Source organism: Bos mutus, chromosome 5, assembly GCF_027580195.1.
Source record: "Bos mutus isolate GX-2022 chromosome 5, NWIPB_WYAK_1.1, whole genome shotgun sequence".
Taxonomy (NCBI): Eukaryota; Metazoa; Chordata; class Mammalia; order Artiodactyla; family Bovidae; genus Bos; species Bos mutus.
In genome coordinates, this window is record NC_091621.1 from 8,276,338 (window position 1) to 8,564,695 (window position 288,358).

The 288,358-nt window shown below is 38.1% G+C and overlaps 4 protein-coding genes and 2 pseudogenes across 8 annotated transcripts; 4 read left to right on the forward strand and 2 right to left on the reverse strand.

The window, feature by feature from the left end:
* Positions 1 to 28,554: 28,554 nt before the first annotated feature.
* On the forward strand, positions 28,555 to 30,086 carry PMCH (pro-melanin concentrating hormone). The gene is made up of 2 exons (XM_005898606.3): positions 28,555 to 29,560; positions 29,873 to 30,086. Exons 1-2 carry the CDS (start codon positions 29,312 to 29,314, stop codon positions 30,077 to 30,079), a joined length of 456 nt encoding a protein of 151 aa, XP_005898668.2. The 5' UTR covers positions 28,555 to 29,311; the 3' UTR covers positions 30,080 to 30,086.
* Positions 30,087 to 30,784: 698 nt separating this feature from the next.
* On the reverse strand, positions 30,785 to 97,852 carry PARPBP (PARP1 binding protein). Of its 4 annotated transcripts, XM_070370250.1 has the most exons (12): positions 97,720 to 97,852; positions 96,420 to 96,511; positions 93,976 to 94,131; positions 85,825 to 86,058; positions 82,356 to 82,463; positions 71,891 to 72,061; positions 70,450 to 70,604; positions 53,763 to 53,946; positions 49,483 to 49,661; positions 47,287 to 47,368; positions 31,600 to 31,735; positions 30,785 to 31,141 (listed from the first exon to the last, which is right to left on the reverse strand). In XM_070370250.1, exons 3-12 carry the CDS (start codon positions 94,126 to 94,128, stop codon positions 30,801 to 30,803), a joined length of 1,743 nt encoding a protein of 580 aa, XP_070226351.1. In that variant the 5' UTR covers positions 94,129 to 94,131; positions 96,420 to 96,511; positions 97,720 to 97,852; the 3' UTR covers positions 30,785 to 30,800. The 4 variants fall into 4 exon arrangements, with proteins under 4 accessions (XP_070226351.1, XP_005898667.1, XP_070226352.1 ...); XM_005898605.3 differs by lacking the exon at positions 96,420 to 96,511 and having other exon boundaries at positions 97,720 to 97,836; XM_070370251.1 differs by lacking the exons at positions 31,600 to 31,735; positions 96,420 to 96,511 and having other exon boundaries at positions 31,007 to 31,141; positions 97,720 to 97,837.
* NUP37 (nucleoporin 37) lies at positions 97,851 to 149,932 on the forward strand. The gene is made up of 10 exons (XM_005898604.2): positions 97,851 to 97,946; positions 99,165 to 99,380; positions 108,590 to 108,714; positions 111,144 to 111,216; positions 113,579 to 113,673; positions 139,295 to 139,385; positions 145,838 to 146,019; positions 146,747 to 146,797; positions 149,055 to 149,148; positions 149,671 to 149,932. The coding sequence occupies exons 2-10, from the start codon at positions 99,225 to 99,227 to the stop codon at positions 149,782 to 149,784; spliced, it is 981 nt and encodes a 326-aa protein (XP_005898666.1). The 5' UTR covers positions 97,851 to 97,946; positions 99,165 to 99,224; the 3' UTR covers positions 149,785 to 149,932.
* On the forward strand, positions 125,812 to 128,266 carry LOC102274200 (protein farnesyltransferase/geranylgeranyltransferase type-1 subunit alpha pseudogene; annotated as a pseudogene).
* A 13,988-nt stretch (positions 149,933 to 163,920) lies between the features above and the next one.
* WASHC3 (WASH complex subunit 3) lies at positions 163,921 to 224,734 on the forward strand. 2 transcript variants are annotated; one of them, XM_005898603.3, is made up of 7 exons: positions 163,921 to 164,078; positions 164,638 to 164,736; positions 169,728 to 169,793; positions 171,850 to 171,957; positions 176,052 to 176,162; positions 200,105 to 200,169; positions 222,338 to 224,734. In XM_005898603.3, the coding sequence occupies exons 1-7, from the start codon at positions 164,028 to 164,030 to the stop codon at positions 222,420 to 222,422; spliced, it is 585 nt and encodes a 194-aa protein (XP_005898665.1). In that variant the 5' UTR covers positions 163,921 to 164,027; the 3' UTR covers positions 222,423 to 224,734. The 2 variants fall into 2 exon arrangements, with proteins under 2 accessions (XP_005898665.1, XP_070226354.1); XM_070370253.1 differs by having other exon boundaries at positions 176,055 to 176,162.
* Positions 224,735 to 262,481: 37,747 nt separating this feature from the next.
* On the reverse strand, positions 262,482 to 263,997 carry LOC102270308 (splicing factor 3B subunit 4 pseudogene; annotated as a pseudogene).
* Between the last annotated feature and the right edge of the window lie 24,361 nt (positions 263,998 to 288,358).

The window sequence follows — 288,358 nt, forward strand, 5'->3', positions numbered from 1 at the left end:
ACTCATTAGTTGACACCAAGTTCTTGAAACTAAAATTCTAGAAGGACTCAACACTGAATCTACCTTTAAGTTTCTCCTAGTAGAGAAGCCTTGGGTAGAGAAGAGAACATGTCAGGTAGCTGCTGCTGCAGATAAATCAAGTCAGTTGTGTCCGACTCTTTGAAACCGTATGGACCATAGTCCACCAGGCTTCTTTGTCCATGGAATTCTCCAGGCAAGAATACTGGAGTGGGTTGCCATGCCCTCCTCCAGGGGATCTTACCAACCCAGGGATCAAATCCACATCTCTTATGTCTCCTGAATAACTAATTTGTCACAAACAGCTTTCATTAACTCAAAGATTTTTGCTTGATATCCAGCTACTGGAGATTGAAAAAGGCCTCTAAAAGGATTAAAAATATAAGACATTTTCCAAGATAATGTGGGTTTAGGAACACTACTAAGAACACCCCCTAGACCATCGGTCCTCCAAAGAGATAGCTATGCCCTCAAGAAATTGTGGAATAGTCTGCTCCCTGCTGGTAAGACTCAAGTCAATCAGCTGAATACCCTAGAAACCGACACTAGAGAAATACCCTAGAAACCGACACTAGGATCGAGGAACTGGAAAGGACCTTAGAGGTCATCTGAGAATTCTAGTCAACACCCTCATTTTACAAATGAGAAATTTTTAGCCCCAAACTGGCTATATGACTTGAACAAGTTCAGAAAACTTATCAGAGGCAGAAACATGGAGAAACATTTATAAAAATATTTTCATTGAGTTGAATTTTTATTTATGTATTTTTTAAAATTTATTTATTTTAATTGGAGGTTAATTACTTTACAATATTGTATTGGTTTTGCCATACATCAACATGAATCCGCCACAGGTATACACATGTTCCCCATCCTGAACTCCCCTCTCACCTCCCTCCCCGAACCGTCCCTGTCCCAGTGCACCAGCCCCAAGCATCCAGCATCATGCATCAAACCTGGACTGGTGATTCATTTCGTATATGATATTATACATGTTTCAATGCCATTCTCCCAAATCATCCCACCCTCTCCCTCTCCCACAGAGTCCAAAAGACTGTTCTATACATCTGTGTCTCTTTTGCTGTCTTGCATACAGGGTTATCATTACCATCTTTCTAAATTCCATATATATACATTAGTATACTGCATTGGTATTTTTCTTTCTGGCTTACTTCACTCTGTATAATCGGCTCCAGTTTCATCCAGCTCATTAGAACTGATTCAAATGCATTCTTTTTAATGACTGGGTAATACTCCATTGTGCATATGTACCACAGGTTTCTTATCCATTCATCTGCTGATGGACATCTAGGTTGCTTCCATGTCCTGGCTATTATACCTATTTGACCAGGACACAAATTGATAAAGTTGTCTCCTAGACATGTTATGTATGTTAAAAAGAATACACTCTTCTGAGTTTGGCGTCGCAGAAGAAAATACTCCAGGGGCAAATAGTAGGCTCTGCACATAAACCTACTCCAAATCTCAGTGCTCCAGGAGGCAGTTCCTCAACTTGCACTGCTTGTGCATATCCTCCTCTAAAATATATCTGCCCAACTTCAACTTTTACTTAATACAGACAATATCAAAATCTTTATTACTAGTCCCAACCTTTGTCTGTCTGTCTCTGTCTCTCACAAAATTGAGCCCTGCATTTCCAACTGCTTACTTAAGAGTATGCCATCACCTCAAAAGCAATGAACCTAAAACAAAACCTATTTTTCTCCTCCAACCCCAACCCAAGCTACTTTTCACATTTCTCATTTATGAACATGAGAAATGTTTTGCAACCATTCTGACACCCAGGTCTCAAATCACACATTAAACCAAAAGATGACATTGTAAATTGTCCCTTACTTCCCACATCATATAATCTTACAGCTGTACTGATTTCTCTTTCTCTTCTTAATGATGTTTTTCTTTTCCATTTTCCTTTCCACTACTGTACACCAGACTTTTATCATTTTTTTAGGCAAGTGAAAGGGTTTTCTAATCAATTGTTCTACCTTCAGCCACTTCCTTTTCCATGTATTCAACTTATTACTACCAGCATTATCTTCCTAAAACATTACTTTATTATTTCATTTCCCATTTCAAAAATATAGAATAACTCCTTGTATCTATTGGATAAAACCCAAGAGTCCTTGGCTAGCCTTCCAAAATCTGACTTTACCCTTTCTTTCAAGCTCTAATTCTCACTATTCTCTTACATTAATTCTCCCCTTCTATACTGTATTTTCAAGTCTCTGATGCCCTGATTCCTCACATATGAAACATGTAAGGAATGTTTGTATACCAAATTTGTATACCCTTCAAAGTCAGTAAAGAATTCACCTGCAGTGCAGGACATTCAGGTTCCATCCCTGGGTGGGGAAGATCCCCTGGAGAAGGGAATGGCTACCAACTCCAGTATTCTTGCCTGGAGAATTCCATGGACAGAGGAGCCTGGCGAGCTACAGTCCACTGGGTCACAAAAAGAGTCAGGCACGACCTAGTGACGAAACCACAACCACAAAGGCCAACACAAATCTCGTATTTTCCATGAATCCTCTGACCATCTCCATCTGGAAATGATTATTTCCTTGTTCAGAACTGACTGTCCCTGACACTTAGTAGGCATTTAACACTTCTATTTATTTCATTTTCTCAACCATCAGTTCACTCTTTGAGCACAGGGCTCTACATAGAGTATTTATTGATTGCCTATTAATAGCTTTGATAAATATTCAGTACCAAAAATTTAAATCCTCAATTATTAAAGAATGTTATGCTCCTATATTTCCACTGTTAAACTGTAAACATTACAGTATCACTATTTGTTCAGAAAATAGTTCTAGGGAATCTCCAAATTTTTAAAAATTAACTAGATGTATTTACATTCTGAGAAGCAGACTTGCTTCCTGTAGTTCTAAAGTTCAAACATGAAGAAGAAAGAGTTAATTATTTATGGCATTACAGAGTGATATTTTAACAGAAACACTAATAGAAAAATTTCAAGTTACAACAAATATCATTAACCACAGCTCATCAGCTTGTGATGCGTATCTGATTTCATGTGAATTAGTTCAAATTTCACAGTAACATGATTCCATGTAATAGCAGAAACAATCACTTCAAAGGATGGTGAATGCCTAATATAATCCAACTAAAATCACGAATGAAATGCATTCCCAATTAAGAGAACCAGCCAGTTTGATAAGAATATAGATACTTTGGGGAATATGTATGTTATTTGCCAACTGGAACTTTGTCAACTTAGTCACTTAATGGGCCCAGGCAAAGTCTCTACCTAAATAAGAAAAGGCATACTTTATTAAATTCTTGGTATCTCTGAGCACACTGAGGCCCCAAATCTTCCTAAAATCCTTTGAGATTGTGTACTTCAGAAATTCAGCAGGCCCCTCTTGACTTTTTGCCCCTCCAGGCTGTCTTCTACATCTGCACAGCCTGAGGCTTGACCTCATTTTTGCTTTGCCATATCTGTTAAGTGAACAGCTATAAACAAGGTGAGCTACTCTACTGGGTATGTTTCAAAATCAACTTAAGTTTTCTAAATTATTGCAGAATGAATCCTTTTTGTATTTGTTTTTGTTCTAAGAAGTCTTCCTTGCTGATTATAGACTGGTCCATAGATACTTGAGAATCATATATATATTTTTTCTATGTTATATTCCCTTGCCTGAAATATATTCTCCTGTGCTGGATATAATAAAGCCACTCAAGAAACAGTCATTAAATTGAATTCTTATCCCTGGAATAAATAAGTGGTATCCAAGTAGGATAGGGTCTAAATTATTGGGCTCTCTGTAAAGTGGAAAATTTGTTTCAGAAGTCAGCTAGGTAAAGAACTACAGTTGTTCTCCTGGGATGACTTTTGAAATGAAAACTGACCATGAGGGGAGATCACTATGACAGGCCTTAACCCTGTTGGATTTAATCACCTATGAACGATCTTTCCCTGTTGTGCACAGGAGGCTTATAAATTGGATGCAGGCAACTCAGTTGCTTTCAAAAGTGAGCTCTTTCTGAAGGAATTGGAAAGAACAGTTTCATAATTCCTATAGTAAGAGGAGCTGCCGCAGTGAAATAGCACCAGTTGGGGTTAGGTAGGCCCCTTTTCCCATGCAGATTCCCCAGTAAGTGTTTTTGTTTCTTGGTTTCGTTAAAATAAGATCCAAGTTATGGTTTCATAATTTCCCCGTCACTAGCCCTGAAATGAAGTTACTACAGCCCTTAAACTGGAACGACTCCACTGGCTGCATAGCAAACCTTTGTCCAAGATTCAAACCAAACTGAATGTTTGAGGGTTTGGGTTGTTTTGAGTTTTCTAAACTTCAAGCTTAAATTTTCATGAACCTTGTGGCACTTCCTGATCCTTTCTGGGGGAGAGAGTGGAAAAACTGACCTCCTTGGTGCCAGTGTGAGCAGCAGCCCTCCAAGCGTGGTGACTAACTGCAGGGAGAGAAGGTAGGCCTCGATAGAATAGCAAGGCGGTCAACTCTGGAACTAATTTTTTTTTTTTTAATTTTCTCTGAAGGCTTCTCTTATATTCTATTCTCCTAATATCTACCACATGATTAAAACATCCAGTGGCAAAGCTGGAGTGCAATGTTTCTAAAAACCATAGCATAATGAAAAAAGCAAGCCAGTAACTTTAGTTCAGACTTGAAATAAAATAGCTATTACCCATCATAACAATCATAACTAAGAATTAAACAAACATGGTAACATCCTCAATGCCACCTCGGAAAAAGAACTGGATAGAAAAGAGAGGGGTGCCCAGATTTAAGCCTTCGGACTTGGAAAACTCACTGAAATCTACAGACCCAAAGCACAGAGAGTAAAGGAAGGAGAAATAAGATTTCATGGCAGAACCATTTGCTGTGGTGAAGACAATGTAATCCATGGATCAGACATGCAATCAAGAACTGTGTCATTCTCAATAAGTATACTCCAGTCTATTCCTGGCTTGGGTGCACGCCAGCTCAGGGATCAGCTCCATCAATGAGAGCTCCAGAGTTCCATATTGATGGTCAAGAGAGAGTTTCAAGGAAGACCGACTCCCCAGAAAATCAAGGATGAAAAGGGCAATTGTAACCACAACATCACTAGCACTGTCTCATTTTTCATCACTATGATGATAAGTTGCTCATACAGAAATCCACAGTGTGGCTAAATACAAAGTCAAATGCATTTGAAGTTGCCATGAACTTTTGTTTAATAAACAAACATCATACTGACCCAGCCAGAGACTCTCTCTTAGGAATTGTAAAGGGAGTCATTTGCAAGCAAGCCAAATTCAGAATGAGATGCTCCACAAGTCCTACTGAACATCTTTACTGTGGAAATACTGGGACCCAGGTCGCCTTATATCGTCTGATAGAAACCCCATAACCAATATAACCTAGATGTTTCTCCAAAGAGCTTAACTAGGGCAAGTCTGGTGCATTGGATTCAGATTCTTAATCTCCCCTTTCCACCAATATTGAAGAGATAAAAACTTCTTTCATTCAAATCTTTGTAAATATTATCATGAGCAGTCATAACTATCTATAACTGCTCTCTGAAGAAGAGAATGTCCAAACAAAACTGACCATAGGGCAATCATCAGATGTGCGGAATTCTAGCATCATGATGAAAGGGTCACTGACAAATCAGGAATGTTGACAGTCTAGGGAGTAGATCAAACTATGCCTCAGTACAGGAGGAGGGCAGTCTCAATCTAGAATTGTGGAATCATTGAAAATCAGTAACAGGATGGCCAGGAATAAAACTATATGAGTTACCAATCTCTACATTAAAGCACATCCCTTATATGAATCCTGATACGATTAAAGGGAATAGAGGAGAGTTGGTTTGTTTACAGTTTATTGTTTTTATGTAAAAGATTCACTATAGAAAATATAAAATACAGATAAGCACAAATATATATAAATACTATAATCCTACTACCCAGAAATAACACTGAATATTTTAGTGTATAATATATGAGACACACACACACAAATAAATATATGCTTATAGTTTTTAAAAGCTGTCTTATAATGGTTTTATCATTTTTCCATTAAATAATATACAAAAAACATCTTTATACAAATACATACCTACATCATTCTTGGTGACAATATTGTATCATAATTTGCTTAGCCAATTTCCTATTTATAGTCATTTTAAACAGTTTATAAGTTTTCAAAACACATTTTTTTTCAGAGGTGAAAAATAAAAGTGAAGTCACTCAGTCTTGTCTGACTCTTTGCAACCGCATGGACTGTAGCCCACTAGGCTGCTCTGTCAATGGAGTTCTCCAGGCAAGAATATTGGAGTGAGTTGCCATTTCCTGCTCCAGAGGATCTTCCCAACCTAGGGATCGAACCCAGGTCCCCCACATTGCAGATTCTTTACCATCTGAGCCACCAGGAAAGTCCATGTTATATGTATACTGTACTACAATTTGATTTCATATTCTTTTCCTTTATGGTTTATTGCAGGGTATTGAATATAGTTTCCTGTGCTACACAACAGGACCTTGCTGTTTTTCCATTCTAGGTATCATAGTTTGCACCTGCTAACCCTAAATTTTCAGTCTAACCCACCCCCACTCCCCACCTCCTGCTGGCAAAACCACAATCCATTTTCTCTGTCTGTGAGTCTGTTTCTGTTTTGTAGATAATTGCATTGTGTCATATTTTAGATTCCACATATAAATGATATATATGGAACGTGTCTTTTTTTTTTTGTCTTACTTAGTGTGATAATCCTTAAGTCCATCCATGTAGCTGCAAATGGCATTGTTTCATTCTTTCTTATGGCTGAGTAATGTTCCATTGTGTGTGTGTGTGTGTGTGTGTATACACATGTATATATCCCATCTTCTTTATCCATTCACCTCTCGATGGATCTTTAGGTTGTCAAACATATTTTGTATATATCTTGTGGCATATCTGATGATACCCTTAGAAAGGATTTCTAGATCTGGAATAGTAAAAAATACACATTGGTATTTGATAAGGATTTTCAAATTACTCCCAGAAATGCTATATCAGTATGTTTCCACTGGCAGCATATGAAAATTCATATTTACCCACATCTTCACTAATCCTAGCTTTTATCATTATTCTAAATCACTGCCAATCTAGTAGGAAATATCTAGGAGTTTATTGGAGTTTAACTTGCATTTCTTTATTGGAGGGATGGCTTCTTTTCAGTTTTGTAGATCTGCCATAGGAATCAGATTTGAATATTTACAAGGTATAAATATTTTCTCTAACAGTATAACTTTCAGATTATATATAGGTCTTTTCCTACCATGAGATCATCTAACCATTTTATGTTTTATTCAAGTCCTTTTACACTTTAGTTTTTCCTAATTTAAATATTTACATCTGGGCTGGATTTTCCTAAATGGACTAATAGGTTTCTAATTTGACTTTTCCCAAAAAGATCAGCCCATTTACTTAACACCAGTCATCAAATAAAACAACTTTTCCTCATTGACTTGAATGCAATCTTCAGCTTATACTAAATTCTAATGAATATCTGGGTATATTTCTGAGCATTCCATTTAATTCATGTATATATCTATTCCTGGCTTTCTTGGTACTATACTAATTATTATAGCTTTTAAAAAAACAAGTTTTATTATCTAGAGGTAAGGCCTTGCCCAGAACTCTTTCCTTCAAAATGTATAGGCTATTTTCTCATATGATCAAGTTTTTTAAAAATTATAGTTTTAATTGGGACTGTGTTAAGATTTTTAATACTCTCAGGAGAATTGATATTTTCATAAGTGCTCTCCCCTTATTCAAGTCTTCTCTTAAATTTCTCAGAAAAATTTTTACCTTTTGTTTCATCCTACTTAAAATTTTTTATAGTATTTTATAAGTGGAATATATATTACAAAGGGGCTTCCCCAGTGGTTCAGATGGTAAAGCATCTGTCTGCAATGAGGGAGACTGGGGTTCGATCCCTGGATTGGGAAGATCCCCTGGGGAAGGAAATGACAACCCACTCTGGTACCCTTGCCTGGAAAATCCCATGGACAGATGAGCCTGGTAGGCTATAGTCCATGGGGTGGCAAAGAGTCAGACATGACTGAGAGACTTTACTTCACATCATATATTCTAAGCATTGTTTTATCACTCGGGTAAATGGGATCTTATTTTTTATAAAGGTATTCCCAATATACAGAGATGTGAGGAGTCCCCAAAATCATCCTCAAGCTCAATGGTTCACTAGGACTCCTATATAGGACCCAGAAGTTGTTATAGCCATGGTTATGGTTTATTTCAGTGAGACAATAGAGAGTAAAAGTAGGAAAAGAAAAGATCATATGGGGCATTTTCAGAGGAAACTGGGCTCAGAGTTTCAGATATCCCCTCCCAGTGGAGCCACACTGAACCCACTTAATTTCTCCAGTAACAATATGTGACAACCATACACAAAGTGTTGCCAATCAGGGAAGTTATCCCAAGTAGGCTTGAAAAGCTGCTTGAGTTTTTACTGGGGTCATTCATGTAGACATATAGCATTGCCTCACAGATTTGTTACCCAAGTTCCAGACCCCATAAAGAAAGCAGGTGTTCATCCTAAATCACATTGTTAGCATCAGTTATTTGAACAAACTGGTATAGCAAGGCTCAAGGCCTTGAGCATGGAAAGAAATTAGACAGAACATTCTAAGATCTCAGCTCCCAGGAACCAACTAAAGGCCAGTCCTGAAAATGGGCCTTTCTTGGGAAAGTGCAGGGTTTGAGCAACCCAGGCTGTTAAGTTAACCCTTTCCTATATAATAGGAGCACTAATGATTTTTATATATTGACATTAGCCAGGTATTATACTGAACATATTTGTTTCTTTTTTGTTGATTTTTGTAGTCTTTCTAGCTAGACATTCATATCATCAGTGAAACACAGCAATTTTGTCTCCTGAATCCTAATAAATACCAGAATATATTATTTCTTGTTATTAAAGCATTTCCAGAACAATGATGAATAATAGCAATAACAATGAGCATCAAGTCTTGTTCCCATCAATTCTGGAAATGTTTCAAAGTTAATTATCATATTGATGTTGTTTTCTGGCTTATGTTCTTTGTCATGTCATTTCTAATTTATTTAAAAAAATTTTGAGGGGAGGAAGTCCATGGCAGTCCAGTGATTAGGATTTGGTGTTTTCATTGCTGGGGACTAAGTTTGATCCCTGGTCAAGAAACTAAGTCTCACAAGGCTTGTGGTGAGGCTCAAAAAAATTTTTTTTAATGACCATCTGTGAAGTTTAATCAAATGTTTACAGAGTATCAGTCAAGATAATCATAACTAACATGCTCAAGGAAATAAAATGTGACCTAAGAATTTTATACCCAGTAAAACTGATCTTCAGTGATAAGGGGTACAAATGATTAAAAAATGGAGTGAGCATATGGAAAAAATCATACACCTTTAAAACTCTTCTCTCTATATTGGTAGTGAAAATATTAGTAATAGATTAATATTTTGAGATTGCTATATATAATTTAAAATAAATAAGTATTTACAAGATAGTCTAATATCCTTTGTATCCTTAAGAACTAGGATTTTCAGCAGGAAGAAAAGAGGAGATACAGATAAATATAGAAGAGGTAAATTAAAAATCCTGATAGCTGAATTTTAACTGGAAGCATCGGTATGAATGCATCAGATATTTTATTTAACATACTGCTTTTATTTGTTCTATCCACTGAAGAGTCTTAGAAGAAATGATCAGCCCATTAGCAATGAGCATCTCTGCTACCCAGATTGTGGCACTGAAATTCCAATTCTAACTTCAAGACTTCTTGAAGAAATGACAAATTCCAGGTTGGAGGAAAGACCTGTACAAGATGAACCTGGAATAGAATGTCACATTCTATTCCAAGATAGCAAAAAGGCTGTCAAAGACTCAAGATTCACATAAAAAAAGCTCCCATTGGCAAAAAAAAAAAAAAAAGGGACAATTTGAGTTACAAATTGGATAGTAATCTCAATGGATTGAAACACAGAAAATATGCTTAAATCTATGAATTCATATTGAAACTTAGAGAAAAGAAAGCAAATAATCACCTTTTGAGGGATGAAAGGGAACCAACTCATTGTTTTGAACACTGTAAATAAAGAAGAATAATCAGGCAATATTCTGAATATCAGCAGGGTCAGTATGTAACAATAAAAACTACACACAGATCCACCACTTTAGAGAAGCTGAAATGAAGTTGCAAAAAAAAGAAAAGAACCCTCAGAGGTGGAAATTGCATTTCATACTTCCTTTCATATTAAAGAAGAGGTACTAGAACTGAATAGCATAAACAAGCCTTGATAATTTGAAGGGGGAAATGGAACTTAAATAAGCAACAATGTTAAAGTGCCAATCTTGATGGTTTATCTTCTAGAACTTTCTTGAATGTCATTGGCAACATCAGCAGCAGCATCAAAACATTTATTAGGCATCTGATTAGCTACAAATTATACAGAGTTAAGTACTGCTTGAATGAATTTGACAGCACCATCTCTGCCTCCTAGGGAACATTCATATATGCACACGTCACAACATATGAAGAATTTCAAAGACACAATGATTGCCATTAACAAGAAAAACATACTTTTTGGCAACTTCCAGGGCACATCACTTCTTTCCATCATTGGCAAGACTTTGGCTGAAATTTTTTTGGATCAGTTACTGCTCAGTGATGGCCACTGTGTACTCCCAGAATAACTGTGGCTTTAAACCACAGGGCAACTGACATAATCTTTGCTCTATGTCAGAAATAAGAAAAATACAGAAAACAGCCTGAATATTACTAAACTTATTGACTGCACTGAAAATTTTTATGTTGTCTGTAGACCTCAAATATGAATTACTACATTGCTTTTTTTGACTACAATTTGTCAGGATCTAAGAAGCAAGTAAGACTGGGCACCTTAATTAATCAGCACTCATTTAAACAGCTACTATGCACTCAGCACTATGCAGATTATAATTATTTATATGATTGTTTAATTATGGTCTCTCCCAATAGAATATAAACTTCACAGAGAAGGGTCTGAGGCTATCTTGTCCACTACTGAATTCTCAGTGCCTAGCATATATTATTAGATCCATAATAACCACTTGCTGAATGAATAAATGTACAAGTGAATTACAAGACACAATACTTATATTTCCCCCCTAGAGAGATCAAACATAAAATAATATCTTATTATCTAGATTAATCTTCAGTTTGCACTGTCTAAGGTAGTAAATCCTTCATGGATCACAGCCTTGGGGTGGCGAAGAGGCTTGTATAATTCAGTGAAGCTATGAGCTATGCCATGCAGGGTCACTTAAGAAGGACAGGTCATAGTGGAGAGTTCTGACAAAACATGGTCCACTGGAGGAGGGAATGGAAAATCACTCCAGTATTCTTGTTGCAAGAACCCCATGAAGACACAGCACCAGAAGATGAGCTCTCCAGATCATAAGGTGTCCAGTATGCTGCTGGGGAAGAGCAGAGGGTGACTACTAATAGCTCCAGAAAGAAAGAAGAGGCTGTGCCAATGCAGAAATAATGCTCAGCTGTGGATGTGTCTGGTGGTGAAAGTAAAGAACAATATTAAATAGGAACCTGGAATGTTAGGTTCATGAATGAAGGTAAATTGGATGCAGTTAAGCAGGAGCTGGCAAGAATGAACATCAACATCTTAGGAATCAGTGAACTAAAATGGATGGGAATGGGAGAATTTAACTAAGATGACCATTGTATCTACCACTGTGGGCAAGAATCCCTTAAAAGAAATGGAGTAGCCCTCATAGTCAACAAAACAGTCTGAAATGCATGTGGTACTTAGGTGCAATCTCAAAAACCACACAATGATCTTCGTTCATTTCCAAGCAAGCCATTCATCATCACAGTAATCTAAGTCTATACCCCAAACAATGATGCCAGAAAAGCTGAAGTTGAACGGTTCTATGACCTTCTTGAACTAACACCAAATACATATGTCCTTTTCATCATATTTCATCAAAAATATGTCCTTTTCATCAACACCAAAAAAATATGTCCTTTTGCGTTTCACTGGAATGCAAAAGTTAGAAGTCAAGAGATACCTGGAGTAACAGGCAAGTTTGGCCTTTGAGCACAAAATGAAGCAGGGCAAAGGCTAACAGAGTTTTGTCAAGGGAACACACTGGTCATGGCAAACACCCTTTTCTAACAACACAAGAGATGACTCTACACATGGACATCACCAAAATGTCAATACTGAAATCAGATTGATTACATTCTTTACAGCTGAAGACAGAGACACTCTACAGTCAGCAAAAACAAAACCTGGACCTGACTGGCTCAGGTCATAAGCTCCTTATTTCAAAACTGAGGCTGAAATTGAAGAAAGCAACATGGATGGACCTAGAGATGATCATATTAAGTGAAGTAAGTCAGACAAGTATCATACCACTTATATGTGGAATCTAAAAAAACAAAAAAGATACAAATGAACTTATTTACAAAACAGAAACAGATTCACAGACAAAGAAAGAAACGTATGGTTACCAAAGGGATAGCAGGGAAGTGGGGGGAGACATAAATTAGGAGCTGGGGATTCACAACTACACACTACTATATATAAAATAGATAAACAACAAGAACCTAGTGTATAGCATAGGAAACTATATTCAGTATCTTGTAATAACCTATAATTGAAAAGAATCTGAAAAAGAATATACACATTTTATATATAGTGTTTTATATATGGTGGTATTTTATATATGGGATTCCTTGGTGGCTCAGAGGGTAAAGAGTATGCCCACAATGTGAGAGACCTGAGTTCGATCCCTGGGTCAGGAAGATCCCCTGGAGAAGAAAATGGCAACCCACTCCAGTATGCTTGCCTGGAAAATCCCATGGTCGAAGGAGCCTGATGGGCTACAGTCCATAGGCCACAGAGAGTTGGACATGACTGAGTGACTTCTCTTTCACTTATATGTATGTATGTATGAATTACTTTGCTGTACACTTGAGACTAAAACATTATAAATTAACTATACTTCAAAAGCCTCTTGATGAAAGTGAAAGTGGAGAGTGAAAAAGTTGGCTTAAAGCTCCACATTCAGAAAACGAAGATCATGGCATCCGGTCCCACCACTTCATGGGAAATAGATGGGGAAACAGTGGAAACAGTGTCAGACTTTATTTTTCTGGGCTCCAAAATCACTGCAGATGGTGACTGCAGCCATGAAATTAAAAGATGCTTACTCCTTGGAAGGAAAGTTATGACCAACCTAGATAGCATATTCAAAAGCAGAGACATTACTTTGCCAACAAAGGTTTGTCTAGTCAAGGCTATGGTTTTTCCTGTGCTCATGTATGCACATGAGAGTTGGACTGTGAAGAAGGCTGAGCACCGAAGAATTGATGCTTTTGAACTGTGGTGTTGGAGAAGACTCTTGAGAGTCCCTTGGACTGCAAGGAGATCCAACCAGTCCATTCTGAAGGAGATCAGCCCTGGGATTTCTTTGGAAGGAATGATGCTAAAGCTGAAACTGCAGTACTTTGGCCACCTCATGCGAAGAGTTGACTCATTGGAAAAGACTCTGATGCTGGGAGGGATTGGGGGCAGGAGGAGAAGGGGATGACAGAGGATGAGATGGCTGGATGGCATCACTGACTTGATGGACGTGAGTCCGGGTGAACTCCGGGAGTTGGTGAGGGACAGGGAGGCCTGGCGTGCTGCGATTCATGGGGTTGCAAAGAGTCGGACACGACTGAGCGACTGATCTGATCTGATACTTCAATTTTTAAAATGGTTTTTACAAAAGGCTATACTGATTCATGGTTTTGATTCCAATTCACATCCTCCATAAATCTCTGGTTTTCCTGGAAATATTAATAGCCAAAAGAAATCTCACAGCAATTACTGTAAAATAATAGCAGCACCAGCAGAGAAGCTATGTATGAAGTGGTTAAGAGCACAGACTATGAGCTTGACTCTTACCTCTACCACTTTCGAGATGTGTGATCTTGAGCAAATGGCTTAGTCTCTACCTCATAGGGTTGTGAGGATTAAATTAGCTAAGATAAAAAATGTGTTGAACAGAGAGCTTGGCATATTAGAAATACTCAGTAGGTGTTGCTTTACAACTGTAATGATAAGTATCAAACACATACCATGTCCTATCAATTCTCACAACAATCTTTTAAAGAAGCTACCATTGTCATCTGGATTTTGCAGCAGAGGAACTAAGCAGAGAGGTTAAGTAACATGGCCACATGCATACAATAAGTGGCAAAACTGAGATTCAAACCCAGACACTCTGGCTCCACAGCACAGGATCTTAAACTATGCTGTTCTGCCTCCCACGTGCTGGAGTTGATCATATTTTGTTGTTGTTTTAGTCATTGTGTCTGACTCTTTTAGTGATCTCATGGACTGTAGCCTGCCAGCATCCTCTGTTCTCCCAGCAATACTGGAGTGGGTTGCCATTTCTTTTCCTAGGGGGTTTCCTGACCCAGGGATTGAACTTGCGTCTCCTACATTGGCAGATGGATTCTTTTACCACTGAGCCTTCTGGAAAGCCCCATATCTATGCTTACTGTAGGCCAAAAAATGGCCCCCTCACTCATGCAAATGTATTCATATCAAAAACCATCTTTGCAGATGTGACTAACTTAAGGATCTAGAGATGAAGAGATAATCCTAGATTATCCTGGTGGGCTCTAAATGCCAACACATGAATCAAAGAGGGGCAGAGGGATATTAGGGACAGATACACAGAGGACAGACACAGGTAGAAGACCATGTCAGAGCCTGTGGAGAGACTGTGGCCCTGACTACAGATTGACTTCAGACTTCTGGCCTGCAGAACTGTGAAAAGTAAATTTCTGTTGTTTCAAGCCATCGCATTTATGGAAATTTGTTTCAGCAGCCCTAGGAAATTAATGTAATACTCTATCACATTCTAGAACCTATATACCTTGTCCCATCTGTCCTCTTAATAAAAGTTTATTCATATATTTATCTCATTTATTGAAAGTCTGTTACATGCCAGACTCTATTCTTGATGTGCTGTGCTTTGCTAAGCCGTTTCAGTCGTGTTCAACTTTTTGTGACTCCATGGGCTGTAGCCCGCCAGCATCTCTGTCCATGGGATTCTCCTGGAGTGTGTTGTCATGACCTCCTCCAGGGAATCTTCCCAACCCAGGGATCAAACTCACTTCTTTTATGTTTCCTGCATTACCAGGAATGTTCTTTACTACTAGAGTCACCTGGGAAACCCCTTATTCTTGATACTAGGGATAAAAAAAATAAACTCCCTACCTCAGGAACATTGGGGAAGATGGACAATAAACATGTAAATAAATAAGTTGAGAAAATAATAAGCACAGTGAAGAAAACACAGTGAAAAGAAATAGGGAATAGCTGGGAAGAAGGCTTCTTTAGGCAGTGGTGTCAAGGGAGCAATCTCAGAAAGTAAGACATTAAAAACCTCATGATGATACCCCCACAAATAAGAGAAGGAAGATGCTCCTGACAGAGGGAACAGGGCAAAGATCTGAAGCCAAAAATTATCTTGGCATATAAGAGGAAATAAAAGAAGGCCAATATGGCTGGAGAGTAATAAAAGAAGTAGAGAAGAATAAGAAATTTAGCAAGGAAGGCATGGGTCACACTATGTAAGATATTTGTATCAATTATCTACTGCTATAGTAATGCTGTGAACACACACAAAACTTCATCCTTATAGCTTGTGCTTCTGAGGTCAGCTGGGAGTCTGCTAGGCAGCACTTCTGACCTCAAGCGACTGACTTGCTGTACTGTCTGGTGTTTGAATGGATGACTGCTGACGATGGCCTCAGTGTGACAACTGGTGCTTTGCTCCATGTGGCCCTCTCTTCTGCAGGCTGGCAGGGGAATGACCTCTTGGTGATGGCAGAGGTTCAAGAGGGAATCCTCCAATGTACAACACTGCTTCATTAGTTAAAGCAAGTCATCCACCCAAGGCCAGAGTCAAGAGTGGGCAGGTGATCCTGCCCAAGTTGGTAAAGCAAAATTACATGGCACAGATATAGGAAACAATGAACAATTGAAGCTATCAATGCAAGTTTCTGCGGGTATGTAGGGTCTTGATAAACTTATGAATATAAACAATTATTTTCTGAATGGGATGATATTGCATTACAAATATAAGACTTAAGAAAAAGAGAAGGGTCTTGAAGAATATTTGAGATTTAGATGCATGAATCAGGGCTTCCCTGATAGCTCAGTTGGTAAAGAACCTGCCTGCAATGCAGAAGACCCCAGTTTGATTCCTGGGTGGGGAAGCTCCACTGGAGAAGGGATAGGCTACCCACTCCAGTACTCTTAGGCTTCCCTTGTGGCTCAGCTGGTAAGGAATCTGCCTGCAAAGAGGAAACCTGGGTTCGATCCCAGGGTTGGGAAGATCCCTTGGAGAAGGGAAAGGCTACCTACTCCACTATTCTGGCCTGGAGAATTCCATGGACATTCCATGGGATCTCAAAGAGTCAGACATGACTGAGTGACCTTCACTTTCAGATGGGTGGAGGGACAAAATGAGGGAACTGTAAGAGTGGAGAATGACATGAACAAATTTATGAAAGCAGAATAGAGTGCTGTACCTAAACAGAAAGAAAAGAATGTCATGTATATCAAGATGCTTCTATCTTGTCTAATCTGTATCACAAACAGAAGAAAATGAAGTAAAACAACTGAATCTCATATTCATCCTACATAGTAGAAACCACTGCTCTTAAAAATGTCATGAGAGTATAGAGTTCTCAATGTGATAACCAGGTATGTCTGAGGCCTAGAGACAGCCATGAAGAGTACAAACATTAGAATTCCTAATACGTGTGACAATGAAGATTCAATGCAGTATTCACTGAAATGATGAAGCCTAAAATTATAAATAAACATAATCAATAATGTTTTGGTAACCCAATGTTAAAAGCTATAATTGGATTGTTATTTTGGAAGGATGCTATCATATGTCTCCAAAATTGCCAACAATCAAAACAATATCCAAGGATCAACTTTGAAAGAAATTGAAAAATGTATCCAGAAACATAATCTCAAGTATGTTCATAAAACTCTTGATTTTAGTTGTATCTTGATTTGCGGCATTAAGGTTTTAAGGCAATTATCAAGATACCAGTCTAATCTCTAAAATCTGGTAATGCATAATTCACTAGTTCTGGCTCTTCATTTGGCTCTTTAAACATGCTATTAATTCTGCTTATATGAAACTAATAGCAACATCTCATCTCATTATGAGACTCAGAGAAATGCCAGTCCACTAGCCTTCATAGACAAAAATGAATTCAAATTTTTATATAATTAAGAGGAAAATGCATGCGAGGCAGGACCATAATTCAAATATATATTTGCAATATAAATATTTAGATCAACTCACATTTAGCAGTTGCAACAGTAGAACAAAGCTTGAGGATACCAATATTCCTACTCACCTGGGCTCATATTCACTGATCTAATTCCGATAGAACATCACCAACTCTCTCCACATCTCCCATCTACCATACCACAAACCCCCTGCATGATGGGAAGAACCCCTACCTATCTCCACTGTTTGAGCAAAATTGAAGAGTTTTATGGCCTCCACAACTCTCAGCTGGGCCCCATGCACATGAAGAGTCTCTAAACACTCCCTGCAAGGCCGGGTTCTAGAAGCCTTCAATCTCTTCTCTGAACCCTCAAATTAAAGACAGATTCAAATTGATTTTTTCTGGAAAGAGAGACAACAAAGTAACCAGATTCAAACTCTTTCAGAAGTGTAACCTCCTAATTCCACTGCAGAATTCTGAGTGGCATAAATGCCCACCCGGAGATATCTTTCTCTGCCAACTACATAAACATCAGAGAAAGAAGAGTGAACCCCCCTTCTAAGGAAATGCCAGGACTAATTCTCTTGCCAACCCAATCTACCACTCCATATACCATTATCCTTTCTCTCCATCTAAATGTGGCCCACTCCAGCCATCCATCTCCCCCATACTCTCATCTCCAAACAGCTCTGTGCTTCTCCTCTCCTCCTTCTGCAGTCTTTGCACTGCCTCCTGGGTAATGAACACCCTATGGCCTCCATTTCACTGATCTTTTTACCACCACACATACTTAATTGTTTGGAATGGGGATGAATGTCCTTTTTATTTCATACTGTCAGTAGCTTGTAAAACCTTGTTAGTTCAATCCCACAAATTCAGCAATGCCACTTCTTTCTCTTCCTTATCATTATGCTATATCTTCCATCTTTAAATAGAAATCTTCCCTTGGTGTCACATCCCTTTTCTGGATCCACAGCCTAATTTTTCTTCATTCCTCAGTGTAAATTACTGGCACGTTGTCTGTATTCACCATCACCACTTATTCTCTTCCCATTCTTTCTTAAATCCTCTCCTATTGGTATTTGATCACTACCAACATTGAGAAACTGCATTAAGGTCACCAATGGCTACAACACGCCCAAATCGAAAATAAATTCTCAGTACTCATCTTATACACTCAGCAGCATTTGGCGTAACTGATGCCACTGTGCTTTTCCTCACTTACTAAGACAATCATGTTTTTTCTCCTTTATTCATTTAATATGCTGAATTTCATTGAATTTTTTTAAAAGTTAAACCATTTTACATTGCTGAAATAAACTTTACCTCGTCATGAAATGTGATCTTTTTCATAAAACTACATGAAGGTGAATGGGTTTTGCACTGTATAAATCTGAGAAGGAATTCTAAGTTTACCTATATTTTTTTGATAATGTAAGTGAGCAATCTTTGCTTTGGGACTTATAAAATTAGCCATTAAGAAATTCAGGGTTCTCAGTAAAACAATGACCAATCTCTAATTTGGGGTGCAATGAATTTATTGGCATCACATGGCAAAGGTATGTTAATTGAAGGAAAGAGAATTTTGACAAAGTGACTTACAAATATAGTGTTAGTAGTAGTTCTTTAAAAAATTAAGATTTCATTTGATATAAACTTTTTGCCTTTCCAAGGTTTTCTGAACCACCCAAGCCCATCTGGCAATAGTTTTTCTTCTTCAAAGTTCCTCTCTACCACTTGGGGACACTTAATTTTCAGCATCAATGGAAAAGAAATCTACTATGCTCCATTGCACATCAGAGTAACCAATGTTTAAAAAAATTATCATTTAAAAAAATTGGAAACTATCTCCATAATTAAATGGTTATGGGAAAACCTCATAATGTTCAGAGACTATGACAATTTAAGCAAAATAAAGGAAAACATTAACTAACTTTTCTAAACTGTCAAAATGTTTTGGATTTGGTCCCAATTTTGGGTGAAGATCAGCCAAACCAATTCATCTGGTGGAAATTTAAAACAAAATACATAATTGCTAATATTTATTACAGTTCCAGAACAACAGCTAAGAAAAAAAGGTTACCATTAACAAGGACTTTTGTAGCTTAAACAACAACCTCCAAAGCAGGTTCATACCCTGGGAAACAAACCAAGGCACGATTAGCTACATTAAAAAAATAAAGAAGCCCTAAGAGCAAAGAAGTCAGAGGACTTTGAAATCTTTTATTTATAAATACACTCTCAGGAAATATGTGCATAATTAGATTTAAATAGTCTTCAAGAGAATTAGCAGCTAACTATACCCATCTCTGATCCAATATAAAGAAATCAGAATATTAAACACTACCATTTAAGAACTTGTAATATAGCCCCATAACATGAGTTTAAAAGGAAATAATTTAATATGCAATATATACATACACATTTTGTGCAAGTGGATTCAAACTCACTTGTAGAGAGTATTTTCCACTGAAGAATGAACTGAGACATCCATTGCCAGCAATATGGCAGACTACTTGTGTAGAGAACACCTCTCAGTAAAAAACACCTTAAAATGCTAAGTATGGCTAGATTGGTGGTAAAATAAGGAAAGCAACAGAGGACCAGAAAAAAGGAAGTACAATATTTCACAGCAGTTAACAAGGACTAGAGCCTGCATTTTCTCTGAGAGATTCTGTGAATTCCTGGTGCCCTAGCACTTGGTGTTAATAGCCCACATATGCTGGAACAGAGGACAAAACTTAGGAATCAAATGTATTCTTTTTAATGGCTGAGTAATACTCCATTGTGTATATGTACCACAGCTATCTTATACATTTGAATCAGTTCTAATGAGGTGGATGAAACTGGAGCCTATTATACAGAGTGAAGTAAGCCAGAAGGAAAAACATAAATACAGTATACTAACGCATATATATGGAATTTAGAAAGATGGTAACAATAACCCGGTGTACGAGACAGCAAAAGAGACACTGATGTATAGAACAGTCTTATGGACTCTGTGGGAGAGGGAGAGGGTGGGAAGATTTGGGAGAATGGTATTGAAACATGTAAAATATCATGTAAGAAACGAGTTGCCAGTCCAGGTTCGATGCACGATACTGGATGCTTGGGGCTAGTGCACTGGGACGACCCAGAGGGATGGTATGGGGAGGGAGGAGGAATGAGGGTTCAGGATGGGGAACACATGTATACCTGTGGCGGATTCATTTTGATATTTGGCAAAACTAATACAATTATGTAAAGTTTAAAAATAAAATAAAATTAGAAGAAAAAAAAAAAACCTTAGGAATCATGTAAAATGAGAGACCAGATCAGAAACTCCCTCTTAAAGCTCAGAACCCCCTAAGGAAGTACACTAGAAAGAAAATCAGCTAGTAGAAGGAAATGTGCCTGTGTCAGGAGTGGTTCTGAGAAAAGAGGGATAAAATTATACACACACACACACACCCCTATATCCCAAAGAATTCATAACGACAAAAGAATATTCACTTAGTTTAGGATTTGCACTGACTCTGGGGCCTAAAAAGCCTCAAGAAGAAATTTTGGTCTGAAGTGGCCCTGGACTGATACTGTTCCAGGTCCCTGGCTGAAGAAAACACAGGAATTTCAAAAATTCCTTGGGATGCAGTTCAATGAATATATGCACAAAATGAAAATTCACTGAATACATGAAGAAGATACCATGAGCTAGGATCAGCAGAAATAACAAACTGTAGAATCAAACAAGCAAAGACAGCAGACACTGGATAACTAGATACAAATATAAAATGTTTAAAAATAAATATTAATGTTTAACAAATTTAAAGCAATAAAATAGATTGAAAATATGAGTAAAAATAGAAAATCTAACTGAACCAGGCAGATCTGAAAAGGAACCAACTAGAACTTTAAAAAAATATAAGAAGTTAAATTAAAAGCTCAATACACAGTTTAAACAGCAGATTAAATACAAGTGAAATTGTACAGAACTGGAATACAATGCTGAAGAAATTATTTAAAGTGTAGCACAAAAAGAGAAAGAAAAACAGGAAACAGAGAGATATGGAGCAGGCAGGTCCAATACAATAGAACAAGAGAGAAGCAATATTCAAAGAAATAATAACTAAAAAATAAGCAAACAAAGAAAAAACAAACATCTCTTTGGGACTTCCATGGCAGCCCAGTGGTTAAGACTCTGCCCTTCTACTGCAGTGGGCATGGGTTCAGTCCCTGGGCAGGGAACTAAGATCCTGCATGCTGCGCAGTGCAGCCATAAAGAAAGAAAGAAAAACAAAGAAATATTAAGTAATACTTTTCTAGAACTCATGAAAAACATCAACCCTCAGATTCAAAAATTTAAGCTGGGATAAACTTAAGGAACTCATGCCCAGACACATCATATGAAACTGCAGAACACTGAAGCCAAAGAGAAGATTTTAAAAGCAGCTAGATAGAATACAGAGATTACCTATAAAGGAATCATGATTAAAACCAATAGCTGAATTTTCTGCAGCAACAATGAAAACCAAAAGAGCTGAAATAAAATAAAGTACTAAGGGAAAACAATCATCAAATGAGTAATTGTATAGTCATGAAAGTATTTTTCAAGAACAACAGCAAAAGACATTTAAACAAAACTTAAAAAAAATTTTTTTATTTTGTTTATTACTAACAGAACTTCACTAAGTTAGCATCTAACTTAGTATACTTTAAAAACATGTACTTCAAAAAGAAGATAAATGGTTATCCAAAGAAGATCTCAGCTATAAAAGGCAATGGTGGGAAATTATAGTAAACCTGTAGGTAAATCTAAATCAATGTTAAATGTATAAAATAATGAGTGAAAGTCACTCAGTCGTGTCCGACTCTTTGCGACCCCACGGACTGCCCATGGAATTCTCTAGGCCAGAATACTGGAGTGGATAGCCTTTCTCTTCTCCAGAGGATCTTCCAAATCCCGAATCCAGGTCTCCCACATTGCAGGTGGATTCTTTACCAGCTGAGCCACAAGGGAAGCCTAAGAATACTGGAGTGGGTAGCCTATCCCTTCTCCAGCAGATCTTCCCAACCCAGGAATCAAACCGGAGTTTCCTGCACTGCAAGCGGATTCTTTACCAACTGAGCTATCAGGGGAGCCCATAAAATAATAAAATAATCCCTAATTTGTTTCATTAAAAAATCAAGATAGAACTTAAATCTTTGAAAATAATAGCATACAAATTAGGAATACTGGTGACCAGATTTAAAAATTTTAAGGTCTTTACATTATTTCGGAGGAGGACAAAAATACTGATAACTTTAATAAATGTATATAACTGAAGATGATACTAAAATGTCTAGTGAAGTGTTAGTGAAAGTGTTATTCGCTAGGGTAGTCCTTAAAAGAATGTATATATATGGGACTATCATTGATTTACAATATTGTGTTAATTTCAGGTGTACAGCAAAAAGATTCCGTTATACACCCATATATGTATATAACTATATCCTTTAAAAATTTTTTTTCCATTTTAGGTTATTACAAGATATTGAATACAGTTGCTTCTGCTACAGAAAATCCTTCTTTACAAAGTTGGCTTTAAAACAAACCAAAAAAACCCAAGTACAACAATAACAAACATTAGTTAAAATCAATTCTACCTGAAAAGAATAAAAATATATTAAATTTAAATCAGAAGGCAATAAGCGGAAGGAGAAAATATATTAGAACCAATAAAAATCGCAAAAGAAAGTAGCACATAATATTAGTAATTCAATAAACAAGGTAAATGTAAATGGACTAAACTCTCCAAGTAAAAGACAAAAACAACAAAGACAAAATATTCCAAATTCAGCTATATGATATTTACAACAGACACATATAAAACATATACATGATACAGGAAAAGTGATAGTAAAAGACACATTATTAAAGCTAGAGAGGGTCCTGATACATGGTTTAGTTTATGGGAAAGGCAAAACAATTTCTACTTTTAATGTCCTAATAACATATGCTCAAAATAAATGAAGGAAAAATTGCAAACTAGAAACAGAATTAGATAAATCCATTATCATAATGAAAGATTTGCAAATATTTCTCTATAACTGATAATTCATGCAGACAAAAAATCAGTAAGACACAAGATTTGAACAACATATTATCATGTTGGCAATAAAAGAAATAAAGGAAAATTATAAACCAGTCTCACTCATGATAATAAATGCAAAATGTATAAATCAAATATTACCAAATTGAATTCAATAATATTTTAAAAGGTTTGTTTCATAAATACATGGTTGGTTTAATATGGGGAAAATCTGTTCATTTTCTAAATGAAAGACTGGCAGAGAAAAAATACAGTCATCTCAAGAGATGCAGAAAAAGCATTCAATAACATTTAATAATTCATGATAAAAATTATTTGTAAGCTAAAAATAGAAAAGAACATCCTGCAAGTCATAAAGGGAGCCTACAAAAAAATCTAGAGCAAACATCATGTTCAAAGGTGAAAAGTTGAAAGCATTCTCTGTAAAATCAGTAATACTGCAAAGAATTGTTATTTCCATATCCAACATTCACAGGTTTCAGTCTGTTTGCACACATGGACAGACACAGAGATAAACACACACAAACACACACACTTGCAAGAAGGAAATAACACATCGTTATTATTTATATAAACTGTCTTCATGGGAAATCACAAAGAATTAATATAAACTACTGAATTAAAGAATTGTTACTATTGAGTTCAAGATTTTAACAAGTGTTTTATATATAAGAACACTAGAGAAAAGCCAACTGCATGTGTTCAAACCAGCAATAAGGTTAGAAAAGGTAAATTTTTAAAACAATACAACTTATAATAACTAAAAATAAAGAGCTTAATTAAATTATGTAATTAATTGCCCAGTTGAGTCTGAATCTTTGCAAGGCCATGGACTATAGCCCACCAGCCTCCTCTAACCCTGGGATTGTCCAGGCAAGAATACTGGAGTGAGTTGCCATTTCCTCCTCCAGGGGATCTTCCCGACCCAGGGATCGAACTCGAGTCTCCTGCATTGTCAGATGGGCTCTTTAGCACTAATACGAGCTGGGAAGATTATAAACAATTATAATTCTTGAAACAAAGGTATATAAGAAAAAGATATGAAGGAAAGAATAAAATATCATTAAAAGATTAAGGAAGATATTAATAAATATGGAAAAGTACCATGTTCATGAATAAGTAAATTATCTTAAGAGCGTCAATTCACTTGCAAAATTAATCTGTAGAACAGATGTAATTCCCTTCAAAATTCCAAGATTTATGTAGAAAAGAAACGGACAAAATCAGCCAAGAAACTTCTATGGAAGAAAAACTGGTCACTGAGTAGAGGGCTGAGAAACTTGACCTACCAGATATCAGAAGTTATTTCAAAGTTATAACAATTAATACTGTAGATTTGGCAGTAGAATAGAGAGTTCAGAAAGAGACCTACACATACATAGGAACCTAATACACTGCAGAGATGGCATTGCAGATTGGCAGGAAAAAGATGAGTTATTTAAGAAATTAAGGACGTCTGGAGAAAGTTGAGATTTAGTTCTTAAACAGAAGATTCTAGATGAATTAAGAATTTAAATCTGAAAGTCAAAACATTTAAACTTTTAGAAAATATAGAAATAAGTTAATGATCTCAGGGTTTGGAAGGACTTCCAAATAACAGCATATTAAAAATATTAACCACAAAAACCACAAAGAAAATTAAAACATTAAAATTAAGGAGCTTGGTTCACCAAAAGACATCATGAAGGGATTCAAAAGATAAGACATAATGTAATAAAAAAATGTCAAAACACAAGAAAGAATTAATATCCAACATATATTAAACTTCCATAAATCAACAAGAAAAAAATAAACAACCCAATAATGAAAAATTTTTCTTTAAATGGTATAAGCATATGAAAAGACATCCAGCCTCCTTGGTAATTAGAGAAATAAACATTAAATGACAATAAGATACCCAAGTGTTAACTACAACCTACAGCAGTAAGAACTATCATACCTTGCAGGTGGGGGCTTAAACTGGCTACTACTATTCTGTAGCCATTTCAGCATTAATAAAGCCGAAATGCACATAATATATGACCCAGCAATGCCAGAACTAGAAATATACCCTAGAAAAACTATTGCACATGTATACCAGAAGAATATATACAAGAATGTATTCTCTTACTTGGCAGGGTCACCATTAGAAATTAACTCTGAAATGTTTAACTAAAAATTATACAACACACTCATTATCTAAAACTAAGGTTTATGGATAATGTAAATATTCTGTTTGTGGACCTGCTAAATTCACTAATAAATATTAGTAATAAAAGCATCACTATGAACAAAGCTAGTGGAGGTGATGGAATTCCAGTTGAGTTAGTTCAAATCCTGAAAGATGATGCTGTGAAAGTGTTGCACTCAATATGCCGGCAAATTTGGAAAACTCAGCAGTGGCCACAGGACTGGAAAAGTCCCATTCCAAAAGTTTTCATTCCAATCCCAAAGAAAGGCAATGCCAAAGAATGCTCAAACTACTGCACAATTGCACTCATTTCACACGCTACTAAAGTAATGCTCAAAATTCTCCAAGCCAGGCTTCAGCAGTACGTGAACTGTGAACTTCCAGATGTTCAAGCTGGTTTTAGAAAAGGCAGAGGAACCAGAGACCAAATTGCCAACATCCGCTGGATCACCAAAAAAGCAAGAGTTCCAGAAAAACATCTATTTCTGCTTTATTGACTATGCCAAAGCCTTTGACTGTGTGGATCACAGTTTATTGTGGATCACAATAAACTGTGGAAAATTCTGAAAGAGATGGAAATACCAGACCACCTGACCTGCCTCTTGAGAAACCTGTATGCAGGTCAGGAAGCAACAGTTAGAACTGGACATGGAACAACAGACTGGTTCCAAATAGGAAAAGGAGTACGTCAAGGCTGTATATTGTCACCCTGCTTATTTAACTTATATGCAGAGTACATCCTGAGAAACGCTGGGCTGGAAAAAGCACAAGCTGAAATCAAGATTGCTGAGAGAAATATCAATAACCTCAGATGTGCAGATGACACCACCCTTATGGCAGAAAGTGAAGAGGAACTAAAAAGCCTCTTGATGAGAGTGAAAGAGCAGAGTGAAAAGTTGGCTTAAAGCTCAACATTCAGAAAATGAAGATCATGGCATCTGGTCTCATCACTTCATGGGAAATAGATGGGGAAACAGTGGAAACAGTGTCAGACTTTATTTTTCTGGGCTCCAAAATCACTACAGATGGTGACTGCAGCCATGAAATTAAAAGACGCTTTCTCCTTGGAAGCAAAGTTATGACCAACCTAGATAGCATATTCAAAAGCAGAGACATTACTTTGCCAACAAAGGTCCATCTAGTCGAGGCTATGGTTTTTCCTGTGGTCATGTATGGATGTGAAAGTTGGACTGTGAAGAAAGCTGAGAGCCGAAGATTTGATGCTTTTGAACTGTGGTGTTGAAGACTCTTGAGAGTCCCTTGGACTACAAGGAGATCCAACCAGTCCATTCTAAAGGAGATCAGCCCTGCGATTTCTTTGGAAGGAATGATGCTAAAGCTGAAACTTCAGTACTTTGGCCACCTCATGAGAAGAGTTGACTCATTGGAAAAGACTCTGATGCTGGGAGGGATTGAGGGCAGGAGGAGAAGGGGACGACAGAGGATGAGATGGCTGGATGGCATCACTGACTCGATGGACGTGAGTCTGAGTGAACTCCGGGAGTTGGTGATGGACAGGGAGGCCTGGCGTGCTGCGATTCATGGGGTTGGAGTCGAACACGACTGAGTGACTAAACTGAACTGAATCTTCTGTAAATACAAAGATAGAAACACATCTGACAGGCATATATACTTTAAACACCAAAGACTACTCCAAGCATTTATGTGTTGGGGGCCAGCGTGAGGCACTCCGCCCGTGGCAAAGGTCATGAGGAAGGAGGCTCAACATATGCAAAGGCGGGATCGAGCCTCAGGAGTCCCCCTGGAAATCCTCGAGCATCTACCCCCATAACCAGAGCCTGCCTACTTTACTACTTTGTGCTCCCACCTACACCTCTGACTTTACGGGGGGCTGTCCCCCACCACTTCTTTCGGAGAAGGAGTTAACTTAGAGCTCCAGTTAATAAAAACTCCTGGGAGTGACAAGAGTGTTTTAACCTACAAACTCCTCTGAAGGTTCTCTAGCCTGCCTGACACGCTTGTCCGGCCACATGTGATTGCTCACAGCCTCCCAACCGTGAGAGGCACGAGATGCTTTAAACCTTCTAAAAACAGGTTCCTTAGAAAAGTTAGAAAACCATTAGTATAAGTATAGTGGGCTGATTAGAAATTGTATTGAAGGGTTTTTCATTTGTTGAGCCAATGTTTGTTGCTAAGTCTCCACATCCCCTGCCCTTACACACATTAATGAATATATAGAAGAAATAAGTATTAACCTTTGATATTAATCACGTTAGACCTTAGGCTAAGTAAATTCTTTCCTTAATTAAAACCCACTACACCCTCACCCTATAGGAATGTAACTTTAACTGGTACCTTCGGAAGGTGGAGTCTTTTTTAAGAATAATCACCCCTGGAGAAATAAGTGTCCTGGTTGACTGACCGCTGTTACAAGGAGAGGGTCATAAATTGTCAGCAGGCCCCCTGGCCAGAAGATGATGTAACACCCCTAAGACCTCTATATACATTTGTATGAAGCACCTGACTTTGATAAAAGTCAGGACTGCTGACCCTGCATGACTTTTGCATAACATCTCAGTGTATAAAAGTAGACCATGGAAAATAAAGAATTGGGATCAGTTTCTCAAAATACTGGTCTCCCCATGTCGCTCTCTCTCTCAAACTCTGGCTGCGTCTCCATCTGGAGCACAGAACCCACCAAGCTTACTAATTTTGCCCGGGCTTCTAAGATCTGACTGGGGAGGCCTCAGTGTCTCCTCTCCTTTGGGAGAACGGAAGGACGCCTGCAGCCTACGTAAGTGATGCAAACTTCTTGTATTGAAGTTTTATTGGTCTCCCGTGTAAACCAAGCTACTCAGCTTCTTTTCTCCACTGAATTTTCCTACTGAGCTATCCTCATTCTATTACTCTTTACATCTCTAATTAATATCTAACTGAAGCTATTGTATCCTGATCCTCGCCGACGCCGTCCCCACTTTGAACTCCCTGGATCAGCCGGGGATGGACCTCGGCATTTGTGGAAAAAAAAATCTTTTTGAAGATTATTTCAATTTAATCAGGATTGAAAGTATTTAAACTTTGACCCTTATAATCCTGAGTGAAGGGCTTAGGTGTCAATAGTGGTAATGAACCCACCTGCCAATGCAATAGTCACAGGTTCTATCCCTGTGTTGGGATGATCCCCTGGAGTAGGAAATGGCAACCCTTTCCAGTATCCTTGCCTGGAAAATTCCAGGACAGAGAAGGCTGGTGGGCTACAGTCCATGGGGTCGCAAAGAGTTGGGCATGACTGAGCATGAGCACATACACACACACATTCTGAGTAAAAGAAGTAACTTTAGTTTTAATATTGTACTTAATTGAAAATATACAGAAGGAAACAATATAAACAAACAAGAAAAGAATATGGAGAGTCTGATGTCCTGTGGTCTTCCTTAATAAGAACTCACTTTCAAGAGACTATAATCTCCTCAACACAAAGCTTTCTACCAAGGATCCTAATAGGATTCTGAGAAAATTCACACTTAAACAATATGCCACTAAAACCAAAACAAGGTATTACCAGCTCTACAAAAGGTTGGTTTCTATCTGATGAGTCATTTCTAAAATGATGAAAGTTTTTCAAGTGTTTTCTATTCAAGCTGGAAAATATATAAAGGCAAGAATCATTTACAAAGCAGGATGACTGAGAAATTTCACTTCATTTTATACATCCTTGTTTGACTCTATGCAAACATCAAACTAAGGATGGCAAAAATGAGTTTCTCTTCCTACATATTAATACTAACTTTTTCTTTGCTTTCTCAAGGCATTTCACTTTCAGCATCCAAGTCGATAAGAAATTTAGAAGATGACATGGTATTTAAAACGTTGAGGCTGGGGAAAGCCTTTCAGAAGGAAGATACCGCAGAAAAATCAATTGTTGTTCCTTCCCTGGAGCAATATAAAAATGATGAGAGCAGTTTCATGAATGATGAAGAAAACAAAAATTCAAAGGTAAGTGATAATGCGACTTGTCCTTTATTTCAATGGAAATACTTTTATAAGCAGAAGCATGTGAAAAAAAGTTACAGTATGCATTAGAACAATTAAACAAATTTCATACATACCAGGTTGTTCTTCCATTCTGGGAAATATCTCTTATTCAAAAAGTTTTTATTCCCCGAAATTCTTGTATCTAAAGTATTTCTTAAAGGGTAAAAACAGTGCAGGGCATATTTAAATTGATCAATAAGAATATTACACAATTGTATTATAGTTCCATTCCCAATAGAACAGTTAAAACACAAATCAACCTTTTCTTTACAGAATGCAGGTTCCAAACATAATTTCTTAAATCATGGCCTGCCACTGAATCTGGCTATAAAACCTTATCTTGCACTAAAAGGATCTGTAGCTTTTCCAGCTGAGAATGAAGTTCAAAATACTGAATCAACACAAGAAAAAAGAGAAATTGGGGATGAAGAAAACTCAGCTAAATTTCCTATAGGAAGGAGAGATTTTGACAGTGAGTAGTTTTTTTAAAATTGAATTCTTATACCTTAATATCATAAAATAGAACTTTGAATTTAACGGAATTTGGGTCCAATCATAACAAAATCAAACAAGACCATGGTTCAACTTGTACTTGATACTAAGTGACTCTTGCAAAAGATGTGAAATTAAAAAGTATTTAATTAGTTATTACAATTGTAATTTACTCAGATTTAGCTATACTAGATCCATTCTTTTATTTCTAATCAACTTTGTGTGATACTAGTCTTCTAAACAATTTTGTTTTTCCTTCAGTGCTTAGGTGTATGCTGGGAAGAGTCTATCGACCTTGTTGGCAAGTCTGATGCCTGTTGGTCCACATCATCATTTAAAAAGAAAGCAAAATCATTTAATTGCCTCTCGGGAAAAAAGCCCTTAATGTTGCTATGACTTGTATTATTTTAAATGTCTGTTTTAAAAGAAAGTGGTATTGTTATGCCTAAATGATTGCTTTACTTGTGCATTAAACTTTATGAATTTTATGCATAATTATGACTTACTAGTATTTTTTAAAACAATGCTTAACATGCTAACCATACGTACACTGCAGACCAAAATAATAAAGCACTATAACTTACACCTTCATTGCTTAAAAATTAAGTAGAAGAATTTGGTAAATGGTTTTTTATATATATATATATATATATATATATATATATATATACACACACACACACAAACCTAAAGAACATAAAAGATAATTTCATAGTCTAAAAAACTGAGTCAACTTCGTCTGGCCAGTAATCAATTTGTCCTTGGTGGTACATCTATTGCTTTTTGCAACTCTGAGTAGTTTGCCATCCAATTTATTCTGCAAATCTTTTGATGTCTTAGGTATCTTAACAATTTTGTGTTGAAGTGGTTCATTTCCATTATCACAGAGAATATTTTCATCATCCAAATCCACCTGTTTCCTTTTTGAGCTTGTATTTCCTGTCAGACTACTTGATTTTCTTGCTACTTTTTCTTTTTCACTTCTGCCCAGATGAACATTTCCAGAACTTGTTCCAATTGTTGGTCTTCCAACAGAAGAATTTACACCTTCTGTTATGCAAGATGAAAAGAGGAAAGAAATTACATAATACTTAAAATTATTACACATGAGATTTTATAAACTTTTAAAGTAAAGAATATTTTAAAATTTATGATTTACAATCAAATATAAATTACATTACTAACAGATACAGCAATATTACTATCACATTTCTTTTCATTTTACCGTTTCACTTTTCATCCCTACAAACAATAAATTTGCTTTGTCTGAATGCACAACACAATCCTTAAATGCTACTACAAGTTATTTCTTAAATACATTTAACTAAATCAATCTAAGTCCTAATTCTATATACCAATTTGTACTTAGATATAAGTTTTAAAATAAACTCAAGTCTTTAAAAATATAAACTTTTACATTACAAAAAAAAAATCTAGTTTTACTTAAGTTAAAACCATCAGTACACTAGAATTAAATTGTTATTAAATTGTTCAATTAGGTCAGTTACCAGAAAGGTCATTTTCCATGTGAAGAACACACAAAGGCTTTGATGCTGAATTAACATTATTCCATTTATCCTTGCTTATCATGCAGTCATCTTTATAAGTACAGGCAAACTGAGATCTAATTGAGGTTTGCTTCGTCTAGTAACAAGAAAGAAGAAGAAAATATGCAATTTGCCCTTTATTTTTACTTACTTTTTCATCTATATAGAAATATACTCTGTAGTAATTGAGGTACCATAAAAATTTCCCTTAAAAATTTCATTATCTATTGGGAACTTTTAATCCTTAATATTCCATAGTTTGCAAACTCATTCACTGCTACAATTAGCTTTTTTTCCCCCAGTAATATCAGTTTTGTATATGTTTTTGATAATTTTTGTAAAAGCTTACCAAATCAATTATAAACTCTACAAAGGCCTTTGTTACACATTCCTATGTCCGAGTTGCCTTAGAAAGTGGATTTTACTGTAAGTTTAATAATGACATACATGATATACATAATCCTAGAAAAATAGAAGCTTTTAATCTTAACAAATTACACAGTAAACTCTTTTAGGGAAAAAAAAGAAATTAGAGAAACTAAGGAAGGGAGAGACACTAGGATGAAATAGAGAAATAGGAGAAGGTAAAAGAAGCAAAAATAGGCAACTAACAAAGAAACAAGATAAAACAGTGCTGAATGAAAGGCTTTATTTCTTAATTAAAAACTTGAATATTTAGAAAATTAAGAAATAAGATGGGCTTCTCTGGTGGCTCAGTAGTAAAGAATCTGCCTGCAATGCAGGAGACGTGGAATCGATCCCTGGGTTGGGAAGATCCCATGGAGAAGAAAATGGCTGCCCACTCCAGTATTCTTTCCTGGGAAATGCCATGGACAAAGAAACCTGCAGGCTACCGTCCACAGGATTGCAAGAGTCAGACAGGACTTAGTGACTAAACAACAACAAACAAGAAGATCTGACCAAGTGATTTAATAGCTGAGTATTCAAAGTATACTCCTGTAATTATCTTAAAACATGAGAAACAGGAGAAAATTAGAAGGCTAAATTTAATTCTTAAGCACTGAAAAGGATGTCAAGAAAATACTTTTGGAAATGCATTCTGTAAACATAAAACCAGTGGCTGTTTTAAGAAGAGGAATTAATTTCAAAACAAAGTAATCTACACAGATAATGCAAATTTCAACAATTGCAGCTGCTGTATAATGCCATTTAGTTATTATAATAGTGAGATTTCTCCAAATAATTAGAAATCATCTCAAATCCTTTTCAGAAATAGACAAGTTTAAATTTCAAATACATGATTAAATAAAGAGGACTTCAACAATTCAAAAATTAATACTTCAAAGTATAACTAAATCATGCTGAACAAAGCTCACAGAGCATATATTGATACATTTCACGAAGTCTAAAACAGCAAGATTTTATATTATATATTCAGTAATTATATATTGTGTTTTATATTCAGAGAGATAACTGCATTAACCCCCTCTGATGTTTGCAGAGATAATGGCAATGAAACCCACTGACTATAATTTAGAAGAAATGAGAATAGTCCCCAGTCCAGCTGCTTCATAAAAGCAAGTTTTCTCAGGATGACAAATTTTATATCTTTTTGAGTAATGGTATTTATGAGAGCCTCTAGCTCCCAGAACACTAAAAATTATGTTTAATTTGCTTGAAGATTCAGACAATTAGAATTTATCTTCCATTTAAGCACAAAAATACACAACATTGAAAAAATGTGAAAATGTAAAAGATCAAAAACTATGTTTTTAAAAAGTGAAATACAGTAGGCTTTGACAATGGATGGAGCTATAGCGCAAGATCTTCATGAATCCACAAGAATGCAACTACTCTCAAATAGGTTCTACCATGAGATGCCCTAAAATACAACTGAAGGCTTTAACTAGGGATTTAACTTTAATCCCTTTCTGGATAGTATTAATTTCATAAGTAGAGAATTAAAACAATTAATAAAACTATTAAAATAAATAGTTAATAAAATAAAATTTATATTACATATCATTACTGTAGCAAATTATCCAAAACTTTTACTTCCATCTACAAAACCAATACTGTTAATATATTTTTATACAATGTTTCTTTCATTTCACCAAGGTAACTGCCTATATAGAAAATTATAAATTTATTGCTTGCAAAGAGTTATAAAGAGTATGGTAAGACCATGAAAGCAAACAGATGCTAAGTGACTGGCAAGGAGCACTCCCATAATATCCAAATAGTGATGGCACCTACAGGTGGCTTGAGGGACTTCAACCTCCCACCGAAAAACCTTCATCAGTACCACTTATGTATGCGTGCTTAGTCACTCAGAAGTGTCAGATTCTTTGCGACTCCATGGACTGTAGCCCTCCAGGGTCCTCCGTTTATGAGATTCTCCAGGCAAGAATACTGGAGTGGGTAGCCATTCCCTTCTCCAGGAGATCTTCCTGACCCAGAGATCAAATCCAGGTATCCTGCAGGCAGGCATGATCTGCAGGCAGATTCTTTACCGTCTGACCAGGGAAGCCCTAGTATCACTCATAAAACACTCTACATAAAAAGACAATAATTATATTATTGAACACAGACAACTGACATTGTCTCTTATACTTCATATGAATCTTACACTTCATATGAATAAAAATTTCTTTAGAAAGTTATTTTTACTAATTTTAAACTTACATCTGAGTAAAAACCTCTTTTTGCTATATAAATACAGTTGTAAAATAAGTTCAATAGCCCTCTTGACAACTAGATTTCTTCTCGTCAGGCCTCCAATAGAAATTCTCTAGTCCTTAGCCAGAGTAGGCCAGTTTCAGAAAACTAGAGTTATAAGGCAATGGATTCTTAAAACACTGATAACAAGTTGATATGAGAAAGGAAATTAGTTAGTCACTATATTTACCACGAAAAACATTATTTATAAACATAACAAAATACAAGAGAGAACCATAATGGTGCTATGGTAATACTGCAATATTTATATCCAAAACTGAAAGTAGTTATATTGAGGATATTTTTTTTTTTTTTTTTTTTGGTAAGAGATTCTATGTGAGTTTTTTCTCTGCCCTGTACAAATATCTTTTTAAATCAATTATCACTTATTAAGTTCCAACTATGTAACAGGCACACAGAATACTAGACTACTAGGATGGCTTCTATAATCACAAAGACACTCTACTTATAAAATTTGCTGTTGACACACAGCTGGAAGAAATAATAAATTGGATAACAGAATCAAGACTGAAAAGATCTCAGAAGGCTAGAACAATAAGTAGAAAATAGCAAAATGAAAATGAATGAGGATAAACAAAGTCCTATATTTAAGTTCAAAATACCAATTACAGATGTACAGGATGAGAATCTGACTTAAAAACATATGAAAAAGACCCACAGATTTTAATTGATCATGAACTTCACTGAAGCCAACACTGTGATATTGAACTAAGAAATGCACATAAAAAGACAAGATGATATGATGCAAAAGGCATCAGATTTGCCGTCAAAAGACCTGGCTTCTTATACTGGCCCTATCACTTACTAACTAGATGATCTTGGGTAAACCTAAAAATCTCTCACTTATCCACACATAAATGGGAATATTTGCCTCACAGAGTTGTCGAGATTAAGTGAAGTGAAAAATATGAAAGAGTTATATATAACTCTATATATAGAGAGTTATATATAACTCTAAAGATATATGTAGATACTATATAGTTACTAATGTAGTAACACATAAAGTTACCATAGAGTAGTATAGAGTAGGAAATTTCCTATAGAGTAGGAAATCTGTTGAATTAGGTTTCTCAGGACCCAGTCAACTCTAAAATGATTCTAGGAATGTAGTTCAAAAAATGAATTTACAGTCAGCTTCTTCATTTTAGTTATTAATACAATACAAGCTACACTGACTTGTATTTATAACTTAAAAGAGATTGCTTTTCCTTTGTTCATAAAAGTTGAATTTTTCTGCACCAGATTAGTGGCTACATAGAACTCAGATTACTTCCTGTTGCAAATTTTCCAAATCTCTCTGTGTATTTGATTTGGAATCACAAATAAGCAAAACAATTCCCTTCTGAAAGTGCTTTTGAAGTACTAAACAACTAAGAATAATGTTCAGATTCATACATGGCTGTTAAAATCATTTTATGTTCAAGTCACATGAGAGAAAAGGATTCAAAGTTTTCCTTTGTAGAGTGATTTCCCCTCTTTGGAAAGATTTCTATCCACAGTAAAATTGCAATGAACTTCAAACCTGCCAAGAATTGGAAAAGTCCTTTTGCCACAACTTTTTTTAAAACTGAAATTATTAGTAGGTTCCCAGTTTAAGGAAAATAGTACTTCACAAAGGAAAGCCTGACTCCAGTTAAATTAAGACAAATGAGTCAAAATATTGAAAAGTCATAGAAACTTCCAGTTAGCTGTATTAATAAGAGAATGAAATTTCTAAGCCCCCATTATACAGATATATTTCATTAATAAGTTTGGAAATTACTCAACATACTTATTTGACATATAACTACTCAAAATTTATCATTTCACTCTTACAATACCACATTTTCAAAAGAAAAGAGATCTGCTATGATTTTTTTAAAATAATTTTCTTTATTTATTTTTGATTGTGCTGGGTCTTTGTTGCTGCAGGCTTGTCTCTAGTTGTGGTGAGTGGGGCTACTCTCTAGTAGCAATGAGAGGGCTTCTCATGGCAGTGGCTTTTCTTGGTGAGGAGGACAGGCTATATAGGGCTCCTGGGCTCTAGTGCACAGGCTTAAATGTTGTAGCACATGGACTTAGTTGCTCCATGGCATGTGGGATTCTCCCAGGTAAGGGATCACACCTGTGTCTCCTGCACTGGCAGGCAGATGCTTTACCACTGAGCTACCAGGAAAGCCTGAGATGTGCTATCCTTAGTGAAATATGAACTTGTGAGTATATCAAATGATCCATTTCTTCATCAATAAAATTCCACTTAACTTTGCTAAATAATGGAAAGATAATATTATGACCTAGGTAATAGCATGATATTTTTATGACTCCTTATTATAATTACTATGCCTTCATTTACTCTTTAGAAACAGCACAAACTTTGAAGCTGTTACTGTTCAGTCACCAAGTCCTATCTGACTCTTTGCAACCCCATGGACCGCAGCACACCAGGCTTCCCTGTCCCTCACCATCTCCAGGAGTTTGCCCAAGTTCACGTCTATTGAACTGGTGATGCCTTCCAACCATCTCATCCTTTATTGCTCTCTTCTCCTTCTGCCTTCAATCTTTCCCAGCATCAGGGTCTTTTCCAATGAGTCGGCTCTTGGCATCACGTGGCCAAAGTATTGGAGCTTCAGCAACAGTCCTTCCACTGAGTCTTCAAGGTTGATTTCCTTTAAGATTGACTGGTTTGATTTCCTTGCTGTCCAAAGGACTCTCAAGTCTTTTCCAGCACCACAGTTCAAAAGCATCAATTCTTCAGCACTCTTCCTTCTTTATGGTCCAATTCTCACATCCATACGTGACTACTAGAAGTTTTACATCTAAATACAATCCTTACTCTGATACTTACTAGGTATATGGACTGTAAAATAATGCCTTTTAGACTTCAGCAAGGATTAATTGGAATGAGGTATATAAAATGTCTAGTATAACACTTAGAAGGTACGCAATAAATCCCATCCTCATTCCTTCAGTCAAAATGCGTTCAAATTTTAGTTCAAACAAATATAAACATCCCATATCCATTCTAATGAAAAATACTGTTCAGTCACCTTCTTAAAGAGACTTGTACTGATCATTCTCTTTAGAACCAAAACACAAAGGAACATACTCTCCTTATAACCCTTCCCAGCTTTATTTCCCTCCATAGCACTGATAACCATCTAATACATTGATACAATATAATTATCTTATTTATTTTCTGCCTCTCCCAACTAAAAGGTAAGCTCCATGAACAAAACCTTAGTTTGCCAACCGATGGTGTGCTCTGGTCCTCTTATGATGCTCTTCATCCCACAGGGTGAGGAGTTAAGAGACTATGACCTCACTTTATAGATCCTGTTCCAAGTATCTAAGGGCCCCAGAATTCCTTGCTCAAACTGCCAAGGGGCTGGGCCAGTATTGGCCTCTTCCTCTAGGAAGGGCTTACTGCTTATGACAAGGGTGTTGGGGAAACATGTGTATGTTTCTGGGTGGAGGGTCTCTAAGAGCAGGGAACAGAACCAGGATTAAAGGAATTGTAGGGGCAGATCAGAACCCACTCCAGTGTTCTTGCCTGGAGAATCCCAGGGACAGGGAAGCCTGGTGGGCTACCATCTATGGGGTTGCACAGAGTCAGACACGACTGAAGCGACTTAGCAGCAGCAGCAGCAACAGGGGCAGACCAGAGATTTCCATTTATATTCTTGCACCCCAGTCCCATAAATACTGGGGGAAGACTTGTCCATCAGAGCAGGGCAGGGAGCGTCTGTTTTGTTTGCAGATGTATTTCCAATTCTTAGGACAGAGCCTGGTACTCAGTAGGCATTTAATACATGTTTGTTGAATGAATTAAGTAAAATTATAACAGACGCTAACAGGTGTATGCATCTGCTGCATCATGGAAAAAACCAAGAGAGTTCCAGAAAAACATCTATTTCTGCTTTATTGACTATGCCAAAGCCTTTGACTGTGTGGATCTCAATAAACTGTGGAAAATTCTGAAAGAGATGGGAATACCAGACTACCTGACCTGCCTCTTGAGAAACCTATATGGAGGAAGCAACAGTTAGAACTGGACATGGAACAACAGACTGGTTCCAAACAGGAAAAGGAGTACATCAAGGATGTATATTGTCACCCTGCTTATTTAACTTATATGCAGAGTACATCATGAGAAACGCTAGACTGGAAGAAACACAAGCTGGAATCAAGATTGCCGGGAGAAATATCAATAACCTCAGATATGCAGAGGACACCACCCTTATGGCAGAAAGTGAAGAGGAACTAAAAAGCCTCTTGATGAAAGTGAAAGTGGAGAGTGAAAAAGTTGGCTTAAAGCTCAACATACAAAACATGGGCCAAAGAACTAAATAGACATTTCTCCAAAGAAGACATACAGATGGCTAACAAACACATGAAAAGATGCTCAACATCACTCATTATCAGAGAAATGCAGATCAAAACCACTATGAGGTACCATTTCACACCAGTCAGAATGGCTGCGATCCAAAAGTCTACAAGCAATAAATGCTGGAGAGGGTGTGGAGAAAAGGGAACCCTCTTACACTGTTGGTGGGAATGCAAACTAGTACAGCCACTATGGAGAACAGTGTGGAGATTCCTTAAAAAACTGGAACTAGAACTGCCTTATGATCCAGCAATCCCACTGCTGGGCATATACACTGAGAAAACCAGAATTGAAAGAGACACGTGTACCCCAGTGTTCATCGCAGCACTGTTTCTAATAGCCAGGACATGGAAGCAACCTAGATGTCCATCAGCAGATGAATGGATAAGCTGTGGTACATATACACAAAGGAGTATTACTCAGCCATTAAAAAGAATACATTTGAATCAGTTCTAATGAGGTGGATGAAACTGGAGCCTATTATACAGAGTGAAGTAAGCCAGAAAGAAAAACACCAATACAGTATACTAACGCATATATATGGAATTTAGAAAGATGCTAACAATAACCCTGTGTACGAGACAGCAAAAGAGACAGTGATGTATAGAACAGTCTTATGGACTCTGTTGCAGAGGGAGAGGGTGGGAAGATTTGGGAGAATGGCATTGAAACATGTATAAGATCATGTATGAAACGAGTTGCCAGTCCAGGTTCGACACATGATACTAGATGCTTGGGGCTAGTGCACTGGGATGACCCAGAGGGATGGTATGGGGAGGCAGGAGGGAGGAGGGTTCAGGATGGGGAACACATGTATACCTGTGGCGGATTCATTTTGATATTTGGCAAAACTAATACAATCTGTAAAGTTTAAAAATAAAATAAAAATTTTTTTAAAAATCAAAAAAAAAAAAAGCTCAACATTCAGAAAATGAAGATCATGGCATCTGGTCCCATTACTTCATGGGAAATAGATGGGGAAACAGTGGAAACAGTGTCAGACTTTATTTTTTTGGGCTCCAAAATCACTGCAGATGGTGACTGCAGCCACGAAATTAAAAGACGCTTACTCTTTGGAAGGAAAGTTATGACCAACCTAGATAGCATATTCAAAAGCAGAGACATTACTTTGCCAACGAAGGTCCGTCTAGTCAAGGCTATGGTTTTTCCTGTGGTCATGTATGGATGTGAGAGTTGGACTGTGAAGAAGGCTGAGCGCTGAAGAATTGATGTTTTTGAACTGTGGTGTTGGAAAAGACTCTTGAGAGTCCCTTGGATTGCAAGGAGATCCAACCAGTCCATTCTGAAGGAGATCAGCCCTGGGATTTCTTTGGAAGGAATGATGCTGAAGCTGAAACTCCAGTACTTTGGCCACCTCATGCGAAGAGTTGACTCATTGGAAAAGACTCTGATGCTGGGAGGGATTAGGGGCAGGAGGAGAAGAGGATGACAGAGGATGAGATGGCTGGATGGCATCACTGACTCGATGGATGTGAGTTTGAGTGAACTCCGGGAGTTGGTGATGGACAGGGAGGCCTGGCATGCTGCGATTCATGGGGTCACAAAGAGTCGCACACAACTGAGCGACTGAACTGAACTGAACTGAACAGGTGTATGTGAGCAGAAGGTATGAGGTAATAGAAACCAAGAGGAAGCAAAAGCTTGGAGGTAGAAAAAAAGATGTTCAGAGAGTAAAGAAACCACAGGGTACAGAAATGAGAGAAGTAGACTGGTAAAGAACAGCTAAATTACCCTAAGGACAAAAGCTCTGAAATAGAAAAACAGGTACAGAGTAAACTCTACTCTGTTCAGTATAGTAAAACCATTTGGTACAGAAACAAGAGAGAGACATACATGCACAGAAGAGTTATATCACATTCAAGTGGAGAGAACCATGCAGCTAAAGTCCTTAAGCCCCATTGTATCCACCATTCCTTTCAAGTTCTTAAATATTCCGCCTTTCTTAGGTTCTCATGTACATATCCTTACAATAAGCCCTACAAAAAATAACTGTTCCTTAAAACCACAAAAGCCACACCTTCCTTAATCTTCCCCACATTATTTATTCACTCTTTTTGTACACTACCGAATATAGCTTCTTTATACTAGTAAAGAAATCTAATAATTTCATCGGGTTGTTTGCTCAGCCTGAAATGCTCTCTTCCATCCTCTCTTCTTATTTAAATTCTATTTATTCTAGTCTGTCGTGGTCAGACACCATTTCTTAGTCTTATAAAGGGTTTCTAGTTATTGCATTTGCGTGTATCTTTAATCTACTAGAACTGCAACTATTTAATATGCTGGAGCTAATTAATTAAAATTCAGTTCAGTCGCTCAGTCGTGCCCGATTCTTTGTGACCCCATGAATTGCAGCACGCCAGGCCTCCCTACCATCACCAGCTCCCGGAGTTCACTCAAACTCATGTCCATCTAGTCGATGACGCCATCCAGCCATCTCGTCCTCTGTCGTCCCCTTCTCCTCCTGCCCCCAATCCCTCCCAGCATCAGAGTGTTTTCCAATGAGTCAACTCTTCGCATGAGGTGGCCAAAGTACTGGAGTTTCAGCTTTAGCATCTTTCCTTCCAAAGAAATCCCAGGGCTGATCTCCTTCAGAATGGACTGGTTGGATCTCTTTGCAGTCCAAGGGACTCTTCAAGAGTCTTCTCCAATACCACAGTTCAAAAGCATCAATTCTTCAGTGCTCAGCCTTCTTCACAGTCCATCTCTCATATCCATACATGATCACTGAAAAAACCATAGCCTCAACTAGACGGACCTTCGTTGGCAAAGTAATGTCTCTGCTTTGAATATGCTATCTAGGTTGGTCATAACTTTCCTTCCAAGGAGTAAGCATCTTTTAATTTCATGGCTGCAGTCACCATCTGCAGTGATTTTGGAGCCCCAAAAAATAAAGTCTGACATTGTTTCCACTGTTTCCCCATCTATTTCCCATGAAGTGGTGGGACCAGATGCCATGATCTTCGTTTTCTGAATGTTGAGCTTTAAGCCAACTTTTTCACTCTCCTCTTTCATCAAGAGGCTTTTTAGTTCCTCTTCACTTTCTGCCATAAGGGTGGTGTCCTCTGCATGTCTGAGGTTATTGATATTTCTCCCGGCAATCTTGATTCCAGCTTGTGCTTCTTCCAGCCCAGCGTTTCTCATGATGTACTCTGCGTGTAAGTCAAATAAGCAGGGTGACAATATACATCCTTGACGTACTCCTTTTCCTGTTTAGAACCAGTCTGTTGTTCCATGTCCAGTTCTAACTGTTGCTTCCTCCATATAGGTTTCTCAAGAGGCAGGTCAGGTAGTCTGGTATTCCCATCTCTTTCAGAATTTTCCACAGTTTATTGAGATCCACACAGTCAAAGGCTTTGGCATAGTCAATAAAGCAGAAATAGATGCTTTTCTGGAACTCTGTTGCTTTTTTGATGATCTAGAGAATGTTGGCAATTTGATCTCTGGTTCCTCTGTCTTTTCTAAAACCAGCTTGACCATCTGGAAGTCCACGGTTCACATATTGCTGAAGCCTGGCTTGGAGAATTTTGAGAATTACTTTACTAGCGTGTGAGATGAGTGTAATTGTGCAGTAGTTTGAGCATTCTTTGGCATTGCCTTTCCAGTCCTGTGGCCACTGCTGAATTTTCCAAATTTGCTGGCATATTGAGTGCAGCACTTTCACATCACCATCTTCTAGGATTTGAAATAGCTCAAGTGGAATTCCATCACTTCCACTAGCTTATTGTAGTGATGCTTTCTAAGGCCCACTTGACTTCACATTCCAGGATGTCTGGCTCTAGGTGAGTGATCACACCATCGTGATTATCTTGGTCGTGAAGATCTTTTTTTGTACAGCTATTCTGTGTATTTTTGCCACCTCTTCTTAATTATACAATATTAAAAATGGAGTTCCTCAGTAGCAGTAGCACATTTCAAGTGTTCACGAGACACGTGGCTAACACCTACAATACTGGACAGCAAAAACTACAGAACATTCCCACAGAGAGTTCTGTTGAACACTACTATGTAACAAAGCTTTACAGTCTATTTCCCATGGTACATACATGAAGGGCAGATGGATTTTCAAAAGACTCAGGGACATTTTTTAGTTTTCTGGGTCCATAATATTGGAACCAAGATGTAGCTTTACATTGTTAAAGGATGCATCTGTTCCTCCCATCTTTAACTACTACCTGATGTGAAAGGGCCAGTTAAGCTTCAGAAAACACTACAATCGTTATATCTTCAAATACTATTTCAATCCTATTTTCTCCTCTCATTCTGGGGATCCAATTAGGCATATGTTAGGCACACTCTGTGTTCTTATCTTCTCTTTTGTTTTTGCATTCCTTATTCTCTCCTTGCTTTAGTTCGTATATTATTCTAATGACCTATCTTCATGTCCACCTGTACTACCTAACGCTATGTCTGGTTTACTATTAAATTTACCTAATTATTAATTTTAGATAATGTTTTTACAGTTCTGGAAATTCTATTTGGTTTTGATTTAAAATGTTTGGTTCTCAGGAGTTCCAGGTGGTCTAGGAATTAGGATTTGGCGTTTTAACTGCTATGGCCTGAGTTCAAACCCTCGTCAGGGAACTGAGATCCCACAAGTTGCATGGCATGGTCCAAAACAAAACAAAAAAATTCACTGTTAGAATTTCCCAATTTTACATCCAATTTGCCCATATATTCCTTTAATTACTTTTAAGTGTTGAAGGACTCTGTCTTTCAAAGGTTTTTACATTGTGTTCTTTGGTCTCCCAACCCACTTCATTTCTAAATGTGGCAAATATCTTGAGAAGGCAACAACCATGTGTTTGAGGCAGGTCCCACTCCTCAAGTGAAGCCTTGTCTTCTGAGCAACTGCAAGACCGCAGGTGATTTTAGTCTACTGGACTGAGACTCCTTAACTTCCTACTCTCTCTAAAATTCAGCATAGGTATCCTAGGTAAAAATAAGTGTGCATCCAGCGCCCCAGTGTTTCCAAATTGTTGCCAGCCCCTCAAGACACCAATACATGTATTAGTTCCTCTTTGCTTCAATGAAATTCCTTTATATGGGCCAAGAGCAAACCCTGGCTCATACCCAAAATTGAAAAACTCATCCCAGAGAAGAAAACTCTGATAACAGACTGTTCACCTCAGAACTTTACCCTCTCCAGATTTTTCGTTTATTTAAACTGCTTTGCTTACACAGCTTTCCTATGTCTTTTAAACATATTTTCCCCAACTTGTCTGCCTTTTATTTTGTTACTGTAACAGAAACGGTATTTTGCAATGATCTACTACATCCTAGTTAGAAACAGAATCCTCCAAGTCTGAGTGATTTCGTGATTCTGTTCCCTCCTTGAGAGCATTTTACTTTCTCTTCAATAACATCTTGAAGGCTGCATATTTTCTGTTATCCCCCATTTTTCTGTAGCCTGAAGAATGACAGAGGTAGAAGTAATGCTCAATAGAGGAGACAGATCATCTGAAAAAATGTCTGGGTTGGTTCTGCACTTTCTTCTAAGAATTTATTATGTATCATATGTACTAGAAAAAGTCCCTCTACTTAGTCTGTATTTCATTCAAATGGAAGGTGATCATTTGGATAATTGCCACAATTCAGTATGCAGCACTAGAGCCTCCAAAGAGTCAATGTGTGAACTCCAGAGTTCATTTTCCACATTACTATGCAGTTGCCACTTCTATTATTTCTCTAAAAAGGAAAAAAAAAAAAAAAACACCACATACTTAGCTGGCTTCTCAGTTTTGGAAATATTTCAGTAATAATTCTCAGGACGTTGTCAACTCACTAGCACACTGTATGGACACTGGAGCTAGACTGAGCTGCTGAATCATGTTGTGCCTTTTCCCTCTGAAATCAGTTTCCTTGCTTAGCCATCATTTTTGAAGTTTACAGTATCCAATTACATTATTTTCTGTTGTTTGCTTTTGGTGAATATTTTTACTAGTTTTGCTATTCTGTACTCATTTTAAGTATTGGGGAGGGAAATTCTATGACTTGAACTCAATCCACCATTTTAATTTGGATATACTCAGTTTGCAAGTATCCTAAAGGTTAAACACAGATGTCTAATTTTCTAATGCCATGAGCATTCTATTGCCTGGCTGCTTATAAAGGTACTAGAGTTAGATCCAGCCTATTTTTTCACACTATCTATGCTAGTTTTTACTCTCCCAACTATGCCAAGCTTTAAGGATCCAGTGTTTTTCTGATCTGCTGACTTAAGCTATTTAGTTAACGCTTATAATTATTCTGACATACATATAATATGAAGGAAAATACTAGACTCAGAATAAGAAAAAGAGATGTATAAACAACTTTTGAGTTGCATCTGATAAGCAAAATACTGCTAAATCAAGCTGGAAGGAACAAAACTAATTAATTAACAAGAATCTAAGAAGGTAAATATCTCTCTAAAAAATATTGTAATAAAAAAGTACGAAGGTACTTGTATAAACCACTTGGAAACTGGCAGTAAGAATGGGGATAAAGCATTTTCTAAAGGTTCCTACCAAAACCATGAAGGTTCAGGAAGAACCTTCTAATTTCCTTCACAGGGGAATTTATTTGACCATCATAGACAATTTTCCAAATAAGGTACAGTAGGAAATAAAACTTGAGCACTTAAAATGAGTTAATGAACACTTTCCAAAGTGGTTTCATAGGATTTTGTGATCAGGAGTGCCTACTTCTATTTATAAACAAGGAAATGAAAATCCAAGAAAAGTTAATTTGCCCCAAATACTAATGACATGGATATTTCACAATCAAGTATGATCTACATCAAAATTCTAAGTTCTCTAATATTATCTACTGTTGTCTTTCCAAGACAGTATTTCAAGTACAGATCATATCTTCTTTCCATGACTAAAAGAAAAGAACTAAATACCAAAAGAGAAAAAGTAACAGGATAATAAAGTAATAAAAGTTGTTAAACTACTTTTCCATAGTTACTCAGTAGTAAATATTAGCAGCATTTTTTTGTTATTCCAGCAAGTATTCAACCTGGCCATGGTTCAGCTATATACCTGGCTAAACCAATTATTTTCACACTTCGCTTTCATAAAGAGTACTGTACTATAAAATATAACCATAAACACCAATTCCTTCCTTTCTCTATTGCCATTTAGTTTCAGAGCTATGTAGACTAAGCCCACTTCACTATTAAGTAACAAAAGCAATGTAATTACAGTCTCATTAGTACTTATCCATAGCTTCACACAATGGCATAAGATATGTCCTGGTAGTTATGATATCTTGGATAAGGTGCTTTCTCAAGGACTTTGATTTCCTCATTTATAAATAAGACTGGATCAGATAAGCTGTTTTCTACTTTCCAAACTTTACAAATTGGTTAATAAATTTTACAGCAATTAGTTGACTCATCAATTTCTAAAAAGACCTTCTCTTTCTTCAGATAGATCACCTCATTTTGATTTACTTAGTTTAACAAAATATCCCAATGATCTTTAAATGAAAATATTAAAGTTTGTCATTATCCATAGAAGGGAAAAATTAAAGAATTTGTTACATTTCTGTTTCTAATCAAGCCCAAAGGATAGATTGTTTTTCAAAAATCTTATGCCTTGGCTATAAGTACTTGGGTTAACAAAGAATTGGAAAGTTTTTCCAAAGAAAAATTATGCAAAACTCAATGATGTATTCCATAGATGTTAATTACTAATAGCTTCTAATAATCAATAGAAAGATCAGGCTTATTAATCTAAATAAACTAAATGGATTTGCAGTATGTAGATGAAACAGATAACTATAAGTTTTACTAACTGGGACTAACTTGCCAAATGTGAATACGAAGAACAAATTAGAGTTCTCAAGTTTTATTAAGAGATGAATAATTATTTGATAATTTAAGGATAACTGTAAATTTTACATGAAAATTTTGTTAAATGAACAAATTCCCAACCATAGAACAGTGTCTGACATATAGCAGATACTCAATAAATATATATATATTAAATGAATAAATGAGTTAAAAATAAGCTTCTTTTTGAGACAAAGATTAAGAAAAATTTAAATGCCTAAAAACATGTTATTAACTACATATAGGCACAATGTTTCATATGTGAACAGGGATGCTAAATGAAAATATAAAGAATAGCTTTAGTGAATGAACAATGTGAAATGTTCTCCTTGTCTCAATCTACAATCAATTACATTCTGCCATTATGTCTTCAGACAGGAACAAAATTGAAACTACACAGACTCTCAAGACTCAGTTTAAGATATGAGAAATGTAAATGAGAAAACCATGTTCTCTTTATTTTCCCCTTCATTCACTGAACAGATATTTATTGACCACTTACCACAGCAGGTGCTTATTCCTTTCCTTCTTTTAGGTCCAGGGTATTGAATACGTCAGATACAGATTAGCCAAGATTGTATTAAAAGGAAAGTTTCTGTATATCAACTGTCATAATTTATTTTCCATTTAATCCCTATAGTTCCATGTATAATGTATATTTATAATATCCAGCTCAGCTTTATATATTTATTTCTTCTAAAAGCAAAACAAATTTTTATCATTTTCATGATAGTACATTAAATTGTACCTTGATTTTTTTCTCTTCCATTGACTTATAGATGCGTTCTCTTAAGGGTTTCATTGGTGAATTATCCACTTGTGTGGGAGATCTACATCCAAAAAAAGTAAACATTTACAAACCAAAGTAGCTTTTAAATTTGTTTTCACCTCTCCTCGACCCTACAGTTAGAGAATAAAAGTTTATTCTGAACCTAGTGGTTTACAATACTATATAAAAAGTGTTCATATTCCTATTCTGAGAGTTCTAAATACTAATAATTTGCTTAATTAATTAGTTCAGTAACTAAACACTTGAGCTTCTATTATATGTAAGGCATTGTATAAGATGTTGTGAAGAACAGAAAGTTCACTCATTCACTGACTCTGAATTCAGGAATCTTGATCTAAGCGAAATAAGATATACACATAACTAAAATTCAAAGTAAAAAAGGACAGATGCCATAGCAGGGAAATTCAAAAGAGAAGAACATAGTTTAGAAATAGGAGGGTCAGGGAAGACACAATAGAGAAGTAGACACTGGCACTTTGGAGCCAGTCAAACCTGGATTCCTCAATAAATCCATTTTTAGCTTAATAGAGCCAGAGTCATAACCCCTTGGAGTCAAAAGACCATTATATAAGAATAAAGGATAGTCTATTATAAGAAAGACTAGTTTATAACACTACATTGACTTACATTCATATACTCTGTCCTTAATTTTAACATTTCAATGCAGACCATTATTTCCTAGTGGCTCAGATGGCAAAGAATCTGCCTGCAATGCAGGAGACCTGGGTTTGTTCCCTGGGTCGGGAAGATCCTCTGGAGAAGGAAATGGCAACCCACTTCAGTATTCTGGCCTGGAGAATTCCATGGACAGAGGAGCCTGGTGGGCTACAGTCCATGCGTAGAGAGTCAGACACACCTGAGCGACTAACGCACACACACACCCCCGCCATGGACTGGTACTTGTCTGCACAATGACAACTGAAAATGCTAAGGTAACTATAAACATGTGTTTGGATACATGATTGAGTAAAGAAAAGTATCTCTTTAAAATGGATATGGGGATTAATTTTGTTTAGAAAATCCTATAAACACAAAATAACTTTTTCTTAGAAAATTATATAATTCAATCTAAGAGAAAACTTAAACCATTAATATTTCTACCTAAAAGCAAACTTTGTTAAACAGAAATAAATTAACAGGAGGAGAAAAAAAAATAAGGTTCATCTTCTTTATACTGTTCTCTGGGACTCCAACCCATGGTATAAGTAAATCACTGATAAAATAAACTTTTATTGTAAAGGAATTAGAAGACAACATTGAATGATAGAGAATCATGAAGTTAGTCTTTCAAGAGAAAAGACAGTGAAGCACAGGAGAAAGAGCATAAAGCAATCATGGATGGATCTGAACAATTTTGGATGAAAGTCAGATTTCTAAAAGGTAGTTCAAGCAGAAAATAGAAAAGATCAAACAGGTCAATTTTGTAAAAATCCTTTACAATGTACTAAATACAATTTTAAATGGTTGTTCTAAAATTTTAAATGTTTCTATAAATGAATATTCATTAATTAAAATATCACCAACTTACTCAGTGTTTTGACTAAATTGTTAAAACTGGAGAGTACCATAATGTCTTGTACAGAATACCAAAGGTAATTTAGTATTTTCTTCCTAATGTGAGGAAGAACAAGTAACTGTCAATTCCAGTGCAAGTCTGGAGTATAGCAACTCTCCGATTCTCAGGCAAAATAGCACAATCCTTGGAGCAGAGACCTCAGGTTCTGGAGAAGGACACCTCTGCCACTTGCTAACTTGGACAAATTGCTTACTATCTTTCTCAAGTCTAATTCTTTACTTATAAAGTGGGGATACTACTAAAAGAGACTCTTGTGGAGGTTGATACAAGTGAAGCATTCAGCAACATTTTTGACACAAATATCTTAGCAAACAAATATTTCCAAAACAAAAAACAAGAACGAAGAAACAAAAATTACTGGTCATAATCTCACAAAATAGCATTTTATATATGACTTCCTCACATTCAAATGTTAAATCTCCCTTTAACTAACTTTTGTTTTTTCTCTTCACACTTTTTCTGTAGTCCCCAAGTTTCCTACCATAACATGTAATTCTTTTATAACCAATGAGGGGCTTTTTCAAAAATTTCCTTTATAGACCTAACATTCACATACATATAACTTCCACATTACTTACCGAAAAAGTGTAAGAACAGAAGTTCCATTAGGATGAATTGTGTTTTCATTGTCATACAAAAGCTCTGCTTTGTTTTTGGTAGGAGCACTGGCTGCTTCTTCATCCAAAAGAACTAGTAAAGCTTTCACAGTATCTCTGCCACAGTATGCAGTGCCATGGTTTATGGTATGAGATTTTGGCTAGAACAAGAAATAATTTCAAGTAAATGTAAGAATCACTCCAGCTGGGTCAATCAACCATTCTTTTCCATTTCATGTGCTATTGTTATCCCTCCTCTTCTATTAAGCTATAAAAAATCAGCCACAAGAAGTGGCTTTAAGGCTTGTGAATATTTCTCCCTCGAGCCATATTAAAATCTACCTTATGAGCTTCCAGAAGCACCAAAAAATACAGAAAATAATATTATCAAATGAAGACATTAGATTTTAGACAAAATAACACTAAGATTTACGTCAAGAAGTTTAACTACAATTTATGTGACCAAGAAAGGTAACATCCAAAATCTTTCAAGCTATGCTTCACAATATGTGAACCGAGAACTTTCAGATGCACAAGCTGGATTTAGGAAAAGGCAGAGTAACCAGAGATCAAATTGCCAACATCTGCTGGATCATAGAAAAAGCAAAAGAATCCCAGAAAAACATCTACTTCTGCTTCACTGACTACGCTAAAGCCTTTGACTGTGTGGATCACAACAAACAGCAGAAAATTCTTAAAGAGGTGGGAATACCAGACCACTTTACCTGCCTCCTGAGAAACCTTATGCAGGTCAAGAACAGGACATTTAGAACGGGACACGGAACAACAGACTGGTTGAAAAATTGGGAAAGGACTATGTCAAGGCTATATATATTGTCACCCTGCTTATTTAACATATGCAGAGTACACCATTCGAAATGCTGCACTGGATGAATCAAAATCTGGACTCAAGACTGTCAGGAGAAGTATCAATAACCTCAGATATGCAGATGATACCACCCTAATGACAGAAAGTGAAAAGGAACTAAAGAGTCTTTTGATAAAGGTGAAGGAGGAGAGTGAAAAAGCCGGCTTAAAACTCAACATTCAGAAAACTAAGATCACAGCATCTGGTCCCATCACTTCATAGCAAACAGGGAAAAAATGGAAATAGCGACAGATTTTATTTTCTTGGGCTTCAAAGAAAGTCATGGACATTGACTGCAGCCATGAAATTAAAAGAAGCTTACTCTTTGGAAGAAAAGCTATGATGAAACTAGGCAGCGTATTAAAAAGCAGAGACATCACTTTGCTGACAAAGGTCCATATAGTCAAAGCTATGGTTTTTCCAGTAGTCTTGTATGGATATGAGAGCTGGACCAGAAAGAAGGCTGAGCACTGAAGAATTGACTTTTTCGAATTGTGGTCCTGAAGAAGACTCTTGTGAGGCCCTTGGACAGCATGGAGATCAAAGCAGTCAATTCTAAAGGAAATCAACCCTGAATAGTCGTTGGAAGGACTGATGTAGAAGCTGAAGCTCCAATATTTTGACCACCTGATGTGAACAGTCAACTCACTTGAAAAGACCCTGATGCTGGGAAAGATTGAGGGCAGGAGGAGAAGGGAGCTGCAGAGGATGAGATGGTTGGATGGCATCACTGACTCAATGGACGTAAGTTTGAGCAAACTGTGGGAGATAGTAAAAGACAGGGAAGCCTGGCGGGCTGCAGTCCATGGGGTCTCAAAGAGTCGGACATGACTGAGCACAGAACAACAACAACAAATGTGACTTCAGCCACATGACTTAATCTGTTTATTTTTTCTCTCTTATACCAGAAGTGGGATTCTGGTGATCTGAATACCAACCCCACAGATGGCTGTAAAGATCTACTCAAATGCAAAAATAAAAAGACTAGTTGACCTTCATTCTTTCAGTAATCAGCCATAAGTACATCCTAAGTCCCAAGAACTGTGTTTGAAAGGTAAAAACCAATACCTCAAGGGACCCGTAGTCTCTTTGACAAAATAAACAAGTAACCAATAAAGGCATTACAGAGTGCTAAGTGCTATTCTGAAGACCATGTATACCTTATGCAGTAGGAGCACATCAAAGGAAGCACACCAATTTACCCTGGTATCAGGGATGGTTTCACAAAGGAGACACACAGGGGTAGGGAAGAATATGGTATTTTCAGTGACCAGGTAGCAAAGAAGGGTAACATAGAGGGAGTCATGTGGGATGAGGCTGGGAAAGCTTTGTATATCGGACAAAGAAGTTACACGTCAGTCTGTTACAAAGTTAAAACCTCTTACTTTATTAAAAAAAGGAAATAAAATGATACTTCTTACATTTTAGAAAAAAGATAGCAATGATGGCAATGTATAAAATATATTCCAGGCTAAGACTGTTATTAAACATGGAGCATACATGTGTGCTCAGTCCCTAAGTTTGTATCCGACTCTTTGAGACCCTGGAGACTGTAGCCTGCCAAGCTCCTCTGTCCATGGGATTTTCCAGGCAAGAATACTGGAGTGGGTTGCCATTTCCTTCTCCAGGAGATCTTCCTGACCCAGCGATCAAACCCACATCTCCTGCTTGGCAGGCAGTTTCTTTACCACTGAGCAACCTGGGACACAGGACCACAAATTAAGAGACTGTAATAGTCCAGCTCAGAAATGAAGAAGGTAGTAACAGTGAACTAAAACAGTAGCAGTGGAGATAAAGAAATAGTAGATTAAAAGGGGAGAGCTGGAAAAACTTAGTAACTAGACAGAAGAATAGGGAAAATATATGATAATACTACACATAGATACACATTAAGAACAAACTTTGATGGCATTTCTGGCTGGGTTCATACCAACTAACTAGCTGTGTGTGCTGTAAACCTCTGGGAAAGTTGCTCAGCCTCACTGTGCTTCAGTTAAATCATAGGTAAAATAGGGATAATGATAGTGCCTAACCAGAGCGTTGCTGGACATTGTGCTATTTAAGAGCAAGAGTTGCCCTTTCGGGGTCATCTGTTATAGATGTACCATTTTTTTCAAGTTTCATCAACATGGTCTTGGCCTCCTTTCTCTACTTGGCTGACTCAGGCTACCAAGAATTGGTAGCCTGACTCTAGCTAGCTACACCAGAATTTTAACAAACTGCCTATCAAAAACTGGTACTTAATATACATGTATCATTGGCACCAAATATGTCCATACTGTTTAATACTAATTTGATTGAGAATTATAGAATTTTATTTTTCAAAGATTTTCAGTTTGGATGAAACATGAAATTAAGAACCAAGTTGTCTACATCTTCATTTCTTGTGATAGGAAATGGCAGAGACTGATGCTTTTATATATCTGCACTGTGATAGCTCCTGACATAATAAAACCTGGTGGTCATTTGAGCCAAGTTAGCCATAGGAAGTGTTAACACACACAAAATACAAGGGAAAACAACCCAGAATCTCTCCTGCCTTCAAATTAAGCTAAAAGCATGCACTGATACAGAAAACAGCTAAAAATAGTGCACAAGGACTGGAGATAAACAAATGAATTACAAAAATTAAGTGAAAGTCTTCCTTCATACACAGGCTATCACAATTACACCTAAGGAAAAGAGGATTTTGTTACCTGAACAGTTAAATTGCAACAAATGAATTATTGTAACACATACTCCAAAATTCTGTTTTAGAATTAAAAGCACAGTAGTCAATTTCCCCTATAAAACTATACTTACAAAACCTTATAATGTTTGACTATCTATGTTAAAAAAAAAAAAAAACAAGAAAGAGGTAAATTTTCTGGAACATATAATTAAAAGATTACTAAGTATAGGAAAAATTCCTAATGTTAGCAGTAAACTGGCAACAGAGGTAGAAAATAAGAGATCATGGAAATAGAAAAATTCTATAGAAGAAAAATAAACTGCTGAATAAAAACCATTTCTGTGGTTTTTCTATGGAGTGCCTAGCCCTGGGATCACAACCAGAGAAACCACTCTTCTTTCACATCTGAGCACGAGGAAATAATTGTTCTGTAAAAATAATTATTGAAAAATATGACAAAACACCTTAATATCCCTCAAGAACTATAAATTTCTAGTGCTACAAGAGATGCTGAAGATTATCCAGTGCCTTCCTTTGATAAACAGAGATAATTTGTCCCATAGATGTTATGATTTCCCCAAGTTGAACATAATCCTGCATAATCCTATTGAGAAACTTACATTTTCAACAGTCTTCTGATTTAAGTAGCAATAGTAAATCATTTCTACAGCCACTAGAAAAGATAATGTTTTATATAGAAGGATAAAATAAAAACCTCATTACCCGTGCAGGACTGATGTCAGTGGTACTAAGAGCCACATCTCCTTGTTGAGAATTGATAATATTTTTAATCCTCAAATCCAAATCTTGAGCAACTTCCTCTACTGCTTTATAAAAAGGATCCCTGCTGTTCTGGCCTTTAATCAGCTGCATCTTTATCACTGAGAGTATCCGACCCCCCGCAATGCTGAAAATAGAAATAAGATCACTTTTATAATAACATTTTGAGATGACAATATGTTTATAAGCTTGAAAATATAATGCTCAGAGTTAATCAACACTTTTCAGAGAATATGGCTTTGATCTTACAGATCAAACAGTAACACATTTAAGAAAAGCATAAGAACCATTAGAAACAAAATTTAAAAGTTTTTCTAAAAGCAAGTTACTTCAATAAGGTAAGTTACTTCTTCCTTGATTTGAAAGCTGAAGGAAATAATTTAGTTATATATGATATCTGATCAACTGGAGCCCACCCTACTGAATCACAGTCTCCAGAAAAGGGTACTAAAGAGTTGCATTTATTTTGCAGTTACCACCAGTGATTCTTATGACTAGACAAGCTTGGGAAAATTTTCATGAAAAAATTAGCTCCTTGAGAAAGGAACCATATTTTACTAATCTTCACACTAACTTGGCAAACAGGAGAAATAATTGATATTTCTACTGAATAAATGACCACTATCACATGCAACAGCTTCCCTGGTGGCTCAGATGGTAAAGAATCCACCTGCAAGGCAGGAGACCTGGGTTTGATCCCTGGGTTGGAAACATCACCTGGAGGAGGGCATGGCAGCCCACTCCAATATTCTTGCCTGGAGAATCCCCATGGACAGAGCAGCCTGGTGGCCTACAGGCCATGGGGTCGCAAAGAGTTGGACATGACTGAGCAACTAAGCACAGCACAGAATAGCATCACATGCAACGGGGCTTCCTTAGTGGCTCAGTGGTAAAGAACCACCTGCAATGCAGAAGATGTGGCAGCAGCTGTGGGAAGACCCCTTGGAGAAAGAAATGGCAGCCCACTCCAATATTCTTGCCTGGAAAACCACATGGGCAGAGAAACCTGGCGGGCAGCAGTCCATGGAGTCATAAAGAGTCAGACATGACTGAGTGACTAAACAACAACAATCACAAGCAACAGTCTGAAGTTTTTACTTGTAAGACAAAAGACATATGTTTTACTATTTTTATATTATTATTTGTGGTAGAAAAGCACTTAGTTTCAACTTACACTATGGCAGACTAGTTACTCTAGGGGAACATTCCACTAGGCTTGGTAGGAATCAGGGAAAATGTCCAAGTATAACCCAATTTCATCCCTAAAAAGTGACAAACAAAAGTTGGAGTGGAAAGCTGGAAGCTGTGAGTGGTAAGGAGGATGAATGAGGGTTTTCCTGAGGACAAAAAGCAATGTGATCAGGACCCGAACCCTAAGTGCAAGAAATTTCCAGAGTCTGAACCTTCCAAGTGGGTAGCAACTAGTATGAGTTTTATTTATATTTATTCTACAATATTTTGTATTTTTGAAATTAAAAAAAATTTTTTTTTTCTATTTGGTTATGGCATAGATATAAATTTTTTTATATTGATATGTGTCTAGCAACACTGTTAAACTCTACTGTTAATTTTAATAATTTGCATTTAGATTCCTGGAGTTCTCTACACATACAATCATATTCATATTATCACTAAATAGACTTTTATTTCTTCTTAATTGTTATATCTCCTATTTCTTTTTCTTACCTTAGTACACTGAACTGGACATCCAATGTTATGCTGAAAAGAAATGAGAGCAGGAACTCTTGTCTTGTTCTAAATCTTAAATAATATGCTAAAACATTTTATCATTAAGTAGGTTTTCAAGAAACCCTATATCTTAGTTCATTTTACACTGAAAGAGTAGTAGCCCTATAAGTTGGGTATGTCCCAATAGACATCTCACCTTCAGCAATCCCTGGGCTTGTCCCCCTGCCCCTTTAGACTTTGGTGGCTATAAAAACAGACCCTCCAAATCACCAAATTCAGCAAGTACTTTCAAAATAAAAGCTGGCTTCCCTTCTTGACTTTCCTCTCTGGCTTTCTTCCTTCCCATTGTTTTTGGCCTGTATTTTCATTACATTCACCTCCTAATAAATACATTTAAGAATTGGTTTATAAATATGTTATCCAGCAATATTATTTTCAATGGAAGGGTCAATCAGGGGACCTAGTCTGCTATATATCTGTAATCAGAAGTCTGAACAAACTCTAAGAATTCTTTTATGTAAACAAACATTCATTTTACAACTGGTTTTTCTTCTTAATTTTCAATTAAAACCATAGAAAATAATTGGATGAAATGTAGTCAAAATGAAAACATAGTTAAACACTGTGTGCTTTTTCTGGGAATTAATCTCTAATGGAAGAGTTCTGGCAAAGATTCAAAAGCATAATCAAATATGAAAGAGTATCATAGTGTCAGTTCTAAGAACAAAAGAAAAAGCTTTCAATAATATTAAAGGTAAAAGTCACCTTTGCCTTCTTTTCTCATTCCTTCTATAAGACCAAATCTTCTAAATTTTAAAGATGATATAATCCCCTGGATGAACTGTACTTAGGAAAAATTTGTAAGATTTGTATTTCAGATGCTTGCCAAGCTCAGCATTTTGACCCTTAACAAAATCCGCAAACACTGGTGCTATGACTTCTATTGCTATACATTCATGACAAGAGCCAATACTAGCTCTTGAAATATCTGCTCAGCAACACAGTAGCATAATTTAAATTCTTGCTTCTAGTGTCTAAGAAACTCCTAAAGTTTTAACCCAAATGATGCCAGGACATTTGTGCTAAGCACTAGAGATACAAAATGAATATTTCTTTTTAAAAGGTCACAGTTGATCATTTGATACAATGAGATACGGAAGGTACAGCAGTAATTTAAGTACGGAGGTAAGAAAGAAGGGGTCTTCAGGAAAGCACTCAGAAGAAATTACTACTCTGGAAGAATGTGGGTGAGAAAGAAATAAACTAAAATTCCTGACTAATAAATGCATCCCATTAAAGCCCTGAGGCAGAAACAGAAAAATGAAGCAAGTCAGGAAAACACAACTAAAACCTTAAAACTGAATCAAAACATAGTGACTGAAAGAGGATAATAAGCAATAATACAAATAATTGGCAATATTTTACTATAGTTATTGACTATCTTTAGTATATAGAATGGAGAAGGAAATGGCAACCTACTCCAGTATTCTTGCCTGGAAAATCCCATGGACGGAGGAACCTGGTAGGCTACAGTCCATGGGGTCGCAAAGAGTTGGACAAAGTGACTTCACTTTCTTTAACTTACTATATAGAATGGCTTGCCTTTTCCCTAACATCTTTAAGAATTTGGTAACTATTTGCCATAGTAAATTACATCTTTAAAAATTGAATGTGATTAAAGGTGCTATATGAAATATATCAAAAATGCTTCTGAACTATTTTGAAATGAGAAATGTAACATTAGGATTCTGGACTGGCTAATTTCAATCAGACTTAACATTCTATAAATGCACAATATTTAGTCCAATAAATATAATGCAGGTGTGCACTGAAAAGTTGTGTAATAAAAATGGAAACATAGAATTTTAAACATTTGAACAACAGGGAACTAACTAATTTATGTAACCTGAAACCCCTAATTTAAGATGTTTTTCAGGTGAAAGTATAGAGTGCATTTTATGGTGGCACCTACTGGCAAAGTATAGAAATGCAGCCATACTATAGCTCAGAAGGCCTGATCAACAGCTGGCAGTGGGGAGGCAAGCGTGATCTTGATTCCTTCCCTGTCTGTCTATAGTCCACCTTTCCTTGAACTCAAAGATTACTGTGATTCCCTACCACCACCATCCTATTATAAGACAAGCTACAAGGGTTAAACATATTTTTCTCTCTGAGTTTTAAGGTTGAGAGACAGAGGCCAGGGTAAGATACAAGCAGGGGGTGGAGAGCATAGAATGTGTACATCACACTGACACTTCTGAAGTTTCATCCTGTACCTAATACTGAATCATTGAAGGGCTTTAATTAAGTGGGTAACATCTGTTGTTTTAAAAACCCTGGCAGCAGTGAGGATGACAGGATGGAGCAACTCAAGACTGGAGGCAGAATGAACAACTCAGAGATAAGTAAACAAAAAAATCCAGGCAAAAAAGGATGAAAGACTGAAAATAGACTTTCGATGAAAAAGGGGAATACGATAGGAGCAATAGGAATAGAGATTAAAAAAAAAAGAGTATAAAAAATGCTAAGTAAGAAGAATTGATGGATCTTCGCGACTGAAGGGATAGTAAAGGGGAAAAAAGTAGTTTAAGATTTGTTCCAAATTCTGTTTGGATGGCTAGAGGGAAAGAGGCTTCATCAAGCTGGGTACTTTAGGAGGATAAGTAGACTCGCCAGGACAAAGATTTAGTTTGGGAGGTGCTAAGTCTGAGGTCCCTTTGAGGTAACAACATACAGGAAGTTAAAAGATGTATTTTTGAAGCTAGGAAAAGAGTTTGAATTTCACTGAAATATGGATTAGAATTTACATATATAAGTCAGAGAGGCAGATGGAAAACAAGAGAATGACACCTCAGAAGTTAATGGGAAAACAGTTCTATGAAAGAAAATGATCAAATTTGAGGACTCAAAAGAGACCAGAAGCTATGACAGCTAGAAGATCATAAAAGATTTTTGATAGAATAGCTTCAGTAGAGTAGAAAAGTGAGTGAGTGTGAGTCAATTAAACACAGATAAATAAATATTGAGTGCCTACTCTATGCCAGAAACCGTGCTAGGGCTAGGGAATATTGGTGAAGAAAACCAATAAAGCCCTCAGAGTTTACAACCTCACGAGAAACATATTTCAAACTATTAGCACTTGGGAGGGAAAATAATTGGGAATTGGAATAAAAGACAGTATTTTTTCAAGAATTTGAGCTATAAAAGAAAGGAACTGACAAAAACAGAGAAGATGACTTGTTTTTTCTTATAATGTTTATAGACTGGGGCTAAAGGACTAGTTGGGGAAGGAAATGGCAACCCACTTCAGTATTCTTGCCTGAGAAATCCCATGGATAGATAGCCTGGCAGACTACAATCCATGGGGCCACAAGAGTCAGACACGACCAAGTGACTAAACAACAACAGAAGGGCTGGCAGAAGCTGAAATTACAAAACAAAATGAATAATCAATGAAACTCTGTCTCAACAGGTTACCTACATTAATTGTACTCACTATAGGAAATTCCTCCCTTTTCCCCATCTGAACTTCATGTCACCCCCATTCTCCATGTATGTTTAACTCTTTCAAGTTCATCCTTCAAGATTAAGCTCAATTGTAACAACCACTCAGGTAAACTCTCCTGACAATCTTATCCCTGGCTCCCACAAACTAGGTCAATTGTCCTTTCCTATGTATATCCTTCTATTATTATAAAAACAGAATTTATGTCTTTGGTTTGTAATAACTTTACTATTTAAAATCATGAAATGAATATATACTTAACACATAAAAAAATCACATTATAGAAGAAAATAAGGACTACTCAAAAAACTATTTAGACACCCGCTTCTTCAGTATCTTCTCTAGAATATAGAATATTAATAATTACTTGTTATGACCAAATAATCCTAAAGGAAATCAGTCCTGAATATTCATTGAAAGGACTAATGCTGAAGCTCAAACTCCCAATACTTTGGCCACCTGATACGAAGAACTGACTCCTTGAAAAAGATCCTGATGCTGGGAAAGATTGAAGGCAGGAGGAGAAGGGGACAACAGAGGATGAGATAGTTTAATGGCATCAACAACTCGATGGACATGAGTTTGAGCAAGCTCCAGGAGTTGGTGATAAACAGGGAATCCTGGCATGCTGCAATCCATGGGGTTGCAAAGAGTCAGACACAACTGAGCAACTGAACTGAACTGATGACCAAATAGGATATTCAAAATAATTGGCTGCTAAACTGAAGAACTGAAGGCTATTCTCTTATCCAAGGTGCCTCTAAAACATACTTCTACCCTGTGTACAAAAGTGTACGTACAAATGTACTTTTACCCTGTTAACTTACGCCAACCAGAAATTCCTCCAAAAAAGAATGTAATTACAACAAATGGATTAAATATATGCACTTATATCTGCTCTCTTCTAAAGTACCATTAAAGCAACAAAAAAAGGCAAAGACTTTAAATCCATAAAGAAAAAGAGTGTGAGAGAGGAGACAATAGTCGAGAGCAGAGACATGTTATGAAACTACAGAAAGACGAAGAGCAGATGGAAAAGTATAACTGACTACCCAGAACAGAGAAAGCTACAAGCCAAGTAACTGCTCAGAGAGACACCAAGAAGTAGTAATCTCAGAAACTGAAGGCAATACTGAAGGCTATGGTGAAGGTGTCACTGCAAATAAGAAAACTGATTAACAGTATATACAAGGAACACTTAGATCCCTAAATCTCCTGTCTTATTCTGAGCAGTCAGGACTAGTGAATTTCTCTCACTTCAGAATGGAAAGCAGGATCATGCTTAAGAAACTAAGCCAGGGAGGCTCCAGACCTAGAGGCATCAACAACTGAAAATAGAGAGACTGAGTAAAAGTCTGCATGTTCAACTGGGCGACTCAGAAGCAAGTTACCCTACTTCAAATCCCAGAATATTGCTAGCCAGATGAACTATATTCAAAAGGAGACTAAAGGATGCCATTGTGGAAATTTGGGGATAAGTTCCAAAGGAAAGACCTGTAGTTATTTACATTTGGAGAATCCCCAATAAAAAAGCCAATTGGTGTGACTATGCTGTTCTAATCAGGCCTCATTCTTAAATATAAAACAACAGTCTAGAATCATACCACATTTTAGGAGCACCTTTAACTTGAAAGAGGGCAAAAGAAACAAAAACACTCAACTTAGATAAAACAAAGACTATTCAGGAAGCAGATAAAAATAATCTTAAAGAGATAAATAAAACATAAGACCACATACAATTACATGTGAGAATGATGATATTTATCTCCCATTTACCCTTTCTCAGGAAACTACTTGAGCAAAATAAAAGGTTTAACCAATAAAAAAATAAAGTCATGAAATCCAGGAAACAAGGCAGAGGCAAAGAAAATTCACAAGGTGATAAAGCTTCATGGGTGACACTCTGAAACAGGCCTGGCAAGCAAAAGTACATAGACTGAATGAAGAAGACAGATGACTTTCCAGAAAAAAAAGTCTGCAAGGGCAAAAATCAGAACTGATAGATGACCTAATAAAAAGAAGAAAATGTATAGTTTCACCAGCAAACTTGATAAAGAATTAATGATAAAAAAAGAATTAATGATAAATGTATAAAAAGCAAAGCAGAAGAAAAAAGTAGATAATCATTGACTTCAGAAAAACAAAAATGTATACAAGATAGGAAGTATAATAATAGTATATAATATAGTTTAGCTGCAGGCAATATACAGAGCTGTAACAAGTGTGCATATGTGTCTATGTGTGTGGAAGGAGGGGGAGAGGAAAAGAGGAGTGTTGGGAGGTTAGTGAGTAGGTGGCAAATCCTCATCTCCCATGGTAGGAAGTTAACAGGTAATGTCTAAACTTGAAACTCAAATATAGCTGCATAGACTGACAAGGGTTTAATACCTAAAATATACAAACAGCTCATAGAACTCACTATCAAAACCCAAATAATCCAATCAAAAAATGGGCAGAAGACTTGAATAGACATGTTTCCAAATAAGACATAGAGATGGCTAACAGACACATGAAAAGATGTTCAATATCGCTAATTATTAGAGAAATGCAAATCAAAACCACAATAAGGTATCACCTCACACCTGTCAGAATGGTCATCATTAAAAGTCTATAAATAACAAGTGCTGGAGAGGATACGGAGAAAAGGGAATCCTCAAACACTGGTAGAGGGAATATAAACAGGTGCAGCCACTATGGAAGACAGTATGAAGGTGCCTTAAAAAATTAAAAATAGAACTACCATTATGATCTGGCAATTCTACTCCTGGGTAGAACTGAAAAATCTGGAAAAATTGAAAATACTAATTTGAAAAGATATAAGTAGCCTAATATTCACAGCAGCTCTATTAACACAGCCAAGACATGGAAGCAACCTTAGTGCCTAACAACAGGTAATTGGATTAAGAAAATGTGGTATATATTCACAATGGAATATTACTCAGCCATAAAAAAGAATGAAATCTTGCCATTAGCAGCAATGTGGATGGACCTAGAGAATATTATGCTTGGTAAAGTCAGAGATACTAAATGATAGCCTTCACATGTAGAATCTACAAATGAATGTATATACAAAACAGAAGGAGATTCACAGACACAAAAAACAAACGTATGGTTACCACAGTGGGTAGGGAATAAATTAGGAATATAGGATTAATAGATACTATTATACATAAAATAGATCAGCAAGAAGTATTTACTGTATAGCACAGGGAATATACACAATATCTTATAATAACCTATAATGGTATATAAACTGCAAAAATACTGAATGCTTTATATTGGAACTAACATTACATTGTAAATCAACTATTGCAGGAGACCCTGGTTTGATACTTGGGTCAGGAAGATCCGCTGAAGGGACAGGCTACCCACTCCAGTATTCTTGGGCTTCCCTGGTGGCTCAGCTGGTAAAGAATCAGCCTGTATTGAGGGAGACCTGGGTTTGATCCCTTGGTTGGGAAGATCCTCTGGAGAAGGGAACGGCTACCCACTCCAGTATTCTGGCCTGGAGAATTCCATGGACTGTATAGTCCATGGGGTTGCAAAGAGTCAGACACGACTGAGTGACTTTCACTTTAGTTACTTCAGCTTTAGCTATGTAGAGACGTGGATAGACTTAAGAGTCTGTCACACAAAGTGAAGTACGTCAGGAAGAGGAAAACAAATATCATATATTAACACACATATTTGGAATCCAGAAAAATGGTACTGCTAAGTCACTTCAGTTGTGTCCGACTCTGTGTGACCCCAGAGACGGCAGCCCACCAGGCTCCCCCGTCCCTGGGATTCTCCAGGCAAGAACACTGGAGTGGGTTGCCATTTCCTTCTCCAAAATGGTACATATGAACCTATTTCCAGGGCAGGGATAGAGACACACATGTAGAGAAAAGACATGTGGATGCAGGGGGGATGGGAATAATGGGATGAATTGGGTGATTAGGATTGACATACACACACTACCATGTGTAAAATAAGTAGGCAGTAGGAACCCACTACAGAGAAGCCAATGGCACCCCACTCCAGTACTCTTGCCTGGAAAATCCCATGGACGGAGGAGCCTGGTAGGCTGCAGTCCATGGGGTCGCTAAGAGTCAGACATGACTAAGCGACTTCACTTTCACTTTTCACTTTCATGTATTGGACAAGGAAATGGCAACCCACTCCACTGTTCTTGCCTGGAGAATCCCAGGGACGGGGAAGCCTGGTGGGCTGCCATCTGTGGGGTCGCCCAGGGTCAGACACAACTGAAGCGACTTAGCAGCAGCAGCAGAAACCCACCATAGAATACAGGAAGCTCAGTTCGGTGGTCTGTGATGACCTAGATGGTTGAGATGAGGGTGGGAGGGAGGTCAAAGAGGGAGAAGATATATGTATACATATAGCTGATTCACTGTATTGTAGAGCAGAAACAAAATGATGTACAGCAATTATATTCCAATAAAAAAACAGTATAAAATTTCATAAAAACTGTATAAAAATTCCATTTAAATGAGGTAAATATAGAAACAAACACAAAAAATATTAACAGTCGATTCCTCTGAGGACTTTATTACTGTAAGTCTGTAGTACCATTTGATTTTAACAAAATATACATATTTTGTTTTACTAAAAATAAAATATTCTTTAAAATTGGGGGGAGGAACTAAGATGGCAGAGGAGCAGGATGGGGAGAACACTTTCTCCCCCACAAATTCATCAAAAGAACATTTAAACGCCAAGTAAATTCCACAAAACAACTTCTGAATGCTGGCAGAGGATATCAGGCACCCAGAAAAGCAACCCATGTCTTCGAAAGGAGATGTTTTATCAATGGTGCTGTATAGAAGGAGAAGTTTTGAAACTACTGTAAAAATAAAACTGATAACTGGAAGCAGGAGGCTTAAGTCCAAACCCTAACTCCAGGGAACTCCGGACTCCAGGGAACATTAATTGACAGAAGCTCATTAAGCACCTCCATACCTACACTGAAACCAAGCACCACACAAGGGCCAACAAGTTCCAGGGCAAGACATACCAAGCAAATTCTCCAGCAACACAGGAACACAGCCCCGAGCTCCAAGATACAGGCTGCCCAAAGTCACCCCAAAACCATAGACATCTCATAACTCATTACTGGACACTTCATTGCACTCCAGAGAGAAGAAATACAGCTCCACCCACCAGAACACCGACACAAGCTTCCCTAACCAAGAAACCTTGACAAGCCACCTGTACAAACCACAGTGAGGAAACGCCACAATAAAGAGACCCGCACAAACTGCAAGAATACAGAAAGGACACCCCAAACTCAGCAATTTAAACAAGATGAAGAGACAGAGGAATACCCAGCAGGTAAAGGAACAGGATAAATGCCCACCAAACCAAACAAAAGAGGAAGAGATAGGGAATCTACCTGATAAAGAATTCTGAATAATGATAGTGAAATTGATCCAAAATCTTGAAATCAAAATGGAATCACAGATTAATAACCTGGAGACAAGGACTGAGAAGATGCAAGAAAGGTTTAACAAGGACCTAGAAGACATAAAAAAGAGTCAATATAGAATGAATAATGCAATAAATGAAATCAAAAACACTCTGGAGGCAACAAATAGTAGACTAACAGAGGCAGAAGATAGGATTAGTGAATTAGAAGATAAAATGGTAGAAATAAATGAATCAGAGAGGAAAAAAGAAAAACGAATTAAAAGACATGAGGACAAACTCAGAGACCTCCAGGACAATATTAAATGCTACAACGTTCGAATCATAGGGGTCCCAGAAGAAGAAGACAAAAAGAAAGACCATGAGAAAATACTTGAGGAGATAATAGTTGAAAACTTCCCTAAAATGCGGAAAGAAATAATCACCCAAGTCCAAGAAACCCAGAGAGTCCCAAACAGGATAAACCCAAGGCGAATCACCCCAAGACACATATTAATCAAATTAACAAAGATCAAACACTAAGAACAAATACTAAAAGCAGCAAGGGAAAAACAACAAATAACACACAAGGGAATTCCCATAAGGATAACAGCTGATCTTTCAATAGAAACTCTTCAAGCCAGGAGGGAATGGCAAGACATACTTAAAATGATGAAAGAAAATAACCTACTGCCCAGATTATTGTACCCAGCAAGGATCTCATTCAAATATGAAGGAGAAATCAAAAGCTTTACAGACAAGCAAAAGCTGAGAAAATTCTGCACCACCAAACCAGCTCTCCAACAAATACTAAAGGATATTCTCTAGACAGGAAACACAAAAAGGGTGTATAAACTCGAACCCAAAACAATAAAGTAAATGGCAATGGGATCATACTTATCAATAATTACCTTAAACATAAATGGGTTGAATGCCCCAACCAAAAGACAAAGACTGGCTGAATGGATACAAAAACAAGACCCCTACATACGCTGTCTACAAGATACTCACCTCAAAACAGGGGACACATACACCGAAAGTGAAGGGCTGGAAAAAGATTTTCCATGCAAATAGGGACCAAAAGAAAGCAGGAGTAGCAATACTCATATCAGACAAAATAGACTTTAAAACAAAGGCTGTGAAAAGAGACAAAGACGGTTACTACATAATGATCAAAGGATCAATACAAGAAGAAGATATAACAATTATAAATATATATGCACCCAACATGGGGGCATCGCAATATGTAAGGCAAATGCTAACAAGTATCAAAGGACAAATTAACAATAACACAATAATAGTGGGAGACTTTAATACCCCACTAACATCTATGGATAGATCAACTAAACAGAAAATTAACAAGGAAACACAAACTTTAAACGATACAATAGACCAGTTAGACCTAATTGATATCTATAGGACATTTCATCCCAAAACAATGAATTTCACCTTTTTCTCAAGCGCACATGGAACCCTCTCCAGGATAGATCACATCCTGGGCCATAAATCTAGCCTTAGTAAATTCAAAAAAATTGAAATCATTCCAAGCATCTTTTCTGACCACAATGCAGTAAGATTAGATCTCAAAAACAGGAGAAAAACTATTAAAAATTCCAACATATGGAGGCTGAACAACACGCTGCTGAATAACCAACAAATCACAGAAGAAATCAAAAAAGAAATCAAAATTTGCATAGAAACGAATGAAAGTGAAAACACAACAACCCAAACCTGTAGGACACTGTAAAAGCAGTCCTAAAGGGAAAGTTCATAGCAATACAGGCATACCTCAAGAAACAATAAAAAAGTCAAATAAATAACCTAACTCTACACCTAAAGCAACTAGAAAAGGAAGAAATGAAGAACCCCAGGGTTAGTAGAAGGAAAGAAATCTTAAAAATTAGGGCAGAAATAAATCCAAAAAAAACAAAAGAGACCATAGCAAAAATCAACAAAGTCAAAAGCTGGTTCTTTGAAAGGATAAATAAAATTGACAAACCATTAGCCAGACTCATCAAGAAACAAAGGGAGAAAAATCAAATCAATAAAAGTAGAAATGAAAATGGAGAGATTACAACAGACAACACAGAAATACAAAGGATCATAAGAGACTACTATCAGCAATTATATGCCAATAAAATGGACAACGTGGAAGAAATGGACAAATTCTTAGAAAAGTACAACTTTCCAAAACTGAACCAGGAAGAAATAGAAAATCTTAATAGACCCATCACAAGCACAGAAATTGAAACTGTAATCAGAAATCTTCCAGCAAACAAAAGCCCAGGTCCAGATGGCTTCACAGCTGAATTCTACCAAAAACTGAGAGAAGAGCTAACACCTATCCTACTCAAACTCTTCCAGAAAATTGCAGAGGAAGGTAAAATTCCAAACTCATTATATGAGACCACCATCACTCTAATACCAAAGCCTGACAAAGATGCCACAAAAAAAGAAACCTACAGGCCAATATCACTGATGAACATAGATGCAAAAATCCTTAACAAAATTCTAGCAATCAGAATCCAACAACACATTAAAAAGATCATACACCATGACCAAGTGGGCTTTATCCCAGGGATGCAAGGATTCTTCAGTATCTGCAAATCAATCAATGTAATACTCCACATTAACAAATTGAAAAATAAAAACCATATCTCAATAGATGCAGAGAAAGCCTTTGACAAAATTCAACATTCATTTATGATAAAAACTCTCCAGAAAGCAGGAATAGAAGGAACATACCTCAACATAATAAAAGCTATATATGACAAACCCACAGCAAACATTATCCTCAATGGTGAAAAATTGAAAGCATTTCCTCTAAAGTCAGGAACAAGACAAGGGTGCCCACTTTCACCATTACTATTCAACATAGTTTTGGAAGTTTTGGCCACAGCAATCAGAGCAGAAAAAGAAATAAAAGGAATCCAAGTTGGAAAAGAAGAAGTAAAACTCTCACTGTTTGCAGATGACATGATCCTCTACATAGAAAACCCTCAAGACTCCACCAGAAAATTACTAGAACTAATCAATGATTATAGTAAAGTTGCAGGATATAAAATCAACACACAGAAATCCCTTGCATTCCTATACACTAATAATGAGAAAACAGAGAAATTAAGGAAACAATTTCATTCACCATTGCAATGAAAAGAATAAAATACTCAGGAATATATCTACCTAAAGAAACTAAAGACCTATATATAGAAAACTATAAAACACTGATGAAAGAAATCAAAGAGGACACTAATAGATGGAGAAATATACCATGTTCATGGATTGGAAGAATCAATATAGTGAAAATGAGTATACTCCCCAAAGCAATTTATAGATTCAATGCAATCCCTATCAAGCTACCAACGGTATTCTTCACAGAGCTAGAACAAATAATTTCACAATTTGTATAGAAATACAAAAAACCTCGAATAGCCAAAGCGATCTTGAGAAAGAAGAATGGAACTGGAGGAATCAACCTGCCTGACTTCAGGCTCTACTACAAAGCCACAGTCATCAAGACAGTATGGTATTGGCACGAAGACAGAAATATAGATCAATGGAACAAAATAGAAAGCCCAGAGATAAATCCACGCACATATGGACACGTTATCTTTGACAAAGGAGGCAAGAATATACAATGGATTAAAGACAATCTCTTTAACAAGTGGTGCTAGGAAAACTGGTCAACCACTTGTAAAAGAACGAAATTAGACCACTTTCTAACACCATATACAAAAATAAACTCAAAATGGATTAAAGATCTCAATATAAGACCAGAAACTATAAAATTCCTAGAGGAGAACACAGGCAAAACACTCTCCGACATACATCACAGCAGGATCCTCTATGACCCACCTCCCAGAATATTGGAAATAAAAGCAAAAATAAACAAATGGGACCTAATTAAACTTAAAAGCTTCTGCACAACAAAGCAAACTATAAGCAATGTGAAAAGACAGCCTTCAGAATGGGAGAAAATAATAGCCAAGGAAGCAACTGACAAACAACTAATCTCAAAAATATACAAGCAACTCCTACAGCTCAATTCCAGAAAATTAAATGACCCAATCAAAAAATGGGCCAAAGAACTAAGTAGACATTTGTCCAAAGAAGACATACAGATGGCTAACAAACACATGAAAAGATGCTCAACATCACTCATTATCAGAGAAATGCAAATCAAAACCACTATGAGGTACCATTTCACGCCAGTCAGAATGGCTGCGATCCAAAAGTCTACAAGTAATAAATGCTGGAGAGGATGTGGAGAAAAGGGAACCCTCTTACACTGTTGGTGGGAATGCAAACTAGTACAGCCACTATGGAGAACAATGTGGAGATTCCTTAAAAAACTGGAACTAGAACTGCCTTATGATCCAGCAATCCCACTGCTGGGCATACACACTGAGAAAACAAGAATTGAAAGAAGCACGTGTACCCCAATGTTCATCGCAGCACTGTTTCTAATAGCCAGGACATGGAAGCAACCTAGATGTCCATCAGCAGATGAATGGATAAGAAAGCTGTGGTACATATACACAAAGGAGTATTACTCAGCCATTAAAAAGAATACATTTGAATCAGTTCTAATGAGGTGGATGAAACTGGAGCCTATTATACAGAGTGAAGTAAGCCAGAAAGAAAAACACCAATACAGTATACTAATGCATATATATGGAATTTAGAAAGATGCTAACAATAACCCTGTCTACGAGACAGCAAAAGAGACACTGATGAATAAACAGTCTTTTGGACTCTGTGGGAGAGAGAGAGGGTGGGATGATTTGGGAGAATGGCACTGAAATATGTATAATATCATATATGAAACGAGTCGCCAGTCCAGGTTCGATGCACGACACTGGATGCTTGAGTCTGGTGCACTGGGACGACCCAGAGGGATGGTATGGGGAGGGAGGAGGGAGGAGGGTTCAGGATGGGGAACACGTGTATGCCTGTGGCAGACTCATTTCGATATATGGCAGAACGAATACAATATTGTAAAGTTTAAAAATAAAGTAAAATTTAAAAAAAAAAGAAAAATAAAATTAATTATCTGCTGTCTGAGAAGAAATGGCCAGTCAATATATTATTTGGATGTGCAGAAGATGTCACTGATATTGACTATAAGTCATATTCAAATCCTCTTCCAAATTCACTTCACTATAATAGATATCCATATAAGAAAATAGGGATTTCCCTGGTGGCTCAGCAGCAAAGAATCCACCTGCCAATGCAGGAGACACGGGAGACGTGGGTTTGATCCCTGGGTCAGGAAGACTCCTTGGAGGAGGAAATGGCAACCCACTCCAGTATTCTTGCTGGGAAAACCCCATGGACCGAGGAGCCTGGCTATAGTCCATAGGGTCACAAAGAGTCCGACACAACTGAGTGATTTAGCACAAGCATAAGACGATAGAAGGAAACAATTCAGAACAAAATCCTGAGTATAATTCTTCCTGGAATCTTAAAATGGAAAGAAGTTTCACAGAATAAGAAACAGCAATTAAGAGAATGGGTTCCAGGGTCAGAACTGAATTCAGGTCCCAACTGTGCTACTTAACAACAATGTGACTAAATTCAGTTTCTTCCTCTCTAAATTGAGTATTTATCTTGAATTTAGGTGGAATAGCCATGTGATTATAATTTATTAATCTAGATTTTAAAAACTGAAGTACAGTTGATTTATATGTATTCATTTCTGGTGTACAGTAAAGGGATTCAGTTACACATACACATATTCTTTTTCATATTCTTTTCCAATACAGTTTATCACAGGATATATAGTTCCCTGTACTAAACAATAGGACCTTGTGGTTTACCTGTTTCGTATATAGTATCCAATAGTTTGTATCTGCTAATCCCAAACTCCTAATTTATCCCTCCTTCCTAAATTCTGCCATCCTCCTTATCTGGACATTTTGTTTCTCATTCCTAGTTTGGTTTGATGTTTGATCATCTCAATAGCTCCTATTTTTCTATCCACTTGATTCTGTGAAGTTTTAAAGACAGACTAATAACACATATTTGTCATACCTTGGATTTGAGACTTCTCCAAGAATTTCATCTAATTTGTCAATGAAATTAATAAAATTAGACAATCCTTTTATATGTGCCCTTAAAGGATCAGATGGTGATGGTGCATATCCTTTCCCTCCAAGCTCTATTGTTCTAATAAACGATGTGGCCACCTATGATTTAAAACAGATGGTTATGTTTAATGATTTAGTAAAACTACATCTTATTTTATGAACCTAGGCACATTTACACATTTCTATGTATATAGGTAAGGTGACTCATTTTTTTATGATTCATGCTACATTTTCATTCAGAAGCAAATTAAAAAAAAACAGGTGTCATGCAGAAGCTGTGCTAGCCAGAGTGATGGCAACATACAGATAGAAACTGAGACTGAAGAGTCGAGTTAGGGACAAATTAAGGGCATAAGAGTACGTTCCCAAGAGTATATCACTGTTGAGAATTCCCTGGTGGTCCAGTGGTAGGACTCCACAGTTCCGCTGTAGAAGGGACAGGTTCAGTCCCTGGTCTGGGAGCTTTACAGTGCAGCAGCAGCAAAAAAATAAAAGAAAGTATATCACTGTCTATAAAGCATTAGACAGTGATATTCTATAAAGAATAAATATATTCTTCAACAGATTAACTACTGGCTACTGGAATTGTTATATGGAACAAAGGGATTTTTCAGTGCCAACTGTGTTGAGTTATTCAAGGTTGGACAATTAATTCTACTCTCCTAAATCTTAGCTTCTTTATTTGTAAAATAAAGATTTAGATGAGATAATTACTAAGCCCCATCTAGCTTTCACATTTCAGGATTATTTGACCATGTGTAGTTCAAAAGGCCTTGCTTTTACTATGATAAAAAATACATGCTTGATGGTTATACATTAGGCCATCTCCATCAAAAACAAAATGTTATAAAGCTGCATTTTCCAAAGTATATCCAAAGAAAGAAAAAGAAAAATCTCTGAAATTTAAATAATCTGAGAAAAGTTCCATAGTTAAATTATTTAGGAAACAACAAATTAAATAGCAAGGTTAACTTAAGCCGAGTTCCTTATGGCAGGACTTCTCAGAGCTTTTGATATAAACTCATGTGTTCTGTATATCCAAAAAGGGTATACATGATTTCCAACTTTTTGCCCTTGGAAATATTTATTCAAAGAACACTTAATAGGAAATTCTGCCTCTGGAAATTATTTATTTCAGGAAAATTTAACTGCACTAGCATTCTACAGAACACATGTAGGCAAACACTGCTTTAGAAAATATTCCCTTATTAACTTTGAAGGATATAGTAAGGAAAAAAATACCGAAGACTTTCAAATACATGAGGCAGAACACATATTCACAATTTAAAAGTTGTTATATCATAGTTACAAGAACTCTACATTAAGGTACATGGATCCACAGTTCAGAATCTCTAAAAAATCTTGAAAATATAACATGTCCATACCAAAAAGATAGACATCTGTTTCTCTCGAGCAGCATGTTTCAAATCAGTGAAGGCTTCTCTTCCAAGTCCTCTATCAGGAATATTGAGAATATGAGCCAGAGCCAAGTCATTCTTCGAATTCACTAGCAGGTTTAAATATGAGTAGATAATTTTCTTTGCTAGTAACTGTACCTGTACAATAAAATATTTCCTTTATTGAAGATTTCTAAATTCACAAATAATCTTTTTAATATGCAGTAAAATACTTATGATCATTCAATGACAAATGCTTACTCAGCTCTTTGGGAAATGAGAATTGCCATATAAACCAAAAATTTGGTTTGAACAAAGAACATATCCTTGCTCATGAAACTAACTTGCCATCAATGAAAATCTATAAATAACAACTATCATAATTGCTGGAAAATGTCTTCTTAGAAATGATATAAAAGGTACAGCTGCATTTCTGATGAGACCTGATCTCATTCCCCTACATACATTTGCCACTAAATAGTAACCAATAATGAAGTCCCCTGAAGCATAAGGGACGGGCCTATGGGCACTATTTGGTCCTATACCCATGCCTCTTTACAGGGCAAGATATAAGGGCTGAAGTTAAATTGCTCAATTTTTTAAGAATTACAAGATACTGACTTTCATAATACCAAGAAACCAACTGAGTATTAAAAGAGATTCAACCAAATGTTAGCAAATAATAGCAAGTAGCTGTTGTTGGCATTAACTACCCTAAAACACAGAACTATAGACTGTTGAAGCACAAGATAAAAATAATATTTGGGAGAACTTGATATGTTCATCAGTTCTTTCATATATGAATAATCCTTCACAGTCAAATGATAAACCAGGGCATTCAAAGATCTTTTTTGTTCAAATTAGCTAATCATAGCTTTTCAAGGCCTTGCAACTTCTACTACTACAGAATTAATAATATGAATTCCCACAGGTAACAACTACAAAATATTAGGTAAATTTTTTAAAACCTAACTATGTAAAGACATGGACAGCATCCAAGAGCAGACACAAGCTGGAGAAGAACTTAATTTTAGAAGAACTGCAACAAATAGGGTAAGAATTTCAAGTTTGTGGTTATTCAATAATAGGGGAATTGTGATTTCCAGTAATAGTGACTGATCATGTGAACCCCTTAAATAACAAACATTAAATACTAAATTAAAAATTTTAAATACTACTAAAAGATACTGGGAAGTATCCAAAAAATAGAAGCTGGAGAAACATTTGGTTTTAAAAGAATTGCAATAAGAAGGGTATGAATTAAGTTTGAGGTTTACTGGCCCAAGTTTCATGACTGTGGCTGTGGAAAACAGACGTGACTAAAGGTGCCAGAGATTAGAATTCAGGGCTGGGAAAACAGCTAGAAATTTAAAATAGGAAATTCTGGAAACAACTGAGATTATAAATAGCCAAAATCCCTAGCTGACAGCAAAACTATGCAAGCATAGGGAAGATTTCACAGGCTCCATCTAAAACACAGACAGTAATCAGAAAGAAATATATGCTAGAAAGATTGAGTTATAAAGAACTGGAGCTATGGGTCTGAAGGTTTCTTAAACCAAGTGCACTCCACAACTGTGTATAGCTTAAGTGACAGAGAGCTGAAGCTGGACAGGCTTGAAATATTAAATATACAAAGCCAAAACCTGTCCGAACAACTGGAAAATTCAGGAAAATCCCTAGGAAAAAGGAATCCATGGAAAGAATAAGCTCCATATCATTCCCAAATACTTGGCTAACTGCCAAATTTGGCAGGCAGAGGGAAAGGTTACAAAAGCCAAGCTGAAAAAAAAAGAAAAAAAAACACACACACAGTAAAGGGAAATCATAAGAGAGTTATTCAAAAAGCTGCAAGCCACCAAGGAGACAAAATATAAAGTTGGAATCCAGGCAAGTCACCTGCATACCAGAACAAAAAACCAATGTTCACAAGAAAAAACTAGAGTTTGTATAAAATACTACCTATGTCTTGGTTTCATCCAAAAATTACTAGACAGTCAAAGAAAAAGGAAAGTGTGACTCCTTTTCATGATAAAAAGCAGTCAATAGAAAATGTCACCAAGTGGACCTACGTATTAGAATTTAGCTGAAAGAAGATCAAAGAAACTGCTATAGTCAAAGAACTAAAATAAAATGTGTTCAGTGAATTAAAGCAAAGTATGTTATTGGTGACTGAGAGGAAATGACAACAGAAAAGTGGACACTATAATGGAAGAAAATTCTAGAGATAAAAAGTACAGTAACCAAAACACAATATTTGCCAGGTGTGCTCAACAGCAATTTGGAGAAAGTAAAAGAAACTATGCAAACATACAGATATATCAATAGAAATTACCAAATCTGAAAAACAAAAGAGAAGGAAAAAAAAAAGAAGAAAGAATCAACGTATCTGTAATTGAAATCTCTGTAGAGGCGTGAAAGAGACAGAAAATATATTTGCTGAAATTATAGACAAAAGCATCCCAGATTTGATGGAAAACATCAATTTATTGATCTAAGAAGCTACTCAAGCAGGAAAACACAAAGAAACTCACTCCTGTAACTTACAATTGAACTCTGACATCCAAAGATGAAAAATCTTAAGAGCAGCCAGAGCAAAATGACATATTACATATGCAAGATAAGGTTAACAGATCATCAAAAATTAAGTAAGCCAGAAGAAATAGAAACAACATATTAAATATGCTGAGACATGATCTTAAAAATTACAATTACAGTAGTCAAGATGGCATAGTATTGATTTCCTTCCCATGGCAGAAACTTTGGAACCTAAGTGATACTCAGTCTTAACTTTCCTATTTCCTTGAGGCACTAAGGGGTGCTCCCCCTCTTATTTTTTAACAGATACTTTAAATAGACTGGAAAATATGTTTTAATGAAAAGACTTCTCACAGGAGTATATATATTCTTGGAAAACACACAAATCTTACTATAAATTGCTAATATGTTACAATTTAATTCCACCTTCTGTGAAAAAAAGGAAAAAATATTACATAATGAGCATCAGGAAATTTTCAGGCCTATAAAGATGGACTTAACCTGTCTTCATATAAACACTAATATAAGCATTCTAATATAAAAACCTTACAATTTAGTCATTCCCCTAATGAGGATCATTTAGATTCCTCCAAATTTTTATTATAAACATTGCTGCATGTATATTCTAATACATGATCTCCCAGTATACATGTTGAGTGTTTTTACTGTACTACTTTTTTTATTTTAATACATACTGCCAAGTGTTGTTCACTTGTACCTACTTATACCCTCACCTATAGTGTAGGAGAGTTCCCATTTTCCTATACCCTGGCTAATGCTTAGTGTTGTAAAACTAAAATTTTTACCTATTTCCTCTCATTACCAAGAAGACTAAGCACCTTTTTAAAATTGTGGTGGCCATCTTTATTTTTTTTCATATTAATTGACTGCTCTTTCTTTTGCATAACTTTCTATTGTGTAATTTGTTTGCTTTCTTATTATTAACAGTAGTTCTTTTTATACCCCGGCAAAGATCTTCTCTCAGTCTGTTGCTTACTTTTTATTACTGTTAACAGAACAGGTCAAGAAATTTATGCTTTGTAATGATTAAATTCATTAATCTTTTCCCTAATCTTTTTTGTTTTCTGGGTCTTAGAAGCCTTCTCAACCTTGAGATTATAAATATTTCTTTTTAATAAGTAAATAAAAATTGTTAAAAAAAAAAAAGATAGCACAGTATTTACAAAGAGACAGACACTCAGATAAATGAAACAGAACAGTCCAGGAAGACACCCAACTCAGAGAGTGGCGGCAATTGATCATCTACATATAAAACAAATGAACCTCACCTATACCTCACATCTTTTATAAAAATTAACTCAAAGTAGACCACAGACCTAAATGTACCAGAAGAAAACAGGACAATATCTTCATGAATTTGAATTAGGAAGAGTTATTACATATGACACCAAAGGTATAATCCATAATATGAAAAAAAATTGATAAATTGGATTTCATCAAAATTAAATTACCTGTATGTGCTCTCATCTTATTCTCACCCTTTCAACTACTTTCACCCTGCTCTGGAATCCAGTTTTTATTTTCTTTTTTTTAATTCTTAGATGTTTCTCTCAGAATCTTCACTTGAAATCCTCCCCTTGGCTATTATCTTAGGAAAATGGACTCAGAAAGGCTAACCTCAACTTGTGTTCAAAACTTATGAAATTCATAAACTATGCAGTGACTGATAACTTAGCTAAAGATTCAATAATTTATCATCTGTAAACTCTAAGAAAATATTTTCCTTATTAAAATTAAGATTTCTTCATATTCTGTCTAATCTCATTAAGAAGCATAAGAGAGTTAAAAGGTAGAAATAAAAACTTACAAATCAATAGAAAGTTTCTTAGACAATTATTAAGGAAGCTTCAAGTTCATATACATACTAAAAGCAATTTTAAAGATAACATGCTTTGGGATTACTTAAGTTTTATGTGAAAAAAAAATTATTGAAACATGGGAGGCAGTCAAGGTCAATTAAAAAAATCTCAATGGACAGGAAAAGGTTACCTTAAATATGGACTCAAAATATAATTTAAGCAAATCTGATTAAAACAAACAGTTTGAATATTAACTCTACGAAATTATTTTTCTTAAGTATTAAAGATACTAAATGTTACCTTTGCAGAGAAGATCTCCGACTTTCCAGTATAAAGTAGCAATTCACATATTCTCCTTCTTATTACCTGTTATAACTCTGCATATCAGTCAATTATAATTCTCTACATAAGTATCAATACTTTCTAATACTTTGTTTTCTTAAGTCTTTCTACTATTTTATGGGTTCCATGAGAGCAAATGATGTATCCTCAGGGCCTAAAAGAATAACTGGCATTATAGCAGGTAATTAATCCATTTTTATTAATAGGTTCTCAATCTGCTTTTATTCAATGGTAAATGAAGGAAAAACTAATACATGTAGCTGGCCCTTTTAGATTATTTCAAAATTGAAATTAATAACAAAAACTTGTGTGCTAAGTCACTTCAGGTGTGTCTGACTCTTTGCGACCCAATGCACCATAGCTCACCAGGCTTCTCTGTCCATGGGATTCTCCAGGCAAGAATACTGGAGTGGTTTGCCATGCACTCCTTTGAGGGATCTTCCAGACCCAGGGATCAAACCCATGTCTCTTATGTCTCCTGCATTGGCAGGTGGGTTCTTTACCACTAGCATCACCTGGGAAGCCCTTATCTGGGATCAAATTAGTGCTTACATATTTTTTATTACATTGGCTTACAAAGAAAAGTACTGAGGTACAACTAAATTAAAATCATCTTTAAGATCTATTCTAAAATTTTATTTTAATGAAAGGTATAACATAGTTTTCTGCTTTATTTCAAAAGTCCTTTTATCTCTACTTTCACAGTAAATCATAATATATCATGTGAATCTATAATACAAGTTTCCATTTTAACCTCACAGTGCAACAGTCTAAAACACACAGCAAGGGTGACACAAATTCCCAAAAATCAGAGCAGAGAAAAGAGACATTGTAATTAGAAACTTTTTTACTCTTTCTACATTTAATTTCATGCAATCTCTGTTTCACTTTGCTTCTCCTGTCCAAAAACAATGAGAGTTTACCAATATGTGTATGTGTGATCCTCACTGGGTATAAAACCAGGGCTTAAACTCTCACATCTCCAGCTATAGGAGATTTTCTTTAGAGTTAGAAAATTCTGTCCTTTTGTGATGTTAGGAAAACATCAGGCAAAAACATCTTGGAGTCCTCACAGAGTGTTTCTTTTAACTCATGGCTACAATTGGAAATCTATCCCTATCATTATGGTCAGATAACATGGCAGTTATGGTTTCCCTGCTCTTGTATTTGCAAGTGGGTTTTAAAGTGGCTCTCTGGAAAAGCATTCCACATAAATACAGTTATGATATCCAGAAGCAAGGGCCTAAATTGAAAAAATCCACAAGATTGAAGCTTTTACCAAGATACCAAAAATAAAGATACTGTTCCATTTATTTGTTTAATAAACTGATTCTATCCATACCACAAAATACTTGCAATGTTTGTTTAGAAGTTGAACAATTTTATTTAAACTTTCTGAGAACTTCAAGTTTCTTTTCCTATCCCTTAACTATTATTGAAATGCATATATACTCAATCTTAATTTAAAGAAAGTCAGTTTTTCTAAGTTGAGATTAAAATTTATACAAGTATTTTTTTTATTTCTTGGTCAATACATAAATTCTTACATTTAATGAACAAAAAAAATTGGACTAGAACTAATATACTTGTAGAATTTTTTATTTAACTGATTATTTTCTTTTGTGGCCTTTATTCTATTTTTCCCTTCATTACTACAGAATTTCTAAAGCAATAGTTTAATACTTCAGGGGGAAAAAAATGAAGCAAAATAAAATAAGGAAACAAAAACAGTGTTTCCCCAACTCATTCCATTCATCTACTTGAGGAACTGGTGTGGCATTAGTAGGCACACTTGGTGATCAAAATATATGTTTGCAAGAATACAGCCCAAAAACTTATTTTGGAATTTTAATAGAAATATATTGCCTTCCAAAAATACTCTGCAAAAGAAAAATTAGAATTCTGCAAGTAACAGAAAAATGGTTGAGAGGATGGCTGTTACTTTAATAGTCCTCATAAAATTGAATTCATCAGCTAACTGGTGGATAAAAATCTCTCAGAAAATATAATCCAAGAAGGCAAAAGATTAAAAGTAGAGGATTAACACTAAGAAACTACCATTGTTGTTGTTTTTTTGTTTTTTGTTTTTTAATTGGAGGCTAATTACAATATTGTAGTGGTTTTTGCCATACATTGACATGAATCAGCCATGGGTGTATATGTGTTCCCCATTCTGAACCCCCCTCCCACCTCCCTCCCCATCCAATCCCTCTGGGTCATCCCAGTGCACGAGCCCTGAGCACCCTGTCTCATGCACAGAACCTGGACTGGCAATCTATTTCACATATAGTAATATACATGTTTCAATGCCATTCTCTCAATGCTATTCTCTTTGCCTTCTCCCACAGGGCCCAAGAGTCTGTTCTTTATATCTGTGTCTCTTTTGCTGTCTTGTATATAGGGTCATCGTTACCATCTTTCTAAATTCCACATATATGCGTTAATATACTGTATTGGTGTTTTTCTTTGACTTACTTCCATTTTCATCCACCTCATTAGAACTGATTCAAATGCATTCTTTTTAATAGCTGAGTAATATTCCATTGTGTATATGTACCACAGCTTTCTTATCCATTCGTCTGCTGATGGACATCTAGGTTGCTTCCAAGTCCTGGCTATTGTAAACAGTGTTGCGATGAACACTGGGGTACACATGTCTCTTTCAATTCTGGTTTCCTTGGTGTGTATCCCCAGCAGTGGGATTGCTGGGTCGTATGACAGTTCTGTTTCCAGTTTTTTAAGAAATCTCCACACTGTTCTCCATAGTGGCTGTACTAGTTTGCATTCTCACCAACAGTGTAAGAGGGTTCCCTTTTTTTTAAATAAAAAACTAAAGGCTTACAATGAAGGCCTTCAGTTTCTATGTACCAAGTACACAAAAAGTTCGTTCCAGTTCTCCTGTAGGCTATTAATAAAATCCTTTTTCATGGTTATCCCTTTAAGATAATTTTTTATTGTAAAATAAGTTTAGTGGTGATAACTTTATATAATTCACTCCCAGAATTTGAAGCTACAAATATTAGGGTCTTTGAGTTATGCTGGATTCTTATATGCAACTGGCATAAACCCCATTATTTGAGCTCTCTTAATCACTTTTATAATTTCTTTTTGTTTCTTCTAACAAAGACCTATTATATCCCTTCCATAAATTCATCTAGTAAATAGAGAAATAAATTGGGATAAAGCTGTACATTCTTATAATCTACCCATTTTCCACATAAGATACAATTTTTTAAGAGGCTCCTTAATAGGATTTTCCATTAGAACAGGCAGGACCTCACTGCTGGTCATTTAGGTCATTTTACATGTATAATCCTCTTAAGTAAAAGGCACAATAACAATTATTGCTTCCTCCCTATAGTCTTTAAGATAGATCAAAAAGATCAATAAGTGATCTACCATCTTGAGGGGGAAAGTACTCCTTAAGTATCACAAGAAAAGATGAGGCAATTTGGTAAGCATCTTGTCAAGGTAGGAGGAAAAAACAAGCCAGCAAGAGAAAACAGTTACAATCACTAAAAGAAACTATGCCTAAGCAGGAAACAATCAAAGGTGGGCTTGGATATTTTCTTGTACCAGAAAAGAAGGAAGTGCTCAAAAGTCTAAGAGGGCCCAAATTGAAGTGGACCTCTACATTTTAGCACCAAAGATTAATGACTAATTGATTTTAAAATTCTGAATAAATAAAAATTTCTAAGTACATAGTAATATAAACACACATAAAAAGAGAAAGAAAATATTAAAAAAATCTATTTGCTTCCTATAAGTAACTATTACACTAACTCCTAAACTGGTAATTAAAGGGAAAGAATTAAATAGTGATCATGCCATTTTTAGGGAACTGCACTTCATCCCAGTTAATGAGATAAAGCTCTTCTTCACTGAGAAATGACAGCAAATTAGTGCAAAGACATGACAGACTTGGAAACTAACCATTCTGCAAATTCTAAAATAATAACTGATTCATACCAGGATTATCAATGCACGCTCAAAACCATGTGGTGAAACGTAATTGGGAAACGGGACATTTACAGTGTCAGACTATCACTAGATCTTTTTTGACAGCAAAAGAAAAACTACATCTTTATATTGGAAAGACCTCACAAATTCAGGACAACTTGAGTTTGTTATGCCCTCATTTTTAAATTTTTTCTTAAAAGAGTAAATGGCATTTCTGGAAAGATCCATAAAATACTATTAAGGGACCGTCTTTGTGGAAGGTGACTGGACACCTAGGGTGGGAAGGAGATCAAGTTTTCAGTGTTCATCTTTTAAAAAATCATTTTAACATACCACATTTTCAATTTAAAAAGAGAATAAAAAATAAAGCAAGTATGTTAGTGATACACAGCCTTTTGACTCTCTTCAACTGTCATCTTGAAGTGACATTTAAATCTTTTCTTTTTTGGGGGGTTGGGGTGGGGGAGGAACAATGCTTTGCCACTTGGCATGTGAGATCCTAGCTCACCTGTGAGACCAGGGATTGACTCTCACGCCCCCTGCAGTGGAAGCAGAAATCTAACCACTGGACTGCGAAGGATGTACCTAAAGTGAAGTGAAGTCGCTCAGTCGTGTCCGACTCTTTGCCACCCCGTGGACTGTAGCCCACCAGGCTTATTGGTAGCTTAGTTGTGTCAGACTCTTTGAGACCCCATGGACTGGAATCCACCAGGCTCCTCTGTCCATGGAATTCTCCAGGCAAGAATACTGGAGTGGGTTGCCATTTCCTCCTCCAGAGGATACTCCCCATCCAGGGATCAAACTCACATCTCCTGCTTGGCAGGCGGATTCGTTACCACTGAGCCACCTGGGAAGAACACAAAGTACATTATTCAGTTTAAAAAGTAAGCATACAGGTATTTACCTGAGGGTTAGTCACTCAGTCATGTCTGACTCTTAGAGACCACATGGACTGTAGCCCACCAGGCTCCTCTGTCCATAGGATTCTCCAGGCAAGAATACTGGAGTGGGTTGCCATTCCCTTCTTCAGAGTAACTTCCCAAACCAGGATCGAACCCAGGTCTCCCACGTTACCAAAATTTTTTACTATCTGAGCTACCAGGGAATCCCACAGTGATAAAATATATTTTTAAAACTGCAATCTGGAAAATATCCTGGTAGTCCAGTGGTTAAGACTCCGTACTTTCACTGGTGAGGGCCAGGGTTCAATCCCTGGTCTGAGAACTAAGATTTCAAAAGCTTCAAGGAGCAGTTTAAAGAAAAAAAAGCGGGGGGGAGAGGGGGGGAGCCAGAGATTACTACTGTAATTAGGAATCTAGTATACTGTTCAACTGAAGGCAAATTACATTAGACCAAGCCTGTATTACTTTTCTATGGTTTGTTTGCACAACAAATCCTGTTATCAGAACTCATGATACATCAGTTGTTCTGCTGCAAAGAGTAGAGAACAGATTTTTCAATTGTACATATCCTCCTAAGAATCAACCATTTAAAATGCTAACTGGGAAGTATACCAAATACAAAAATTCAAAGAACTCTGGCAACCTGTATCTTTAACTACTTTTCTGATACTTAGAGAGATACCTATTTTGCACAGTGCCTGTTACCATGGTACAAAACAATAAACTGATTATTATTGATATCATGCTCTTGCCAGTCTCTAATGTACTATTCTTTGCAAATATTTTTACTCAACAAATTAAAAACTTGTAAAAAGTAAAAAAAATAACTGTAATACACAATCAAATTCATAGTGATTTGAAGAGGATCATATCCAGCTTTCATTTACTCACCTTTTCATTTTCCTGGCTGTGTTTACTCATTGGTGATACTGGTTCAGAAAAATCAGTCTCATCATCTACTGCGTATTCTCTGCCAGACAGAAAATCCAATAGGCGACTCTGTAAGAATTACACAATATTACTACAATCAGCTGAGAATTCCACTGCTGCTCCATAAGGAGTAGTACATGTGTGCTAAGTCACTTCAGTTGTGTCTGACTCTGTGCAACCCCATAGACTGTAGCCTGCCAGGCTCCTCTGTCCATGGGATTCTCCTGGCAAGAACACTGGAGTGGGTTACCATGCCCTCCTCCAGGGATCTTCCTGACCCAGGGATCGAATCTGCATCTCCTGCATTGGCAGGCAGGTTCTTTATCACCAGCATCACCTGGGAAGCCCCCATAAGGAGTAGAGATCATTTCAACTTCCATTATTCATAGAACTGTCATCATTTAATATACCTAAACAGTCAACTGAATCCCAAAGAGCTTTTTTTCACTAGTTCTTTGAGGCTCAGCTGACTGTAGAGAAATAAACAGGCTGCCAGTCACCTGCTTAAGCTGAGAAAGTCTTCTTGTGGTCTCTCAAGCCTCACCAACAGTAAAACCATCTGTTGGGCTACTTAATGGCTTCCTGAGAGTCTGGGAACCCTGGCACACTCATAGAAGGCATGTATTGATCTTCCCGAGATCTCTAAGGACTGCTAAGCTCGTCTCAGGACTTTTCTCATAGCTCAGTTGGCAAAGAATCCGCCTATAGTGCAGGAGTCTGCCTGCAGTGAAGAAGTGTGCCTGCAATGCAAGAGACTGGGGTTCAATTCCTGGGTTGGGAAGATCCCCTGGAGAAGGAAATGGCAACCCACTCCAGCATTCTTACCTGGGAAATCCCATGGACAGAGGAGCCTGGAGGGCTACAGTCCATGGCATCGTAAGAGTCGGACATGACTTAGTGCCTAAACCACCACCACCACCACCACCACTACCAACAAGCTCTTCTCAAGATTCACCATATTTGCTCCTCAGCCTAGGTCTCTGATTTCGTCCTCCAGATAATTGCTCAGCTTATGAAAGCAATCGCTGTTCCAGTTCTCCCTAGAGTTCAGTTAGAATAAAGACTTCTATGCTCCTAGACGGGGCTTCCTTACTAGCTCAGAGGGTAAAGCGTCTGCCTGCAGTGCGGAAGACCTGGGATCAACCCCTGGGTCAGAAAGATCCCCCTGGAGAAGGAAATGGCAACTCACTCCGGTACTCTTGTCTGGAAAATCCCATGGTCAGAGAAGCCTGGTAGGCTACAGTCCATGGGGCTGTAAAGAGTCGGACACAACTCAGCAACTTCACTTTATGCTCCTATATGCCCATGGGGCCCTGCACCCATATCCCTCAGGAGAGAAATTATAAAAGTAGGAAATAAAAGGGAGAGGGGCATCATTCAAATTATGTTCCCAGAACTTCCCTACATTATCTTTATCTTAACTCCTTATAATTCTTACCTTATTTAGGCTACAATAAATCAAAAACAAAGAACGCCTTTCAGGATCATGAAATTTCAGGATCTTTCAGAAATATTTAGAACTTTATGATATGTATCTTTAAAGATACTTTAAATTAAGATATTTAGCATTATTTTTTAAAAAAATCAATCTAAGGATATTTTCCTGCTCATTTTTTCCTCACTGAAAGTTTCCTTTGGTAATGTAAGTATCAACCAAGTTGTTAGTCTTCTAAGATTTAAATGCAGAAAATGTTCTACTTCACATATTACTATCTCAGCAGTTCCCACTTCTTTCCTGATGTTCTACAGAGGAGACATACTGATATTTGGAGGCAGAACATCTTCAAATGCAGAACCTTATATATCTCACACTATTAGTTAATTCACTTAAATGAAGAAACTTGTTAGAGAACTTAGAGGCAAAGGATAAAATGAAAACAAAGACCTCAGACAGATAATACTCTCACTGGCTTTTCAGAAATTCTTGTTTGTTATTCCTACAATCTAAAACTTGTGTTTCATTAGTCTCTCTAAATTAACTTTGTGAAAAATAGTTAAAAATCATCTCTAAAAGTAAGCAAATAAAATATAACTAGAGGGGAATTATAAAAAAAACTGTCTTCATTCACAAGTATCCTTAGTATGGTGGGGGTGTGTATGCCAAGGTATGCATGTACGTAAATGTATTTTGAGAAGGTTAAAAATGGGCAAGGATTCTCATGATGGCCCCATGAGGCAAGGACAACAAACCATATGCCAGTATCCATTCTCCCCTTCTTCCTTAGTATCTGAGCTTTCTTTTCGTTTCTGGCATGTTACTACACAGAATAAAAACTATATTCTCCATCCTGGCTAGCATCTTGGTGTGGCCATGTGACTAAGCTTTGGCTAGTGAGATGCAAGCCAAAGAGGTACACCACTTAAAAGGAAAAGAGACTGTCCTCCCTTACCACTTCCTGCTGCAAGAAATGCTGATACAACATCTGGAGGTCCAACAATTACCTTGAACCACAAGTGATCTTGAGAGTAGAAGTGAAGAACTAAGATGGGAGAGAGGGCAGAATGACAGAAAACTCCTAGGTATCTGATAACCATGAACGAATCATACATGTCCTAGATGCTTACTTACCTTTAGACATCTTTTACAAAAGAATGAAACAAACTTCCATTATCTTAAACAACTGTTATTATGGAGGTTTCTATTCTAAGAAGCCAAACATTACTGCCAAGTTATTGAAAAGAAATATTTGTATAATATTTTATATGTTAGAAATTCCAGTAAACATTTTCTTCTAATTATGGCTACAATTTTTTTTTTATTACCACTGTTTAATTACTACTTTAGTGGCACTTGGTAAATATTAAGATAAATATCTTTTCAATATGTTAAAACATACTAGATATATTCAAATATATTCTAGAATAGTATATCACCAAGCTATGAAGGATGATACTACATTAACTTTAAAATTTATACTCTATAAAAAAATAAGGCAATGAATATGTCTGCAAAAAATGAATAGAATATTACCTCATGCAGAGAGTATCATACTGAACATTCTCATTAAATCATACTCCACCCTAGTAAAAAACTATTAGTCCACAGTCATAGCAATTATTTATACTATATATGCCAAATGAACAGATGCACCCTAAACCAAGAAAGTAAAATACAAAAGCAATCCTTGACATTATTCAAAAAGAAATCACATATTTGGTATCGATTTACTAACAATGTTTTAATCTAATAAGTAGCTGTTCTTATAATTTAACAAAATATTAATAACACAAGTTCAACAAAATTTACCACCAAAATATTCCCCTCAAGTAATGACTAACTTTCAGGTAGCTAAATTTTCCATTCTTAACATGATCCAAAAAGCAAAAGCATTATCAAGTTACTATAAATGCTAATACCATCACTTAAAATAAAAATAAATCTAGCCAAATTTTAATTCAACTAAGACAGAATTATTTAAAAAATACTTACAGGACATATGTTCACACAATTTTCACAATTCGAAGTCAAATCACTACATTTTTTATAAACATCAATCAGATCTAACATGTTACTATTCTTTAAGAAATCATCATAAATCTTCCTGATGTCCTCATAATGGTCAATCACTTTTATATTTTCAACTGGTAAGTTTAATTTCTCATGTAGAAAGTATTTCCAGGTCAATATGATATCACTGAGAGAGACTGTAAACTCTCCACTATGCTGAAAGAGAATAAAAATTAAAAATTACCAAAAATAAAATGATTAAGTTGGATGCTAGTTACTCATTAACTTACAACTAAGATCAGTTCAATTCAGTTGCAAAGTCATATCTGACTCTGCAACCCCAAGGACTGCAGCATGCCAGGCCTCCCTGTCCATCACCAACTCCCTGAGTTTACTCAAACTCATGTCCATTGAGTCAGTGATGCCATCCAACCATCTCATCCTCCATCGTCCCCTTTTCCTCCTGCCTTCAATCATTCCCAGCATCAGGGTCTTTTCAAATGAATCAGTTCCTCGAATCAGGAGGCCAAGGTACTGGAGTTTCAGCCTCAACATCAGTCCTTCCAATGAACACCTAGGACTGATCTCCTTTAGGATGGACTGGTTGGATCTCCTTACAGTCCAAGGGACTCTCAAGAGTCTTCTCCAACACCACAGTTCAAAAGCATCAATTCTTCGGCACTCAGCTTTCTTCACAGTCCAACTCCCACATCCATACATGACTACTGGAAAAACCAAAGCCTTGACTAGATGGACCTTTGTTGGCAAAGTAATGTCTCTGCTTTTTAATATGCTGTCTATGTTGGTCATAACTTTTCTTCCAAGGAGTAGCATCTTTTTATTTCATGGCTGCAGTCACCATCTGCAGTGATTTTGGAGCCCAAAAATAAAGTCTGCCACCATTCCCACTGTTTCTCCATCTATTTGCCATGAAGTGATGGGACCAGATGCCATGATCTTTGTTTTCTGAATATTACAAATTGAATTTTGTCATAAAAAACTCTACATTGAATTCCACTGGATTTTAAAAGAATATCCAAACTGAACTAAAGAATAATATTAATACCTGATATAAAAGAAAAAGATTTTGATGATGTAAAGTAAAAAATAATAATAATAAAATAAATACTATCAACTATAAAAAGTTTGCACTTGATAAAGTTAACAAATATGAAAGAAAGTGAAAGCGTTAGTCGCTTAATTGTGTCCAGTCCTTTGAAACTCCATGGTCTGTAGCCCGTTAGGTTCCTCTGTTCATGGAATTTCCCAGCCAGTAATACTGGAGTGGGTTGCCATTCCCTTCTCCAGGGGATCTTCCCCACCCAGGGATCAAACCCAGGTCTCCTGCATTGCAGGCAGATTGTTTCACATCAAAGCCACAAAGGAAAGCCTTAACAAATATAGTCATCTTATTTCCTTAACTTTACTAAATTTCTCTACCAAAAGTGGGGGAGGATGGGTGAATACTGAGCTGTACTTAAGTGCTATTGATTAAGGAAACATTAATTCCTTTTAGTTCTTTTTGCTAAGGTATTTTTAGTCTCTTATTTAAAACTTCAATGCCACACTGGATTCCTACATACCACATTATCCCAAATGTTAGTCTTAAAGCATGATCATAAAACTTAAATTTTTAAAAAGTATGTTTTATTACTATTTCCAAGGAAGCTAAAATATCTGCTAAAATTTAGGGTCAGTGAAGAATTTTGAACCTTCCCTGCTTATCATCACACATAACTATCACAAATAAATGCTAAAAAGCAACAGGTCAGGTTTCTTTCTATAAGTTGTCAGATGTTACTATTTAGGCAAAATTGTTCTTTTTTTCCTCTTCTTCAATATCTTCATGATAAATTATCTCAGTGGACATGTTGAAGATTTTTTTTTAATTGACTGTATTCTGTTCCACTTAAGTATCCCAGATATTAACAATGATGCCCTCCAAAACATGCTAGACCTAATTTAGTTAAAAAAAAAAAAAAAAATCTAACTACTGTTTTCCAATGCAGTATGAGTAACAAATAGTTTTAAGTATCTGTATGTGGTTTTGAGAAATATATTTTGCTGCCCTCTTCCACAGCTAAGTTTAACATGTTAGCATTTTTTGCTAACACCAATATCTTTCCATTAATAGCATTTAAAAATGGCTGGGTATTTAAATACCATTCATTGGAACTAATACCATTCATTGGAACATTCACTGGAACATTAAATACCATTCATTGGAACTAAATTGTAACATCATCTTTAGCCAATGAAGATAAATAGAAAGAAATAAAAGGAAGCCAAATAATATGTTATTTTCTACATATCTGATTCTTTCAAATCTCTGTATCTTTTACAAAAAGTAGCCATATTTTCTAATTAATATCCAAATTTAAGACAAGGTGACCAAACTGCCTTAAAATAAGTAACTTTTTATTTATCCATATGGCAGCAACTAAGAAAATTATCTTTATTGTCTTTAAAGTAAGGATCCATTATATAAAAATTATTAAAATTAATTATATTTCATGAAATTAGTTCAATGTACAATCAAAAAAAAAATCATTAACTCTCAAACACTGGAACCATAACCCAGATGTAAGACAGATTTGTAATTTCTCAGCATTGCATCAAAATTGTATACTTTACTTCCCAATCCCACAAAGGTTACTTACACACCAAAGAATTTCCAAATGGTATTTAAGTTAAACTAACTAATTTAATTAAATTAGTTAAATTAATTCAATTATTTAGAGTTTCGAAACTAAACTGTTATATCTCAAAAATTCCTAACAACTATTTTGGAATAACAACCTTCATATTAAAAATAAATTAAGATTTTGCCTAATATAAATGTACAGATTTCATCCTAATGACTCTGTGCTGTCCTCAGTCATGTCCAACTCTTTGCAACCCCATGGACTGAAGCCTGCCAGGCTCCTCTGTCCATGGAATTCTCCAGGCAAGAATGCTGGAGAAGGTTGCCATTTCCAACTCCAGGGGATCTTCACAACCCAGGGACTGAACCCAAGTCTCATGTGTCTCCTGCACTGGCAGGTGGAGTCTTTACCACTGCACCACCTGGTAAGTCCTATCCTAATGACTATAACGAAAGGAAACCATACAAGTTCTTAATCTTGTGAGAAAAGGTTTTGACTACGTTAACAGTGTTTATACTGGGATTGTAAAAACATTTTAAATCCAAATAAAAATGCACTCCAAATATCAGTTTTCACGAGCAGGTGCCCATCATGACAGCATATTCTATTATTCAAACCAGTAACAACTGATTGAGAGTTTGCGGTCAAATCAGAAAATGTTTTGCTAAGAAAACATGCCAGCTGGCGAATATTTGAAGGAAGTTCAAAACGTTCAATCCTTTAGTTCTCTGATGGACATAAGAAGGATTGTATTTCACAAGAATAAAATGAGAAAAAGCGAGTTACACTTGTCAGAGTACTTGTACTTTTTACATTTTCCCGAATATATACTTGTATAATTATTGTACTTATATAATTATTCAAAATTTTAAATAAACTTTATTTTTTAACTAACTGGAATTCTTGTTATTGAAAGAGAATAGATAGCAAGTTTACTTAAGAGCATTAATTGGATGTATGACCTTGAATAAGATATTGAAATCCCTGAGTCAGCTTCCTCGGGTATAAAGTAAGATTGTACATATTAAATAACACATGATAAACTGTAAGCAATCAAAACTGTCAGTTTCCTTTCTCTTTTATTATTCAATGTAAAATAACAGTTTGTTGTGGGAAGTGTGATAGATAAATAGAATATAATTTTTAAAACTCTTTCTTCCTATTTGCTATATCACTATTGGATCATTTTCAAATCTGACAGTCAACCGCAGGTGCTGCGACAGCTTTCCACAAAGTTATAAAATTAATATCTTTGTTTTATTCAAAGGAATATTCATAGGGTTCTTAAGGCTAGTTAAGTTGAAAAACAGCCCTAATAGGGCAACGGCCAGACAAATTAAATCTATAGAACCAATTCCAAAGAAAGGAAAGGCTAAAATTTTATTTGCAATGTAGTAATGAAGATCTGATAGATAGAGTGCCTGATGAACTATGGACAGAGGTTTGTGACATTGTATAGGAGACAGGGATCAAGACCATCCCCATGGAAAAAAGCAAAATAGCTGTCTGAGGAGGCCTTACAAATAGCTGTGAAAAGAAGAAAAGCGAAAAGCAAAGGAAAAAAGGAAAGATAGAAGCATCTGAATACAGAGTTTCAGAGAATAGTAAGGAGAGATGAGAAAGCCTTCCTCAGCGATCAATGCAAAGAAACAGAGGAAAACAATAGAATGGGAAAGACTAGAAATCTCTTCAAGAAAATTAGAGATACCAAGGGAACATTTCATGCAAAGATGGGCTCGATAAAGGACAGGAATGGTATGGAACTAACAGAAGCAGAAGATAATAAGAAGAGGTGGCAAGAATACACAGAATAGCTGTACAAAAAAGATCTTCACGACCAAGATAATCACAATGGTGTGATCACTGACCTAGAGCCAGACATCCTGGAATGTGAAGTCAAGTGGGCCTTAGAAAGCATCACTACGAACAAAGCTAGTGGAAGTGATGGAATTCCAGTTGAGCTGTTTCAAATCCTGAAAGATGCTGCTGTGAAAGTGCTGCACTCAATATGCCAGCAAATTTGGAAAACTCAGCAGTGGCCACAGGACTGGAAAAGGTCAGTTTTCATTCCAATCCCAAAGAAAGGCAATGCCAAAGAATGCTCAAACTACCGCACAATTGCACTCATCTCATACGTTAGTTGGAGAAGGCAATGGCACCCCACTCCAGATCTCTTGCCTGGAAAATCCTGTGGACGGAGGAGCCTGGCAGGCTGCAGTCCATGGGGTCTCGAAGAGTCGGACATGACTGAGTGACTTCACTTTCACTTTTCACTTTCATGCATTGGAGAAGGCAATGGCAACCCACTCCAGTGTTCTTGCCTGGAGAATCCCAGGGATGGGGGATCCTGGTGGGCTTCCGTCTATGGGGTCGCACAGAGTCGGACACGACTGAAGCGACTTAGCAGCAGTAGCAGTAGCAGCACACGCTAGTAAAGTAATGCTTAAAATTCTCCAAGCCAGGCTTCAGCAATATGTGAACCGTGAACTTCCAGATGTTTAAGCCGGTTTTAGAAAAGGTAGAGGAAGCAGAGATCAAATTGCCAACATCTGCTGGATCATGGAAAAAGCAAGAGAGTTCCAGAAAAACATCTATTTCTGCTTTATTGACTATGCCAAAGCCTTTGACTGTGTGGATCTCAATAAACTGTGGAAAATTCTGAAAGAGATGGGAATACCAGACTACCTGACCTGCCTCTTGAGAAACCTATATGCAGGTCAGGAAGCAACAGTTAGAACTGGACATGGAACAACAGACTGGTTCCAAATCGGAAAAGGAGTATGTCAAGGCTGTATATTGTCACCCTGCTTATTTAACTTACATGCAGAGTACATCATGAGAAAAGCTGGGCTGGAAGAAGCACAAGCTGGAATCAAGATTGCCGGGAGAAACATCAATAACCTCAGATATGCAGATGACACCACCCTTATGGCAGAAAGTGAAGAGGAACTAAAAAGCCTCTTGATGAAAGTGAAAAAGGAGAGTGAAAAAGTTGGCTTAAAGCTCAACATTCAGAAAACAAAGATCATGGCATCTGGTTCCATCACTTCATGGCAAATAGAAGGGGAAACATTGGAAACAGTGACAGACTTTATATTTTTGGACTACAAAATCATTGCAGATGGTGACTGCATCCATGAAATAAAAGACACTTTCTCCTTGGAAGAAAAGTTATGACCAACATAGACAGCATATTAAAAAGCAGAGACATTACTTTGCCAACAAAGGTCCATCTAGTCAAGGCTATAGTTTTTCCAGTAGTCGTGTACAGAGTTGAGAGTTGGACTGTAAAGAAAGCTGAGCACCGAAGAATTGATGCTTTTGAACTGTGGTTTTGGAGAAGACTCTTGAGAGTCCCTTGGACTGCAAGGAGATCCAACCAGTCTATCCTAAAGGAAATCAGTCCTGAATATTCATTGGATGGACTGATGTTGAAGCTGAAACTCCAGTAGTTTGGCCACCTGATGCAAAGAACTGACTCATTTGAAAAGACCCTGATGCTGGGAAAGATTGAAGGCAGGAGGAAAAAAGCACGACAGAGGATGCGATGGCATCACCGACTCAATGGACATGGGTTTGAGTAAACTCCAGGATTTGGTGATGGACAGGGAGGCCTGGCGTGCTGCAGTCCATGGGGTCCCAAAGAGTCAGATACGACTGAGTAACCGAACTGAACATAAAGGAAGTATATCCAGTGAACATGGGTAAATGGAGCACACTGAAAGATATTGACAAAGTGTACAAGAGAGCACCTAAAATACATGTACTCTTTCAGACAGTAAGAAAGAGGCAAAAATAAGTCAACAGTAAAGTAAGCAAAGAAGCCTGGCATGGGGTCCCAAAGCGATGGATATGACTTAGTGACTGAACAACAAAATAAGCATAGGATATGAATAGACAGTTTAAGAAAAAGATACCTCAAAAGGTATCCTTTTAGAGGTGTACTTAAGCACCGTTTAAAATTCCTAATTTTTAGGTATTAAATTATTCTTTCTTTTTCAAAATGATGGTTCTAGTCAGTATTTTTTCTCAATGGCTTTATGTGCTAACATGAGAAATGTTCAAATATGTCAATGTCTAATTTGAGAGGGAAATTTTACTAGTATGGCACCCCACTCCATTACCCTTGCCTGGAAAATCCTGTGGACGGAGGAGCCTGGTAGGCTGCAGTCCATGGGGTCGCTAAGAGTCAGACATGACTGAGCGACTTCACTTTCACTTTTCACTTTCACGCATTGGAGAAGGAAATGGCAACCCACTCCAGTGTTCTTGCCTGGAGAATCCCAGGGATGGGGGATCCTGGTGGGCTTCCGTCTATGGGGTCGCACAGAGTCCGACACGACTGTAGTGACTTAGCAGTAGCAGCATATGAAATTTAAAAGTCTGGGAACTACTGACATATAGAATTAAAATAATTCATCAGAATGTCATTTCACTATCTAGCCCAATAGACCCATTGAAAAAATTTTACCCTTCAAAAATTTTCTTCTCTAGTCAAGATAATGCTAAGTCTCCTGACCATTTTCAAACCATCATGATTTTAAATCCCCTGGATGCTTACTCTGAACTGATAATCTTCTTCCTTCACCGCTTCTTCAAATTCTTCCCATCTGAAGACTTCCCTCTTTTAAGTATATTATATAAAGTCCAAGAAGACTTTCCTTACCACTCCAACCTAGATTCATCCTTCTTTCATCTGAACATCTCTCAACCCTTAGGTAGAACTTATTCCAAACACTCTTATCCCAAGCCAACTGTGCAAAAATCACTTCAGGTTATAAAGATTAAAAATTTGCTTAAAAAATAAGACAATTTCCAGGGTCTCAGTCAAGATCAGGAAAATCAGTGTCCAAGATTAGGGCACAGGAGCCAGTACTTTTTAAAAGTCCTCCCAAGTGATTCTGCTTCACAGCTTGGCTTAGGAATAATTAATCTATACCACAGAGTCTGAAATTAGTCATAAAATACTTGATTACATTTAAATAAACATTATTTATGTGTGTCTTCTAGAACTTTTTGCAGAAGTCTTATAAAAATAATTTTTAACCATAATAATCATAATAGTTGTATGTTTACCTTAAAATTGGCATCACCGACTCGATGGACGTGAGTTTGAGTGAACTGAGGGAGTTGGTGATGGACAGGGAGGCCTGGCATGCTGCGATTCATGGGGTCACAAAGAGTCAGACACGACTCAGCGACTGAACTGAACTGAACTACCTTAAAATTATAAATTAAACATCAAACGTGCACGTCACACATTAAATTATACATATAAAAGTTTCACTTTTGACAAATTAACAAATCATTTCAAATCCAATGGCAATATTTTGACACAGACACACAGAGGCATTTGTGAATATAGTATAATGACGTTATCATAGAAGGGCACATATTGCTCAGAAATTAATGCAATTAAGCTTATTCAAATGGGCAGCAACCAAAATTCACTTTTAAAAAAAAGTTAACCTAAATACAGTCTACTAACCTGTTTGTTGTTCTCTGCCATGGAAAGCTGCAATGCCAAGAGCATGGAGTCTGCACCACACACAGTAGTTCTCTCAGAGTTACAAAGAGTGTGCCAGTTCCTTCTGAACTCTTTAATCATATCCAAGATAGACTTCTGATTAAGCCCAGCCATGCTCTTAATGTAGGATAGAATGCAATGTTAAAAAGCCATATTTTAATTGGAAATTAACATTTAACATGTGTAAGGAAGCAGAGTAAGAGAAAAATAGTGAACAAGAGGTCATTTCATATTTACTACGACTGCTTTTAATTAAATTTAGAAAAACAGAGTGATACAATTTCCACCCAATCATACTTTCCTCTCCTTTAGTTTTCTTAAACCAAATCTTGTAAAACAATGAAATCCAACCATCGATCTGAGAATACAAAACAGATAAAGGCAAATTCTGCAAACATGATTATAGACACAAACATAGCAAGCTGTATTTTTTAAATATTTATTTTGAAATAGATGGTGATATCTACGGCAGAAGACAAAACAAAGAAAGTCAATTTCCTCTCATCCCTGTGTTATCCCAAAAGGGGTGGTCTATTTTCCACCCCTTTGAATCTGGGTTAGCCTTGTAACTTGATTTGATCAATAGAACGTGACAAGAATGACATCACAGGAATTCCAAGCCTAGATCTAGTTCCCAAAGGCCCATGCAGAAAGAGTTAATATGGCAGACCCGACTATTATCTTTTAAAAAGCATGTTTACAGGGTTGGCCCTTGGTTGGCATCTGGAAACTTAAGATTTCAGGAAGATTTTCAGTAAGAATGGTTCATTGCACTTAAACTATTTGTACAAACAATATAGCTTATGCTGATAGGCTTTTCTTTTTAGTCTAGAATTTCGGAACATAGAAGATATCTACATGTTCAAACCCCAATAAAAAGCCTGGGCATTGAATCTCTAAAGAGCTACCCTGACAGACAACATTTCATGTGCTGTCATAACTTGTTGCTGGGAGACTTAACTATATCCTATGTGACTCCCCAAAGAGAAGACTTTTGGAAGCTTGTGCTTGATTTCTCCTGGAGTTCACCCCCATGTACCTTCTCCCTTTGCTGATTTTGCTTGGCATCTTTTTGCTGTAATATATTATAGCATGAGTACAACTATACGCTGAGTCCTTTGAGTCCTCTTAGCAAATTATCCAACCTGGGGTAATCTTGGGGGCCTCCTGACACAAGCCTACAGTTTTAGCTCTTACTCTCTCACTATTCTCAGAATGCCATATGAAGAACTGCAAATGAGCCTGCTGGAAAGGCTGTGTGGAGGAGAATCAGCTGATAGGCTGCTGCTGCTGCTGCATCGCTTCAGTCGTGTCCGACGCTGTGCAACCCCACAGATGGCAGCCCACCAGGCTCCTCCGTCCCTGGGATTCTCCAGGCAAGAATATTGGAGTGGGTTGCCATTTCCTTCTCCAAGCTGATAGGCACTCCAGCTGATAACCAAGACCATGAACAGACATGTGAGTGAGGCTATCACAGATTATCTAGACCCAATCAACCTGTCAGATGACATACAGCACCCTAAGTGACCCTAGGCAAGACCAGCAGAACCATGTAGCTGAGTACAGCCCAAATCGTTGATCCTCAGAATCATAACATTTAAAATGGCTGTTGTTTAACACCACTTAAACTTCAGAGTGGTTTGTTACACGGCAATAGACAACCAAAACAATAATAGCTAATACTTAGAAGGTTTCTTGGAGCCAGGTACTTTTCAAAAGCTTAATATTTATTACCTCATTTAATCTTCACAAGAGTCCTGAGGAAGGTCTGTTATCCTCATTTTACACCTGAAGAAACTGACACCCTATGCTGCTGAGCTAGCAAATGGCCAAATAAACCTAAATTCAAGACGCCTAACTCCAAAAGTGGTGCGCTTTTATATCACTACGACTTTTTTTCCCCACTTTAAGTACCCTAGTCTCCAACATAGTCACATGCCATTATCTTATTTTGGGTATTTTACTATTCACATTCAATCAATTTACTCCGTTATCTTTTTCTTCCTTTTTTTATATGACATAAACAGAATCCAGGATGTTTACTAGGTATCTTGGGTTTGCATGATTAAAAAAAATAAATGGGTATGTGCCATTTACAAAACAATAATTTGCAGACATAATCAGGGATGCAATTTAAAGATACAGGTAGAAGACTATAAAGTATCTACAAAAATACAAATCCAAGTAAACAGTAAAATTGTCTTCAAAATATCACCTTCATCTCTTATAAGAAAAAAATATAAAGTGAAGAAATAAAGTTTCAGTAACATGATCAGTTTGCCTAGAATCAATATTAAGTAGTAAATTATTTACTGGTATTATTTAAACATACTATGAGTTCGGATTGCTAAGAATGAAAACTAATCTAGAATTAGACTGTTTTGAATTCTAGCTCCACCACTTACAAGCTGTTAGAACTCCAAGTTATGTCCCCTCTCTCTGCCTCAGCTTCCTTGTGAAGCTTCCTGGTGAAACCTTCCTTCCTTTTGTTTTCCAACTGAAAACAAAAATAATAATAGTACTATCTCAGAGGGTTTTGTGAAAAGTAAATGACATAAGTACAAGGTAAGATTTTAGAACAACGCCTCGCACATATAAAAGTCCATCTTATTCAGGAGTTAGAACACTTTTGGAAAGGTTCCAACAGTAAACAGTGAGGTGTGCAGGACATAAGGTCTCTTACCTTGCAGGGTGAAACTAGCCACAGACAATACATAAACAAATGAGTACAGCTCGGCTTTAGCAAAATTTTACAGAAATTTAAAGATCATAAAATTTTCACATATTATAAAATATTCTTCTGCTGGACTTTTTTTTTTTTTCCAACCAACCAAACACGTAAAATTAGCTCACGAACTGGCTGCACAAAAACAGGCAGTACCACCAGTTAGCCAAGCCTCTAGCCTTGACTCTTTCAGTAGCTAGCTGGCTGTGTGAGTCTAAGCAATAAGCCCTGACTGCCTAGGAAGATGTAGAATACTTCCAGAAATCAAGGAGACAATGATTATGCAAGTGCTCTGAGTGTCAGGCTGCAACATACAAAGAGTAGTAGAAGATAGCAGCAATAATAAACACTTGTTTTTAGCATTTGGATTCCAAGCTGCACTGCAGCAAAAATTGTAAGGCAGGAAAATGTCACTTGGGAGCCAGTGTGAGATGGATAAAAGAGATATACCAAGGTCCCCATTTACTGGCTGTATGTCCTTCAGTATTTAAAACCTCTGATGAGCATAAATTTCTTCATCTGTAAAACGGAAATGATTATCTCCTAGTTCATAAAATTAGGACACGTTAGTGAGACAGTAAATAATCGACCTAGTGCTGGACACTTAGGAGGTGCTCAGTAAAAAAGGGCATCGTTGCTGCTCATGGTATGCAGGTCCTAACAGTTCTTTGGGCGGAAGTAAAAGGGAGAGGGAGAAAGTGGAGTCTACCTAAGCCTGGTTTCCTGCCTAACTAAGTAATCTAAGTAGGGCTCTGTGGACCTTATTCTTCCAGTCAGCAGATGATCCCTCAGCACCTTCCAGCTCCATCAATGGAACATAAGAACTCTGTTCAATAACCCCAGACCAAAACCAGACCCCGGAGCAAAAACACTCCACAAATATTACTCTAGGCAACCACATGGCGCTCTGCTGTTACCGAAAAACCCTCACAAGTCGCAGCTTAAAGCCTGCAGACGGACGAGAAAAAAGTGACACTCACCTAGCTCGGGGAGAACCCAAGTAGGTGCAGACTCCCCTGAAGAATGCTCCAGCTGGCTGCACAAGGGCGACTGTTCCAGAGATCGCGGGTTTACATTTTAAATCTCGCGGGAGGGCCCGACAGCCAATCGCAGCTCCCGCCCTCTGACCCGGAAGCAGAGCCGGCGCGCGCCGCAGCAGCCCAAGGTGAACAGCAGCTCGGCTTTAGCCGCTTCCAGGCGCCCTCCGGTGCGTATCGCGCGTAAGCCCAAGGGGCATCCCTGCTCGGCTGCCGGTCGCCACGCGCCTCCAATCTATCCCTGGGAGTTCCTCCTCTCCTCGGGCCGTTCCCCACCCCTGTTCCTTTCGATCTCGGGCTCCGGGAGGTAGTGGCGGGGTCTCGCGGTATTTGCGTGGCTCTGAAAGAGATTTCAGGGCTATGCGGGGACTTCTCTTGTTCCCTCCCTCCCCTGTTTTCGCAATTTTAGAGGGGCGAGTCCAGCCCGCTTTGTACAGTGAGACCCTGAGACTGTAATTAGACTGGTCACTGCTTTAATGAACAGTTAGAAACCGAGTTTCCTATTCTGGAATCTTTTGCACTTCCCACCCTGCTGCCTTACCTTGGTCACGTTTTACAACTGTTTAGTCCCAGATGCCCACTCTTAAGGTTACTAGGTTATAGACTTCCCGAGGTGGAACTCATATGATTTCTTAGTAGATACTCATCAGATACTTGATGTGTTTGCTATCAAGCCCAGCTGTTTTCAGGACAACTACCGTCCCATTAAAAAAAAACAAACCAAAAAAGTGACCTCTTCAGAATCTATAAGTCTCATCTGGGAATGCTACTTTCAGAATGCACACCAGGCCATGAAACATTAGCTGAAGTTTTGTGCCTGGTTTTATGAATACTATTTTGTGTCCCATTTTGGCATTCCTTTCTCCAGATTGTATATTTTGTATCTGCTTATGTTATAGTACTGTTCACACTAAATCATAAATAACCCTGGATTGTGAGCTCTTTCAAAACAGGCTTTTGTGTTTCTCTTTATTGTACTGGTGCCCAGCACTTAGAAAGTCTCACATTCTGGCTCCTCTTATGAGATTGGCAAGCGAGTTAACCATGTGAAGTCTCGATTTCTTCATCTGTAAAAAGGGGATCATAGTACCTCCCTCTTAGGTTTGTGCAAGTATTAGGCATGGTAATGTTAGTAAAATACTTAATGGTGGCGCTTGCAGGTAGAGCTCCATAATGTTAATGATCATTAATTTTTTATGAGTATATTTTCTAGTAATGTAATTCCATCTTTAAGTACTCCCTGTCCTTTAAATAATCTAAACAGAATTTTGTAGTGACTTTCTCTGCAAGTACCATTCACAAAGTAGTTGAATATTTTTTTTTTTTGAGCTGCCTGTCATCACATCCTAACACTTTGATGGTTTCTGTTTCTGTGCTGTAATCCACAGTTCTGTGACCTTGTCCAATAGAAGGCCATTTTTGCAGCTGCACAAGTTTTGCCATACAAGATGAAGCAAGATGCCACAAGAAATGCTGCCTACACTGTGGATTGTGAAGATTATGTGCACGTGGTAGAATTCAATCCCTTTGAGAGTGGGGATTCAGGAAACCTAATTGCATATGGTGGCAATAATTTTGTGTTCGTTGGCACCTGTACATTTCAGGTTAGTGTACAAAACTGCACTGAGTGACAGTGAAGATGTTACACTGAAAAGAAAACTTATACAAACTTTGGTAATTTTCACTAAACTTTGAAAGCATGCTGAGCTTAAATGTAAAAAAAAATGAGATGAAGAACTACTGAGAAAGACATTCCTAGTAATATATGCCTAATATTTGTGCAAACACTGAGTAAGTATTGAAAAGGAAGAATACAGTTGACCTTTAAACAACACAGATTTGAACTGCATAGTTCACTTATACATGGATTTTTTTTTTTTTCCAGTAATAAATACTAGGATACTATAGAATCTGCAGTTAGTTGAATCTGCAGATGCTGAGGAACTGCCCACAGGGAGAAAAATGAAAGTATTAGTCTCTCAGTGGTGTCAGACTCTTTGCGACACCATGGACTATAGCCTGCCAAGCTCTTCCTCTGTCCATGGAATTCTCCAGGCAAGGATACTGGAGTAGGTTGCCATTCCCTCCTCCAGAGGATCTTCCTGACCCAAGGATCGAACTGGATCTCTCGCATTGTCGGCAGATTCTTTACTATCTGAGCCACCAGGGAGGCTTACTGCAAGTTACACCAGGATTTTCAACTGTGTGGAGTCACTGCCCTAACCCCCATTATTCAGGGGCAAGGCCATATACATATATAAGGCTCCTCTTATGCTTCATGATTAGAAATGGAATATTCTAGTAATTGAAGGTTATAATTAACTATACCTTGTTATGTGCAGGGAAAATACCAATTAAATGAGATCTGATTAATTACTAAATCCAGCTTTTCTGTATTGCAGTTTGACATAGAAAAAAAAACAAAAACAAGCTAGTAGTATTGAGAGCTTAAAAATGATCTTCCAGGAGACTTTATAGCTGTGATGATATCAGCTTTCCTAGTTGCTCTCATGCTTTTTATATATCTAGAGTATACAGAGTATGAGATCTACAATTGAACAGGCAATTCAGCATAGTCATTAAGACCGTGAACTCTGGAGCCAAAATGCCTGGGTTTTTGTGCCTGCCTGGCTTTACCTCTTAATAGCTAGATGACCTTGAGCAGGTACTTAACGTCTCTTCTATAAAAATGAGAACAATTATACACTTGACTCTTAAACATTGTGGAGGTAAGGGCTGCCAATGGATGCAGTCAACATCCAGGTGTAACTATAGTTCCCTGATTTCTCATCCATGGATTCAATCAACAGCAAATCATATAGTCCTCTAGTAGGTATGTTTTGAAAAATATCTGTATATAAGTGGACACAGTTCAAAATCATGGTTTTCAAGGGTCAGCTGTACTTAACAGGGTTTTGTATGAATATCATAAGTTAGCATGTACAGTTCCTACATAGTATCTGACACATTAAATACATATGACTGTCATCAATTTGGTCAGGCACGCTCAGGCACAGCCCCATATTTAATGGTGTGGCACACATCACATTTTCTCACAGGAAAGCTAGTTCTCCGTGTCAGAGAGAATTTGAACAATGGGAGGTCAACCCTCAGGAACCTCTGATTAATCCTTTGTTTATCAGAGTGTTATCTATATAACACTGTTTCCTAGATTAAGGTTAATCAGTGAGGTGATTTGGCAGTGACCAATTTTCAAAGATTTTAAATAACTTTATCACCAAAGTGATATTATAAACATTGTAAATATTATTTCCTCTTTTACTGAGGAGGCAGTTTAGTATCTTATAGTATTTTAACATCATAAATGCAATTTGACATTTTACAGTGGCATAAATGTATTAGGTTATACACAACTAGACTGCATGTATATTTATCCTAAAAAGAAAGTATGAATTAAAAGCTTCCGTTGGTTGGTGTCTGAGTAGAACACATGAGTTGTTACATTATCCCACATTGCCTCTTAGAGTTGGGGTAGGAATTTCTAGCTTTTAGGCTGAATATGACCTTCAGCCTGATCTCAGCTGGACAAGGTTAAGATCTCATCAGGTTAGGATCATAAAAAGTCACATAGTTAGGAGAAATAATACAACACACTCTTGAAAAAAACCAAAGGGAAACCATTTTTCTAATGCACACTACTAACCTACAAAAGAAAAAAGCAGCCTCCTACAAATGAAATTAAATTTTGTTTCAGTGCTTTAGAAATTAATAGCTAATTGTATTCAAAAGTACTGAAAAAAAATATGCTTTGCTTTATGTTCACCTAAGAAATTCTGAGGGAGAAAGTCAAGAAGAGAGGAAAAAGAAGGCAAAGAAGTGATGGGTAGCAGAGAGAAAAAGGGAGCAAAAGGTGGAAAGTGACAAAATGAGGGGAAAAAAAAGAGCAAAACATTTGTATTGCTCTGTAACTGTGGTCATAGACATTATCCCTGTGGACCCTTAGACTGTGAGGCTGGCAATGTGGGTCTTAACCCCAAATAACCTAAGGAAAGAATTAGACTTTTATTAACTTATCAAGCAGTGAACACAAATTATCTTCTGTGCCAGGTATTGGGGATACAGTTAAACAACTGTCTCTGTCCTCATGGAGTTTCCATTCTACTTTAAAGGAATGCAAGGATTTATCTGACTAATAACTGAAAAAACAAACTCTATACCAGATTTTTAAACCACTGTTCTTTTCCTCCTATGCTGCTATTCAGAGAGGTTGAAGCCATAGTTCAAACAGTTCTAGAGAAATGGTTCCAGTACTTTGCCAGGGGAGATTCAGATTGCTTCTTCTGAAATTATTTTTTTATCTAATTAAGCACTGTTGAACATTGTTCCTAGTCTCTCATGTTAGAACTTTCAAGTTCTGTAGCGCTCAGTTCTTATCTTCAAAAAAAAAACTAGGAAAAACTGAATTGAAAGATTTCACATTGCTGTCAGAAAGGCAATCCTCACTCTGAGACTATTAGGAAAACACTGCTGATATAGTAAATTTGAATTTCAACAAAGCATTTTTCAGAATTTCATGATATTCTTTTGAATATGTTGGAAATTTGAGCCAAGTGACAGTACTGTTGGTTGGTGTCATATATTTGTCAGATACTCATTAATTGCAGATCAGGTGCTGGGAACTAACAATACATATTTTAAAAAAATCAAGGACCCTGCCCTCAAGGAGATGTTTAAATGTAATGCAATAAGATAATACTATAAAAGTAAAGAGTAGAGGGAGCATGAAGGTTTCTAATTCTGTTTAAAGGGTGGTCAATAATAAATTGCATACACCTGAAACTAATACAACATTGTAAATCTGTTGTAAATCAACTATACTCTAATAAAATTAATTTAAAAAAATAATGAATTGCAACCTCTACTGGGACTTGGATGAGAAGACTTGGACAAGCACATTGAATTTATATAGAACATGAAGTTGAAAAGGCTACCTAATGCTTTGGGTGACAGACTTAATTTAACAAATTTTTATTGAGCACCTGTTATATGCCAGACTCTCTGCTCAGAATCCAAATATTGTTTTAATAGATCCAATCCAAAATTGGATTAAACTGCCAAAGGAACTTAATTCAGTGCTGTCCAATAAAAATAGAATGTGAGCCACAAGTATAAATTTCAATGTCGTAGTAACCACATTATGAAAAGTAAAAAGCAGGTGAAATTAATTTTAATAATGTATTTTTACCCAGCATATCCAATATATTTTATGTGTGTAACGAATATAAAAATTATTAATGAAATCCTTACATATTCCTTTTATACTAAGTCTATGAAATCTGGTGTGGATTTTGCACTTTATAAAGTGTGCATCTTGGACCAGCCACATTTTTCCAGTGCTTAATAGCCCCATGGGGCTAATGGCCACCAGATTGGACACCACAGCTCTATATCCTGTGCTGTAAATTGACAGTAATATCTAGTGTTTACTTCAGTTCTTAGCAGTGTATTATGATTCAAAGGAGATAATGTATTTGAAGACAGATTTCAAAGTGGCATTAAAAAGTTTAAAACCGTCATGTGAAAGAGGGATTAGCCTCAAAATGGTAACTTTTATGTCATCAATTCTGTTTGAGTGGAGTTGTTACTTACGGTGCTTTAGGACTAAGGCTGAAACTGCCTGTTTGAGTGTGTTCACCTAGTGAAGGTCAGTTAATGACCAGACATGTGTTGTCACTGAGTTAAATTACCTCAGTGATGGTTCCAAAGAGCAGAATTCGGAGCAATGAATAGAATTTACATGGAAACAGATTTTGGTTTAATGTTAACGAGAACTGTTGTAATAATTAGAACTACCCCCAAACTGAATAAAGTCCCCACAAAAGTAGCTAGTTCTCTCTCACTTGGAAATATTCACAGAAGGATTATGTAAACTTTTTTTAAAATGTTCTAGTAGAGATTTAAGCATTAGATGAAAGAAGGAGACTAGGTAAACTTTACAGTCTCATCCAACTAAAATTCTATATTTGGCCTTAAATGGGTGTGGTGGGAAGAACAGCCAATTTCAAACCCTTAGAATAGCCCTTTCATCAGCCTGGCTTTGCCCCAACCTCAAATATACTGGAGACTTGTATAATGATGCGCATTATAGCAAGTTTTCCAAAGTATCTTAATTTCCTGCCTATACAATACTGCCTACACCTCAAGCTAAACCCAAAATAGCATTCATCTCTGCCTATACCACACGCACACACCCTGGCCTTTTAGTTGGCTCAGTGGTAGACATTGCTGCCAGGAAAAATGGTTTCACTGGTGATACATAAAATGCAGACTGTATAGTCACTGGGATTTCTTTATCCCCATGACCACCCAATAACTCCATATGTACTTTAATAACAAATTATGTTATTAATTGTAACCTAATTGTCAATACTGTTGTTACATTAGCAAAAATAGTGTGTTTGATGGTAAAAAGTTCATTTTTAAAGATTAGTTTGTCAGTGTGGAAAAATAGATATAACCCAATCTATAAAGTCAGCTGTGATTAGGCTCCTAACCTTATTTTTAAGTTCCTTAGTGATTGCTGCCTTGGCATATCTAGCTGTTAACTATACAGTTAATATACAGACAAATTATGAAGTAATAAAATTTGACTGTTTTTTTTTTTTCCTTGATAAATACATTTGTTTCCCTTTTTATGGTTTTATGGAAAAACTTTTTTCTGTTAAGTTCACCTGAAATGTAAAGTTATTTTCAAAGGGTATCTGAATCATGTAGAGAAAGGTATATGTAATGTTTGTGAAATGATTGTGCTAGGATTCCAAAGGCTATCCTGGAAAAATCAACACATCCACTAGGATCCAATTAAAGTACACATTGTAAAACTTTGGATTTAGATTCAGGATGAATGGAATTCTTAGAACAATCCTTCACATAACTTCTATCTATATAGACATATCAGTCAGTCAGTCAGTTCAGTCGCTCAGTTGTGTCCAGCTCTTTGCGACCCCATGAATCGCAGCACGCCAGGCCTCCCTGCCCATCACCAGCTCCCGGAGTTCACTCAGACTCACGTCCATCAAGTCAGTGATGCCATCCAGCCATCTCATTCTCTGTCGTCCCCTTCTCCTCTTGCCCCCTATCCTCCCAGCATCAGAGTCTTTTCCAATGAGTCAACTCTTCACATGAGGTGGCCAAAGTACTGGAGTTTCAGCTTTAGCATCTTTCCTTCCAAAGAAATCCCAGGGCTGATCTCCTTCAGAATGGACTGGTTGGATCTCCTTGCAGTCCAAGGGACTCTCAAGAGTCTTCTCCAACCCCACAGTTCAAAAGCATCAATTCTTCGGCACTCAGCCTTCACAGCCCAACTCTCACATCCATACATGACCACAGGAAAAACCATAGCCTTGACTAGATGAACCTTTGTTGGCAAAGTAATGTCTCTGATTTTGAATATGCTATCTAGGTTGGTCATAACTTTCCTTCCAAGGAGTAAGCGTCTTTTAATTTCATGGCTGCAGTCACCATCTGTAGTGATTTTGGAGCCCAGAAAAATAAAGTCTGACACTGTTTCCACTGTTTCCCCATCTATTTCCCATGAAGTGATGGGACCAGATGCCATGATCTTCGTTTTCTGAATGTTGAGCTTTAAGCCAACTTTTTCACTCTCCACTTCACTTTCATCAAGAGGCTTTTTAGTTCCTCTTCACTTTCTGCCATAAGGGTGGTGTCCTCTGCATATCTGAGGTTATTGATATTTCTCCCGGCAATCTTGATTCCAGCTTGTATTTCTTCCAGTCCAGCATTTCTCATGATGTATTCTGCATAGAAGTTAAATAAGCAGGGTGACAATATACAGCCTTGACGTACTCCTTTTCCTATTTGGGACCAGTCTGTTGTTCCATGTCCAGTTCTAACTGTTGCTTCCTAACCTGCATGTAGGTTTCTCAAGAGGCAGGTCAAGTGGTCTGGTATTCCCATCTCTTTCAGAATTTTCCAGTTTATTGTGATCCACAGAGTCAAAGGCTTTGGCATAGTCAATAAAGGAGAAATAAATGTTTTCTTGGAACTCTTGCTTTTTCGATGATCCAGCAGATGGTTCCTCTGCCTTTTCTAAAACCAGCTTGAACATCTGGAAGTTCACGGTTCACATATTGCTGAAGCCTGGCTTGGAGAATTTTGAGCATTACTTTACTAGCGTGTGAGATGAGTGCAATTGTGCAGTAGTTTGAGCATTCTTTGGCATTGCCTTTCTTTGGGATTAGAATGAAAACTGACCTTTTCCAGTCCTGTGGCCATTGCTGAGTTTTCCAAATTTGCTGGCATATTGAGTGCAACACTTTCACAGCATCATTTTTAAGGATTTGAAATAGCTCAACTGGAATTCTATCACCTCCACTAGCTTTGTTCGTAGTGATGCTTTCTAAGGCCCACTTGACTTCACATTCCAGGATGTCTGGCTCTAGGTCAGTGATCACACCATCATGATTATCTGGGTCGTGAAGATCTTTTTTGTACAGTTCTTCTGTGTATTCTTGCCATTTCTTCTTAATATCTTATGCTTCTGTTAGGTCCATACCATTTCTGTCCTTTCTCAGCTTGTGGGCCATACCAAAGCAGACCATAGGCCATATTTGGCTCCTTGGTCATAGTTTGCCAGCCCGTGCTTTAGAAGATCCTTTAGTGAGACTTTATTGATGCCAATCATTGGTTTTGGTTTTTATGAAAATTCCTTTAAAACAGCTTCATTCTTGAAACACTAGTTTGTTGTGGCTACAGTTCAACAGTTTTTTGTATCATTTTGAAGATATTTCACTGACTTCCTGCATTTGTTTCTGCTATGAAGCTGATGGTTGTTCTAATTATTACTCTTTTATAGGACATCTATCTTTTCTTTCTGATTGCTATTACTAAGACCCTTATCTCACTCTTGCTCCTTCTCCCTCACTCCCCTCTTCTCACATATATGCACACCCATATGTGAGAGAGTGTGTGTTCTGAAGTTTTACTGTATAGTGTCTAGCTGCAGATTTCTTTTTAAGCTGCCTGGGATTTATTATTTTTTATGAATATACATATTGGTGCTTGTAATCAAGTATGAAGAATCCTTTACCATTATCTCTTCAAATCTTGCCTCTTCCCCCATTCCCTTGACTGCTTTCTCCTACAACCCAAATTAGCTATATGGTGGAACTGCTCACTGAATCCCTCTTAACATCTCTTTTTGTCTTAACTACATTCTGAATAAGTTTTTCAAATCTGTCTTCCAGCTTCTCTGAGCATTGTTTATTTTTTTCTCATGATAGTATTTTCATCTATATATTTTCATTTCATTCTTTAATACCTGTCTGGTCACTTTGGGTAATCTCATGTTGCTTAGTCATATTTTTTGATTCTCTCGTCTACATCCTCAAAAATACATTTTTTTAATCTGATTTTTTAATGTCTCCAGGTTGATTCTTCTGTTTGTGGTATTTTGTTTTCATATGTAGTAGTGCATGCATGTAAGATCATATTTGATTGAACTATATCTGTGAGAATTTTGAGACCTGGGTAGAGGAAGTTCATCCAAAAAGAATGTGCCTTTATCCATCAAGTGCTTGGGGCCACTAACAATATATGGACATTTTGAAATAAGTTTTCATTTTCTGGAGCACATAGTTAATGGGAATTCAAGCCCCAAACTTATGTTAGGGCCAGCCAATGGTTGAGATTTCTCACGTTACTTTTTTCTTTTTCTTGGCCTTCAGCCATGGTACATATTTTGCATGGCACTTTTGATTTTGATTTGAAGTAGTTTTCCCTACTTCCACTTTAAAGGTCCTGGATCTATGCTAAGGTCCCTGATCCGCATCCCTCTTTGTGTAGGCACTAAGTTTTGTCTTCTGTCCCCTACAAACAAAAGTTATTAATTATTGGATGTGGGCAGATGTCCTTAAGATAGCTTTCTGCCTCTGTGCTAAGTTGCTTCTCTGGATTTGAATTTTTGCATTATTTTTGTGGTCAGAAAGCTTTTCAGGTTATTGTCCATATTGCCAGACAAAGATGACTTGACTTTTCAAAATTCATTCTTGTCTTCCCATGAGAATAAACTGAAATCATTTTAGTAGTACTGAATCAAATAGATAAGCTGACTTTATTAAACAGCTTATCCAGAATCAAATATCTAAAAGACTTATCAGTAATTTGCACATCCACTGTTCATAGTAATGGTATAGATGAACAACAGTTTGTTCAGTCCCACACATGTATGAAAGTGAAAGTGTTAGTTGCTGAGTTGTGTCCAACTATTTCCATGTATAATACTATGTGAAAATCATTGATACTCTTTATAATGACTTTGAGGCATCGTAACATAGTAGTAGTAAGGTACAAGGTATCTTATACATAATCAAAACTGTGTTCAGTATATATTTTTGATATTGTTATTTGATAATCCATGCATGTTACTTCATTTACCTAGAACGTTCTGATTCTTAGAGCATTCCATTTTCATTGTGTTTGATGTGAAATATATTTTCTATTGAATAAAATGTCTTTTTAGATAAAGTATAACAAGTATATTGTTTTTAGTTATCTTAGAGAGTTATTTTGTAACACTTAGACAGCTTTGAATATTTTTGTTGTTCAATAAACTGGTTGAAAGAAAGTAAAAGTGAAATCACTCAGTCGTGTCTCACTCTTTGCGACCCCATGGATTATAGCCTAACATCTAATCTGCTTAATATCTAATCTGCTTTTTGAACTTCTCAAAAGAATATTCATGGCCCCCTGACAAATTCGTCATTATAATAAAATACACAGTTTTATACTGTTTTTCTCATGACTTATTTAAACACTTACTGTGTATGCTTAGGAGGAAGAAGCAGACGTTGAAGGAATTCAGTATAAAACACTACGAACATTTCACCATGGAGTCAGAGTTGATGGCATAGCTTGGAGCCCAGAGACTAGACTTGATTCATTGCCTCCAGTAATCAAGTAAGTTGAAAGTTATTAAATGCAGCATTTATTAATATCCTTTGTGTTAAGTGATCTGAAGCCTCTGATCATGGGGACGTTTTTCCTCCATCACCGCAACTCCAGGTATTAGGTATTTTAATATTTGCTATTATTTCATAATTTAAGCTTATTGTTTAAATTTGTGACTTATATGCAGACGTAACAGTGATGCCTTGAAGCATGTGTTTGAGCCTGACTACAAAGCTGTTTATGTGAGATTCCTATGAATCATAAATTCTTCACTGATTTACCACTTATTGAAAGTGCAGCTTTGTTAAAATAACTAAATTTGATTGAGTCGTTAATCGCCCTTACTGCCCCATACATAAAATGAGGAAAGGAAAGTGAAGGCGCTCAGTCATGTCCAACTCTTTGCGACCCCGTGGACTGTAACTTACCAGGCTCCTCTGTTCATAGGATTGTCCAGGCAAGAATCCTGGAGTGGGTTGCCATTTCCTTCTCCAGGAGATCTTCGCGACCCAGGGATTGAACCCAGGTCTCCCGCATTGTAGGCAGATGCTTTACCATCTGAGCCACCAACTGTAGTTCTAATCCTTGGGCTTCAGTTTTGTGGAAAGCATTTGAAAAGAATGACTGCTTTTTGAGAAAAAAATTAACACACTTGCTGAGGCCTTCTTCACAAAGGCAATGATATGTCAGGTTATTTAAGGTCTGTTACAAAACACTAACCTTATTTCCATAAATGTCAAATCTAAAATGTATGTCTTCTTTTAGTAAACAGTATTTAACAATCATAATTTAGCTCTTACTGAGCTAACCTAATTTTTTTAAATTAAGGAATAATTTACATACAGTGAACTCAATTCTTAAAGGAACAGTTTGATCAGTGTTGACAAATACATGTACTTTTATAACCTAGATGCTAGTAATACATAGCATTTCTGTGACCCCCAAAAGATTCTTTGTGCTCCTTCTGGTTAATCTCTGTACCCCGTCCCCTGCCCAAGCAACTATTCATCCAATTTCTGTTATCAGAAATTAGTTTTGCCTAATTGATCTATTTCTTCCAATGACTCTTAATTAATCATTGAAAAGGCATGGTACCAGAGATTTACCAACATATCTGGATTTCTAGATTAGGAGACTTGTTTTAACTTAAGCTTCATTTAAATTAAATTAGATGTTTTAGGTGAGAAAAAAAATATTAGCTTTAATGCAGTCAAAACTTGAGGAATTTAGATCCATATGATACTCATTTACCTAAAGACAATTGGAAATAAGCTCTGTTTTTCAATATAGACATACAAAGGCTTCCCAGCTGGCTCAGTGGTAAAGAATCCACCTACCAATGCAGGAGACATGGGTTTGATACCTACAGGGAAGATCTCCTGGAGGAGGAAATGGCAACTGTTCTGGTGGAAATGGCAACCCCCTCCAGTATTCTTGCCTAGAGAATCCTGTGAACAGAGGAGCCTGGTGGGCTGCTGTCCATAGGGTCGCATAGATTCGCACACAATTGAAGCGACTTTGCATGCATGCATGCATTGGAGAAGGAAATGGCAACCCACTCCAGTATTCTTGCCTGGAGAATCCCAGGGACGGAGGAGCCTGGTGGGCTGCCGTCTAGGGGGTCACACAGAGTCGGACACGACTGAAGCGACTTACAGCAGCAGCCAGTGTTCTTGCCTGAAAAATCCCATGGACAGAGCTGCCTGGCAGGCTATAATCCTTGGGGTCTCAAAGAGTCAGACACGACTGAGAGATTGAACAGATACGCGTACATACAGATATATAAGTTATTTCTTCCTCAGCCATAATCTGCCATGCTAAGAATCTAAGAATTTTAGGATTAATGGCAAACTAGTTAAAAAATAGTTGTTTATTGCTTAGTTTGTTTTGTAATATACATTGATGTACATCTAAACAATAACCTTAATAGGGTCAATATGATAATACTCCAACTTTTAGTAATAAATACACCAGTGTTTATAGGTATAAAAAGATTATTATCTTTCATCTAATTTAGTGAATTTAGTGTATCTTAAAGTAAGAACGCTTATAGATAACTGAAGGAGGCAAAGATTAAGATAGATGTATAACTATATTTTTATACCTTATATTGACCTAGCTAAAAGAAGATACTTTTTTAAACCCATCATTTTAAACCTTTAAGAAAAAGTTAAATGTTGTGATTTATAATAAAATTCTATCCTTTTATAATTAAAGAGACAAATCTAATATACTAATATTTTTATGTTTTCCAAAAGAAATTTGTGTCCCCTACTTTCAGCCATAGTTGTATAACAGATTTTACAGTGGAGCCATAGCATCCCCCTTCTGCCCAAACAAAAGCATGATTATGAGTCATGAAGATATCTCTGGTGCTTAAAGGTGGGAAGCACTTACCTAGACTAAAAATGGCCTTATTTTTGTTTTCTTACTTCCAGATTTTGTACTTCTGCTGCTGATATGAAAATTAGATTATTTACTTCAGATCTTCAAGATAAAAATGAATACAAGGTATGTTGACAAGTTTAATTTGTAAATCTATTTTAAAACATTTATTATTTCTGCTTTTTTATTGAATTTATCCCAATTTAAAATGGCTTTATGGTTGTCTTTGAAATATGTAGTTTAGAATCTCATTTATTCTATTTTAGGCTATAGTAAGGAACTAGTATCATAGTAAGAACTGCGAATTATAAATCTAATATCACTTATTAAATTACAGTAGTAGGTAAGCACAGAAATGAGAGGGAACTAGAAACTTTGTGTAATAGACATGAACACACATAGAGTAAGAGGTAAACTTGACGGGAACAAGCTCAGTACAGCGCAGTGCAAGGCAGGACCACAAAGTGGTTAAAAGCACAGACACAGGAGCCAGAACATCTGGTTTGAAGCCCAGCTGTGCCACCTTAGTAACAGTATGACTTTGGTCAAATTCCCAATCTCTTGTTCTCATTTCCTTACCTGTAAAATGAGGATGATCATAGCATCTGCTTCATGGGATTATGAGCATTGGCTAAGCTAATTCATATAAAACACTTAGAACAGTGCTTTTTACATAGTAAGCCCTGTATGTGAGTTTTCTATTGGTATGATCAATAACCCTGTAAGATAAGTCAGATGGAGAAAGACAAATACTATATGATTGCACTTATGTGAGGAGCTCTTCTTAAAGCTGAACTCATAGAAACAGAAAATAGAGTGGTGGTTGTCAGGGCCTGGAGGGAGGAAATGGGGAGACAATGATGGAAGGGTACAGACCTCCAGTTTTAAGAGAAGTAAGTTTGGGGGGGTGTCTACTGTATGTCATGATGAGTATAGTTAACAATACTGTATTATATCTTGCAAGTTGCTAAAAGACTAGATCTTAAATATTCTCACCGCAAAACAAAAGTAATTTTGTAAGGTGATAGAAGTATTAACTAACCCTATCATGGTAGTCATTTCACTAACCCTGTTACGGTAATCATTTCACAGTGTATGTTTGTATCATCATGTACTAATCATCATGTTATACACCTTAAACTTATATAGTGTTATATATCTCAATAAAGTGGGGAGAAATTCATTAAATACCTCTCAGTTTGGATTGAAATTGAGTCATGTTTTTTTATAAGAACAGTATTGCCTTCCTGACTTTCTAGTAAATAAAACCTATGAATAATATTATAAAACAAAGGTAAACTATAAACCTAATCATTTAGAAAACAGTAAAAAGTTATGCTCTAAGTTATATACAGTAGGCTATATACAATTTTACCGTAGTAAATGCACTGTATATATTTATTTAAAGCCATATCAGTGAACATCTAAGTGTACAGTGACACATAGAATTTTGACCCATTAAAAGTCAATAATTATTAACTATTATTGCCAGTTTAAAAAGACATTAAATAGTTAATGTGATGTGGCGTAAAAACTGTGAGATGAGCTCTGAAGAAGGACCTGGACTTGTTAAACTTACACCAGAATGTTTGAATGAAATCCTTTTTTTCTCCCTCATTTCCAAATAGTTCAGTTCAGTTCAGTCGCTCAGTCGTGTCTGACTCTTTGCGACCCCGTGAATCGCAGCATACCAGGCCTCCCTGTCCATCACCAACTCCCGGAGTTCACTCAGTAGTACCAAACAGAATTACTTTATTAATCTTAGAACTGAGATCAAATTCAAGTGTCTAAAAGGTAAATAGGAAACAAAAACAATATCCATTAAATTATTTAAATATCTGATATCTGACAGGCCTGGTCAGGATTTCAGTTTTAAAGATTTAGACTAATTGGACCTTAACCTGCATGCGTAGTCCTCTAACTTACAACTTCCCATTTGCTCCTTCTGTGGCCAAAAGAGGATTTCTGGGTTATTGTGATAATGGGCTTATAATTCTAGCTGTCTAAAGTGCTGGCAGTCACATTGAACAAATAAATAAAAACTGTAGAAGATGAAGTCCTTGCTATGTGTTTATTAGGTAGCAGCCAGTGTACAGAGCAGCAGGTATGAGATAGAAAATCAAAAGGGGACTCTTATTTCAGGGCTCCTCGAAAGTTCTCCTGGCTTTAACTTTTGTATAAGCTTTATGTAATAAGTGAGAAATGAGGTGATTTGAGGACAGGTACAGTTAAAAAAATAACAAAGAATGTGTGTTTTTGTAAGAAATGCATACTAGAAAAGATCAAGCTAATAACAGTGTGTTGAATGATCAGCTTCTTTCCAAGATAAACCTTCCAAAAAAGTGGGTGTATAAATCATGTTTTAAAAATAGCAGATTACTTAAGAAATATTTATAGAAAAGAGAAGCATGCAGTGAAGTAAAAATATTAGGTCGGAATATTGTAGATTATTTTCTTGTGTTCTTACTAACTTTTCCCCTGATGTCAGGTTTTAGAAGGCCATTCAGATTTCATTAATGGTTTGGTATTTGATCCCAGAGAAGGCCAAGAAATTGCAAGTGTGAGTGATGATCATACATGCAGGTATGTTGCTTACAACAAAATTTTTGAATTTTCATCTTATGTTAATGAGAATTACATTTTAAAAATTAAAGAAAATGTAAATTTCTACATATATTCCACAAAATGTTATAAAAGAAGCATACTTTATTTAAAGTGTAAGTATGGCACCAACAGGAGTTTCAAAACCAGTACGTTGAATTCTCATCTCAGTTAATGGAAAATTCCCTAGCTAGTTCTTGAGTGCCTCTCTCCCTCTTATTTTAGGTTTGCGCGTTTATGAAATCTAAGTATATATCAGGTCAAACATTGAACAGGATCAGTAGGCTAATAAAAGGCATTTGCCATTCTGTGAAATTATTTCACGGATTATATCTGGTAAGTTAATGTTTAATAATGAACTGAGAATCTCATTTACTAAAGCAAGACTCATGAGGAATTTAGTGTTTTGACAAATTCAAAAGTCTCTTTCTAAAGCTTTTCTGTAGATATTCAATATTATATTCTTCCACCTTACCACCCCCACCCCTCACCCCTGCCTAGATTGAACAGATGAGGTAGCTATAACATTTTACTAGTGCCTAAAGCTGGAGAATATCACAAGTAAAGAACAAGATGAAGACCAAGTGTAGGAGGTGGAAATAAGCTAAGGAATCAGAAGTAAAGCAGTCATTAGAGAAATGCCAGTTGCCTCATTTGCTTTAACAGTGCTGTGAGCAAACTGAACCCCACACACACACACACACACACAAAGAAAACAAAAATCACTGCTCTGCTATTTTGCATAGTTTTAATATTTGATAAAACTATGTCAAAATTGCTGCTGCTGCTAAGTCGCTTCAGTCGTATCCGACTCTGTGCGACCCCATAGACGGCAGCCCACCAGGCCCCACCGTCCTTGGGATTCTCCAGGCAAGAATACTGGAGTGGGTTGCCATTTCCTTCTCCAGTGCATGAAAGTGAAAAGTCAAAGTGAAGTCGTTCAGTCGTGTCCGACTCTTAGCGACCTCATGGACTGCAGCCTACGAGGCTCCTCCGTCCATGGGATTTTCCAGGCAAGAGTACTGGAGTGGGGTGCCATTGCCTTCTCCGTTGTCAAAATTGCTAGTATTTATAAATACTTGTACAAATATAAAACTAAGTATGTGTCCTTTCACATTGGAAGTAAAGCCACTAACTTCTTTTTAAATTTTAATCTTCTCAGTAGCTCTTTTTAAAAGTTATAGAGTCATAGGCCATCATTTTTTATGTACTGCCTGTTAAGATTTTCATGTCAGAGACATAAAAGATTTACATAACATTAAGATACTAGAGTCCCAAGTGTTAAAAAACTGAGTTTGTATAGAGACGAAAGAGTTAGTGGGACTATTTTTTAATGTAAAACTTAAATTAGATCACTAGAAAGAAATAATGACACTTTAGTTCTCTAACACATGGAGTTTCCTAATCACAGCATTTGGAATAATGAAATCTTTGAAGGGGGAAAATGAGTGTCTTTGCAAGCCAAGGAATATCCTTTGAATAGTGAATACCCACCAGAGACTTGGGATTACATTCAGAGGTCTGTGATTTTTTATTTCTTGTAGGATACTTTGGGATCTTTGTAGTAAATTGTCCTAAATTTGGGGGACTAGCAGAGGGTTGCCACCTTTTTATTTTGTCAAGTGATAAGAATTTTTTTAAAGTCTACTGCCTTCTGTTATTATCATTTTATTAAAAAAATCATTATTACTCTAAATAGGAGAAAGGACTTAACTTCAAAATGAGACCTTTAATTTAAATCAATTTAACTTAAAATTTATTATGTTGCTCCTAATTGTCTTGCTTTGCTAGCCTGTGGTTGATGGTATTACTGTTGAGTAAATACTTACTCTCCCATCCATGCTCCTGTGGACAGAGACTTTGCTTGCTCTGTTGACCTTAGCCATGAGACTTGTTGAAGCCACTGTAATGTTAGCAGATGTGACTCAACCAGACACTTTAAATAAACATGTCCTAGATACCTACTGGCCCCAGAGTGAGAAATACATTAAGCAGAGATGGACCCATCTGGCATTATGAAATAAGAGTGTCCCCAGACCCATAAGCAATAAATGCATGCCTATTTTTGTAAGTCTGAGATACTTGAGGTTGATAATATCATTGCAGCAGTGGCTGGGGAGCTAAATATAGTATTTATCAGCTTAATTTGCCAACCAGAGGGACAATTCTGATTGGCTTTCAGAGTCAAACCTCTTGGACTAAAAGCTAAACTATACAGATAAGATCTTTAAAAGAAACAGAAGATGTAGCTAAATCAAGAAGTTTAAGAAAGAGTAGTAACATACACTCTCAAAGTAACAAAGAAAGTAGGAATTCTGAGGGGACAAACTACCATAGAAAAATGTTTCAGTACAACTGTCTCCATTAACTCAAAGTATACAATTACCGAGTGACAAAGACACCAGCCAAATGGCAGCTCTGCAATTTGGGTAGAAGAAATAGCCAAATATATCCCAGGAATCATTCCTATCATTGTACTAAAGTGATGTCTACTGGAGTCTGGATCTGTGTATGTTGGTGATAAAGGTACCTTAGTGAAATCCTTGTGCAATCATATTCAAAACCTGTGTCATCTTGGATTTAGAATTGTATGCCGGTGATACCATGCTTTTAAAGAACATGCTAAATAGAATAACTAGGTCAATAAAGAAGTAGAGGATTTTAACATTTTAAACAAGCTGTACCTAACAGACATATATAAAACATCCAAACACTCCCAACATCAGCCAAATGTACATTCTTCTCAAGTGCACCTGGAACACATAAAAATAAACCATCTATTAGTCCTCAAAGCTAGGTTTTTAATCACACAAAGTATCTTCTTTAATCACAGTGTAATGAACTAGAAACCTTTAACAGAAGGAAAAGCTACAGGTACATGGAAAGTGAATAACACACTCTCATTAAACAGCCAATAAGTCAAAAAGGAAATCACAAAGGAAATTAGATTTCACTTTGAGATGAGTGAAGAAACATAATATCCAGAATTTATAGGATGCAGTAAAAGCAGTGCTCAGAGGGAAATTTATAGCTGTGAACACTTACATTAAAAAGAACTCAAATTAATAACCTAAATTGATACCTTACGAAGCTTAAAAAGAAGAAACCCAAAACTAACAGGAGTAAGGAAATAAGAAAGATTAGAACAAAGATTAACAAATAGGGAATGGAGAATAATAGAGTCAATGACATCAAAAGAGGTTCTTTGAAAATATATAACAAAATTAGCAAACCTTTAGCTAGAGAAACAAAGAGAGAATACTATAAGTGGTAAAAATCAGGAAAAGTGGGAACATTACTACTAACCTTACAGAAATAAAAAGGATTATAAGAGAGTACTATAAATAGTTAAATACCAACAAATCAGATAACCTAGGTGTCTTGGACAAATTCTTAGAAACACAAAACTGCCAAAACTCAAGGGGAAAAAAAAAAGAAAATCTAAATAGACCTATAAAAAATAAAGAAACAATCGATAATCAAAAATTTCTCAGCTAAGAAAGCCCAGGACAAGATTCTTCACTGGTAAATTCTGCCAAACATTTAAGGAAGAATTAACACCTGTCTCTCAAATGCTTACAGAAAGTAGAATAGGAGGAAACACTTTCTGACTCATTCTGTGAGGCCATCATTATCCTGATAACCAAAGCCAGACAAAGACTTCATAAAAAAAGAAAACTGCACACCAGTATTCCTTACAAATATAGATGCAAAATCCTCAATAATATACAGCTAAAACTAGAAAACTCTTAGAAGGAGAAAGCAGGGACAAAGCTTTAGGATCTTGGATTTGGTAATAGTTTCTTAAATATGACCAAAAAAAACCACATCTATTGAAAATAAATAAATTGGGCTTCATCAGAATTTATAACTTTTGAATACCAGAGGACCCTGTCAAGGGAGTGAAAAGATATTCCACTGAATGGGAAAATGTATTTGCAAATTATATATCTAATAAAAGTGTCATCCAAGATATACAAGAAACTCTTCTAATTCAATTATAAAGAGACAAACAACCCAATTTAGAAAAAAATATATGCAAAATACATGAATAGATGATTCTTCTGAGAAGATATATAAATTGCTGACAAGCACATGAAAAGATGCTGAATGTCATTAGGGAAATGAAAATCAAAATAAAGTACCACTGAGCACTAAGATAACTATAAACACAAAGGAAAAAGCAAGTGTTGACAAGAATGTGAAGAAACTGAAACCCTCATACTTTGCTGGTAGGAATGTAAAATGGTGTAGCCATCATGGAATAGAGTTTGGCAGTTCCTCAAAATGTTAAACATGTAACCCAGCATTTCCAATCCTTGGTATAGACCCAAGAGAATTAAAAACAGGTGTTTATTCAAATGAAAACTTACAAAGGAATGTTCCTAGCAGCACTATTCACAATAGCTAAAAGGTGAGGCAACCCAGATGTCCATCAGTAAATGAATGGACAAATAAATGTATATCCATACATGGGCTTCCCTGGTGGCTCAGATGGTAAAGAATCTGCCTATAATGCAAGAGACTTGGGTTCGATCCCCTGGGTTGGGAAGATCCCATGGAGGAGAGTATGGCAACCTGCTCCAATATTCTTGTCTGGAGAATCCCCATGGCCAGAGGAGTCTGTCAGGCTACAGTCCATGAGGTCACAAAGAGTTGGACATGACTGAGCGACTAAGCACAGATATCCACACATTGAAATACTATTCACCTGTAAACAAAAATGAATATAGATACATGCTACACCATAGATGAAACTTGAAAACACTATGTTAAGTGAAAGTAGCCAGAGATAAAATACTCTGTGTTTCCATTAGGTAAATTCTCCAGAAGCAGCAGATCATTAGACAAAACAGATTAGTGGCTGCCAGGAAGTTGGAGGACCAGACATAGGAATGACTGCTTAATGAGTCCAGTGTTTCCTTTTGGGATTATGAAAATGTTCTAGAACTAGATAGTGGTGGTGGTTGCACAACATTGTGAATGTGCTAAGTGCTCCTGCACTATTTTAAAACTATTTAAATGGTGAATAAAATTTTTTAAATACTAAGCTTTATTATGTAATCCAACAATATGAAACAGTGCTACAAGATGGATTCTTAACGTTTTGTACTATAAAGAGCAGAAAGAATGTTTCTTTCTGCAACTAAAAAAAAAAAAAATTCTTTTTCATACACTGTTGATCTGTGCATATCTTCAGATGTTTGACTTTGACCTTTTCAAGGAGACACAATATTATAATCAGCTAAGAGATTTGTGGCCTTAGGGACACCATTTCAAAACACTCTATCCTTTCAAGAGGTTCATAAAACTTAACCTATTTTATTGAAAATTCCCAAATTCTGATTCAGAATGAAGATGGTCTCACTTGTACTAATGTCTCAATCTATCCATTAAAAGTTGGCACTTGTTTGTCTCTTGACACAGAGACTGAATGTATAGAGAATAAATGAATATGTAGACTAATTCATCCAGACAGCAAATGTCAAGTATCTACTATGTGCCAGGCACTGTGCTAGGTTCTTGGTAATCACCGATATATTTTTAAACCTGTGAATAATCATTTCAGAACCATTTTAAGCTTCTCTAAGACTCACACAGGTGTTTTATTTCCTGTAAATGAATTATAATAAAAATAATATTACTAAATATTTTATGGAGTACTTTACTGCATACTAACCAACACTGAGTGCCTTACCTATGTAAGTTTATTTAATTTTTACAACACGTCTGAGATAGGTTATATTTTTACCTTCCATTTATAAGATGAGGATACAGGGCATAGAGAGGCTAATAATTTGTGGAAAGGGACATAGCTGTTAAGGAGAGGAACTCAAGTATCAGGCAGTCTGACTGTACTACCTGCACTCTTAATTCATTCACCCTTCTCAGTGGCAATTTTCAAATTCATCCTGTGAGAAGATAGTATTTGTATCTAATAATATTTTAGATACTTCTTACTAATGTGCATTCTGTAATATGACTTTTTATTTAAGATTTCATCTAGTTTTAATATTCTGTAATATCTGCAAGTTCTTAAGAAAATTGAGTTCTCATTTAAAAGTTCTTTATCTGTCCCAATATTACCTTTTTTAAACATTTTCTAAAGTGTACTATACAATTTTGGGGGGCAGTCCTAAGATGGCAGAGGAATAGGACGGGGAGACCACTTTCTCCCCCACAAATTCATCAAAAGAACATTTGAACGCTGATTAAATTCCACAAAACAACTTCTGAATGCAGGCAGAGGACATCAGGCACCCAGAAAAGCAGCCCATTGTCTTCAAAAGGAGGTAGGAAAAAATATAAAAGGTAAAAAGAGAGACAAAAGAGGTAGGGATGGAGATCCGTCCCGGGAAGGGAGTCTTAAAAAAGAGAGAAGTTTCCAAACACCAGGAAACATTCTCACTGGTGAGTCTGTGGCAAGCCTTGGAACCTCAGAGGGCAACATAACCGGGAGGAAAAATAAATAAATAATTAAAACCCACACATTAAGTGCCCAACAGTAACTCCCAGCAGAGAAGCAGCGCAGATGCCTGTATCCACCACTAGCAAGTGGGGGCTGAGCAGGGAGGCACAGGCTGCGTTGCTTAGAGTAAGGACCCCGCCTGAATTGCCCCGAGGGCTATCTGATGGAACTAACTAGAGATAGCAAACCAGACTGCAGGATACCCACCCCGCGAAAAGCCCTAACGTAAAACACTGCCAGGCCTGCTCACCAAACAAAGGACTGATTAGAGCTAGCTGGCTGTGGACAGACCCATCCCCCACTGGAGACAAGCAGGTGAGGGCAGCCAGAGCCAGAAGGGATCAGTCATGCCCCAGAGAGGCATCATCTACCAAACTGCAAGCAGGCTTCATTGCTAACCAAGACTTCTTGGGATTCTGAACGGTCAACATCCACCTGAGAAGGTGCGCTGGTTGTATACCCAGAAAACTGAGCGGCAGGGACGTGGGAAGCCATAAGTCACAGAAACTGCACTAGCCAAACACCTGGTCACCTGAGCTGGTCAGACCTGGGAACAGCACAAAACGCAGGCCGAACCAAGTCTGTGCCTTTGTGGACTACCTGAGTACCTGAACCTGAGTGGCTTAGACCTGGAAAGTGCATACAACCCAGGGCCGGCCTCAGACAGTTCCCAGCAGAGTAACCTAGAGCCTAAGCAGTGTAGACAGGAAAACACACATACCGTGAGCGGGGGCAAACCCAGTGTAGCCGAGACACTGGGACAACTCCCCACAGATGCCAGTGTTATTTGTTTGCAGTGTTCCTCCCTCCCCACAGCATGACTGAACAAGTGAGCCTAAAAAAGTGTCTACCACCACCCCCTTGTATGAGGGCGGAAATTAGACACTGAAGAGACCAGCAAACAGAAGAAGCTAAAACAGATGGAACCGCCTTGGAAGTGACAGGCGACTTGGAGAAGTCTTGAGGCTACTGTAAGAATGAAAACCAGAAGCAGGAGGCTTAAGTCCAAATCCTGAGAACACCAGAGAACTCCTGACTCCAGGGAACATTAATGGACAAGAGCTCATCCAAAAGCCTCCATACCTACACTGAAACAAAGCTCCACCCAAGGGCCAGCAAGCTCCAGAGCAAGACATACCACGCAAGTTCTCCAGCAACACAGGAACATAGCCCTGAGCTTCAATTTACAGGCTGCCAAAGTCACTCAAAACCCACTGACATTTCATAACTTATTACTGGACACTTCATTGCACTCCAGAGAGAAAAAATCCAGCTCCACCCACCAGAACACCCGACACAAGCGTCCCTAACCAGGAAACCTTGACAAGCCACCTATCCAACGCCACCCACAGCCAGGAAACTGCACAATAAAGAGAACTCCACAAACTGCCAGAAGACGGAAAGGCCACCCCAAACACAGCAATATAAGCAAGATGAAGGGGCAGAGAAATACCCAGCAGGTAAAGGAACAGGATAAATGCCCACCAAACCAAACAAAAGAGGAAGAGATAGGGAATCTACCTGATAAAGAATTCCGAATAATGATAGTGAAAATGATCCAAAATCTTGAAAACAAAATGGAGTTACAGATAAAAAGCCTGGAGACAAGGATTGAGACGATGCAAGAAAGGTTTAACAAGGACGTAGAAGAAATAAAAAAGAGTCAATATATAATGAATAATGCAATAAATGAGATCAAAAACACTGGAGGGAACCAACAGTAGAATAATTGAGGCAGAAGATAGGATAAGTGAGGTAGAAGATACAATGGTAGAAATAAATGAAACAGAGAGGAAAAAAGAAAAACGAATTAAAAGACATGAGGACAATCTCAGAGACCTCTGGGACAATGTTAAATGCCCCCACATTCGAATCAGGAGTCCCAGAAGAAGAAGACAAAAGAAAGACCATGAGAAAATACTTGAGGAGATAATAGTTGAAAACTTCCCTAAAATGGAGAAGGAAATAATCACCCAAGTCCAAGAAGCCCAGAGAGTCCCAAACAGGATAAACCCAAGGCGAATCACCCCAAGACACATATTAGTCAAATTAACAAAGATCAAATACAAAGAACAAATATTAAAAGCAGCAAGGGAAAAACAATAAATAACACACAAGGGGATTCCCATAAGGATAACAGCTGATCTTTCAACAGAAACTCTTCAGGCCAGAAGGGAATGGCAGGACATACTTAAAGTGATGAAAGAAAATAACCTACAGCCCAGATTACTGTACCCTGCAAGGATCTCACTCAAATATGAAGGAGGAATCAAAAGCTTTACAGACAAGCAAAAGCTGAGAGAATTCAGCACCACCAAACCAGCTCTCCAACAAATGCTAAAGGATCTTCTCTAGACAGGAAACACAGAAAGGGTGTATAAACTCGAACCCAAAACAATAAAATAAATGGCAGTGGGATCATACTTATCAATAATTACCTTAAATGTAAATGGGTTGAATGCCCCAACCAAAAGACAAAGACTGGCTGAATGGGTACAAAAAGAAGACCCCTGTATATGTTGTCTACAAGAGACCCACCTCAAAACAAGGGAAACATACGAACTGAAAGTGAAGGGCTGGAAAAAGATATTCCATGCAAACAGAGACCAAAAGAAAGCAGGGGTAGCAATACTCATATCAGGCAAAATACACTTTAAAACAAAGAGTGTGAAAAGAGACGAAGGACACTACATAATGATCAAAGGATCAATCCAAGAAGAAGATACAACAATTATATATGCACCCAACAGAGGAGCACCACAATATGTAAGACAAATGCTAACAAGTATGAAAGGGGAAATTAACAATAACTCAATAATAGTGGGAGACTTTAATACCCCACTCACACCTATGGATAGATCAACTAAACAGAAAAGTAACAAGGAAACACAAACTTTAAATGATACATAGACCAGTTAGACCTAATTGATATCTATAGGACATTTCACCCCAAAACAACGAATTTCACCTTTTCTCAAGCACACATGGAAGCTTCTCCAGAATAGATCACATCCTGGGCCATAAATCCACCCTTGGTAAATTCAAAAAAATTGAAACCATTCCAAGCATCTTTTCTGACCACAATACAGTAAGATTAGATCTCAATTACAGGAGAAAAACTATTAAAAATTCCAACATATGGACGCTAAACAACACGCTGCTGAATAATCACAAATCACAGAAGAAATCAAAAAAGAAATCAAAATATGCATAGAAAAGAATGAAAATGAAAGCACAACAACCCAAAACCTGCGGGATACTGTAGAAGCAGTGCTAAGGGGAAGGTTCATAGCAATACAGGCATACCTGGAGAAACAAGAAAAAAGTCAAATAACCTAACTCTACTCCTAAAACAACTAGAAAAGGAAGAAATGAAGAACCCCAGGGTTAGTAGAAGGAAAGAAATCTTAAAAATTAGGGCAGCAGCTGCTGCTGTGTCACTTCAGTTGTGTCTGACTCTGTGCAACCCCATAGACGGCAGCCCACCAGATTCTCCCATCCCTGGGATTCTCCAGGCAAGAGTACTGGAGTGGGGTGCCATCGCCTTCTCTGAAAATTAGGGCAGAAATAAATGCAAAAGAAACAAAAGAGACTATAGCAAAAATCAACAAAGCCAAAAGCTGGTTCTTTGAGAAGATAAATTGACAAACCATTAGCCAGACTCATCAAGAAACAAAGGGAGAAAAATAAAATCAATAAAAGTAGAAATGAAAATGGAGAGATCACAACAGACAACACAGAAATACAAAGGATCATAAGAGACTACTATCAGCAAGTATATGCCAATAAAGTGGGCAACTTGGAAGAAATGGACAAAATTCTTAGAAAGGTATAACTTTCCAAAACTGAACCACGAAGAAGTAGAAAATCTTAACAGACCCATCACAAGCACGGAAATTGAAATTGTAATCAGAAATCTTCCAGCAAACAAAACCCCAGGTACACACGGCTTCACAGCTGAATTCTACCAAAAATTGAGAGAAGAGCTAACACCTATCCTACTCAAACTCTTCCAGAAAATTGCAGAGGAAGGTAAACTTCCAAACTCATTCTATGAGGCCACCATCACCCTAATGCCAAAACCTGACAAAGATGCCACAAAAAAAGAAAACTACAGGCCAATATCACTGATGAACATAGATGCAAAAATCCTTTACAAAATTCTAGCAATCAAGCAATCAGAATCCAACACATTAAACAGATCATACATCATGCCCAAGTGGGCTTTATCCCAGGGATGCAAGAATTCTTCAATATCCACAAATCAATCAATGTAATACACCACATTAACAAATTGATAAGTAAAAGTCATATGACTATCTCAATAGATGCAGAGAAAGCCTTTGACAAAATTCAACATCCATTTATGATAAAAACCCTCCAGAAAGCAGGAATAGAAGGAACATACCTCAACATAATAAAAGCTATGTATGACAAATCCACAGCAAACCCATTATCCTCAATGGTGAAAACTGAAAGCATTTCCCCTAAAGTCAGGAACCAGAGAAGGGTGCCCACTATCACCACTTACTATTCAACATACTTTTGGAGGTTTGGCCACAGCAATCAGAACAGAAAAAGAAATAAAAGGAATGCAAATTGGAAAAGAAGTAAAACTCTCACTGTTTGCAGATGACATGATGCTCTACGTAGAAAACCCTCAAGACTCCACCAGAAAATTACTAGAGCTAATCAATGAATATAGTAAAGTTGCAGGATATAAAATCAACACACAGAAATCCCTTGCATTCGTATACACTAACAATGAGAAAACAGAGAAATTAAGGAAACAATTCCATTCACCATTGCAATGAAAAGAATAAAATCAGATCAGATCAGATCAGTCGCTCAGTTGTGTCCGACTCTTTTGACCCCGTGAATCGCAGCACGCCAGGCCTCCCTGTCCATCACCAGCTCCCGGAATTCACTCAGACTCACGTCCATCGAGTCAGTGATGCCATCCAGCCATCTCATCCTCTGTCGTCTCCTTCTCCTCCTGCCCCCAATCCCTCCCAGCATCAGAGTCTTTTCCAGTGAGTCAACTCTTCCCATGAGGTGGCCAAAGTACTGGAGCTTCAGCTTTAGCATCATTCCTTCCAAAGAACACCCAGGGCTGATCTCCTTCAGAATGGACTGGTTGGATCTCCTTGCAGTCCAAGGGACCCTCAAGAGTCTTCTCCAACACCACAGTTCAAAAGCATCAATTCTTCAGCACTCAGCCTTCTTCACAGTCCAACTCTCACATCCGTACATGACCACTGGAAAAATCATAGCCTTGACTAGACGAACCTTTGTTGGCAAAGTAATGTCTCTGCTTTTGAATATGCTATCTAGGTTGGTCATAACTTTCCTTCCAAAGAGTAAGCGTCTTTTAATTTCATGGCTGCAGTCACCATCTGCAGTGATTTTGGAGCCCAGAAAAATAAAGTCTGACACTGTTTCTACTGTTTCCCCATCTATTTCCCATGAAGTGGTAAAATACTCAGGAATATATCTACCTAAAGAAACAAAAGACCTATATATAGAAAACTATAAAACACTGATGAAAGAAATCAAAGAGGACACAAATGGAGAAATATACTGTGTTCGTGGATTGGAAGAATCAATATAGTGAAAATGAGTATACTCCACAAAGCAATCTGTAGATTCAGTGCAATCCCTATCAAACTACCAATGGTATTTTTCACAGAGCTAGAACAAATAATTTCACAATTTGTATGGAAATACAAAAAACCTCAAATAGCCAAAGCAATCTTGAGAAAGAAGTATGGAACTGGAGCAATCAACCTGCCTGACTTCAGGCTCTACTACAAAGCCACAGTCATCAAGACAGTATGGTATTGGCACGAAGACAGAAATATAAATCAATGGAACAAAATAAAAAACCCAGAAATAAATCCACGCACCTATGTACACCTTATCTTTGACAAAGGAGGCAAGAATATACAATGGAGAAAAGACAATCTCCTTAACAAGTGGTGCTGGGAAAACTGGTCAACCACTTGTAAAAGAATGAAATTAGAACACTTTCTAACACCATACACAAAAATAAACTCAAAATGGATTAAAGATCTAAATGTAAGACCAGAAACTATAAACTCCTAGAGGAGAACATAGGCAAAACACTCTCCGACATACATCACAGTAGGATCCTCTATGACCCACCTCCCAGAATATTGGAAATAAGAGCAAAAATAAACAAATGGGACTTAATTAAAATTAAAAGCTTCTGCACAAAAAAGGAAACTATAAGCAAGGTGAAAAGACAGCCTTCAGAATGGGAGAAAATAATAGCCAAGGAAGCAACTGACAAAGAATTAATCTCAAAAATATACAAGCAACTCCTGCAGCTCAATTCCAGAAAAATAAATGACCCAATAAGAAAATGCGCCAAAGAACTAAACAGACATTTCTCCAGAGAAGACATACAGATGGCTAACAAACACATGAAAAGATGCTCAACATCACTCATTATCAGAGAAATGCAAATCAAAACCACAATGAGTACCATTTCACGCCAGTCAGAATGGCTGCGATCCAAAAGTCTACAAGCAATAAATGCTGGAGAGGGTGTGGAGAAAACGGAACCCTCTTACACTGTTGGTGGGAATGCAAACTAGTACAGCCACTATGAAGAACAGTGTGGAGATTCCTTAAAAAACTGGAAATAGAACTGGCATAGGACCCAGCAATCCCACTGCTGGGCATACACACCGAGGAAACCAAAATTGAAAGAAACACGTGTACCCCAGTGTTCGTGGCACCATTATTGTTTACAATAGCCAGGACATGGAAGCAACCTAGATGTCCATCAGCAGATGAATGGATAAGAAAGCTGTGGTGGCCCTGGGGGCGGGGCCTCCGCCGCCTCCTCAGCTTGGGCAGAGCAGTGATGGCGGCCACCACCGGGTCGGGGAGGCCGCAGGGGGCGGGGAACCAGGTCAGCGGAAGCTGCTGCCGCCGCCTCCTCAGCCCCATACTCCTCCACCGCCTCCCCAGCCGCTGCAGAAAGAGGCGGCAGCCCCTATGGATGATGGGTTCCTGAGCCTGGACTCGCCCACCTATGTCCTGTACAGGGACAGAGCAGAATGGCCTGATATAGATCCAGTGTCACAGAATGATGGCCCCAATCCAGTGGTCCAGATCATTTATAGTGAGAAATTTCAGGACGTCTGTGATTATTTCTGGGCTGTCCTGCAGCGGGACGAGAGAAGTGAGCAGGCTTTTAAATTAATCAGAGATGCTATTGAGTTAAATGCAGCCAGTTACATAGTGTGGCATTTCCGGAGTGTTTTCTCAAAGTCACTTCAGAAGGATCTACATTAGGAAATGAACTACACGTCTCGGCAATAATTGAGCAGCGGCCCAAAAACTATCAAGTTTGGCATCATAGGTGAGTGCTGGTGGAATGGCTGAGAGACCCATCTCAGGAGCTTGAGTTTATTGCGGATATTCTTACTCAGGGTGCAAAGAATTACCATGCCTGGCAACACCGACAGGTTATTCAGGAATTTAAACTTTGGATAATGAGTTGCAGTATGTAGACCAACTTCTCAAAGAGGATGTGAGAAATAACTGTCTGGAACCAAAGATATTTCATAATTTCTAACAGTACAGGCTACAATGATCATGCTATATTGGAGAGAGAAATCCAGTACACTCTGGAAATGATCAAACTAGTCCCACATAATGAAAGTGCGTGGAATTATTTGAAAGAGATTTTGCAGGGTCATGGTCTTTTCAAATATCCCAATCTGTTAAATCAATTACTTGCTTTACAACCAAGTCACAGCTCTCCCTACTTAATTGCCTTTCTCATGGACATCTATGAAGACATGCTAGAAAACCAATGTGACAACAAGGAGGAAATTCTTAATAAAGCATTAGAGGTAAAAACAAAAAAAAGGCTGTGGTACATATACACAATGGAGTATTACTCGGCCATTAAAAAGAATACATTTGAATCAGTTCTAATGAGGTGGATGAAATTGGAGCCTATTTCAGAGTGAAGTAAGCCAGAAAGAGAAACACCAATACAGTATACTAACACATATATATGGAATTTAGAAAGGTATTAACGATAACCCTGTATGCGAGACAGCAAAAGAGACACAGATGTATAGAACAGTCTTTTGGACTCTGGGAGAGGGCGAGGGTGGGATGATTTGGGAGGATGGCATTGAAACATGTATAATATATGTGAAACAAAACACCAGTCCAGGTTCAATGCATGATACAGGATGCTTGGGGCTGGTGCACTGGGATGCCCCAGAGGGATGGTATGGGGAGGGAGGTGGGAGGGGGATTCAGGATGGGGAGTGCATTTACACCAGTGGCATATTCATGTCAGTGTATGGCAAAACCAATAGAATATTGTAAAGTAATAAAGAATGAGGAAAAAAAAAGTGTACTATACAATTTTGAATGAACCTCATAGAAAATATGACCTATCAAAATATATAATGATAAAAATATTTTGATTGTACATTTCTCTAAAATATTTTAATATTACATAAGTGTTTTAATTATATTACATATATCTATAAAAAAACAAGTAGTTATAGAATAGCAGTACAGTGTATATGTGTTCAGACATGACCACATAAGATATAGTAACATGTAGTCTTTGTCACTCTTTACAAGGAATAAATTTGAGTATTAGAAACATAAGATAACAGGAAAATGTAAGGCAGAGGCAAAGCTGCCAAGCTGCACAATTCCAGGGCTATGGCTTACAGAGTACAATGTAAATAGTGCCATCTGGAGTTCTGCAATGTGATAACCTTGAGCAAAACTTGGTATTAGACTAAAAACTGAAGTCAGTAGTAAAAAAAAAAAATGTAGTATGGGAAGTGAAAGAGTATGGAAATAAAGGCTAATCAAAATAGAAATAACTTGACAAGACAGATTATAGGATGTCAAGTTGAAAAAATAGGGAAGGATAATATTCTTGCAAAGTAGCCAATTTTTATATGGATGGTGTCAGAGTAATTCACTGTTATGACATGGGATGGAACACTAACAAAGATTGAAAAAAATATATTTCCTATCTTGAAATGGCCCCACCTAGTATTTCTCAATTTTACTGTGACATGCAAAAGTCATGTAGAATGGCTAGCATCCCTGATTCCCTTTCACTAAATGCTTGTAGCACCCCACTCATTAGGACAATCAGAAATGTTGTAACTAGGTGTTGGAACCATGCCCTGTTGAGAAATTTTGATTCAGTTAATAGTAAGTGATCATACTAAGTGTTTTATATAAATTAATTCATTTACTCCTCAAAAATACTATTTGGTAGATTCTCCAATTGAAGTTTTGATCTTTTTATATTATTGAAAAAGCAAATGTTCATATTATTTCTATGCCCTGATCAAAATCAAGCGTTATGTAGGGTTTAATAAAATTGATAGAATTATACTTAGTGTAATGTGTACAGACATGTTATCATCTTCTGCTTGGGAAGAATTTATCATTTTTGAAAGATACCTTTGCTAAAACACTCCAGTACCAACTCTTGAAACAAAGATGTCATATTCGTTCATATGTCATTAGGCCAACTTTCAGATAAGGAGCAAGAAAGGAGAAACGGAGTTTTGTAGAGGACAAGGAAAATGATCCTAGAGTAGACTGCCCTTTTCACTAAGGGATTTTACAGGATCAGCCATGCTTGACTACCCTAGAGTCATCCCAGCCCTAGAAGAGTACCCTCTTAAGTATTTAGTGAGTGAGTGAAGGAATGAATACAATCCTTTATCTGTCACCATGTCTTTATAAAAAAAATGCCATTACCAAACAAACATCTGACAGATGTGTTTAAGAAAAGAATTCCCAAGTAAATCATAGGATTGCTAGTCATTCGGCCTCATGTTAGAACACCATTCTTTTTATGGTCCCTCTTCATGTTCTCCATATATAGATCTATCATATACATACATTTATGTACAGGAAAATATAAGTACTAGTACTTCAAATTATGACCTAGAATCATCTGAAGAAAGTTAAAATTATTATTTTTGAGAGGTAAGTAAATGCATATTTAGAAAGATTTATTATCCCCCTCCTTCCCAAAGAAGGTAAAAATGGTGTTTAAGTATTTACTGGGTTAAGCTTATTATTTTAAAAACTCACTAATACAGAACATTTCATTCCTAGTCAGTGCCAAATAACAGATGTTCTTGTATATTAAAAACAGTACCGTTCTGTAAGAACAAGTCAGATCAACAAGTATTTATTAAACATGTTTAGTATAGCCAACATTTAGTACTTTGGGGGATACAAAAGAAATAGAAGATGCAGTACTCACTGTAACTACAGAAGATGTCAGAACTAAATACATTTCCTCCTCCTCCTCCCCAGTAATCTTTTAAAATATTAGATAAAATTTATGGTGAAGGAAAAGTGGCTTCCAAAAACCAAGGAATTCTTAGTTCAAGACTAAAATAATAGAGGCGTGTAGTGTGCCATTCACTTTGTCTATAAAACACGGAATATTGGTAGTTGTCATGCTCTAGCTGTCATCAATTTAACTAAAATGGGAGGAAGGGTAAGACATAAAAAATAATGATTTTTTTAGGAATATAACCAAATTGCTAGATAAGGGAATACTAAATTACCTTAGATATCCACTAAGCCAATAATGCTGTTTTTTGAAAATTATTACGAGAGAAATAGAATGTTTATCAACTGTCTTCTATATATCCCATGTTAGCTAAATTCTTCCCATAATACTTCTGCTCATGTATATTTGCATCTTTAAGATCCACAGTTAAGACAGTGTTCCTCCCCGAACCCCACCCCAGCTAAGATCACAAAATAAGTGATTTACTTAAAATTAGTCCTTATGGGAAAGAGAGAAGAATGAAGACTGAGAACCTTCTTAAGACAGGCCAAGAGAGCATTGCTTGGAAGATCAATCTGCATTTAGGAGCAGTTAAATGATGCCTGATAATTACAGGTACAAAGTGAAATCAGGAGAATGTATACTATTCATTATAATGTATGGTTAAATAATTACAGAAATAAAGTTTTCTGCTTGTCTTCTAAAATTTCCTCTAGTTTTTTATAACATTTTGAATCAAGATTAATTATTTCATAGTTCTAATAAGAGCTTTAAGAATGAGATAAAAGAGACAGCTTGTATTGAATTTACCTGTAGTGAGTGAAACATAAGGATTTAATGTCTTTATAAGAACCATCCAAAAATTATAGTAAACTCTTTTGATCACCTTTGCAGATCTCTGTTATGTCGAGGCCATGAAATAGTGTGTTAATAAAAGATTGTAATAGAGTGAAAAGTTATAAAATGATGAATTTTCTGAAATTTTATATGATCGTGTACTGGTAATACCACTGTGGTGTTCAGCCCTTTGGTCTCTCACGTGCTCTTGCAGATGAAATATAAAACCAGTGCTTCATAAAGCGTATTACCCTATCCGTGACTGCAGTAACTTAAGCTTGCTTTTTAGCCATTGTAGCCATTGTGTGGTTGTAAGAAGTGAATTGTACAAATAATAACCATATTCTTGAAACATATCCATTCAGGTTTATTTTGAAAGTCCACTAATGTAACTGATAAGGAGTACCTTCCCTCTTTTGTAGCGTATAGTTAAATAACTTACAAAGTATATCAAAATTTTTCTTCAAAGTAATGAAAGGCGATTATTTCCTGGGTAGTATTACTGGTGTTTGTGTTAAGGTTTATGTTAGTTAAAGGAAAAGTCCTTTTATTCTGAATTCCTTGAAGATGAAATAACTAAATATCTGTTTGAAAACTACCATATGCTATTTCTTTGCAGTTGAGAGTTTAATTTCGAGGTTTATTTTTAAATCTGACAAAATATCTCACAATTCCTATGCTTCAGAAATGTTTGTCTTTGTAAGTTAAATAAGATGTCACTTCTCCTCTGGGGTGGCCCTCAGGTATGATAAATTGGTAGTTTCTGCTGCATTTGTTTATAATTTTAAGGAAAAAAATGAAAGAATGACATGTAAATGTGTAAGATTTTTTAACCCCTCCGAAGCTTCATGATGTATAATAGTAGATTGTTGTTTGTGTGATAAAGTTGGTTTATTAGTATTATATTTGAAACAGGCCACTTCCTCTCTCCTTCAAAGTACAGCCTTTGATTATTGACTCTATTTTTGACTTATAAATTTTTGTGTTCATAAATTTTAATATTATTTGTAGACAAGTGAGTATAAAGATATCACAGCTTAGATGTACAAATAATAGAGCATGAATGTTCCTATCATGGATTACACCTTTTTCTTAAGCACTCATTAATGTGATTTTCAGAAACCACTTAGTTTAGTCTTTTTAGTTAAAACATCTTAGTTATTCTGTTTTAATAGTCTTTTGTGGGTAGTAACCCAGAAGGTAATTTACTTCTCAGGATATCTCCTTGCCCTTCTTCCTTCCCAAAACACTTCCTGGGTACAGGGAGAATCTAATAAAACTTCTGGGCACGAGGAGGGATAGCTGTGTATCTGGCCTTCACACTGTCCTCTGGTTGATTCATGATTTTTAATTATTGAAGGATAAAATAGCATAAGTAATTATCTTTCATTTTCATCCTTATAATTGTTCTTACTCTTGTCAGTAAAATTTCTGGTAGTCCATTTCATCTGTTATTAATACTATTTGCTTAGTAGTATCAAGTATTGATTTTTTTTAAAAAGCAGAATTAGTCTAATATTTTTTCTGAGTATATTTGAAACACTAACATATCCTGAAAGTATCCTTTGCAAAATTTTTATTTTATACTGTCATACCATTTTGTGGGCTTCCCTGGTAGCTCAGCTGGTAAAGAATCCACCTGCAATGCAGGAGACCCCAGTTCAATTCCTGGGTCGGGAAGTGGAGTGGCTACCCACTCCAGTATTCTGGCCTGGAAAATTCCGTGGACTGTATACTCCATGGGATTGCAAAGAGTCGGACACAACTGAGCGACTTTCACTTTTTTCACCATTTTGTCACCTCCATTGTTAAAGCCTTTCCCTTTAAAGGGAATAGAGAATCAGAGTTCTCTATAGTCTAAGCCACAAGCTGACAGTTTATTCATTCATCTCTTTAACCTCCCATATCCCTGTCAAGATTTGTCCACCTAATCCCTAGATTTGTGCTTTCAATTAAGTGATTCCCCACCTCTGAACTCCTTTTCAACTTAAAACCAGATATTTTAGTACTGAATATTTTTGTATTTGTTTCACTCTTCCTCCTATTTGTGTGTTCACTTACTGTGGAAAGATACCACATTTTCCCCTTTTTTGAATCATCCATAGCATGATGAGTGACTTAGTGATTGATTAGTAGGAAATGATGGGGGAGAATCTTCATTTTGCTGTCACAAACTCAGTGAAAATTATGTTTCTTGTCTAGGAGTGTTGAAGGTCGCTTTCCTGTACAAGTAACGTTTGTAAAGTGCCTTCTCATCTTTATAACTACATCTAAGTATTACTTTTATTCTTTTATATTTAATTAATCAACACAGTGATTCATGTGTTCCAGTCCTGTCTTTTAAAAGGATTATGGTTTGTATTTTTCACTTTACCAGTTAGAAAGGGCCAAATGAATACAGATGTGTCATTTAATGTCATCTATTCCTTCTTTTGTCTGTTGTAAACATTTGGTAGCAGAAATTTCCTTCTGTGATGAACTCCTTAATAGACAATGAGCTGCCAATTAAAAATGGAAAATAAAATTATCCAGGAAATTTCCTTTTGAATTTTCAGAGGGAACACCTCCCTCTAAGCAAAAGACCTCTTGAGACTATCTAGGCTATCCCCTATATGCCAGCACCTAATTTATGAGACCTTTTTATTAATTAAATGGGACACTTAACATTTAATTACCATATGGTTGCTGCTGCTACTAAGTCACCTCAGTTGTATCCGACTGTGCAACCGCATAGATGGCAGCCCACCAGGTTCCCCCGTCCCCGGGATTCTCCAGGCAAGAACACTGGAGTGGGTTGCCATTTCCTTCTCCAACCATATGGTTAGGAATACTTAATATTCTACTGAAAAGTACTCAGCCTGAAATGAAGCAATAATTTTACAATGAACTACCAAAAGTAAGATAAGTTCCTAATCTTAGATCAGCATACCTCTTCACCTGTACATCAAAGAACTAAATCTGAGAGTTCTACTTAAGACCACAGAGTTGAGAGGGGTGGGGAAGTTATAGTCATAGTCAAATTGCATCAAAACTGTCATTTACCTCAAGAGTAATGCTGTCTGTATCCAGTGCCCTTAGATTCAGTCTATATTATTGATTTCTTAATATGTCAGCATTACCTTAAAAGCTTTTGTTTTGAAATTTCCCTTGCAAACATTTGAATAGGTATACATATATGTTTTATATAGGTCCTGATTTTTGACCATGGTAGTTTAACTTGATAATGTTATATTTTTAGGAGAAGGCAAAGGCACCCCACTCCAGTACTCTTGCCTGGAAAATCCCATGGACGGAGGGCCTGGTGGGCTGTAGTCCATGGGGTCGCTAAGAGTCAGACACGACTGAGCGACTTCACTTTCACTTTTCACTTTCATGCGTTGGAGAAGGAAATGGCAACCCATTTTTATACTTTGATGAAGTGTCTATTATCTTTCAATATGTTTTATTATGTATATTAAAGTTATAAACCCTTATAGCTTTTCTATTTCTTGCTATACCTCTTGCCTGAAAAGTGTGCTTCTTCAGTTATAATGAACTTTTAGGTAATTTTACAAATTATAAACAAATATACTAGCAATAAATTTGGAAATATTAAAATGTGAATTTATGGGGGTTTTTTTCCAATTATAGTAGAAACTCTTATCTGACATGGTCTGAACTTGCAGTTCCTTAGATAACCAAAAAGTCAACAAACTCAGGAAATCATTTTAAAGGAATGTCTACCTAACTTATTTAATTTACTTCTTTGATTTTTGTTTGCACTTGATCTTTGTTGCTGCACGTGGGCTGGTTGCGGAGAACAGGGGCTGCTGTCTAGTTGCGGCATGTGGGCTTCTCGTTGCTGTGGCTGCACTTGTGCAGAGCACAGGCTCTGAGCCTGCCGGTTTCAGTAATTGCAGCTCACAGGCTCTAGAGCACAGGCTCAGTAGTTACAGCGCAGAGGCCTAATTGTTTCGTGGCATGTGGAATCTTCTTGGACCAGGAATTGAACTCATACCCCATGCATGGGCAGATGGGTTCTTATCCAGGGCACCACCAGGGAAGTCTTACCTTATTTTAATAAATAATATATATATGAAAATTTGCCAGTTTTTTGGTATAGACCAAGGATTTTTGTTTTTCTTAAATTATGTATCCATTGATTTGCTTTGGACTTCTTTTTTGCATAAACCACACCCGTAATCCAGTGTCTACAATGAAAACAAAATTTGTCAAGCAGTCATAATTCAAATATAGCTATGTTTTTGTTTCAACTGTTTAATCTTTTATGACTGTCATGCATGCCTAATTTAAGAGCATTTTTTCATTTAGAAACTTACTTCATTTAGTTACCATCAACTTAGTTCCATTGAAACAGTTCTTTCACATTCATATTTTGCCAGCTTATATAATTATGTAATTACAATAGACTAATAAACATGGATTTACATGACTTACAAGCAGCAGTTCACTAAGCCCATTTTTCTGTGAGGTAAGCCTACAACAGATGCACATGTGAGCTATTAGAAAATAATCTTACTCTTGTCAGTTCGGGAGAGAGAAAAAGTAATCTTTCAGAAGGAGGTCAATTAAGAGAGTTTTTACTATATACTGTGTTCACTACATTTTAAAACTGATGGAAATTTATTCATTTACAAATACATGAAAATAACAAAAAATGCAAGTGGAAAGGGAATGATTTGAGAAATCAGCCTTACAGATAAGCTCAACTGAAAAATTGTGCCTTTTGCTATTGAGACAAATAATTCTTTTAAGATTGTTTTGTCAGAAAATTTGTCAGAGAAAGTTTAGGCATTTTCAGTTGGTGATTACAAAGAAAGATGAAAGGGGAAAGAAGATAAATGAGGTACAGCCAGTCTGGAAACCTATTTGACAGTATACTTGCTAAAGTTGAATATATTTGTAAGCTATGATCTAGTGAGTATCCAGAAAGTGGAGGTGGAAAAATGTGGGCATGTGTCTATGTAAGAGTGGAATGAGTGTGTGGATGTCTATATTCACTAAAAGACATGTACAGGAAAATCTGATTGGAAACAACCTGAATGTCTGTCAGCAGTAGAATGGGTAAATACTTGGCAGTGTACTTAATTAATGGAACACTATGTACAGCAATGAGAATGAACAAAGGACAACATGCAGCAATGTTAGTAACTTTCACAAGATTTAATAGTGAATTAAAGATGCCAGACCAAGAAAATACACTGGATAGTATTTTCCATAGGATTCCATCTTTATGATATCCCAAACCAGCAGAAGTCAGGATGGTGGGTACTTTTTGTGAGAAGGCAAGAAAACAGGAGAAGGGGGTGGCAGAGAATGAAATGGTTAGATAGCATCACCGACTCAATGGATGTGAATCTGAGCAAACTCCAGGAGATAGTGAAGAACAGAGGAGCCTGCCAGGCTACAGTCCATGGGGTCAAAAAGAGTCGGACGTGACTTAGCAACTGAACAGCAACGACGACAACAAAGGAAATAGGGACTATAAGGAAGCACAGATGACATTTGAAGTTCTGGAAATGCTATCTTAATCTGGATGCTTCAGGTGTGTTCTCTTTGAGCTGCATGCTTAAGATTTATGTATTTTTATTATTTATGGTATACTGCAAAAAAAGAAATGTGATTTCATCTGATGGGACTATGTTAACTAGATGAGATATGTAGTAAAGACACAGGAAAATAAGTTGAGCTCCACAAAAGGATTTGAGAGAAGCTTAATTATAGAATCTATCAAAATGGGAAATAAAACCTAACAAGTTAAAGTGTACCATCTGTAGCTAATTTAGCTGTGATAACTCATTTCAGCCCAGTTGGTTGTATTTTGCATGCTTAGTACTGGGATTATGCAACTGCTGAGAATTATTTAATAAGCATATAATTATAAGCTATAAATCATTTTACCCTAATCCCATAAAGTAATCTGGATCACTCTCCTCATTTTTTAAATCAGTTTGGTTTGTTTGTTTTGTTTTTTCCCAAAATGTATCAGATTCTGTTCAGGCTAAATACTGTTTAAAAATGAGATTAAAATTTGGTTCAGTGGACAAGAATATACTTCATCAATTGGCCTGTTTTTAAAGAATATCCATTTTTTAAATCTCTTTGGTTTCCTTCATTTGAAATTAAAAAGTCATGAAAATATCCTGGTCTGTATTCATTCAATATAATAGCAAACAAAAGTTAAATACATATGAGAATAAAATCAAAAGAATGGAGCCTTTAAACCATTCTCTCATGGGATTCATTGAATATGCAAGACAAATTTCTGCTACTTCAATAGTGGTAAAATATATGCTAGCCCACTACTTTATTGTATAAACGGTAATAAGGAAGAAAGAAATATTCAGTTGCCTTGACTAATAATCTTATTTATTGTGGAAAGTGGAAACACAATTGAATAAACCCATAGGAAATGTGATTCCAACCTCCTCAGTTAAATTGTAGTTGTCTCGCTATGTAGTAAATACAGATGAAGTGTTAATTTAGCGAGAGGAAAAAAAGTGTATGCTTCTTCTATTTAATCAAGTAGATAATCATTTTAAAGCATATTTATGTTAGTTTATATGTAACTAAGATATTTAAAGATTGGAGATCCTATAATTTCTATAGAAAGGAAAAATATTTAAATCCTGTGGTTTGGCACAGAATAGTAGAGGCATTATAAAATAAATATGTCTGCTTTCTTTGAAATAAAATTTTGCTTCAACCTTAAAAACATTCCCTAAGTTTCTTGAAACTGTTTTATGGTCCCTAATGAGATATGAACTATAATATAGAAGAAAAACTCCAAGGCATTCTAATAAATGCATTCAGTTCTTAAGGACTAGATTCTGTGGACACTTTGCCAGCTACTCTTTACCTTCTGTCTCATGCCATCCTAACTCTATGCCACACTCTGTACCAGTGAGATATAACAAAGATAGAATGTGAAGAATGAGCTCAAAAACCAGTAGTCTAGATGAAGAATAGGACTTCTCACAAGTCATTACTGAGACTTTGGAATCTTGAGCTCTCCTCTGGGGATGGGAAAAAAATTGAGATGGAAATTGAGTAGGTTTGTTTTAAGTCTTGAAGAGAGGGAGAGTACAGGGAACCAGATGCTTGTTCCTTCAGCCATTCTATCCTTTAATTTTTTATTAGTCAAGGCTTGTTAGAGAAGAATTTAGGAAGTGAGCCATATCAGAAAAGGTAAATGATAGGAAATAGCCCTTGGCCTGGGAACCCAAAGGCAGAAGGAGTGAGCAACTCCTATCTCCCTAAATTCACATCACCTCATACTAGCTTCTTTATGTTTAAAATGGGAGCTCTGGGGTGGAAGAGAGGGGTACAGGTGTATGTTTTAAGTACCCCTGGTAGAAATTATTGTTAATTGAAGTGACTACTGAAGGGGCTTCCCTGGTGACTCAGATGGTATGTATACAATGCAGGAGACCTGGGTTCGATCCCTGGTTGGGCAGATCCCCTGGAGAAGGAAATGGCAACCCACTTCAGTACTCTTGCCTGGAAAATCCAATGGACGGAGGAGCCTGGTAGGCTACATACAGTCCATGGGGTTGCAAAGAATCAGACACAACTGAGCGACTTCACTTTCACTCACTGAAGTAGGAATACAACCTGATTAGTGACCTACAAAAACCTCAAGATTCTGTCCACAAAAGAAAGAGTTCATGAATAATTTAATTTGGTTACTGTGTTATGGTATTGCTGTAGTAGATTAATTAGAAAATGTATGTGCCTGTTTTTCCATTATTGAATGTGGTAAAACTTAAATTATTCATACTGATTTTACATTTTCCAAAATAATTATAATTGTTATAATTTTCTATAAAAGATGCTTTAAATACAGATATCTACCCTATAATCTCTAGTTGATAGCCTTGAATAAATTTAGGGAATTTCTTTTTTTTAGTAACATATCAAAAATATTTAACATTATACTCCTGTTCTTTTATTAGGATTTGGAACTTGGAAGGAATACAGACAGCTCATTTTGTTCTTCATTCCCCTGGAATGAGTGTGTGCTGGCATCCTGAAGAAACTTTTAAGGTTATTATTTATAACTTAGCTTTCTTTTATCAAGCAGAAAAGACATACAGATGTGAAATACCTGCACAGAGAAGAAAAAAAATATTAATGATTTGTTTTTCACCTCAGAGACTCTTGTCACAAATGCATTTAGGTTAGTCTGCTGCTAAGTCCCTTCAGTAGTGTCCGACTCTAGCAACCCCATGGACTGCAGCCTACCAGGCTCCTCCATCCATGGGATTTTCTAGGCAAAAGTACTGGAGTGGGGTGCCATTGCCTTTCCGAGGTTAGTCTAGAACTTTTTAAGTTCTCTGTAATCAAGTTTTTATTTGACAACCATCATCTATTTACTCAGAGTATACTTTTCATGCCTTTTGATAGGTTATAATCTAAACACTAATGCCTGGACTATCTAATAAGCAGTATTTGTTTTTAAAAAAATATATTAAATCCATACTTGTGAGCCATAGTGTGTAAACAGAAAGCATCAGGGCGTAAGACAAATTTGACCTAGCTGCAGTGGTATTCAATTTCTATTCAGACTAAAGCTTTCTAAAATTCTAAAAATACACTATTGAGTTATTATCAGTTGGCCTAAATTCCATTGAGAAGGTAGGAGCCATTCAATACAAGAGTTCTGTCATTTGCCAGTATCTTCTCCTGGGCATTACTCTACATTCCAGAATCTAAAACGTTGCCACGTTCATCTTCTTAAGGTGAGTTCTTCCACTGTCCAGAGTTCCTGTTAGTTTGTAGGCATCCTGCTTTTCATAGCCCTCTAAGGTCTTCATACTTCTCCATGACTTTTCTGTCCTCACACTTGCACAAAAAGATAAACTTGACTAATCACAGCAGATTAATAATACCTACTTATGTTTGGCTCATGGTCAGCATTTCATGTAGTTAGTTCATTTAAACCACAAGCCTTATGAGACGGGTACTGTGATGATCTCATTTTACACATAGGGAAACCAAAGCTCAGAAAAGTTAAGTAACTTGCCCAGGTTAGTTCATTTAAACCACAAGCCTTATGAGACGGGTACTGTGATGATCTCATTTTACACATAGGGAAACCAAAGCTCAGAAAAGTTAAGTAACTTGCCCAGGTTCACACAGCTACTAACTGGAAAAATGGACATTTGTCCCCCAGCAGCCTACTCCATAGGCCTTACTCTTAACCCTAGCATTCTTGTTTCCCCATTTCAGTCTATCACCTTCGCATTTTTATTTCTGAATATTTGAACCCATCACATCGTTGAACTTCAGTTCCTCTTTACCCATCCCATGATCTAAATCTCCTCTACTCTCTCAGAAATCATCAGTGATATTTTTAACAAATCCAATGGGCTTTTCTTCCATTCTTAATCCCAAGGCAGCATTTATACTGTTGATCATTTCTGCCTCGAAACGCTGCTCACTTGGTCTTTAAAGCTGCATTATTCTAGCCATCTTGAACATCTGTGCATGTATATTTCCTTTCTCTTTCTCCTCTGCTAACTATTCTTTCACTACGTATTTATCAGATCAGATCAGATCAGTCGCTCAGTCGTGTCCGACTCTTTGTGACCCCATGAATCGCAGCACAAATTGTTGTAAAGAGTATTTCTCACCTACACTGTACCCTTTATTATAATAGAGCATAAAAGAATGAAGTCCTTGTCATTGAGTTACACACTGACTTATAAGAAAGAAAAACATGTAAATACAGTTACACAGACTTTAAGTGTTGGAATCAAACATCTAGTTAAGTAAACTGATGACATAAAGAAGGATTAATCATATACACTCACAGCCTTCAAAGTAATCCTGAACTGAGATGCCCCAGACTACATTAGTGTGTTCTCTGAACCCTGAGATACTATGAAATCTTGTTTCAGACCTATTGGATATTTTATCAGTAGAATTATATTCTGTATGTGAAGATGAGTGAAATTTTGTAATTTATTTATATTACATGTATAGGGCTTATTTCCATGTGTATATTATTTCTGAATCCAGATTCTAAATTTTATTTTACGTCTAGATTTCTCCTTTGCAGCAGTGAGTCTACATGAAGCGTAATCCAAGAGTCTACCAGAATGTTAATATTACCATGTATAAATATAATAGGCTACTTTTTAAAAAGTATGACCCAAAAAAGCAAAAACCTGTGACCTAGATGAGAAATGAGAATGTTTATTGTAATCTCTATCCCAAAATTTATATCTTAATACTTAATTCATGATTATTTAAGATTCCTTTCTTCCATATGCTTTTAGTTTCTATTAATCTTCTCTATGTCTTTGAAATTTCACCCTACCCATCTCCTTGTTTTTCTTGTTTCCCTGACTTCAGAATGTTTGGAAGTCCCTGCTCTAAATTGCATCGACTCAGTATCCTAAAGGAGTTCAGTCCAGGGTGTTCAGTGGAAGGACTGATGTTGAAGCTGAAACTCCAGTACTTTGGCCACCTGATGCGAAGAGCTGACTCATTTGAAAAGACCCTGATGCTGGGAAAGATTGAGGGCAGGAGGAGAAGGGGACAACAGGATGAGATGGTTGGATAGCATCACTGACTCAATGGACATGGGTTTGGGTGAACTCCAGGAATTGGTGATGGACAGGGAGGCCTGGCATGCTGTGGTTCATGGGGTCGCAAAGAGTCGGACTTGACTGAGTGACTGAACTGAACTGAACAATATCCTAAAATCATCTTTGATATCTTCCTTTCCTATATGCAAGTTTTTCCAAATCTTTAAAGTTTTTCTTCACTGTCTCTAGAATACATTCCTCTTAGTCATTAATGTGTATTCTTCACCTTTCTATTCCCACAGGTAATCCCTACCAATCCTTAGCTTGTTTCTAAAATCTTTGGCTCTTCAATCTGATTCTTCTTGCCTACTTTAGTTAAGACTGACCTTTAAATATCAGTTTAACTGTGTCACTACTTAACTCAGAAACCTATAATTATAGAAAGGCAACACAATAGCAGTTAAAAGTATGGGCTCTTGAGTTAACTGCCTAGAGTCAGTGCCCAGTTCCACCACTTACTAGCTAAATGATCTTTGGCAAGTCACAAAATCTCTTCTCAATCACTTCTTCATCTTATAAAAAGGAAGCTTATGAAGATTAAAAGAGTGAACACTTATAAAGTCCTTAAAAGAAAACCTGATGCATCATAAGCACTCAGTCAGTTTCAGCTGCTTGTCATTGTTCACACGATCATTACTACTAAATGTAGTAGGTGGTGGTTCTCATTGGTCTGTCAGATCAAACCCAAAATTTTTGTTCTGTTTTGCTTGATCTTGATAAAAACGAGGCAGCCAGAGAAGAAAGGTAAGTCTGTGATCACCTATCTCTTAAAATTCTTATGAAAGTCTTCAGTTCAGTTCAGTTGCTCAGTCATGTCCACCTCTTTGTGACCCCATGGACTGCAGTACTCCAGGCCTCCCTGTCCCATCACCAATTCCCGGACCTTACTCAAACTCATGTCCATTAAGTCGGTGATGCCATCCAACCATCTCATCCTCTGTCCTCCCCTTCTCCTCCTGCCTTCAATCATTCCCAGCATCGGGATCTTTTCAAATGAGTCAGTTACAAATTACACAAGAGAGCCATATAATCTAGAAAGCACCACGCAAATGCCAGTAATTAATAATAAAGTTACAGGGAATTCCTTGGCAGTCCAACGGTCAGGACTCAGTGCTTTCCCTCTCAGGGCCCAAGTTCGATCCCTGGTCTAGCAGCTAAGATCCCGCAGGCCACATGGCACAGCCGTTGATAGTAGTAGGATTTCCCTGGTGGTACAGTGGATAAGAATCCACATGACTAAAGAAGCTGTGCTATTAACCCACCATGCTTTATTGCCTGTCCAAACTGAGGTCCAGACAGACTTGGCCCTTCCATAGCTCATAAGTTAAACCTGAAATTCTCAAGACTTTTGGAGACAGATTCAGAATCTCAAGTGTTTTTACTAGGTCCAAAATAAATCTTCCTGGTCTTCTCCCGTTTCCAGTCCTTCCCAACCTGTGACTTTACACAGCCCACCAGATCACTCCTCAATCTCATAACCTAGTCTTGTAGTAAGGAACACACATGGTGCTGTAGTTAGACCTGGGTTCAAACCCAGGCTCTGCCACAGGCTTAGTGATGAGATCTTCCACAAGTTACTTTAATCACTCTGCACCTCAGTCTCCTTTCTGAAAAATGGGATTGATGATAGCAGTTTCCTCGGATAGTAGTCATGACGACTAAATATTTTTATATATTACAAATTATGCTAATACTGTATATATACAACAAATTATTTTTGTTGTGTATTTGTCACTGACCTCATCTTATTGAGAATAGTTTTAAATTCCACCTTTTCTCTTAAGAATCCCCTACTTTTAAAGACTGCCTGTGTTCTAAATAATTGCTCTTCCTTTTGCATCCCACTGTATGTCCCCTTAAATTATAGTCAGTTTTTTTTTTTTTTTCCATGATTCTCTCTCGATGGAAAGTTTCTAAAGATCAAGGATCATGTCATTTACCTTTACTGAACATAGCATGGTGTTTTATATACAAGTGTTTATATGGTTGATCTTCATTATTCACAGATCCTACATTTGCAAGTATGCCTACTCACTAAAATTTATTTGTAACCCCAAAATTAATACTCATCACTCTGACGGTCACAGACATGCATGGAGCAACACAAAATTTGAGTTGACTAATATGCACATTCCCAGCTAGGGCTGAATGAGGCAGTACTCTGCCTTCTTGTCTTAGCCCTCATACTGTAAGTTCAGTTCAGTTCAGTCGCTCAGTCATGTCCGACTCTTTGCAACCCCATGAATTGCAGCACACCAGGCCTCCCTGTCCATCACCAACTCCCGGAGTTCACTCAAACTCATGTCCATCTAGTCGGTGATGCCATCCAGCCATCTCATCCTCTGTCTTCTCCTTCTCCTCCTGCCCCCAATCCCTCCCAGCATCAGAGTCTTTTCCAATGAGTCAACTCTTCGCATGAGGTGGCCAAAGTACTGGAGTTTCAGCTTTAGCATCATTCCTTCCAAAGAACACCCAGGACTGATCTCCGTTAGAATGGACTGGTTGGATCTCCTGCAGTCCATGGGACTCTCAAGAGTCTTCTCCAACACCACAGTTCAAAAGCATCAATTCTTCGGCACTCAGCTTTCTTCACAGTCCAACTCTCATATCCATACATAACTACTGGAAAAACCATAGCCTTCACTAGACGGACCTTTGTTGGCAAAGAAATGTCTCTGCTTTTGAATATGCTATCTAGGTTGGTCATAACCAAGGAGTAAGCGTCTTTTTAATTTTATGGCTGCAGTCACCATCTGCAGTGATTTTGGAGCCCCAAAAAATAAAGTCTGACACTGTTTCCACTGTTTCCCCATGTATTTCCCATGAAGTGATGGGACCAGATGCCATGATCTTCGTTTTCTGAATGTTGAGCTTTAAGCCAACTTTTTCACTCTCCACTTTCACTTTCATCAAGAGGCTTTTTAGTTCCTCTTCACTTTCTGCTATAAGGGTGGTGTCATCTGCATGTCTGAGGTTATTGATATTTCTCCCGGCAATCTTGATTCCAGCTTGTGCTTCTTCCAGCCCAGCTTTTCTCATGATGTACTCGGCATATAAGTTAAATAAGCAGGGTGATAATATACAGCCTTGACATACTCCTTTCCCAATTTGAAACCAGTCTGTTGTTCCATGTCCAGTTCTAACTGTTACTTCCTGACCTGCATATAGGTTTCTCAAGAGGCCGGTCAGGTGGTCTAGTATTCCCATCTCTTGAAGAATTTTCCACAGTTTATTGTGATCCACACAGTCAAAGGCTTTAGCATAGTCAATAAAGAGCTACTTAGTATTCCTAAATGCAGGAAGACTGTGAGACGCCTTACGGAGAAAATACGTGTTAGATAAGCTTTATTCAGACATGAGTTGCAGTGCTGTTGCCTGTGACTTCTATGTTAATAAATCAATATGTATTAAATAAGATGTCTATAAACAGAAACAAGATTGTGTATTGATAAGGTGACAAAAATGTTGTGGTCAGAGACTCACAGGAACACAACCCTTTAATTTCCTTTAGGATCAGTGATTTGATAATTCACTAACTCAATGTTTGCAGCAACTTTATAAAGCCTTAACTACTGTGAATAACTCAACTGTGTATGTGTATATATATGTATATACTTAGAGTGAATCTTTATGCTCTTCTTCCTGGGGACTGTGTATAGTCATTTAAAATTGTACCCAGTTTTCTTGTGTCTTTCGTTTTGCCAGTTTCTTGTGAAGTTTTTTAATATTTGATACTTTTTTTTTCACCTAGGCTTATCTTATTTCCTTTGCATTTTACCTCCCTTTTGTAATATATACACATGTTTACATGTTACTGTATAAATGACATTGAATCTCTGTCTCCTTCTCAGATTTGACTAGTAAATTAGGTCATTGAATTCTCTTTGTTTTTCTGTCTTACAGCTGATGGTTGCAGAGAAGAATGGAACAATTCGGTTTTATGATCTTTTGGCTCAACAGGCTATTTTATCACTTGAATCAGAACAGATGCCATTAATGTCAGCACACTGGTGCTTAAAAAACACCTTCAAAGTTGGAGCTGTTGCAGGGAATGATTGGTTAATTTGGGATATTACTCGATCCAGGTACTTCCTTAGTATATTTATCTATTATTTACCAAAAAATCAGTCACTATTGCTAAATGATCCATTGACCTATTCTTGTATACCTGGGCCACATTGTAAAGCAAAAATAAGACTCTCCTACAAAAGGGCCAGAGTTAATGGGCTTTTACATAACAGTCATGGGTTTTACAGATTTACTTTGAGAGTAACAGAAAGAATAATGCAGAGGAGATCTTTCATTGAGGGTGTGTGTGTCTGTGTGTGTGTGTGTGTGTGTATGTATGTGCACGTGCGCACACACAGTCATGTCTGACTCTTTGCGACCCCATAAGACTGTAGCCCAACAGGCTCCCCTGTCCATGGAATTTTCCAAGCAAGAATACTGGAGCAAGTTGCCATTTCCTACTCCAGGGAATCTTCCTGACCCAGGGATCCAACTTGCATCTCCTGCATTGGCAGGTGGATTCTTTTACCACTGAGCTACCTGGGAATCCATTAAGCAATGTTTGCTTATGTTTAAAAAAAAATAAGAACACTGACCCTGTTAAATGATGTTGTTCTATAATGGTTCTAAATCATGTTCATATCTTCAGCTATTTTAATTCAGTGCTTATTTGGAATTTTGTCACAGTTTAAGTACCTTGGGCATTGTGTCCTTTAAAGAGAAAATAACCCTGTAATCCTTAATTTAAGTTCACCTACCTGAGACCAACACATAATTCATAAGATGCAAAATAATATCTTTTAGTTACCCTCAAGATAAGAGACCTGTCCACATGGATCGAGCCTGCTTATTCAGGTAATGTACCATTGTTGGGGTGGGGGGGGCAGTTATAATTTGATTTTTGTATTTGATTACTTTGTTCATGCTGTGCCAACTTCTAGAATATGTTTCTAGTCCTCTCCTTTGCACTGAATTTTTCTTTTTTTCTGGTTATTTTATAAATGGATGTTTTGCTTTGTTTTTTTTTTGTTTTGTTTTTTTTTTGGTCTGGATGAGAGATTGTTTTCCAATATTTTCTTTGAAAATGTTTATAAAATACAGAATGTTACTACTCCACTAATTCCACCTCAACAATTGAGAGCATATGCTTTCGTAATTTTTCTGCTGATAAAGATGTAAAATGTAGGTGGGCCCATGTCTATGCATGTAAACTACATCCATTATTGTCCTCAAGTGAGAACACACTGGATATTATAGACCTGTGGCTTTTTTTCCACTTAATGTGCTTGTTTTTCATTTCATTCATTTTTACATAATATTGCACTGTATAGTGTAGTCTTGGAAAATTTACTAACAGAGACTAAAATCAGTAGAACATTTATTATATGCTGCCGCTGCTGCTAAGTTGCTTCAGTCGTGTCCGACTCTGTGCGACCCCATGGACTGCAGCCCACCAGGCTTCTCTGTCCATGGGATTCTCCAGGCAAGAACACTGGAGTGGGTTGCCATTTCCTCCTCCAGTGCATGAAAGTGAAAAGTGAAAGTGAAGTCGCTCAGTCGTATCCGATTCTTAGCGACCCCATGGACTGCAGCCTACCAGGCTCCTCTGTCCATGGGATTTTCCAGGCAAGAGTACTGTATTTCATCAAATCTAAAATACCCCCAATGAAACTGTAGAACCTAAGGACAGTATTATTTTCTGTATTCCTAAGAAAAAAATGTATTCAACTAAATGTAAGCATGGCCTAGATTATAAGGTGAATCTTGATTTCAGAGATGTGAGCAAATACACATTTTTAAATCAACAAACTCTAGACTCACAGACATAGAAAACTTTTGGTTACAAAAGGGGAAAGAGGGGGAGAGGAGGAGATAAACTTGGAGTTTGGGATTAACACATACACACTATTATATATAAAATAGATTACCAAAAAGGATCTGCTGTATAGCACAGGGGATATTTTGTAATCACCTATAAAGGAAAAGAATTTGAAAAGAAATACATATATATGTATATATAAAATATATGAATAACTGAATAACCGTGCTGTACACCTAAAACTAACATAATATTATAGATCAACTATACTTCAGTTTTAATTTTTTTTCCCCAGTTGCTAAAAATAAAACCAGCAAACTATGGTACTTAAGTCTAAAGGAGGTCATCTCAGGATTGGTTTATGTCATTAAGTATTCAGATCTTTCCATCTGTTATCCTCAGTGGCAAGGCTTTGACTTGGTGCTTCCCAGTTGCAAGATGACTTTCAGTGTTCCAGACACCATAGCCTCATACCATGTTGTCCAAAATAAGAGGAGAGGAAGGAGCCACTCCCCTTTTATTGGGGATTGCTATCTTTGCCTTATACCAATTGTCTCTTACCCCTTGGGGTCAGACACCCTGTGCCAGGCCCCAGCTGGGGTTCAGTTAGCTCAGAAACAGGGCAGAATGCCTGTTGGACAGCAACTAATAATATCTACCACACATTAAAGTATTAGCTAGACTTATAGCCTTTTTTTTTTTTTTTTTTTTTGGTCAAGGAATCTTTTTTTTTTCCCCTCATAGCTCCCCTACTGCACTTATTATTGTGGCACACTTGTTGCTGGAGGTCCATTAACACTTGGTGGTTCATTGATTCAATGTATTCCAATGTCTGTTTTGCCTTAATACTTCAATATTTAAACATCTATGTATTCTAGGTGTTTACTTGATTCAAAGGAATTTAAACTCATGAGTTTATCATTAATTTTAAAACAAATATCAATAAGAATTTTAAATGTATTGGGTTTTTAATGTATTGTGCTGTGAAATATTTTTTGTCTGATTCCTTGTTTGTATCTCCTGCCATATTGTCAGACTTTTGGGATCTGCTGACTTTGTGTAACCCTGAAATTTAATGAAGTGACCCATGATAAGCAATTAATAAACATTCTCAGAATGAGAAAATATTTATAGCTAACTTCCCTGAAATTCCCAGTCTGATGGTAAATCCATATTATTAAATTTAGACTTATAAAATTAGCATTTTGGTACAAAGAGAAATAACCAATTTTAGAAAAGCTTGTGTTTGTGTATAGGATTCTGTACTTATTTTCATCCTTTGTCTTTTCTTAGATGGTCCACAGTTAATGAAAACTTATTTGCAACCACTGGTTATCCTGGCAAAATGATGAGTCAATTTCAGATTCATCATTTAGGACATCCTCAGGTAATGTGGTGATGTTTGATGGCATATGTGTTTTTAAATTTGTGTTTTCTACTTTTCCACTTACAGCTCCCCAGATTTGTAATACGTAAGTAACTAAAGGATTTATGAAAGAAGAGAAATTTCTCTCTTCTTTCATAAAAAAACATCAAAAAAGAGAAAGCCTTTTTTGATGTTTAAATCACCAATGGTAACGGACTTTTTGCTAATATTCACATACGAAGTATTTTATTTCTTCTATTTCCTCCTTCATTTAAATATAATTGTGCTTGCCTGGTTGGTTTAGACTCTGAAAATGTTTGTGTCTAGGCTGCACCAGTTATCCGTAGTTGATTTGTACACTTCATTCCAGTCAGTTACAAACAAATACTATGTATTTCACCTATGAGGGAGCACATTTTTTAATTCTGTTGCCACTATAAACAAAGACAGTTTTTCAACGTACTTCTTGTTTTTGAAAGGTAGTTTTTATTTATTAATGTTGGTGATGTATTGAACTTCTTTAATCCTTCACATATTTTATAGCCCATCCTCGTTGGCTCTGTGGCTGTTGGATCTGGCCTTTCCTGGCATAGAACTCTTCCACTGTGTGCAATCGGAAGTGACCACAAGCTGTTGTTTTGGGTGACTGAAATGTAGAATAAATTTTCTATGTACTTAGATCCATAAAACTGTATTATTAGTACATATTTGGGAGAATTTCTTATTTTTATATCAAATATATACTGTAAGATCTAGAAATGTTCCAGTTGTTGGCTTTTGTTAAATAAAATATTGATGGTTTGAAAAATCATTTTCCTGTTCTATTCTATGTATGTGTGTGGTTTTCTTTTTTTTTTTTTTTTTCTAAGTCAGCTTTTAAGACTATGACTAACTCAGCAGCTCTAGGAAAGAGAGATGATTAGGGAAGCTTAATGCTTTTGATTTTATCACAGGATTTTCCAAACTGTATCTTATGTTCTATACCTTAAATATATGCTACTTTCCTAATTCTCAAAGACATAAACATTTACAAAAGGGAAAAAAGGCCTCTCCTTTCACCATTATTCTGAAAATTGGTTGAATGTATTAAATGTATGTGTGGGTAAATGTATAGGCATTTTCTGTTACTATATACATACACAGGAGACATAAGAGACGTGTGTTCAGTCCCTGGATAGGGAAGATCCCCTGTAGGAGGAAATAACAACCACTCCAATATTCTTGTCTAGAAAATTCCATGGGCAGAGGAGCCTGGCAGGCTACAGTCCATAGAGTCACAAAGAGTCAGACACAACTGAGTGACTTTAACCTCATAAATATAGGAGTCTTATTACAACTTTCTCAGTAATTATAAAGGATTACTATTCAATTTAATATAAGAAATGATTTTCTTATATCATGTTATCAGTCTGCTTATTACTATATACTAATTCCTTTTGATTGGGTGTCTCATCATTCTCAGAACATTTGGTATATGGGATAAAGCTTACCCTAGAAAATAACTTATGATGTAATAACGTTAACAATCTCCACCTTTTATAAATCTTCACCATTCTTACCAAAGTTGAATGTTTTTGAGATGGCACCTGGTGGCAATAGAACTACATACACCCTCTTCACAGTCATTGAAGTAAACATTGTTTAAGGCAGCCATGTCATGTGATCTAGTCAGAAGCGTATAATACAGCTAAATAAATTTCTACAAACTCTCCATTCCTACAAATTAATGCCCTCTCTGAAGCTGCATTTCCACCTATAAAATGGAGATGGGAATCACTGTCTCATGGAGTTACTGTGAGGATTAAGTAAAGGTGAATGAAGATACCTAACATGTCCAGCACAGATTTGTAAGTAATATTAATTTATTTCAGAGATGAATAATTCTTATTTTTGAAGAACTGGGGATTAATGCAAATAAATGTTCAAGTTTTCTTTTCATAAGACATCTTAAGTATCTTATGACACATCTTATGAAATCAAAATTATCTTTGAGAGATACAGAATTGTTACAGGTAAATTTTTTTTTTTTTTAGTAAAATCTTGTAATCATGTACATGTATAAACTGCTACATGTGTTTAATTATAAGGAAAAATTGTATAGCATAGCAGTTCAGTTCAGTCACTCAGTCATGTCCGACTCTTTGCGACCCCATGGACTACAGCACGCCAGGCTTCCCTGTCCATCACCAACTCCTGGAGCTACTCAAACTCATGTCCATCGAGTCAGTGATGCCATCCAACCATCTCATCCTTTGTTGTCCCCTTCTCCTCCTGCCTTCAATCCCAGCATGGGGGTCTTTTCCAATGAGTCAATTCTTCACATCAGGTTGAATAGCATAGCAGTTTATTGAATACAGTAAAATATTATTACCAAATATTAAAAATATTTTACCCCTTCATAAGTAGATTTTTAACTTAAGGCAAAGTTGAAGGAATTTTGACATGGTTCCCTTTTACAGTCTCTGTGAGGGGATAGAGAACCCTAAAAGCGTGAAGATAGACCAAAGACTTTGTAAGAGTTTGTCATTTTAGGGTGTATTTCAAAAATGATAAATTGGGTCAGTATATTTGAAAATTGTCTTATACTTAGGAATTGAGTGGACTTAGGAATAGAGGTTGGAGAAGTATGTTGGGGCTTGGGTATTGGGGTATCTTGGAGATGGATCCTCTGGAATAAGGGCTTACCCATTTATAAAAGTTATCCAATGAAACTACCCACTGGGCCTGGTGTCTGTAGGGAACATACTGGGGGAAAACTCATGGTGATTGTGTGAATACAGTTCTGCCAAAGAGAGGCAGGAAGTGTTACCCTCAAAAGAGAAAAGGTGATTACATCTGTAAATTAAGGTGACTCTGAGATAAGACATTCTCAAGAAATGAGAGGGATGTCTTTAGCCCTTTGGGAGTGGTATGCATTTTATCCTGAGTAAACTTGAGACTATTTCAGATCCTAAAAGGTGATGCTGTTAAAGTGCGCACTCAATATGCCAGCAAATTTGAAAAACTCAGCAGTGGCCACAGGACTGGAAAAGGTCAGTTTTCATTCCAGTCCCTAAGAAAGGCAATGTCAAAGGATGCTCAAACTACTGCACAGTTGCACTCATCTTAACATGCTAGCATGTTAAGTACTGCTCAAAATTTTAAGCATTTTAACATGCTAGCATGTTAAAGTACTGCTCAAAATTTTCCAAGCCAAGCTTCAACAGTGTGAACCATGAACTTCCAGATGTTCAAGCTGGATTTAGAAAAGGCAGAGGAAGCAGAGATCAAATTGCCAACATCTGTTGGATCATTGAAAAAGCAAGAGAGTTCCAGAAAAACATCTGCTTTATTGACTATGCCAAAGTCTTTGACTGTGTGGATCACAATAAACTGTGGAAAATTCTTCAAGAGATGGGAATACCAGACCACCTGACCTGCCTCCTGAGAAATCTGTATGCAGGTCAGGAAGCAACAGTTAGAACTGGACATGGAACAACAGACTGCTTCCAAATAGGGAAAGGAGTACGTCAAGGCTGTATATTGTCACCCTGCTTATTTAACTTCTGTGCAGAGTACATCATGAGAAATGCTGGGCTGGAAGAAGCACAAGTTGGAATCAAGATGCTGGGAGAAATATCAATGACCTCAGATATGCAGATGACACCACACTTATGGCAGAAAGGGAAGAAGAACTAAAGAGCCTCTTGATGAAAGAGGAGAGTGAAAAAGTTGGCTTAAAGCTCAACATTCAGAAAACTAAGATCATGGTATCTGGTCCCATCACTTCATGGCAAATAGATGGGGAAACGATGGAAACAGTGACAAACGTTATTTTCTTGGTCTCCAAAGTCAACTGCAGATGGTGACTGCAGCCATGAAATTCAAAGACGCTTGCTCCTTTGAAGAAAAGCTATGATAGACCTAGACAGCATATTAAAAAGCAGAGACATTACTTTGCCAGCAAAGGTTCATCTAGTCAGAGCTTTGGTTTTTCTAGTAATCAGGTATAGATGTGAGACTTGGACTATAAAGACAGCCGAACACCAAAGAACTGATGGTTTTGAACTGTGGTTTTGGAGAAGACTCTTGAGAGTCACTTGGACAGCAAGGAGATCCAACCAGTCTATCCTAAAGGAAATCAGTCCTGAATATTCATTGGAAGGACTGATGCTGAAGTTGAAACTCCAATACTTTGGTCACCTAATGTGAAGAACTGATTCATTTGAAAAGACCCTGATGCTTGGAAAGAATGAAGGTGGGAGGACAAGGGGATGACAGAGGATGAGATGGTTGGATGGCCTCACTGACTCAATGGACATGAGTTTGCGTAAACTCTGGGATTGGTGATGGACAGGGAAGCCTGGTGTGCTGCAATCCATGGGGTCAGAGTCTGACACGACTGAGGAACTGAACTGAACTGACTGAAGCATTGAGAATTCTAACCTCTTTGTTTAGATCTCATATATAGGCTATTTGACCATTTCCCAGCTTCTACTTTGTTAAACTTACTGTGTTCAATTATTGGGTTGGCCAACAAGTACTTTAAATGGTACAAAGATATTCTTTTTCCTTAGTAAACTTTGTTCTTAGTAAACTGTGTTTAAATTAAACTAAGATGGGAGGAAATGTTTGATTGGGAATTAACTATTGGTCATCACTTCTAATTCCTGATAAATAATACAAGACCTGATTGTGTATGTGTCCCCTAGTTTTAGTTTTTCCATATTTGTTTATAAATATGCTTAAGAGGTTTCTCTTTGTTGAATAAGTTTTCCTCAGGATTCCTTCTCTTACAAACATTTTAGAAAGAAGAAAAAAAGGTTGTGCTTATGTTCTAAAACTTGTATTATTTAGGACTGTTGAAGCAAAAGTCAGGACATCACAAATCTGCAAGATGTCAGAACTAAATCCTACCCTTTCAAAATGATGGGATCATAAGTCTCATTTTATTTTTATGATTTGGCTTTTATGTTATGAGTATTTCAATGTCTCTCCCATGCCAAAAACACAAAATCGTACACCCGTGCTCTCCAATTTGTTTCTTTGGTAATTTGTGACTACATATTGACACTGACCTTGAAATGTTCCTGTTGCTGTTTTAAATCTCATGTCAGTGGAGAAGAAATTGAAATCTGGTTTCCACATTTGTGTCTGGTTTTCTGTAATTGTCCAAAATCTGACATTATCCCAGAAATGCTGATTGGGAGGTTATGAGACAGTATTGTGCCCAAGACTAATTTCTGAACAGAGAAATTTGCTCCAAATTATTCCCCATATTTTTTGTACCTCAAAAAATTAAACTCAGTTTAACCCAACTTTAGACCATACCAGTAATATCCTTGGTTCTAGGCCCAAATAAAAATTTTTAAGTAAAAACGATCATTATGATAGTCCATTTCCATACATTCTTGATGAGAGCTTGCTCAGGCCCTCAGAAGCAGCATTCTGTTCCAGTATATTCTATCAAGCTATTGTTTTGCTCAACAGCAGGGACAGGAGAGAACAACAACCTTGCTGGTTCAAAAACATTTATGTTTAACAGGCATCTAAAAAGAATTTCAAACAAGCTAACATTTGTTTCTAATTATACATCTAAAGAAATGTGCTATTTAAAACATAGGTAGAAGTTTTGTTATTATTAATGTGGCTTTAATTTATAGCTACCATTTGTTCACTAAGCACAGTAACACAACAAAATAATTAGGATATCAGCTTTGAGGATCTCATTTCACAAAAGGAAAAACGAGCACACATTTGATGACATATCCATTACTCAGACTCAACAGAACCAATTTCTTTTGCATGCACTGACACAGACTTCATAGGAAATCAGAAACATTGAATTGTCTTGCTGACCTACTCGGCTGTTCTTTAAACTACATTAGTAAAAACAATTGTTGACCTTATGAGGATCCAGTTACATTTGCCTGACAATTTCTCTGGATGACCTTATTTCTGTTTTCACTTATGTCTTTGTTATATAGCTATTTGCCTTGTTGACCAACTTGTAACAGAATACACTACCTTGGGACTTGTAACACACACAAAGCTTATAAAATCCATATGAACACTGGTAAGTAAAAGTGAGGTCACCAGGTTTCTCAGCCTTTGCAAACAGTTTGAGTAACCGATAGACTTAAAGATCTATGAAACAAGCATTTCTATCAACTGCAGTTTTAGTGCTGTATTGAACTGAGTGTTTCCTCCCTTTGTAATAAAAGACAGTAAATGCTGTTGATCCCTTTGCTTCTAATGGTGGCTAAACACAAAACTTTCATCTTTCTTATAAACACAGCTGTTGTCCTATCAGTAAGCCAAATCCAGACAAGATTAGACTTTGGCCAAAATTAAGGTTAATCTCTGCAACCATCTGAAGAAGAACTTTCTAATACTGTTTTAGGAAATCTGTTTTTGAGACTGTATAAAGGAAATCAGACCCAGACAACTAACTTCCAAATAAGCCAGAGACAACTAGTGGTAAATTAGACCACAGTGATAAGGTAGAGACTGTCTAAACAAATTTTTGGTTCATTTTTACTTAGACTATAACTGTAAGAAATTAATTTCTTAGTTGACGTTTAAGTTTAAACCAGACCAATAGAAATTATTTTAAAATAACTTTCAGAGATCTTTTCTTTAATGTTTCTTGTTTAATTGCTAGTTCTTTCTTCCACTAGAACTAATGAAAACTAGGTGTTTATTTTTTTTCTCTGAAATGGATGCTGGCAATTTGGTCTCTGGTTCCTCTGCCTTTTCTAAATCCGGCTTGTACATCTAGAGGTACTAGGTTCACACACCATTGAAGCCTAGGTGGAAGGATTTTGAGGGCTACCTTGCTAGCATGTGAAAAGAGTGCAATTGTACAGTAGTTTGAACATCCTTTGGCATTACTTTCTTTGGGATTGCAATGAAAACAGCTTTTCCAGTCCTGTAGTCACTAATGAGTTTTCCAAATTTGATGGCATATTCAGTGCAGCACTTAAACAGCATTATCTTTCAGGATTTTGCCAACATCCGGTGGATTGTAGAAAAAGCAAGGAAATTCCAGAAAAATATCTATTTCTGCTTCATTGACTATGCTGAAGCCTTTGACTGTGTGAATCACAACAAACTGTGGAATATTCTTTAAAAAATGAGAATACCAAACCCTTTAAAAAGCTGGCTTAAACCTCAACATTCAAAAAACTAAGATCATGGCAGCCAGTCCCATTACTTCATGGCAAATAGATGGGGAAACAATGGAAACCATGACAAACTTTATTTTCTTGGGCTCCAAAATCACTGCAGATGGTGACTGCAGCCATGAAATTAAAAGATGCTTGCTCCTTGGAAGAAAAGCTATGACAGACCTAGAAAGCATATTAAAAAGCAGAGACATTACTTTGCCAGCAAAGGTCCGCAAAGTCAAAGCTACGGTTTTTCCAGTAATCATGTATAAATGTGAGAGACCACAAAGAAGTATGAGCTCTGAAGAATGAATGCTTTTGAACTGTAGTGTGGGAGAAGACTCTTGAGAGTCCCTTGGACTGCAACGAGGTCAAACCAGACAATCCTAAAAGAAATCAAGCCTGAACATTCATTGGAAGGACTGATGCTAAAGCTGAAGCTCCAACAATTTGGCCACCTGATGCGAAGAGCTGACTCATTTGAAAAGACCCTGATGCTGGGAAAGATTGAGGGCAGGAGAAGGGGATGACAGAGGACAAGATGGTTGGATGGCATCACCGACTCAATGGACATGAGTTTGAGCAAGCTCTGGGAGATGGTGAAGGACAAGGAAGCCTGGAGTGCTGCAGTCCATGGGGTCACAAAGAGTCGGACATGACGGAGCAACTGAACAACAACAATACCAGACCACCTTATCTGTCTCCAGAGAAATCTATATGCAGGTCAAGAAGCAACAGTTAAAAACCAGACATGAAACAACGGACTAGTTCAAAATTGGGAAAGGAGTACATCAAGGATGTAAATTGTCACCCTGCTTATTTAACTTATATACAGACTACATCATGAGAAATGCCACGCTGGATGAATCACAAGCTGGAATCAAGATTGCTGGGAGAAATATCAAGAACCTCAGATATGCAGATGATACCACTCTAATGGCAGAAAGCAAAAAGGAACTAAAGAGCTTTTTGATGAGGGTGAAAAACGAGAGTGAAAAGGGTACCTTAAAACTCAACATTTAAAAAACATGGCATCTGGTCCCATCACTTAAAGGCAAATAGATAGGGGAAAAGTGGAAACAGTAGCAGATTTAATTTTCTTGGGCTCAAAAATCACTGTGAGTGCAGCCATAAAATTAAAAGATGCTTGCACCTTGAAGAAAAGCTATGACAAACCTAAACAGTGTATTAATAAGCAGAGACATCACTTTGCCAACAAAGATCCATTTAGTCAAAGCTATGGTTTTTCCAGTAGTCATGTACAGATGCAAGAGTTGGACTGTAAAGAAAGGTGAGTACCGAAGAATTGATGCTGTTGAACTGTGGTATTGGAGAAGACTCTTGAGAGTCCCTCGGACTGCAACGAGATCAAACCAGTCCATCTTAAAGGAAATCAATCCTGAATATTCATTGGAAAGACTGATGCTGCAAATGAAGCTCCAATAATTTGGCCACCTGATGCTAAGAGCCAACTCATTGGAAAAGACCTTGATGCTGGGAAAGATTGAAGACAGGAGGAGAAGGGAGAAACAGAGGATGAGATGGTTGGATGGCATCACTAACTTGATAGACATGAGTTTGTACAAACTCTGGGAGATGTTGAATGGCAGGGAATCCTGGAGTGCTGCAGTTCATGGGGTGACAAAGAGCCAAAATGACTTAGAGACTGAAAAACAACAACAAAGTGTTTATATATAACAGATAAAATAACTCAGACACATTTTATTATGAAAGTAAAAGTCACTCAGTTGTGTCCGACTCTTTGTCACCCCATGGAATAGTCTATGGAATTCTCCAGGCCAGTATACTGAAGTGGGTAGCTGTTCCCTTCTCCAGGGGATCCTCCCTACCCAAGGATTGAACCCAGGTCTGCCACACTGCAGGCAGATTCTCTACCAGGTGAGCCACCAGGGAAGCCCATGTTTTATTATAATTGTGTAATAGCTTGGCTTGGTTTCCAGCCTACCAAAAAAGGGGGTGGGGGGAGAGGATTCCATTAAGATGTAAATTGTCTGGCATTTTAGATACTTTGCTAAAAGTTCTGTAGGACTGATCCTCCTGCACGTTGGACACAAGTGCCTCCAGCTGTGTTGTGAGCAGCTAACTTTGCTCTGTTCTCTCCAAATTGATGTACTAAAGAGAACATTTGTGGGAGCATCCTTCACTTGAAATCTGTAGAGTTCTAATGAGATTTGCCTGGGAAAGTAAAAAACCTGATCATATATACAGCTAGCTGCTTCAGCGGTCTCACCCCATCCTGGACCTCCCCACACCAAGTACATGAACCCATGTACTTGGACCCATGGAGCAATTCTGAAATTCTGTTAGTGTTTTTGACCTATTCCTTTCCCTATCATTCTACCCACCTACCACAGTAACTAAGATGTGTTTGCATGTATGTATAATCTTTACAAAACCCTGGGTCATTGCTTCCCAACCTGTTGATTGCAAATAACTGGGAGAATATGAAATATTGGAAGAGTTTGTCAATCATCTTACCACTATCATAATCCTCTTCTTCCTTGGAAGCTGTGAACTCCTGGGGTGCTAAGATAACACAGATGGCCCCCAAATCAAACTGCCCACATAATTCTAACAGACGTTGACCTAAAGTGTCCTGCCATTTCCCACTTCCTCCCCCAAAACATCCATTAACAATAGAAGGAATGAGCCTGCCAATGAGGCCTTCCCTCCAGTTCAAAGAGTCTGGCTTTTGAAGATCTCATTCAGAATTCTTGAGAGGGTTAAAAAGTTCCCAGATACATCAAGGTGTGCCTGTCATCTTGATAACTATTTTGTGACCCAAGGTTTGGCTCGAGTTCAGATGAAAGCTAGAATATTTTATCCCTGCCTATGTAATATGTAAGGCAAGATTTTCTGAAGCAGGATATATTACAGGAAAATGAGTAGGACCTGGCCTAGAAAATAAAAGGAATTGAAATACTATCTTTGAATGAAAACTTGGGATTTTAAGATGGATTTCCAATATAATTAACCGATTTCCATTTAATATTCTCACTTTAAATCCTCAACAATGTATATGTATTTATTCAACAAATATTAAATATCGAGCCACAATCATCTGAGGTTCCTCAATATATATTTTTCTATTAAAAACAGCTTCTCATGCTGGAAAATATTGTGAACCACTTTGCTAGACTAACTGGCTCATACCTTCTGGCCCAATCATTTTTTAAAGGGTAATAGAAAAGGTTCTAACATGATCATTTTGAATTCTAGAACAAGGCTACATGAAGAAATGTTGACATTGAACTTACAGAGTAGTGTTAAGTGATTTTATGAGGTTGTGATTCAAAATAACCTGACTGCTTTAAGGAGTCCAGGTGCTGAGTCATTTACTGAAACTGCCAGAGGAGAATTAATTAGAAGCAGCTGATAGTGGCATCATTTGCTGCTTTTTTTTTTTTAATAAATAGAGAAGCTTATTCTGAGAAGAAGACAGGGTACTATAGAAGGTGTACAAAGCTAATGACTGAAGCCTGCCTCATTAATACCCCCACCAATGGGGAAAAGAAAAAAATCTGACTTAGGAATTCAAGATAAAAATACCTTGGCTCTATCAAAATGGTAATGGTTAGTTCTAAGAAGAGTCATTGTGGGTTACATTCTTCCTTCCTGTGCTTTTTTTCTTTATGTTTTCCATAAATAAACATTTCACTTTCAATAATAAATTCTTAACTTAAAAATAAGCAGATTCTGCTATCATGTGCATGGCTCTGTAACAGATATAAGGGTATAAAGAAATGGACTCCTTGGACTGCAAGATCAAACCAGTCAATCCTAAAGGAAAACAATCCTGAATATTCATTGGAAGGACTGATGCTGAAGCTGAAGCTCCAATACTTTGGCCACCTGATGCGAAGAGCTGACTCATTTGAAAAGACCCTGATGCTGGGAAAGATTGAAGGCAGGAGGAGAAGGTGATGACAGAGGATGAAATGGTTGGATGACTATCACTAACTCAATGGACACGAGTTTGAGCAAACTCCAGGAGATTGTTAACGACAGGGAATTCTGGCGTGCTGCAGTCCATGGGATCACAAAGAGTCAGACACGACTGAGCAACTGAACAACAATAACAAAGAAATGGAAACTGGCCTGTGACCTCTAGGAAGTTACAAAGAGGTTAACAATACCACATGGTCACAATGTGTTGGGTATCAAATGAGTGATGAAAGCAAGGTGCTTTATGGACTAAAAGAGAAGTGACAGTTTAGAAGACACTTGGATGTGGGGCACCAGTTCTTCAGAAGTGGGGTGCAATGTTTTCAGTTCAGTTCAGTTCAGTTCAGTTGCTCAGTCGTGTCCGACTCTTTGCGACCCCATGAATTGCAGCACACCAGGCCTTCCTGTCCATCACCAACTCCCCGAAGTTCACTCAAACTCACATCATCGAGTCGGTGATGCCATCCAGCCATCTCATCCTCTGTTGTCCCCTTCTCCTCCTGCCCCCAATCCCTCCCAGCATCAGAGTCTTTTCCAATGAGTCAACTCTTCGCATCAGGTAGCCAAAGTACTGGAGTTTCAGCTTCAGCATCATTCCTTCCAAAGAACACCCAGGGCTGATCTCCTTCAGAATGGACTGGTTGGATCTCCTTGCAGTCCAAGGGCCTCTCAAGAGTCTTCTCCAACACCACAGTTCAAAAGCATCAATTCTTCGGCACTCAGCCTTCTTCACAGTCCAACTCTCACATCCATACATGACTACTGGAAAAACTATAGCCTTGACTAGATGGACCTTTGTTGGCAAAGCAATGTTTTAGGGATTGTTAAAACAGGAGGTTTAATTGAGAGTCTGGATAAGGGATGATTAGACCCTGTCTCCCCATAGTTTCCATAGCCAGCAGCTACTCCTTCCCCTCTGATCACTTCTTGAGAAACTGAATGAGGCTCTAGATCCAGAAGTGAGGTGCCTTTCTGAAACTGTTACCTGAAAGGCGAGTGTTCTGTGTTTTCTTGGATTCTGTAATTATCTTTTTAGCACATATTCATCACATAAAGTTATATTAATTAAATGTATGAAAGTGAAAGTGAAGTTGCTCAGTCGTGTCCTACTCTTTGCGACCCTGTGGACTGTAGCCTGCCAGGCTCCTCTGTCCATGGGATTCTCCAGGCAAGAATACTGGAGTGGGTTACCATTTCCTTCTCCAGGGGATCTTCCTGACCCAGGGATCGAACCCCGGAGTCCCACATTGGAGGCAGACACTTTAAACTCTGAGCCACCAGGGAAGCCCCAATTATATGTATAATTATATATAAATATATGTAACTATATAACTTTATATATAATATATATAACATGTATGTATATACATATACACATATATATACATATATACATACATACATATATATATATATATATAAATTTCTGTATCCCTGAAGCTATGACATTTGTGGACTTAAAGATCCTGGGAAAGACAAGCATCTACCAGGACTAGCTAATTCCCAAAGTTAATCAAACAATTTACTTGCAAGCACGTTTTTCATACACAAACCAACCAATCTGAGACCATTACTCCCAACCACCTCCTTATCTAAACTTTTACACCAAGCCAATATTTCCCCTGCCATAATTTAACCCAGGTCAAGGTACAGACGAAAGGGACAACTCTTGTGCCCTAAACCCACTGGAATTATTCACACCATCCAGCCTTCACCTGTTTCTCCTGTCCTGCCTTGCCTTTCAACCGAAATCACAATAAAGGATATGGCATAGACTTTCCCCTGGCTTTTGCTTCTGTCTGCCTCCCAACCAAAATTTGGTATTTCCCCTACAACCTGTGTGGCATCACGGGTCCCCTTCTCTTGGGAACCATAAGTAACCTTCTTTCAATGGTAATTAACCAGTCATCACTCATCAACTACGTAAGTTAAAGTCCCAGAGTACAACATAGCAAAAGGACCTCCCCCGTACTAAGCAAGCTTTCTTAATCATTAAGCTATATGCTGTTTTATTGGGCCCCCCTAACTGTAAATATATCCAGATATCTTCTCCTGAGGTAATCCACTTTTTAGGGACTACTGCCTACAAAAGCCTAGAACCCAATTTTGTAGGCACAATTAAAAGGCACAATTTAAGAAGGAAACTGAAACAATGGATTCTTAACTAGGTTAGGTTATATCTAGCCTAGAATGAATAAAGAGGCTAGAATTCCTTTACTTAACCAAGTCCCAATAGATGATTGAATCCGCCTGCAATGCAGGAGACCCTGGTTCGATTCCTGGGTCAGAAGGAAACCCTGGATAAGGCATTGGCTACCCAAGAATCTGCCTGCAATGCAGAAGACCTGGGTTCGACCCCTGGGTTGGGAAGATCCCCTGGAGGAGGGCATGGCAATCCACTCCAGTATTCTTGCCTGGAGAATCCCCACAGACAGAGAAGCCTGGTGGGCTACAGTCTATGGGGTCACAACAAATCAGACACATCTGAGTGATCTAAGCACAGCATCACTCCTGGGGGAAGGGGAGAGCAGGGTAGCGGGTATTTAAATTTATTTTCCCACTATGCTGAACCAATACTATACTCCTCTAATTGTTTGTTCATCCTGAAGCAGAGCAGAAAGAAAAACAAAAAAATAGGACCCCAGTCTCATTTCCCCCACCTAAGAACTGATTCATGATAAAAGTGACTTTCTAGTTATCTGCTATGGAAACAAAGATAACTATTAAAAGATTCTTAAATACTTTAATTTAATGGCTATATGCAGGTGGCATTTAAAATGTCTGACTCCTCAAATCAGTATTCATTACAATTTACTTGCTTTGTCTCCAGAATTTAGTACAATAAGTGAAATCCAATGAGAGAAACTCTAGAGGAAGGATTATATATTCCAGAGGATTTCTGGCAGTTGTCCAAAACTTCTAGATATTGTTTTTAACAGCCCTGGAAATTCAGTTAAGTTGTGAGTGGCACTGCTGTCAGGAGCTATGGATGATTGATGAACACTAATGATCAAGGATCCTAGGAGACGGAGAGACACTCCCACTTTTCTGTTAACTAGAAATTACATCTCATAGCATTATATTTCTTTTCTTTTTTAAAGAGCACTTTGAAAAAAACATTTTTGTCAATCGTCCAATTTAGGATAACGTTTCTATAGTTCTCTGCTGCTGCTGCTGCTAACTCGCTTCAGTCGTGTCTGACTCTGTGCGACTCCATAGACGGCAGCCCACCAGGCTCCCCCATCCCTGGGATTCTCCAGGCAAGAACACTGGAGTGGGTTGCCATTTCCTTCTCCAATGCATAGTTCTCTATATAGACACATATGCTAAACCGCATTCAATCTTTGTTTTCACCACAAGGCCTAACAGAGTATCTGGCACTTAATTTTTTTTTTTTAATTAACGAATAAATTAGCTGCATATATAACACACCAGACTAAGCAGAGATAAACTCAAACAGACCCCACGGTTTACTTTTTAATTTTGGAGTGGGGGCAGACTGGAGGTAGGTAATTAAGACTACTGGATTACAGCCTTCTCCACCCGACCCCGCCTTGCTTGACGTCACAATCCGGAGCTGGAACTACCATTCCCAGAATGCTGTGCGAATGGGCCGGCTCTCTGGAAGGCGCCGAGTGATTGGCGGGAGGAGGCGTTTCCTTCCGGCGTTTCCCCGGACCGGGAGGCGTGGACCAGGAGAGGCGTTCGGACGCTATTACCGGGTTGGGCGGGCCGGGCTTGGGAGGGGTTTGTGGGTGAGCCCTTAGTCCCCCGCCCGCTGAGGAGATGGATGAGGATGGGCTTCCTCTCATGGGCTCAGGCATAGACCTGACTAAGGTTTGTAAAGATGGAGTTGGATTTCGGCAACCTGGGAGGAGGATGGGGAAGGGACGCTGGGTTCCCAGAAAGACCCCACCTCTCTGCCCAGCCCTGGTCTATGCTTGTCTTCCCCCTCTCTTGGGAGGGAGGGTTCCACAGTTCACCTTAAAAAGGGGTCCTTTCTGAGCCTTCTAAGGTGGGGCGGGAGTAGTATGCCTCTCCTCCTTCCTTTGCCGAGTCACGAGTTCTTATGTTCAAGGGTAAGAACTCTTACCCCTTCCGACCTCTAACCCGACCTCTTTTATATTTGGCCCTTTCAGTTTTTCGTGTGTTTATGTGGGTTGCCTTTACCTGCCAAAGTTCGCATCTGTGAATCCAGAACCCGTTCTCAAACTTTGCAGCCTCTGTCGTTTTGGACACCCCACCCCCACAGTTTAGGAAAACAAATTAATGACTATTCTCAGTACTTCCAGTAATTGTATCACACAGGAGAACGCCTCCTTATTATTAATATCAAGGTTATTGCGTGGTATACGTTTCGTCCTGTACGGATCATGTTTATTTTTACGTAAAACAGGTGCCAGCTATTCAACAGAAAAGAACGGTGGCATTTCTAAACCAGTTTGTGGTGCACACTGTGCAGTTCCTCAACCGATTTTCTACAGTTTGTGAGGAGGTAGGTCCTTTTGATACTGGTTTAATGAGTGGCCCAGTGTCACCTTGCACTTTAGAAGGTAACAAATGAGTAAAGTAAGAATTACGGTGTATGCAATCATGTACTATGACCGCTTGTCCCCCAGTTATTCTGTTGACATAGCTTAAATCCTCTTTGATTCTATTACAGTCAGTTCTTACAGCCCATCTCTGCTGAATGAACTTTCTGGAGGTTTTGTGAAATAGTTCAGTAAGGTTTATTGTGATTAAACAACAAAAGCAGTTCCAAGATTTCACAAAAACATTTTTTCTTTTTAAATTTTGAAGTTGGTTATGTTTTCCCTAAGGATTGCATTTTAAATATATACTGTTTCAGTTTCTATTAAAATTATGTTACATTGCTTGATGAAAAAGATGATTTGGGAGGTAGCCTAGAAACATAACTTGGGCATCAAATATCATGATAGAAGTAAAAATACTTTCTGCAAATGAGTTGTGAATTAAGGATCAAGTAACCCAATGACCCAGGTGGCACAGTGGTAAAAGAGTCTGTCTGCCAGTGCGGGAGACATGGGCTTGATGCCTGGGTAGGGAAGATCCCCTGGATTAGGAAATGGCAACCCACTCCAGTATTCTTGCCTGGGAAGTCCCGTGGATAGAGGAGCCTGGCAGGCTACAGTTCATGGGATCGCAAAGGGCTGGAAACAACTGAGCGTGCACACACAACCCAGTGACAGGTTAGGCACCAGATCCAGGGGCACCTGTCTTAACAAAAAACTAAAAAAGAGAGTGGGAAGGAAGATGGGAAGCATGACTTGAAATTGGTTTGAAGAAAGGAGAAAAAGAGGACAAGGAAGTGGGACAGTCATCTAAAACCAAAAGGTTCTTGATCAGTTTCCTTTACTACTTGAGGATCGTGTTAAACCTTAGGGCTCCACTTTGGGGTCATGAACTACCTGAGTGCTGAAATTACTATTCATCATTTGAGTATCCCCCACGATCCAGTCCTTGAATGAGACTTCTGTAGCTCAGTTGGTTAAGAATCTGCCTGCAGTGCAGGAGACCTGGGTTCAATCCCTGGGTCAGGGAAGATTCCCTGGAGAAGGAAATGGCAACCCACTCCAGTATTCTTGCTTGGAAAATCTCATGGACACAGGAGCCTGGTGGGCGGCAGTCCATGGGGTCGCAAAGAGTCGGGCACAACTGAGTGACTAACACTTACTTACACAATCCAGTCCTTGAATGAGACTTTTCATAGAGGGGTGGTTCCTGCCTAAAAAGTATAGGAATATAGATGTCCTTGGGGCCATTATTCTGTGTTAAGAACAGGATACACTTATATACACTTTAATATATTAAAATCATTGTGCTCAGTTCAGAGGCTAGAGAAAATTCCCACACAGATACAACAGTATTTCTCCATAAGCTTGCAAATTCTACTTTACAAAAGTTCAGTGACCACTTAAAATTAAATACCCTTTCAGTGGGGAATCCCTGATGGCTCAGCTGAATCTGCCAGCAGTGCAGGAGACAGGAGATGCAGGTTTGATCCCTAGGTGAGGAAGATCCCCTGGAGGAGGAAAATAGCAACCCACCCCAGTATTCTTGCCCAAAATATCTCACGGACAGAGGAGCGTGGTGGGCTGCAGTCCACAGGGTCTCAAAGAGTCAGGTCTCTGAGAGTTGGGCCTCAAAGAATTGGACACAACTGAGCACACATACAGATAAAGTATAACAATAAATGTCTTGTTGATTGCTTATCCATTATCAAAGCCTCATGATTCATTCTTTCCTCCCTTCTGTTCCTCTCAACTACCCTCCTCTGTTTTGACTATATCACTATTTCCTACTTCCTTGAACCCCAGAAAAAACTTTGTTGACAAAAATTGATGAAATTTAAAAGTAGCTAATTGCCTTTTTCTCCTTAATGGATGGTAATTTAAGATTGACTGTCACTCATTATTTAGAATTCAGCTTGTAGCATTCATCTTGGATATTTATGTCAATTGTAGACTTTTTACTTGGTGTGATGACAGTAATATTTATTCTGTGCTAGGCATTGTGCTAAGTGCTTTACATGTACTTAATTATCACAGCCCAGACCTTTAAGAAAGGTCCAATTATCTCTTTTTTAGAAATACAGAAACTGAGATGTAGAAAGGCTTAAATCATTTACTTATTCATGCACTCATCGTATACTTGAGGGCATAGTATTTATAGCTGCAGTAGCTATTTGCCTACATTCAAATAGCTAGAAAGTAAGAGCTGGGATTCCAATTCTGAAATGTTAACTGATTGCAATCTTCTGTTCTGTTGCACCATCTGATCTGAATAAGAGGCGTGTTTATATCATTTTCAAGTGAGAGATTACACTGTCTTCTTTATAGTTATTTCAAAATTTAGTTTTTAGATTTGTGTTCTCTTCTTTACCATGCCATTTCTATTTAATATAATGTCTTATATATGATAAACTCCAGGGATATAATATACATATTCATACATGAAGGGCCATTTTCTCCCAAGTTAAGATCAATTTCCAAACTGGGTTGTTATTTGTTTATAGCAGCTATTAAACCTGTGGTCTTTGTTTAGTTAAAGCCTTAAACAAGGACCAAAACCACTCTGTTTACCTCCAAAAAAAAAAAATTTGAACTTCAGCTGTTACTTTTTGAACTTGAAGTGAACTGGAGGGAAAAGAAAACCTGATGGGTTTTGGTTTGTTTGGGTTTTTTTGTGAGGGGGGGAGCTGTTGGGGTTTTTTTGTTTTAACTTTTTACCTAAATTTTAAATAGGAAGTACGTGGAGAATAGCACAAGTTCTGTGCATAGCATAGATAAGACTGAGTGGAAGTTTAACCTTATTGTGAATTTTAAAGTTAAAGGTATTCAGCAAACAGGGCAATCAGGTATATTTGACTCAGACTTGTAACATGCCTAGAATACTGGGATTTTAGTCATTTCTAAATATTCTAAAACATTTCTTTAAAAAAAAAAAAAAAACAAACTTTAAATACAAGCAAAAGCTCTGAGAATTTTCACATGACCTAAAAAAAAATTTAGTGCTTATCTTCTATGTCCAATTTTTAGGCCCACCATCAGACTTCACCTTAAACCAAATAAGGTTTTGCTGAAAACCCTATTTACTGCTATAACTTTTACAACTGCTTTTAAAACTTTTACAACTGCTGGATTAAGTGTCAGATGAAGCTTAGTAAAACCATCAGTTTCTTCCCTCTCTGGCTTCTAGGACATACTCAACCCAAAATGATGTACCAGGAGATCCATTCACTTAAAATACTGTTTCTCTTTTAAAGAACCGGATCTGCAAATGGGATATTTTACAAACCTGAAGTCCCACAGTACTTTTTTTTCCCGTGTTCAACTTTTAGCTCCATAGTTCTTCTTCCTTTTTTTTTTTTCACTTGAGTAAAATGCACTGCCTTGCAAATAGGTGGGTGGTGCATCAAGAATTCTTCAACTTTATCTGAAAAACTAGGAACCTTGGAAATTCCGCTGTTGTCCCAACTCAAGATATTTCAGGTTTGCTTTAAATCCTTACAAAGAGGATGGATGGTTAAATGGATGGGAAAGTAGACATACCTTTCTGTTTCCTCTCTGCTGAAACTTTCAGAGGTGGGGACAATTACTGTTATTGATCATGTTACTTATATCCATAGTCATCTACACTTCAGAGTAGTGGTTCTCAACCAAGGAACATTTGGCAATGTCTAGAGACATTTTTCGTTGTTGCAGTTGGGGAGTTTTTGTGGCAATTAGTGGGTAGAGGTCAGAGATTCTGCTAACTATCCTATAGTGCACAGGATAGACCTTTACAACAAAGAATTATCCAACCCACAATGGAGCCAGTCAATAGAGCTCAGTCAATAGAGCCAAGACTGAGAAACCTGCTTTCTGGTGGTCTAGGAGTTTAGAAGGAAAATGCAGAAGACATAAACATCATAGAAATGAGCTTTAGCAGCCCATGAATGAAACCAGGTGTATTTTGTCAAATGACAGTGACATTTTAGAAAGTACATATTTATGTGTGTTATAGCAGTAATTACACAGGAACAGACTCAAAAACATTTATTATGCTGAATAATCTTTGAAAAGCAGAGGTTCTTAATTTTGCCATGGATCCTTTGGCAGTCTAGTGAAATGAAATTAATGTTTTTCAATGCATAAAATAAAATGTGTGGGATTATAAATGATATCAAGTGCATACTTTAAAATGGAGAAGGACATGGCAACCCACTCCAATATTCTTGCCTGGAGAATCCCACGGACAGAGGAGCCTAGCAGGTTACAGTCCATGGGGTCACAAATAGTCAGACATGACTGAGCAACTAACACACAACATGTAATTGGCTCATGTAATGGTACAGAATAACTAGAGCATGGTAAGCTCTTGGTTCTGGTTTATCTTGGGTTTTAATTGTTGGTTGATTCCTTTTGCTTTTTTAGTATTCTTATTTTTTTTCTTTGTTTTAATTATTCCCGACATTAACTACTTATCTTCCAATTTCATCTTTTTTTACTTTTCAAACTTGGAAAGTTTGAATTCGGGACTAATTGTATATATTTCTGTGTTTAAGTGATATACAAAGGCAGACCCTGCTCCTTTCTGTTTGGGGCTAGTTTTTAATCCTGTGTTCTATGAAGAATTCCTTCATTCAGCAACAAGTAATTATTGGGCTCCTGTTAAGTGTCAAGTACTGCTCTGGTCACAAGGGGTATAACAGTGAATAAAAAACTCTGTCTTCAGAGGAGTTTACATTCTGGTCCCAGTGATTGATTATGGCTCTGATAATGAGTTTCATAAGACTGAAAATGTAACTTCTTCTCTATGAATACAGTTTTATAAAATAACCATGAAACATGCTAATGAAGATAATTGAATACTTGAGTTTCAAATCTTACTCATGTAAATAAGAGAGTAGTATATTAGAAAATCACAAATATTTAAACCATAGTTTTTAACTTTATCCTTTCATTTCTAATCTTTCTTTTTCAGAAACTAGCAGACCTTTCTCTTCGTATCCAGCAGATTGAAACAACTCTCAATATTTTAGATGCAAAGGTTTGTATTTCTGAGTAATTTATAGGATAAACTTGCTCTACAAATATCAACTTTCTCAGTCACATTTAACTTTAATTGTATTTAGGAATGAATTCAGTTTAGCTCCTGCGTCCATGACGTGGTGCAGTGCTTTCATTTGTTTAATTTATTATAATTGCAAAGGAAATAATCTTCATTATGAACCACTAACTGAGTCTGTTTAAATATATATGTGGGTCGAGGTTTCTTTCCTTATTTAATCAAAAACATAATGAGTAACATGTTAACAAATTGAATGTTATATAGTTTGCTTCATTTAATGGAAAACTCACAAGTATCTTAATAGTAGTCATTGATAACACAGGAAAAATTCTATAAAACTTTACATGTCTCCAGAACAAAATTTGGAGAAAATCTCAGCTATTTTCCATTTGTAAAAAATCCCATGGACAGAGGAGCCTGGTGGGCTGAGTCCATGGGGTCGCTAAGAGTCGGACATGACTAAGCGACTTCACTCTCACTTTTCACTTTCATGCATTGGAGAAGGAAATGGCAACCCACTCCAGTGTTCTTGCCTGGAGAATCCCAGGGACGGGGAAGCCTGGTGGGCTGCCGTCTACGGGGTCACACAGAGTCGGACACGACTGAAGCGACTTAGCAGCAGCAGCAGCAGCAGTGAGTAGTACCAGTTCTGATGTCAGAAATCACAAAAGGTAACTGTCATATAAAAGCAAAAATAGAAGGTTGTTTCAATTTGAAAGCTTGCAGGTTTTGTATGCTTTTTCTTATATATAAATAATGGAGATGCTAATATATTTTTGTGACTTTGTTCTTTTATCAAAAAAAATTGACACGAAAAAATATTTATTGACTATTTATAATCCACGGGATTGCCAAGAGTTGGACACGACTGAGTGACTGAACTGAACTGAAGGAAGTGAAATTACTAATATCTTCTAGCATAGGGATCAGAATGTCTGGTTTAGGCTTTCTACATCTTCCTGTGGTCTTCAGCTACTGTATTTCCCTCAGAACATTTCCTTAGCTTGTAATTTAGGATATTTGGCCTTGAACATGTTCAAAATAGTTTCTTAGCAGCCATACCCACTTGAAACTATTAGGGCCATGGCCACTGTGCTAAATACTGTCATCAGTCAACAGTTTTCAATGAATATTGCTGCTTTAGATCTTATTGCCATTGCTTCTTCATTATTCTTTATTATGAATATGTGTATTATTTTAATGTTTGTGGAATTCTTGAGTTAGAGTCCACAGTCACAAGTTAAGTTGCCATGTGGACAGGTTAACCTTAATTATTTCCATGACCATAAATTAATCCTCAAAGTTAGCCAAACATTTGACAGATGTGTGTCACTGATATCAGGATGAAATCAGAAAAGAATGTATGCATGGATCTTGGAAATCCGACCTAAAATGCCTAACCACTGACATCATGCTCATTGTTTGTGTATGGAAAATAACACATTGTAGTAACATTCAGTGATATTACTTAAAGAAAGAAGAAAAGAATAAGCTGCATCATATGTTAACATGTGGCAAGAGTTTTCTCATTTCCCAGATTATTCAAACTTAAAATGTGCTACAGAGCACATTTTGAAGGGGAACAAAATATATTTAATCAAAATCTTTTTACAAGTTTGGGTTGTAAGTTTTCTCATCCCCCACTTTACAGGTGAGAAAATTGAGGCCTAGGAAGATATGCATAGAGTTACGTATGTTGTGACTTAAACCTTGGCAATCTGACTCCAAAGCCCATGCTCTCATTCCTTACAGTAGGATTCCTTATTAAAAAAAAAATAATAATTCCTGAGAAAGAATGGTGACAAGCTAAATTAGATTAGTGAGAAATTCTTCAGAAATATTTTATTTGTCAATGCCTTTCACTTTTAAGTAGTTTATGGCATGGAGAATTTCAACCAAAGATGAGATTTTATAAAACCACTTCTATAGCTTTAAAACTTAAGAAAACTATTTAAAACACAACACATACTTAGAAACTTAGTCTTTAAAGATCTAATATTATCCTCATATACCAACATTAATTTTCTCCTCTCAGTTATCATCTATCCCGGGCCTAGATGATGTCACATTTGAAGTATCTCCTGTAAATGTCACTAGGATCACAAATGGAACACATTCTGAAGCCACTTCAGAGCAATCACAGGTATGTAATTAAGTTCCAGGAAGCATGAGCACCTCTTCTTGGGTGAACCAGATAGACCAAATCTGTAGGTTCAAATAAAGTTAAATAAAAATGTAGCACTTGACTAGTAATATTTTAAACTTTAAGATAAAAAATAAGGTTTGAAAAAAGTTACTAGCTTTTCATTTTGTTATTCTGAACAGTTTCCTGAAGTTAATATTTTTCTTGCCTATAAAAAAGAAAATTGACCTATACAGGACTAGGAATAGTCTTGAATATAACTACTTTCTTCAAGTTCACTCTGGAAATTTTTTTCTTAGTTCTTGTAAGAAATGTGTCTTTTAAATGTTTTAGTATGACACTTTCACACATGAATAAAAATAGAATAGTACAAAGACTAACCAAGTGCCCATTACCTGGATTCACCAGTTAAGATTTTGTTGCAATTGCTTCATCTGTCTTTTTTTGTCACTGAAGTGAATTCCAGGCATCATGTCTTTTCACCCATGTATAATTCCCTGAGCATCTGTGAAAAGTTCTGACATTTTCTTGTATAACCACAGTGCCTTTATCATATACAGTATAATGAGCAGTAATTCCCTGATAATATCTAACTCTTTGTTACCAAAACTCTGCTCCATGGGCCAGCAACCTACCTGAGAACTTGTTAGAAATACAGAATCTCAGGTTCTACCCCAGACCCACTGAGTCAGAATTTTCATTTTAACAAGATCCGTATGTGATTTGAAGGCTCTTGAAATTTGAGAGGTCCTAATCTAAGAAACACCACTTGTCTAAAAAAGTGTGTTTGGGGAGTTGATTTGTTCAAATCAACATCCTTGTAAGGCCCACACTCTGTTTGGCTCTTATGTTTTAATGTTCATTTATGCTCTGTATAAATTTAAATTGTGTATTACTTTTTATTTCAAGAAATAAAAATTCTTCATTGTTTAAGAATAATCACTAGTGTATCTCAGTGAGGTATTAAAATCCAAAATAAAATAATCACTAAAATGGTGGCCTAACAAGTAATACCAAATAAACAGACTTCCTATGTATATGGAATTTTGCATTTGTACCTGGAGGTACTTTTTATGGGATATCTTTTAGATCATAATAACGTTGACCGTGATTATAATACCTCCCATATAAAGGTTTCTGACTGTATGTGTGGTGTGTTAAGTGCTTTTTATAAATTAACTCATTTAATTCTCACAACAGCCCTATGAAGTAAATACTTTTATCAGTTCTGTTAATACTTTACAGATATGTCAAATGAGGTGCACAGAGGTTAACTTGTTGAAGGTCAGACAATAAATGTAAGAGCTAGAATTTTTACCCAAACAATCTGGTGTCAAGAATCCTATCTCTTATCTGCTACACTGCACTGTCTCTAGCACCTGTGTTGAACTCATAAAACATAACCCACTTCAGTATTCTTGCATGGAAAATTTCATGGGCAGAGGAGTCTGACGGGCTACAGTCCATGGGATCACAGAGTCAGCCACAACTGAGCAACTGAGCACATGTGGTCTAAGGCTCTGTGTGGGAGGAGCCATATATTTAGAAATATTGTATATTTGGCAGATGAATTAGATGACCGTTTACTTAACAGTTAGGGCTTCCCTGATAGCTCGGTTGTAAAGAATCCACCTGCAATGCAGGAGACCCCGGTTTGATTCCTGGGTTGGGAGGATCTCCTGGTGACAGGAAAGGCTACCCACTCCAGTATTCTGGCCTAGAGAGGTCCATGGGGCCGCAAAGAGTCGGACACAACTGAGTGACTTTCACTTCACTTCATTTTACTTAACAATTAGGTATTAGAAAATTTAACATCCATTTAATTAATATAACAAATTCCATTGTGATGATCACTGGAATATATATAATATACAAAAATAAATTCAAATGTTTAGAGGAATTTAACTTTACAAGGTTTTATCAATTAAAGATGAACCATCCTTTTTCTAAAACAAGGCATATGTAAAAACTATTACATGTTTCCATTCTACCTAGTAGTTATTCTTTGGTGGATACTAACCATTATTATATTTCTGTAAATTTATAAAATGGTATCTGACTTTCAGTATTAACTTTTCCAGGTGTTACTGTGCACGCCTATATATAATATGTATTTAAAACTTGTGCAGTTGTGTTGGTCTTGCCTGTTTAAAGTCTCAAAAAATTGATTATGAGTAATCACAACTGAATTATCTAAAATTCAGAATTACTTAATATTCTAGCAATTTTATTGAAAAATAGTTATTAATTCATTTGGAGGATATATGAAGTGCTGTTGGCTTCCTGAATTTAAAAAATGTGGTAAAGTTGTGTATTGATTGGCTTAATATAATTGTTCAGCATGTTCTTAATATTGAAATCAACTTTTTATTTCTCTTCATTGTTTCTAATTGGTATATTTTATGTAAAATATTTTGAAATGGACTGAAGTATTGCTTAACACAGAATTTCCATTGACATTACAGTCAACTTGCTTATCAATTAAAAGATAATCATGAACTTTTTTTTAAATCATCCATTCATTGCAATCTCCAGTCTGTATATGAGTCAAAGACCCAAGGTTTGCATACTGATTTTTCTGCACCTTTAATTTCATGGTTCAGATCTTATCATTACTCACAGGAGAACATCTAATTGTACAGATTGAGATTAATTTGAGAATAAAATGAAGGACAGTTGAGAGATATGATAGAAGATTTAATGGGTCATACAAATAGCAAAGGTGTAAGACCTGATATAATTAAACCTTGTTGAGCTCTTGGTTATTAGGCTAAAGTTAAAGGCTGAGTTTTAAAATCCAGTGGTCTTATATGTAATTACCATTTGCTGCATTGTGCTATTGTATGAGTTTATTGTCCTTATTTTTTTAAAAGCATACATGGGTCTTGTTGAAATTTTTTGTTTAATTAAATGTTTTGGACGTTTTGTAATTAATGTATTTTGCAGATGGATGTGTATATGTATATACATATTTACACACACACACACACACACACATATGCACTTTTGTACACTTGACACTGTCGTATAACTGGAGTAACCTAAAGAATTTGGGGATATTTTACTTGCTTCAGCATTTAAAAGAGATTTAATTTATATTTGAATTATCTGGCGAAAAACCTTAACATATAATTTATATTCTAATAACTAGGAATACCGAAAGATTTTTTTTATTTATTTATTTACACTTCAACAGAGATATGCTTCAACAGACATAAAATTGATATCATTCAGTTAAGGAATGTTAATGCTAACATACAGTAAGTCACTAAGTAGACTTACTATAAATGTTTAGGTTAATAGAAAAATCAAGAATTATATACAGTCTTGGCTTTGCACTTAAATGAAGATAGGATTCCAGTTTGGACGAGTTACTGTTTACACGGTACCATGCAAAGTTGAGAACTGTCTATATGATGAAACCATTTTGATCCAAAAAGACCATTCCCCATTATTCTTCATTATAAGTAGTATTTATAATCTTAACCACTCTTTGGAGAATATTAATAATTCCATCAGTAGCTGAAATATATATAAACATAATTTTGTTTGACAAATGAGCTTCTCTTCCACAAATTCTCCAGGCCTTGCCTTTAGAGATGTTAGAATAGCCATATCCACTTAGAACAAGATTATTCAATGAATGAGAAGTATAATTGTGTAGATGGTATAGATACCTAGAAAACCGATTTTCTGTCCACTGGAGTTGAACAATTGACAAATCAAATAGCTTTACTAGCTTTATTAAAAGTTTTATTAAAATAATAGGTCCATAAATAATTCATGTTTTGTATCCATACTCAAGGGACAAATAAAGCAGAATTTTAATTTTTAATGCCTTGAATATGTTTGCACTTTTATGGGAACAATATAGTGTTGACATTACATGTAACTTCCTCTGCAATCATATTTAAGTATTTGTAAATATTTGGAAACATATATCCTATAATTAAATTATTGGTATTTAAATTTAGAAATATGATTTTTTCTGATATTGTTTGCTTTAGAATAATAAAAAGAAACATCCCTTTTAAGTAACATGATGGACCCCTTTTGTGAATTGTCTAAAGATTTATACACCATGCTCTCTACAGCAGAACAGTTTACAAGACTCTGGACCACAGGAAAGTGAAGTAACACCAGAAAATATCTTAACTGTAGCCAAGGATCCAAGATATGCCAGATATCTCAAAATGGTTCAAGTGGTAAGCTGATTTGGTCTATCTTCTCTGTCTTGCAGCCTCCTTTGAAATTCTTAACCCTGGAGGTTTCATTGTTATTTTTTCAGTCTGAGAAAACTGCTAAACCAAGTGACCAAGTTTTCTGTCCTCTTACTTCTTTCCTATGTTTAATGAATGCCCTGATAAAGAGTAAGCAAAAGTCAAATCTTTCTAATGAAAACTGATCTCACACTTCAAAATTAGTATAGTTTGATATAGATTTATATAAACTTTTTGCCTTTCATAATCTTTGCAAATCTTGGGTGTATCAGATAGAAGAATGAAAGTGAATTATTCACTTAGTACATCATATGACTTTAGCTTAATTTCCTGTATTCTAACACATGGGTTTTTTGTGTATTTTTATTCTGAATTTCACCTATCAATAGTTTGGTTCACAGAAAAGAGCATAAGTTACTTGGCCATATAAAGTAATGCTTTTAATATTATGACTTGAGAATGGGTAATTTTTCTAAGAAATCATCATTACATGGTATGATGCAAAAAAATATAACACAATATTTGCTGTTTTGTAACTGCAGAAGTTAGTTTCTTTTCATTCCTGTAGAAAGTCCTATTACAGTAGTGGAAGGAGCTAACTGTCATTTTTCAGTTGATCAAAAAATTTAATGCTTTTGTAAAATTTTTGTTATCAGGCACAAGAAGTATACTAACATTAAATAAGAACAGTTTTGCTGACCTTGGCATTATCACCAAAATAATTTAAAAACAAAGACTATCTGACAACCAAAAAGAGTAGATTGGCTTATTTAGAAGCTACAGTGGTGACAATGGAGAGAAGAAAGTGCATTCACTTTTTCTAACTGTCAGAAGAAATGGCTTTGTCACTTTCAAAATTCTTCACTGGCAGTCACAACTCTGGGTTTTAGGCTTTGGGGAGAAAAAAACAGACTTTGGAGTGAAAATGTATAAATTTTTTAAACTAATAAAGATAAAATGGCACTAGTTTGAGTGTGAATCATGATGAATGAATTTTTAAAACTAGAACCGATGAAAGCTTAAGCTAAGCTTAAAATATGAACTGTTAAAAACTATGTCTTTGACTCTTTCAAACAAAAGAAAACTCAAAAGTTTTAGAGTAACTGTGAAAGGCTTTTTATTTAGTCTCTTCTTGCCTAACTGATATAATTAGGAAATAGTAAAATCTACTTTGTATCTGTAAGACTACCATGAAATATTTAATAAAAGACCCCATTTTAGGGTAACTGTTATATTCTTAATACATTGCCTCAAATTTTACAAGAATTTGAAAAACTCTCAATCTCCTTTTTCAGTGTAAATTCATTTCCATTTATTCCACAAATATTTATTAAACACTTGTTCTAAAGTACCATATTAACTATTGTCTAGATTTATTTGGCCAGCTAAGGTTTCCAGACACCACTTAACATTTTTATTTTTGTTGTTAATTACTTAGACAAGTTTCATTGTTTTTCAGAAGCTCATATATCATATGTTTGTATGTATATCTGTAAATGGATTCTTTACATATTCATTCTTCTAATCATATAGCTTATCATCTCACTAGGAATAACAGCCAAAGTCCTTCACAGGCCTGTGAGATCCTGTACAATTCAGCTCCCTTACTACCTTTTTAATCTCTTATCTTCACTCACTGTGCTCCAGCTCTATGGGCCTCCTTGGTGTATCTTAAATAAATCAATGGACAGTTGCCTAACTCAGGGCCTTTGCATCTGTTCTCTCTCCCTGAAACACTTTTTGCAAATATCTTTATCATTTTTTCCTTTTCTTACTTCAAATATTTGCAGAAATACTACCTTCTTTCTGGTCCCACTCCCTTGACTCCTTCCCAACTGTATTTTTCTTCATATGACCATTCAGTTATGTGCAAAATACTACATATTTTACATACATTATTGGTGTCTCTCCTGCTTCTAGAATATAAACTCCACAAGGGTGGGGGATTTTTCATTTACTTTGGTATTCCCAGAGCCTAGAACCGTACCAGACACATAGGATATACCTATGAATGAAAATGAAATGCCACTTTAACCTTTGATAGGTTTTGGTGATAGATTACTTTTTTTACACTAGCTCAGTGGTCTTCAGAGTAAGAAACTTTCTGGATACAGGTTGCTAGTTCCCACCCATTAAACGAGAATCTCTGTAGTTGAGACTTGGAGCCAGAGCATATGTGTTTTGGAAAATGCTCTTCTGATTAAGAACTGTTTACAAATATTTTACACTGTTTTATAACATCATTCAAGTAATTTTTATCTAAAAACATTTAAGAAGCAATAAATTGTTGTTTTTCTTATTTTTAAAACTATTTCCTTATTTCTTAAACTATTTTTTAAAATTAGTTTTTTAAACTATCTTATTCTATAGTGGTACCTGGCTCTTAGCTCAAGCCCATCCTTTTTGTTTGGTGTGGCCATGAGCAGGAGTTTAATTTCTTCTGCCTCAGTGTTTTTGCTGTTTTTAACCCAACATTCTTGATTTTGGTCCTCTGCCTCCTTCTGCCTTTGGTACGGGTGTTTCTAATTCCTAAACATTTCCAGGGTTCTGGAAGTGCTGCTTCTTTGTGGTATCCTCCTCTTCAGGCACATGGACTTGGCCTTCCTTTGCTCTGCTAAGTCATCATTCTTTTATCTGCTTTTAATTTCCATTTATTGTGGTTCATGGATGCCTCTTAGTCATTAAAATTGGAGTTCATGTTATTTCTTTTTTGCCTTAGTATTTGGGGGTAATAATTTTCAAGAAGAAAGCAGGGACCAACATCTTTGCTTTGAAATTATAAGTTCATCCAAGTTAAATTTAATTTTATTGTTTTTAGTTCATTGTGCCAACCTGTATCCCAGAACCTTATTACCCAACTTTTGTATCCTATTGCTCCCTGTCCTACATTTCATTCTTCAGACAAAACCACAAAACTTTCTCAATATAAGCTCCATGCTTTTCCACCTCTGAACCTCGATCCTCCTCTTGATCACTACCTGTCCAGATTCTACTCATCTGACACGTTCCTATGAACACTTTAGCTACATTACCTTGGATCCTGAACCCACTGACATACAAAGCCAGAGGTGATGTCTCCCTTCATTTATCTATTCAACCGCTTTATCTGTATTTTTTTTATTACTTCATATCTTGTTTCTCGATAATTTAAAAATATTTTTATCTACTGTGTTTAAAAGAAAATCATGAGCAAAAGACCTATGCCTTGACCAATCTTTATATTCACTTTAACACCTTGCCTATAAGGTTGCTCAATCAACATCTGTTTTTTTGTTGTTGTTCTTTTTTGTTTTTGTTTGACCACACTGAGTGGCATGTGGGATCATACTACCCTAGTCAGGGATCAAGCCACCACCTCCTGAAGTGAAAGTGTGGAGTCTTAACCACTGGACCACCAGGGAAGTCCCAGTATTTGTTGAATGTACTATTTTATCCTGCATATTAACTCTTTCCCAATTTGTATCCCCTGGAAGTGTATAAATGTCCTATTTTTTCAAGTTATTGATTTAAAATATTTTATAGACCCAAACCAAAAATAGACCCTCAAGGTTGATGTGAACCTGCCTATCATTACTCTTCAGATGACAGTTACTAAGCTATCTATAAATCCACTATTTTTCCTGTCTCCTAAGAATACCATGAGTGACCTTCAAAATATCCAATTGCAGATGTAGCAACTTGTTTGACAGAGCCCAGAATTGTCTTTCATTGGCATGGTCACTCTAGATTTCTTGTCACTTCTGCATCATCATTTAGTTCTGGCTTTTTGTTTAAACTTAAGTATGAAATCATTAAATCAGTTCCCCTCATTGCTTCCTTTGTTGAAGGATGCAGTTTTCAACAGGGTAGCTTAGGAGTCTGTCAGATGCTCTGATTTGAATGAAATTAAAGCTGCCAGTACATATAAAGAGCTAATGTCACCTGCCCATCATGGTTGTATCTCATCCTTGTGTTTGTTTGCAACCTGTTTCAGGAAAACTTGACCTAAATCCTCCATCTGATCAGGTGACCAAAAAGTATGTCCCCTCTGGTAATACAGCCTTTACCTTTTTTTAACTTAGTTTGATGATTCCTTTATCCCATGTTCAAGAATCTCCAAGTAGTTTATATGAATTGGTTTAAAGGTATCTTCTGCCTTCCATTATATAACATTGTAACATACTCCTTTCAAATGTCAGTTGCCACTCATGAATTCCTTCCCACTAATGTTAGTCCCTAAAATTCACTTATTTGAAATTTCAAGTTTGCTATGTACAAATACACACACACACTTCTTTTTAGGTGGTTGGATTTGTTTTCTCTTTGTTTATATCTCTTAACTTCATAGTTCTTCTACTTTATTTTTCTCTCCTATGATGTTGTTACTGTTCGTAGTCTCAGAGTTGTAGTTGAGGAATTTTCTTATCCTTTGATATCAGTTTAAAGCCCCTTGATCATACCTGTGGGTCTTGCTAAGCATAATTTTGGTTCTTCTAAATTATTTAACACTTTTCCAAGAGTATAATCATTCTAGTGTCATAAGTCATCCCTGAAATATGATTCAGCAACATGTGCGTAGCTAGTTGTGTTTCCTTTATCATTGTCTTTACAAAACTATAGCTTTAAAGTACAATACCACCCTCCTTTAGAAAATACCTCACACAAGTGGAGAAGAGTCATTAGACACCCTTTGCAATCTGTGGCTTTGAATCCTTCAGTTTCTGTCATTAGCATGAGAATAATCTAGATAGCTTTGTATCTCTGTACTCCAGGATAGTAAATTACCTTCCTATTCTAAACAGTTGTTTATTCTTCCAAGATGATTCAGTTCCTTGACAGTGACTGAGAGCAAGGAATATAAGAAAGAAAAATAAATTTGATGTCAGAGCTTAACCCCAGCTAATTCTAGAGGGTAGCTTTATTAGAAATTATCTTATCAATACTAGAAAATGTTTCACTTTCCCAAGAACATTGTGGATTTTCATTAAAATGCCCATTTTTTCCTCAACTTCTGAGAGTAAGATTTTCTTGCTTATCCACTTACTAAAAATTTAGTTACTAACATAGAGAAAGACCATATCCGCATAATTCATCAAACGAGTTTTACTTTGTCTTATTGTTATGATCTTAAGTAGTTTGTCATTCACCATACACATTACTACATGTTATCAAAGCTGAATTTTAGAAGCCTGCATTCTGGAATTTAAGGAATTGTTTGTATCAAAAAAAGGAAAGAGAGCATGGTCTGCAGAAAACCTGTCTTTCTGAAAGAAATCTCTATATACCAACAGTAAAAATAAATCTATGCCTACGATCCCCAAAATAACCATTCTGTACTCAAAAGGGAGTTAACAGTGCCGCAGGACACTAATTTGAGGGCAGTAATATGATTTCTTTCGTTTTTAATTGTCTTTATATTTTTGTCATTTAAAATTTGAGTTACTGCTCCATAAGCAGTGTCATTTTTTTGTAAATTAATTTATTTTAATTGGAGGCTAATTACTTACAATATTGTAGTGGTTTTTGCCATACATTCACATGAATCAGCCATGGGTATACATGTGTCCCCCATCCTAAACCTCCCTCCCACATCCACCCTCATCCCATCCCTCAGGGTCGTCCCAGTGCACCAGCCCTGAGTGCCCTGTCTCATGGATCGAACCTGGACTGGCAATCTATTTCACATGTGGTAATACACATGTTTCAATGCTATTCTCTCAAATCATCCCACCCTCGCCTTCTCCCAGAGTCCAACAGTCTGCTCTTTACATCTGTGTCTCTTTTGCTGTCTCGCATATAGGGTCATCATCACCATCTTTCTAAATTCCATATATATGTGTTAGTATACTGTATTGGTGTTTTTTTTTTTTTTTTCTTTTTTTTTTACTTTACAATATTGTATTGGTTTTGCCATACATCAACATGCATCTGCCACGGGTGTATACATGTTCCTCATCCTGAACCCCCCTCCCTCCTCCCTCCCCATACCATCCCTCTGGGTCATCCCAGTGCACCAGCCCCAAGCTTCCTGTATCCTGCATCGAACCTGGACTGGCGATTCGTTTCTTATATGATACTATACATGTTTTAATGCCATTCTCCCAAATCATCCCCCACCTCCCTCTCCCACAGAGTCCAAAAGACTGTTCTATACATCTGTGTCTCTTTTGCTGTCTCGCATACAGGGTTGTTGTTACCATCTTTCTAAATTCCATATATATGCGTTAGTATACTGTATTGGTGTTTTTCTTTCTGACTTACTTCACTCTGTATAACAGGCTCCAGTTTCATCCACCTCATTAGAACTGATTCAAATGCATTCTTTTTAATAGTTGAGTAATATTCCATTGTGTATATGTACCACAGCTTTCTTATCCATTCATCTGCCGATGGACATCTAGGTTGCTTCCATGTCCTGGCTATTGTAAACAACACTGTGATGAACATTGGGGTACACATGTCTCTTTCAATTCTGGTTTCCTTGGTGTGTATGCCCAGCAGTGGGATTGCTGGGTTGTATGGCAATTCTATTTCCAGTTTTTTAAGGAATCTCCCCACTGTTCTTCATACTGGCTGTTCTAGTTTGCATTCCCACCAACAGTGTAAGAGGGTTCCCTTTTCTCTGCACCCTCTCCAGCATTTATTGTTTGTAGCCTTTTTGATTGCAGCCATTCTGACCAGAGTGAGATGATAGCTCATTGTGGTTTTGATTTGCATTTCTCTGATAATGAGTGATGTTGAGCATCTTTTCATGTGTTTGTTAACCATCTCTATGTCTTCTTTGGAGAAATGTCTGTTTAGTTCTTTGGCCCATTTTTTAATTGGGTTGTTTATTTTTCTGGAATTGAGCTGCATGAGCTGCTTGTATAATTTTGAGATTAATTTTTTGTCAGTTGCTTCATTTGCTATTATTTTCTCCCATTCTGAAGACTGTCTTTACACCTTGCTTATAGTTTCCTTCGTTGTGCAAAAGATTTTAAGTTTAATTAGGTCCCATTTGTTTATTTTTGCTTTTATTTCCATTACTGTGGGAGGTGGGTCATAGAGAATCCTGCTGTGATTTATGTCGGAGGGTGTCTTGCCTATGTTTTCCTCAAGGAGTTTTATAGTTTCTGGTCTTATGTTTAGATCTTTAATCCATTTTGAGTTTATTTTTGTGTATGGTGTTAGAAAGTGTTCTCATTTCATTCTTTTACAAGTGGTTGACCAGTTTTCCCAGCACCACTTGTTGAAGAGATTGTCTTATCTCCATTGTACATAAGCAGTGTCTTATACCTGTAATCCCACATATACTGTTTCTCATCTTTTTCCAAAATCTTAATGCTTACTAGGCCCTCAACCCTCTTGTAATCTTTGCTTTTCCTTCCTTCCTGAATTATTACTTAGAACCATGCCATTCTCTCTCAGAAGACAGTGAGTGTGTTTCTCAAGCTCTTTAAGCTTCTCCATTTGTATAGAAGTTTGAATTTGCTGACTTCCAATGTAGTGATCACTTGGAAGACACAGAAAATCCTATAACTTACAAACACAAACTTAAAAAAAAAAAAAAAAATTCAGGCTTTCTGGGTATCAGGATGACTACAGTCTTTTCTGGCTTTCTTTGTAAGCTACCCTGGAAACTTCCTCTTCCCGTGTCCTAGATGTCTCCTGGAGTGTGCTGCTTTTATATTAATATTGGCCTTGCTTCTCTTGTCACGTCCCTGTAAATCCACTTTAGAGATGCGGTAATTAAAACTACTTAATTAATATAAACTGCTTTAAACAGAAGCCAACAGAGTCTTTGAAAAATCACAAGTACCAATGCACAGGGAAATAAACGGTACCTTGCTTTTTAGTCTCATTTGTTTTTTCTTTCCCCCCTGGATTACTGCCTTCTGTGAGATACAAGAATGACTACAGTTCCAGGAACCAGTTACCTCTGAGACCATTCACGTGCCTCCGAGGACACCCAGATCTTTACGCTGTACTTCCGGATGCATCACGCTATACTTTCTTAGCTTTGTCACGCAATCCCACGTGACCATATTCTGACCATATTGCCTCTTAAGATCTCAGTCCCTTCATTCATAAAACGATATCTAAAGTTCTTTCTAGATTTTTGACCCATTAATTGATCTCCAAATTGGATCTCATTATTAAAGAATGTTCCTAGAACACCTGCTGGCTTTTTCTGATTTTTTTTTTTTCCTTTTAAAGGAAGTTTTGCACAAGATTTTTCAGTGAGTAATATTGTTGTGTTCCAAATGTGGCACATAATTGATTCTGATTTAACGTTTGTTGTCATAATAGTGCAGCGCAAGTCTTTACTAAATTACATATTGCATTTATAACTTAACTGGAATTGTGTGCCTAGATCACTTTTCCAACAATTCCCCCCTTTTTTTACTGGTAGAGCTTGGTGAATACTTTGCCAGTAATAAATTGTTCATTGGGAAAATCCGACTTCCACATTAAGAAGCTAATGACTTGTATTTTTTGAAACCGTATTTGCCAAAACAGTCTCTTCGGACACTTAGTTTTTTTTTGTTTTTTTTTTTTAACCTCTGTTTTCTTTGGCTGGCTTTAAATGTGAATTGAATAATCTCCTTGGTTCTGGTGGTTCTGATGTATCTGTTGCCAGCCTGGATGTTGGCCTGGGGAAATGTGACTTCCATTACCTAAGGAAAGCATCTCCAACTGATTCTTAAAATGTGCATCAAGAAATTATACACCTTGGACCTGGGGAAACTAATCAAGCATAAAGTAGAATGCTTTTTAGGTAAGGCATAGGTTTTTAAGAGTGGCTCAGGGCTTTAAAACCTCATTTGTGATATGACCTCCATGTGACTTCCTATGGTGTAGAGAGTTCCAGGATAGGTTTCTCATCACTGATTAACAATATAGTCAAAAGGAGAAGCTGCTGGTTCATATGTAGTCAAAGGTATGGAAAGCAGTATTGCAGATGTAGTTTTAACAACTCTATATCACTTTAAAAAAATTTCTAATTCTGTAGGTATTTTAATATGTGTTTTGTTTCCTTTATAATAGCTAAAGTTTACTGATCAGTATCAAGGTCAACATTTTTTCATTACAAAAAGGTTTAGGGGCAGACAGTTTTCTCTGGTGTTTTAGTATCACACTGTTCATTGAAGGTAAAAGCTGGCATGGACAGTGACTGATTACCCACACATATGAATGTAGATAAAGAAAAGATAAAAGTGAACATATTTGTCTGTTTAATTGTGTAATTTAGCCAACTTTGAAAATGGAAAAGGGAAAATATTTTTCCTTCCCAGTTTCATTTCCATTTGACTGTAATTTTCTTCCCATTTGAAATAAAGAAGCAAAGCTTAGCAGAATGATAAACCGCATGAGTAGTTACTTTGAGTTGACATAAGTAGAACTCAGGGCTTTCTAGGTGGCGCAATGGTAAAGAATCCACCTGCCATTGAAGGAGACGGTTCGATCCCTGGGTCAGGAAGATCTCCTGGAGAAGGAAATGGCACCCCACTCCAGTATTCTTGCCTGGGAAATCACACGGACAGAGGAGCCGGATGGACTGTAGTCCATGGGGTCTATAGGCAAAGATGTGGACACAACTGAGCACTGAGCATACACAATGGAGCTCAGTGACCACAGTCGTCCTGTTTCCTCTACATTCTGTCTTTCATCAAACCTAAGAAAGATTGGATAAAGACTTTTCCTAAGCTAATGTGACAATTAGCTGCCAGTGGAGAGCCCCTGAGGTAACAACCCATCCTTTGCCATGGCCTGAGTAATTAGAAAACCTAGAACAGGTACTTTTTATTGTATTTGGCAAAGAAAAAAAAAAGCGCTACTGAAATTACTTATTCTCAGATAAAGTCAGTGAACCAGCCTCTAAGGAAACCACATGTAAAGAATTATCATGCCAGTTTTCCAGATTACGATTTTTCAATATTTTGGCTGTTTTTTGAATCCTTCCCATGTTGTCTTGAAATTGAAAGTTTGGAAGGTCAGAACCAGTCTTGCCATGTACACATTTAAAGTTAAGAAATTTTGCTTTTATGATGTATTTGCTCTTATGTTCATTCCTTGCTATTTTATTTTTCTTACATGTTTTTGTTAGAGCAGTAAACAACAGTATTGCTAAATTCACGTTTGAAATTTCTTGCTTTTCCTTATGTATCTGTTTTCCTGATTTCTTGTTTTCCTTAGAACACTGAAGGGAATGCATGTAGTGGGCAGAGACTACTAAGTTGAATGGTTGTCAGTATCCATTTGGTGATTCACCTGCCTTGGTGCTTATCTGTTCCTCCTATAATCTTCACTAATACCACTTTTGCCCATAACCATACAGCTCAGAATGTTAATGCTTGCATATTTTTTCATTATAGCTGTCCTTGTGTAGCCTTCAGTTGCCATGAAAGTATTGATTTCAATAATTTGTTTATGGGAACTAGTTGTTTAACCATAACTATTTTTATTTATGGTGTTTATAATCTCTAGAAATATATACATGTTTTGAACTGTATACTTCAGGAGGGTTTAGAATTCTTAGTCATATTTGATGAATGGTCACACACCAACAAGTTGATCTACACAGATGTCTATCCCCTGTAGAGTTGTAGAGGGTTATTTGGCTGCTGTATGAATTCTTTGTTTTTTAGTAATGTATCAGATAATTTGAATTAGTGTAAATAAAAACTTTTTAAAGGAGGAATAAGTGCCACATAAGAGAATTGGGAACACACAATAATCCTCTTTTAAAAATAATTGATAAGGTAATAAATTTAGGTTTTTTTTTAACAGTAGATATGAAAAGATTATATTTCTGTAAGAATTTATTCTCCACATCATATTTTGTATCTTCAGTCTCATAAGTAAAATAATTCAGGTAATGTGTGGGACAGCTTATCTGAAACAGTTCTTTCAGATTTAATTCCTTGTTTCAGTTTATTTATTTTGCTAAGCAGCAATAAACTTTTCTTCATCTGTGTTACATTCATTATAACACCAGAATAGTACACAAAAGAAAGAAAAAGAAGTAGAAGTAAGCAATCTAATACAGGGGAGAGAATTTTTAGAGAATAAGCTTAGTTCAGTTCAGTCGCTCAGTGGTATCCGACTCTTTGCGACCCCATGAATCATAGTACGCCAGGCCTCCCTGTCCATCACCATCTCCCGGAGTTCACTCAAACTCACGTCCATCGAGTCGGTGATGCCATCCAGCCATCTCATCCTCTGTCGTCCCCTTTTCCTCCTGCCCCCAATCCCTCCCAGCATCAGAGTCTTTTCCAATGAGTCAGCTCTTCGCATGAGGTGGCCAAAGTACTGGAATTTCAGCTTTAGCATCATTCCTTCCAAAGAACACCCAGGGCTGATCTCCTTCAGAATGGACTGGTTGGATCTCCTTGCAGTCCAAGGGCCTCTCAAGAGTCTTCTCCAACACCACAGTTCAAAAGCATCAATTCTTCAGCACTCAGCTTTCTTCACAGTCCAACTCTCGCATCCATACATGAGCACTGGAAAAACCATAGCCTTGACTAAATGGAACTTCTGCTTTTCAATATGCTCTCTAGGTTGGTCATAACTTTTCTTCCAAGGAATAAGGGTCTTTTAATTTCATGGCTGCAGAGGATAAGCTTAAGGTAGTTTTAAATTTAGTAGGAATTTCCTTTAAAAAGTTTTTTAGGGATTTTTTTAAGTGATATATAAATGGGAAACAATAAAGACCAGGGGATTTAGCAGAAAAATATTTTTATCTTTTGACTTCATATCTTTCATTCCAACTAATATAAACAACTCCTTAACTCTTACGATAGAAGTTGTGACAGAAAGAACAGTACGCCGCTATTAAAGTTCATAAGGAAGCTTTTGAAGATTTACTAAGAATGACAGTTTTTATATTTGCTGAAATGTGTGGTATGGTTCTTTTACTCTGAAACCAACTATAATTTGGGTATTTTTTAGTTACCCAGCTGATTTCCCCATCTGTGTTTTTTCCTGCTGACCACCTATGACAGAAGTAAGGGCCCTCACATAAAAGTTTTACAGATTGGTAAGGAGGAAATAATAGTAATGTAAATTAAGTAGTTTCTTACTCTTTTTAGAAATATTGTGATTTTCACCTTAATTATAAAGAAGTTGTCTAAGATGTGTAAATTAATGGGAGAAAAAGTAAAGACCAGAGAAGCAAACGAGATTTAATAACTAAATGGGCTCACCTCAGGTAGGATAAAGTGTCATAGAGGTTTTAGAGACCATCAACTTGAGGAAAGCATTTTTTTTTTAAAGTTTATTTACTGGCTGTGTTGGGTCTTTGTCATCCTGTATGGGATCTTTATTTGCGACATGTGGGATCTAGTTCCCTGACCAGGGATCAAACCTAGGCCCACTGCACTGGGAAATGGAGTCTTAGCCACTGGACCACCAGGAAAGTCCCAGGAAGGCACTTTTAGTACCACACTCCAACAAGGATCTCAGCATAAGCATTCACAAGGAGGTGGTCAGTCCTAGTATAGAAGATAATTTGTCTTGAATTGATAACATCATTTGTGAATTAATTTTTTGGTAAGTATTATGCTACAATTTGGAGAAAATGCTAATATTAACTATGTTTTAAAGGGAAATAAAGTAGATTTTAAAATACTGAATTTTATTGGGGAAAAAATGAAAGTTATCTTTACCTGAAGATATCTACCTCTTTTGTATACTTAATACTGAAGTTTTTAAAAAAAAATTCCAGAGGTACCTATATTTTACCAAAGTTTTTCATAAGACAGCATCCTAACTTCTCTCTTCTTGTTCTTTTTCTAGCCCAAGTTCATGAATGACTTTCATTCAGTTGGTTGGTTAGACCATGTGCTGATGACCAATTGATTCAGTCCCTTTCGTTGTGGTTCTGAACCCACATAGAATGCCTCATCTTTGTCATCTTTCTTTGAATGCATCACTAGGAGCACTGAATGAAAGACTCCTGAAACACTAATTCAAACACATTACCACTATGAGACTATTCGGAAGTAAATATTCTGTGATTTTGATCAGTAGAATATCCTTATAATTAACTACTAAGAATTCTGGTATGTGTATAGCTTTTATTACCATATTTGCAGGTATTTCATTGAGTCCTTTTTAATAGGCATGTATAATAATGTTTTCAAAAACTGAACAGGAGTCCATCTGAATTTATTACACTTTTAAGCAACAAATTCCAAAATGATTTGCTATAGAAGTTCTTTTGACGTTTTTAATTGCTTGAAAGCAAAAGTATAATTAAATTTAGAAAATGCTATTAATACATATTTCAGAGAACAAAAATCACTTGAGTGAAATTAGGGATTGTAGTGTAGCTGACGTTTATAATGGAGTTATAGCATTAATTGACCTAACAAAGCAAGACTTCAAATTATAGATATTATCATTGCATTGTAATGAAGGGGGGAAATTGAGTCTTCCACAGAGTACTGTGAAATCAACAATTACTTGAGTACAAAGAAAACAGCATGTGCTTTTTTGGTCATTACACCTAATAGTTACCATATTACAGGAGTATCCTGGGGGAAAATCAACACATGAGGAAATCGATACAGCTGTATTGTGAATTATCTCATGATAATATATCCCTCAGTTTTTGAAATAATTTCTTTAAGGGTTTTTCTTGATAGGCATTTAGGTTAACTTTAGTTCACATTTCTAAAAGCTATAGATGGAACTGCTAACGTATTTATTTTATGAATGAAGTAATAATAACTGCTTGGGCCTTGGTCATCATGGCTGGTGTCATTTTTGTCCATTTTATCGTGTGATTTGTTCTTACATCTTTAAAGATAGCTGATGGGCAGTCAGTGGGAAACACTTTCTCACTGGGATAATAATCACTTGAGATAATCACTGAAAAAGAAATTACTCTTTAGCTCCATAGAAACCACTGTATTTAGTGCTAGTCAAGATTTGTAAAGAAGGAAATGTCAACCCACTCCAGTGTTCTTGCGTGGAGAATCCCAGGGATGGGGGAGCCTGGTGGGCTGCCGTCTATGGGGTCGCACGAGTCGGACACGACTGAAGTGACTTAGCAGCTTAGCAAGATTTTTGAGCCTCTTCTTTGACCATATTTTTAGGTTCAAATTAATGATCCTTGGTGGCAGCAGTATGAGAGTTAATATCAGCATCATAGCATTTTCTAAATCTGTACATCATTAGAAATGAAGCTTGCTTTTTTTTAGATAGCCATCATCCATTTTACAGTGATTAAGATAAGAGATTTATTTAAATAAATTTTATATCCCTTCATGGAAAGCTTTCACAAGGAGATAATTGAGCATGTAATTGTTTTTATGTTATTTGTTCAGTAAACATTTATTATCTATTATATAGACTACTTCACCTAAAATTTATATTCTAAATGTAATACCTTATATTGCATATAATGGAATAGATATTTTAAATACAGCACTATTGAAAATCAGAAGGCAAAGGAATGGTTGAATCCATTTACCTAAATTAAAATTTAAGTAAACACAGCCTGATTGGAGGACTGGCTGCTTTTTTCTAACCCATAGCATTTTTTCAATTCCTACTCACTCCCTCTTCCTTCCCATAACAAAAAGTACCATCTACCTATCAACTCCATAGATCCTTATTGTTTACCTAAATAAGAGATAACATATTTTCCATCTTTCATAACTGAATTGTGATACAAGCTCATAAACTGAGAGGAAAAAACGTGAAAATATGTATATTATTATTTTTAAAAAGGAAAATCATTTATTTCTGTTAGATTGAGTAAGAGGGTTATTTTTTTCCCCTCCCTCTTCTAATCTAAAACTGTAGGAGAATTTCAGCAGGATTTATAAAGGAATTTAGTATCTTGGTTTTCATTAACATAATAATAAATAGATGTAAATACTGGCAGTCCTATAATCCTCCCAACAGTTTTTGTGATATAAGAAAGTAGTGTTTAACTATTAGTATTGCCATCATAATTTCATTAGTGTGGCTTTTTTACACACTTTCTCCAGTGACGCAAATACAGACATGATTTTTTGGAACATCAGGCTTATGGCTGCCTTCTCTCTTCTTCATTACTTATGTTGGACAAACTATCATTATCACTTGCCAAAAATAATCCCACAGTTTAGTAGACTTCAGTTTTGAGGTCTCTCATGTCCTCCTTAGACCACCAGTAGCTTTGTCTTTTGGAGATCAGAAATTGGACGCTTCTTTTTGATGTCTAACAAGCCAGACTGTTTCTTAACCTCCAAGGAAGAATATAGCAAAACAACATTTTCTAAGCAACATCTCTGGAAACATAGCAGCAAATCTCTTTGAAATAGATTGTTTGGAACATAGGCCAAATTATTTTTGTATTGCGCTTTAATCAGATTTGTGTTAAGGTAATGATAATAGAAAAGTCTTTAATATAGGGTAAGATAGTTGTATGTATTTTTCTTTATATTCATATACAGAAATGACTAAAGATGCACCAAATTTTGATAATAGCTATATTCTCATAATGTAACCAGTTTTAAGAAACTAAGGATAAAATACAGAGCTTACAGATTCAGGCTTCTCTTATTCTTATACTATAACCATTTCCAGGAAACTAATGTTAAAATAGGAAGCTTTTCTTGTTTTACCAACTTCTCTGTTCCCCATTTCTCCCTTTCCACCCACTACCTCCCCTCTCCAATCCCGTAACACACTTACTCTGCTGTATTTTAGGAAACTTTTTTTTCAATCCTCATTTCTCCTCCCTTCTGTTTTCTCGGCTTTATAACTTATTTATATAACCTTTCCAATGATATCCTGTGGATTATGCTAAATTATAATAAATAAATCATGTAGTTGAGTTTCAAAGGCCTTATACCATCAAACCATAGTTAATAAAAACTGAAAGTTTTTTTAAAGTATGACCTTAACTCTGCTCTTTTCCCATTTCTCCCTAGCAATTCAGTGTTTTTTATGCAGTGTTTCAAACTCCTAACTTTCCCTGTTATACAAAAGAGTTGAGTGGCATTTAAATTATCAAGTAAAAATTTCCAAACTTGTATTTCAAGTGATCAGCTTTCTCCTCTACTGTTAAATAATTTTTATTAAAAAGTTATTATTAAGTACATTTTATTTCAAAATCTTTCAAGTCTTAGCTCCAGGTAATATATTTTTAAAGTCGTGCAAGTTTTAATCTTGAGCATACTTTATTCCAAATGTTAGAGTCTGTTTACACTGGATGCCCTAAAGCAAGTAATTGCCTTTTTTCTCCCTATCTTTCATTTATCCTTAAACCTCATAAGCTAGCAAAAGATCCAAAATTTTGTCTTCTATCTCCTTTGTCTTCTAAACCTACCATATTTCACTTTGCAGAATACCTTAAAAGATTGCCCCATGGAACAGTATTGTTTTGAGAAGTATGGTTTTGAAGAGAATTCTATAATGATGCTATTTATTTTCATCCATCTAGTATTTAGGATGCATTAAAGTATCTGTTGCTATCAGAGTCTTAATAGATTAGATATAACAAATTTATAATATAAAATGTAGCAGTTATGAAGGTGAATATGTAGATGGGCCGGTAAATGGCAGCCTTGCCTCTTCCACAAGAGAGTCTTCCTGGTAACCTGTGAATCTGAAAGCCTTTGCTTTCCCAGCCTCCTCTAACCTAGCAAGCTGTAGAGACCTCAACTTTTTCTCCTCCATAGCCAAAATAAGAGATTATAGTTGTAGAAGGCATCTCTGACTCTTGCTATAGCTCTCTTTTCTGGGCTTTTTTTCTTTTTAAGTGAGGATTAAATTTTTTAATACATTTTCTGATTTTAAAAATAAGGATTGTAATTAAAAATAATTTGAACTTAATTTGGCAAGATCTGTCCCACTTCTTTCCCATTCTGTTGTTTTCCTCTATTTCTTTGCATTGATCTCTGAGGAAGGCTTTCTTATCTCTCCTTGCTGTTCTTTGGAACTCTGCAATCAAACGGTATATCTTTACTTTTCTCCTTTGCCTTTCGTTTCTTTTCACAGCTATTTGTTAAGGCCTCCTCAGACAACCATTTTGCCTTTTTGCATTTCTTTTTCTTGGGAATGGTCTTGATCACTGCCTCGTATACAGTGTCACAAACCTCTGTCCATAGTTCTTCAGGCACTCTGTCTGTCAGATCTAATCCCTTGAATCTATTTCTCACTTCCACTGTATAATTGTAAGAGATTTGAGTTAGGTCATACCTGAATGATCTAGTGGTTTTCCCTACTTTCTTCAATTTAAGTCTGAATTTGTCAATAAGGAGGTCATGATCTGAGCCACAGTCAGCTCCTGGTCTTGTTTTTGCTGACTGTATAGAGCTTCTCCATCTTTGGCTGCAAAGAATATAATCAATCGGATTTTGGTATTGACCACCTGGTTATGTCCATGTGTAGTCTTCTCTTGTGTTGTTGGAAGACAAAGTTTGCTATGACCAGTGCGTTCTCATGGCAAAACACTACTAGCCTTTGCCCTGCTTCATTCTGTACTTCAAGGCCAAATTTGCCTGTTACTCCAGGTATTTCTTGACTTTCTACTTTTGCATTCCAGTCAACTATAATGAAAAGACAAGAGATCTCTTCAAGAAAATTGGAGATACCAAGGGAACATTTCATGCAAAGATGGGCTCAATAAAGGACAGAAATGTTATGGACCTAATAGAAACAAAAGATATTAAGAAGAGGTGGCAAGAATACACAGAAGAATTATACAAAAAAAGATCTTCATGACCCAGATAACCACAATGGTGTGATCACTCACCTAGAACCAGATATCCTGGAATGTGAAGTCAAGTGGCCTTAGGAATCATCATTACAAACAAAGATAGTGGAGGTGATGGAATTCCAGTTGAGCTATTTCAAATCCTGAAAGATGATGCTGTGAAAGTGCTGCACTCAATATGCCAGCAAATTTGGAAAACTCAGCAATGGCCACAGGACTGGAAAAGGTCAGTTTTCATTCCAACCCCAAAGAAAGGCAATGCCAAAGAATGCTCAAACTACCACACAATTGCACTCATCTCACACGCTAGTAAAGTAATGCTCAAAATTCTCCAAGCCAGGCTTCAGCAATGCATGAACTGTGAACTTCCAGATGTTCACGCTGGTTTCAGAAAAGGCAGAGGAACCAGAGATCAAATTGCCAACATCCATTGGATCATCGAAAAAGCAAAAGAGAGTTCCAGAAAAACATCTACTTCTGCTTTATTTATTACACCAAAATCTTTGACTGTGTGGATCAGAACAAACTTGAAAATTCTTAAAAGAGATGGGAATACCAGACCACATGATCTGCCTCTTGAGAAATTTGTATGCAGGTCAGGAAGTACCAGTTAGAACTGGACATGGAACAACAGACTGGTTCCAAATTGGGAAAGGAGTTCGTCAAGGCTGTATATTGTCACCCTGCTTATTTAACTTATATGCAGAGTACATCATGAGAAATGCTGGACTGGATGAAGTACAAGCTGGAATCAAGATTGCTGGGAGAAATATCAATAACCTCAGATATGCAGATGACACCACACTTATGGCAGATAGGGAAGAAGAACTGAAGAGCTTCTTGATGAAAGTGAAAGAGGAGAGTGAAAAAGTTGGCTTGAAATTCAGCATTTAGAAAACTAAGATCATGGCATCTGGTCCATCACTTCATGGCAACTAGATGGGGAAACAATGGAAACAGTGACAGACTTTTATTTTGCGGGAGCTCCAAAATCACAGCAGATGGTGACTGCAGCCTTGAAATTAAGACACTTGCTTCTTGGAAGAAAAGTTATGACCAACCAAGACAGCATATTAAAAAGCAGAGACATTACTTTGCCAACAAAGGTCTGTCTCGTCAAAGCTGTGGTTTTTCCACTAGTCATGTATGGATGTGAGAGTTGGACTATAAAGAAAGCTGAGTGCCAAAGAATTGATGCTTTTAAACTGTGGTGTTGGAGAAGACTCTTGAGAGTCCCTTGGACTGCAAGAAGATCCAACCAGCCCATCCTAAAGGAAATCAGTCCTGAATATTCATTGGAAGGACTGATGCTAAAGCTGAAACTCCAATACTTTGGCCACCTCATGGGAAGAACTGACTCATTTGAAAAGACCCTGATGGTGGGGAAGATTTGAGGCAGGAGGAGAAGGGGATGACAGAGGATGAGATGGTTGGATGGCATCACCGACTCAATGGACATGAGTTAAAGTAGACTCCAGGAGTTGGTGACAGAAGGGGAAGCCTGCCTTGCTGCAGTCCATGGGGTTGCAAAGAGTCAGACATGACTGAGCGACTAAACTGAACTGTACCACTTTGGTGACAGGTATATGGTTATTAACTTTGAAATCTCTGCATATAAATTTATGATCCATTTTTGTCAGAGTCCAGCCACAGCAGGATCTAAAGGTACCCTCAGAATGGACGGCGTCAGCGAATGAATGACAGGGGAAGGCCAAGCTTCGGTGAGCGAGACCCGTAACTTTATTTTTAAAAGGAGCTTTTATACCCTGACAGAGGATGAGATGGCTGGATGGCATCACTGACTCGATGGACATGAGTCTGAGTGAACTCCGGGAGTTGGTGATGGACAGGGAGGCCTGGCGTGCTGCGATTCATGGGGTCGCAAAGAGTCGGACACGACTGAGCAACTGAACTGAACTGAACTGATACCCTGACTTGTACATAGAGGGAAATGAAAGATGCAAGGTGATTCAGAGTCAGCCCAAACACTCCAGCAGTTTTGTCCTTATTGAAACCAGGATTTTTTTTTTGTATTGCCTTTTTATAAACAAGGGTCTTATGCTATGTACATTATCTTCTGACCTGGAGGCCTGTTGACATTTTATGAACCTTTTTTGATAAAGGTTGATCAACCAGAAAACTTGTTTTCCCTTGAAGTGTTTTTTCTTTATATTTCTAATCTGTGTCAGCCTCAGAAAGTACTAAACAGTTACATTTTCACGGAGCAAAGGTGCAGTGGGTCACAACAAAGAAAGAACTTACTAGCTCAAAGGTCTGATGTGGTTAATACCAAGGCTACTACTTGTTTTTCTTACATTTCAACTACATTAACTAATGCACTCCCAGGTGCACAATGGATAAGGGATATGGGAACTTGGCTGCAAGCATTGGCCCAATAATAAAGCCCTTTACCAGTACTATTTTAATAGTTTTTCACCCCTTAAAGGACTCTATGCTCATTAGGACTTTTAGAATGTTTAGGCTTCCCGTGCCTTTCATGGTTGGGAAGTTGTGAACAATCATGTGCGTTAGTTATAAGAGTAAAAGAAAACCTGTCAAGCAAGCTAGAATGCCAACAGAGGGGTTAAAATAAAAATATTCCTTTCATGCCCAGGAGACTTATCAATTTAGAGCCCTAAGTTGATTTTCTCTAAAAAAAGGTGGTCAGAGATAGCCCCCTGCTAATATCAAAAGAGTGATTGAAAGACATAATACAGTAAACAGTAGAGAGACAGATTTTGGTTTCGGGGTAGATGCTCGAGCAGGTCTAGGGAATCCCTCGAGTCCTAATCTGCCTTTGCCTGTCAGGTCTTCTCTGCATGACCTTTGTCATGGGTGGGATCTCCCGTGGTGGCTCCTGACACATTTTACTCTCATATTTTTATATATACTTGCCTGGATCTCAATACATATTTATTGGGTGAAATGTAAAATAAAATCAGCCTTCTGGAGAGAAATACCTATATTTGTTCTTTAAAATATTTTTGAAACAAGTTTATGTATAATAGATTATTTGAAGATTTATATATATTTCTAAGTCTTTGTGTTTTGTTTGTTTTTAATAAATTCCTGTCCCCTCTTTAAGACTCACCTCAGCGAATTTTTTGCTGGTTCTCACTCAGTCTTCCTTTCCTTGGATCTCACCTTGCCCATTGTGCAGATCTCTGTTACCAATTTTATGACTGTACTGTGATCATCTTTTTAACACATCTATTAGACTATACTCTCTGATGGCAGGGGCTGATTATGTCTTTATTTTCTCATCATAAAGCACTGCGCTGCCATTGTGGTGTTAAACACTGAGGTGTGGGATTGTGATAGTAGAATTCTACTGCTAACCCCAGTAAATTTATTTTCACCCTGTAAGATCCCTGAGACCAGAAAACATACAAGGAAAAACTACAGAAGAAAGCAGGGGAGCCTTATCTAGGTTAGTGCCCAGAAATTTCCGGGTAAGGCTCTGTGAAATTGGACTGGAATTTCTGCCTCTTCTATACGTTAGGTTCAAAACTGAATGTCACAACCGACTAGTGACAAGGGAGGGCCAAAGAGAAGAGCACACAACACCATAGAGAGGTGATTGAGATTTTCCCATGTGGACCCTGGCTCAGCTTAGCCTTTCTGCCATGTGGGATGAAGCAATATGAGGGAGAAGGGTCCCACCATATGTACAACCTTTTAAAGCTTGGTGACCTTAATTACTTTTGAAGGTGATACAATCCAGGTCCTAAAATTTAACACATCAGATTAGTGTTTCCTCATCTTTTGGGAAAGCAGAGGAGTTGACAAAGAGACTTGATTGCATCTGCTCCCCGTAGAGCTGTATAAGTGAGCTTTCAATAAATGTTTATATCAAATCAGTCCCCTTTTCAAGTAAATTTATATTTATTTCTGACATATCCTCTTCTGTTTTGATGTTCTTATCCTGAACTTTGAAATTCACATGTTCTCAATATTTTTGTGACTTACACACTTCTAGGATTATCATTACATTGTGTTTGTATTGGTATCGAGACAATATATAATGTAATCCCAGAAGAGTTCTTGAATTCTGTTTGACCTTTGTGCGTAATGTGTCCAAGTGAAATTGGACCGTTTGCTTATGAAAGGAACATTGACATAGCTATACTTAGGAGGAGAAGGCCCTGAAATCTTGATTTGAAAAGACATTTATTCATATTGTTAAGTGTTCATGGCACCATCCCGGCCAAGGCCTTAATCATTTGACTTATCAGTGTTTTCTTTTTTTTGGTGATATAAGAAGAGTGAGAATATGATATCTGGCTTCTATCCAGCAGATCAGTAATGGATAAATTAAAATGATTTAATTTGGGCTTATGTGGTATTGGATAGCACTGATTCCATTAAGTCATTTAAAATATATACCTTATTAGATTATTCAAGTGCTATGCACATATTACTATAAAAGCAAAATAAGAGTTATTTAAAATAATGAACCATATAGAAGGAGGCCTTTTTTCTGGCTTCTGTATTTTTCCAGTTTTATTGAGAAATAATTGACATGCCTCACAATATAAATTTAAGATGTATGATGTTTTGGTTCACTTTTGTCATGAAATGATTACGACGCTAGGTTTAGTTAATATCCAGAACCTCATATAGCTGCAATATAAAGAAAAGAAAAAAGTTCACTTGTAATGAGAATTCTTAGGATTTACTGTTAGATGGCCCAGACGGTAAAGAATATGCCTGCAGTGCAGGAGACCTGGGTTCAATCCCTGGGTTGGGAAGATCCCCTGGTGAAGGGAATGACTACCCACTACAGTATTCTTGCCTTGAGAATTCAATGGACAGAGGATCCTGGTGGGCTACAGTCCATGGGGTTGCAAAGAGTCAGACACGACTGAGTGACTAACACTTTCATATCATATACAAGTATTATCTGTAGTCATCCTGTTGTATGTTACATCCCTAGTCCATGTTTATTTATAACTCTTACTAGTTTGTACCTTTTGACCATCTTCCTCCAATTCCTCCTGCCCCTCCTGTCTGTCTCTGGAACCACAAGTCTGATCTCTTTGTCTAGGAGTTTGGCTTTTTGTTTTGTGTTTAGATTCCACATATTAGTGAGATCATACAGTATTTGTCTTTCTCTGTCTGATTTATTTCACCTAGCATTATGCTTTCAAAATCCACCCATGTTGTCACAAATAGTAGGATTCTGTTGGTTTTTATGGCTGAATAATATTCCATTGTGTGTATATGTATATACACTCTTTATTCATTCATCCTTCAGTAGACATGTTGATTGTTTCCATGTCTTGGCTATTATAAATAGTGCTGCTGTGAACATGAGGATGCAGACATTGGTTCAAGTTAGTGTTTTGGAGGTTTTTGGATATGCTCTCAGAACTGGAATTGCTGGACCGTGTGGTAGTTCTCCTTTTAATTTTTTTGAGAATTATATACGGTACTGTTTTCCACAGTGGCTGTACCATTTTACAGTGTCACAAACGGTGCGCAGGGTTTTCTTTTTTCCATATCCACACTAGCATTTGTTATCTTCTGTCTTTTAATCATGGCCATTCTAACAGGCATGAGGTGATATCTCATTGTGATTTTAATTTGCATTTCTCTAGTGGCTAGTGATGTTGAGCATCTTTTCATGTATCTGTTGACCATTGATATATCTTCTTTGGAAAGATGTTTCTTCAAGTTCTTTGCCCATTTTTTGTTTAATTTTTTTTTTTTGCTCTTGAGTTTTATGAATTCTTTATATATTTTAGATACTAACCTCTTATCAGGAATATGATTTGCAAATATTTTTCCCACTTCATAGGTTGTCTTTTCACTTTGCTGATGGTTTCTTCTGCTGTGTAGCTTTTTAGTTTGATGTAGTCTCACCTGTTTACTTTTTACATTGTCTCTTAATCTTTAGGTATGATTTCTGTAAAACCATTACTAGACCCATGTCACGGAGCTTTCTGTGTTTTCTTCTGGGAGTTTCATGGTTTGGGGTCTTACATTTAAGTCTTTAACCCATTTCAAGTTAGTTTTTATGGGTGGTACAAGATAGTGGTCAAGTTTTATTCTTTTACCTGTGAATATCTAATTTTTCCAGCACCATTTATTGAAGAGACTCTTTTCTCCACTGAGTATTCTTGGCTCTCTTGTCCAATATTAGTTGCTTGGGTTTATTTCTGGGCTTTCAGTTCTGTTCCATTGGTTTATTTGTATGTCTTTATGAAGGAGGCATATTTAATAATTGAATTATCTTGTGCTCTTTGTTTAGGGTGTTCCAGTGATGGCAATAAGAAACAAAATGATATCAGAAGGACTAGACCCAGATCTTCTTGAGTAAGTAGTTCTAATGATATAATGATATTACTATCAAGGTGTTGAATTTATCAGTCTTCATAAAAACATTCAAGCTCTATATATGTTTTTCCTATACATTGTTTTATGGTCAAGGAAACCTCCTCCACAAATAATGTGTCTGCTATGTTTAAAAAGTGAAAAATCTATGCTATACTACTAAAACTAGCCTTAAAACATTTTAGGAGTATTTTCAATAAATTGGTGATGAACCTGTATATGCAAAAGAGATGGAAATTGATGACATTTTTGTTTGACAGCAGTAGTATCCACAAGAAGCATTGTTCCTTTTCTTCCTGTGCTGCATTTTTTCTCTCTCCGTCCCTCCCCATCCTCTTTTTCTTATTTCTAATTTGTTGTTGTTCAGTCACTCAGCAGTTTTTTATGTATGAGACCTTAGTATATAGGAAATTTACTCTACATGACCTAGGTTGAGCCAGATGGGAAAATAAATAGAGTAATCTATGGTAATGGTTATTATGGAACTAGATATTGTTTGTGTGAGTTTTATAAAAAATTTTTTTGAAAAGTTGTGACTCAAAAATTTGACAGTTATGTTTTCCATCCAGGCAAACCTGGCTACACAGCTCATCCTGGATAAGATGTATCTTGATGGATTATTCAGAACTATTCTCTTTTGCAAGTATCTAGACACATGTAAAGAGTCTTTCCAGTTTGGGGGTTTTAGTTCACCCCACTGTATTTAGCTATGTTAGCTCTCCAGGCATTCATACTATACTAGCAGTATACTTTGGAATTCTTGGCCTTGAGCCCTTCAAGAAAATGTATGCATTTTTTTCTTTCATATATGCAATCCTTTTCTCATTTTATCTTTCAAAATATGAAATTTAAAAACATATTTTGAAGTCTAGAAGAACAGATTTCCTTCACGTATCTCCATTTAGTATATATTTCAGTAGCAAACAGTTCAAGTACAATGGTATGGATTGGTAATTTGAACCAAACATCTCCAGGATATTTGGCATTTGTTCTGGAAATTGTTTCTGACACACTTTAAAAGCAGATGGATTGTGACATATACTTTAATGTGAATTGAGCATATGGGTCCAATCCATTTTGGTACTCATTGGAATATATGTTGTAAATATATCTAACAATGACCATGACCTCTTTTTTGCTTCTGGAAATACACAGTAGAGCTTCTGTACTAACAGAGAGCTAAAATGACCTTTTAAATGATGATTTTTCTCTCTAGAGAAAATGTAATAAATGGGAAATTAGCAGCCTTATAAGCGTCAGCGTATGCTAGTTCTCCATTCCCTCCACCCGCTCCTGGCTGCATTGCATCCCCTGCCTAGCCTAAAACTCCTTCATAATCCTTTACTTCAACTGGCTACCCATACTAGCAACTTGAAAGTCACCCTTGATTCTGCCCTCCTCCCTTCCCCTCACTATGTCAGTCACTGTGGTTTCCTCATTTTTAATCTCACATCTGACCATATGCCTCCATGCCATTGCTGTTTAGTTCAAGCCTTCATCATTTCTCACCTGATTTATTTTAATTGCTCCATTTTGGTTTTCTATTCTCTTTCAGTCCGTCACTAAAAACTTAAGTGGATGTCTTCATATAGTTCATCTGTTCATACATACAAGTCTTCCTGTGACTCTCTGCTGTCCCTAACATATGCTCTGACATCTTAGAATTGCAAATAAATACATTTATCATCAAGACTCTGGCTTCATTTCTTGCCAATCATCCATGCATCCCTGTCTCTTACAGCTGTAGCAGACTACTTATATAGTTCTCAGACTGTACCATTTTCCTGGTGTCTTTGAAAGTTTGTATTCTTCCCCATGAAACTTCCTTCCCCCATGTTATTGGCCAAGCTGATTTGATATTCTTTAAGATCCCATTTAGGTATCACCTTTTTAAGAAGTTAGTGGATGATTACCAAGGGGAGAACCCCTAGGACCTCCAGTACTTTCTTGATGTATCTCACTTAGCAAGTTTGAGCGCGCGTCATTGTCTGTAAATGTTGAGAAACATTCAGCTGCAAGGTGGTGCCAAGTTTTAGGGTAGAATTCCAGTAACAGTTAACATTGTCTTACAGAAAAGCTGCTCCTCAACCACAGCCTGGAGCCTGAATTCTGACCCATTACCTCATGAGTACATGCCATTGGTCACAAGGGGCACTGGTTGGAGTAGGGTGACTCACTATAACCTATCACCACTACCACTAGAAAACCAGCTGCAACTACATTTAGCTAGATATGATAAGTGGAATCAACCACCTTGTTAAAGAGGACTTCTGTCACTTTAGGAATCATGTTTACATAAAAGTTAAGGAGCCTTGCTTTAAGGGGAAAGTCTAAGATGAAGAAGAAAATGTGCCATCCAAGGAAAGAGTGTGCTTTTATTTAAAATATTAGGTACATATTAAGCCTAAGCCAAGAACTTTCAGTAAACACGGTTCTTTTCTCTTTTAAAGTATAAACATAAACTTTTTTTTTAGCCCTAGGTAGTGAGACAGACTTACGTAACTGTAGGAAGAAGTAGTCTAAATCTGTTTGCGCTGAACAAAGAGTAAAACTGAGGTTAATATAGGAATAAATACTGATCAGAAAATACACTGTTACTCAATTAGCTTGTGTTTATAACAGTTTGGAAACTAAGAGTATGTAACTTTGAACCAAAACAGTTTACTTGATAAGGGAGAAGAGAGCCTGGCTATTTTCCTACAAAAATTACTATCACTGAATTTTAGAAAGTCTATAAAACTGAAGAAAATGCCAAATAATTACCAAATAAATAGTATTTGTTTGCTACTTCTTAGTGATTATTTAATCTCCTTAAAAATCTAAGTTTTTAAAAATGATGATCAGATCAGATCAGTCGCTCAGTCGTGTCCGACACTTTGCGACCCCATGAATTGCAGCACGCCAGGCCTCCCTGCCCATCACCAACTCCCGGAGATCACTCAGACTCACGTCCATTGAGTCAGTGATGCCATCCAGCCATCTCATCCTCTGTTGTCCCCTTCTCCTCCTGCCCCCAATCCCTCCCGGCGTCAGAGTCTTTTCCAATGAGTCAACTCTTCACATGAGGTGGCCAAAGTACTGGAATTTCAGCTTTAGCATCATTCCTTCCAAAGAACACCCAGGGCTGATCTCCTTCAGAATGGACTGGTTGGATCTCCTTGCAGTCCAAGGGACTCTCAAGAGTCTTCTCCAACACCACAGTTCAAAAGCATCAATTCTTTGACGCTCAGCCTTCTTCACGGTCGAACTCTCACATCCATACATGACCACAGGAAAAACCATAGCCCTGACTAGATGAACCTTTGTTGAAAAAGTAACATCTCTGCTTTTGAACATGCTATCTAGGTTGGTCATAACTTTCCTTCCAAGGAGTAAGCGTCTTTTAATTTCATGGCTGCAGTCACCATCCGCGGTGATTTTGGAGCCCAGAAAAATAAAGTCTGACACTGTTTCCACTGTTTCCCCATCTATTTCCCATGAAGTGGTGGGACCAGATGCCATGATCTTTGTTTTCTGAATGTTGAGCTTTAAGCCAACTTTTTCACTCTCCACTTTCACTTTCATCAAGAGGCTTTTGAGTTCCTCTTCACTTTCTGCCATAAGGGTGGTGTCATCTGCATATCTGAGGTTATTGGTATTTCTCCCGGCAACCTTGATTCCAGTTTGTGTTTCTTCCAGTCCAGCGTTTCTCATGATGTACTCTGCATATAAGTTAAATAAACAAAGTGACAATATACAGCCTTGATGAACTCCTTTTCCTATTTGGAACCAGTCTGTTGTTCCATGTACAGTTCTAACTGTTGCTTCCTGACCTGCATACAAATTTCTCAAGAGGCAGATCAGGTGGTCTGGTATTCCCATCTCTTTCAGAATTTTCCACAGTTTATTGTGATCCACACAGTCAAAGGCTTTGGCATAGTCAATAAAGCAGAAATAGATGTTTTTCTGGAACTCTCTTTCTTTTTCCATGATCCAGCGGATGTTGTCAATTTGATCTCTGGTTCCTCTGCCTTTTCTAAAACCAGCTTGAACATCAGGAAGTTCACGGTTCACTTATTGCTGAAGCCTGGCTTGGAGAATTTTGAGCATTACTTTACTAGCATGTGAGATGAGTGCAATTATGCGGTAGTTTGAGCATTCTTTGGCATTGCCTTTCTTTGGGATCGGAATGAAAACTGACCTTTTCCAGTCCTGTGGCCACTGCTGAGTTTTCCAAATTTGCTGGCATATTGAGTGCAGCACTTTCACAGCATCATCTTTCAGGATTTGAACTAGCTCACCTGGAATTCCATCACCTCCACTGGCTTTGTTCGTAGTGATGCTTTCTAAGGCCCACTTGACTTCACATTCCAGGATGTCTGGCTCTAGGTCAGTGATCACAGGGCTTATATAACCAAGACTTAGTTCTTGGTTCTAGCTTGTAAAAATTAGTTCTTAGCTTGTAAAAATTAGTTTTTAAAAATGCAGTAAATTAAAAGGATGTGAAAGAGTACCTTTGTCACCTTTGTCACCTTTGTCATCATACACACAAGTTGATGGAAAGGAAAGAAAATAGAAAATTTTCAGGTTGATCTGTTTTAGAAATACAGAGCAGATAAATCATGCCTTATAAATTTTTTCAGTCAATGCCTAGATTCTCTTACCAAGAAAAATGAAAAATGTTTCTCCCTCTCCTATTCTATGGTTTCATTTATGTCCCATAACTAAGGTTACTATTACTAGTAATTACTGCTTTTACTACTCTAAGATAAATAGTCTAGCCTCTGAACCTGCCTAGCAAGAGATGAAATCCTTGGTGGTTAAGTCTCAGTCTAAGGCAGACTTTAGAAATGGTCTACTTGCTGAGGTCCAGATTCTGCACTGCCCCTTTCTAGCTGTATGACCCTGAACTAATTACCTAATCAATCTGTGCATCCGTTTCCTCGTAAATGTGAAATAGAAAAGTTCACCCTTTATAGATTCATTCAGACTAAGTAAGCACTCAGCGCAGCTCTGAACAAGCAGTAAATGTTAGTTGTGATTTATGAATGTTTTAATGGAAGAATATGTAGCAAGTTCTAAACAACTGGATTTACCAGGCTCTCAGATCACAATTTGTTTATAGTCCCGTAGTTGCCTGTATACCATTGTGGTCTCAACACAGACATATATAATGTACACAGAGTAATTATCCTTTTGAGTTATATTCTCTGTTTTCCCAAACTGAAAAGTCTGTATTTTCAACTTTGTAGTAAAGAACAGACTTCTGAAATTTAAATTTAACTGGTCACATTCTTAATGTTAGTAGGAGAGTGCAGTTTGCAGCATACTGATTTGGCTAAAGAAATCGAGTTATGCAGGCTTTAAACAGAACCAGCTCAGTTGGCATTTTTCCTGGATATATCTATTCAAAAGACATTTATACCCTTTTCTCAGACTGTGCAGTGACCATGATTGTGGTTACCAGGAATAAAAGTAACCACTTCAGCCTACTTATCACTGAGACGAGAGGAGATTTATTAGTGATAAACAAAAGGATACTGGAAAGCAAGAAAACTTCATTTAATTATATTCAAGGCATATCCAGCAGAGTTTCCTGCCCTCTAAAGGAATTCCTTATCTGCCGATGATTTGCCTGTCTCCTGCTACTGAACAACATAAGGGATTAAAGGTTGGATTTTGACTAGTTGAGCATAGAATTGATCTCAGTTCCCCAAATGAGCAATTCCAGAAACAGGTTTTTTTATTTGTTCCATTTTTCTAGTTCTTGCTTAACTGGTATTCCATTCAAGGTAATTACCAGTCGTTAGTGACAGAGGATGAAACAGAGGGGCAACAGAGGATGAGATGGTTGGATGACATCACCTACTCAACGGACATGAATTTGAGCAAACTCTGGGAGATAGTGAAAGACAGGGAAGCCTGGTGTGCTGTAGTTCATGGGGTCACAAAGAGTCAGACATGACTTAGCAAGCGAACAACAACCAGTCCTTGACCACTGGCTGGCATACTGGCTAGAAAGTATAGGACAGGAAAAAACACTGTCGGAAAACTGTGATTAGTCCACTGTTGGAGACTTAGATCACAAGAGTCAGTTCAGTTCAGGTGCTCAGTCGTGTCCGACTCTTTGCGACACCATGAACCACAGCACGCCAGGCCTCCCTGTCCATCACCAACTCCCGGAGTCCATCCAAACCCATGTCCGTTGAGTCAGTGATGCCATCCAGCCATCTCATCCTCTGTCGTCCCCTTCTCTTCCTGCTCTCAATCTTTACCAGCATCAGGGTCTTTTCAAATGAGTCAGCTCTTCGCATCAGGTGGCCAAAGTATTGGAGTTTCAGCTTCAACATCAGTCCTTCCAATGAACACCCAGGACCAATCTCCTTTAGCATGGACTGGTTGGATCTCCTTGCAGTCCAAGGGACTCTCAAGAGTCTTCTCCAACACCACAGTTCAAAAGCATCAATTCTTGGGTGCTCAGCTTTCTTTATAATCCAACTCTCACATCCATACATGACCACTGGAAAAAACCATAGCCTTGACTAGATGGACCTTTGTTGACAAAGTAATGTCTCTGCTTTTTAATATGCTGTCTAGGTTGGTCATAACTTTCCTTCCAAGGAGTAAGCATCTTTTAATTTCATGGCTGCAGTCACCATCTGCAGTGATTTTGGAGCCCCCCAAAAATAAAGTCAGCCACTGTTTCCACTGTTTCCCCATCTATTTTCCATGAAGTGATGGGACCAGATGCCATGATCTTTGTTTTCTAAATGTTGAGCTTTAAGCCAACTTTTTCACTCTCCTCTTTTTCACTTTCATCAAGAGGCTCTTTAGTTCTTCTTTGCTTTCTGCCATAAGGGTAGTGTCATCTGCATATCTGAGGTTATTGATATTTTCCCGGAAATCTTGATTCCAGCTTGTGCTTCTTCCAGCCCAGCGTTTCTCATGATGTACTCTGCACATAAGTTAAATAAGCAGGGTGACAATATACAGCCTTGATGTACTCCTTTCCCAATTTGGAACCAGTCTGTTGTTCCATGTCCAGTTCTAACTTTTGCTTCACAACAGTAAGAGATAAGAGATAATAAAAATATTGAAGAAGTAGTGTTAAAAACAGTTGGGGTCTGCTAGTGTCTAGCAAGCAAGAAGTTAGGGGAGCTATTAGGATGTAAGAACCCCAAGACAAATGGCAGAAACCCATCTTACCTAGAATAGCTAGCTTTCTTTTTCTTTATCATATTAGGCATTATGTCATTTCTCTGGCTGGGGAATCTGCTTACCACAGCAAAGAACAGGTATACCTGCCTTGATGGGCATTCAGAATAGAAAAGACCAAACTGTGTAGTTTGAGTAAGTGTAATGCTGAAATAAGTCTTACTAGTTACTGTAGTCAAAATTGTCTTTTTTTTTTTTTTTTTAACTATCCCAAATGTCTTTATATAGTCAATGTAATCTTAGTTCAGGAATTCAGTGTTTGGCTGTTTCCTTAAGACCACTTATTGCTATTGCATAGGTGGCTCAGATGGTAAAGAATCTGCCTGCAACACAGGCAGACCTGAGTTCGATCACTGGGTCAGGAAGATCCCCTGGAGAAGGGAATGGCAACCCACTCCAGTATTCTTGCCTGGAGAATCCCATGGACAGAGGAATATGGTGGGCTACAGTCCATGGGGTCAAAAAGAGTGACATGACTGAGCAACTAACACTGAGAACGACACTAATCAACAAGTATCATGTGACATTATAACTGTGTGTGCTGTAGTTGATATTGAAAAGTGATTTGAATAACTATCACACCCTATCCCCACAACTCTGCTACTCAGCAATATTTGTACTAACAATGTTTTTGGCACTTCATCTGCTTTAAATTCCACTGTTTTAAATTGAAAGAAAATGAAAAATATCTTTAAACTATTTACCTACATAAATAAATGTTTTTCTAAAGAATGTTTATAATGTTTGCCATCAAAGTGGTTTTGATTTTAAGCACAAATGTAAATCTGTTTTTAATGAAAACAAATCAGATCAATGATATTCATATTTTAAGACTCCTTTATGTACAGGATCACAGAAACATAACTCAAACTACCTAAAGTAAAAAGGGAAGTTATTGACTCACATCCCTAAGAAGTCTAAGCAGTACAAAATCAGGGGCACAGCACTATTATTGCTGGCTGGTTGGTATTTTCTCTCACCTGTTCCTCGGTCTGCCTTTAATCAAACGTGGCATAATAATCCACTTTTCTCCTACTGCTGATGAGCTTCCTCCTGGAAAACAAGGAGTTAGCAAATAATATTTGCTTTATGTTTTAAATGGCTGTAATATTGCTAGTTTCACCAACTGAAAGGAAAGAGAACCCCTTCTCCATAGTCCATAGCTCATTTCTAGGGAAGCATTCTGATTGTCCCCATTTGGTTTATGAGCCTTCCCTTACGCCGGTCTCTTTACAGAGAATGATTCTCCTGACCTGCCAGTCCTGGATTATGTGACTGAAACAAGGAACGGTATAAGGAAAGGATGAAGACAGCAGGGATTGTGGTTGACAGTCTTGTTTATGTAAATGGGAGAAAGATGACAGAAATAACATACACACAGCATCCTGTTTGCTAAAAAGTACTGATTTGTATATGGTTAGTCCTTTTGGAGAAGGCAATGGCAACCCACTCCATTACTCTTGCCTAGAAAATCCCATGAGCGGAGGAGCCTGGTAGGCTGCAGTCCATGGGGTCGCTAAGAGTCGGACACGACTGAGCGACTTCGCTTTCACTTTTCACTTTCATGCACTGGAGAAGGAAGTGGCAACCCACTCCAGTGTTCTTGGCTGGAGAATCCCAGGGGCGGGGGAGCCTGGTGGGCTGCTGTCTCTGGGGTCTCACTGAGTCTGACACGACTGAAGCGACTTAGCAGCAGCAGCAGCAGTCCTTTCCTTTCTAAATTTTGGCTCAGTTTTAGTTGAGGTCAACCTAGTAATCTTTGAAAATATCTCTTTTTAAAGAAATTAAACAGTAAGAAGTTTAAAGTTAAGCTTTAAAAATTTTGCTTTTACTAAGACTTTTATTGATAATCTTAAGGCCACAAATTATATAAATATGCTTATTAAAACATAGCTACCAAGATAACCACTAAAGATTGAGATTTTTTAAAATATATACATGATAAATCATGAATTTGACTTCATATTTTTTTCTGCATTTTGCTGACGTAGTCTTTTGTAGTGATTCATTTATATGTTTAAAATACTGAGAGTATTATGAAATCTTCATTTCCACATTTTAGTAGTGAAGTGTGACTAGTAGTTTAAAGTTGCAACCATTTAAAACATATCTTTAAAATTTCTTTCTATGAAAGAAAATTAAAAGGTATGTGCATGCACGCACACACACACACACACACACACACACACAATCAAGCCAGAGCAGTTCTGATCATTAAAAAGCCAAATACTATTCCCCCTAAGAATATTAATATGAATATCCAGTCTGGAAATGCTGTTAAGAGTTTTATTATTACAGTAACATTTTTAAAGCATTATAACTTATAAAATGTTTTCATGTTTTAACCTCATTTGATTTTCACAATTTTTTAAGTTTTTTATATAACAAAAGGAACTCTAGTATGTAGCTTTTCTTTTGTTTTCATAGCAATTACAATTCAAAGTAGCTTTAAATTTATTTTAAAAATGAATGAGGGCAAGCAAAAAAGTATCAGTAAGAATATGGAGAAATTGTAACCCTTGTGCACTCTGGGTGGGAATGTAAAATTATAATTGCTATGGAAAACAGTATGGCAATTTCTCCAAAAATCACTTCTGGGCATATATATACTCAAAAAAGTGAAAGCAGAGACTCAAATAGATACTTGTATACTCATGTTCATAGCAGCATTTTTCACAATAGTTCAAAAGTAGAAACAACCCAAATGCCCATCCACAAGTGAATGGATAAACAAAATGTATTATCTGCATACAATGAAGTATTATTAATCCTAAAATTGAAAAGAAATTCTGATACATGGTACAATATGGATGAATCTTAAAGACATGAGAAATGAAAGAAGACAGTCACAAAAAGACAGGTATTGTATAATTCCACCTACATGAGGTACCTAGAGTAGACAAAGTCATAGAGACAGAAAGTAGAGGAGTGGTTGTCATGAGCTAGAAGGAGAGAGAAATGAGGAGTTATTGTTTAACTGGTACAGAGTTTCAGTTTTGCAACGTGAAAAGAATTCTGGAGGTTGGTTAAGTGGTGATGATTGCACAATAGTGTGAGTGTACTCAGCACCACTGAACTGTACACTTTTAAATGGTTAAGATGGTAAGTTTTATGTTACGTGTATTATTCCACAATAAAAGAAATGAGAAAAGGAAGAAATGAACGAAGACAGAGAATAACAAGTGTTGGCAAGGATATGGAGAAATTATAACTCATATTCTGATGGTGGAAATGTAAAATGATGCATTCACTGGGGAAAACAGTTTGACAGTTCCTCAAAAAGTCAAACATGGAGTTAATCACATGACTCAGCAGTTCTACTTGAGGTTTGTACTCAAGTATTCTAAACATAACATTCACACAAAAACTTGTACACAAATGTTCCACTAGCATTACTCATAACAGCCAAAAAGTAGAAATAACCTAAATATTCATCAACTGATGAATGGATAAACAAATTGGTATATCCATGCAATGGAATAATATTCAGCCATAAAAAGGAATGAAGTACTGATAAATGCTACAACATGGAAGAACCTTGAAAACATTTTATTAAGTGAAAGAATCCTGACAAAAAGGTTAAATAGCCTTGATCCTATTTATATGAAATGTCCTGAATAGACAAATCCATAGACACAGAAAAGTAGATTCATGGTCATCAGAGGATGAGAGTGAAAGGAAATAGAATGTGTCTGCTAATGAGTTTTAGGTTTCTTTTTGGAGTAATTAAAATATTCTAGAATTAGATAGCAGTAATGGTTGTACAACCTTGTGAATATACTAAAAAAAACTCTAATTTGTACAATTTTAAATGGTGAATTTTATGGTATGTGAATTATATCTCAATTAAAAAAATAAATGACTTCTTAAGTGTCCATCAGCAGATGAATGGTTATATATATATAGAGAGAGAGAGAGGTATATATATCCAATAGAATATTATTCAACCATACAAAAGAATGAAGTTTTGCCATTTGGATGGACTTGGAGGGTATTATGCTAAGTGAAGCAAGTCAGGCAGAGAAAGGCAAATACTGTATGACAGCACTTATACGTGTGGAATCTGAAAAAAATCAACAAACTAGTGAGTATAACAAAAAAGATGCAAACTCACAGATATAGAGAGCAAACTAGTGGTTACCAGTTGGGGAAGAGAGGTGGGGAGGGGCAATATCGAGAGGGGATTAAAAGGTTCAAACTTATGTATAATATAAGTAAGTTACAAGGATATATTGTACAGCACAGAGTATATAGCCAATATTTTATAATGACTATAAATAGAATATTACCTTTAAAAATTATGAATCACTGCATTGTACACCTGTGACTTATATAATTACGTACACCAACCATACTTAAATTTTTTAAAAAATGACTTCTTAAAATTCCTAAACTTAGTTGTGTAATTTCACTGAAAGCTGACATTTCATATAACTTCTCTCCACTCTCCACCTGTTGTCCCTACCAAATGACCTAATCTCATCTACTGTTTTACCCCAGTTACTTTCCTACACCCTAGCTACCAAAAGATTTATAGGTCCCAAATGCACTGTGCTGCACCATCCCTGTTTTTTTCTTTATTCAGAATGCTCTCATCCCCACGTATTCCCACATTTTCTGTTCCTGACAAATTCATGCCTATCCCAACATCCTTCACAAGTGTATTGACCTTTCTTGAGTTTTCTGTGACTAACGCTAGTAGAATGAATTACCTTTTCCTTTCAAACAAGTGTAGTTAGTACAACTATATTTTGTGTATCACACTGTATAAGAATAGTTTATTTATTTCTGTCTCCCCCACTAAATTATCAACTTCAGAGCAGCAACTACTTACTATTTGTTTCTGTACCTGCAGCACCTAAAAACTTTCTTGACCAAGTAGTAGGTACATGGTAACAATGAGAATTATAATCATAATAATAGATAGCCATTATTTAATATACCTACTATGTGCCACATGACAAATCTTGACAGCGTATTAAAAAGCAGAGACATCACTCTGCTGACAAAGGTCAGTATAGTCAAAGCTATGGTTTTTGCAGTAGTCATGTACAGGTGTGAGAGTTGAACAATAAAAAAGGCTGAGCACTGAAGAATTAATGCTTTTGAACTGTGGTGTTGGAGAAGACTCTTGAGAGTCCCTTGGACTGCACGGAGATCAAACCAGTCAATCCTAAAGGGAATCAGTCCTGAATATTCATTGGAAGGACTGATGCTGAAGCTGAAGCTCCAATACTTCAGCCACCTGATGCAAAGAGCCGATTCATTGGAAAAGACTCTGATGCTGAGAAAGACTGAAGGCAAGAGGAGAAGAGGACAAGATGGTTGGATGGCATCACCCACTCAATAGACATGAGTTTGAGCAAATTCTGGGAGATGTTGAAGGACAGGGAAGCCTAGCATGCTACAGTTCATGGAATCACAGAGAGTCGGGGCACCACCGAGTGACTGAACAACAACAATGTGCCACGTATTGTTCAGTGTATTTTGCAGTTAGTAATTCATCCTAATATTCACAACAATCCAGTTAGTCAGTTGGGTACACAGTCTAGTTAAATAGCTTCCCCAAAGTTGCTCAGAAACTACATAGCAAGGCTAAGATTTTAACCCAGTATTTATACCCACTACTAATAGAGTTCTTGCTTCTGTGGAGAATAATGAAGACTGTTCCCATGTTAGCATTTTAGGCAGTGGAGCATCAGTCAAAACCACTAAATACTGTACTTAGCTCTAACACTTTATTATACTGAGTACATGTGACTTCCTCGTGGGCATAATCTAAAATTTTTTTTAATTTATTTATTTTAATTGGAGGCTAATTACTTTACAATATTGTAGTGGTTTTGCCATACATTGACATGAATCACCCATGGGTGTACATGTGTTCCCCATCCTGAACCCCCTTCCCACCTCCCTCCCCATCCGATCCCTCAGGGTCATCCCAGTGCACTAGCCCAGAGCACCCTGTCTCATGCATCAAACCTGGACTGGTAATCTGTTCCACATATAATAATATACATGTTTCAGTGCTGTTCTCTCAAATCATCCCACCCTCGCCGTCTCCCACAGAATCCAAAAGACTGTTCTATACAACTGTGTCTCCTTTGCTGTCTCGCATATAGGGTCATCGTTATCTTTATAAATTCCATATATATGCATATTAGTATACTGTATTGGTGTTTTTCTTTCTGACTTACTTCACTCTGTATAATAGGCTCCAGTTTCATCCACCTCATTAGAACTGATTCAAATGTATTCTTTTTAATGGCTGAGTAATATTCCATTGTGTTTATGTACCACAACTTTCTTAACCATTTGTCTGCTGATGGACACCTAGGTTACTTCCATGTCCTGGCTATTATAAACAGTGCTGCGATGAACATTGAAGTACACATGTCTCTTTCAATTCTTGTTTCCTCGGTGTGTATGCCCAGTAGTGGGATTGCTGGGTCATAAGGCAGTTCTAGTTCCAGTTTTTTAAGGAATCTCCACACTGTTCTCCATAGTGGCCGTACTAGTTTGCATTCCCACCAACTGTGTAACAGGGTTCCCTTTTCTCCACACCCTCTCCAGCATTTGTTGCTTGTAGACTTTTGGATACCAGCCATTCTGACCAGTGTGAGTGAGATGGTACCTCATTGTGGTTTTGATTTGCATTTCTCTGATAATAAGTGATGTTGAGCATCTTTTCATGTTTGTTAACCATCTCTATGTCTTCTTTAGAGAAATGTCTGTTTGGTTCATTTGCCCATTTTTTGATTGGGTCGTTTATTTTTCTGGAATTGAGCTGCAGGAGCTGCTTATATATTTTTGAGATTACTTTTTGTCAGTTGCTTCGTTTGCTATTATTTTCTCCAATTCTGAAGGCTGTCTTTTCACCTTGCTTATAGTTTCCTTCGTTGTGCAAAAGCTTTTAAGTTTAATTAGGTCCCATTTGTTTAATTTTGCTTTTATTTCCATTACTCTGGGAAGTGGGTCATAGAGAATCCTGCTGTGATTTATGTCGCAGAGTGTCTTGCCTATGTTTTCCTCAAGGAGTTTTATAGTTTCTGGTCTTATGTTTAGATCTTTAATCCATTTTGAGTTTATTTTTGTGTATGGTGTTAGAAAGTGTTCTCATTTCATTCTTTTACAAGTGGTTGACCAGTTTTCCCAGCACCACTTGTTCAAGAGATTGTCTTTTCTCCATTATATATTCTTGGCCGCCTCTGTCAAATATAAGGTGTCCATAGGTGCGTGGATTTATCTCTGGGCTTTCTATTTTGTTCCATTAATCTATATTTCTGTCTTTGTGCCAGTACCATAGTGTTGATTCCTCTAGGTCCATATTTTCATACAAATTGTGAAATTATTTGTTCTGGTTCTGTGGGGAAAAACTGTTGGTAGCTTGATAGGGATTGCATTGAATCTATAGATTCCTTTGGGTAGTATACTCATTTTCACTATATTGATTCTTCCAACCCATGAACATGGTATATTTCTCCATCTATTTGTGTCCTCTTTGACTTCTTTCATCAGTGTTTTATAGTTTTCTATATATAGGTCTTTTGTTTCTTTAGGTAGATATATTCCCAAGTATTTTATTCTTTTTGTTGCAATGGTGAATGGAATTGTTTCCTTAGTTTCTCTGTTTTCTCATTGTTAGTGTATAGGAATGCAAGGGATTTGTGTGTGTTAATTTTATATCCTGCAACTTTACTGTATTCATTGATTAGCTCTAGTAATTTTCTGGTAGAGTCTTGAGGGTTTTCTATGTAGAGGATCATGTCATCTGCAAATAGTGAGAGTTTTACTTCTTCTTTTCCAATCTGGATTCCTTTTATTTCTGTTTCTTCTCTGATTGCTATGGCTAAAACTTCCAAAACTATGTTGAATAGTAGTGGTAAGAGTGGACACCCTTGTCTTGTTCCTGACTTTAGAGGAAATGCTTTGAATTTTTCACCATTGAGGATAATGTTTATTGTGGGTTTGCATATATAGCTCTTATTGTGTTGAGGGATGGCATCACCAACTCGATGGACATGAGTTTGGGTAAACTCCGGGAGTTGGTGATGGACAGGGAGGCCTGGCATGCTGTGATCATGGGGTCGCAAAGAGTCGGACACGAGTGAGCGATCGAATTGAACTGAACTGAAATGATGTTCCTTCTATTCCTGCTTTCTGGAGGGTTTTTATCATAAATGGATGTTAAATTTTGTCAAAGGCTTTCTCTGCATCTATTGAGATAATCATATGGTTTTTATCTTTCAATTTGTTGATGTGGTGTTTTACATTGATTTGCGGATATTAAAGAATCCTTGCCTTCCTGGGATCAAGCCCACTTGGGCATGATGTATGATCTTTTTAATATGTTGTTGGATTCTGTTTGCTAGGATTTTGTTAAGGATTTTTGCATCTATGTTTATCAGTGATGTTGGCCTGTAGTTTTCTTTTTTTGTGGCATCTTTTTCTGATTTTGGTATTAGGGTGATGGTGGACTCATGGAGTGAGTTTGGAAGTTTACCTTCCTCTGCAATTTTCTGGAAGAGTGTGAGTAGGATAGGTGTTAGCTCTTTTCTAAATTTTTGGTAGAATTCAGCTGTGAAGCTGTCTGGTCCTGGGCTTTTGTTTGCTGGAAGATGTCTGATTACAGTTTCAATTTCTGTGCTTATGATGCGTCTGTTAAGATTTTCTATTTCTTCCTGGTTCAGTTTTGGAAAGTTATACTTTTCTAAGAATGTGTCCATTTCTTCCAAGTTGTCCATTTTATTGGCATATAGTTGCTGATAGTAGTTTCTTATGATCCTTTGTCTTTCATTGTTGTCTGTTGTGATCTCTCCATTTTCATTTCTAATTTTGTTGATCTGATTCTACTCCCTTTATTCTTGATGAGTCTGGCTAATGGTTTGTCTATTTTATTTATCTTCTCAAAGAACCAGCTTTTGGCTTTGGTGATTTTTGCTATGGTCTCTTTTGCTTCTTTTGCATTTATTTCTGCCCTAATTTTTATGATTTCTTTCCCTCTACTAACCCTGGGGTTCTTCATTTCTTCCCTTTCTAGTTGCTTTAGGTTTAGAGTTAGGTTATTTATTTGACTTTTTTCTTATTTCCTGAGGTAAGCTTGTATTGCTATGAACCTTCCCCTTAGCACTGCTTTTACTGAGTCCCATAGGTTTTGGGTTATTGTGTTTTCAATTTCATTCATTTCTATACAGATTTTGATTTCTTTTTTTATTTCTTCTGTGATTTGTTGGTTATTCAGAAGCATATTGGATAGCCTCCATGTGTTGGAATTTTTAACAGTTTTTTCTCTGTACTTGACATCTAATCTTCTGCACTGTGATCAGATAAGATGCTTGGAATGATTTCAGTTTTTTTCAGTTTACCAAGGCTAGATTTATGGCCCAGGATGTGATCTGTTCTGGAGAAGGTTCCGTGTGCACTTGAGAAAAAGGTGAAATTCATTGTTTTGGGGTGAAATGTCTTATAGATATTAGGTCTAACTGGTCTACTGTATCATTTAAAGTTTGTGTTCCCTTGCTAATTTTGTTTAGTTGATCTATCCATAGATGTGAGTGGGGTATTAAAGTCTCCCACTATTACTGTGTTACTGTTAATTTCCCCTTTCATACTTGTTAGCGTTTGCCTTACATATTGTGGTGCTCCTATGTTGGGTGCATATATATTTATAATTGTTATATCTTGTTCTTGGATTGATCCTTTGATCATTATGTAGGGTCCTTCTTTGTCTTCTTTCACAGAGTTTACTTCAAAGTCTATTTTATCTGATATGAGTATTGCTACTCCTGCTTTCTTTTGGTCTCCATTTGCATGAATATCTTTTTCCAGCCCTTCACTTTCAGTCTGTATGTGTCCCTTGTTTTGAGGTGGATCTCTTGTAGACAGCATATATAGGGGTCTTGTTTTTGTATCCATCAGCCAGTCTTTGTCTTTTGGTTGGGGCATTCAACCCATTTACATTTAAGGTAATTATTGATAAGTATGATCCCGTTGCCATTTACTTTATTGTTTGGGGCTTGAGTTTATACACCCTTTTTGTGTTTCCTGTCTAGAGAAGATCCTTTAGCATTTGTTGGAGAGCTGGTTTGGTGGTGCTGAATTCTCTCAGCTTTTGCTTGTCTGTAAAGCTTTTGGTTTCTCCTTCATATTTGAGTGAGATCCTTGCTGGGTACATCAATCTGGCCTGTAGGTTTTTCACTTTCATCACTTTAAGTATATCCTGCCATTCCCTCCTGGCCTGAAGAGTTTCTGTTGAAAGATTAGCTGTTATCCTTATGGCAATCCCTTTGTGTGTTATTTATTGTTTTTCCCTTGCTGCTTTTATTATTTGTTCTTTGTGTTTGATCTTTGTTAATTTGATTAATATGTGTCTTGGGGTGATTCGCCTTGGGTTTATCCTGTTTGGGACTCTCTGGGTTTCTTGGACTTGGGTGGCTATTTCCTTCCCCATTGTAGGGAAGTTTTCAACTACTATCTCAAGTATTTTCTCGTGGTCTTTCTTTTTGTCTTCTTCTTCTGGGACTCCTATGATTCAAATGTTGGGGCGTTTGACATTGTCCCAGAGGTCTCTGAGGTTGTTTCATTTCTTTTAATTCTTTTTTCTTTTTTCTTCTCTGCTTCATTTATTTCCACCATTGTATCTTCCACCTCACTTAACCTATCTTCTGCCTCAATTATTCTACTGTTGGTTCCCTCCAGAGTGTTTTTGATCTCATTTATTGCATTATTCATTATTGATTGACTCATTTTTATTTCTTCTAGGTCCTTGTTAAACATTTCTTGCATCTTCTCAATCCTTGTCTCCAGGCTATTTATCTGTAACTCCATTTTGTTTTCAAGATTTTGGATCATTTTACTATCATTATTCTGAATTCTTTTTCAGGTAGACTCCCTATCTCCTCCTCTTTTGTTTGATTCAGCGGGCATTTATCATGTTCCTTTACCTGCTGAGTATTTCTCTGCCTTTTCATCTTGTTTAGATTGCTGTGTTTGGGGTGGTCTTTCTGTATTCTCACAGTTCGTGGTTCTTGTTTATCGTGGAGGTTTCTCCCTGTGTGTGGGGTTGGACGAGTGGCTTGTCAAGGTTTCCTGGTTAGGGAAGCTTGTATCGGTGTTCTGGTGGGTGGAGCTGGATTTCTTCTCTCTGGAGTGCAATGAAGTGTCCAGTAGTGAGTTTTGAGATGTCTTGCGTTTGGTGTGGCCTTCGGCAGCCTGTATATTAAAGCTCAGGGCTATGTTCCTGTGTTGCTGGAGAATTTGCGTGGTATGTCTTGTTGCTCTGGAACTTGTTGGTTCTTGGGTGCAGCTTGGTTTCAGTGTAGGTATGGAGGCTTTTGGATGAGCTCTTATCTATCAATGTTCCATGGAGTCAGGAGTTCTCTGGTATTCTTAGGTTTTGGGTTTAAGCTCCTGCCTCTTGTTTTCAGTCTTATTCTTATAGTAGCCTCAAGACTTCTCCATTCATAAGCACTGTTGATAAAACATCTAGGTTAATGTAGAAAAGATTCTCCACAGTGAGGGACACCCAGAAAGGTTCACTGAGTTACGTGGAGAAGAGAAGAGGGAGGAGGAAGATAAAGGTGACCAGGAGGAGGAGAGGGGAATCAAAGGGGAGAGAGCAATCTAGCCAGTAATCAAATCCTTATGTGCTCTCCACCGCCTGGAACACCCAGAGAGGTTTACGGAGTTATATAGAGAAGAGGAGGAAGGAGATAGAGATGAACAGGATGAGAAGAGAGGGGGTCAAAAGGAGAGAGAGAGACCTAGCCAGTAATCAGTTCCCTAAGTGTTCTCCACAGCCCGCAATACCCAAAGAAATTCACAGAGTTAAGTGAGAAGAGAAGGGGAGAGGGAGGAGATAGAGGTGACCTAGGGGATAAAAAGAGTCAAAAGGGGGAGAGGGCAATCAAGCCAGTAATCACACTCCTAAGTAAAAATGGGTACTGAAGATTGGATTCTTAATGGTACAAAATTGATGATAAATACCGAAAAGCAAAAATTAAAAATGTAGAGTAGAGGTTAGACTCTCAAAAATACAATATTAAAAAAACAAAATCACAAAAATTGTATTAAAAAAATAGATGAAATTTGCTTTAAAAATAGGGTCTTTTTTTCTTGCAAGGTAATAGTAGGTTGTAAAAATGAAAATTAACGGAGTAATAAAGGACTTAAAATTTTTTTAATTAAAAAAATGATAATAGAAAAATATAGGAATTTCTCTGGAGCTGTTGCGGGCAGTGTGGGGTCAGTTCAGTTTCAGATAGTTCCTTGTTCCAACTTATACTTCTCAAGGTCTATAAGTCCCTTCCAATGTAGTCAGTGCTAACTACAGGATTTTAATCTGTTGCACCTGTCACTTCCAAAGAGGTTCCCTCTGTTTATTTTGGCTTCTTCTGTTTGCAAGTCTCCGGTGTCTAATTTCCACCCTGACACAAGGGGGCGGTGGTGATCACTTATTTAGGCTCATTTGTTCAGTCATGCTGTGGGGAGGGAGGAACACTGCAAACAAATATCACTGGCGTGTGTGGGGAGTGCTCGCATTGTCAGGGCCACACTGGGTTTGCCCCTGCTCATGGCGTGTGTGCTTTCCCAGTCTACACTGCTCAGGCTCCAGGTTGCTCTAAAGTGGGCCCTGGGTTGCATGCACTTCCCAGGTCTAAGCCGCTCAGGTTCAGGTTCTCCTGTATTCCACAAAGGCGCAGACTCGGTTGGGCCTGCGTTTTGTGCCTTTCCTAGGTCCGAGCAGCTCAGGCGACCAGGTGCTTGGCGAGCGCACTCTCCCCAGGTAAGGTGGGGCATCTTATCACCTCCCCTGTCCCAGCCTCTGGGTTTCCTGGATGCACAGCGGGAGCACCGTCACGAGTGCTGTGTGTCTCCTCTGGGGAACTGATTTCTGGCTGCAATCTTCCTGGCGGATGTCAGTCGTCCAGGATTCCAGGAAGACTTGGTTAGCAACTGGGAGCCTGCTCACAGTTTGGTATAGGATGCTGTCTCTGGGGCGGAGATTGCCCCTTTCTGGTTCTGGCTATTGCCCGCCTGCCTCCCTGCCTCCAGAACAAAATGGGCCAGTCCAAAGCCGGCTAGCTCTCCTGTGGTATTAGCTCAGTCCTTTGTTCTGTGAGCAGGCTGGCAGTGCTTTAGGTTAGAGCTTTTCACGGGAAAGTTCTCTCTCTCCCTCTCTCTCTCCTCTCTCTCCTCTCTTCTCTCTTCTCTCTTCTCTCTCTGGCTATCACACTGTTTGCATTGCTGTCTCATGTTAGCTCCCTCAGATTGCCCTCAGGGCATTCGGGCTCAGTCCCTACCCTAAACAGTGCAGCCCGTGCCTCCCGTTCAGCCCCGCCTTGCTGGTGGTAGATACGAGTATCTGGGCTACTTCTCTGCTGGGAGTTGCGGTTAGGCACGTAATCTGTGGGTTTTATTTATTTATTTTTCCTCCCAGTTATGTTGCCCTCTGAGATTCCAAAATTCCCCACAGACCCGCCAGTGAGAGGGTTTCCTGATGTTTGGAAACTTCTCTTTTAGGACTCCCTCCCCGGAATGGGTTTCCATCCCTCACTCTTTGTCTCTCTTTTTATCTTTTATATTTTGTCCTACCTCCTTTCAAAGACAATGGGCTGCCTTTCTGGCTGCCTGGTGTCCTCTGCCAATGTTCAGAAGTTGTTTTGTGGAATTTGCTCAGCATTCAACTTATCTTTCAATGAATTTGTGGGGGAGAAAGTGGTCTCCCTGTCCTATTCCTCGACCATCTTAGGACCACCCCCCCCCATAATCTAAAATTGTACAGTAGAGCAAAGGGGTTTATGTTTGACCCATTGCTAGGGAGCAATGCCAGCATTTCTTCTGTTTCATAGCACGACAGACATGGTATTAAAAACTAAGTCAGAATTCAGCCATAATTCATAATAACTAATAACATAATTCATAATAACAAGTAAGTAGGAGACTATACATTTTATTTTAGCAATAATTATTATATTTGTGGCAAAGAAGAGTTTTGTTTGTTGGTATCTTAAATCTTATTAAGAATTAAGGAGCCTGAGAGAAAAATAAGTTTTGTAGCTTTTAATTACTAAAACAGAGCAGCTGTATTAGTCTTCCTTTCCCTCTTAGTTTCCCCCAGGTATACTTTGCTTAATTTGCTTTTTTGGTTAGAGTGAATGGGTGCTGAGTGATTGTGCTGCCACATTGATTAAAATGATTTATTAACAAACACTATGAAACCTATCAATTTGACTGTTTTAATGACACCAATAAATTTCCTGTGGTTTTTTTTATAGCACATCTATACAAAGCTGGAGTTTAACCATTCTCACATCATCTTCTGCCTAGGGAATCTTCAAGACATTATTTTTATGAACTAATTCTTCTTATGTTTATCTGATGATAAAGCATATAAGTGAAAACACTCAGCAGATATTAAGAACCACCTTTGAACAGTCACTCTCCTCCCCCACAAGATTTCTGTATGGCCTGTTTTTCTTACTGGCCATTCTTGAAATCTCTTCCATTTTTAAATTACTCCCTTCAGCTTTCCTGAACATGAAAGTTTTCTTTTTTTCCCACTTCTAGCTTTCCTCTCTCTGTACCTTACAGACACTTGGAGGCTGCAAGGATTTAGCACTGGTCATGCCAGCCTCTCCAGATCACATCTCTGTCTGTCATTGGGTCTCCGTGGTAATGAGAAGCAGAAAGTGCTGAAGTAGCACACTGTGTAAGGACTGGCAGGAGGAAGTGGTGCCATGGCCTGTATAGGAATAGCACTGAATCCCCATGGTACTGGAGAAGCCTGTGAGAAGCATGCTGTGGTAGAGAGCAGGAGGCTCTCAGTTAAGTATGCAGACTTGGCAGATTTATTAGCAGCAATATTCTAGGATGAACCTAATTTACAGTAAGTGATTTTTTTTTCAACTAGAAAAACCATTAAATTTCTTTTTTTTTTTTTTTCCTTCTCTTTCAGGAGGCCAGATGCTCCAGTGCCTGATGGTGAAGGTGAAAAAAACACAGAAGAAAGTTCAGATAGTGAATCTTCTTTTAGTGACTAAGCTTAATTTTCATAACAATTACATGTACATGTGTTAGTGCACCTTTATATTCTATAAGAGAGCCTGAACTGTAATTCTTAGTTATTAAAACATCAAGTGGCTACAGATCTGCCACCAAGCTTCCTCTGTGTTAAAAAATAAATAAAGCATTTATAATAAGTTGGCAGTATGTCTTGTTACCAAAATAAAGGTCCCTGCTGAGAAATAGAATAGCCTAAATAAAGTACCAAGATGGAGTATTTCAGAGATGCAAGGAGCATGTAGAATGAAGTCAGTGTGAGGTTAGTGATCAAAAATAGACTCAATGCAGAAAAAAAAAAAAGTGAATTTGGCAAAGTGAATGATTCAATTTTTGTGAATACTTTAGCATGAAAAGTATTATGTACACTTGTATCATAAGAGTTGTTAAATTTCTGACAGAAAGTAATACTGGATTGAAATTTTTTGTGACAACTGGAAGCTTATATATCACGTTTATTGTGGGTCTGGAACTTACTGGTAGTATTTATTAGCATGTAAAGCTTTTCACAGCTTGTGCATTAGTTAGATATACCATCAAATTCAGATATTTGTCATCAGACAGAGATTAAATTGTACGTAGGTTCAATGTGGTTCAGAGTGAGCTGATGGCAGAAGCTGACAAAACGATGTGATGTGGGACAAAAGAAGTGTTTCCTGCTGTCTACCCCTTGCCTATTCAGAATTGAGTCCCATGTTAAGTCTACCCATCACCATATCTTCAAAGTGATGACGAGTCACAGTCTGTTGAAGACTACCCAGGAGGATTAGTGAGACAAGCTATTGCTCCTGTTGCTACAACTGAACCAAAGACCAAAACTCATATTCATCATCCTCTTCCTGCACTACCAATTTGAGACTTTGCTTGCTCTCTTCCAGAAACTTTGCTTGCTCTCTTCCAGAAATTCAGCAGGTCTAGTTTAGCTGCCTGGTAGAGTGACCCAGACCTTCATCCTTTCAGAGATCTAGGGCCTTGGTTACTGTGCCCCTTTTCAGCTACAGTTACCACATTTGTCTGTTTGCTGTTCACACCAGGCATGGAAGCATCAGGAATCAGGCAAATCACTGAATTGCATGAGTTCCAGATACATTTTCCTTGTTTCATTTTGTAGTTGTAATTTTAGCTCCTTGTTAACCAACACATTAACTCCCCGTTTTTTTTTGCTTGTTGCCCCAGAGACATGAGCAGTCCAGCAGGATCAGTTGGCAGCAGTTCTGTTTAAATCTTACTGTGCTTCTTGATAGAAATGTGCTAGCTTTTTCCTGTTCCCCTGAAATAACCTCCAATCCCGTGGTAAGGTGACCACCTTACCACCTTATCAAGGTGACCACCTTGGTGACCTCCAAGATGGTAAGGGTGGGAAGCACCATTATGCTAGTAGGTCTCTGAGAATGCTGGAGGGCCAGTCCTCTTTCTATCCCCTTGGCTCTTAGCTGCATGAATCCTAGCAGTTGGGGATGTGGAATCACATACTGGCTTTTGGAACAGTGCATGTATCCCATCCTGAAAAACAGCACCCCAACCCTGCACGCTGTCGTCTCCAAGCTGGTATCTAAGCAGCTGGTGTCTAAGTAATAGTTCATTTTGTGGTTCCTTTTTGACTGCTTCTAGATAATGCTGCGTATGTTAGGATCATGGATCCAGTAATTCATGGTGCTCTTCATTTGCCGCAAAATAGTTCTTGATCAGAGGTGAGGTAATGCAAGATACCATGTTGGTAGTAGGCATTCTGTAGACTATCAGTAATGATGACAGAGGGACTGATGATAGGGAAAACAAGAACACAAATTAATTACAATGGGAGAGAGTTGCTTCCTCCTCCAAGATGGAAGAAAATTAATGCAAATAACTTGCTCCCAAGTGACTAATTTATCTTCTGGAGTGTTACAAAATCACTGGTCTCTACTGCTGACAGATCGTGTATTCAATAGTGACATAACTATATTAGCCTTAGAAAAAGCCCAAGTTGTTGCATTCATGCATAACCTCTGTCTCTGCCATCACACTTACTTCACTTATGGGTTTGTTGTGCAAGCCTCAAGTGGTCAAGGGCAAGGCTGGCTGAAATCTACTGAAAGGGTCATCCTGTCCACCTTATCTTTGCCTCCTCAGCTGAATACTCTTTTGTTGACATTCCATGATACAAAAATCTACACACTTCCCTGTAAAAAAAAAAAAATGTTATAGGAAAATTTATATTTATCCTTAACTCAGGCCACATCTTTCTCCATCACTATGAATGACCCAAGTATGCTATCTGAAGCTGTGTCTGTCAGGAAGATTTTTTCCCAGTCACTAATCCTTCTAGCCACCTCTGAGAGAGGCTAAGTGTGAAAACCAGCCATTTTTGGCACACACCAAATATCAAACTGGTCCACCCAGGAACAAGGCCCACATTTTCCTTCTCTGCCATCTGGTATTTAACACCTCAGCAGTAGCCTTACTTCTTCACTTCTCCCTGTCTCCATGCCCTTTCTCATAAAATTCCATTGCTTTTGCTTTCTGGGTGGAACATTCTGCCTCACTTGAGACTTTGAACTTAGACATGTGATTTTCTTTGAGTCAATAGAATGTTAATAAATCTGATCCAAGCAAAAACTTGAAAAATACTTGAATGATTGGTCTGCCTTCTCTCATGCTTCTGCGACTGATATGGAAACATGACGGATAGTCTGATGAAGAAAGAGATGCGTGGAGCAGAACTAAGTCGTTCTAGTGACTTAGCAGCTAATCCTAGGATGTGAGAAAGCCCAGTCAAGATCAGAAAACCTCCCTAGCCAATTCTCACCTGGCCCTTGACACCTCAATAATGAATGCTTATGGTTGAGTATCAAAGATTTTTTTGGTTATTACAAAACATTATTGCACCAATAAATAGTGATACAACTGACCATAGGGGATTCTTCATGGATCACAGGAGTAGGTTAAGGAGATACATCACTGCATGAGAAGTAAATGATACGGGAACCTAGGCTACTTGTGTATGTAACTTACATGTGCCCTCTGGACTTACTCAGGCTTGATCCCAGATGTATCATTTGCATCAAATAATGGATTGTTACTGTTACTATCTGACCTTATGATTTGATGAACCTGACACCTAGCTCATGATGGGTAGCTCTGGTTCATAACTTGATATCATATGGGAGCACATTCTGAGAGTCTGTTAGGCACAGAGGCATGCCGAGGGTTGCTTTTCAAACAATGAGAGGGCAGGCCTTTGTTCCAGAACCTAATGGCTGTACTGTTAGTCTTCTGTTGGAGCTTGTCAGAGATGCCATACAATGTTCTACCACAGATATTTGTAGCATTGATAATCTGTCATATAGCCTGAGCAGGAGAGCCACTTGCATCACAGCCTGAGCCTGCAGCAGAGTACTCTGTCTTGCTCTGAGTCCCACTTCAAACGAGAAGCTTCCAACTCTTCGCCAAATATGAGTGAGAGCAGCATTTAACTTCAAGAGTCAAAGTTACCATCTTAATGTCCTTAACTTGGAGGGCGTGTCCCAGCATCCTCCAGACCATTGGACCCCTAAAATCTGCAGGGTCTGAATCTTCCATTCTCTGGCTTGTGTGTGTCTTATAGAGCACCAGGAGTCTTTTCCACTTCCTTTCACCAGGTATGATCAGCCTGATTTATCAGCATAGGGGAACAGAACAAGGTTCCGTGGAATAACAAGATGAACAAGATACCTGCAGGCTTCCCTGTGGAAGAGAGGAGAGGAGAGTGACAATAGGTTAACATGCATTGTGCTATCCTTCCTATGTTAACATAAACACTTTTAATGTTCTTAACGATTGAAAAAAAAGTTTGTCAAATCAGCAGCCACATGCCATGCCAGAGCTTGCATTGATACGTTCCAGAAAAAGTATATTAACTGTATATTAGCCACGATCAGTTCTGACACTTTGTTGAGTTTATGGTAGTCAGCTGTCTCCTACCATGATGCTTGTGGTTTTAGCAGGGGCCTTACAGGTGAATGCAGAAGGTGCTACCTCTGCATTCTTTACATCTTTGAAGGTGGTGCCCATCTCTGCAGTTCTACTCAGAGTGCAATATTGGTTTTGGATTACTATCTTACCTGGGGGAAAGGAGTACAATTTTAGAGATTTCTGCCTGATCCTCCCCACCATATGGATTTTATTCCACATGGCAGGGAACCAATGTAAAACTGTTAAGAAAATTCCAGGGACCCATCTGACTGCTACAGGGACCCATCTGGATCAATTGAAACTACTGTAAGATGGACTGGAGCCAGGACTTCATTTATTACCTGGCATCCATAAGTTCCCACTCTTAAGTGTGGGACATGACATTTTATTTTATTTTTATTTATTTTATTTTTTAACAATATTGTTTTACAATTTAGTGTTTTACAATTTAGTGTTTTACAATATTGTGTTTGTTTTGCCATATATCAACATGAATCCACCACAGGTATACACGTGTTCCCCATCCTGAACCCTCCTCCCTCCTCCCTCCCCGTACCATCCCTCTGCGAGACAGCAAAAGACACACTGATGTATAGAACAGTCTTTTGGACTCTGTGGGAGAGGGAGAAGGTGGGATGATTTGGGAGAATGGCATTGAAACATGTATAATATATGAAACGGGACATGACATTTTAGATCACTTGGTATCAAGTCAATTCAGCCCTCTTATCCAACTACCTTTGAAAGGATTGCATTTTAAAGTTACTTTGATAAGTTGCTTATGGTACTCTAGAGAAAGTAGGTAAATATTTATTCTATATATTTGTAGTGGCTTAGATAGCATCCTTCAAAGAGCACTGGCCACCTTTTCAACCAATGGACATAAAATAATAGTTATAGGATAACACTTTCCCATTATATAACAGTTGACATCAACTTTCTGCTAACCAGCTCTTGCTTTTTTGGGTTTTATAAGTAAAACTACACTCTACCGCCTTCCACCTTGAACATGAGGTACACTGTGCTCCCTACACATCAAGGAACCTCAGTTGCCCCTTCAGCTTTGCTGCTACTTTGCCAGAGATATTTGGAGTACCACTACCTGCCCCCTGCCGTTACTCTATCATCTCAATTAATGCAAGAGAGCCCAATCTTGTGACATCATTTCCTACTGTGAATTCTGGTCTAGATAAGTCTAATTTTCTCAAAGATATTATTGCCATTCTCATTAATACAGTCTTTCATGCCTTAGTAAACAGAGTGGCCTCTGGGCTCTTCCTGGGAAAACAGTAGGCTAGTTTTCTCAACATATGACATAAATCCATTCTAACATTCCTGCCTCTTTGAGTCATTAACCTCTTCTTTAGTACTTTGACAAGGCAATTCCAGCCTCTCCATCTCATTTGGTGTAGGCCACCAAATTTCAAGAAGTCATTCCAATACCCTGTTAGCAGCAACTCTCCTTGCCAGGTTGTTAAATCTTAAATCATAAGAGTGTGTTCCCATGTCAATAAACTCTCCTCTATCCAGTCTTATATTCTGCCACTCTGGTCCAGCACATTCAAGATCTATTCCCACACATGTTCTCCAAACTCCTGCCAGTAATTATTAGCCAGTTCCTACAGTTCTTTCAGTAAAAGCTATCTGTTCCCAGATCAAGAACTATGTTTTCTCTCTCAGCTCAGACTTGGCATTAGTTATTCTTCTCATGGCAATTGTAGAAAAATGGTTCAATTTTGAGGTCATTAGAGTCATCTTACAAGACATCTTCTTCAGGTGGCCACTGCATAGTCTCCAGCTAAGGGGAGGCTGCTCTTCTCTAGAGAGGGAGAAAGAGCTGCTTTGTCTGGTGTGGAAGATTCAGAGAAAACCAGGAATTCAAGCTGTTCAAGCACATCTCCCAAAATTGTCTAACCCAAGCATCAGTCCCTTTCCTTTGCTATCAGAGCTATGATACTAGCAAAGGAGACTTGTGCAAGCTGCAAATTTCATCTCCTTTGCAGCTCTGCCACCCTTACTATTACACTCTGAGCCTAATTATTCCTTTGCAGCTCTGCCACCCTTAAAATTATACTCTGAGCCTGATTATCATTATGGAAGTCCTATGGCTAAGGAGATATTGGTCACTCTAAACACTGCCAAGGTGACCTTCTGGCTTTCAGTGTGCCCTAATTTGACAGTTGGCTGATCAGAATTTGTTACTTTCTTTTTTCAAGGCTTCCAAGGCAGTTAACAAATGCTAACAAATTCCACAATCCTTTACCCCCAAACCATTCTAGGGACAGAGATACTGGATAACCCATTTCTTCTTGTTTCATTCCATCCCAGGTGAGATTCCCAGAAATTGAGATGCAGGCCAGGGATTACCACCACCCTGCTTATCCTATCAGTGAGGTAAGTGATCCCATTCCAGAATCCCATCCTCATGGTCTGTTTGTGAGGATCACTCTCAAACCAAAGTCATGTGTTATAGTCCTCTGAAACAGACCTTGAGACAAACATTTGGGTACAAGTAGTTGATCTTGGAATTAATCCTAGGGAGTGGGAGAGCAGAAAGAATGAGAGAGGGAAGAAAATGTGACACAAGGACGTATTATCAAGATTTCTGTTGGGAGTGTTTGGGACTTGATTCCAGGACAAGCACCTGTTTGTTTGTTTATTTATGTATTGGCTGAGCTGGCTCTTCATTGCTGCCTGGGCTTTCATCTAGTTGCAGTGAGTGGGAGCTACTCTCTAGTTTTGATGCGCGGGCTTCTCCTTGCTGTGGCCTCTCTCATTGAGGAGCACAGGCTCTAGAGCACTCAGGCTTCAGTAGTTGTGGCTCCCAGGCTCTAGAGCACAGGCTCAGTAGTTATGGCGCATGGGGCTTAGTTGCTCCACAGCATGTGGGTTCTCCCCAGATCAGGGATCAAATCCACTTCTTCTGCCTTGGCAGGTGGATTCTTTACCATTGAGCCACCAGGGACATGCCCAGCACCCCTTTAGAAATGAGCAGGTGCTTCTCAGAACTGTCCACCAGAAGAACTACAGGTTGGATCGTATATCCACCAGTCTGGACCCTTTAGTTGAGGACATTTCTCCTCTCCACTTTGGGGATACATTTGCCTTTAGGCCTCAAGGGCTCCCATGGCCTGGAAAAGGACACTATCAGGAAGTAGAGAGATGGGGCATTCATTTGAGGGGGGTGGTTGTCAGTGAGAGGTGAGTCTGAGGTTGAGGTGAACTGTCCACTACCTGTGGCTGAAGTCTAACATGGTCCTGGGGGAGGCGTTTCAAGGCACTACCAGGAGCATCCACTACAGCTTCCAAAACACCAAACTGACCTGAACCTGGGTGTGGGCTAAGTCGCTTCAATCGTGCCTGACTCTGTACGACTGTATGGACTGTAGCCCACCAGGCTCCTCTGTCCATGCATGGGATTCTCCAGGTAAGAATACTGGAGTGGGTTGCCATGCCCTCCTCCAGGGATCTTCCCAAGCCAGGGATTGAACCCGTGTCTCTTCCATCTCCTGCATTGACAGGCAAGTTCTTTGTCACTAGCACTACCTGGGAAGCCCAACCTGAGCTTAACTTTATTTAAAATGTGTAATTTTCTTCTGGGATAGAAAGACAAACTGAGTGGTAAGCCACCCTCAAGATTTCCAGAACCTTTTCCTTAAAATGTTTAATTTTTAGTTTTAAAAATCTTCCAAGAATGAGCAAAGGAGAAACAATGACTTAATCTATATCTTTATACAGTATGTTGTAATCATAATATGATTTTTAAACGTTTCCTTTTAAATATATCCTACCAAGATCCTCTGTGAAACTTTTTTATCTGAACTAGAGCATGGCTCTCATCAAAGAATAAATTGTGTCCATGTGCTGGTGAAGAGTGCCCAGACAATGTAACATTCAGCGAAAACTGTTTTGTTTCTGATCAAGTTCTTCCCCAAAACAAACTTGATTTCTAGAATTCCTGAAGAACTTAAATTCCCACAATTTAACCCTGTACTTTAAACAAATGCTGCAATGGTGCCAAGGTGTCCTTTCAAAAACATTCCATTTTACCTCTCTTGTTAGTAAGATTAATAAACAAAAGAACTGACACTAAAGCAAGTGTCCCTCTGGCTTTGCTTTCAGATAGATAGCTTTAAATTAAGCATTTATCTTCCTTTGGAACATGGAGTGTAACAATTTTACTTGTGACCCCATTTCTTCTCTTCCCCAAACAATATTACTTTCAATTGGCAGCTTACAAATAAATAAATTTGGAAAAAAAATCATTTCACACTCTCTACAAAGTATTTACTAGGTATCTGTGTATACTTATGTTTAAACTAACATAATTAGGTTAAAGCACTTTAAAAATAAATACTTTGATTCACAGTTAACATCACAAGCTTTTTTCATGGTAAGTTCTAAGTATTGAAATAATAACATTCTAGAAGAAATGTTAGAAAATATCTAGTCTAATTGCCTCATTTTTACCAGTGAATAAATTGAAGCCCAGAGGAGTTGAATGATTACCCCAAGAAATGTAAAAAGGAAAACAGGTTAATTTATATAAACAGAAGTGCTTAATCTATCAGTAATATTCTTATCTTAAGTATTAATACTTATAGTTACTAATAGTGATTAATACAATAATACTAATAGTTATTCATACCAAAACAAAATACTTAAAATTTCAGTAATCTTATTAAAATATCAAATTGTAATCTGCAAAATAAAGCTGTGAAAAATGTTTTATAGTTAAAGATATTCTAATATCAATATCTCAATTTTTTTTACTTATATTAAAATATGTGACCCCGTGACAATCAAGTAATACTACTTTTACATTTTCTTCAGTTCAGTTCAGTTCAGTCACTCAGTCGTGTCCGACTCTTTGCGACCCCATGAATTGCAGCACGCCAGGCCTCCCTGTCCATCACCAACTCCCAGAGCTCACTCAGACTCACGTCCATCGAGTCAGTGATGCCATCCAGCCATCTCATCCTCTGTCGTCCCCTTCTCCTCCTGCCCCCAATCCCTCCCAGCATCAGAGTCTTTTCCAATGAGTCAACTCTTCACATGAGGTGGCCAAAGTACTGGAGTTTCAGCTTTAGCATCATTCCTCCAAGGCTGATCTCCTTCAGAATGGACTGGTTGGATCTCCTTGCAGTCCAAGGGACTCTCAAGAGTCTTCTCCAAAACCACAGTTCAAAAGCATCAATTCTTTGGTCCTCACCTTTCTTCACAGTCCAACTCTCAGATCCATACATGACCACTAGAAAAACCATAGCCTTGACTAGACAGACCTTTGTTGGCAAAGTAATGTCTCTGCTTCTCAGTATGCTATCTAGGTTGGTCATAACTTTTCTTCCAAGGAGTAAGTGTCTTTTAATTTCATGGCTGCAGTCACCATCTGCAGTGATTTTGGAGCCCCCCAAAAATAAAGTCTGACACTGTTTCCACTGTTTCCCCATCTATTTCCCATGAAGTGATGGGACCAGATGCCATGATCTTTGTTTTCTGAATGTTGAGCTTTAAGCCAACTTTTTCACTCTCCACTTTCACTTTCATCAAGAGGCTTTAGAGTTCCTCTTCACTTTCTGCCATAAGGGTGGTGTCATCTTAGGGACATCTTAACCGTACTAGTTTATACACTTATGCTATCAGTCTAGTTTTCCAAATCAAACCTTAGAAAATTCTAAGAAACTATCAGCATAGTTTTTAAATTAAATGGCCTATATAAACACATAGTATCTAGAGAGCAAAATTTTTAAAACCCCAAGGGTAAAATCTATGAAAAAATTCCATGAAAGACACAAACTATCAAAAATCACTCCAAAAGAAATAAATAGTCTGAATAGCCTTATTTTATAAAAGAAATTGAATGTATAGTTTAAAAGATTCCCATAAAGAAAACTGGACACCCACATGGATTCATTGGTGAATCCTCCCAAACATTTAAGGAAAAAATAATGCCAATTCTACACAAACTCTTCCAGAACATTGGAAAGGAAAAACCACTTCCCAGTTCATTCTGTGAGACCAAAATTAATAGGATACCCAAAGCAGACAGACATTGTAATAAGACTATAGACTAATATCCTTCATGAAAACAGAGGTAAATTTTCTTTAAAATGTCTTAGCAAATTGAATCTGTTATTAATGAAGATATCCAGATGTCTAATAAAAATATGAAAATTGCTCATCATCATATATCATTAGGAAATTGCAAATTGAAACTACAATGTGATTATACCACATACCTATTCAAATGATTAAAATCCAAAACACTTACGGGGCTTCCCTGCTGGTCCCGTGGCTACTCCCAATGCAGGGGACCTGGATCCAATCCTTGGCCAGGACACTAGATGCCACATGATGAAACTAAGAGTTCACATGCCACTACTAAAGATCCCATGTGCCACAACTAAGACCTGGATCAGCCAAATAAATAAATAAATTGTAAAAATCATAAAAATCAAGATGAATGTTCCACAAAGAATACATGTGGAATATTTTATGGATGTACTGAGGAAGGACATCTAATCTCACCTTGGAGAAGGGAAGTATCAGGGAAATTGTTTAGGTGGAGCAGTGTGTGATATGAGTGTTAAAGAATGCCATGAAGAGGGGGCAAGATCAGTAGAAAGAGCTTCAAGGACAAATACCAGGATATATGAGACACTATGAGGCATCCAAGGAACTGGGTAATTCTGGATGAAGAGAGAGAGGAGGTGGGCAGGTGGGGCATTATGGGTCATGATATGAGTTTTGAGTTTTATCTGGACATCTGTGGAGAGCTATCAAAAGATATTCAATTAGAGATATGAAAGTGACATAATTGGGTTCCACTTTAGATGCATCTACTTGATGCATGGACCTGACTGAAAGAAACCAAGGCCAGAAGCAGGGAGGTAGGACTAATGGATCCAAAAGAGAAATTATAAGATTGAATTAAGGCACTGGCTATAGGAATAAAGACTCATTTGAGACCCATCAAAGCAAATCAATACAATTTGGTGACCAACTGGTTGTGAGATTTGAAGGACAGAGACATTGAGGATGATGCCAAGGTTTAAGGCTATGATGACAAGGTACCATGTACTAATTTAAGGACTACAAAGGAGAACAAATTTAGGGTAAATAATAATTCGATTTGAGACTTGTTTATTTTGGACCACTTGTGGACATCCACATGAAGCTGTTCAGTAGAGCAAGTCTGGAGCTTAGGAGAAAACTCTGGACTGAAGATATAGGTTTGGTTGTATCAGCCTGTAGTACAAAGATGGAACATGGACCTGGATGAGATCATGTGGAAACTTGAGATATAGATTCAGAAGGCTGCCAAGGAAGGAACCAGAAGGAAAGGAACCCCTGTAATCACAGGACAGGTAGAGGAAGAGCAGGCCAGCAAAAGGCCATTAAGGCACAGTCAGGTAAAGAGGGTCCAGAAAAGATGGCATCTCAGAAGCCAATATCAGAGTTGTTCAGATAGGAGGGAGCAGCCACCATCAACTAAGGCCATATCTTGTTACGTAATTGACTTCTGTGCCAGACTTGAGCTCTAGAAGGACATCTGTACTTCTTACCATCATATTTCCAGCTCCATGTGCACAGTATATATTTAATAAATTTTGTTGAATAAACAAAGATTAAAGCTTAAAACACCTGCTGGATTTGGTAGCAAATAGGCAACCGGGCAACTGAACAACAGCAACAGGTAACCGGAGACCTTTATGAGAACAATTTTAGGAAAGTGGTGAGGTTAAAACCGTAAAGCAGTGGGTGGAGGTATAAGTGGCACTGCGAAAAAAAGGAGAATCTTTTCAGAGATTTAGCTGAGAAGAGGAAGAGATGAAACAACAGCTAGGAGTCAAGTAGGGCGGAAGGAACATGGGAGGGTTTTAGTCGTAAACCTTTAAATTTTTTTAGCAATAGTAGATACCTGAATAGGAAAAGAGGAGACTATTCTGAAGGTAGAAGGGATAGAATCCAGAGCTTGGGTGGAAGAAAGACATAAACATGGCAACCCACTCCAGTTATTCTTGCCTGGAGAATCCCATGGACAGAGGAGCCTGGCAGGTTGCAAAGAGTCGGACACGACTGAACACACACACACACACACAAATGCTACACATAGAAACAGTTATGCAAGAACTCCTGTCAGCATGATTAATTGTCAAACAAATAGTGGTTAAAAGGGATCCATGTCAGGAAAGAATGAAATCAGTTGCATGGGACTGGGAACTTTTGGGGAGACTGTGGGATTTGAGCTGGATCTTAAAAGTCTGTGCTGGGGGGCGGTCCTAAGATGGTGGAGGAATAGGACAGGGAGACCACTTTCTCCTCCACAAATTCATCGAAAGAACATTTGAACGCTGAGCAAATTCCACAACACAAGTTCTGAATGCTGGCAGAGGACATCAGGCACACAGAAAGGCAGCCCATTGTCTTCGAAAGGACGTAGGACAAAAGATAAAAGATAAAAAGAGAGACAAAAGAGGCAGGGGAGGAGATCTGTCATGGGAAGGGAGTCTTAAAAAAGAAGTTTCCAAACACCAGGAAACACTCTCACTGATGGGTCTGTGGTGAGCCTTGGAATTTCAGAGGGCAACATAACTGGGAGAAAAAATAAATAAATAAATAAAACCCACAGATTACGTGCCTAACAGCAACTCCCAGCAGAGAAGCAGCCCAGACGCTTACATCGGCCACTAGCAAGCAGGGGCTGGACAGGGAGGCAGGGGCTGCATTGCTTAGGGTAAGGACCGGGTCTGAATGCCCTGAGGGCAATCTGAGGGAACTAACGAGATAGCAACCCAGACTGTGGTATAGCTATCCCATGAAAAGCCCTAACCTAAGACACTGCCAAGCCCGCTCACAGAACAAAGGACTGAGCAGAGCTAGTGGCTGCGGACCGGCCCATCCCCCGCCAGAGACAGGCAGGTAAGGGCAGCCAGAGTTGGAAACGGGGCAATCGCGGCCCCAGAAAGGCATCCGCTACCAACTGCAAGCAGGCTTCGTTGCTAACCAAGACTTCCTGGGATTCTGGATGGTTGACATCCGCCAGGAGGGTCGCAGCCAGAGATCAGCTCCCCAGAAAGACACATGGCACACCTGAGAATGCGCGCTGGTTGTACACCCAGAAAAACGAGTGGCTGGGACAGGGGAGGCGATAAGACGCAGCCTCCAGCTGGGGGCGCCTGCGCTCACCAAACAACCTGGTCACCTGAGCTTCTCAGACCTGGGAAGGGCACAAAACACAGGCCCAACCAAGTCTGTGCCTTTGTGGAGTACCCAAGAACCTGAACCTGAGCAGCTTAGACCTGGGAAGTGCACGCAACCCAGAGCTTGCCTCAGACAGTTCTCAGCAGAGCAACGTAGAGCCTGAGCAGTGTAGACTGGGAAAGCACACATGCCGTGAGCAGGGGGCAAACCCAGTGTGGCCAAAAACTGCAAGCACTCCCCACACATGCCAGTGATATTTGTTTGCAGTATTTCTCCCTCCCCACAGCACGACTGAACAAGTGAGCCTAAAAAAGTGACCACCACCGCCCCCTTGCGTCAGGGCAGACACTGAAGAGACCAGCAAACAGAAGAAGCTAAAATAGAGGGAACCATTTTGGAAGTGACAGGTGCAATAGATTAAAACCCTGTAGTTAGCACCGACTACATAGGAAGGGGCCTATAGATCTTGAGAAGTATAAGCTGGATCAAGGAACTATCTGAAAATGAACTGACCCCACATTGTCTACAATAGCTCCAGAGAAAGTCCTAGATATATTTTTACTATTATCATTTTTTAAATTTTTTTAAATTTTGTTTTTTACTTTTAAGTCCTCTATTACTCATTTAATTTTCATTTTTATAACCTATTTTTACCTTGCAAAAAAAAGATGCTATTTTTAAAGCAAACTTCATATATATATATATTTTATATATTTTTGTTACTTTGTTTTGTTTTTTTAATATTGTATTTTTGAGAGTCTAGCCTCTACTCTAGATTTTTAATCTTTGCTTTTTGGCATTTGTTATCAATTTTGTACCTTTAAGAACGCAATCTTCAGTACCCATTTTTACTTGGGAGTGAGATTACTGGCTTGATTGCTGTCTCCCCCTTTTGACTCTCCTTTTTCTCCGCCAGGTTGCCTCTGTCTCCTCCCTCCCTCTTCTCTTCTCTACCCAACTCTGTGAACCTCTTTGTGTATTCTTGGCTGTGAAGAACACTTAGGGAACTGATTACTGTCTGGATCTCTTTCCTTTTGATTCCCCCTTTTATCCTCCTGGCCACCTCTGTCTCCTTCCTCCCTCTTCTCTTCTCTGTGTAACTCCATGAACATCTCTGAGGGATCCAGACTGTGGAGAGCACATAGGGAAGAGATAACTGGCTAGCTTACTCTCCCCCCTTTTGATTCCCCCTCTTCTCTTCCTGGTCACCTCTATCTTCCTCCTCCCTCTTCTCTTCTCCATGTAACTCTGTGTCCCTCTCCACAGTCCCTCACTGTGGAGAAACTTTTCATCATTAACCTAGATGTTTTATCATTGATGCTGTGTAGATGGAGAAGTCTTGAGGCTACTATAAGAATTAGACCAAAAACCAGAGGCAGGAGGCTTAAGTCCAAATCCTGAGAACACCAGAGAACTCCTGACTCCAGGGAACATTATCAATAGGAGCTCATCAAAAGCCTCCATACCTACACTGAAACCAAGCACCACCCAAGGGCCAGCAAGTTCCAGAGCAAGACATACCATACAAATTCCCCAGCAACACAGGAACATAGCCCTGAGTTTCAATATACAGGCTCCCAAAGTCACACCAAACCCATTGGCATCTCAGAACTCACTACTGGACACTTCATTGTACTCCAGAGAGAAGAAATCCAGCTCCACCCACCAGAACACCGATACAAGCTTCCCTAACCAGGAAACCTTGACATGCCACCTGTCCAACCACACCCACAGCAAGGAAACTCCACAATAAAGAGGAACCACAAACTGCCAGAATATGGAAAAGCCATCCCAAATACAGCAATCTAAACAAGATGAAAAGGCAGAGAAATACTCAGCAGGTAAAGGAACAGGATAATTGCCCACCAAACCAAACAAAAGAGGAAGAGATAAGGAATATACCTGATAAAGAATTCCAAATAATGATAGTGAAAATGATCCAAAATCTTGAAAACAAGATGGAGTTGCAGATAAATAGCCTGAAGACAAGGATTGAGAAGATGCAAGAAATGTTTAACAAGGACCTAGAAGAAATAAAAAAGAGTCAATCAATAATGAATAGTGCAATAAATGAGGTTAAAACACTCTGGAGGGAACCAACAGTAGAATAACGGAGGCAGAAGATAGGATAAGTGAGGTAGAAGATAGAATGGTAGAAATAAATGAAACAGAGAGGAAAAAAGAAAAAAAGAATTAAAAGAAATGAGGACAACCTCAGAGACCTCTGGGACAATGTCAAACGCCCCAACATTCAAATCATAGGAGTCCCAGAAGAAGAAGACAAAAAGAAAGACCATGAGAAAATACTTGAGGAGATGATAGTTGAAAACTTCCCTACAATGGGGAAGGAAATAGCCACCCAAGTCCAAGAAACCCAGAGAGTCCCAAACAGGATAAACCCAAGGCGAATCACCCCAAGACACATATTAATCAAATTAACAAAGATCAAACACAAAGAACAAATACTAAAAGCAGCAAGGGAAAAACAATAAATAACACAAAAGGGATTCCCATAGGATAACAGCTGATCTTTCAATAGAAACTCTTCAGGCCAGGCAGGACATACTTAAAGTGATGAAAGTTTAAAACCTACAGCCCAGATTACTGTACCCTGCAAGGATCTCACTCAAATATGAAGGAGGAATCAAAAGCTTTACAGACAAGCAAAAGCTGAGAGAATTCAGCACCACCAAACCAGCTCTCCAACAAATGCTAAAGGATCTTCTCTAGACAGGAAACATAGAAAGGGAGTATAAACTTGAACCCAAAACAATAAAGTAAATGGCAACGGGATCATACTTATCCATAATTAGCTTAAATGTAAATGGATTGAATGCCCCAACCAAAAGACAAAGACTGGCTGATGGATACAAAAACAAGACCCCTATATATGCTGTCTACAAGAGATCCACCTCAAAACAAGGGACACATACAAACTGAAAGTGAAGGGCTGGAATAAGTTATTCCACGTAAATAGAGACCAAAAGAAAGCAAGAGTAGCAATACTCATATCAGATAAAATAGACTTTAAACTAAAGTCTGTGAAAGGAGACAAAGAAGGACCCTACATAATGATCAAAGGATCAATCCAAGAAGAAGATATAACAATTATAAATATATATGCACCCAATATAGGAACACTGCAATATGTAAGACAGATGCTAACAAGTATGAAAGGGGAAATTAACAGTAACACGATAATAGTGGGAACTTTAATACCTCACTCACATCTATGGATAGATCAACTAAACAAAATTATCAAGGAAACACAAACTTTAAATGATACAATAGACCAGTTAGACCTAATTGATATCTATAGGACATTTCACCCCAAAATGATGAATTTCACCTTATTCTCAAGTGCACAGGGAAACTTCTCCAGGATAGATCACATCCTGGGCCATAAATCTAGCCTTAGTAAATTCAAAAAAATTGAAATCATTCCAAGCATCTTTTCTGACCACAATGCAATAAGATTAGATGTCAATTACAGGAGAAAAACTATTAAAAATACCAACATATGGAGGCTGAACAACACGCTGCTGAATAACCAACAAATCATACAAGAAATCAAAAAAGAAATCAAAATCTGCATAGAAATGAATAAAAATGAAAACACTACAACCCAAAACCTATGGGACTCAGTAAAAGCAGTGCTAAGGGGAAGGTTCATAGCAATACAAGCTTACCTCAGGAAATAAGAAAAAAGTCAAATAAATAACTTAACTCTAAACCTAAAGCAACTAGAAAAGGAAGAAATGAAGAACCCCAGGGTTAATAGAAGGAAAGAAATCTTAAAAATTAGGGCAGAAATAAATGCAAAAGAAACAAAAGAGACCATAGCAAAAATCACCAAAGCCAAAAGCTGGTTCTTTGAGAAGATAAATAAAATTGACAAACCATTAGCCAGACTCATCAAGAAACAAAGGGAGAAGAATCAAAATCAAAATTAGAAATGAAAATGGAGAGACCACAACAGACAACACAGAAATACAAAGGATCATAAGAAACTACTATCAGCAACTATATGCCAATAAAATGGACAACTTGGAAGTAATGGACAAATTCTTAGAAAAGTATAACTTTCCAAAACTGAACCAGGAAGAAATAGAAAATCTTAACAGACCCATCACAAGCACAGAAATTGAAACTGTAATCAGAAATCTTCCAGCTATCAAAAGCCCAGGACCAGATGGCTTCACAGCTGAATTCTACCAAAAATTTAGAGAAGGGCTAACAGCTATCCTACTCACACTCTTCCAGAAAATTGCAGAGGAAGGTAAACTTCCAAACTCATTCTATGAGGCCACCATCACCCTAATACCAAAACCTGACAAAGATGCCACAAAAAAAGAAAACTACAGGCCAATATCACTGATGAACATAGATGCAAAAATCCTTTACAAAATCCTAGCACACAGAATCCAACAATATATTAAAAAGATCATACATCATGCCCAAGTAGGCTTTATCCCAGGGATGCAAGGGTTCTTCAATGTCCACAAATCAATCAATGTAAAACACCACATCAACAAATTGAAAGATAAAAACCATATGATTATCTCAATAGATGCAGAGAAAGCCTTTGACAAAATTCAACATCCATTTATGATTAACAAAAAAAAAAAAACCCTCCAGAAAGCAGTAATAGAAGAAACATACCTCAACATAATAAAAGCTATATATGACAAACCCACAGCAAACCCATTATCCTCAATGGTGAAAAATTGAAAGCATTTCCCCTAAAGTCAGGAACAAGACAAGGGTGCCCACTCTCACCACTACTATTCAACATAGTTTGGAAGTTTTGGCCACAGCAATCAGAGAAGAAAAAGAAATAAAAGGAATCCAGATTGGAAAAGAAGAAGTAAAACTCTCACTGTTTGCAGATGACATGATCCTCTACATAGAAAACCCTAAAGATTCCACCAGAAAATTACTAGAGCTAATCAATGAATATAGTAAAGTTGCAGGATATAAAATTAACACACAGAAATCCCTCGCATTCCTATACACTAACAATGAGAAAACAGAAAGAGAAATTAAGGAAACAATTCCATTCACCATTGCAACGAAAAGAATAAAATACTCAGGAATATATCTACCTAAAGAAACAAAAGACCTATATATAGAAAACTATAAAACACTGGTGAAAGAAATCAAAGAAGACACAAATAGATGGAGAAATATACCCTGTTCATGGATTGGAAGAATCAGTATAGTGAAAATGAGTATACTACCCAAAGCAATCTATAGATTCAGTTCAATCCCTATCAAGCTGCTCCTGCTGCTGCGTCGCTTCAGTCATGTCCGACTCTGTGTGACCCCATCGACGGCAACCCACCAGGCTCTCCCATCCCTGGGATTCTCCAGGCAAGAACACTGGAGTGGGTTGCCATTTCCTTCTCCAATGCATGAAAATGAAAAAATAAAGTGCAATCGCTCAGTCGTGTCTGACTCCTAGTGACCCCATGGACTGCAGCCCACCAGGCCCCTCCATCCATGGGATTTTCCAGGCAAGAGTACTGGAGTGGGGTGCCATCGTCTTCTACGCCTATCAAGCTACCAACGGTATTTTTCACAGAACTAGAACAAATAATTTCACAATTTGTATGGAAATACCAAAAAACCTCGAATAGCCAAAGCAATCTTGAGAAAGAAGAATGGAACTGGAGGAATCAACCTGCCTGACTTCAGGCTCTACTACAAAGCCATAGTCATCAAGACAGTATGGTACTGGCACAAAGACAGAAATATAGATCAATGGAACAAAATAGAAAGCCCAGAGATAAATCCACACACCTATGGACACCTTGTCTTTGACAAAGAAGGCAAGAATATACAATGGAGAAAAGACAATCTCTTGAACAAGTGGTGCTGGGAAAACTGGTCAACCACTTGTAAAAGAATGAAACTAGAACACTTTCTAACACCCTACACAAAAATAAACTCAAAATGGATTAAAGATCTAAATGTAAGACCAGAAACTATTAAAATCCTTGAGGAAAACATAGGCAAAACACTCTCAAACATAAATTACAGCAGGATCCTCTATGACCCACCTCCCAGAGTAATGAAAATAAAAGCAAAAATAAACAAATGGGACCTAATTAAAATTAAAAGCTTCTGCACAAAAAAGGAAACTATAAGCAAGGTGAAAAGACAGCCTTCAGAATGGGAGAAAATAATAGAAAACGAAGCAACTGACAAAAAAGTAATCTCAAAAATATACAAGCAACTCCTGCAGCTCAATTCCAGAAAAATAAATGACCCAATCAAAAAAATGGGCCAAATAACTAAACAGACATTTCTCCAAAGAAGACATACAGATGGCTAACAAACACATGAAAAGATGCTCAACATCACTCATTATCAGAGAAATGCAAAACAAAACCACAATGAGGTACCATTTCACACCAGTCAGAATGGCTGCTATCTAAAAGTCTACAAGAAATAAATGCTGGAGAGGGTGTGAAGAAAAGTGAACCCTCTTACACTGTTGGTGGAAACGCAAACTAGTATAGCCACTATGAAGAACAGTTTGGAGATACCTTAAAAAAAACTGGAAATAGAACTGCCATATGACCCAGCAACCCCACTACTGGGCATACACACCAAGAAAACCAGAATTGAAAGAGACATGTGTACCCCAATGTTCATCGCAGCACTGTTCATAATAGCCATGACGTGGAAGCAACCTAGATGTCTATCAGCAGACAAATGAATAAAAATGTTGTGGTATATACACAATAGAATATTACTCATCCATTAGAAATAATACATTTGAATCAGTTCTTATGAGGTAGATGAAACTGGAGCCTATTATACAGAGTGAAGTAAGCCAGAAAGAAAAACACCAATACAGTATACTAACACATATATATGGAATTTAGAAAGATGGTAACGACAACCCTATATGTGAGACAGAAAAAAAGACACAGATGTATAGAACAGTCTTTTGGACTCTGGGAGAGGGCAAGGGTGGGATGATTTGGGAGAATGGCATTGAAACATGTATATTGTCGTATGTGAAACAGATCACCAGTCCAGGTTCGATGCATGAGACAGGGTGCTTGGGGCTGGTGCACTGGAATGACCCAGAGGGATAGGATGGGGAGGGAGGTGGGAGGTGGGTTCAGGATGGGGAACACATGTACACCTGTGGCAGATTCATGTCAATGTATGGCAAAACCACGACAATATTGTAAAGTAATTAGCCTCCAATTAAAATAAATTGATTTATAGTTAACAAAAAAAGTCTGTGCTAAGCAGAGAAGATGGAGAAACAGAGGGAGAGCATTCTACCTGAAGGGGCTTCTGAGATAGTGCTTTGTATAATAAAAATAATTTTAAAAGAGCCACTGATGGCTTCCCTGGTGGCTCAGTGGGAAAGAATCTGCCTGCCAATGGAGGAGACGTAGGTTCCATCCCTGGTCCCAGAAGATCCCACATGCTGCAGAGCAACTAAGCCCAGCACCACAACTGTTGAGCCTGTGCTCTAGTTCAGGGAGCCACAACTACTGAGCCCACGTGCTGCAACTACTAGAGCCTGTGTGCCCTAGAGCCCGTGCTCCACAACAAAGGGTAGCCCCCACTTGCTGCCGCTAGAGAAAAGCCCTCACAGCAACGAAGACCCAGCACAGCCAGAAAATAATTTTTAAAAAACTAACTATGGTTTAAAAAAAAAAAAAGATCCCCTGGATCTTTTTCCAAGCCATGCTTCAAATTTTATCAAACATGGAAAATTTCAGCCATTGTTTCTTTTAAATATTTGGTCTGTCTTCACCTGCCTCTCCTTACCTTCTGGAACTCCAAGTACACATATGATAGGCTGCTGGATGTTGTCCCAAGGCTCTCTGATGGTCTATTCATGTTCTCCAGTCTTTAAATCTCTGTGTTTCATTTTGGGTAGTTTCTATTGCAGTCTTCAAATTCACTGATCTTTTCTTGCCATGTCAAATCTGCTATTAATCTGTGTCCCATCCAGTTTGCTTTTCAACTGTAGATGTTTGAGTTGGGTCTTTTACACTTCTTGTCATGCTCATGCTTTCCTTCCAACTCCTTGAACACATGGGATATATTTATAGTAGCTGTTTTATGTCTTTTACTATTTCCACCATCTATATCATTTCTAAGTCTGTTTCTATTGATTTTTTTTCCTCATACTGAATCTTATATTCCTGTTTCATTGCACGTCTGGTAATTTTTAATGTCAGACTTTGCAAGCTTAATTTTTGGAGAGTATTGGATATGTTTGTAATCCTTTAAATATTTTTGTACTTTCCAATAAGATGCAATTAAATTACTTGGGAAGAGTTTGATATTTTCAAGAGTTGCTCTTCAGGTTTGTTTGGTGGGCGCAGAACAGCCTTTAGGGTTAATTTGGCCCTTCTGTTGAGGCAATATGCTTCTGAAGTCTCCCTCAGTTCCTTGTATGTTTGGAAGTCTTTCTATTCTAGCTGGCAGGAACAAACTATTCCCAGATCTGTGTGTGCTCTGGGAACTTAGCCACCATCTCCTTTGCTATGGTTTCTTCTCCAGTGTTGCTAGTTTCCTGAAAATTGTGAAATTTGTGAATTATTATTTAACTGAAGACTCGGGGAGAACCTCTGAAGATATCGGGAACTCTTTCTCATCGCAGCTTCCTTCTCTCAAGTTCTATGCCCTGTGAAATCTATCTGCCTGAGCATCCCTGAACTCAGTCCCACAGCTCAGGAAGATCACCCAGCCTGCTGGGATCCCCTTCTCTGTGCAGGACCTGGGAACTCCCCAGGCAGTAAACTGAAACATTCATCAGGCTCATCTTAGGCTTTCTTCCTCCTTTTTGGCAGAGATTTCTCTGCCTTGAATTGCCTGTTTTCCAATGTCCGAAAACCAGCTTCATAGATTTTGACCAGTTTTTCAGTTGTTTAAGAAGGAAGGGTACATGTGGTCCCTGTTAATCCTCCACAAACGCAAGTGGCAATTCAATGTGTCAACTTTGTGTGCATGCTAAGTCGCTTCAGTCATTTCCAACTCTTTGTGACCCTGCTGTAACCCACAAGGCTCCTCTGTCCTTGGGATTCTCCAGGCAAGAATACTGGAGTGGGTTGTCATTTCCTCCCTGAGGGGATCTTCCCAGGTCTCAAACCTGGAATCAAACCCATGTCTCTTATGTCTTCTGCATTGGCAGGCAGGTTCTTTACCACCAGCGGCCCATGGGAAGCACCATGTGTCAACTTTAGACCCTAATGTTTAATTATTCTGTGGGCTCCTGGAAATTCAGCTACCACTTAGAACAGTGCTTAGTACATCATAGGCATTCAATAATTTTTTTGAATGAATGGGATCCTCTTTCCTCCCAACATTGTCCTCAATGAACTTTTCCTCTTTTAATTCTAACCATTTTCCTAATATGCCAAGAGCATTATTGATTCTCTTCTCCAAAATATACCCTGTTTTTTCCTATATTCATCTTGGTGTAGTTAACATTCATCCATATCAGTTCTAAAATGTTTAGGAAAGGACTTCCCTGGTGGGGCAATGGATAAGAATCTTCCTGCCAATGCAGGGGACACAGATTTGATCCCTGGTCCAGGAAGTACCCACAAGCCACAGAGCAACAGAGCCCATGCATCACAAATATTGAGCTTGTGCTCTTGAGCCCAGAGCTGCAACTACTCAAGTCTCTGCCCCTAGAGCCTGTACTCTGCTACAAGAGAAGCCGCTGCAATGAGAAGCCTGCGCACCACAACCAGAGAGTAACCCCCACTCACCACAACTAGAGAAAGCCTGTGTGCAGCAACCAAGACCCAGGGCAACCAAAAATTAAATAAAAATAAATAAATAAATAATTTTTAAAAATAAATGTTTAGGAACAAAATTAAAGATCCTAAGAGAGAACCTGCATAAACTGTAGCTGTCTCTGGTTAACTTACAGAGGTATCTACTGATACCACCTTGAGCAGCATTTCTAATCAATTGTGTACCCATCACATGGTGATCTAATCCAGTGCCCTAAGTTTTCTTCAAAGGAAATGCTTCATATGCCTCATCTGCCAAAATAAGTCAGCCTGGCCCTGGTCTAACTCTGTAATTTATGGCCTGAAGACTAGAAAGTGCTAAGGAAAAAAAAAAAAAAGGTTAGTATTAGCACGTTGACTCTGTTACTTCCAGGCTACCAGGCTAAATGCTAAAAAAAATTAAAAAAAGTCTTTAGTGAAATCATTCCCTAAATCAGATCCTCTTTTAGATGGATAAAGTAAATTTGATTCAAAGCTAATAACTGTATTAGTACATAGTGAGCATTTGGGCTTCTTCCATCATCTCTACAGCTGGTCTTCTTTTGTCTCTATTAGCACATTTGCTCTTTTGAAAAGTAGAATGACATGAGAATAAAACTACATATATCATTCCAACACTAAAAGGAAAAAATCTTTTCCCCCCTCATTTTTTATAAATCAGATGTGGAATTAAATGGAAATGCATTTTTAAGTGAGAATAAAATTTTTGGTAATATATTCTCCCCAAATTAAAATGGAACATGGCATTGGGTGAGAGTGCCACCTACAAACCATAGCATATGTGACTTTTTACTGATACTTTCAAAGGGAGCATTTCCCAACATATTGTCCTTATTCTACATCCATTTTTCACTCTGGAATAATGAATATGGATCCTTTAAGTCTTGGGAGAAATTGGCACCACTTGAAGTAACTTTGCTGACAGTCCCCAGACTCCTAGGGCTTATCACTAGCAAGATATGGAAGAATGGTAAGTTTGAAAGGGTTTTGGATATTTCTTCTCAGATTTTGATGGAAAGAGCAGTGAGTCTGTTTATTTAGCTCACTGCTGAGTCAAAATTAAGCCACAAATCTGCTTCCTGATTTCTCTGGGGCATAATATGTTCGTATTTGAAAATTTTCTTGTATATGAGCTATCAAGTCAAAATTCGTTTCTCATATACACAAGCCTCATAATAGCCATATATTTCTAGAAGTCCATGCCTCTCTTCAAACTTCTCCCTTTAGACGTTAGAATCTGAATGGGAAAAAAAAATAATTTCATAGAGTTTCTCTCCTTTAAGTCAAAGAATTTAGGGAGTTCCCTGGCTGTGCAGTGTTTAGGATTCAGTGCTTTCACTGCCATGAGTCAACGTTCAATCCCTGGTCAGGGAGCTGAGATCCCACAAGCCACGTGGGCAGCCAAAAACAAGAAAAAAAAATTATTTAAAAATTTAGGAAATACACTGCCCAAACAGGGCAATAAAGCAATGAAAATATAATAGTAGTAAAACAAAGCTCTGTAAAAATTTAATTACTAAGCAGAAAAAGAGTTTGATTTTACAGATGAAAAAGGTGCTGAAACATTTTGACCACAGCTTGTGAGGTGAAGAAGGGGCGGTAACAGGAGGATGAGAAGGCTGTGTTTAATTTATTTTCCCCTCATTTTGTTTGCACGAGTAATTGAGGGAAGAGTTTTTCAATGCTGGCTATAATTATTAGGCCAAGAAATTTTAGTTGACATAAGGTTGCAACATTCAGTATGCATGAAAAATAGGGCAAGTCAAAGTCAAAATAAGTTTCTCCTCACGGAGCTATGAGATGAGTGGGAACAGCTTGTACACTAACTGCACAGATGAAGTCATCTTTGTTGTACCAGTATTAAAGACTTGACATAAGAATCTTTCAGTTCCATCTTGCTCTGCCACGTAACGTTGGTGACAGGTATTTAAGAACTGCCTGTTCTGTCCAAAAGGTTCAGTATCTACTGAGCACCATCAGAGTGTCTGTGTACATAATTAGTGCTCCCAACTGCTTTGAAGCACAGCAGACCATCCATTGGCAGGCACCACTCAGGTTGTAATTCTCCCCTTTGAATTTCATAGTCATTATTTAACATATGAAAAAAAAAATGTTTTTCTCACACTTCAAAGACAGTGAATAAGATTTTGCTTTTTTTTTTTTTTTGAGGCCATTTTTATTTAAAAAACAAACTTATTTGCTTTCTATGTGCAAAGAGCCTTACAGAAACATAGTAAAATACGTAATGTCTCAGAACCTTTCTCAAGTTTATTTTCATTGCATAATCAGTTCCATTTGGTGGAGAATCCTTGAGATTATTTCACATTCTGTTAAATGCTAACACACACCAAATTCATAGAATCATAAGGGTGTGAAGCAGGATGGTTCTGCAAAATTAGGGGAAATTAAGCTAAAGATCAGTATGACACTGAAATGTTACATTTTCCACTAACCCACAGGGAAAAAAGAAAAGAATTGGAAGCCTTGCAGTTGAATCCAGGTATGCTTTTTCTGAACAGTTACTTGGTGTTTACCAATGTGAAAGCAAGATGATTCTTCAAGTACTCTGGTTTGAGAATTCCCAATTGTTACTTGATATTCTAATGGAAGAGATATTGGCTCCAAGCTTTGCAGGAGATGGGTATTTTGCAATAATCTCTTCTTTAGAGAAGGGGGGAAAGTGGAAACAGTGAGAGATTTTATTTTCTCGGGCTCCAAAATCATTGCTGTTGTGGACTTCAGTCATGAAATGAAAAGGTGTTTTACTCCTTGGAAGGAAAGCTATGACAAACCTAGACAGCGTATTAAAAAGCAGAGACATCACTTTGCCAACAGAAGTCTGTATGGTCAAACCTATGGTTTTTCCAGTAGTCACGTACAGATGGGACAACTGGACCATAACGAAGACTGAGCACTGAAGAACTGATGCTTTTGAATTGTGGTGCTGGAGAAGACTCGAGAGTCCCTTGGACTGCAGAAAGATCAAACCAGTCAATTCTAAAGGAAGTTGATCCTGAATATTCATTGGAAGGACTGATGCTGAAGCTGAAGCTCTAATACTTTAGCCACCTGAAGTGAAGAGCCCAACTCATTGGAAAAGACCCTGATGCTGGGAAAGATTGAGGGCAAGAGGAGAAGGGGGCAGCAGAGGATGAGATGGTTGGATGGCCTCGCTGATTCAATGGACATGAATTTGAGCAAAGTCCAGGAAATAGTGAAGGACAGGGAAGCCTAGCATGCTGCAGTCCATGGGGTGGCAAAGAGTCGGATACGACTTAGCAACTGAACAACAAACAACTTCTTTAGAAATATTGAGTCCATTCAAACATGTCAAAATACAGCTTGCCCTGATATGAAAGTTATTAACATGGGACCTTTTCCCTTCCTTATATTTTCTTGATTATTAATAACCCCCAAAAATGAGCTGTTTCAAATATATATATGTATAATTTTTATATTCTGAAAACTGTACGGAACACCGTGGCCATTAACATTAAAACAAGCTTGCTGCTGCTAAGTCACTTTAGTCATGTCCGACTCTATGCACAGGTGAGCTAATCTCCATAGTAATATTGAAAGGCAGATAAACAATTCTGGATAATAGACATGAATACATTAACCTATTTATTACACTTTTAATTTCTTCCTAGTACACATGTTGACAGCATCACTACAAGGAAAAAGTTCAGAAAAATCAGAGTAGTCCTGCCCCACAGAATAGAATATAGGCTACATAAAATAATTTAAAATTTTCTAAAGACCTTCATTTCAAACAGTATACTTTAACAATACATTTTGCTTAATCCAATAAATCTAACAGTATTATAACATATAACCAATACAAAAAGTATTCATGAAATATTTTAGAGTATTTTTCTCACACTAAGTCTTTGAAATCTGGTGTATATTTTATACTCGCAGACAATCTGAATTTGAACTCTGGTCACATTTCAAATGCTTAATGTCTAGTGATTACTGTGTTGGACAGAATGGACCTGTAGGGCAGTACATATTCACTATGTTTAAACAACAAATAGAGTCTCTTTAACGGAGATCTCTTGCAGTTTTCCCTTGAACTTTTTAGAAACTCCATTGCACCCCGCTACAAAGGACTTGCCATGTCCCTGTCCAGTATGACTATGCCTCACAGTGCTCTGTATGCTGTAAGGAAGCAGATCAACCAGAAGCTGGTGGTATTTCGCTTTCATGTATCTTCTGCATTAAAATGTGCCCCAAACCAAAGATAAAACTTGGCTTCTGGCTACATTATTAATCTTCTAGTACCTTTCACACTTCCAGCTTCCCTGGTGGCTCAGATGCTAAAGAATCTGCCTGCAATGAGGTAGACTAGGGTTATATCCCTGCGTTGTGAAGATTCCCTTGAGAAGGGAATGGCTACCAGTATTCTTGCCTGAAGAATTCCATGGATGGAATGCAAACTAGTACAGCCACTATGGAAAACAGTGTGGAGATTCCTTAAAAAACTGGAACTAGAACTGCCTTATGATCCAGCAATCCCACTGCTGGGCATACACACTGAGGAAACCAGAAGGGAAAGAGACACGTGTACCCCAATGTTCATCACAGCACTGTTTATAATAGCCAGGACATGGAAGCAACCTAGATGTCCATCAGCAGATGAATGGATAAGAAAGCTGTGGTACATATACACAATGGAGTATTACTCAGCCATTAAAAAGAATACCTTTGAATCAGTTCTAATGAGGTGGATGAAACTGGAGCCTATTATACAGAGTGAAGTAAGCCAGAAAGAAAAACACCAATACAGTATACTAATGCATATATATGGAATTTAGAAAGATGGTAACAATAACCCTGTATACGAGACAGCAAAAGAGACACTGATGTATGAACAGTCTTTTGGACTCTGTGGGAGAGGGAGAGGGTGGGATGATTTGGGAGAATGGCATTGAAATATGTATAATATCATATATGAAACGAGTCACCAGTCCAGGTTCGATGCACGACACTGGATGCTTGAGTCTGGTGCACTGGGATGACCCAGAGGGATGGTATGGGGAGGGAGGAGGGAGGAGGGTTCAGGATGGGGGACACATGTATACCTGTGGCAGACTCATTTTGATATATGGCAAAACCAATACAATATTGTAAAGTTAAATAAAATTAAATTAAAAAAAAAAACAATATCACTGAACAAGAATGAAACAAAAATGCACAACCTTACAATGATATTTCTTAGTATTATTATAATGAAATAAATATCTTAATTGCTGAAAAAAAAAGAATTCCATGGACAGGGGAGCCTGGTGAGCTATAGTCCATGGGATTGCAAAGAATCGGACACGACTGAGCAACTAACACACACACACACACACACACTCACACACCTTTCACATTTCAGGGCATCTGGCCCAGCAACCTACTGCTAGGGCTGATTTGAATCCACGAGGAGGCTCATCCAATTCTGATGGGTGGGTCAAATGCTGCTGTCAACCTAAATAGTCTATGAGCTAGCACACATTGAGTATCTACTATAGGCTAAAGTGAAAGAAGTGTAAGTGTTATTCGTTTAGTCTTACTGACTCTTTGAGACCCCATGGACTAGGGCCTACCAGGCCCCTCTGTCCATGGAATTCTCCAGGCAAGAATACTGGAGTGTGTAACCATGCCCTTCTCCAGTGGATCTTCCCAACCAAGGGATCAAAACTGTGTCTCTTGTATCTCCTGCATTGCAGGTGGATTCTTTACCATCTGAGCCATCAGGGAAGCCCATTATAGGCTAAACTAAGTTCATAACCTCATTTACTCAGATCCTCAATTGCTTTCTGTAGTACCTCATAGCACCCTCATCTCTGCCTCTGTTCCTCCATTCTTAAGTCATCCACTAGAGCCACCAGAGTTTGCTTGGACCCATCTGATTGTCGTGCCTCCCCAGTGGACCCCTGGGATGGCTCCCACTGTTAATAAAGTGCAAACTTCATTCAGTGTTGTATATGAAGCCCACCACACTCCCTGGCCCCAGACCAGCTCTCAAGCTGCAGGTCTGTCTAGTTCCCTGATTGTGTGGCCTCTCCCTCATATTCTCTACACACATGCTCCAGCCAGATGGCTTCTTGCCATCCCCTGATGGTGCCATATCATTCTCTCATGCTAGGTTTGTATACATGGCTTTCTTTGCCTAGAATGTACTTTCCCTCTTGTTTACAGGTCAGAATCCTATATTTCCAATCTACAAAATCCAAGTTAATATTCTAGCTTCTGTACTTGTTCTTGTTCCATGGAGGGAAGCTGCCTGCTAATCTGAAAACATCTTTGTTTCTGATGGTAGAAGTCAAATCCACCTGCTGTTTGGGGGAAGTTTTCTCAGTATATTTCTTGTTCGCTGTCTTATTTCAGATGAGAGCTGCTACTAATCCATGAGCAATTCCAATAATGCTCAGGTAGTATTATAGCGCCGACTCTTTATGTCTGACTCTTTGCCACCCCATGGACTGTAGCCTACAAGGCTCCTCTGTCCATGGAATTTTCCAGGCAAGAGTACTGGAGTGGGTTGCCATTTCCTTCTCCAGGGGATCTTCCCTACGCAGGGATCGAACCCGGGTCTCCCGCATTGCAGGCAGATGCTTTACCGTCTGAGCCATCAGGGAAGTCACTAATATTATAGTGCCAGTCTTATCAAGAGTAATCTTGATACTCTTACTCTTAATAAGTATTACTCTTGATAAGACAAGGAAAAACAAGTAGAAGTTTTCTCAAAGTGCACTTGAAAATAAGAATGACTATTACATTTTTTACTGTATTTTTTAATACAGTCATGTCAAGAAAGAACTAAAAATAGGACGTTGACCTTTTACCTCCTTTTTGTGAGCTGAGTTCACGTAAACCCTAATTTTATATTTGTTATCCTTTTGGTGTTTTTCAGGGCAGTTTCCCATTCATGCTTTTCACAGCAGAGCTATCAACAATTGACTCTCACACCTCAGCATGTCCCAAGACAAACTCATCACCATCTCTTTAAGCCTGTTCTTTTGGACTCTTCTAGTTTGTTTTGGAAAGTTCATCACTTGGGGTTATACCCAACATGCCCTTCTCCATCGCTCCTAACAAAAATAAGTTGCCACGTCCTCTTATTCTACCTCGGCAGTTTCTCAGACAATCACTCCTTCTCTGCAGTTCTCACTGCCTACATCCTAGTTCAGGCCCATCTTGTCTCCCACTTGTGCCCCTGGAATTACCTCAGCCCTATTTCCCTTTAACTCCTAAATTCCAACATTTACCAAGATTTCTAAAGCCCAGCTCAAAGCATGTCATCTCTCAGCTCAAAAACCCTCAGTTCCTCCCCATCACCTAATAAACAAAATCCAGACTCTTTAGCCTGACAGTCAAAGCCCACCCATGCTGTGACCCCAATATAATGTTATAATGTGATCTCCCTACTCCCTTCCATGTACTACAGTCAAAATGTACTAGTTGTCCCCCAAATATGCCCTGCCCATCTTAGCATCTGGCCTTTGTCTCTGGTGTTTTTGTCTCTTTAACTTCTTGCTAATTGAAATATGACCCATCCTTCAAGTCCCAGTCACAACCACTGCCTCTTCCATGAAGACTTTCTGCATTTTCCAGCAGGAAATAATCTTTTAGTCCTTGTATATACTTTTTTGTATTTTTGTTTTAATCCTTACTACAGCTAATATTGCAAGCTTGTTTGTGTAAGTATGTGTGTCAATATCTTGTATCTGCTCAGATAATAAAGTTCATTTCATTGATGAACAGATATTTCTTGAGTACCTACTATGTGCTAGTAATTCAGAAAACAGAGAGTAAGCTGAACAATAGAGTACCCATTTTAAATGCCCAGCTTACAGCACCCAGCCTGTATGTTACACTTTGTAAGCACTCAGTGATTCCTTGCCAAACTCATGGCTAAATTCCTAATTGATGTGAAAAATGAATTTCCAGAAATTTTGACTTTCAGACCAGAAAAGCAAAAATGGAAATTAAGTTTAAAAGGCTTCAGAGCAGCTGAACTAGGAGTTCATAACATATATGTATTTGTCTCTTGTGCAGTTTAGCCCTGGAGACCCTGGCAAGCCCTCACACAGAGCCCTTTGCTCTCAGATTACACACATCTTTAACAATAATAATCATGACAACAACCACAGCAAGCTCCAGTATTTGATTTACAAGCTCATTTCAGATGAGGAGCAGCAAATTAGGAGCAGGGAATAGACATGGCATAATCAGTCACATTGGCATCAGTGAGACTGACAGTCTAGCAACAAGGGAGGACCCCAAAAAAGCTAAAAAACAAAGCAACAATAAAAAAAAATAAAACAGTGATCCGCAGCCATTTAGAATAGAGACAAACAGTTCTGCATACCTCCAAAGAGCCTGAGGGCTTCTCGGCGTAATAGCACAATACTACAAGTTGGATAATGTTTATAATGCATTATTTTAGAAGGCAGGGAAGATTAATATACTGGAAATGTTTCCATATAAGATAATTAAAACTCTTGGTATTTAAAAGGATAAATCCTCAGCCATCTATTAAACTCATTTGTCCAGAACAACCCTCTTGCACCCCCACCCATAGGCTTTGGAGCCAGGCTTTTATTGTACTTCCTTGCATTACTTGATTCATTTGCTCAGAACATTCGTTGGCTCTCAGCATTTAGTTTAATCTTCATTAGGTAAGTTTTATTCCCATTTTATTTGCACAATACTCTACAAGGGCCAGTAGAGAACACAACAGATTGGAAAAGTCTAGACCCTAGGTTTGGCTTGGAGATGCTCAAGGTCTTGTTAAGGAAATAAACTTTATATCCTCGAACCACATGAAGACACAGTAGAGAAATGCAAATAAGTGTATACTGTGAAACAAACTTTGCAATGAAAGATCATTTGGGAAACAACTAGGCCTAATCAAGATTACTTTGATATGAGCCTCTGAGCCAGAAGTGGAAGCTTTGGGGTAAAGAAAACAGCACAAAGAGTGCCTACCGGAGGCAAGAAAGAACAAATCATGTGCTGGTAGTGGCCAAGAGCCAGACTGACAGACTGAGACTGAGGCCCCTGCTTGAGGATGACAAGAGATAAGTTTGAAGTGTTCCACCTTCTTGTATTAATACTAATCCCTTTGTATTAAAACAAATCATCTTTCTTAAATCATGTCTTAGTCTATTCAGGCTGCCATAACAAAGTAAGATAGACTGAGTGACTTAAACAAAAACATATTTATTCTCACACTTCTAGAGGCTGGGAAGTCCAAGATCTAAGGAGCCATGTTTCTGGTGAAAGGTGCTTCCTGATTCATAGACAGACACTTCTTGCTGTGTCCTCACATTGGGGAGAAAGAGAGCAAGCTCTCTGGTGTCTCTTCTTATAAGCACACTAATAACATCATGAAGGCCCCACCCTCATGACCTCATCTAACTCTGATTACCTCCCCAAAGCTCCATCTCCAGATATCATCACACTGGAGGGTAGGCCTTAACAGATGAATTCGGTAAGATTGGGGGTTGTGGGTGGAGTCACAACATTTGGTGCATAACAGGTCATTTGAATGTAAATCTCTGCATCTTTAGAAAAGCTCAAAAAATCAAGTTTGACATACAGACTAGTATTTGTCTTCAGGGTTTCCCAGATGCCCATGGTGGTAAAGAACCTGTGTGCCAGTGCAGGAGACATAAGAGATGTGGGTTTGATCCCTGGGTTGGGAATATCCCCTGGAGGGCGGCATGGCAACCCACCTCAGTATTCTTGCCTGGAGAATCCCATGAACAGAGGAAACTGGCAGGCTACAATCCTTAGGGTCGAAAACAGTCAGATGCTACTGAAGCGGCTTCGTGCACACACACATTTGTCTTCAATCACGTCATCTTACAAGAGAATTTGTGTAACAGCTAGTTACAAGCTACGAAGCTGACTTGATTTGCTTCCTCTACATTCATTTTACAAAAAGAAAAAAATCATAGGAAGTAAAGTTGTCCTTTGGTTAGGAGCTCTGGAAATGCTCTCCTTCTAGAAGACATCATCCGGTGTATTTGAAGCTTTGGATGATGGCTAACAGATTCATGAGTTCAGTTCAGTTCAGTCACTCAGTCGTGTCCGACTCTTTGCGACCCCATGAATCGCAGCACGCCAGGCCTCCCTGTCCATCACCAACTCCCGGAGCATGCTCCAACTCATGCCCATTGAGTCAGTGATGCCATTCAACCATCTCATCCTCAGTCATCCCCTTCTCCTCCTGCCTTCAATCTTTCCCAGCATCAGGGTCTTTTCCAGTGAGTCAGTTCTTCACGTCAGGTGGCCAAAGTATAAACACAAATAATGGACTGAAACTTTCTACAGCTTGTTAACTGGTGAAGACTGGAGATTTGTCAGTCTGTTAAAATGGGGTTCTAATAACTGTGCTTTTATCTAAACTGTAAACTCTGGGAGCGTGGGGTAAGTGTTTTCCCCAAGAGTCTAAACCATCACCCACCACTGAAATGGGACTTAGTATTAAGCAAAAACCAGTAAATGATTGAATGCAAGACAAATTGACTTGTTAACATTTGATTAAAGTAAAATTCTATGTTTCTCAAAATTACCCTGAATTGGCTGAGATGCTTATGACTGATGGATTATGCCTATTTAACAAATTAAATGCAAACCACAAAATCAGGGATTTTAAACTAATTTTTTCACAGACACGTTTGTTGTAAATCCAGTACATGTATCCTGTTGAATTGGCTGCTTTGTGTAATTGAGAGCCAATTTCAACGTTCACATGACAATGAAAATCTCAAGCTTAAATTTATTAATATGTTGCCTTGGCAGAACACCAGGCTTCTTAGTAGCGAAATATGGAGAGAATGGATATTAGTCTCCAAAGATTTGAGTTTGATTTTGAAAATAAACTGATGTTGTTCTTTAAAAGATCATTCATAAGGAAATATAACTGTAGAGATGTGGACTAGAAAGCAATTTAAATGAAAAATATTTCAAAGGACAGAGAAAGTTTCAGCATGGTATTTGGTTGGAAGGCCCAGGGATCAAAATATTTAACTGTTTTAAGTCCCACCTGAGCAATTCAAATCCTGAATCATTGCTCATGCATCTATCTGATAACTCCTAATCTAGACATACTTAACAAAGAATTTGTCAAACACACTAGAATAGGGAACAGAAGAACTACATATTCAACCAGACAGATCCCAGAAAAGGAGAATTCGTCATTTCTAACGGCCAAGATTGTAATGTATTTCGCACACACCAGGTATCCATCCAGCACTGTCAAGTGACAAATAATAAGGATTATCTAATCCTTATAAAAAGCCCATTGAGCAGATAAGGGAACTAAGGCTTAAAAATAGGTTAAGCAAACTACCCCAAATCAACAAGCCTGTAAATGGCAAAGGCAAGATTTTAGCCATTGTTAGTGACCACTCCACTTTGTTTCACTGCTCCTCAAGAGGTGGTCCTTGAACTGGCAACATCAGCATCGCCTGGGAACTTGTTGGAAATCAAAGTCCCGAACTCTACACAGACTTCCTGAATGATAATCACTGGCTGTGGGGCCCAGGAATCTGTTTTAACTAGCTCTGCAGGAAATTCTAATGCACACTAAAGTCTGAGAAGTACAACTCTATCCTACTCTATTTCTCCAAACTTTAGCAAATATATATATTTCACTTTGGCAAAAATTAACATCACATCCGTTTCTTTGTTTGAACCATAGTCACTAGACCAGCAACCTTAATTCTGACAAATAGAACACATAAAATGAGCCCCAAGGAAAACAGCACAATGCCATTATTATCCATCTATAATATAAACGAGGACTACAGTGATTGGAATTCTTTCAAGACCTGACTACGCATATTGATTTAGGATTAGAATAGTAATCACTTAGCTCATTCTAAGCTTTAACAGATAAAACAGATTTTAAATATAAGCTCAGAAATGAGTATCTTGCCAAGAGGGCAAGAGTAACCATCCAATGTGCTGTGACAAAAGTGAAATATAATACATGAAAAGGGCAATCAGAATTCCAATCTATTGCTTTGAATAATTGTCTTGCCGGGAAATGAAATGTATTGACATTGCTGCTGAGCTGTCATTAACATGTTATGCAGACATTGAGATTTTTCTAAGCAAAGTTACTGGAAGTCATTCAAATATTTATAATGGTGTAATGGGTGAACTGGAGACTTTCTCTTTCAGAAAAAAAAAAAAATGTGTTCCAAGCTCCTTGATGAGAAAATATTTGGAATAAAGCACAATAGATTTATATACAGACTTATAGGGTTGAAATTGATTTTTGTTTCCCTGGGAATTTAAGAATCTTTTTAATAGTGGAGAGCTGGTGTACAGCTGCAAGAGGTTGGCTTAATACGGAGCCAATATTTATGCTTTCTTGATAGAACAAATGAGAGTCCTCGCTCTGTTTTCTATCTTACTTTTGTTGAAAGTCTGGCAACACTGGGATATAATACTTGCTTCTTCAAAATGTTTCTAAATTGTTCACTGTTTTGCATTTAATCTTGAGGCTGCTTTATTTATAATATTATTAAACCTCAAAGAAACCCATATGGTGGAAGGGAATGGAGAAATTTTGTGATTTCACTGTTTTGTTTTTCTTTAATAGAATTTATGTGAAACCAAAAATCATTCAAGTTTGTGTTTTTATTTTCAAGTAGTGTGTCCATGCCTTGCAACAGGGTGCCTTAAACAGATGGATAAAGTATAGAACATAATAAATTTTATGACTAATATGTAATTCTGCAGAAATTGCCCTCTTTCTAACAGGTGAGTGAAGGTTTATATAGAGATTTGTTACCTCTATATTTAAATTAAGAAACTACAACCTTGAAAAAATATAAACATATCTTTGTCCAAATGCATATCCAACACGTAACTACCAGCAGCCTCTATTTCTTAATAATTTCTAGGTTTACTCCAGCCTTACTTATTTATTCCTACTGCTTACCATTTGTCTACTATATTGAGGATCTACTACAGGCCAGTATTATGCTTGTGTTTTACTTGGATATCAGGTATACAGGCGCAGTACTTTGACATATGATAAGCACTCTAGCAAATATTATTATCTATATACAACTGCCAAAAACACAGAATTTGTCTGTAAACAGTAATTTATGCTTCTTGGATCCTAGGTCTCACTGGCAGAGTTTTGAAGTCATCTGTACCATCTTTTAGCATGCATAACTGGAATCCAACTGGTCAGTGTAAGGTAGTAGCTAAAATCATGGACACTGGTACCAGAAAACCATGATTCCAGTCCGTGTTCTACTGCTTACTACCTGTGTGACCCTGAACCAGACATTTCAGCTTTCTATGCCCTGTTTCCTATTTCAGAGTTGTTGTACAGATTTACTCAGAGACTGCTTGGAAAAGTGTTTGGTGTGGGGTAGGTGGTCAATGTTTGGTAGCCATCATTGTTATTCTCTGGGCCCATTAAATCACCTGTAAACAGATGTAATAAACAAACCTATGGAAGGCTAGACAGTAAAGAATCCACCTGCAATGCGGGAGACCTAGGTTCAGTCCCTGGGTTGGGAAGATCTCATGGAGGAGGGTATGGCAACCCACTTCAGTATTCTTGCCTGGAGAATCCCCATGGACAGAGGAGCCTGGCAGGCTACAGTCTACGAGGTCGCAAAGAGTCAGACACGACTGAGAGACTAAGAACACAGCACACATGGAAGGCTAGAGGTTCTGTGAGGCCAAGAACCATGTACGTCTTTTCACTATTGGATCCTAGCACAGAGCTTAGATGCCTGTCTCACAAATAAAAAGTTAAGTAAATTAATACATGAAATATATATATATAAAGCAATTGGCACAGCGCCTGGCACATAGCAAGTGTTCAATAGATGAGGGCTGTTTTAAGTATATTTAACTATTTTGTGAACTCCATTAATAGAGTTTTAGTTCAAATCTGACCTCTGTCCATAATACTGGTAAGTCTTTGGGGGAAGTCTTTACTCCTTGGAACTAAAACCTCCAGGGGGCTCTGTCCAGTTGCATTATGGAATAGCTCCTTAAGCCTTGACTAGAAAGGAGTTAGTGGTAAGGGCATTGGGCCAGAAATACAGAAGATTTAAGATTCAAGTCCTGGCTTTACAGTTACCTAGTTATATGGCCTTGGACAAGTCATTTCACCTCTTTGGGTCTGTTTCCTCTGTAGTAAGATGAATGGCTTGGACTGAGAGATCCTCTTTGAATTCTGGATCTCTATAATTTTAGAACTGTATCATAATTCTTTGTTTGTGAGCATATTAACAATTTTTATGACTTATCTCTCATGTATATAGCATATCTGTCACACACATGTGAAAGCACACTCATGCACACACACACATAAATGTGTATATATGAATCAGCAAAGCCTGCTGTGAATTTTTCACCCAATAGAGGAAATTTTCTTCTAGAACAATGAATTCCTCTCTCCATTTATACCTTTCAGGGTGATGGTGCATGTGAATTACGCATTTAGATTTGGCATCCATATTAGATTAGAACTGAGAAATGTTTCAAAAGGAAGACTTAAGAAAAATTAATGACTTATTTTGTCTGCTCCAGCCTAATGTAATTTCCCTCCTCCACACTAAACAATTTTTCTTGTCTATGCCAATTGTTTGCCATTTCTTAAACATCCAACTGCTCAGATGTGTGTGTGTGCCTTGTCTCCCCATGTAAGAAGAGCTATCACTTACTAAACACCTACTGTTTGCCAGGCACTGTGCTAGGAAATTCTCTAATTCTTTCAGCAATCCTCAAAAATTACAGATGAGGAAACTGAATTTAGGTGTTTAAGTAGGTGCTCAAGTTTGAACCACAGTCATTGGTAAAGCCTGCATTTGAACCTGGCTCTGTCTCATAAGACCCAGTGCCCTATCTTCTCTATAATATCTTTTAAACAGCTGCTTGCCATGTCTAATCCCATCAATCTAAACATTTCCCTGGAAGCAGATCTGTTTATTACATTTATTTGAATCCCATCCTTCCAAACATACACACAGAGTTGTAAACATAATAGGTGCAACATAACAACATAATGTGAAATGTATGTTGAATAAATGGAAGAGAAAAAAAGGACATACTGGGCCTTCTTCAGTTTTGTTGCCTCATTTCTCTCTTAGAGTTCTTTTTTTTTTTTGGATCAAAACAGGAAGTGGTAAGGCTGTCACATGAGTACAAGTCATTGAGTGGTGACAAGTGCCAATCTGGCTCTAAGGCATTAAGGAAGTCAAAACTTAATCTCTATTTCTTTCCCAGCATTTACAGACCTAAGCATCAGCCACCCCATCCTAGGCAGCCTCTATAGGTAATAGACTGGTTAGCCTAATCCTAACCAGGCATGGGGATCCCTAGACCTTTTCACATTCTACACCAAAGAGTTTTCTCTGGGTTTACTAAAGTATATTTTGGGAGAAGTTGACCAGCTCTTTGGTTTTGTTACCACTCATATGTATTTCAAGGACTATAAAAGTGAGAGATTAAACAAGCCATTATTTCTGATCATGGAGATGAGAGAGCTCATACTTAAACAGAGTAGTAGATTCAATTTTGGAATCTACTGGGTACTCTTGAAAAGTAGGTAGTCATGATCAATCTAGGAAGCTTGCCTTAAACTTAGCACTTGAATTAGGCAAGTTTAAACTGACAATGATGGAGAAGGCAATGGCACCCCACTCCGGTACTCTTGCCTGGAAAATCCCATGGATGGAGGAGCCTGGTGGGCTGCAGTCCATGGGGTCGAGAAGAGTCGGACACGACTAAGCGACTTCACTTTCACTTTTCACTTTCATGCATTGGAGAAGGAAATGGCAACCCACTCCAGTGTTCTTGCCTGGAGAATCCCAGGGGCAGGGGAGCCTGGTGGGCTGCCGTCTATGGGGTCACACAGAGTCAGACACGACTGAAGTGATTTAGCAGCAGCAGCAGCAAACTGACAATGATAAAAAACAGCCTTCAACTTTCTCTATTTTTAGGACCAATCTCATTTTTAATAAGGTAAAAAAAAAAAAAGGGAAAAAGTCTAGAGGAAAAAAACTCCTCTTTTTGCCATGTGATGTTCCACGAGTGTAGCTGTAGAAAAGTTCTTGTCAGTTGAATAAAAACCACATTTGATAGAGAAAAAAAAAGTTTATGGCTGACACATGCAATAGTGTAATGCAAGTATTCTTGGTTAGTCAATGATGCCCTAAATAGTATCTCAGAGACCCAAGTTCTTTTGTCTTTGAAGTGTTACCTCTTTGAGATCTTCAAAGACTTCTCCACTAAGCTGCAGGAGGGAAAGAGAGAGACTGGAAGACTGGACAATTAAGCAAAAAGTTTTGTAGACCAGACTTAGATATATATCATTTCCCACCCACGTTTTATTGGCCAGAATCAGTCATATGGTCCTACCTAACTTCAGGGAAGACTGGGAAAAGCAGTCCAGCAGAGTGCCCAGTAAGAAAAGGAACTAGGGTAGAGTGAACTCACAGCAGTCTGCCATAGCTCTACATGTGTACTTCCCATCCAGCATCATGCTGCTAGCAGGGTTCCATGTAAAGGCCAATAAATGGTTGCTCTTGTTGTTAACAATTAGTACATCTGATACAATCTAGTAACCATTATCTGAGACTATATGGAGCAAAGCCAAGTGTTAATTGTGGGCCATGATAAATAAGACAGGACCTCACTCCCTAAGAATTGTATTCTAAAATAGAACTCTTTAAAAAATAAAATAGAAACTCTTAACCAACTTTTTTTTTTTTTTTTTTTTTTTTGTTCCATGCCACGTGGCTTGTGGGATCTTAGTTCTTTAACCAGGGATTGAACCCAGGGCCCCTACTGTGAGACCACTGAGACCTAACCACTGGACTGACAGGGAATTCCCTTTTTTTCTTTTATTTTCTCAACCAACTCCAAAATGGAAAAAAATAAGGTAAAGATAAAAATAGAGGTGAAATTCTTTTGTAAATAACATACATTTCATTATATGTCTGTTTACCCCAGCTTTAAGTCACTCAAGACTGAGACCTGATAACATACCTTTGTGTCTGTGGTCTTTATTCAGTGCCTGGCATATAGTGGGTATTTTATTTTATTTTATTTTATTTTTTTGATAAACAAGCAGTTTAATTTTCTCTGGGTATCTGTAAAACACTTAGGGCCAACGTAGGAAAAAATAAAATAAAATAAAGCCTCCTGTGAAAAAATTACACTTACAAAAGAAAGGCCTGAGAGGGATTAGCGCCTTAGCCCCTCGGAGCTACAGCAGCTCTGATTGGTCCAAGGAAGTGAGTAGATATTGGGAGGCTACGACAGGAGGAAAAACAATGAGAAATCACTGAGGGAGCCTCGAAGTGGGCCTCGAGGGGGCACTGGAGGTCGGGGAGTGGGTCTGGGTGGAGGGAGGGGCCCCCCGCTGGTAGCCATAGGGTGGAGGTCGTGGAGGGCCAGTGTATCCATGAGGAGGCATCAGTGGAGGAGGTCCACGCATACCATGCGGAGGCATAGGACCTGGGTGACCCATAGGAGAGCCAAACGGAGGCCCTCGGGGGGGCATCCCCATTGGAGGAGGTCCAGGATGAGGCATTCCAGGTGGTGGTCGGGGTGGTGGCTGCCCCCCAGAGCCAGGGGGCCCAGCGTGGGGGTGCCCTAAGCCATGAGGGCCATGGTGGGCCAGCTGCATCTGAGACATCCCTGGATGGGGCATCCCACCTGGTGGGAATGGGTGAGGATGTGAGTGTCCGTGTCCAGGATGTCCAGCCCCTGGGGTTCCCGCTGATGGGGGGCCATGTCCTCCAGCCCCAGGAGGCATAGATGGTGGTGGCATGGCTGGGGGTATCCCAGGAGGAAGGGCTCCAGGAGGCGGTACTGGAGGTGGGAAGGAGCCAGGAGGAGGCATGCCTGGTGGAGGAAGCCCAGATCCCAATGATGATACCACAGGATTGGGAGCAGATGGTGGAGGAGGTGCATCTGCAAACAGCTGATGAGGGCGGTCAGGCTGGGAGAGTGGGTTCTGTGCTGCCAGAAGTCTTTCAGTGGCTGAGCCATGGCGCTCACCCTTGGAGTCCTTCTTGAATGCATAGGACACAGTGATTGGGCGGTTACAGAGGTACTGCCCATTCATGGCCTCAATCGCTGCATCCGAAGCATCAAATGAAGCAAAATTAATAAAGGCATAACCTTTGGAGTTGCCTGTGTCAGGGTCCCGCATAATCTTAGGGGTTTGTAAGATGACCCCAAAGGTGCTAAAAGTATCATAAAGCAACTTCTCATCAATCTCTGGGTCCAGGTTCCCAATAAAAATGTTAGGCCCCACATCCAGGTTTTTGTTGTGAGCTGATGCTTTGTTCACCCGTATTGGCTTCCCATAGAGTTTGATCATGTTCATGATCTTAATGGCATAGTCAGCATCTTCCTCACTCAAGAATTCCACAAAGCCATAGCCTTGGTGCTGACCAGTGACTCTATCTTTTGGCATGTGCGTGTTCACTACTGGCCCTGCCTGGAGAAATAGTTCCCACAACAGTGGTTTGCTAACCTTCTCATAGAAGCCCCCCACGTGCACAGTGGCATCCTGGTTTCGCTCGGAGATCGTCCCGGCCGCCATGGTGAAACCGCTCCCGCCGTCTCCTAGTGGGTATTTTAGAAGTGATTTTTAAGGAAACAAAATAAAGAACCATGTTGACGTTGTGCAGAGAAGGAAAAATTAATTATGACTATATAACTTTATATATATTTATACAACTTTAGGAGATGCAATTCACACTGTAGTCATTGTAAACAGCTCTCCTTAAAGTTGTGTAGTACATGTCCTGCACAGCAGTAAGAGGCAGCCCTGTGCAAAAGAGCAACCAGAAAATGCATCCAGGGGACGATGAACATTGAACTGAGTTTTGGCATGTATTAATACAAAGGATTTCTACGTGTGAAAAAGGAAAACAAAGCCATTTTATGCTGAGAAAAGAGCCCACTCAGAAATGAGAGTCCTCGAAAGGGAACTCATAGACCAGGTTAGCTGGGAGTTATAAAGGAGGAGTTACTTTGTTCCTCAACAATGAGTGGTATTGATTGCCGCAGTGAGAAGTGTGAAGTGACTCATTTTAGGAAGGCCATTCTGGCCATCATGTGGAAGGTGGAGGAAAGAAAGGCTAAGTAAGAAGACCACATGGGAGACCACCATCATAATGCAGCTGAGAGATGACACAGAACTAACCAGAACCATGACAGTGGAGAGAAAAAAGAGGATTTTGTGACTTACTGGCTGCCCCAGATAAGAGAGAAGAGTGAAAAATTACTCCAAGGTGACTTGGTAGACAGTGGGAGCAATTAATTGCAAAAGAGAACAGGAGTTTTTAAAAAGGAGATGATGTGTTCAGTTCAGTATGTGTTGCATTTGAAGTGTATTGCCAGTAGGACTTCTATGTAAATCTATATAAATACCAGGTCCAGAACTCAGAAAAGAGGTAAGATGATTTCTGAACTATCAACCCATCGTCAGTGGCTGGAACCATATAAGCCAGGTAGACAATATAGGGCAATAGTTCTTCACACAGTTGTATGTACGCATGGAGAGAGAGGTTGGTCTGGTTTACCTATTTTTGTGTAACAGCTACCCCAAACTTAATGGTTTAACACAATCATTTATTTTGCTCATGATCTTGTGGGCCAAGATTTTGGTAAGGACTAGGCTATATAGTTTTGCTCCACATGGTATTAACTTTAATGGTTGGGCCTGGAGGAGCCACTTTCAAGATGGTTCTTCATTTACACATGGTGCCTCAGTGTTCTACACGTGAGGTCTTATCCTTTGGGCTGCTCCATATGACTTGAGTTTCATAGTCTCAGGATCTCTGGTCATACTTCTTACAAGAGGCAGGAGTAAAGCTACCAGGTCCGTCAAGGACCATGTCCAGGACCGGCCGTCTCACTTCTATTAACTTTGTAGAACCTAACCACATCCAAGAGGCTGAGAAATAGATTCTGCTTCTTGGTGGGTAAAATGACACAGTCACATTGTGGAAGGGCATGTGAAATGGGAAATCGTGGGGGTTATCTTTGGAAAATACTAAATGCTACCAGAGTGTCCACCAAAGTCACATGAGGAGCTTTTTCAAATCATGACCATTATGCTTCCAAGCTTTAAATAGGTTCTATGAGGAATTCTGATACATATTTCTACCTCAGACCCACTGGTATAGAACAGAAAGAAAAAGTGGCTCAGGGCCAAAATGTAAAAAGGAAAAACAACTCTGAGTAGGGAGTTTCTGCTGATAGGCCAGAGATGAAAGAAATGAGCTCAAAGCATGATGGGAGCCAAGGGAAGAGATGGTTTCAAGGAGGATGTGGTCAGAAGAACCAATGCTATAGAAACCATGAGAATGAGGAGAACTAGGCAGAGGAGTCCAAATATAGCTTTAAAAGCTCTCCAGGAACTTCCTTGGTGGTCCAGCGGTTAAGAATCTGCCTTCAGGGCTGCATGAGTTTGATTCCTCGTTCAGGAAGATTCCACGTGCTGCATATTAACTAAGCCCCTGTGCCACTACTGAGCCCTTGTGCCTAGAGCCCGCGCTTCACAATAAGAGAAGTCACTAAAATGAGAATCCCACACACTGCCATGAAGAGTAGCCTCCGCTTGCCACAGCTAGGGAAAGCTCGTGTGCAAAATCGAAGACCCAGTGCAGCCAGAAAAAATAAATAAATAAGTAAAATATTTTTAAGAAAAAAAGGTCTCTCCACATCTCTGTTTCAGTTGGGGTTGGAATCCAGAATCAAGCTTAAAAACTGAGTTTTCAACCATAATAGGTTCCATTTTGTCCCCCAGTAGTTTGTCTGTCCCCAAGAAACCCTATTTGTTAGGGCTGGAATAACAGCTCTCTGACAGCAATACCCAAACTGAAATGAGAAAGGTTGCTGACAGACTTTACAGGTAAATTTTGAACTTCAAAAAAATGGAGATGTTTCCCTTCTACTCCTCCCTTTTATCTTTGTAACTAAGTTCTTTGGCAGTTACATTGGTACTTTTCTTTGTTTGGGATATGAAGTCAAAATCAGTGTATTGGCTGACTCTTGCTGTATAACAAATCGTCCCAAAGTCGATGACTTATAATGAAGGGTCTTCACGCTACAGTCTGTGAGCCAGACACTTGTCTTTGTAAATGTAGCTTTATTTGGATATAGCTGTGCCTGTTAATTTACATGTTATCTGCCTTATATGTTTGTCTGTTTTTCACACTACAATAAACTACCACTTTTCTGGTGACTCAGTGGTAAAGAATCCTCCTGCCAATGCAGGAGACATGGGTTTCATCCCTGGGTTGGGAAGGTCTCCTGGAGAAGGAAATAGCTACCCACTGCAGTATTCTTGCCTGGGAAATCCCATGGACAGAGGAGCCTGGTGGGCTACAGTCCATGGGATCACAAAAGAGTCAGACACGAGTCAGTCAAACAACAACAACAGCAAACAAAAGAAAGTTACTATAGAGCATAGGCCTCACGAGCCTATAATATTCACTATCTAGCCCTTTAAAAAAAAAGATTTGCTGGAATCTGCTTAAAAAATAAGTATATTTTATTGCTCATGAGTCAGCTGGGTAGTTTTTCTGGTCTCAGCGATGCTCATTCATGATCAGCTGCGGGCTCTGATGCTCAAGTTAGGTTCTGTCATATGTCCTAGTTGACTGGTTGTTGGCTAGTCTGACTTTAGCTGGAGTAACTTGGATCTTCTCCCTGTGACTTTTCATTCTCTATCAGGATGGTGTAGGCTCGTCCTTATGGTGTTAGTAAGATTCCAATAGAACAAGTGGAAACACTTAAGAACTCTTGAGATTAAGGCTCCAAAGTGGTACACCATCACTTCTATCACATCCCACCATTCTACTACATGTGATACTGACCCAGATCCCAGAGGTGATGAGAGGACCTGCTAAGTCATATTGCAAAGGTGTCACCATGGGAAGGCATGAAATATCAGGGCCATCTTTGCAATCCATCTACCACATGGAGCATAGAAAGAACATCAGGCTGAATTGGAGAGAACTGAGTTCACATCCTGAATTGGCTGTAAACTCACTCTGTGACCTTACACAAGTCACTCAAGTCTCTCTGGGCCTTAGGCTCCTTAGCTCTAAAGTCTACATTCATATTAAAAAATACCATATTCTGTTCTTGTTTGCATCCAACAAATGTTTATTTTCTTGAAATACTTTTTAAGGAGACTTGAAAATACTCTCTGTTTTCTAATGTGGTATTACTTGGGGCCAGCATAAGGGAAAAACATCTGCTTTTATTTCATTCCTTTGACAGGGATTCTAAATATTTGCAATTTGCATGAAAAAATTACAACAGTCATACTGGGTTTCTTTCAAATATGAAGAAAGAGAAAAGGTTTTGCAAATGAAAATGATAGAAGCCACCTTAGCAAGAGAATAATCTAAAGATGACGCTTGCTCAGAATGACTCAAAAAAGTCCCCAAGTCCTTGTCTTTACCAGGAAGCCCTGGTAGATAGGTAATATAAGACAGATTTAGGTTGATAAACTCTCTGGAAAATTTTGTAAGGAGGGTTATGATGACTGGGTGTGCTTTATGCTTGTCAATCCCTTTCCAAATGAAACTAGTAAGAGTGGTGCAAACCAGGATGTTCCCAGATCAGTCACTGGGAAGATCTCAAGCAGGATCTTTGCTACCCAGCCCCCAACAGGGCTCCCTAGGCATCTACCTTCAGCAAGGCCAAGGCAAAACAGAGTTTACACAGCTGCACCTGGGTTTCATGTAGATCTTCCTTCTTTGCAGTCTGGTTCTCAATGCTACTTTGGGATACCTCTGAAGATGGGGAGTCTATTTAGCAGGCTGAGTAGTGTTCAGAGTGTTTATAAGTCAGGATTCTAACCCCCCGCCCCTGCCTCAACATGCATGGACATACACACACACACACACACACACACACACACACACCTCAGATTCAATTAATGTGTCCAGAATTTTGGAATGTAAAAATCTAGACAGAATTTATTTCAGCACATGTAACCTTTGTGACATTTCAAGAAATAACGTTCATTCTATATCACATGGGGAGAAGGGGCACAAAATAGGTACTTTTTTCAGTTTAGGGTTTTTTAGAGGTCTTGACTTTGTAATGATCTCTCTTCTGAAATGATATTGTGCTTACTATGTTTTCCACAGACTTTGGTATTTAATTGTATATTGTTATGTGTATGTGTGTGACAGTGGCTGAGCATATGGAATATTAACTCTGACACCCACGAGCTCTGTGACTTTGGGCAAAGTATTTGTGGCAAATAGTCTCCAACCATGGCTGTGATCAACTCCTTCCCTCCCTGCCGCTCCTCCGAAGTGAAATGAAAGTTGCTCCATCGTGTCCGACTCTTTGTGACCCTATGGACTATACAGTCCGTGGAATTCTCCAGGCCAGAATACTAGAGTGGGTAGCCTTTCCCTTATCCAGGGGATCTTCCCAATCCAGGGATCAGACCCCAGTCTCCCACATTGCAGGCAGATTCTTTACCAACTGAGCCACAAGGGAAGCCCATCATTAAGAGGTGAATGTGTTTCCTCTTCTCTTAAACCTTGCTGGGCCTGTAACTGCTTTGACCTTTGGATCACAGCAGAAATAATATTATGAGACTTCTGAGGCCAGGCCTTAAGCAAACTGGAAGGTTCCATTTTTTTTTCCTCTTGCACTGCTCCTTCTCAGAGTCCAGCAGCCATCCCAGGAAAGGCAATGGAAGAACATGGATGTGCTCTGATGGGCAGTCCTGGTTGTTCTCCTGGCTGACATTCAGCACCAGTTGCCAACCATGTGAGCAAGCTATCTCGGATGTTCTAGGAAAATGAAATCTTCAGATAAATGTGCTTCATCATGGGCATACAACATCACATGGAGCAGAAGAACTGCCCAGCTGAGCCCAGTCAACTCAGAATCATGAGATATAATAAAATGGTTGTTACTTCAAGCCACCAAGTTTTGGGGTCTTTATTATATAGCAATAGATCTTTGAAATAGTGTTTAACCCTATTTAGATTTGGTTTCTTTCCCTGTAAAATGGGGTCAATAATGGTACCTATGTCATAGGATTGTTTTGAGGATTAAACAAGATGAAATATATGATACAGTACTTAGTGATGTTATGCTATATATTTATGTTATGTTGTACTGATTACATTATTTTATTTTTTTTTAATTTTATTTTTAAACTTTACAATATTGTATTAGTTTTGCCAAATATCAAAATGAATCCGCCACAGGTATACCTGTGTTCCCCATCCTGAACCCTCCTCCCTCCTCCCTCCCCATACCCTCCCTCTAGGTCGTCCCAGTGCACCAGCCCCAAGCATCCAGTATCCTGCATCGAACCTGGACTGGCGACTCGTTTCATACATGATATTATACATGTTTCAATGCCATTCTCCCAAATCTCCCCACCCTCTCCCTCTCCCACAGAGTCCATAAGACTGATCTATACATCAGTGTCTCTTTTGCTGTCTCGTACACAGGGTTATTGTTACCATCTTTCTAAATTCCATATATATGCGTTAGTATACTGTATTGGTGTTTTTCTTTCTGGCTTACTTCACTCTGTATAATAGGTTCCAGTTTCATCCATCTCATTAGAACTGATTCAAATGTATTCTTTTTAATGGCTGAGTAATACTCCATTGTGTATATGTACCACAGCTTTCTTATCCATTCATCTGCTGATGGGCATCTAGGTTGTTTAAAAAATTTTTGGCTATGCCATGCAGCTTGTGTGATCTTAGTTCCCTGGCCAGGGATCAAACCCAGGCCATGGCAGTGAAGGCAAAGAGTCTTAACCACTGGACCACCAGGGAATTCCCTATTTTTAAATATGCAAGAAAAGGCTCTGTCATTGGTGAAAAGATTTCAAGAACCAGAGAGCAGGAAGTGGTGGGGCAAGAGTGAAAATGAAGATATAGAAAATAAATAGTACTAATATTTATTGGTAACCTCCTATGTGCCAGGCCCTACACTAAGTTTTTACACATATGATCACACCTGCTCATCACATAAACCTTGCTAGGCACGTGTTTTTAGTCTTTATACCATTGAGTGGAAGTTCAGAGAGGTTAAATAATTTAACCAAGGTCCCACAGCCAAGAATGACCAGAACGGAGTGCAAGTGGGCTTCAAAGTGCACTGACTGTAAAATCTTTTCTTATTTTTTTTAATCCTCCAACACGTTTTGGATAGAGGAGCTTCCTGAGATCTTTCAAAATGTAATTACTGTTTTCAGTGAGAAATTAAACATTCAGTCAGACTCTATTCAACCCAACCAATATTCTGCCTCTGGTAGGAATACTGATGAAAATTTAAGAATATCCCCTGAAGTCCTTCACTTCCAGTAATTAATTATTAGAAACCTAGTACCAAGGAATCTAGATTAATCTTTCATGATACTAGTTATTTTTAACTTATGTCACATCTCTGATAAACAAGTTCCATGCATGTGAAGCTGTAATTCCTTTTATTTTTTCTAAAATACCACTTTTTAACCCTCCAGGAAGGGCTGCCCCATTATGTCTGTATACATTGCTGCTCAATTTTTAAATGAGAAGTTAACTTGTCTTTTCTCATGGACACAGTTTGCTTGGTAAGGTCAGCAAAATGCTAAGAAAACCTGTATGATGCCCCTCAAGCTGGGCCTCTGAGATCCCAGCTGAAAGCTCACCACAGGTCTGTGTCCAATAATAAAATTCTCCTTGAATCTGGGAGCACTCAGCTCATTCCTGCTTTTTCAATCCTTTAAGTGCCTCCTTCCCATGCTCCTTCTTTTCCTTCTTTCCCCAGCCTCTTGCAAAATCTTGTTCCAAAATGTCAGTCAACCATCAGCTAATGGGATCAGAAGTTGCCTCACAGTCACAAAATCTCCTGGTTCCCGGCCCAAGGGCCCCCCGTTGCATCCAGTGTCCCAAGATGACCTTCTAGCCCCCATGACGTAAGGAAACATTTCAGAGCAGCTTTACAAACGGAGAAACTCATTCGTTATTTTTTTCAGGGGACCGAGAAAAGAAAATGTTATGAATAAGGAAATCGTTGGTGGGTCACTGGCCAGGACTCTGAAATCTGAACAGTGAACAATTAATTTGAGGATAATATAAACAGGTTTCATTGTACAGATTTTAGGAATATGATAGGAATAGTCTGTTGCTTTGAATTCTAGAATGTTCCTCCCCTACTGCACCCCTGCCCCCATGCCAGGCTGTCTTACTATAAGTGGCATTCTCCCTCCGCCGGGTTGTTTTCTCCATCTCAATCCTCTGGTAGAGCACAAATGAACTCACTCTGTGATCAGCTTCATGTGGTTGCCTTGCCATTTATTCTGGTTTCCTATTGTGTTGCTGACACACATTTTTAAGAGTTCATTATATTAGGGTTTTTTTTTCCTATTCTTTTCAGAAAAAAAAATGACTTTTCAAAGGAATATTGAAAAGATTTTTTTTGTTGTTTAGAGAAATAAGGTTACTTCTAGTCCTTTGTCCTCTTTCACAATCACAGCCATGTAATCCATAAGGAATCCATTAACGTGCAAGATGCATTGAAGCTGCTGGATGGGTATGTGTGTGTGTGTGTGTGTGTGTGCACACGTGTGCACTGTTTTTTTCTTTTTCTCTCAGAATCTTGCCGCTGCCAACCACTGATTTAGGAATGTTTAGGGGTATATGCCAACTCAATAATCAAAATCATTTTGGTACTGGGAACCCAACCTTAGTCTCTGTAGACCAGTGGAATTTATTGCTTGCTCCAGTTTATTAAGTAATAGTACCAACAATGTTTTGAATAAAGAAGAGTCTGATAAGATGTGATAGAATGTCAGGATAATTCATTCTGATCATAAAACAATGCTTGTTTTGAATTTGAAACACAAAAAAATCACGAATAGCCTGATAGTCCTCGGCTTCCTTTCCCTGACCTGATATAGGAATACGATTCCTACCTCACTTCACAAAAGAGGCTCAGGACAGACTGCTGGTTTTCTGCTACATCCACACCTCTGTATTCATTCCCCAAATATATATCTAGTATCGACTATGGGCCAAGCACCGGCCTAGGCATTGGGACCACAGAGGTGAAGAGGGTAATACAACTCCTGCCACATGGCACTTTCTGAAGGAAGATATCTTGGCTGCAAAGATTTCTGACTGTTGAGACATTTGAGACACATGCAAAACAGAGTAATTAATAGTGAAGCTTGTGGGCTGAGCTCAGATCCAGGCTATACCACCCTAAGCTGTTTTATCTTCAACAATTGACATGGCCTCACTAAGCTTCAGATTCTTAAAGCAGTGGTACTTACCTCATAGAGTTATTTTGAGAGTTAAGTGAAAAAGTCCTTGTATAGCTTTTTCCATAACGCCTGGTTAATAGCCATGAATAGTGGTGTAATAGTAGGGCTTCCCAGGTGGCACTAATGGTAAAGAATCCACCTGCAAGTGCAGGAGACACAAGAGACTTGGGTTTGATCCCTGGGTTGGGAAGATCCCCTGGAGTAGGAAATGGTAACCCATTCCAGTATGCTTCCCTGGAAAATTCCATGGACAGAGGAACCTGGCGGGCTACAGTTCATGGGGCTGCAGAGAGTCAGACACGACTGAGCACCACTGTAGCACCAGATGTTAGTAGTAGTAACCATAGAAGTCGTAGGTTGGGCCATATTGTCCCTCAGCAGAGAAGGCCATGGCAAGTTCATGGACCCAGCCATTACCGGGACGTCACAGAATCATCCCACCCTGGGAGTCTCTTAAATTTGAGGGAGAAAAAAATAGGCTTGCCGCATGCTCAGAGGCACAACCTCTGCCTTCTAAAGCTGCAGTGGCTCCTACTGCTCATGGAAGAAAATGCAGCTCCTTCTACCCCATGTTTGCCAGCTGGCTGTGGCCAGGATACCTCACACTGAGCCCTGCCTTCCCTGACCCCAGAAAATGTGAGCCCTCCTGATCACTGCAACTGTGGGAGCCTGCCATTCAGTGATGTAGACTCTTCTCACCCACTTTCCCCCTTCAGAGCCTCATCCTGCTCCATGTTGAGCCCAGAATAGCAGATCTGGAACTTCTAGGTTGCTGGGGTTTCAGAGCTTATAGAAACCCATCTTCCTGATGGATCTTGGGTTGTTTCTCCCCCTTCACCTATCTCCAAAAGAGCACCAAACAGTTTCCATATGGCTGCCATGTGCCCTCATGTTTTGGTCGAGACAACATGACTGCCATACCTAACCAGACCTCGTCCAGAATGGTCACAAGGTTCTCCTGGACACAGCAGGGACTGCTCTGCCCAAGCTGTGATGCAGAGCAGAAAGCACACCACCTGGTCCCTCTGCACCCATGCCTCTCCAGAGGCTACATCTTCTACCCGGCAGGAAAAAGAAGTTCACTTGCTTTCCATTATAGGGATCTAGGTACAAAAATAACCCATCATAGCTAACTGGCCCACTCCTTTCCCTGTGAAGTGGACAGGCACAGTAAATCCCCCCACCCTACCCAGCTCATTTACCCCTAAGGGGCCTTACCATAGCTAACCGTGTGCGAGGAGAGCAAATTTAAATGAAATCAGTATGGGCTTCCTCTTAACGATAATCAGTTCAGATCAGTCGCTCAGTCGTGTCTGACTCTGCAACCCCATGGACTGCAGCACGCCAGGCTTCCCTGTCCATCACCAACTCCCGGAGCCTACTCAAACTCATGTCCATTGTGTCGGTGATGCCATCCAACCATCTCATCCTCTGTCATCCCCTTCTTCTCCTAACAATAATAGTTCTATCCATTCAACACTTACAGAGTGCCCAATCACCTACTTGGTGCCAGAGGAGAGACAAACCCCAGCCACCCTCTCAGTAGTTTGGCAAAAGGCTGGCTGAGAGGGTCTGTGTCCACTGGAGGGAAGAACAGCCTTGTGCAGTGGCTGAGCTCTAGAAGCTCTGTCTTCCAACCAGACTGCTTCTTTAACCAGGAATGCCCCCATATTACCTGCTACACCGGATCAGTACAGAGTGGGACCCTTCCCCAGAACGGTCTCCAGGGTGCACTCAACTTTGGTTGGTCAGCACATATTCTCTCTGTTAAATGGTGTAGGCCCAGGGTACATCCTCATGTGTGTGTGTGCATATTCACTCACTTCAGTCGTGTCTGACTCTTTGCAACCCCATGGATTATAGCTTGCCAGGCTCCCCTGTCCATGGGTTTCTAAAGGCAAGAATAGTGGAGTGGGTTGCCATGCCCTCCTCCAGGGGATCTTCCCAACCCAGGGATCGAACCCCCAAGTCTCTGTCTCCTGCACTGGCAGGTGAATTCTTTACCACTAGCGCCACCTAGGAAGCTCTGCTACTACACCACTACTCATGGCTATTAACCAGGCATTATGGTAAAAGCTGTACAAGGACTTTTTCACTTAACCCACATCTCCTGCATTGCAGGCACATTCTTTACCCCTGAGCCACTGTGGAAGCCCAGGTACTGACATATTCTCTAGACTCTCTGTGTGGAGGCTTCCCCAGGAAACCATGCTTTACTTTCTGCTGCATGTCGCCAGTCAAGTGAGTGTCTGTGCCACCTTGGTGTGACAGCACGCAGGTGTGAAGAACACACAAGGAGCTCACAGCCTCATGAAAAAGAAGTCAAAGACAAAATAGACACCAGTACACTGCAGTGCTAGAGAAGACTCTTGAGAGCCCCTTGGACAGCAAGTCCATCCTAAAGGAAATGAATCCTGAATATTCATTGGAAGGACTGATGTTGAAGCTGAAGTTCCAATACTTTGGCCACTTGATGCAAAGAGCTGACTCATTAGAAAAAACCCTGATGCTTGGAAAGATTGAGGGCAGGAGGAGAAGGGGTCAGCAGAAGATGAGATGGTTAGATGGCATCACCAACACGATGGACATGAGTTTGAGCAACCTCCAGGAGATAATTAAGGGCATGGAAGCCTGACGTTCTGCAGTCCGTGAGGTCGTAAAGAGTCAGACATGACTCAATGACTGAACAACAAACACGTATAGACATATAAGAAGGGGTTTTGACAGGCCATGATTGCACCCCCCACTTCAGGCAGCAGATTTTAATCTTACTGAAAACTCATCTCCTGCCTGATTAACAAAGTCCTGGAGGGCCACATATAAAGGGGTATCCTCATTTTCACCCTGCAGGGAAAAAAGAATCCCCGCATAGATGAATTTCACTAGGAACAAACTTCAAGCAGAAGATTTTTGTGGAAAATGAACTAACTTTCATAATGAATGAACTGCACAGTAACTCTTTACTTACCTTGACTCATTTTTAAAAATTAACAATAAGTTTTTGCTACACACACAAGTAATGTTTCAACATAAGCAAACACCCCAAGTGGATGGAACCAGAGCTGTCAGGCCTTTGAAGTGAGACGGTGAATACTCAGGCCAGGGCTGTATGCAGGTGAGGCCTTAAACACATGTGCAAGGCTGAGGGGCAGGGTGGTGCTGAAACTGGCCTTTATGCCTCTTTCCGTCTGTTTGTGTAGGTGCAGGCACCCGGAGGAGAAGACCCCATACTTTTCTTCCTCACACAGACACTATCTGCCTACAAAGCCTGGAAGAAACCACTTTTCCTAATTAATCTGCCTGCAAAGATCCCTTTTATAATAGGTATTATAATTTGTGTGTTCTAGTAGATGCTAGTCCCTCAACTCAAAGCCCTTCAGGACTTGATAGTTCTGAGGGCAAGTGGGATACAGGGCACTCGACTACTAGCAGTTCATAGAGTCCCCCACACACACACTTGGAAATAGCAATCTCATAAAGCCCTTGGACTTCCTTCAGACTCTGATTTTCTCCCAGGGGGTAACTAGGGAGCTTTTGAGAATAACTGATGCTCTACATTAAAGTTGAATATTTTTTTAACTAAATCTTTTTATTTTGCAATAATTGTAGATTCACATGCAGTTGTAAGAAATACAGAGAGATACCATGTCTCTCTGTAGAGAGAGAGGTTTAATTTTTTAAACCAGAGGTTTAAATTTTTAAACCAACATCTACTGAGCATTTTTTCTGTGCCTTGGGAAAATAAAAATGTTTCAGATGAGGGCCTTCCCTGGTGGTTGAGTGGCTAAGACTCTACACTCCCAATGCAGGGAGTTTGAGTTTGAGTTTGATCCCTGGTCAAGCAACTGGATCTAGCCTGCCACAACTAATACCAGGTACAGTCAAAATAAATAAAATAAATATTTAAAAAGAAGCCTCAATTATTAAAAAGAAATCTTCCCTTCAGCACCCCAGAGTCTTGTGATGAAAACACACACAGCAGATCTCTCTGAAGAAGCTCATCATGCAAATTGCCATGAGGCAAGCGAGCAGCTTGGGGGAAGAGTCCTGTGCAGTGTCCTGGGGTCTGAGTAGAAGTGGGTGTTAGAAGGGGCAATCTGTGAAGAGAAAGCAGCATGGGTAAAGGCTCAGAAGTATGAAATAGTATGGTGTGTGCTGGGAGCCATTCAAGTAATTCAGCATGGATGGGAACAAAAAATTCAAGGGAGTTCAGAGGCATCTGGGGAGTGAGAAGGGAATGTTGTGTGATGCTGGCCTCCCACATTCTGTGCTGGAGGAATGAAAAACAGATGGGAAATATGTTCCCAGACATGGCCTGAGCATGGTTCTTGGAGAAACAGAAGAGAATCCTGCTTCAGTTTGAGGAGTCCAATGAGCCCTCACTTCTGATCCTTGGTCAATGGCCCACTTTCTTCCATGACCTGCACCCAAGGCCAAGAGCAGGAAGTCTAGCTCACATCCTTCTCTTCTGCACAAGGACAGCAGCTGGAATGAAGCAGAGTTCCCCCTCTACCAATCTGGGCTGCCACATGGCTAAGCCCAGCTGTCCCCAGCTCCCATCTGGCACGGAGATCATCCAGAAGTGTGCCTGCCCCCCTCCAGGGCCAGTGAAAGACACAGAAAGTAGTCAGTGGTGCTGCTGGCTAGCTCAGCAGAGGGTGACCAAAGCAGAACTAAAAGGCAGACCACCTGAGCTGGAATCAAATGGAAATCCCAGCTGTTCTTCAAAGAAATATACAACCTCAAAAAGCTGAGAAGAGACTAATTAAGAAGACCCCAGGCCCTGATGAACTGAGAAACAGCAGGCCTGGGGTATTCTAGCCCCAAGTGTCTGCAGAAGGTTGCTAGTAGAGCGAGGAGTAAAGGTACAAGGGGAAATCACTCTCCAAAGGCAATGAAGAGCCAAGGAGCCGCTTGGGATCAGAATCTCCACGTGCCTACCTCCCCAGTGACAACAAGCAAACCCTTGTTACTTCCAGGTAATCTGGGAGAAGACAGGGAGGGGATGTAGAGATACTTAAACATAAAGTCCTTGTGACTCAGCAGACTGGGCTCATAAGGAAGGTTGAATCATTTGTAGGAAACTGAGAAAGCCACATTTTCTTTGAATAACTGAGTATACTGTGTACAAATGATCAACCCCTATATGTGTGGTTTATGAACATCACTGGCTGGGTTTTGGGTGAAATAATTCTATTTTAATTTGGAATGAGGAGAATTCAGTGCTGGTTGGTGATTTCTAAATCATGCCATACTCTCTCTCTACCAAGGCTGAAGTACTTCTTCTTTTTAAAAAAATAATTTTATTTATTTATGTTTGGCTGTTTTGGGTCTTTGTTGCTGCACAGGCTTTTCTCGAGTTGCAGTGAGCTGGGACTACTCTGTAATTGTGGTGCTCGGGCTTCTCAGTGTGGGGCTTCTCTTGCAGAGCATGGCCTCTAGGGCACGTTGGCTTCAGTATTTGCAGCTCTCAGGCTCTACAGCACAAGCTCAATAGTTGTGGCACATGGGTTTAGCTGCTCCTTGGTGTGTGGGATCTTCCCAGATCAGGAATTGAACCTGCATCTCCTGCCTTAGCATGCAGATTCTTTACTCCTGAGCCACCAGGGGGAGAAGGAAATGGCACCCCACTCCAGTACTCTTGCCTGGAAAATCCCATGGGCAGAGGAGCCTGGTAGGCTACAGTCCATGGGGTCGGGAAGAGTCAGACACAACTGAGCGACTTCACTTTCACTTTTCACTTTCATACATTGGAGAAAGAAATGGCAAACCACTCCAGTGTTCTTACATGGAAAATCCCAGGGATGGGGGAGGCTGGTGGGCTGCCATCTATGGGGTTGCACAAAGCTTGACACAACTGAAGTGACTTAGCAGCAGCAGCAGCAGAGCCACCAGGGAAGTCCTAACATGTTTCTTACTGAGGGAGAGATGAGCTCCTTTTTTACTTCTTCTCAGGTCCAAGGACATGACAACCATGGTACACCTTGCCATTGAAAGCAAAGGAGGAAGAAAGATGGTATGGGAATAAGAAGAAAGCAGTATCTTTTATGGGAAAGACTTAGAATTTGGTGACTTAAGAGTCACAGGTGGCCTTATCTTTATTTGTACTTTATTTGTACTTTATTTATACTGTCTTTGAAAGTAAAAAAAAAAGAATTTTCTTAGTAAGTAAATCTCAGGGACTTATTACAAGTCCCTGAGATTTATTTCTTCCTCATGCTATCTGGAGGCTGAGCTAGGCTGTGACTTTCACCAGGCCCTGTGGGTAAGAAAGACTCAGTCCTCCTCCTGTGTGTCTCCTATTTACTCTCACAACACTTTTGACACCAGATGTGGGGATTAGGGTGTTCCCGCACCAAACAAGTCCATGACACCAGCTGGATGTCCCACAATTCAACTCAGTTCTGACACTGTCTCTGTGGAAATAGTGTCAGATCCTATAATTTAAGGGCTCAGTCCCACAAGACAACCCCTCTTCCTCACCCTTTCAGATGCTAGTTAGAAGTGCCCATCTGTGCTGCTGACCAATCATCCATAGAGCAAGTGTTTCTACCACTCCCTCCATGTGCTTGATTAATTTGTTAGAGCAACTTACAGAACTTAGGAAAGGAGTTCCCTTACTATTTATCTGTTTATTATAAAAGGATATGATAAAGGATACAGGTGAACATCCTGGTAGAAGAGATAAATAGGGCAAAGGTATAGGGAAGGGGTGAGGAGCTTCAGTACCTTCTTTAGGCGCCTCTCTCCCAGCACCTCCATGTGCTTACCAACCCAGAAGCTCTCCAAACCCTGTACTTTTAGGATTTTTGTGGAGGTTTCATCACATAGGCATAACCAATCATTAACTCCATTTCCAGGCCACTTCCTTCTCTGGAGGATAGGGGTGAGCATTGAAAATTCCAAGCTTCTAATCATTTCTTGATTTTTCTGGTGATCAGCCTCCTACCCACCAGGAGTCACCACATTAGAACAAAAGACATTGTTATCACCCAGGAAATTCCAAGGGATTTAGAAGCTCTGTGTCAGGAACCTGGGTCAGAGACCAAATATTAGAGCAAAAGATACTCCCACCAGTGCATTTATCACTAAGAGAATTCCAAGGGTTTTAGGAGCTATGGGCTAGGAACTGGGATCAAATATATATTTCTGTTATCTTACACCCTGGGCTCTGCTCTGTCTTCTGATTTCAGGACCCAGGCTGAAAGAACAGCTTCTGCATAGGTCATGTCTGTGAAAGAGCAAGAGCATTGGCCAGAACTCAAGATGAGTCATAAACCTTCTGCTCCAACATGCTAAATGCTGTGTTTACCCACATTTCACTGGGCAAAGCATGTCACATGACTGAACCAAATCCAGTGAGATGAAGACATAAAATCTCCCCATAGGAGGCCCAGTAAATCACCTGACAATGGACAGGGGGTGGGTGGATAGTGGTTGGAAAGAATAATGTATTCTACCATGGTAATACAAGCTAATTATAGATAATCTGGAAAATATACAGCAGAAAGAAGAGAAAATTACCTGCAGTCCCACTGTTAACATTCTGATGTATCTCCTTCCAGGATATGTGCTTATGTGTTTGCTTGTCTTGAAAATTTTAAGATTACAAAGAGACTCTTGATGAACGTAAAAGAGGAGAGTGAAAAAGTTGGCTTAAAACTCAACATTCAGAAAAATAGGGAGAGGGTGGGAAGATTTGGGAGAATGGCATTGAAACATGTAAAATATCATGTAAGAAACGAGTTGCCAGTCCAGGTTCGATGCACGATACTGGATGCTTGGGGCTAGTGCACTGGGACGCCCCAGAGGGATGGTATGGGGAGGGAGGAGGGAGGAGGGTTCAGGATGGGGAACACCTGTATACCTGTGGTGGATTCATTTTGATATTTGGCAAAACTAGTACAATTATGTAAAGTTTAAAAATAAAATAAAATTAGAAAAAAAAAGAAAAATAAGATCATGGCATCTGGTCCCATCACTTCATGGCAAATAGATGGGGAAACAGTGGAAACAGTGGCTGACTTTATTTTTGGGGGGCTCCAAAATCACTGCAGATGGTGACTGCAGCCATGAAATTAAAAGATGCTTACTCCTTGGAAAATTATGACCAACCTAGATAGCATATTGAAAAGCAAAGGTCCGTCTAGTCAAGGCTATGGTTTTCCCAATGGTCATGTATGGATGTGAGAGTTGGACTATAAAGAAAGCTGAGTGCAGAAGAATTGATGCTTTTGAACTATGGTGTTGGAGAAGACTCTTGAGAGGCCCTTGGACTGCAAGGAGATCCAACCAGTCCATTCTGAAGGAGATCTGTCCTGGGTGTTCATTGCAAGGACTGATGTTAAAGCTGAAACTCCAATACTTTGGCCACCTGATGCGAAGAGCTGACTCATTTGAAAAGACGCTGATGCTGGGAAAGATTGAGGGCAGGAGGAGAAGGGGATGACAGAGGATGAGATGGTTGGATGGCATCACCAACTCAATGGACATGGATTTGGGTGGACTCTGGGAGTTGGTGATGGACAGGGAGGACTGGCATGCTGCAGTTCATGGGGTCGCAAAGAGTCGGACATGACTGAGCAACTAAAATGAATTGAATTTAATTGAAAATGACTACTTCAATATTAAATCTTGATGTGTCATCATTTATTTAACCATTTTCTTGCTCTTAGAGCCACATTGTTACCTAATTCATTACATTACATTTATTACAGCTAAAACACTACCATGAATATCTCTGTGCATAAATACTTATCCACATTTCTGATTATTTAATTATAATCAATTGGTGGAAAAAGAATTACTGGGTCAAAACTTAAGACTCTTAATAAGAACTTTTTTTTTTTTTTTTTTAGCTATGTAGCATGCAGGATCTTAGTTCCTCAACCAGGGATCAAACCTGTGCCCTCTGCAGTGAAAGAACAGAGTCCTAACAACTGGACTACCAGCGAAGTCCCTAAGCCTCTTAATAATTACCAAATTATGAGACCAAGGATTGCATCAATTTATATGTCTAATGAAAGTAGACAAGTGTACCCATTTCACTGTACCTTCACTTACTATCAAGTGCGAGCTTTTAAAAATCTCTTTACTAATCTAACATCCACCAGGGCTTCCCTGGTGGCTCAGATGGTAAAAGATCCGTCTGCAATGTGGGAGACCTGGGTTTGATCCCTGGGATGGGAAGATCCCCTGGAGGAGAGCATGGCAACCCACTCCAGTATTCTTACCTACAGAATCCCATGGACAGAGGAGGCTGGTGGGCTACAGTCCATGAGTCACAAAGAGTCAGACATGACGGACATGGCTGAGCAACTAAGCACAGCACTAATTTAACAGGGCAGAAAAAAATTTCATTTAAATTTTAATTTGTTTGAAATTGAGGTTGACTTTTTCTTTCATGTATTATTCATAGTTAAAAATTCCTACACCACACTCAGAGTGCATATGATAGTATTTCCTTATTTTTCTACATTAAATTAAATCCAGTCTGAGTGCCCCAAAGGACAAAATTGTCAGGAAGCTCAATACCAGGTATCTTTCCTAGCTTCCAGGGTGGTGGAGAATCTGGACCTCTGCAGTGTAAAGATATGAGATTCGGTGTTGATGGCTCATTGCCCTGCAAGCTTAGACAGGGGAAGCTCCAGGAAGAGCTAAGTCCATCTGGGTTCCCACGACCTTGAAGGTCATGTCCAATTCTCACACTTAGACGTATCTTATTCAAGTCCAGCTACCTCAAGGGCATCAGAGTGGGTGCAGGTCCCCTCCGGTTCATATCTTTAACCACCTGTTGTTTGCCTAAGATGCGAACCTCTAGTTCCTTTGATTTGACCAAGTTATAATTTGGGAAACTTATAGGTGGTGTGTGGGGGATAGAGAGGTGACGGGACATGGCTGGGATGACCAGAGATAACGTGTATTTCAAAATGCTTCTCCCACTCTTTGGTCTCGGCTGCTGTGGCTCCAAGGCCTACCACCTTCAGAAGTAGACCCATGGCAAGTGTGGTTACCCGACCAAGCTGAAAGAGAAAGTATAATTGGAGTGCTAAAGCTAAAAGACAAAATACTACAGGGGCTGGTCGAATGAGGCACCTAAAAATTTTATACCTCAGATTCAGGCACGGATTCCATGAAAGAGCAACACCTAAACCCAAGCAAGTGGCTGTTGCAACATCCAGTTCCTCTTAAGGATTTCAACGATTAGTCAGGGGATAAAAATTCTGGCTTTAAAAAATAATAATAATAAAAAGCTTCTCCCAGTGAAATGAGCAGATATCTCAGATGATAAGCAGTGTAACTATTCACAGCAGGATATAAATGTCAAAAGTCTAAGAAATTGCATATGGAATTATTGAACCATAAGTCATCATATTTCTTTCGTAACCGAGAAAAAAATCACATTTTTATTGAGTTAGAAAAGAAATATGAAATCAGACTATGAATACCGCCTCATTAGCAGACTTACTGTCAAGACTCTCTGGATTCACACCTCAAAGCTCCATTGTTTTTTCATACACTGCTCTTTGAAAAAGCTTCACTTTACCAAAATGTCAGGGGATACAGTTTTAGTCAGTTGATGAATCAACAACTGTTCTCATCGCTTGGAGTGGTGGAGTGGATCCCAAACCCAGTCACAATCGCTTGCCTCTGAGGAGCATGCAGTCCTGTCATCAACTCTTCTTTCAGGTAAGGGCTTCCCTGGTAACTCAGACGGTAAAGTATCTGCCTGCAATGCAGGAGACCTGGGTTGAGAAGATCCCATGAAGAAGGGAATGGCTACCCACTCAAGTATTCTTGCCTGGAGAATTCCATGGACAGAGGAGCCTGGCAAGCTACAGTCCATGGGATCACAAAGAGCTGGACTTGTGACTAACACTTCAGGTAAGGTAGCTGAGTGACAAAGCCAAGTCCCCACAAAACCTGCTGACTGACCTATGTGCCTGTCTTATAGAGGTCAGTCAGTATAAGGGCTGACCGCCCTGCATAGAAGACAAATGGGGAACTTGCAAGGAAACACATGAAGGCTGCTAATGCCCAACACGTTACAAGGCAACGCTGAGCAATGTGTGTGTCACATGGTCTGTAAAGGAATGTCAGTCAAGGAAGGAAATCGTTCTCAACGTGGACAACCTCCCCTCCCCCACACAAGCTAGAGCTGGGACAGTGGATACAAAAGTGGGCAAAGGAGAGCTGTGGGGGGGACGTGACCCTGAGAAGGCAGATCAGAAAAGAGGTCAGCTCCTGTACTTGGAATCTGTTGCTGGAAAAGAAAGGAGTGTTTAGATAGAACTCCCACAGAGCTGTTGTTACTGTTCCAAGCCTGCTTGGGGTCCTTTTGAAGTAGTCACTCCACAAAAATCTCACATCTCCTTTAAGATTCAACTTCAGCTGAAGGCCCTGAAGAAACAAGGCCTCTTTTGAAAGAACAGAAGAGTCCAGAAGCTTCTGGGTTCAACAGGCCGCTGTCTAAACTGACAACCTGCTCTCCAGCCCAAGGGATGATAGATAACACTTCACAGACTGGAAGAGAATTCCACGTCAGGAATGTCTGCTTCTGACAGCTCACTCTGATTGCCCTCATCCCCATTAACAAAAACAGATGTGTGCTCACTAGTAAAGTCAACATTCAAGGTCAATATACATTGCTCTCCGGCAATCTAGTTTGGCACTTCAATACAAGCAAATAGGCTATGAAGTGGAGTGGAACTTTTCTATAACATTGGTGTCAAATGACAGGACTCATATCTGTGTATCAGGTTAACTGTTATGTTAAATATCTATGGAATAGACTTTCTGCTTCATGGGGAATGATTTGCGCTATGGGAAATTTCCTGACATGGAGTAGTTATTCTCTATGAGAGAAACAAAAGAGCATGATATTTAAGAGCCTGAATTTGAATGCTAGTTCTAGTGCTTCCTTCCTATCTTTATAATCTTAGGCAAGTCATTTAACTTTAGTTACCGCTTCTAAATAGAGGGTTTGAGGGGTTTTGTTTGGTTTTTTGTTTTTGTTTGGCTGCACCGAGTCTTCCTTGCTGTGCATGGGCTTTCTCTAGTTGCGGCGAGCAGGAGTTACTCTATTGTTGCAGAGCACAAGCTCTAGAGAGCATGGGCTCAGTAGCTATGGCACACAGGCATAGTTGCCCTACGCCATGTGGGATCTTCCCAGACCGGGGATTGAACCTATGTCCTCTTCATTGGCAGGAGGCTTCCTATCCACTGGACCACAGGGAAGTCCTAAATGGAGATTTTAATAGTAGTTATTTCCTACCTTGTCAGCACTAAGCATAGAAAAATATGAGCTCATTCTAGGTTTATTCCAGGGCACTAGGGGAAGTAGTATGTTGGGGCCAGCCCAACAATGAGCCAACCTGAGGGAACGGTGCCACAAAAGAATAAGGAAAAATAAGACTCAGAAATAAGGTGGGGATCAGGGAGCTGATGCCGCTTACAGGCAAAGGCTCAGATCCTAATCCTTGCCTGCTTTTTATTGCTAACATCTACTTCCTTGTACATGCTCTAGAGATATCTGTTTTTTACAATCTCAGATTGGGGATAAAGATATACAATGCACAGTCCTCAATGTCAAACCTTCAGGCCTTTCATGACTCTGTTTAGCTCTTCAGCTAGTGACAACCTTTCTCAGCAATCCCCTCAAGGCTCTGGTTACGAGAACAGTCACTAATGGTTTTCCATCAGTCATATCAGTACTTCAACCTCTTGTTTTCAAGATGTTTTTCTGCGATGTACTTTTTACTGCTCCCAGCCCTTCACCTGGGGGTGATGAGAAAGTCATTCTTATTTTTCAAAGAAGCCCTGTTAATTATAGTACAGGCCTGTGCATAGCATGTTCCCTACATATCCCCTTTTTTTATTTTTTGAAGCTTATTTTTGGTGATTATTGTTGATCATAGAAGCCAAAGCAATAGTCGCTAATTGCTGTTGTTGTCCGTCGACTTTCTTGGTCGATGTCAGACTATGTAGAAACAGAAAAAAAAGACATATAAAAATTAACATAAAACCAGCCATTGATCCTCCGATAGTTTTCAAGTGAGGAATGGGATTTAATTGAGAAATTACATCTGCTGCTGCTTCCAGTAATTTGCTGCTGCTACTGCTGCTAAGTCGCTTCAGTCGTGTCCGACTCTGTGCGACCCCATAGACGGAAGCCCACCAGGCTCCCCCGTCCCTGGGATTCTCCAGGCAAGAACACTGGAGTGGGTTGCCATCTCCTTCTCCAATGCATGAAAGTGAAAAGTGAAAGTGAAGTTGCTCAGTCACCTCCGACTCTTAGCGACCCCATGGACTGCAGCCTACCAGGGTCCTCCGTCCATGGGATTTTCCAGGCAAGAGTACAGGAGTGGGTTGCCACTGCCTTCTCCATCCAGTAGTTTAGATCCATGCAAAAGGTGTAGTTTCTGAGAGAAAGTTTCCATAATCTCTTGTTGTAAGTTATTAATATCCAGAGATAGATTACCTTAATTTAAGAGGTATTGCTTAACTTTGTCCCAGTGAAATGAAGATTCACTATATTTGGGAGGAGTGACACAAAAAGAAGTAACGCTCCAATCACACTTAAGACGAATCTGTTTTTGCAGACTATTTACTTGACCACCTAGCGGTATAACAACCTGTTGTAAATCAGCCATTTGTGCAGCTAATTTTCCATCTATTTGTCTTTGGGTAGACCAAAGAGCCTCAGAATCTTTGTGCCATTCTTGCACAAAGTGCACAGTCTGTACACTCTGATGTAACGTCACTCCTGCTACAGCTGCCGTAGTAGCTATAACAGTAATTCCTAAAATGGCAGCAATTAACAGTCCAATAAACCATTCAGTGTGTTTTAACACTTTCTTAAGGATTTCTTCTACAGTATAGACTGTGGGCCTATCCTGCCATGGTCTGTTCATTTTTACAGGAAGCTATACTCCAGATATGGTTTTTAGAATATATAGAGAATAGTCATTCTGAAATTGGAGAGAAGAATTGATACAAGTGTAAAAGGAACAATTTTGACAAGTGAATAACCCAGAAGAGGCATTATAAAAGTAGGTCCTATCAAAAATATGAAAGGTAAACGAACACATGCTTTAATCCAATGGGTTGAATTTTTATCAAAATGTAAGGAATGACCGGATACTGTTGAATTAAATTGCCCCTTCCATGCTGTTATGAGTTGGAAGGCAGCTGATATTTTCAATAATTCTGAATGTAAAGGCAAATAAGGTAATTGAGGTAAGGGAGGGGAGAAACTCCCTCCATGCCAATATATAGAACTATTAACAATGTTATTCATGGAGTCTAAAGTATTGTTTAACAATATAGGCAAATCCAAGTTATTATTTTTATCCAGAGGATCTCCTTTGGGACTCCAATCAATAATTTCTCCATCAGAAGTATTGGCCATAATATGTCCAATATTAGCTTAACATAATTTCCATTGTATCCAACGTTCTATTCCTGATTTTATAGAAATAATACAGTTAGGTAGATGGGGCGGAAACATAGAAGTATTTTCTTCTGTGATATATAAGGAAAATGCTTCTAATAAGAAAAAAATGAATTTTGATCACTTAAGGTTCTTTAACTATAGATAGCTAACTTTGTAATCCTCTTTTAAGACAATGAGTTTCCACTCCCATACATATAGGGGTAAGATCTCTTCCCACAGTATAATTAACACTAACATTTGAAAGATGTCGGCCCTCTTCTTCTGGTTTTAAAGGAAGGCTCGGGTCAAAAGGTCCAGGTAACCAAGAAGAGCCATTTATGAAGACTGGAACAGAAGAATCCTCCCACATAATTGATCTTAATAGAAAAGTTATGACCAACCTAGATAGCATATTGAAAAGCAGAGACATTACTTTGCCAACAAAGGTCCATCTAGTCAAGGCTATGGTTTTTCCTGTGGTCATGTATGGATGTGAGAGTTGGACAGTAAAGAAGGCCGAGTGCCGAAGAATTGATGCTTTTGAACTGTGGTGTTGGAGAAGACTCTTGAGAGTCCCTTGGACTGCAAGGAGATCCAACCAGTCCATCCTAAAGGAGATCAGCCCTGGGATTTCTTTGGAAGGAATGATGCTGAAGCTGAAACTCCAGTACTCTGGCCACCTCATGCGAAGAGTTGACTCATTGGAAAAGACCCTGATGCTGGGACGGATTGGGGGCAGGAGGAAAAGGGGACAACAGAGGATGAGATGGCTGGATGGCATCACTGACTTGATGGACGTGAGTCTGAGTGAACTCTGGGTGTTGGTGATGGACAAGGAGGCCTGGCGTGCTGCGATTCATGGGGTCTCGAAGAGTCAGACACGACTGAGCAACTGAACTGAACTGAACTGAGGGGAGGATTGGGCACATATGCCCAATAAGTATGATTGGCACCAACCGTGGTAGTTACCACAGGTAACATAGCCAAGAACAAGGTAGCTGAGGTTAAAGGCTGTCCGTGTTCTTTGACCAATTTTCCCCTTCAATGGTCAAATTTCTCCAATTGACCCCAAGTGGGCAGTTTGGCCTTGCTGGTCCTTGGAGCTGGTTTGGGGCAGTTGCTGATTGTCAGTCTTGTTATCCCCATCACTGGTGGCTCTCCAGGAGGATCGATGTTGAACCATGTCCTCTTCTTTCCTTTCTTTAACATGTCTTCCTGGTATACAATATTGTTGTCCATCATCTGAAATGA

Excerpts from the sequence above, each read along its gene's own strand:
- NUP37 (XM_005898604.2), top strand. The coding sequence starts at position 99,225 with ATGAAGCAAGATGCCACAAGAAATGCTGCCTACACTGTGGATTGTGAA. Across the intron at positions 146,020-146,746 it reads TGGGATATTACTCGATCCAG|TTACCCTCAAGATAAGAGAC; the intron begins GTACTTCCTTAG and ends AATATCTTTTAG. Across the intron at positions 146,798-149,054 it reads GATCGAGCCTGCTTATTCAG|ATGGTCCACAGTTAATGAAA; the intron begins GTAATGTACCAT and ends GTCTTTTCTTAG.
- WASHC3 (XM_005898603.3), top strand. The coding sequence starts at position 164,028 with ATGGATGAGGATGGGCTTCCTCTCATGGGCTCAGGCATAGACCTGACT. Across the intron at positions 164,079-164,637 it reads CAGGCATAGACCTGACTAAG|GTGCCAGCTATTCAACAGAA; the intron begins GTTTGTAAAGAT and ends TACGTAAAACAG. Across the intron at positions 200,170-222,337 it reads CTAGACCCAGATCTTCTTGA|GAGGCCAGATGCTCCAGTGC; the intron begins GTAAGTAGTTCT and ends CTTCTCTTTCAG.
- PMCH (XM_005898606.3), top strand. The coding sequence starts at position 29,312 with ATGGCAAAAATGAGTTTCTCTTCCTACATATTAATACTAACTTTTTCT. Across the intron at positions 29,561-29,872 it reads AAGAAAACAAAAATTCAAAG|AATGCAGGTTCCAAACATAA; the intron begins GTAAGTGATAAT and ends TTTTCTTTACAG.
- PARPBP (XM_070370250.1), bottom strand. The coding sequence starts at position 94,128 with ATGGCTGGGCTTAATCAGAAGTCTATCTTGGATATGATTAAAGAGTTC. Across the intron at positions 72,062-82,355 it reads ACAGCCAGGAAAATGAAAAG|GTACAGTTACTAGCAAAGAA; the intron begins GTGAGTAAATGA and ends TTTATTGTACAG. Across the intron at positions 47,369-49,482 it reads TCTGTTCTTACACTTTTTCG|ATCTCCCACACAAGTGGATA; the intron begins GTAAGTAATGTG and ends TTTTGGATGTAG.